Source organism: Empidonax traillii, unplaced genomic scaffold (genome assembly GCF_003031625.1).
Source record: "Empidonax traillii isolate 1590-97213 ecotype Southwest subspecies unplaced genomic scaffold, ASM303162v1 scaffold475:size860808, whole genome shotgun sequence".
Lineage (NCBI taxonomy): Eukaryota > Metazoa > Chordata > Aves > Passeriformes > Tyrannidae > Empidonax > Empidonax traillii.
In genome coordinates, this window is record NW_020955668.1 from 23,347 (window position 1) to 308,181 (window position 284,835).

A 284,835-nucleotide genomic window follows, 5' to 3' on the forward strand; every position below is an offset into this window, starting at 1 on the left:
TCAGCTGCTCCTGGCTCACCTTGCTCGTGTGCTGGGGGACAGTGCCTTGGCTGTTGAGGCTTCTGCCCCCCTGGTAAATTATTGTCTTCCTGGCCCCTGTGGAGCAGCTGGCCTTTGTTGTTCCCTGATGTGTCTAACACTCCTATTCTCAAATTCTTTCTTTTCTTTATTCTTAGTTTGCTTACTTCGGTGTCCAAACACCTGACTGTTTAACCTTTTCAAAACATCCCTAGGAGAAAAGAAATGCTGCTGTTTTTGCTCTACATGTATTGAACTGGAGTTGCAGCAGCACCAAGTCACTTGTTAAACTGTCCAGAAGTTCCCTTGGAGAATGAGATCTTGTAGTGATCCAATCAGCAGAGTGAATGGGAAAAATACCTCCATTGTTTTCCCCCATAAAGAAGCTCTGGAAGGCCTGTCCAGAAACTAGAGCCTGTCAGGTAACAAGTGCTGCCAGGAGGGAACATGCTTTGGTGTTGGTACAGCACTTGGAAACTCCTTCTGTGACAGAATCTTCCTTGCGTGATTTATACCTGCTTAATAGGGGGATTAGACCTGGAAGTTTATTGTATGTTCTGTGAATTACCTATTTAGGTCAACTATAAATTGGAGTCTTAACAGGTATACTGTGCCTTAAATGTGAAATGCTTATGCTCAGAAAATAAGTGTGAGTTTCTTTGGCATTTAACTCGAGACTGCTGACATGACATAGTTTTTTTTGTTTGTTTGGTTTTTTTTTTTTTTTTTTTTTTTTTTTTTTTTTTTTTTTTTTTTTTTTTTTTTTTTTTTTTTTTTTTTTTTTTTTTTTTTTTTTTTTTTTTTTATGGAGTAACAACCCATGATCACTGTTGACTCTGCTGTCTCCAAGACACTGAAGCCCCCTGAGATCACTGCACTTGTCTGATGATGGTATCTAGTTCTGATTACTGTCCAAGGACGTTTCACTGTGAACTGCAAACAAACAGCCTTGTTCTCTCACACCAAGAAAAATCTAAGAAAGTAACTGTGACATAAGTTGAATTTGAAAACAGAGGGATTTAGTAGACTTTTAAGTATGTCCATGATCGGGAATATAGTAGTAATAGATTGTACTGATTGCATGGTTAGGATTTTTTGAACTTCAATTTGTGAAGTCAGAAGTGACTATTTTTCTCTTTACTTCTCCCTAACAATTAGTTACCATTAAAAAAAAAAAAAAAACTACAGAAAAAAGATAGCATTTGCACCTCTTGTGTCAAAGGCAGCAGCAATGCATTTGTTTGTGTAAAAAGTATTTGTGTGGTAAGGCAAAGGCTTAACTTTTTTGGCTGGATAGATTTTTTTTTTTTTTTTTTTTTGGTGGGGGGGGAACAGGAGAGGATGAGAATAATTAGTCAAGTTCATTTTGTAACTGAAACTGCAAAAAAGGGGAAAAAACACACAGAAAATGATTTTGTAATCAGGGAAAAGTGCCTCTAAATGTCTGGGTTTTGTTAAGGTGTTCTGCAGTCTGAAGTCCCATTACTGATACTCTGCTTAGAAAAGAGCACATTGATTTTCTCACTAGGAGAAGAAGTAACTGGATCATTCACTCGGAAATGAGATAAGACCTGTCGAAATCTGATGTTTCTCATCATGAGATCCACTTTTTTATTACATGGGGAGAGGACAGTCACTCCCTACTGGTGGCATTCTTAACTTTCAGTGTGTATAAGGAGGGAACTGCAATATAGCTCAAGTGTGTTGGGGAATCAGGCCCAGAAATGAAGTCCATATTCAAGGATGCATGTTGTTAATGTGTTTTGGGGTTTCAAGCACATTTTTAGCCATCTCAAAAGAGCAAAAAGAGTGCAATTCTCACCTTTCCCAATTGCATATATTAATTTCAGGACATTCTTTCAGTGAAAAATTCTTCCAGTAAGTAGAGATGACATGTTTGTCTGTGTTTATCTGCTGTGCAGCCAAATTACCACCCAGTTATGTTTTTATGATTTGCAACATCATCTGCAAGTCATGAGCAGGAATGTGAGTTCTGTAGGGAGTAGGCAGAATTATAAAACTAGACCAAAGTGAGAAATATTAATCTGACTTTCTGAGGATCAGTGCCAGTGCTTATCACTTTATATAGGTTTGCTTTGGAGATGTTTGTTTATTCAGAAGGTTTTGCTTTTTGAATTGGGAACAATCTTCAGATGTCCCCATTTTTATTAAAACAAAACACTGGCTTTTAATTGTAGTCATACTGAAATAATTGCCAATTCACCACCAAAAAATGAAGCACAGTGTATTTTTTAAGCAAACTCACGACACTACCAGAGAAGGGAAGCCCACTTATTGTCATAATTAGAAACTTTAGGCAAGTCAAAGCATTACACCAGCATAGAATAAGAAGTCTCTGCTCCAAAGAGCTTGGTACCAAAGTACAGGGGGACAAGAAATGCAGGTGTAGAGGCAGGAAAGGGGCTGGTAAAATCAGACAATCTGTAGGTCAGTGCTGCCAGCAGGCTCTGTGTGCCTGCAGCCTGTTATCAGTGTCTCCTGTTGCCACTGCCACCTGCATGGAGAACTGCATGGAGACAAGCAAATCGTGCACATGGGACACTGTTCAGTGAGTGATGGAAATGAGCATCCCTGGCTGGCAGGATGACAGAGCCAGCAAGCCAAAGCTGTCTGAAAGATGATAGGTGAGCTGGAGACAGAGAATCCATCCAGGCTTTTGGAAGGGAAAACCAGCAATATATGTCTGATTTAAGAGAAAAGAATGGTGGGAGATTATCAAAGAATGTGATGCAGGGCAGAAACAGTAAAAGAAATGGGCTGGGAGGAGACAGGATCAAGACAAAATGGGCTTAGACTAAGCTGGACATAGCCATGCCGGCACACATGGATCCTTGGCTGCAACCTTGTGATAATTGCCCTGTGCATTCCACTAATTAAGGTCAGAGAAAGAGGATGTCATGGCAACTGAAACACAAGTCAGAGAGGATCAAGAGAAGGCATTTAGCAGAAAAGGTATTAATAAAGGCCACGCTGCAGAGTCAAACAAAGAAGAATCTGTTCATTAAGAGGCCTGATGTGAACACTTGGGAAATCAGAGTCCAAGGTGGTAACAGGCTGGATGATAACCCTAGCACAAGAGTTTATAAACAAATGGGCATATGGTTTTGCACCTGTGTACATTGAGAAGCACTGATTATACTGCACTGGATTCTGTTCCAGCTTAGGCATTAGGTCTGTTTGATTTTGGTCTTTGTGTGAAGAATTTCAAGTTGCAGCAGGGACAAACTCCTCATAACATCTCTGTTCTCAGGGGTCATTATAGAATCCCGACCAAACCTCAAACACTCTTGTATTCTGTATCAAATCCTGCTTCTGCTTCAACAGCTGGCCCTTTGCCTCAGGTAAGAAACTGTTCACTGAAATCTCTTACAGACTCAGCTAAAATATCCTTTGGCATTTTTAATTTTCACTCATTTCTCAGGCTGTTTTCAGAAAAAAATCAAATACAATATATAGAAAATTCAGTGTTAACAAGTGGTCTGTTGGATCCTCCTCATCCTGCCCAAATTCCTGAAAGCACTGGGTACAGTGTAGCCCAGAACAGCAAAACAGGGCACCTGCAATAGCTGTGAGTTGCTGAGACTTAAGCTGCAGTCAGTCATAAAGCTGCCTGCTTATTAATGCAGTAACAGAATGTTCTCCCACCAGTGGCTTGACAATCATGGCTTGTTGGTTTTGGGTTTTTTTTTCCCTACAGAACCACTGATGATATTTCCAGAAACAATAGGATTGCTTTCACAAGGATGTTGTAAGACAAGACATTATGAGCCAGAAAAAATAATTGTATAACCATCAGGGCAGTATAGGTATTGTCTGTGGATCATTTGCAGACCATAATGCTGTAATCTAAGGAGAAAGATGGTAATTCTTTAGCATCAAATGACACCTCACTTTGTTTACCTTCTGGTTATCATCAACTATTATTTCTCAGATGTCAGGGTTTTCGTTTTGATTGCTGTGTGTGGGTACAAATTGCTTCATATTGCTTAGTCTTTTCACATTTTTCCTTCGCTTAGTCTTTCCTTCAGGCCCTTTCCATTACTTTCTTCTGCCTTACCTATCAAGACACTCGTGCAGCCCCTTCCATGAGAGGCTCTAGTCACTGAGTTTTTTCTATTTCAGAGGTAACTATAACATAAACAGATTGAAGAACAGTTAAAAGCCAAATGGTACCAACAGTTCTTCCTGTAAGAAGAACCATTCACGCTGACCCAAACCTGGCACTGCTGTCACTGGCCACTGTGTGGCCACCTCTAATGGCAGTCAGTACTTGACTGGGGGGAAAATCGTGGATATAATTTCTCTGCAGTTTTATTTCTCACCTCTTCACCAATAATCCTCCTCTTACTGGAGTCCTATCACAGCTGAGAAACACACAATTCTGCTGTATCTCTGCATAAGCAAATCTTTCACAATGCCTGCTTCCAGCAAAAATGACAAGGGAGCTTAGAGACCACCATGTGCTCACCCCACGTGTCAGCCCACTGCAGTTGTCTGTGACAGCGACCTGATATATCCAGGGGAGGAGAGTAACAAGGGAAATTTTCTTTCAGGTTTGTATCTAATTATTGCCTGAAAGATGGGGAGAGTGTTTTTTTCTGCAGTGATACAGCAGCTTTTCAATCATTTTTAAAATACAATTTTTCTCTGCCTAAAGTAGGCACTAAACTGCACCAGCACAATCAGTTTTAGTTCACTTATGTGAGAAGGAGAGAGCTCTTATTTGGGAATTGAAAGTAGGGAAGCTTCCAGCTGAAATTATTAGAAAAGACTTTGGCTAACCAGAGTCCCCTGGAGAAGGTTAGGCTTGCACAGAGGTTAAGCCATAGGAGACAGGAAAGGATGAATCTGAAAGCTCAGTCCACAAATCAAGGTAAGAGGCTTTTTTTGGAGGCACTGCAAGTTCAGCTTGGCTTGGTGTAGAGAGCTCTTTGTACAAGATGTGTTCAGATGTGATGGGGAGGGACAGAGGTGGCTTAACTTTTTTGAGCATCCTGCCCTTGAAGCCATAAGCCACTAGAGAAAGCTAGAAATGGAACTGGGGAAACTAAGGCAGAGCCTCTGCTGGATTATGCCTTGCCATAGAGTGGCAGCCTAATGCCATTTATAGAGGGATACATTCATAGTGTTGGAGAGACCACTGATATAATCTCTTCATCTCAGTGGAAAAGATTTTTTTTATATATAAGTCTTAGAAAAAACCTCATGTTTGCAAGAACTTTTCTAAACCATCCTTTCTGTACTTGGCCCAGCCCTGGGATTCTCCCTCTCCTGCTGTGGGGCTAAACAGCCCAGTGTTAATGTTTGCTGGCTGCACCCTGCAGCCTGTGCTTTTGCTGTTCACCATAGATCTTGGCTACCCTACAAACCTAGAACTGCCCATGAGGTGAATTATTGACTTCTACAGCAGAGCAGAAGCCACGTTGATTTGATTTACTGTTTTCTATTTTGTCTATTGATTTTTGAGTAGTCCCAAGTGTATGCTCCCATGAAAGGCCATACAGAACTTTGTATTCAGTCTAACAATTTTATTTACAAAGGGTCTCCTTGCCTCCATGTCCCCATGCCAAGTTGCTGTAGGCACGAAGAACTAAATTTAATTTCTATGATTAATAGGGCCCAAAGAAGATTTATCTTACACAACTCTCTCCCTGCTTTGTTATTTGGGGTGCCAAAATTGCAGTACACTGTCTGGGAACAGCTAAGAAGTGGGAGAGCTCCCACCTGACAGATCTTAGCTGTTAAAAGGCAAAAAGAACACAGATGGCTGAAACCAAATTTTGGTATAAAATGAGCAACCAGTTTTCACTTGCATAACCAAGCAGATAAGCTTGTTGCAGGTACCAGTATGAAAGTACATCCCTGAAAATGCTTCTGAGAGAAATGTATTTTCAGGTGTTGCAGCCACTGACAAGCAATACCACACCAGACAGCCAGGGCTCCCACTGTCCAGCAGGGACTGAGGAAGGGAGGCTGCCAGGGACTCAGATTGTGTGGTGTGATACTGCCTTCTGAAAGGCAGACACTGCAAATAGCTGGGCTCTCAAGTGAAAAATCAATAGTTCCTCCCTCTACCCCATCACTTACAGGAAGACCTAGCATGTCTAGAGGGCAAGCAGAGCATATTTTGAGCATAGCATTGTCTTCCCCAAGATGTTTTCAGGAATTATCACCATCATTCTCTACCTCACAGTGGGGAAAAATAAAATCACTCAACTTACTTGAAATATCCAACAACTTTGCTTTGTGCATTCCTCACTTGTGGTAACTCAAATCCCAGGACCTGTATTTGCACTCAGAGAAGAGTGGGACTTTACTTTTTCCCATTTCTTAGTAGTGTATTCCTCTTTCCTCATGCTGGCCTTGGAAACCTGGGTGATCTTTCAAAAAATTTAAGGAAACCCTTTGTAAAGATATCTCAAGGTTGTTAATGCCTAGCTGACCATACCCCCTGCCTTTTAATTCTCCTGGCATTTCCCAACAGCAGTCTATCTTCTAAGCAGCAGATTACCTGTTCTTTCAGTCCACTCTGTGTTCCTGCAGATGAGCTAAAATCTAATTCCACACAGAGCTCCCTGCCAAAGAAGGGGACAATGAGTTCTTTTTCACTCATTGTGAAACAAGTCCTGTGCTCATTTGGACTTTAATTAATTTTATCCAGGCATTATCTTTCCCCTTTTTCTGTTAGACAATTTTCTCAGTTTTCTGGAAGGGTCCCAGGTTTACTGCTGGTTTTGCCTGTAATTTATAAAAAACCTATGAACAGAAGTAGAGGTTGCATTGGGTCTGGCTGAGATGGAGGTAATTTTCCACACTGCAGCCCTCCCAGGGCTGTGCTGCACTGGTACCTGGAAAGGTGTTGCTCACACACCAGTGTTTGGGCTGCAGCTGAGCAGTGCTGGTGCAGCATCAAGGCTGTCTCTCCAGCACTCCCCTCTTAACCAGTAGGCTGGGGGTGAGCAAGACCCTGTGAGAGGACATAGCCAGGACAGCTGATCCAACTGACCAAAGGTATATTCCTTACCATACTATGTCTGCTCAGCAATAAAAGCCAAGAGAAAGGAGGGGGTGGAGAGCATTTGCTATTACAGTGTTTGTCTTCTGGAATGCTGCTCTGCCTACGGAAGCCCTGTTTCCTGGGAAGTGGCTGGTCATCACCTGCTGGTGGGAAGTAGAGGGTAAATATTTCCCTGTGCTTCTGGACATAGCCTTTGCTTTTGTTTTATTAAACTACCTTTATCTTGAGCCACAAATTTTTCCATCTTATTTTTCCTTCCTACCCCCCTCCTCAACCAGTCTTGCTGTGGAGGGGAGGGATACAGTAGTTTGGTGGGTACCTGGTGTCCAGCTGAAGTCAGGACTCTAAAACTGGGAAGGCTGTTCTCCCCATAATTCAGTGTGACAGAATTCTGAGAGATTAATTCTGGGCAGGTTTTCTTTTCTCCAGAAGTGACTGGAAGGCAATTCAGACCTTGCCATAAACCAGGTGAACTTCTCACACATAAAACTAGGTCAGAAACATTTGAAAGCTTTAGCATGAGCCAGATGACTTTGGAAAGCACCTGAGTCACACACTGATACATTTTCTCCATAGGGCTTCCCAGGAATACAACAGAGACAAGCTTTTGGTAGAGAATAAACAAGGGAGAAAGAGAGGCCAAATTTTCCTCCAGATCCACAAGCCTAACAACATTCTTATAACCTTAAGTGAAGTAGCCTTACCTATAAAGAAAAACTGTCATCTCAATAAAATACTTGGAACTGTTCTCTCTGGTTTAATGCTGCATATAAAACAAAGCAAACCTGAGAGGAAAAAGTTTTATGACTGATTTACTCTATGTCTTTGTCTGACTTCTCGAGCCCTAGAGACAATGAGATGTCTTGTACTTCACACCTTGTGCAGCTCTAGGATGACTCCTCTCCTTCCATGGAAGCTGAGGCATCACATTTAAAACTGGGCAGCTGAATTGCCTCTAGCAATTGCCTTCAATAATAAATCAGACAACTACCACCATATGAGAACATTTCCACGGGACATGAATCTTAGTGTTAGGGTCCAATTTTCAAAATACTTTCCCCTAGCTTGGAGTTGCTTAGCATTCACAAAAGCAGAGTCCTGAGGCGAAGGAAGGATAGCAGAGCAGTAGCCCTCGTTGGACTAGCATGTGCTTCTCACTGGGAATACTTTCTTTCTCTCCTTTTCTGCATTTTGTTTCATAATACACTCTCTGAACTAATCAAATTAATCTATCTGGAAAGGCATGTACAACAACGCCAAATCTAATGAAGCAAGAAGACACATAAGTTCTCTAATGTCTAAATTACTTTTTAAAAGACCACGTTTATTCCATGATTTGATTACTCTGTGAAACGTGTTATGGGGTCCCCTAAAAATGCCAAAAAATTGGATGCATCCAGGCTAACTGGAAATGAAATATTTTCAGTGCAGTGATGACTTCTTGCTAAAATGAGAGGAAACAAGAAGTAAGAAAAATGTCATTTGCAACTGAGGGAAAAGGAAAACTTCACGTGCGAGCTGCATGTACACAGACTGTGTTGGCATTGTCCAAAACTAAGACATAAAGCAGAAAACTAAGAGGGTCTAAGCAAAGAAAATAATGTTGAGTCAAAGATCACATCTGATCCAGTGTTTATGCTTGTCTTGAAGATTGTATGCCTCAAACTTTATGTCTTACCAGTTTGACAAGATCAGGATGTAACTGTAGGCAACTCCTTTGAACATAAAGTTCTCACAAATGGGAGATCTCCCATTGTCTCCTTTCTCTGCATGTCAGTCATTTCAGTGTCCTTTCTGCCCCACTCCCTTGATAAGCTTTATTTGAAGACAGTACAAGCCTTTGCCAGTCTCACACTGAGGCTTTCTGCAATGACACCTCCTGCCTCTTCAGGAGTAAAATGGAAAACTGTCCTCCAAAAAGGTCCTGTCCCTCAAAATGTCCAACACAGTTGTTTGCTGCCTCATCCTTGCAGTGTGCTGCCTGCAAGCACTGCGTGTGCAGGAGCAGAGTGATGGATTTGGAGTTCACAACAACGTCTTTTGAAGTTTGTACCATTAATGTCACCTCCACCATAGCCCTGATATTCGTGTGTCTGATGTCACACGTAGAGAAGGGGGGAAGAGCACACTCTAGAAAATTACTGTAGAATCTCAGACATTGACAGAGCTGGAACTTGTCAGTCCATCAGCCACCTCGGGGGGCAGTTCTGCCACAGCTGGTTTAAATCTGGCTTGGTTGTGTCTACCAGCACTACAGGACAGAGATACTCCATGGAATACCTTTGCCTTTCATAACAGGTCTGCTAACAATCATTTTTAAGATCTCACAGTTTGAGAAGCTGTAGCATCTGAGAAGTGTCTCATCTGGTTAATGTTCAGTGGCCTGGTGACACAAGGCTACCACTGCCTGCCTTAAATGACTATTGAGGAAAGGGACTCTGCAGCACTACAGATGAGTGTCTTTCATTAGAGGCACAGATCCTGTTCATGCAAAGAAATGCAATCTCTTTTTCCTTCAGTTTATGGTTAGGTGCTGCCTGTGGTAATTTCAGGAAAGGGACGTGGGGAGTGTGTGCAGAGCTGGGGCAATACAGTTCCCACCATTACTATCCCAGCCTTCTCACAAAGGCTTTCCAGTAACAGTTCACACCATCTATTTTTATCCCCAGCTGCAATGAAGCTAATGGCTCGCATCAGAGGCATTTTGATGGTGGGTGGAAGGCCTAAACCCTCTGATATTTAGGCAGCAGTATCTGTTAGAAGAGCTTTCTCACACACTGTGCCTAATTCTCTATTGCAATTAAACTTCACTTTACCACAGTAATAGGCCTTCAACTGGGAATACAGCAATTCGTGTCTCTTTGCACAATGCAATGTAAAGCAAGATTTGTGTGAATAAAAACCTGCCCGTATGTTCCCTACATAGCACAACTGAAAAAGAAAGCAGGCACCTCTTGAAACAGGTGGATATTTGTTGTTTTCTGCTAAGGTATTTGTGTGGGGTGGGTTTTTTTGTGGGTTTTGTTTGTTTGTTTGTTTTGTTTTGTTTTTAAACTAAAGAGCAGAAAAGGATGATGTCAGTGGATTTTATCCCTATGTTTTGTTTATTTTTAGAAATGGACCAACAAACAACCATGACCTAAATTCTCCAAGACAGAAGTGCACACAAGCACATTGTTAAATATCAGAATGTATTTGAGTTCTGACAATTTCAGCAGAACTGTACACATTTATCTTCTTTAAAACCAGACTGCAAAAAACTAATTCACCAATACAGTGAAAGTGAACCGTAAGGTCTAATATTTGAGACAGTGAACTCAGCCTTTTAACTTTTTTGTTTTCATACACAGATAATGTGCAAACAGCATTACAGTTCAGACATAAATCTGTCAAAGGCAAAAAAGAGATGACAGCACTTTTAAGTGAGCATCAGTTTTATACTGTCATTAAAGGAAAGCTGGAATCAGGATGGAACCAGCTTCAAACTGGGCATGTGCGGACTCTGCCCCCTCCTGTATTTAAATGGAAGCCGCTGCTGCTGCCCTTTGCTGAGCTGAGGATGGACTGAAGCAATCTGAAGCTCTAGAGAGAAACTCTGCGCTGGATCTCACGCTATTCCAAAGAAACCTAACAGCCTGATTTGCACACACACACAAAGGTAAACTGGCTGACTTAAATTTAGAGGACAGCTCTTCTTTCTTGGTTTTTGCTTAGATTTTGTTCACCTGAATAATCAGCCCATCCAGAGGGGGATCTCTTGTCCCTCTGAGGAAGCCAACAGCACCAAAACTGTGGAGGCCTTCAATGCATGGAATGACTCGGGAAGCCAATGCCTACACACTCATGGATCTGCCTCTTAGAGCCCCAACAGTAAGTGTTTTCTGTCACTGAAAGCTGTAGCATATATAGGATTGGCAAGGCTGGCATTTATAGGATTGTAAATGGACGTTTAAGGAGCATGTACACATTTAGTGCTGTAACGCAATAATGCCCAACATAATGAAAACTCTTAAATCCTCTTTTTATTCCTTTAACTATTTATTTAATGCAGAAAGGACTGCTCAAGCAGTGTTTTTAGCAGAAAGGAATGGCTAATGGCAAAGTGCATCGAATACGTTCCAAACTGTCGAAACGTTCTTGTACATTAAACAGCTGTTTAGCAGTTCAAACACAGTGCTCTCTTGTGTTATTATTCAGGATGGAAATCCCCATCATTTCTGTAATAATCTGTAAGTGCAATAGAGTGCTTATGTTATGGTAAATGGTAAAAGAGTTGTTACGTGCAGTTGCCCAAGAAAGTTTTTCAGAAATTTTTCCCGGGTAAGTCCTTTCAAAGCTCTTTCTCAGTTTTTAAATACTAAAGAGAAAGAAAACTTCCTTGGAAGTGTGCAGATGGGAATCTGTTGTGATGACACTTCAGGATGGAATTTTTGGGGTTTGCTAAAAATATTCTCCATCTGACCCCGTAAGTCTGAACCAAAGGAGTTCAGAGGTCCTCTGCCTTTGTCCCTCAGTATGATATTAGAACTACAGAGTTTTATTCACCTGCTGTCTATACAAAAGTCTGTTTAAAAGTAGAGAAGAAAAATGTGACCCAACGTAATTTTCAAAGTTTTTAAAATCTAATTTTAATAAAACCTGGATGTGTGAAGTGTATTAGGGAAGAAATGAACAGAGAAGTGTCCTGAGCCAAGGTGCTTACACACTTAATTAGATGGATAACACATGAAAGAGGATACCAGAACACAGCAGGGAGAGAGAAAAGGGACTGGAGAGGGCATGGCAAAATGGAAAAGGATTCTGGGGACAGAGTGATTTACATTGGAAAATTAAAAATTGATCTTTTACTTATTCTGCTGAAAGATTTAATTAGCTGTCTGTTTCCCCTCCCTAGGTCAAGTGCCTGTATTTCCAAACTTCTGCGTTTCAATTTGACACATAAAACTGGTTTAAGAGAAACAGTTTCAGGACTGAAAGCAGTATGTGCTGCTTGTGACTGAGATTAAATCTGGAAGATAGGACACAAAATCTACTATCCAAATTGCTCAACAAGACAAACGTCATCCATGGAAAGCCCTGCTGTCTACTGGAAAGAGGGCTTAGCAGTCAGCGTCACCCTGCTGAAACCGTAATTGAGGTGGGATTACACTCCTGTCTGTGCTGCCTGTCATCACAGAGCAAGTGGCTACAGAGGCAAGCTCAGAAATCAGAGCAAGGACCTGCAAAGAAAAATGAGTGCTCTCAGTTGTTTGAGGCCTCTCATGGGTAGGCAATACAAACACCACACAAGAAACCCCAGGAAATGATAGTATTTCTGATCTGATAATTTCTTTAACCTATATAATTTGCTGTGATGTAAAAGGCCTAACACATTGGTTGTGTCAGTCATACTGTGTAAATAAGCAGCTCGCTTACCTGTATTTGTAGGAAAATTAAGAACAAAGGAACCTCCTCTATTGCCAAAGTCAGACTGCCAAAACTTGCATGTGTTTTGGAACTGGGCTCTGTTCCATTAAAACATTAGTTCTGCAAAACCAATGCCTACAGTTTCAAGTCAGATGAATTCAAAAAACCAACAGCATAGCAGTCCCTATTTCCTTTTCCTTTTCTCTTTCCTTGTCTTGTTTTACACCAAATTAGATACAATCCATCTGCCATGTTCAGGTAGAAGTAGCTGAAAAAATGTCCTTGTCGTAGTCTTTCTGTTCCTGGCTTTGGAACTGTCTTGACAAACTTCACGGTGAAATTCAAGTTCTGCCCTACGCGCCCTAATGAATCTGCCCTGTGGCTGAATAATTTTTACCCCTTCTCTGCTTGCATTAAGCCTTAGCAGGAGGGCCTGCGCTCTGCTCTCTTCCCAAAGAAGGAGGCTGGCTCCTCAGATTGTCCCTCCAGGAAGAATTCTGCCTCCCACAGTAAGCAGCCGTGGCAGCAGGCCATAAATAGAGAATAATGAGGCTCCATATTGTGCTGCAGCCTCCACAGACAAGGCCAGAACAGCAAGGAGTTAGACATATTTATCTATATAACACATTCATTTTTCTCCAAACTCCCGAAAAGCATCTCAAGTTTACAAGCCTCAGTCAAGTTTACTGAAAGACAACTGAAAACACAGTTGTGTTTTAGCAGTTTTGTTGTCAGCAGTAGACAAACATTCCTTTAGGGAGAACAGTGAGCATTTTAAGAAGGCAGACTGCATTAAACCTGTTTCCCTCCACTCTAGTGTTTCCAAAAGGACGCTCTTAGACCTGCTGGAAGGAAACACACTGACACAGAGCAACTTCATAACTTCTTGACAGTGCAGCTATTGAGGCAAATGACAGAACAGGATTTAGCAATGGATTACGCCTATATATGGAGAATGAAAATATTCTACACTAAGATTATCCTTTCAAAGGCTGTTTTAGGGTACAAACCAATTACTAAGACTACTTAAAATAAAATTCCCACATCACTGTTCATTCTGCATGTTTTGCATCTCTATGAAGCCCAGTCATGGCTAAAGGCAGGATAACGTTTTGTCAGGAATGCTCATCTGAAATGGTTAACCAGAGCAAAATTATTTATTGGTTCTGCAAAATGATAGTCTAAATAAATAACAAATGACACGTCTTTCAGAGATTAAAACCCAAAATTCTTATACAGCTCTAGCAATAGGCCTGTTTTCATACACACCCAAACAAAAGTATAAAACCTGCTTTTAATCTGCTAAAGGTTGAGAGAGCTGGGTTTGTTGAGCCTGCAGAAGAGGAGGCTTTGAGGAGACCTTAGCAGTCTTTCAGTACCTAAAGGGAGTCTACAAGAGGGAATTTTTACAAGGACACAGTAATAGGACAAGGGGAAATGGCTTCAAACTGAAGGTTTAAATTAGATATTAGGAAGAAATTCCTTACTCTAAGGGTGTGAGGCCCTGGAACAGGTTGCCCAGAAAAGCTGTGGCTGCCCCATCCCTGGAAGTGTTCAAGGCCAGGGTGGATGGGGCTCTGAGCAACCTGGTCTAGTGGAAGGTGTCCCTGCCCATGGCAGGGAGTTTGGAAGTGGATATTCTTTAAGGTCCCTTCCAACCTAAACCATTCTGTGTTTCTCTGAACACCCCTAAGTCCTTCTCCCAAGGGCTGCACCCAGTCCGTTCTCTGCCCAGCCTGGTGTCATCAGCAAACCTGCTGAGGGTGCACTGATCCCACTGTCCCTGTCACTGACAAAGCTGTTGCACAGCACCAGTCTCAGCACCAACACCTTCATTGTGAGGTGTTTATAGGAAGAAGGCTGAGCAGGAAAACAAGGCAACACTGCTGTGTATTATCACTGCAATGCTCAGAGTATTCTCACAGGACAATTGCAACAATACAGATTGCAACGGCAGAACTTCTATTCTCCCCTTCCAACCAAGTACTGTGGGATGACAACAGAAGACAGAACAAACAAGGCTAATGCGCTGGAGAAACTGAATAGAGAAAAGCTTTGGGAATTAACTGATTTCTTGATTATCCTGCTGACCTGATTTCCTCAAGCATAATCTTTTTCTCCCGTCCTTTCTTTTGATATTCAATTCCAAGAGAAGTTACAGAGCTGAACTTGAGACAGACACATGTTTTTGTTTTCTAGTAAGGAAGCTGTATGTATGCAATTTTTTGATGAATTTGTACTCCTTAAGCCTGATCTAATGCCTTCTTGGTTTACTACTACCCTTCTTTGGCTTAAAGAATCATAGAATCAGACCTGTATTTCCAACAAAAATAGTAAAATTATTTTTTTTAACAATTTATTCTTTTTCCTCTTAGAGAACAGCCAGAGTTGTACCCTCTGGTAAAAATCCAAGTCCTAAAGAAGTCTATGCTAAAATGCTAATTTATTCTACCACAGACCTCTTTTTTTTTTTTTTTTTGCACTTATATTTAGTATAATTTATGTCCATTAACTACTCCAGTATAAATATTAGTCCTTTATTTTTCCCACACTTTACATTTTTATTGACTCTGAACTTGTTTCACTTGTGAATGTCATTTCAGTCTTCTACTTTCCTTAAAGTAACCTTGCCTCTCTTGTGATTTCTCTGTGTATTTATATCTGGCTTTTAATTTTTTCTTGCCCTTAGTGCCCCAAAAATTTAATTCAAATTAATGTCATTTTAATCTGTTTTTTCTAGCCAAAACAAGCTCCTTTAGTTGTTTCATTTCTATTACATTGATCCAGTTCTGACTAAATGGGTAGCTACAGGGAAAAAACATCAGGAATTTCCATTCCATTAATAATCATAGTTAGCCCTCTGTAGAACAGCAGCTTAAAAATTTTCTGGCCACAAGGCTAAAGAGAAATTAAACCAACCCAAACCAAAGAACACCTGATCTCATTTACTTAAAACAGTTTGATCTCAGACTCTCCCTATCCACTTGCTATTAGTATGGGATTATTTCTGTTAGTTTACTGGCAGTGTGTTGAGCCCAGCAATTTCCACCTAGGCAAGGTTCCCATTGATACCAATGATGTGATACCAGCTTGCACTTTGCTGCAGGAACCTGAGCAGTAAACGCCATGATACATCCAGTATTAACCTTAACATTCTTCTCCAATCACCAGAACAGCCAGAGCTATGTTTTCTCTCTCTAAGATCAGAGTATTTGTCCAGCATTTCATTGCTGCTAATGTAGGAACCCAGGGAGTGCACTCCAGTTGTTGAGGATTGCTGGGGGCAGATCTTCAGCACACAAAGCAAAGACAATCTCTTCCAGAATTCCAGACACTCCTGGGGTTCACCTGTTGTTATTGGCACAATGGTTTTAAATACACACTGTCTCTGATAACCTCAGCCCAACCTCACAGATGTATTCAGAAGTAATATCCACCTCTGTTGTCTACAAATACCCATTTCCTTTGGCAGCTGGGGTTTTGTCAAAGGCATTTCTGATGAGTTGCACTCCAACAGTGAATGCCAACTACCACACAACTGTAGCATAAAAGGCAAAGCTTCATATCAACCTCTGTGCACTTTCCTCCTTTCCTGCCAGCAACCTGCCTTTTCCTGGAAAGGACTGACTGCACATGACAGCTGTGCCCCCCCTGCCAGCACCTAGGATTGGAGAGAACACATCCAGCCTCACAGCACGACTGAAGTTTGGTACAGGCACAGACCTTGGTGTAGGCAATTCCCTTATCCCAGGTCCTAGGCCACTGCCAAGCTGACAGTATTCACAGGAGGGAGGCTACAAAAGAGTCAAAGTATTTCCTGGTCTTTTCACTGCTCTGGTGGGACTCTGGAAGCTCAGTAGCTGAGGAATGCCATGGCTGCAGCTTGCAGGCTTGAGCCACGAGCAGTGGTCATGGCACGCCACTCCAGAGTGAGTGGCTACCCTCGATGAGAAAAGCCTGGCTATGAAGAAGTTGCAGATGAGTAAGGATGTGACCTGGTATTTTTCATGACTCCATTAGTTGGTTGGAGCTGATGCCAAGGGGTGTTTAGGACACTGGCAGTTGCACAGAGGTGAATGTTTAAGTGTTTAAGTCTCCTCGCCTGACCTTATGTCAAAAGGCAGCAGAACAGGAATAGTTTGGACAGCTATTCTCTTCTTCAGTTTCTATCAAGTCATCCTGCTTCACAGACAGCAAGATACTTTTATTCAGTGCAGAGCAAACCCAGAACTGGTGTGGAAACCAGGCATAAGGTATACAGGGTTTGTGTTTTAGTTTTCCTGATCCTTAATTTAGTTTCCAAAAGACTCTTGTTTATCACTGTCAGGCCTTTGGTAATCAGCTCTTGAGGGCAGCTTGCAATTCAGTGTTATTCAGTGGGAGAAATGGAATAGCCATACTGCTAAAGAAGTGAACGCCTATTTCTCCATAGATCACTTCTGCTTAGCTGGAGTCTATCCAGTGATGTCATAGGACAACAGAAATCACACTTCACAGGTACAGAAACTTTCCTGAAATGAAAACTATGGAAAGCTTGCTTGTTAAATACTGCAATCCGTGATGTCAGATGCAATGAAATGGGTCCCTTCCTGTCTCTTTTTTTTTGTCCTCTGTATCTTTATCTTTTGAGGAAGAAAAGGTTGCTTTTCTGAACCAAAATTCAAAATAGACAGCAAACATATAAAACACCCTTTGCACTGCTGATGGCATATTTATTCCCTGAGGATTATCAACAGTAAATGTACTTTGAAAACCATTAGCTTATTCTGACTTTTTTTGCCTGCTGTCTTTTTGCATTCTGGACCGTTTCCTCTTCCAGAGAAGCACATGCCAGCTTATTCTGACGTCTGGCAATATACCTATGACCTCTTGTTTGCTCCATAGAAGATGACAGTGCAAGATGTTCCTGATGCCTTTCCTACAGTGGATGTCCCAGACCATGCCCATTACACGATTGGAATAGTCATTCTTATAGTGGGGATCACAGGAACTCTGGGTAATTCCCTGGTCTTCTATGCTTTCTGCAGGTATCTTTCTTTTGAATGTCTTTTTAAATATTCAAATATAAGAATGTTAACCATACCTTGTGCTCTGCAAACACGGTGCAGGCATTCTGTCAGACTGCTATGCAGGCACAGTAAAATGTACCAGGAGTCATTGCTGTAGGAAAAGAGGTGGCACCTGCCATTTACCTCTGACTTCCTCCCATTAACCACAGCCATTGCAACATGGTTAGCAAAACTCCCAAGAATCACCCAGCTACGCCAAGCAGTAGAAAAGCAGCCAAAGCAGAAACATTCTTTTTTTTTTTTTCTACTGCCTGAACCGTGTCTGCACTGGACTGATGGGCTGGTTTGCACATCTGTATCCCACAGTCCCTATTTTTGATGCTTCCTTCTTCCTGCTTCTGACTACTCAGATTCTTTTCCCCCTCTGTTCCTTAGTGGCCACGCCCCATTTTTTCACATTTTCTAACACTTGGCTTGTTTCCCTTCAACTAAAGCCACATTCCAACTCTTATGTCTGAGGGAAATTTGTTCTCTGACAACAGCATGATGTGTCTACCATGTCCACCCGTGTCTGCTTTGTCACACTGAGGCAGAGCATTGGCATGATGTCCAGGCTTCTGCTGTGTGATTGGTCGTTAGGCACTAACGTAGTAAACCAAAATAACAGCAATTACATGATAATTTGGCTGGGTTAACTTGGATCACTGGAGGAAAGTAGTCTGACTCTCAAGCCTATATTTATGGGGGGCATTAAATGTTAGGTTTCGGCATGTGCATTCCAAGTAGATACCGACACTTAAGTGTGAATGACAATGGTCTTAAGAACAGGAAAGGGTTGGAATCCAGGTCGGATATGTGAGGATCAAGTACATGAGCTGGCTTAGCTCTTTGCTGGTCCCATATGGGAAATCCAGTCACAGCAGTTGCAGTTCCACGGGAGGACACAGCTTGTCTTCACTTGAAGGTGTTATGAAAACAGAAAGGGATGCTGATAGCCAAGTAAGAAGTACATCAGAAATTCAGAGAAAACTTCATGTGCTTACAAAGCAGTCTCAAGTAATGACAAACAGTAAACCAGCCATTACTGTTTCTATTACTGCCTGAAACAGAAATATGTTCAGTAATTTTGCAGACTACGGAACAAATACACACAGCCCATACGCACCTACCAATAATATCCCCTTCCTCCTAAACTGGCAGATGATAGGGAATAACACACACAGGCAGGATGCACTGAAGGCTGGCTATTGCTCTCTTTAAATGTCCAGGCCAGTGAGATGAGTGTCATAGAGAAGAACTAATGCAAACCAAAATGCTTCATGTGGTACATAGTGAGTTTGCTTAACCCCTGTCTTTAGAAGTCACTGTTGATCTTATCAGCAGTGGAAAATGCACTCCCTTCTCCTGCTTAGCCCAACCCAGATCCAGAAATCCATACTGTACATCGACTAATTTCCTGTGAATCGTGGACATGCAGTGCACTGGGTTAGAATATTTACAGAACAATATGATTTATCCCCATCAGTGAGCTGGTTATCAAAACAATCCTTTAAAGTGCACAGGAGTATAAGGGTGTAAAACTGAGCCTTGCTTGTGTTCGCACATGAGGGAAATGAGAAGCACTCTTGCTCTAGCTTATTGTGTAGCATTGATATTTGTGAAGCTGCCAAGGCTCACAGGGAAGAGTAACAGCACAATTAATAGTGCAGGAGTGTTTAGTAACATCTTTTCTGCTCTTTTCAGGACTAGGAGCCTTCAGACTCCAGCCAACATGCTCATCATCAATCTGGCTATAAGTGACCTCCTGATGTCCATTACACAGTCTCCAGTTTTTTTCGTCAACAGCCTCCACAAACGCTGGATTTTTGGTGAGAAAGGTTTGTATATATTCTTTCTAAGATATCACTATTTATGTTCTTACCATAGTGGCTGTTAATTTCCTTATCCTCAGGTACTCTTGCAATGTTGAGAACATTTATCAACATCATTTCAATGTCTTTGAACTTTTCTGTCTGTGTGCAATAAATACATTCCCCACCAGGAGAGCAAAATTACACATGAGGCAGATACAGAGGCAGCCCTGGCAGTGTGAGGCACAGCACTAGTCTCCTGCCAGCATTCCTCCCCAGTCATCTCAGGACCCAGTTACTTTGTCCTATGACAAAGAAGCAATGCCCCTCAGCACACCAGCTTAAAAGCTCTTCTAAATAACCTGCTCTGGGCCTTGCACTTGGCAAAGGGAGGCAAGAAAGGCTGGAAAACGTGAGTTTTCAATATTAACTGAACACTTCCTGTGTAGTAATAAAATGTGGAGTGAAGGTGCTTTCATTCTTCCTATATAACTGATATAAGAGGAAGACTCTTGAGCAGGTATTGACAGAGAGTATTGCTTCCCAGAAGTCAGGGAAGTAAAGTTGCTATTTTGACCTCTGATGACCAAAAATGTATTTTTTTAGTTCCATTAAGTGTTCATTTGCATACATGTTAAAATAAAAACCTAATCCAAACCACTGCCTTTAATCATTAGGTTGTTTGAGCAATTAAATTCACTCATTATTATATTCATAGTCTGAATATTTACTTCAGAAAAATTGCTCATTAATATATTCATAGGCTGCATATTTACTTCAGTTATGCTGACCTTGAGATATGAATTGTTCCATGATACCAAAATAACTAAAACCCATTGTTAAAGCAAAACAGCTGTTTCAATGGGAGTTGCAGTAAAGTTGGGCTTAAGCAAGACACTGACAGCTGAAATGATCCACTAGAAACATCAGAAATCAATGAGTGAAAATATGTTAAGTATCACTGTCTCCAGCAATTGAAGCAAACAAAATCTTTGAAGTTTATCTCCACGGATAATGTAATTAGCAAGACAGACAGCAGCTTTGAAATAGCATTATAACTGCAGGAAAACTGAAGTTTCATTGCTTTACAAATTTCAGAAGACACTAGTTCATTTGAAACACAGACTTGAACTCTCCCAGAAATTAATTAGCACGGGCAGATTAATTTCACTGCTACTTCTGTCATCTTCATTGAAAGGCTGTGAGCTGTATGCCTTCTGTGGAGCTCTCTTTGGCATTACATCTATGATCACTTTGATGGTGATTGCCTTGGACAGATATTTTGTCATCACAAAACCTCTGGCTTCTGTTGGAGTGACATCTAAGAAGAAGGCCCTAATAATCCTGGTAGGAGTCTGGCTGTACTCTTTGGCTTGGAGTCTCCCACCCTTCTTTGGATGGAGTAAGTGAAATGGAATAAAACTTTTTTGCCCTCATAGCGTTGGATTAGAGACTGGTTACAGGTACAGGAGAGGGTTGAATTAATGGCTTGCATATTAGTCTTGAATAAGTCAACTTGAAAAAGAACCTGATGAAATACATGTTGAAACTGAAGATCTCTAACAAAAAAAAAAAAAAAAAATCCAGTGTGTATTACACAATATTATATGACAATGGCACTTTCTCTTAAGCACATAAAGAACAGCAGATAAATTCACGACCAAAATTTATGAAGGTGCCTGCCTATTATCCCATGCCTAATTCTGTTGAACCAAATTCAACAATATAAAAGTGAAATAAATGTGTTCGTGTTATTTCTCAAGACTTTTTTTTTATCCTCAAAGGTGCTGTGTAAGACAGTAGTCTATTTAATTTTCTTTATTCACAATGAAGAGGAATACAGGCTGAGCATTTTGTGCAAGCACATCTTTAGTAAGTCTTGACTGTGTTCCAGGTGGACAAACTGCACTAGGTGTTGTCCATGTTCTCCATTCATGACGTGTGTTGTCACTAAAGCTTCCAATAAGGATGGCATTTAGTAATAACTAAAATGCTCCTGTAAATGTGGATTTTACACCTGCCAATTGGAACACTCGTACAGCACCTTGACCCTTGCAGTGTGCAACAGAGAGTTTCTGTTATTCTTCCTCATTTCAATCTGCCTCACTACCAGTCACCAGTTTCAGTCAGTAAGTTACAATGAACTCATCATTCAAAACCCCAGCCCATTATTACGCTCCCTAACTCCACAAGAGAATGTGTCTGCTCGGCTGAGGTGAGAACACAGACATGTTTGACTTTACTAAAGGATGTTGCAACCAACTCAGTTACTGAGCAGAATTTCAGCAGAATTTTGTTATTGTCGTATTATTGTCCCCCTGGCCCCCCATAAACATGAAGCATGTTTAAGCAGGCAAACTGCAGTACTGGCAGAAGCGGCCTTTGGTTGAGTGAGGAGCTGTTAGAACAACAAAATGGCAATGTAGTCATAGATTCTAGATTCTTAATTGGAGAAGGTGGAATAATTGCTTGAAGGGTGTTGTTATCTTTTAATTAGATTCTAATAGTGCCCACAGTATGAACTCTCACACTGTAATTAGATGCATTTGAGAACATCTGGTGCAATATTTTTAAGAGTTGAACAGAAAATATCAGTGTAAACAGTGAAAATTAAAATTCAAAGGTAAAAAGACATTGCTATTATCAATTTATTTACCGAACATTTGGCAGAGTTCTTTTAAATAGATTGCATTTTATTTCATGCAGAACGTTAGGTATGTATGATTTTTTTTTTTTTACTTGTACTCAGCTTTACTCCATGACAAAATTAATTTGATCCACACAGTAAATCTTTCTCCTTTGCCCAGTAAGTTTCTCTTATCTGCATGAGCTTAAAAAAGTGGTAGCTGTAGCAATTGGTTTAACTCCTTGGGAAGACAGGACATGGAGATACTTAAAAACAAATACAGGTCTGGTGCAAGACCCAGTAAGTATTTGGAGAGATGCCCTTTGACTATGATAAGCTTGAAATAATATTCAAGAACTGAAGCAAAATCATTCAGCTTTTGGATGCCTTAGACTGCTAAACATGAATACAATAGGACAGCAGAGTAAAAGAAAATAGAGAGGTGCTTTACATGAAGAATTGTTCATCCTTTTAAACTCTTTTTGCCTTTCAGAGAATAGGCCTAAATCCCATGTTATTCTGAGTATCTTTCTCTAATTTCAGCACTCAGAATGACTTCATGGTTTATGCCTTCTCCTGTCTTTCTTGTTAGGTGCATATGTTCCTGAGGGGCTGCTGACTTCCTGTTCCTGGGACTACATGACTTTCACACCATCAGTCCGTGCCTACACGATGTTGCTTTTCTGCTTTGTCTTTGTCATTCCTTTGATTGCCATCATATACAGCTATGTCTTTATATTTGAGGCTATCAAAAAGGCCAACAAGTAAGTAGCCAAGAGTCTCAAATTTCTATCCTTCTGTTTAAGTGACTGTTTATTTCCTAAAAACAAAGAATGAAAGAAAGAATAGAAAAAAATTGGGAAGTTTTTCACTTTTATTTTGTATGCACAACTGAGACAGGCAACCAGACAAGAGTTCTGTCAATAGACAACATGGTAAGAAGTATGATCCTCAGAAGTGCCATTTCTGAATTTAAGCCAGAGCTGTTCAAGTACATTATCTAATGACATGGAAAAGGGTACAGAAATTAACCAACCATAAGAAATACAAAAGGGACACCCAAGGTACCTAACAACAATGTATTCTAACTATTCCACAGAAAAATAGGTGGAATTGAACTACAAATTCCGTGTTTAGACAAAGGGTGACAAGGAGATAAAACATTTAATCACTGGTCTCTGAAACAAAAAAAACTATAGCAGTAAAAATCAAGGGCAGCCTGGCACTACGTGTGTAACCTGCAGGAATCTGTCCTGTCTGTACCAGCATATCTGGGCACTTGGCTCAGCAGTACAAAGCGACAGCCAGACCCTGGCAAGCAAAGACTCCTCTAACTGTCTTTAACATAGTTTTATGTGGAAATTCTACTGGTACAGGACTGTTTTCTTCACTGAAGCACATGTGAATTTTGCCACTGTTAAGTGCAACAGCAGTGCATTGGGTTGTGAAGGACTGGTCACATACATAAGCACGCAGTAAAAGTGCATGAGTTTTAACCTAAAGTAGCAGAAGAGTAATTGCTGCCCCACTTCATGAAGCTATTTGCTCAATTACCTACTCTTGTTTTTTGCTGTTGTGTTTATTTCCTCCAGGTCTGTTCAGACATTTGGAAGCAAACACGGAAATAAAGAGTTCCAGAAACAGTATCGGAGGATGAAAACTGAGTGGAAGATGGCCAAAATTGCACTGATTGTCATCTTGCTTTTTGTCATTTCCTGGTCACCATACTCTGTTGTTGCTCTGGTAGCTTTTTCTGGGTAATTATAAATGTATCAGCAAAGGAATATTCAGTGAAAGCAAAAGCTATGAAGTTGTAAAAGACAGATGAAAGTCAAAGCTACTTGTCAAGTTTAATGTCTAAAGTGTGTCGAAAAGATTCACGCATTTAGAAGTGATATTTAACAAACAGGACACATGCTGACTGTGATTTTTTTCTTAGTTTGACTTTAAGAAAAGTAAAAATAAAAAAGCAAAAGAGAGAAAGGAAATAGGAATGCTATTAATGTTATTATTGGCAACATAAACTACCATGCTGAAGACTTCTGAATGCAGATTCTCTATGCTAGGATATTTGAACTATCTCAACTTTATTTAGCTACAAAGTGCTAAATAAAGGGCCCCAAAAAGATCCACCCAGGGGGTTATTCTCTTTCCTTTCTCCACTTATTGTACTTACAAAAGTCTATTCATTTTGTCGTGTTACATGAAACTGCTGAAATTCCTTCAATGTATGAACAAGTTCAAAATTAGTAAGTACTTACATTGGGAGCTTTTTGATGCTGGATACAAAAGACCCTAAATATAAATCATCAAAGAACATTCTTCATCTGTTTGATTGCCAGCATTTTATACACCAATTTCAACAGAAGCATGATAGTATTAAAACAGTATCTGTACATAGCTTGACACCAGATTACAGTTGGTACAATCCAGGCACAAGTAATGGATTGGGAGTCCAGATGCCTTGGCTCTGTGTGGTTATTTCTCCCACATTAACATGTGAATTTTCCTGTGCTTCAGTTCAGCCTCTGTAAAATGTGTGACTATCTGCTATAGGAAGGCTTGTCACCTGCAAAACCTCAAGTGGAAGATTCCTATGACAGTACCAAAAACTTCTCTTTGTATTTTTCAAGTCAGAAATAAAAAGTAGGTTTTCCTAAAATCGACTAAAATAGCTTAGGAAGGCAGTTTCCTAAACCTAGCACTTCTAAAATCTTCTTAAAATCATAGGCTTCAGATGAAAAAATACTGAGAGAATTCTCACCCTTAATAACCAGAAGGGTAATTCCAAGCAGCAGCAAACATTTTCTCCATGAAGGAAAACACCTCACCTGAAAATGCAAATCCTTCGGATGTGTCCTAGTGTCCCATTTCCTGTCAAAGGGGGACGTGGGTACTGGATAGCTGCCACTGGTGATATGTGAAGAGTCAGACACTAAGGAAGAGCAAGGAGGCAGAAATGCAGCACAGCTACCTTGCAGTACTCTGAGAGATCTAAAGAAAAATAAACCAGGAGATGGTTTCAGCTAACCATTTTAGCCACGTAGAGCTGTCAGGCTGTCCTGTGTGATTCAGCATCCACCTCAGGAGAATCAAATCTGCCTTAGGAGGATGAAATGCTTGCTGAACTTGACTTCTACTCCATGTCTCACACTCACAAAAATCTGAACAAATGGACAATTTTATAACTCTTCTTTATAACCCTACTGACATACTGAAGAGCATTTGCAAATTTTGCTCATGAAGACATCTGAGGAGCAATATTGCTTCATTCAGCTGAATGAATGGACTATGCCTTTTGGGCAATCCTTCTGGGATTTTTCAGAGATTGACAGACTGACGCCTCCTGTGAACTTTTATTACAACAGACTTGGATAAAAATCACTGCATGCTACATCTGGGAGGCAGACAAGGACTTGGACAAGTAGCCTTGGACTAAAGACAACTCACCTGACAGAGTAACAACATATTCTTCGCTGAGAGTTCACTCTACCAATGCAGGAAGAGGCCTTCATAGCCTCTAAGGTCTATGGAGGATTTACCTGGTAGAAACTGCCTGTGAAATGTTACTCTGATTTTGGTCTGAGCTGTTCTGTTGACTTTCTTCTAACCAAGACTTATGGACTACTTCAAGCTATATTCAGAGATTACCTGGCAGATGATAGACAACAATTCTTTTATCCTTCAGAGTCACATCACCTGCGTATATGCATGGTCACAGTAACAGATGAGTGTAACATAAGACACATGAAAATACTTTCCCTTCACTGTTTAGTTCAGAAAAATACTTCCCCTTCACTTTTCAGGTCATTATCAGGCAAAAAAAAATATAAATTGAATAGAAGTAGATTTGTCAGTTATCTTTACCTATAATGCCTCATTCTGCACACCTCTTTAGTGACATATTACTCGGCAGGTGTATCTGCTGAGTTTAGAACAGGTAGATCCCCTGGTGAATGCACATTCACTTCTTGAAGGCTGACATTGTCCCTAGGCTAAACACCATGGGAATTACCACCACCCTGAGTCACAGCAGTGAAATGCTGCAAGAGAAGCCCCAAGAAAATCATATTTCTCAGAAATGCAATTAGACTGGTGCTGATCTTTACAGGCAAAGGATGTAAAATTTGTTCTCTCACTGTTTGGGGACAGAAGTCCCCTTTTACTCTCTCTGTAATGCTAATAAAGCATTGTCTTGCCATTGTACATCTGCATAGACCATCCAGAACTCAGCACTAAATATATAATGTATTTGCATTACTCTAGGTATTCCCATGCCCTAACACCCTACATGAACTCCATACCAGCTGTGATTGCCAAAGCTTCTGTCATCCATAACCCCATCGTTTATGCCATCACTCACCCCAAATACAGGTAAGGTTGGTCTTATAAGCTACATTTAATACAGCAAAGAAAATCTGAGAGTAAATTTGTCACTTTTAGGACTAGCACCTGAACTCTCCCTCACCTGCTCATTTTAACTCTGTAGGACAGCCTTGCCCTCCACAAGAGAACTTCTCAATGCCATGTATTTGTCAGTGGAATTTGTACTTGGAACAAATTACTGTGCAGGTGGGAGTTAGAGATGTTTATGGATACTGATCTGTATTTACCTATTACATGATAAAAGATGGAAACCTTTCCACCTCAAAGGAAAGCACCATAAATTTTTTAACTATCTTCATGGGAGAGGAAAGCTGGGCTAGAGTTACCTTACGTTGCATATGAGCAAAGTAATACTGTAATATAAGTGCACATTTTGTACAACTCTAGAGATAGCCAGCAAACAGATGTGTAAGAGGAAGCTGGAATAGCTGCTTAGGGGAAGATTAAAATAATTAATTATGCGGGACTTCTGTGACGTTCAGTTTAAAGGGACAGAATTTTATTTCTGCCCTGATTAGGCTGAAAGCAGATAAAACATTATTTTAATAGCTTCCTTCAGTTCCAAGAGTTATATTTTAATGCCCTTATCCTTGCCAAGCAATAAATTTGAGTTCTGCAGAACACTATGAATAAGTGATCTTGCAGGGTGATTGTAGATGAGATATCTGATATCTGGAAAACTCTTTTTGTACCCACTAATTTTCCAGTCCATGTAGCATTAGTTCATGTCTCTGAATAAATGTATTGTTTATGATTTTTACTGAATGTTTGTGCTAACAGAAAAAAAATCTGTCTGGTTCTACCTCTTATCCATCAGAAGAGCCATTGCAACACATGTTCCTTGCCTTGGATCCCTACTGAGAGTTTCTCCCAGAGACTCACGGTCTTCCAGCAGTTATTACTCCTCCAGACGAGCCACCGTCACCAGCCAGTCTTCTGAGACGAGTGGGCTGCAGAAAGGACCAAGGAGACTGTCTTCTCTCTCTGACAGTGAATCAGTAAGGGAGACGCTTCCCATGCACCCATTTTTAATTGCAAAGTAATTCATTTTCATATAGAGTCATGCCACGTGGCAGATTCTCCAGATGAAATGCATCACAGTGCCCATGACAAGAGCTCCAGAGAAGGTGGAGGGACAAAGTGAAATAAAAGAGAGAAGGACGAAGTGTAAAAGAATGTAGATCACTCTTTGCTTGGTGGTTGGTGACATTGAAGGAAGAGAGGAAAGATGGAACAGGAATTTTAGAAAGTAAGGGAAGCTTAGAGTCAGAGCACCTTTGGAATCCTGACCACACTTCCAGGCTGCGCTTGTCTGACCACAGGTTTGCAGTCTGGACACACACAAATCAAACTGCTCATCACTGGGTAGTTCTCCAGTGAAAGCAAGGTTGTCATGGAGCAGATAATGCTTTCTGCAAGTGTGATGTATTTGGAAACATATTAATCATCACATTTAGACAAATCAGTAAAACCATTACAGAATCTTTCTCACAGAAGACCTCAACAGCTTGCTGCTGCCAGTGTAAGTGGAACCAAACGTTCTGCACAGCAACTGAGAACAGGGCAAATATTTGGCATCCCAGGCTCCCTCCTCCAACCCAAAGTTACTTTACTAAGTGATGAAGCACATTCAATAGTTCATTGCAATTCTTTTTCACAGTCAAGATAATGATTGTATCTAATCCAGATAACTGCTGAATTCTGACAGTTATTTCCAACAGTGACATCCCAATTTCTTTGCATTCTCTATTCTTTTGACTTCTCGGTCCAATCAAAATGAAACTCTTCTGGCTAGTGGCCACCATTCAGGTGGAAGGTTTTAAACCTGGCTAATAGAAAAGTGGCATTTTTATATTATGCCTCTTAGACCGTGAATCCTGATTCTTAAAAAACCAACAGACTTCTTCGGTAAGACTTTGTGTTCTTGTACTACTGCCAGTGCTGGGGAAGGGGAACCACACAAACAATTCATTTTGCTTAGGAAAGCAACTCTTAATACTCAGAGTAGAACAGTGGAATGGAGAATAAAAATTCCCCAAAGTAAAAAATTCCAAGCAATTGGCATCCTTCACTCTGGAATTTTCTATAGCCTCAAGGGAGTCTAAGTCTTGTGTGGAACAATGCTAGATCTGAGATTTTCTGACAATATATGTTTCCCTATTTGATTTGGCCATAAAATACTCTAATTTAGTAGTAAGTAATATCAATTTAGCTGAAGTACAGAGCAGAAAGAAGGGCTCAAGTCTGAGCAAACAAAATTGCTTCAATGCTCACTGCTTTGGGTTTCTTTTTGTACCATATGTGTCTCAATTAAGCTCTAAGATTTCTAGACATACACTTGCAAGGCAAAAAGACAGTACATATGCTGCCATGTGTTTTATGTCAAGGCTGATCACCAAACTGAAAGCTGATAAACTGTCTTTATGCAATTTTTTTTTTCTTTTTAATCCTGTGGATGCAAAGATATTCTGTATCTGGGAAATAAAATAAACAATTTCCAGTTAAGTCTTTGAGAAGGAAAGTATTCAGTCTCCAGAACAGATGCTCAGGAAAAAAAAAAAAATTTGCTTCCATTTTGAAATTCAATCAATCAAATAGGACTATGAGTTCTAATACACTCTATACGTGGAATGGAAAGCACAGTACACATTTTTTTTAAATTATGGGATTTAGGAAATAGTTTAGCCCAACCTCTTGTGCTCCAGCAGGAAAACATATATTTAGATTGTCCTCCTGGATATTTTGCTAAGCTCTTCTAAAAAATCGTCATGAAGACATTTCAGTCTGGAAAGACTTCAGTGTGTAGACTCATCTTCATCATTGCTTCCCCAGCAGTGAGAAAGCTGCTTCTGAAACTACAATCTAGATTGTCACTGTTCCAAATCAAATTAGTTTTTCCTTCCTATTCTTCTGTGTCCCCTTTATCCTTCCCCACAGTTACACAGAAAAAAAGCGATCCTGATTCCCCTTAGAGCAATCAATCTGTTATGTATTAAAATTCTGGTATAGCATCACCAATTGGGATTCTCTCTCAGTAGTAACATACTCCTTATCCCAATTTATTCAGTTCCATCAAAGTTCATCTTTTTCTGCACCTCTTATTTTTTTTCTTCCCTGGGGAAAGTATCAATAATTAATTATCAATAATTAAAAGTATCACATATTGAAAGCATCAGTGATTGCTTTGAGTATTGCTTTGCTCCCATCTGATGGAAGCTACATCCAAAGCACACAGACTGCTTACAAAAAAACATCTTGTGGAATGAAAAAATTGAGGAAAGTATATCACACTGTTATTTTCCCCATTTTAAGGCAAAAAGTCCAACAGAAAAAAAAGGTATGCCATGTCTGCTCATCAATCCTATTAACTGTTTCATTGTTTGGTCTGACCTATGGAATTCTGTGATTCTTGATCATTGCAGTGAACAGGCTGACAAAGTGGGGAAAAGGAACAGAAGTGTTGACTTCTTACTGGTGGGCTGGGGGTTCTGTCCTTTTACTTTTTTGTTTTCCCATTAATTGGAACAAAGTTTTAAAAAAAAGACAAGGCTCCTTCATGAAACAAAATATTTCTAAAGAACTGATTCTGCAGTCCTTCTATTTATTTCTTCTTCTACCCAAGCCACTTTGGAAACTTAGGCCCTAATTCCTCCAAATACCTGTGCTTCCTAATTGGGTACTACTGTGGAAACACTCTCTCCCTGGAGCTACAAGATGCATCAGAGAAGTTTCAACAATAGATTGTAACAATACACAACTTTCTTTGAAATTTTGCAGTGCATCCTGGGGAGGAAAAAAAAAAAAAAAAACCACCACCAAATTTTAGACACAACAGAATTGATAGTTTTGTTTGTACTTCTTATAAGCAAACATTTTATGAGGTCATATACGGCAGAACTTCTGTGAAATATCTTTTATACAATGCCAGGCTCTTTTACAGTTTCTGTCTAGGTAAAACTGACTCTCATGGGGCAAACTGGATGATAGTCAAAGGAACCTAGAGTGATTGTTTTTGCTGTATTAATTTTAGGCCTGTACTGAAACAGAAACTGATACTCCCAGCAAGTTCTCCAGACTTGCCAGCAGACAGATTTCCTATGAAACGGGTAATGACACAATTCCAACTAGTGACATAAGAGCCAAGCCCAAAGTGAAGAGCCAGGATTCTGGGATCTGTGAGAAGGTAATACACTGCATTCGTAATACCTAAATTCTCTGACAACTGGCAAGTTAACAAATCTGCACATTGTACCATAATTAATCATGAAGGTTCCTGCCAAGAAGATGCTGATACACTGTGAGTTAACACAATGAGTAATGATTTAGGGGCTGTAAAAGGTCATCAGCTTTCTATTCCCACCCTGGTTCATTATTCATCAGTCTTTGCTGTATTTCTGGTGCTGCTTTAGAAAACTTAGCATCTGAGTGGTATGTTGGCTTGTGTTTGGTTTTAAGTGTGCCTTTAGGAAGATATGTCTCTCACTGTCCAAATTACTTAGCCAATCTTTTTGTTGTCTCACCATTTGCTATCAAATGAGCACTTACAGTAAGATGCAAAAAAAAAAAAAGGCTATTTTAGGATACCACTACTTTTCAGTCTCTGCTATCCTCGTTTTTCCCTATACTTTGCATTCTGCATGTGTAAAAGATTGAGACATACCTACATGCCATTTATGTCTTTCTTATCTGTGTTCATTTTTCAGACGTCAGTAGATGCTGATGACATCTTGATGGTGGAATTGAATGTCAGAGAGTACGTGGCTACACCTACTGTAAGAACCATTATTTTAATATCTGGCATGTGTCTGAGTAACTGAGGGAACAAAAACTAATGACAGTCTCTGAGCACAAAATAATTTATTATTTGAGATCCCAGAAGAATGCAGAAAACATGACCACAAAGGGTAGATCATTGCTGAAACTAAGCAGAAGGAGAACACACATACTACAGGATTCTCCTTAAGTCCAGTTTCTTGAAGGAACCTGAATATTTTCTTGAATTAATAAATCTGTGATTTCCTTAGTGGAGCATGGAAGCATTTATTTTGTGCCACCCTCCTATGAATAATATACACACTAAGCTGAGATTGTCATTCTGATGGCTGTACCTCTGAGACAGCCATAGTCTTGCGGCAGGTATGGCTGTACGAAGTGATGTTGTTGACTATTTAATGTTCTCTCTTTTGGGTTGCAGAAAACATCTAAAATATGCGACCTGGAGGAAATCAAGGTCAGTTTTTGAAACCTGCCATGTCACCTATTCAGTAACATGCTGTTCTAGTGTCTGTTTCTTCTTCCATCTAAAACAGCTACACACATGTAAAAAAATTTGACATCTATCAGAAGTTAGTCAGTTTGCCTTAATTTTTGATAGGTAGGGAAATAAGACAGGTGAAAACAAGGCAGTTTTATCTCTGCAGTATTAACCCCAATGTAATACAACTATCCTAAATTATCTCTTCATCGTTAGCAGTGATCCTGAAGAGCTATTGTTAGCCTCATCCTATCTGATTGCAAGTGACAGCCAACATTGCTTATGTCAAAAAATGCTAATTAATCTTTTCCTCAGTTCCCGTTTTCCCCTCAATATACAGTTTGCTTCCCTCTTCAAACTATCCATGCCGTTATCATCACATTTTAAATTACCTCTTGCCCGGTGAACCTAAACAGGTTCACTAAGCATATTCGTAGCACTTTTGTTCATAGTTGAATGTGCTGTCATTAGCCTGGTCTTCCCTCAAAGTAGATCAGCTCTTAAGCAGCAAACGCAAAGTCTGTGCTTTAATACATTAACTTGTTTGACAGGTTTTTTTCTCATAAGTTATTAATGAGATTTTTGAAAAAAAAAAAGTTCAGATCTGCTTTTCCCTCCATCATTTAAGTTGGTTTTGAGGTAGTCATGGGAATGAGAAAACTGCTTATCTAAAAGTGATTATCTTTTTCATAGATGATGCAATGTGATCTTGTACATGTTTGTGCTTTCCATTTCCTCCAAATTTCTGCATCCTTTAGGAAGGTGAGAGCCTGAACAGTATTGGACAAAGGAAAGGAGTGTCTTGCTATGGATCATTGGCAGCTCAGATACCCAGCATTACGATAACATGCAGCAATGTCCAAGGAGCAGAGCTGCCTTCCAGATACAGCTCTGGTTTCCTGTACCCTCAGACCAACAGTCACAAACAGAACAAGAAGCCCAACAGCTAAATAAGTGAGTGGTGCAAGCCAGAGTATCCTCCTAGCCAATAGCTCTGGAGCAGCTATGGACTGGCTGAATCCAGAATACCTTCCTGCATTGTTCTGAAATGCCCCTGCAAAGACACAACACAAGACAAGCAAGGATTAAAGCAGGAGGACTGATCTTTTCAGCATCAGAACTCTCTCCAGTCGTTCATGTCTTGATCTGAGTCACGCTGTATTTTATTATTTCTTCTTTATGAAGCTCATGAAACAATTTCTTTCATTTGGATTTTACTCTGCTCATGTATATTCTACATACCTTACCTACAAGCCTCCTAGGATTAAGTTGAGAGGAAAGGGAAATATGATATTCAAAACAGGCCTTTGTTCACTTAGTGTAGTTTAACTTCAAAGCTATTACAGAGGTAAAGCTCAGAGATTTGGGGGAAACTGTACATTACCTCCTGAAGGTGGTTTCTTCATTATTGTGAAGTTTCTTTAACCAAAAGATAACTTGATCACACAGTTAGCGCTCCCCTCTCTCATTACTGACATGCTTTACCCCATTTTCTTCTACAAACCAATGGAAATGCAATGCACTTGAGTGATAATTTAAAGTCTCAGATGTTTATTTTAATTTCTGAGACTCTGGGGAAAGAGGAAGGGATAACCCTTGAGGACGAGGCAATGGTCCTTTCCATCCTCTGCTTCTTTTTCCAACAGTGGCTTAAGAGACCAGTTTAACCCAGTCTTAGCTAATCTCTCCAGAGGCTCTGATATCTGCCTTCTGATACTTCAAAGTGGTTTACATTTAGATGTGTTTTTCAAAGTAAGTCTTGGGAGCAAAAGGGTTAGTTCCCCAAAACCAGTAGTTGTAGAGATGTGTGGATTCCACACCATCCCCCTTTTGGCATTTCCATTTTTCCCTTCTCTAAACAGCAACATTCGTGTAAGTGAGGCTGAATCCATGAAACTGTGTTTATTTGCCCTGGAAAGGGAAAAGAATTTTATCAAATAATGATTTCCAGCTTTCCCGTGGTGTTTCTTCTAGTGCATAAGAATAAATGGACAAAATTCATTTGCAAATCATAGTAGTCTACATCACAAGAATTGTGAGGAACAGACAGTCCAAAGTGGGGATGGAGACCTTCAGAGCCCAAAAGAACAGGGCACAGAGCTATTGAAACAGTTCTTCCCCACAGGCCCTCCAGCAGTTCTCCCGTTGGCTGCAATAATAGAGGGAACCCAGCAAGGCATTTTGTCCCGAGTAAATCAATGTCAGATCAGAAAAAGCTATAAAATCAATAAAAATGTAACCAGCTTATTACTTTGGGGGAGGGGAAGTAAATCAGTGCGTTCCAGAAGACTCGGGGCATTGTTTTGAAGCACACTTTCAGAAACCTACTTCAAACCAAGGTTTATTAAAAGAAAGGTTATTAAAACTAAAAATGAAGGTGATGATGGCTTCTGCAGCAGGTGAATGTTAGATCATGAAAAAGTGGGCTGTTCAGGCTGGTAATAAACTACCAAAAGAAACACACTGTTCAAAATCCACAATGTTTTTATGTAAGCAAAATCATAGGCATTAGAGATGGAAAGGAGCTATTACAGTTTCTGCCTTCACCCACCACAACCGGATATTGTCTCCCTGCAGAGGACAATATTAAACTGATAAAATACACAGCCAGCAATAAGGAGAAAGAAGGGGGAAAACATCTTCAAACAGGAAGTATGTTCAAAGATATTCATCAAGTCTAAGGAATTCTATTATGACTTATTGCTTGGGTTTTTAAAATTATTTAAAAACATGAAGCATGTAATTCTTCCTTTGTCATGAAGGCTATTGACACTGGTGAAAAATGGGAAGAAACATTTGTAAATGTTGCCTATTTTATATGGGTCACAAAAGACTGAACCTGTCAAGAAAATAGGTCAAAGCTCACCCATGCTGTTTCATGTGTTAACAAGGAGTGCATGGTATGTGTCATTAATAGCTGATCCTTTGCTCCTGTCATGATTTTGTTCCAAGGAGTATTCTTGAAGACCACACTCTGCACACTTCTGCATTCCCTTCCACTTTTAGAGGGCATAAAAAGAATACTTCCATGGCTAGAAAAGCTTTACGAATCCACAGCATGTTGTTCTCTATATCCTTCAACTCCAACATGTATTAGAGATTAGTTTGTACCTATAAAAAGAACTACAGCTGTTCGTGCTCATCTACTTACAAGAGACTTGTAAAGCATATATTAATTAGGCAGAATTTGTTTGTGAGCACTTCAAAACCCTTGTGTGTACTCCCTGTGTAACTAACAGTTTTGCCTTCCCTTCACTCTGCTGAGACTACAAAAATCATTCCAGGGAAAGCCTAAAAAATTCATCTCACCTGAACGTCTCTACAAGTGGTTCACATGTAACCCCTGCGGCATTTGGAATAAATCATTATTAGTTCATATTTCATCTCATCTTAGCAGTTTTATTTGTGTCCTGTATCCTCTACTTGGCAGCCACTCTCTTCGCTTTGCTGTCTCTTTACACTCTGTAACACAGATGACTGATTGGATTAAAATAATTTGGGACTGAGATGATTCACGTTTCAGTTAAAGTCAGCTGTACAGCCTGTTCTGCAGTGGAGTTCTGCCTGTAGTTTACCATGCACTTGGACGTGTTCCAGTGACTTGGAGGTGTGACAGGACTAGGGTAAAACTTCCCTTTGGCCTTTTGTAGCTCAGCAGCTGTTCCCAGGGCAGGCTGCTGGCAAAGGCAGCAGCAGTGCTGGGAGCTGACAGACACGCTCTGCCCCTCCATGGGGGCACAAACTCAGGCTTGGGTCACAACTGAAGATGTTTGGTCTGATCATTCAAGCAGTTCTGCAAAACTGCTGAGCTACTGGTCACCACCGCTGGACCTGCAAAGAAGGTGCCAAGAGCCAGTGTAATAGAAGGCTGCTCCAAGTCAGGACTGAAGGACTGCATAAGGCAGCAGCCACAGGTTGCCAATCTTTCCAACGTCCACATACAACCAGGGATCTTAGTCCCTATTTTTTGGCAGCTTACAGCCTCACTTTCCATACTTTTGGAAACTTTTTTACATCTACCACTGAACTAAAAAGTATCATCATAGCCCATGACACTGCGTATTGACATTTCATGCATTCCCAGGTAAGATAGAATAGCAAAGAGTATTTTTCTTCACTTGATATGCAAAACCAACAGCAAGCTGGACATTCAGAAATAACCAAAGACACTTCCAATGTTTTTCGGGTGTCTCTACAGCTCCAGGGCATAACATGGGTAAATCCATGTGTGCCTGTTTTCTTGAGTGTGGCTGGTGCCATTTTGCCCTTAGACCCTTCTGAGAAGCGCTGCAATGTGGCTCCTATCCCGTGATCCCTCTGTAACTCTGACAGGACAACTGTCTGTCTCTGCTGCTGAAACCACTATTTCCACAGGGCTTTATTGAGTGGGACCCTCATCTGCAAAGCAGTGTTTGTGTCGGACAATGGTATTTCAGTGGCTGAGCAACAGGTATCTCAGTTCAAACACTTGTGTTTGTAGCCTTGCAGTTGTTAGTGCCACAGGAATGCGAGGAGTCTTGTGTTATAAATAGGTTTATATAAAAGCAGTTTTAAAACAAATAAATAAATTATTAATAGTGCCATTCCAAGCAACCCTAGACATGGGCCACAATCCTGTACACAATCCTGTGTCCCCCTTACCCCCTCGAATTTATAACCTAAATACTCATTTTCAATCTTACGCAAACTTCACAGTTGTCAAAATTCATAAGCTGTCCTATTTACTTCCCTTCTATGGACAACAGACTGAGTAGAACATCAGTGTAAGCTTAATAAAGCCAGAAAAGTCTCTCCACAGCAAATCCAGCCTTAACAGTCTGATACAAACCACAAACAGTAATAAGAAGATTTTTTTTTTTCTCTCTCTCTTCTGTAGGAAAATGCTTCTTTTAGTTACAGCAGTTCTGGCAGCAGCAGGGCTCTGCTGGAGACATAGCTCAGGAATTCTTTGTACCTGGCTCAAAAGCAAAGCAAATGCTGCAGGAGTCACGTTAGTGGAGGAAAACGCTCACCTCACTATGTATAGAGATGTCAGAATCTCTTACTAGACTACAAAGCTGGACTCGTGGTGTTTGGCTCACATATTGCCTACAAACACTTCTGGCAATGAAATTGCCAATCAAGGTTAGCATTCACCTGAGAGTGGGGGTAAATAGTAGGCTGAGAAGAATGGAAAGAGATTCACCCCTCTTACAGTGAATGTTTGTTCCCTACTCTTATGTTTCCTTTTTTTTTAATTATTCTTTTTAAACTTACACAAACAGCAGTATCTATGTAGATTTAGTGCCAAAGATATTTTTGACCCCTTTCAGGAAAAGAAGATGGTTTGGAAACAGACCCAAAAATCTGAGAGTACATCATTGTAGAGCACGAGCTCTCCAATGCAAAATTTCATAAAGGACATTTCCTGAATAAGCTGTGGGACACTTGGGGGGATACTTACAACTGCCATAATGTTTTCCACTGACTGGAAAAATAGAAAGAAAAATCCATACCCTACCCACATAGTGCCATGCCCAAAGGGATACAAAAAATTGACTGTACCTCTAATGGAACAGCATTTCCTTCAAAAGCCCCAGTACTTCACAGATGTATTACACATACCCAGATGCACCCTTTGGATTGGTATAACTGCTTTTCAGATGCCTAAAGTTAGTCATGTGTGTAAATATTTATACAACCCCTTAGGTCACACAAGTGGAATAAAGAAGTTGAGTATGTTAGGTCAGTACTAAAAGTTACTGAATTTTAAAAATATTTTTCCAGACTACTATTTGCTGCTAACTCTATGGAACTGTACATTAATAAATTTCCCAAGTGTCAGACTCTTCTCATTTTCCCTACTACCCATAACGTGTGACAGTCAACTCTTCACCAGTTAATCCACAGGGCCAGAGGGAAGGCCTTCACTCACCTTCTCCTGGGTAAGAGGGACTGCTGTGGATCAGCTGTTTCTCACCCCACTGCTCTTTGAAACCCTGATCTCCTGAGTGCCTGTAAGCCCAGGACTCAGCTCCCTTTACCAGACAGGCCCTCCAGTCAAGCATTCCTTGACAAATCCCAGGGACAGCCCTGCTTTCAGTATCACCATCTTCTGGTTTTCACTAGTTCACTATTCTAGTACCCCTTTCCAAGCAGTCCCCAATGCCCTCAGGTGCCAAAACCAGCATTAATTAAACACAGCCCCCTCCTGGATTTTAAAAGATCTATGCATGATTCCACCCTAACACTCAAACAGATGGAGTCTGGGTTTATAATAACCCTCCAACTGTGATTTTAAAATATGCACACTTTTGATGCTGCTGTCCTCAGCTCAAGGCTCTGAGTAACAGCAGCACGTGGCAGAACCCTTAATGTGTATTGCTACATCTTATTTGAAGTGCTGTTTTCCAGATGCACTTGTTAAAACTCACTTTCTGCTGCTGCTCAGTGAAGTAAGAAGAGAACTTAATCTGATGAAGGACAGAGCTGAGGTAGAAGCATCAGACAGCTCGGTGGTTCATCACATTCACTGGAAAGAGTCCTTTTGAAAACCATTCCTCTGAAAAAGAAAAAGCCACACCAGTCTTTCAGGTTCGGGATCATTATGTTCAGTTAGATGAGAAATAAATTTCACACAGTAAAATCTGCTCTCTTTGGGCACTGTAGATACCATTTATTTCACTTATAGAAATTAAAAACATGGAAAAATATGATGTGAACTTCATATGAAACCCCATTGCAATAAATCACACTCACTTTCATTCTTGCTTTACTTCAAATTGCCATGGTAGAATATGCCCAAAGGCAAAGGAAGCAAAGAGGAAAACACAATTCAGGATACCTATTAGCACTGCATCAAAATAAAGTGACCCCAAATAAACTGGGGAATCCTAAAATGCTGGAAAACACAGCAACTTCATACCAAACAGGCCATTCTCTTTCCCATTGTGGGCCACTACCAGAAAAGGAACTCAGAGCTACCCCCTTGTGTTAGATTTCACCTTGCTGCTTTCACTGGCTCAGCCATCCTTGATTTTTTTCTCATGTTCAGGAGCCAGACCACAGAGATTTCAGAGACAGGGCTAAGAAGGCCACAGTACACGTGACAGAGCTGCACTTTGCAGCTTCCCTTCACTGTGCTGTTTCCTGAAATAGAGAGTCCCCTTCACAGCTGAACCTGCTCCATTTTTACTGGGTCACAGCACAAAGACAATTGCTTATTAAAGCAGTTCACGATCATGGCAATAGTGTGAGCTGCCTGAATTCCAGCTTTTAAAAATAAAATTACTGCAGGAATTTTCAAAATAACACAGCTGACTGTCCAACATCACCGGAAACCATTTCTGGGAAACCTGGGAATTTGGGTTTAGATAAGATCAGGATATTTCTTTAGTCAAAATATGGTCAAGGCCAAATGTTTTACCAGAACAGCCATACAGGTAGGAATGACACGATACCAGTAAGAATTTACAGCACAGGGATTCAGCCACACAAAATGGAACCTGGTGGAAACCAAGTTTCAGAGAGATGTAATTTCTCATCCATTATTCAAGGAGAATTCTCTGAACAAAATTCTCTGGCAGTTAAACCACTTCACAGGGACCTTAAATCAGTTCTGAATTTTGCCAGTGAAAAATGATAAAACAAAGCAAAAAGGCCCATGGCAATAAAGCAACACCCTCTAATAAGCGCTTTGTGTCTTCGTGACTGCTTGCTTAAGATTTTCACAATATTAGTATTCCTTCCCCAGTTTCGTAGCTCTCAGGACTGGAGACAGAGATCTGAAAAAGGATTCTTCTAGAGCAAAGGACATTCAGTTGAACTTTAGCCACTGAAAATCTTTGCAAGTCCCAGCCCAAGTACTAATGCAACACTGCCAACTATTAACATTTACAGTGCAAATTACACCACATTGCACTCAAAGTCTTGGTCAATTTGACAAGTCAAGAAGACCCTATACTGTTTCTGTTTCAACACTGACTAACATGAAGGCACTTGTCTTTCTATGCTTCCCCCTTCCCAGAGCCAGTGGCTTGGTTCCAGCAGAATTATTTGACTTCAGTATAATTTGACTGTTACTACTTTATTTGATCTCAATTTGAAAGAGTTCATAAAAAGAAAAAAGATCCTGACTGGAACTTTTATTCTGTTCCCTACAGCTGATATCCAGCATGTAAAGGAAAGGGCTGAGTAACAAAATATGATAAATGGAATAAAGAAGAAGACATTCTTGTTGACTTGCCTGGGAGCTCTGTTCTTGTTAAGTCGTGCACTACTTTAAATGATGGGGGAATTGAAACAGGTTACTTATAAAATAGGATCCGGAATTTGTATCCCACTGATCCTCCTCTAGGCCACTGAAATTCAGTTGGAAAGCTTGGCTGACCCTAAACAAACTTTTCAAGTTAATTTAAAAATAATTATCTTTACCTGCAACTACAAAGGGGCCAAAACATTACTTGTAGGCCACTGTGAAAAATGCCACTGAGCCAGTTCACATGTTCTATTTACAATTAAATTAAAAATTCTCAGAAAACTGTGGGTCGTTTTCCTCCTCCTTTACTGCTCTGATGCAGTGAATGTATCAGCAGCAGAGCAAAATATTTGATAATTCTGCTTTAAGTAGGTGAGGTGGGCAGTCTTTCTTCACTGGATAATCTAATAATATATCCCTTTGTAAACACCTCTTTTAAAAGGTTCTGGGAATGTGTATTTTAATGCTCACACACTATTTTAGTGCTCAAGGAAAAGTGGTGCTTGAGTTAAGCCCTCATTTGGAAGAGCCAACTGGCTCACAGTTTCCTCAGCAAAGTTTATCCTGGTCTTCAGACGCCACATTTGAAACTGTTTCAATAACTCAATAGGCTCGACTGAACAAATCATCAGATGAAGGTACCAAGTAACCAAACTGAACCAGACCGATACTCAGCAGACACTGCTTGGGGTAAGTATCAGCCAGTCAGTTCTGGGGGAGAGTATGGCATTAACTCTCTCTGTGACCTTGGCAGTTCAGTTTAGTGCAGTGCTCAGGTTTATCTGTAAAAGGGTATATAATTTACTCTTGGAGCGCTTGCAAGGCCAAATTAGGGAAGTTTTGCTGCAACCTGTAACCTTTTTTCCACACTCAAACAGAAAATTAGCAGTGCTGTTTTAAGAAAGATGCAATGATGGATTAGTCAGCCTTCAACTGAGAGATGCAGAGAGATATCCAGGGAAACAGGTGGGAAAAGATTCACCTTTCCCTTGATATAAATAGTTGAACAGTGAGACAAAATTAAGAGCCCAACATTTATTTAGACAAACTAAGTGAAAATACTAAACTTTAGAAGAATTTCAGCTTTTCTTCTATATAAGATCAGTGCACTTTGAGGCTGGACTGGCCCCAAGCATGAAAGCAATGAGGGCTATAAGTCAAGCAGCATTGCTGGGGTTCATCCTGTTGACAGTCCATCTTGAATTACCTCCTGCCATAACCCAGTCCTAGGAATGTTATGGTAATAATATAGCCCAGGGTAATGACAGGAACAGTCCAAGGAGGTTACCACATGGACAGCCTTCTCTTTTATGTTTCAGTAACACTAGAGTTGCAGTTCACAATGTTTTACTGATCTCTATGTTGATGTTTTGACTGTTCTGTTTGCATGTTTGTTTGCTCTTGTTTGTGGGCAAATTCAGGAACTCTGCAAAACTACCTAAAACTGAAAATGAGAATGATGAATATCTATCTTACAAGGGTAAAATTACTAAAGTAGAATCACTCTAAAAATATGATTCTCATCTGAGCTGTGCTTGCTACATTTTCCTAATGTTTTCTGTAAAATTTCTGCAAAATAAAATAATTTTGGAGATCCAAAGTATTAGACACCTTTGGCAGCTTTTTTGGCAATGCCAAAACACAAATCCATGTGAATCAGACTGTTAACTGGACATACCTATAGTCCTGATTTTAAAGAAATTCCTTCTAGTGTTTTGTCAGGAGGGAAGTGAAAACTGTGAGTTGTTTTGCAAATTGCCCACTCATTTGCCAATGACAGCAGGAACAGACCCCTTCATCTCCTGCCCCCTTACACAGCACGGGCAAAGGTCAGTGACAATCAGAACTGCTGGGCAATAAACAATCACAAATGGAAGGGCCTCGTTTACTGGAGCTGTTACAGTTTGGGTGAATGACAGTGCAAGTGCAGCCCAGATCTGCTCTCCTCTGAACATCAGCACTTCTGCCTGAACAGTCACATTGGGAAACATCACCTACACAGCCCCTCCAAAGCAAAGGTAGCATCTTATTGCTGGTTACTCGTTACTCAGAGGAGGCTCTCAAAAGCCACACTCATCACCAGCTTGTTTCTGAGCTTGGAACTGTAGCCCCTTCAGCTGGGTGGGGAATGAGATCAGATCCCGGGAGAAAGCTCATCCACACTTCGTGCTGCAGGGATGTACTTTCCATGCTAACTTTCCTTACACCATTACTGGTGAGGAACCCTTAGGTAGCCAAGGAGGAAGAACTTGTTGGGTATCAATCATTCTTTTAAATTTCCATCCGTGGTTGTTGTTCCTTCAGTTTAAAGTTACTGCAAACAAACTGTGCAGACAACTTATTAAAATACCTCATAAGCCTAATGAAACCATAATGCAGAAATTTATGAAAAATTAGGGCCTATTTACATGGAAAACAATGTTTCTGTGACTGATCTGAGGCTGAACAGTAAATGAAACATCTGGGGAGATCAGATCATGATTAGAAGAAAGGCCAAAGGACTGGGAGAAGGACTTGCAGAAACCCCAGAATTTGCCCTTGACAAAACCATCTGAATTTCCCAGGACAGGAAATTGCCCAGGCTGGAGTGAAACTCATGGGTCAAAAGCAAATCACACTGAGTGAGTCACTGAGGAAAATGGACAGCTAAATCTACCAGTAAGCTACTTTCCAGAAGGCAAATAGGATTGTTTGCACAGGATGGCCTGGCCAGTGTAGTCTCAGCCTTCAGCTTTTCTAAGAGGTGATCCTGAAGATGCTTCACTGAACTATTGCAAGGCCATTGGTAGGTAAGCAATGCATTCCTGAAACATTATTTAAAATATGAGTTTGATGCTGTCACTACTGCTTTCTAGAAAAACAGGACAGAGAATTTTGTCCCTCCAAAAGGCAGGCACAGTTTTGTGGGAACGAGTTTGGAGGCTCTTTTGGAGAGTGCTGAGCAGGTAGAACTCTCATCCTTTCAAGTTCCCTTGGCCTGAGTGACAGTGACTTAATGAGCAACAGACGTGCTCGTGTGTTTCATCCTGTTTCAAACAAAACCAAAATCTGATCCGCCACTTATCAGAACAGGATTATGGCCCTTTTCCAGTCATCCTTGCTGATGCATTTGCTAGGCAGCAGAAAAACAGGTTGTTGAAGGCCTTGTAAAAAGATTCAGGTATAAGCCCTTCAAAATTATTTTTTTTCCCCTATCACATGTAGAATCGAATAATCTAATAGATCATCATAAAATAAACATAATTTCCCACCATCTGGATTGTGTTTGCCAGCCTTAGTCATCACGTCTGCTGCTTTACAGGTTGCTTGTGGTCATTTTGCAGCTTTTGTTATTCAAAGAGGGCTTCTCAGAGTCGGTGAGAAATTCAAAGGATTACAAAGAGATACGGCAGACTTCAAGGATAAGAAAGCATGTTTCTTTCATCCTTATATTTTTTAACTCATATCCCACTGCAAAAACCCTCTGGCACTCAGAACTCCTACCCCTTGAACATCCCACTGAGTGTCTGAGGAGGGTTTTAAATGCACATGCAGCATATGGTGAAATTATTACAGAGCACACAGAAGAGGTGCCTAGACATGTACCACAGAAACTCAAATCATATTCTGCCCTTATTTGATTCCAACTAATCTTCCTAAAGAGAATCAAACAGCCTTGATGCAAAAAGGGTATGAACTTGCAAAGCAGGGATCTGTACATAACAGTTAGAGCATTATTCATAGCTTAGAAATTAAATATCTCTCGAAGTCCTGAAGCATTCAGCCAGAAGAGGAGAAGATATCTAGGTCTTTTGTTATACCAACTTCAGGATCAAATAATCTCTTACTTGAAAAGCACCTCAGTTACTCCCTGCAAACATCCACTATGTTCATTAATTGGTAGATATAGAAATATCTATTACCAACAGAGTTAGTATCATCATTTGTGAATAAAGATACACAAAGTTTAAATAAATTGATCTCAGTAAATTTCCTATATTTTACCATACAGTTTCACTGCTGCCTCAAGACTAATCTAAGAGGCATTAGTTCATAGTTCTGACAACTGTAATAAGAAGCAATCCTAAAAAAATACTTTGGTGTTTCCATGGTCTGAGGTGTCAGTATCTTCAAACACCCATTTCAAAATCAATTTTCTAGTTGCTTTCTTTATTAAAAGTGAATATACTGCTGTCAGCAGAATCACTTCTTTCCCTAATGAGATATATAATTTTATGTTCACAATTTTAGCTATGAACAAATTTTGGAAAAGGTGATATCTACTATCCTGTTGAGAAGTAAGTGATCTATAAAACTGACTGTGCACTACTCTGTGGGATGCTTTTCTTCCTTCCACAGCAACCATCCCATTATTTCTGTTTTGTCATATTTTGTAGGGGTGGTGAGGGAGGGTGTAAGCTGCAAGGATTTTGCTTTCATAATGCGTGGTAAAACTGATCTGCTCTATTTGCATGTTGCCTTCACATAAACTGCATTGTCTCGTGGTAATTATTGGTAACTTAATGTTCCATGGAAAGCAATGACATTGCGTTTGACAAGATGCAAAAAGGTTTCCCTTGGGCACAGGAGCCAACTCGTCAATGGAACATTTTTGCAACCATCATTGTTACAATCCACATGAATATGAACTTTGGCCAAATATAAATACAGAAATCATTCAGATTATATTTTCTTGGCCTGGTCTGTGCACGCTGTGTGTTGGACGAAAACAGCCCACTTAATACGTACCACAGTACTTCAAGAGTAAAGAGACTTTAGGTTCCATAAGACAAGAAGCACTAAACTTGAATTCTTTCGAGTAGGCTGGAGGTGAAAAAGCGGCCAAAACGGCTGCGTATTTCAGCGATGCCGAGGTTGGATTTATTCCCGCGCACGACCGGGGAGGAGCTTTCGGACTCGGGAGCCGTGGCGGACCCGGCTCCGCGCAGCGCCCGGGGCGCGGATCCCGCCCTGTCCCTGGTGCTGACCGGGGGCAGCGCCCGGCGAGCAAACCCCGAGCCCGGCACAGCCGGGATTCTCGGCGGAGCCCAGCGCGGTGCCTCTTCCCAGCCCGGGGAATTTTCACTCCTGTGCAAATCCCAGGGGGGCTCAAGTGGGGCACCGCCCGCGTTCCCAGCGCTTTGACGCTTGGGAACATCTTTCCTTTTCTCGCGTGGGAACAGTCTTTTTCTTTTTTATTGTTAACAAACTCATAAAGCAGCGGCTCCGTCATTGCACTGAGAAAACAGCTGCATTCCTGGAGAATATTTCGTGAAGCTTAACATTAAAAAAAAAGAAACCCAAACCACCACTTAGCGCTACTGAACAGAGGGATGTGTGGAGCGGGATGCTTGGTCCTTGACAGCACTCGGCAGCCATGTGAACGCACCGCAAGGCTCAGGATCTTAAATCATCCCAGTATCGGGATCCTGGGGGGCAGTTACGTTGTTCGCTTTGCTGCTTCTTTTTTTTTTTTTTTTTTTTTTTTTTTTTTAATTCCAAACCCTTTGTCTCCTCTCGGGACGCGGTTTTAACTTTTTCACTCAGTTAAAGCGACCTTTACCTATCAACACCAGTGAATCAGCGGGGCTAAACAACCCCACTGCCACTTTTCTTACGAGGCAACGAGTGAAATCAGCGGTTTCGCTCGGCGAAAGGGCTGGAGGCTGCGGGCTCCGAGCCCGCAGAGCATCAAAGCACACGCTGGAGAGCTTGTGCTGAGCTTGGGCAGGACAGCAGCCCCTCCTGCCTCCCCGCGCCGCCCTCCCGAGCGCCCCGGGTGCCTCCCGCGGGCGCAGCCCCCCCGCTCCCGCCGCCATTTCATCCCTCGCATCCTTCCCTGAGGGCGCTCACGCGCGGACCGCCCGCCCCCCGGGATACCTGCTGCCGCTCCCCACAGCTCTGGGTCACCTTCCCGCTCCGCCACCGCGGCCCCGCGGTGTTCCCGGCTCCCACGCGGGCATTTACACCCCGCGGGCAGCGCTTTCTCGCTCGCCGGGCCCGGCGCTGCCGCCCGCGGCGGCAAATCCCCTCAGCGCGCCCCGCCCGCGCGGCGCCCCCGCGCGGCGGCCCCGGGGAGCGGCCCCTGCCCTCGGGCGGCCCCCGGCGCTGTGACAGCCCCACCGGGGCGGCAGCGGCGCTGCCCTCGCTGCGGGGCCGAGCGGGCTCAGCGCTGCCCTGGGCTCCGCTCCCCTCGGCCCCCGCTGCCCGGCCGATGTCCGTGGGTGCGGCAGCCGCGGCTCCCGCGGGGGCGGGCCCCGTGCCCGCCGGCCCACGCAGAGCGGCGGCGGTGGAGCGGGCGGCAGTGGCGGTGGCGGTGACGGAGGTGAGGGGGCGGCCCGGAGGGACCGCTTGGTTACTCGGGACGCCGCAGGTGGGCAAGGTGGGTGCGCCGCGGCCACGGAGTTTCTGTAGTGGAAACTGTTACCCCGTAAAGCCTTCGCTGGGAAGGCAGAAGTGAGCGGGAGAGGCGTTTGGGAGGCTGCCTTGTCATCTTGTGCACAGCGCTACATCAGAGTGGTGTAGCGATCCCCTGAGGAATCTGCGATGGCCAAATGACGCTGATGGCACAGGATCCCTCTCCTAAGCCCTGCTGAGCGCTCTCTGCGCCGTGCCCAACCTCGGCTGTCTGGACTGGAGCCAGCGCTGTCAGAGGTGCTGTGACCTCGATGGCAAAGCTCAGCCCCTGGTCCCTGCGGAGCTGACAGTGACCCGCACGCAGCCTCCTCTGTAGCTGCTCTTGGGTCTGCTGTCGGGGTTTGGTTGGGCTTTTTTCGTTCGCTGTTTCCCCCTTTCTAAGGGAAAACAGTCATTTAGGATTCCCTGCAACAAGGCACAAATTACAGTAGTCACAGGCTTGCTGTAAACTTTCCTGGTTTCAGCCCAGAGTTGGAAAAGCATGATGAAAACTGAATGGCAACGCATTTGACAGCCTTGTTTTTCTTCTTCAAGTTCCTGTACTGGAAGCTGAGCTCTGCATTTTAATCCAGTAGCTGCTGTTGATACATTTTGTCACTTAAAACTGGTAACCTAAGCGCTGTGGTTACATACGTAAACAGGAGATGGTTAAAACAACAGGTACTTTACCTTTAGGTGTTCTTTACCTTTAAAAAGAAATCTTATTACCTTGGGAAGGTGGGTGCCATAGAAGTGTTAAGTGTCACATGGTGTAGTGACTGCCTTTAAAAACAGTAACTGAAAAGCTGATAAAACGAGAACTTAGTAGCATACACTTAAGTCCTTGCAAACCGTCTGAACTGGCGTCCTTCTCTTCTCTTGGGTCTGCAGGTTTCCAGTTTAACATAGTTACCAAAAATTTTTCAAATCTTTTAAAGATCAGTTCTGACTACACTGTGTTGTATACCAAATCTTTTGTAGTAGTGGACAGGCATGCAGGGGAAAAAGGCCATGTAGTAGGAGAATAAAGTGCGAAATACAATTTTTTTGTAAAGGTGCAAGTAGTCAGGGTGAAGGATCTAGAGGGGAGGGTAAACAGCAAATTTAATCAACTGGTAAAGTGATAGCAGCAAACAGGCAAGCAGGAAACATTGGAGCTGCATTTCTGAACGCATTGTATTACAGGGAAGGGAAATAAAATTCTGTCATTATATTGTGCTAGCATATCTCCCCAGAAATACTGGCCTTTGTTGGAACCCAACAAAGCACATTATTAGAAATGTGTTGGCAAAGTAGAATGAGGTGAAGCAAAGTGTGGTAGAAAATTTAGCTTCTTGAGAGAGATCAAAATGCAGGACTTAGGACAACTTGATAAAGGGACTAAAAGGAATTCAGAAATACTAAGTTCTGTGAGAATTGAAGGATTTTGATTCAATAGGTCAAACAAAGCTGTACATACAAGTAAAAGGAGGATTAGCTCAACTTAGAGCTCAGCAGTGAAGGAAAGGGGATTGCAATGAGCTCTTTTGCATTGTAGAATAGTCTTACTTTGGAAGCAATACTGAACTTGTGCTGAACTTGTGGGAAAAAAAATCTTTACTCTTGGTAATTACTTTTATATTCAGTTTGACATTGGCAAGGTGGGAATGCAAAGTTAAAAATTTGTTACATCTCCAAAGTGTCAGTTCCAAATTCTTTAGCACTGCTTGGCCGATATGTGGTAAATATGTGCTGGTTTGTACTGTGGATCACGATGAAGATCTCTCCCCAAATACAGCTGTTGATTCTACATGAAATGTAATTAACACTGGGTTAATTCAAAATTGTGGAAAACTCTAGGATTGCACGTATCAGTCAACCAGTTGAAAGGCTGGGTTTTCTTCATGCATCAGTGTAGTGAATAGTTTCTTCAAGGCTCCATTCTCCTGGCTTTTCCACTGTTCTGAAAGACTGTAGATAATCATACTGGGGACAGTGCAGGAATCCATGGGATAAAAAGTGTATGTTTGTCATAAAGCCAAATGCTGCCTCCTCATACTGCCACCCCTTCAGGTGAGGGAGACTGAAACAAAGGCAGACTATCCTTTTGTCCTCCCCTCCACCCCCCCGGAATGTTGAATATGTTTTTATCAAATAGGAAATGATAGTTTATTCCTGTGGAGTGCAAGTCTTTCACTTGCCCAAAAGAAAAACATAAACCATGACCTCGTACGCCTCTTTTTATGAGCCAGAGATGCATAGTATATTGCAGATCAGAAGTCAAACTCCAAGCAATCTGCTTCTGAAATCCTTAATGATACGAGTGATACAACCGTGTTGCTGCAGTAATAGCAATTCAAGGCTCCTCTATGCACACGTTTACCCCTGCAGCTAAAATATAACCCATGAGTAATGCAGCCAGCTCCGTGAAGTAGTAGCAGCTTTAACAACTGGAATTTCCATTACTGGTTTCCTCCCACCTTTATTTAGCATTGACACGGGTGGGTTTGGTTTCATTCACTCCATGGCTGTGCACTCCCAAGCATGCAGTCGTCGCTCTCCTAAAGCCGGCTCGCTGTGATGTGTACAGCAAGGTCTCCCAGCACGTGGGGATTGTTTCCGCCAGTGTAACATCCCTGATGCAGCTGTGGAAGGACGGCGCTGCTCAGGCTCAGAGGCATTTGCTGGAGGTTATGGCACTCTCCCCTCCCCTAGAGCCTGGTGCCCATCCAGCTCCCGCCCAGCTGTTCCCATCAGTCAGCTGGGAATAGCTCGGGAAGGGGCGGGACCTGGTGAGCTCTGGACAATTCTCCGGTTTGATATGTGTGGAGAAAATGTCACCTTGCTCCTGGAGTACGTTTTTTGTTTAAATGTCACTCCTTACATCAGTGACCTCACTGACTCAGCATAGCTTCTCTCTGAAGGGAGGGAGCTATGAGCAAGTCATGGATTTTGACATGGCAGGAGAATGTAGGGAAGAAGGCACACCAAGAGAAACAAAATACTGTTATCAGAGCAAACAAAAATGAATTTTGGAACAGTCTAACAGGCAGTTATGTAAAGCAACTAAAAGCTAATCTAAACATCACAAGCTTCTGAAAAACAAGGGGACTGTCTATTATGTACACACAGTTTATTGCAACCTCAGGTTTCCCAGAAGGTGTTGCTGAGGTTTGTGCCGATAGCTGTGATGACCCTGTACCTGCTGCACTTTTGAAAACAGGGTGGGGTTGAACGAGCCATCTGGGTGGATCACCAGCTTATTTAGAGGCTCATTGTACTGAAAGTCTGTAGAAGGTGAGACCTATGCTAAATGTCCCTAACAAATGGAGCTGTGACTACAGCATGAGCTTCTGTAGCATTGTAACTTCATTATTAGGCACAGAGCTTTCTCCAGACAGGCAGAGGGGATACAGACACAGGAATGAAACGACTAATGGAGACCTAGAGAAAGAAAATTGGAATATTTTTTTCTCCAAATTGCACCTGGTAGTGATAGAGCTGTGGTCCTGTGACGTTGAAGGGGAATGTTGGCCAGGACTCTGGCATATCCTCTCCACTTTCCTCTTAAAAGTGCCAAGCTATGCTGAACATTCATGCAGACACAGACAGAAACCAAAGGAGTAGGAACAAGTGACCTTAGTTTAACATTTCATTCAAATGACAGAGTCCCTAATGAGATTCCCACTCTAGTTTCTTAGCACACCACCCAGCCTGAAGGATCTCTCAGATCCTTTCAGATGTCCTAAACTGATAAGGGAATGGCATGTTATAGATGTGAAAGTAGGACAGAAAGCACATAGTGTTTGATTAAACAGCATCTCTATTTCTTAATGCTTAGCTCTGTGCAGCCTGCTGTGCGGTTTTATTCTGTTCTGGGTTTTGTTCCCCTCCTCCCCTTTATTTAATTTTTTTTTTCTATGAGTGACTGAAGGTTTAGGTATCAGAAGGTAACATGCACAGAATTCACAGTCCATACAACTGTAACTTTTCTTCTAATACCTATTTAGGTGATACTGTCTTTACTAGTGAAGCCATGACTTGCTGTGTTTATGTTACTCCTGGTAAGGAGTTCTGTTCTCCTGAACCCTTGAAATGGAGACAAGAAAGGACACTAAACCAGCAGCCAATTCCTAGGAAAAGGAAATGAATACTGCAATGATAATTTACCTTCAAACTTGGGTGTGCATGTGACTTTCTAAAAAAAAAAAAAAAAATTCAGTACTAGATAAACTGGCAGGCCAGGAAACTCTGCCATTTGAAGTCCAACAAGTCAGTTTTGTCTCTCCTCAAAGTCATCATCCAAACATCACTGGTTCTGGACTCTTAGAGGACAGGTTATAAATCCTCTTAATGTAAATGTACCTGAGAGTTATTTGTGAGACATCAAAACCCCGTTTTCTTCTCAAGCTGTGTCTTGCTATTTGCCTTACTTTCGGTTTGGGCCAGTTCTACTGGCTTGATGTAACTTCCATTTAAATCCATGTGAAATGCTGTGGTTTAATGTGGACCTCTGGCTAGAAGATATGGTGATATGGTTATATGGTTTAGTCCATGCCGAGATTAATTATTCCCTTGTACAAATGGCTTTTCTGACTCTGTGAATGCTATGCAGACACTTTATTGCTTCATGATTTTGAAAAATTATTGACCATCTCCTCAGATAAAGACTGAGTTCCTGGTAGTGTTTGCTCTCTCTGCCCTTTCGCCACCAGCTATTTACCGTGTTTTAAGGCAGGTGTATTGGCAGAGTGACCTGCTATCAACATTCCAGCTGAGCTGCTTCACTCTAGTGCACTGTGTGGGTTTGGTTGTCTTTTGGGTTATTAGAGCAGAACTCATGCTTTCTCCCCCCCACCGCCCCACCCCAACACAATGGCAATTTTTTTCTAACCAGAGGATAAAGAAGGATATATATGTATATAAAGAAGGATGAAGAGGATAAATGTGGAGATACAGGAGAGGGCTCCTGGAGTTCCTGCACATATTAATGACTTGAAAGGGGAGAGCAGAATTTTTTGGTTTATATCTGTAGATCTGCCAAAAGCTTCTCTTCTTCCCTCACGTCCTCTGCATTTTAGCGATTTCCAATCTAAGGCAGAACTGCTATCCAGCATTACTGAACAAGGGTTACAGTTTTATGGAAATGCCTAGGAACTGGAATATAAACTATGAAAAAACCAAGGAATAAATTAAGAAAGCAGTTGGCTAACTATTTGTATTCTTAGCCTTTCATTTAAGTGTCATGCCTTTAGAAGACTTGTATTGAAATGATGAGACAGGTATGTAGTGAAACTATGCTTTTGCCACAGAAATTAAATGCTGATTAGAAGTATCTCATGATACATCTTTCTGCATTCAGAGAGAATAAATTTTAATTTTCCCTTGAGAAAGCAAGGGCTGTGGAACCAAGAGCCAGACATGAAGTTGTGGGGCTTTTTTGTGATACTAAAACTTTTTTCAGTTTAACAAACTATTGCAAAGGAAGTTAAACACTTTCTTGGTACCTCTCCTGCTGCATATAGTAAGATCTATGGAAAAAGAACTTGCTTGTAGAATATGACATGTCACAATGCAATAAACATGTGCTGAAGCAGAATTTAAAAATGGCTCTGTAGTTGTTAACAGGTTAGTGAAGAGATTTGGGTGTTTGGGATTTTAGCCTTGGATATTGCTTGCTTGTTTTATTAAAACATGTGTTTTGTCCATAAAGTAACTGGGCAGAACGAGGGGCTTCAGGAGCCTAGAAAGATCTGTCCCCTTCCCTGAGGACTATATTAGACCTCTGAGTCATGAAGTCTTTGCATAGCAGGTGTCTGGTTACAAACCTTTTATGGGCCCTGCTCAGCTGGGATATCAGCATCTGCATTATAGCTCCCATCTATTCTTAGGTGGTATCAGAGCACGACTGAACAGGCAAGGCAGAAAGAGAATTGCTTTCGTTACGTAAAACTCTTCCCTCTTCTCATTCTGTTTTTTTTCACACTTCTCTCTGTCCACCCCGTCCTTGTGTTCTGCAGTGCCTTGTTGCTGTGTGGTGAAAGCAGCACACAATGGCTTACAGCGTGACTCTGAACGGACCTGGACCATGGGGCTTCCGACTGCAAGGGGGCAAGGACTTCAACATGCCCTTGACCATCTCCAGAGTAAGTGTGCAAAAAACCTTGTTGAAGCTTGTTTAGGCAGGAAAATAGCAGTCATGTGCACACTCTGACTAGCAAAGTAGAGGATCTTTGCACCTAGGTGTGAATAAAGAGAATGTAGTGTGGACTTTAAATTATACCAGTTCAAAGTACAAGCTGGCATGGATAATGCCTCAGGAAAACTGTTCTGGTTGGTATATTTTTATGAATGGCAATAGTGTCTCTCTTAAATGAGCTTCCAGTTCTATTTTGTACAGTGTTGTCTCTTTTTCTGCTGATAGGGGCCTCAGTGATGCTATCTATTTGAGGGGAAGGGAGTAGAAGAACTACGAATGAGAATATAGATTATATTTCTAGAAAATAAACATTTAACTGCTTGTAAACATGTAAAGTCAGGTGTTAAAAGTGGACAAAGACAGGGATATGTGTCCCCTCCTGTGAGGGGGTGCAATAATTGGATAAAAATTCGATATGTCAAGCAGAAGACTCGATAGTGCTTAAAATACAGTCTTAAATTATGCAGAAGCCTTCCATTTGCAGCTGACAAACAGCAACTGATTTAATAATTAATTACCTGGTGCATCTGTCACAGATGAGTCCATTTATCTCCTATCTACCTTGTTTTCTTCCTTCTCCTTAAAACATTATTTCAAGGTGTTGCACTTGAGTACCCTTATTATCTGAATTAGCTCGGTTTCTTAAAAGTTTTTAACATTGGATGGTTTTCAGGAAACTTGATTTTCCCATACCTATCCTTCTCTTATCAGATAATTCTGTGTAACTTCTGGTAGCTCTCTTTTTTTTGTTTTGGTTTGTTTGTTTGTTTTGGTTTGGGGGTTTTATATTTTTGTTTGTTTGTTTTCTTTGTTTTGTTTTGTTTTGTGTTCTTTCTGACAGTCTCAAATCTGCTCCAGAATGTTCAGATCTCTTTAGAGAAGTCTTGGTTCCTCCACAAATCACCTGCAGAAGGCTTGTTTTGCAGTACAGTGACAAGAGAGGTTACTTACATAACAGTGTTTAAAAGTAATACCAGAATGATTTAATCAGACAAACAAGTGGAATGCAAACAAAAGGTCTGCTTCACTGGAAAAAAAAAAAAAAAAAAGAAAAAAGAAAGAAAAAAACCCACCTACACTACTTTTAAAAGCGTGTTGGATTTTTTTTTTTTAATTGAAAAATACAGTCTGTTAAGTTGTGGGTACAAAATTGGTATCTCTGCAAGAGTCATGATTCAGAGTCAATCAGTGAGCTTCTGAAATCTTAACTATACTTTTTCATATTCATCCTGTGAAGTTTTGTATCATTTGATCTCCCTTGTTCTTCTGCACATTAGCCCTCTCTCGGAAGACAGAGCTGCATTTACCTTTAGTATTAAGGCCTATGAGGATGAGAGGAACTTTTCAAAACTCCTTTTGCAGAAACAGGGCAGTAGCTGCCAAGAAGGATGTTTGGTCAGTATTATTAAAAGCCAGCAAGTAAAAGACAACCTAAAATACCTCCTGCCCACAAAAATAAACTCACTTCATGACCTCAGTTTAGTTTCACTCATGTAAATAGTGTTGGTCTTTCTTTCCCTATCACAGCCAAGGTAAGTACAGAGAGGTGCCAGCATATTTCTGTAGGCATTTTCATGCCGTTTTGCAGCCTGACAGTCATACCTAGAGGCTGTCAGTGGAGGACCAGGGCTGTGGCAATTGCACTGTGTATGACACAATCAGTAATGAAAAGCTGATTGTTTCCCAAACAACTCATTGTCTCATATAGTAATTTATTAAAGTGTAAACTCTATGCCCAAAGGCTGCGTGATTCTCGTGGGGCTTTTGAGAGCATATGAGGAGCAGGAGTGAAACTGCAGTGGCTGAATTCCCAGAGGTGTGGAGGAATTACCTCTTCCCACAGCTGACTGCCTTTCCAGCAAGTAGCAGTGTCAGAAAGCACTGCTAAATGTTTTGAACTCTTTCCCAGTGAGACCCAGCTTTTAGCTGGGCCTATTGATTTGGGATGGGACAGGATTTTGTATCCTGCCTTACAAGGGGAAAAGCACACATACAAGAATAAATACAGCCACTTTGAGGGTGAGCTGGGATAGTAATGCCTGCTGGTTGAGATGTTTTTAATTGGAACACTGTGTAATACATGACTTTTGATGGTAATAGTGTATGTTTGCCTTTAGCATCTTTCTCATAAATATATCTCCAAATGGATCAGATATTCCCCTTAATCAGAAATTTGCAGTCATAAGAGGGTTAAGCTGTGAACTTAGCCATAACTGCAACCTTATCATGGGGGAAAAGGAAATCTGTACTTACATTCTCAAGATATCCTTGTGGGGCAATGGAGGGGAAGATAACCAGGAGGAAAATCCCTTTCTTGGAAGAGGCACACAGCTTTAAATGTTGCTGATGGGTGCTGTACGCTTACCTATGGACTGGTTTTGATCCACAGCTACACTGAGATGAGATATGACTTTCTGTGTGCAAGATGAGTCCTAAACCACTAACACTTCAACTTAAAAGGTCTTGTAATTGCTTTTACTACCAGATGTGCCACGGCCCTTTTGCCTGTGTAGGTGTAGGGTCCCTCTCAGTGTGCAGGCAGGGTTTGCATGCAGACACCTCATTACCCTCCATCTGCCCCCTAGCAATTAGCCTGGCTGTGGGTGGGCCACGGAAAACACAAAGGTTCATCCTTTTTCATCAAGGCTCTATGCTCTTCTGTCAGGCTGCAAGAGAGTTGCTTCTGAGCTCCTGAGAAAGATGATGAAACAGTAGAACACATTATTCATCCCATCTATAGTATTTTATGCCAACACGTTTCCAAGGACCTTCCCAAAGGAGGGTGCTAATAGTATGCCCTAATGAAACTGGCCCATGCACAGACATAAAGTGGGCAGCCTGGACTTGGGAACTAGAGCTGTGGCTTACCTGTCAGGTAGGTCCGGGTGATCAGCTCATTGCTGAATAGTCAGCAGCATAAGACGCAAGACTCACAGTGAGTCAGCTGGGTGACAGGTGAAGATGTGTTCCTCTGAAATGGATTGTTCTGCTTATCTGTTCTTTATCTAAAAATAAATGCCTGACTAACATAGTGGGTGGGGACAAGAAAAGGGGAGACAAAAACAAGAAGGGAAGAGTTAAGGTCCCTCTGAAGCTTTTACACTCCTTTAACAATGGCATTGGAAAACAGTCTGTGAAGACTTTAAAACTATTATTTCAGTCCCCACCCTGCATACCATCCCACCCTACAGAAAAATCCTGTCATAAGATGTCAAATTCTGTCATGAGATGTCACGGGCAGGTAGCAGAGGTAGGAAAACAGTATTGACAGACTTTTAGTAAAGCTGAGCATCTGTCAGCCCAGCTGAAATGAATGAGACTTGCAGGTTGTTGGCAAAGCTAAGAGCTGTCACCAGTGGCATGATCACACACATAAATCTGGTCTTTCCAAACCGACGTGGGCAGCAAAGCCGTTTATTTTCTCCTGCTGCTTGCATGGACTGTCTGGAAGCAAGCAGAATTCATTAATTTTACAGACCTAATCCTCTGTAAGAAGGCTTTTGGACACAGTTAATTATCTAAGTGCTCTGTTGCCGTGTTACCTAAGATGGTACAGTTGTACGTGGTTGGATGCAATAGCAGAACCTCTCCATGTGTTTCTGAATGTTTATTGCTGAACAGTGAATTTTCTGGTGGGACAGACTGGCTTGCAGGGGGTGCAATGAGCTGAAAGGTGTGCAGGAACTATCATCATCTGAGCTAGGAGAAATATTATCTAGAACACTGTGGTAACTTATGACTGGTATATTCTTTTTGTGATGATCCATAGTTTTGTATTTCCTAGTAGAGGGGTTTTTTAGTTGCTTGGGTTCCAAATCAAAAGCCAGAGCCTGCCTGAAGCAGAGGGAGATAAGGGTTAAACAAAACAAAAACGTTTAAGAACTATTTTTCTTTACTTAAGTGAGGAAAAAGTTGAAATATGATGATGATGTAAGCACAGTGAGGGGACACAGCAAACACTAGTATGAAAAAAATTAAGATAGCTGATCTGTATGCTTATTCTGATACAAGCAGAATAAGCTGAACACAGAACAATCTGAAACTGCTCTTTGAGGCTGGGGGGAAACCGCTGGTCTAGCATTTTGCAGTCTGTCTCTGCAGGAGCAGGAAGGTTTTTCTCACAGTTGTTAGGCTCTTTCCTTTTATCAGCATCTCTTCCTGATTGCTTCCTGTCCCTCCTCCACTCCCTAGCATACATATGCCAGCCCCTGGCTGTGACTGCCTTTGCTTTAGAGGAGCTGTGTGAGAGTACTCATTTCCTGTGGGCTATTGCATATCAGTGCCTTACAACAGACAAGTGATGGGGGAAGCCAATCCCTCTTTTTTTTTTTTTCCCCTCAGTTCTTGAAAGCAGGGAAACCTCAAATGATCTGGGTCAGGCTCTATGCATTCTACAGCTGTCGTTTGAATGGCCATGTGGGCTGTACATAAATTATAATAAGAATGCAGTTTACCTCTATTGACTGAACTGAAGCAATTTAACAAGTTCACTTGAAATGCTGATCCCACATCACCCCTGGTGAATCGAACTGCTGAGCAGTTGTCCTACAGCTACAGCTGCAACTTTGAGAGGTGTTTTTTTCATCTCCAAACAGGAAGTTCTTCACGATACCAAAACCCACAGATTATTGTTCATAATTGCTGATATTCTACTAAATTAACAGGTAAACCTCATGTCCTCTAAAAGTCTTCCTCCTTAACTACTATGCAGTGGAGATGTTTCCTTTTTCCCCCCCCCCGAAGTTCAAATGACTTGAATCAACTTCTGAGAAGGGAGTGTGCCATTTAATATAATGACTGTCTTATGTCTAGATAAACTGTAGTAATTTCTTATGCCTGAGCAGTCACATTCTTCCAGTCTTGTTACAGTTTAACTCAAAATAGTTCCTTGTGAGAGGAAAATGGAATACTTCCAGTCTAGCTTTTAAGAACACACCAAAACTTTCCTATCTCCTTTTTTATAAAACAATTATTCTGTGGGCATCAGCATTTTAATTTGTAGATCACTTCTTGAGCAACAGTCACCCTACCTGAAGTTACAGCATTCTGATTTCTACTGCATCCCACTATTATATGAGCAAATGTGTCAGTGTCATGAGAGAGTGCTGGTTACTTTGGGTGAGATGTTTGCTTTCAAACTAATTTGCAAACCAAGTCTTGTACGTTTACAGCTACAGTTATCAGAAGTTACTGTATTTCTGGGAGCCTGAAGCCTACAAGTAACTGCTCAGCCTCCTGATTTGGTATTGTTTATTTGAGATGTTCCAGTAGTCAGCATCTGTACTATAAATGGCAGATCAGTGTACAGGGCATTTGTATGCTAAGGTTGCATGTCCAGTCAAACATGACAAAATAGCTTTCAGGAGGGAGATGGAGCTAACTACAGCTTTTGGTCAAATGATTTCTCATTTGAATCAAATATGTACTTGGAACAGCAAGGCAGCCCCTCTTATCTGTTTGTGTGATTAAAGGAATCACTGAATACTAAGTCCACTGCTGAAAGTCAGAGTATATAAGGAGTGTTATGTACTCTGCACAGTATCTGTGCAAAAATCATCTGCTTAAGGTTGTGTTCTGCAATCCTATCCTTGCTTTGAATTTCGGGAGAATCATTTAGCCCTGTTAGAATATAGGCCAGATAAATGTGAGTAATGGCTGGTAGTAGCTGAGGTACTGGCTTAAATGATGTTACATCACCAAAACTGCTGCTCTGACTGCTCTGATACATAATACATAGCCTGTGGGTTTGAAGCCCTTTCGTTATTTCACCTGCTAAATGCAGCTCTTTCCTTTGGGGTGGGATTGTATCTGAGTCATCAATACTCATGTGGCCTTATCCGTGAAAAGAGCTCAGTGTATGAAATAACTGGGCTGAATGGCAACTATGCAATTGGCACTAATAAAGTGACTCTGCAGCTTTCTTTCCTGCAAAAGGAAGGAGAATATAACCCTTCCCTTGACCAGGAGGCATATAGAGTTAGCTGTGAGAAACTTGGGCCCAAGACTGGTGAGAAACTGGGAAGTTCAGAACTGGGGATAACAGTAGTTATTGTGGTTTTATGGAGGAGGAGCAGAAGGAGAAGGTTTCTTAACCTAAGGAAACAGATCCACAACTCAAAAGAGTTAGGTTCCTTTTTCTCTTGTTTTAACATTTAACAGTGTTCCCTAGCAACTAAATAGTCTGGTCTGACCAATTGCTCAGCTTTTGGCCTAGAGTTTATTTATTTGAGAATATAGCTCATCTAGTATTTCAGGAAGTCTTCAGATTTACAGGATTATTATTAAAGTTAATAATTTTGCAAATCTTTTAGAAGCAGTAAACACATCAGGAGGTAACCATTAAATGCTGAATTTAAAGCTGCTGAATTGTTAGTGCTTTATAATTAAAATGCACAATAAGCTTTTTTTCAGGTAGAACTTTTTATTAGTGCTTGATGTCTGAACTCTATAAATGACTATCATAATAACACAGCAGATAACTGTCATTAGCTCCATTCTGAATATATCATTGCACAATGTTCTCCAGCCAGTGGAACACAAAGAGAAATTAGCTCTGCAAATACGTTAGCATTAACTCTCTATTCTAGCAGCAGCAGTCCCCATCTGGTCACTCCTGCTGCCTAATTAGTAGAATAAAGTGTATATTATTTTATAACTATCTAAAATGCGGGTATTTAAAAAGAAAACAAAACCTCAGACCTTGAGTAGCACTGTGAAAGTATGACAATGCTGCACAAAATGGAATGGCCTTCACCGTAATCTAGATTTCATAGTGGGCTGGAGCTAACTGAGAGCACAATTTCATGTAGCTGATGTGTGTGTCACTGGAAATTTCTGCACATCGGTACCTGAGGTGTCATCACTTTAGTGCCTAATATAGCATTACATGGTGTCCAGTATAACATGAGATACTGCTCTTCTTTTTTCACTGATTTTTATTGCAAGATTAGCCAGATGATCAATGTGTGGGTAAATTATTAATCCTCATTGAAAGATCAGGAGAAGGGGAGAAAAAGGAGGGAAATTTCTGCTGAACACGGTAAAAAATCAATTGCAACTGCAAGCCTTGAGGAAATAAATGAATTTAAAACATTGTCTGGCAATGTCACCAGTAGTTTGTTGAAATGAATAATGCTAATCGAAAAAGAATGGCTTAATATACAGGATGTTAAAGAGCTGTTCCTTCAGTACCAGTGTAATTAAAGCCTTTAGAAAAAGCTTACCTGGGAACAAAACCTCGGAAGAGGCTTTTTGTTACAGTTGTTTATATTCCTAACTCCTAATTTGATAAAACTATGCTATGATATTTAATAAATGGCATTTCATAAAGAATTTCATTCTTGCTGGTACTGAGTGAGGACAAGGCCTGCTGTTCAGGCACATTGTGTTGACCCATAATTTACATTAGATATTTAAAAGCAAACAGATATCACCTCTCAAAATGTGCTACATAGCTGATGATAAAAACAGTTTATTTTACTTAGCTGCTGTCATAACCTCAGGTCCTAAAAGAAATTAAGCTGGACTGTGTAAAGCTGGCCCTGAAGCTCCATTCAGCCTTACTGTTGGATATCCTTTGGAAACAGTTCTAAAAGGTTCCATTTTTTTCAGATCAATGAAGAGTGTAATATTTCCTCCAAATGTAAAGCTGTTTGTGTTCTTCTGAGAGATTTTCAGGAAAAATCCAGGGAATCCAATAAATAGGGAGAAGAAAGGATCTGGAATGAAATAACCTTTAAAAAACTTGATTTTCAGCTTACAAATGGCTCCAGATGACATCTTGAATGGGCTTCATACAAGGTGACTCCTCTTTCCGTTAGTGGTGGCTAGAAGCCATTTTCCCAAAAAGTCAGTGAGATCTTGTTCTTCTTTTAGGAGGATCTAATGGGTCAAATGTCTTCACGGCATGTAAATCCCCTGACCAGGGTAGAGTTACTTTCTGCACCTCCCACATGCAGAGCTGGTGTTGTGATCATCTGTGCCACAGGTGTTCAGTGCCTGGACACTGCATAAATAGGTTTTAACCTTTCTCCAAAATCCTTCAAAATAATCTTGATTTGTGGCAATGGCAGCTGAGGATTAGGAGGAACACAGCCTTTCATATGTTCCCACCATACTCCCACCTTTCCCTTGCTCAGAGTCCAAATTCCAGCTACTGGGCTATTTTGGCCCCCTTGCCTCTCTTGCTTAGCCATACTTGTTAATACAGATATAATCACTTATTAGAAGTAACAGGCCTAATGACACATGCTTACTATAAACGCTGTATGGATTCTCAGTTTAAAGCCAGCATTTGTGACAATTAGTCTTTGTGGCATGAATAAAAATATTTGTAGCGCATTGTAGTACTTACTATACCTGGTTGGGGTGTCACGTACGCTCTTGAGAAGCCTCTGTGGGACTCTCATGCTATATTTAAAGCATCCTGTAACTTAGGAAGCTATTTTGAATTGGAAACAGTACTGCATTTACCTCAAGCTTCTGGAATGGGACATGGTATCCAAAACTCCAAAAATACTACGTGTAACCCCAGATTCTGGTACGTAGTGCCAAATCGGAATGCTCTGGTATTAGGGTGAATTTGGGTTACCTTTTCTTGATCCTGAGGGTCACTGGGACCGTCCTGCTCTATTTGAGAATGTCAGCATTCTCTCCTTACCTAGTCATAGCTGGTTCAAAAATGGCCAGGGGCAGTTGGTACTATGGCAGGTGTTTAAAAAAGAAATAGGCAGCCAAAACAAGATGTTGTTTTTCATCGGCATTGGCAAAGGTTAACTGTTGTAGGAAATAAATGGATAGTCTTTCTGCTAATTTTTTTTTTACAGGAGATGCAAAATATAGGTACCTTCCTGGCCTACTGTCAAAATTGCTTTCCTGTCTAAAAGATTCTTATCTCACTTGTTTGCTTAAATTATCTAACAAATTATTCAAGATTAAATCCTTTTGTCAACTACATGGGGTGGGGTGGGTGAGGATCTCTCTGTTACGTGTGTGCTTTGCTTTCTTGACGGCAAGAAGGGGTCAGCAGTCTGTAAGCATCATAGGCTGTGTGAACAAGAAACCAAACCTATTTGAACAGCAATCTCTTCTCAGTTTAATTGCCTGCTGCTTGGTACTGCTTCTTTTCAGTGCGACACTTCTCAAAATGCAGCGTGTGCTGTTTCGGCGCAGAGTTGTCAGTAGCTCAGGATGAGTGTGCAGAGCTGTGGGTAGCAGAGTGTTGACACCTGACAGGAAGAGGGAGCAGATTATTGGGGTGCCAGAATTGTTTGGCTGTTTCATCCCTGAGGCACAGCAAAGCTCTCCTCTCCTCTGAGGAGGGCACTGTCACACCCTTGAGAACTGCGTGCCTGGGCTGTAGCAGTCGGACCAGTACTGATATCGCCGTGGTCATGTGGGAGACCTCTAACATGGGCTCTTGGCATTCATCCTCGCTCCATGTGGGATGGTTCTGTGCTGTCTCCTCCTTCCATATACCTGGGATGGGGCCTTCCTCCCCTGCCTACCTTCCCTTGCACTACTCCCACACGTTCCCTCTCATCAAAGTCCGCTGTCCTTCCTTTGCTCCCAGCTCTCCATGATGTTCAGATTAAGGGAATGAAGAGCGGAGGAGCAAAGAAACGAAGGCGGCATTTGGAAAGTGAAAGTTATAGACCCTTCCACAGGGTGTTAAAATTTCTTATAAAACAGCAAAGGAAAAATATGCAGGTTGTACATGTACATGTGCAGGAGGGAAATGGCTGAATATGGTACCTCATGGAAGTTCATGACTGCTCTGTGTGAAGCTGTGGAGTTTCCTGTTTCTCTGATTACATGTGTTGCTGTATTAAATAGTCTTCTTTAGCCTGTGTTGAGGAACTCACACTGCAATTAATATCAATATAAATTCTATGTTGAGAAGAGAGTATATCTCCCCTGAGCATTTCTGGAAGGTGCTTTCCTCCCTTTACAGTCACACCTCCTATAGTCCACAAAAGGATGGTTTTGTCCTGCTCATCAGTAATTCCCTTTTCCAATGTATCTGTGCTTAAGTTTTTGCAGAGCTTTGCTTCCTCACCCTGCAAGATATAATTTTAGAACGTAATCTCCAACTTTTTTCTCTGAAGAAACTATGCTGTACATTGTGAGACATATTACTTCTTTAAAAAGAAATACAATCAGATATTGATCATGAGCATTTTCTTAAGTTCTTCATGGTAAAATATGGGAATATGGGCATCATTTCCAAGCCCATGTTGTATCTTCTGAGGCTAACATCACTGAGGCTAAATTTCTAGAAAACATTCTTTAGACAACCTAAAGAAAGAGGCAAGTGGATAAAAGAGTTTGTTTCTTTTTTTAAATCCACCCTGGAGAGTAACAGAAACAATAAACTCTTGTGGAAAATGTGCCTTGTGAAGATGTGTATGTGTGTTCTAAATGACAGTGGAGAGAGCCCCAGCAACTCACATCAAAAAGGTCTGGATCTTCAACTCATACAGATCTAGAATTCCTTCTTTTATACAACATGATTCTGTGTTTTTTAGCTTTGGGAATCAGAGTTGAATGAAGTGGAGGTGAGGGGGAGGAGCAGAATAAACCTTCTATAAGGCCTAGAGAATTGGTGAATTAATTCAGTTTTAATTTCAAATCAGCTTCATCTAGACCCAGTTCTAATTGCCTTTCTAGGAAGGATGAGCAGAAGTCTAAGGACTGATGATTTCCATGAACAGGGTTGCTCTCTGGAAGAATATGAAGTGGTTTTGGTTTTTCCCTAGTGTATGTGACTTGTCATGGAGGTTATCCCAGCTTGTGGGAACATTCCTGGCCCTAAAAAAAAAAAGTGATCATCACTTCCACAATATTGAAGACATATTTGCAGTATGATTGACAAGATGAGGAGGTGGTATATAATTTCTTTGCATGTCAAGGGACTGGCAGCAAATGACTCCAAAACTGGGACTTAGCTGCTTTATTTATCCCTTGAACAGATGCAGTGCAAGCAGCTGCAATAAGATCTTTTATACATTCCACCCACAATTCCCTGGAGTTCATGTGTCCTAAAGACAACCTGGAAAAGGAGGCAGGACATTCTCTTGTACAGTATTATATTTTATAAGTACAGTGTGAGATGCTGATCCTTCTCATGGGGAAAGAATTCCAAGCTGGATCTGAGTTTCATGCCATTTGATGATATGGGTAGATGTCTTTTGCCACTCTGAGTATTTAGCTCAAACGCTTAATTTGGACTCTAAATTTTTTGGTTGATTAAAAGTCTTTATAGACCAGGAAACAGCACAAATAATTAGTTTCATTATAATTTAACACTTATTTGCCTTGTTAACTGGGCACTTGATTAGTTGTATCTGAGGAAAGCATCACTAAGAGGACTGGTAAACAATCTTACTTCTTTTGTCTCCATTAAGTCTTGATCCTCCTCCACTGGTTTTGCAGAGATTGGACTGGGTTCTAACATTAAATGCATCTCCAAGCTCAGGAGGCCAGGGAAGAGCCCTTGCCATGTAGTTGATTGTTCAGTGTGTAGATAAAGGGTTTAGGTATAAACTTTCCTTGTTGGCACTTAATTTTAGAACATCCACAGTGAATGTTCTGGCCTGGATGCCACAAGGCTTTAGTTTTAATCTTCCCATAAAGTATCTGCTCTTGGCTGCTGTCTGAGCAGAGTCTATCTGGCCCCTATATCCACACTTGTGGGAGATTGCCCTGGGATATACTAATGCTGTAAAAAGATATTTAGAAAATACTCCCTAAAATATTATCTTTTTCCACAGCAGGGAACCTAATTTTACAGTAGCAAGATGTGAATCAGGAACTACTGAGAAAAGCCCCTAAATTGCCAAAATCATTCTGAAAATAGAGGGCACATGCCATCTTCTGAGGCTGTTCACATCTTCCCACCATTGCAGCAATGACATTAATGTGGTGCTCGGTAAAAATTAGTTTCCTCAGTGTGTCATAAGAGAAAAGCATTTTCCTGGCTCCGTTTTAGCACCTTAAAATTGGTGACGGTGACCACCTTGAAATGGTGAAGTTGAAACATCTAATTGTTTAATAATTATTTGAACATTTTCATATATTTATTAAAGCCACAATATTAAAAGCTCCAAATCCCTGTGTTTATTAGTTTTTTAAAAAATAAATTAAAAGCATGCTTGTTTAGAAAGATGCCGAGTCCTGAGAAGAGATGAAAAGTGCAGTGACTTACAATGTCCATTATACAATTTTAGTTGAGCTTAGTTTTACATTTTTGGTTGGAATGCAAGAAGTGTTCTCCCCATTTTCCCTCCTGAGTGGGATTTTCCCTCACTGCCTGTGACCTGTGTATTTATTTTTGTATACAAATGGCCTATAGAAAAATCTCTCCTGCTTATTTTTTTGTGTACACCTGTGATGAACAAGTACTCTTGATTATATAATAATATGTGTAGCTTTTCTATGTCATTTGATACACCACGACTTGCATTTTACCTTGCTTTTATACCAGAATAAGTAAAATCTAGGCTTTTTTGATTGTATCTTTTCACTTTGTGTCCAGTTTCATTCCTTTAATATGCAAGAACATGGAGACATGAATTTTCCTCCCAGCTGCAGTGCTTTGTTTCCTTTTGCTAGTGTTTTCACACGCCTCACCTATTTAGACAAAAGTTTTGATGCCTGTGGGCGTTTTCTTTTTGGATGAATTTGCAAAACTTGTCCAGCAGGCTCAGCACTTTCAACTGAACTTTGGGCACTGCTGAGACACCAAGGACAAACAGCCACTGGTTTGGCTGTGCCTCTTGACACTTCCCTCTCTTCCTCTGGTGACTTGTATCACTTTGTAGTGCAAGCAGGTTGCACTGTGACAGTCCTCAATTGACTCAGATAACACAACAGAGAGAGTGCCGTGGCCTCCTGTTTAAAGAGAGCTGCCTATAAGCTGCTCTTAAAAATTGATAATATGAATTTTAACCTTTGCTTAGCTTCGAAATACATCTTTTGCTTCCTGTGATTGTTGATGTTGTTTTGAGGTGTATTGTCTTTTTCCTTTCTGTTCTTGCCTCTGACACATTCATCATGTGGTTTTTTTGTAGTTAATTTTCATTGCAAAGACTAGTGAGAGAGACTAGGACAGAACTTTATTTTTTGATTAAAATATACATTGTCCATTTTGTGATATGAGAAGACCATGTTACAAGGTATCCTTTTTGCTGGCTTCACTCCAGCCCACTGTTATCCATAGCCTCAGCCTACATGTCACTGCTTATATCCTCTCAGTAGAAACCAAAGTAACTACAAGACTGAACAAACTGCCCAAATACCAGGAATGTAAGGGTATAATCGGAAATAGGGAGGCCATTAGGAAGCATTTATGTAAGGCTGGATATCTGGGATGTATGTGGAAATGACTGGTAATGTTTTCATTCACCATCTCTCACTATCAAAGCATTTGGAGGTATTCTGCTAGGAATGGGGTGGTGTTTTGAGTTTTAAGTTCAGATTAAGTAATGTCTAGAGAAAGTCCAGGGTCAAGTCTGACAGAAGAGAGAGCACTGTAAGGCTGGGCACTGGCATGGGACCACAGGAAAGAAGTTTGAAGTCTTGCCTGGCAATTGTCCTTCTATAACAGTCCTGTTGTTCCGATGAACACAAGATTAATCTATTGTAATTTAAACAAGGAAGTTGGAGAATAAATAGTCCTGCTTCCACTGTGGTGCTTGCTGACAATATTTACATTGGTGTTTAAAACAAATATAGTTTATTTTGTGTTGCTCTATATGTTATGTTAAATACATTCTGGTGCTGGCAGCAGGAAGAAATGTTCCCCAGTGGGGGTAAAAAGCCCCACAACCAAGTAAAAAAATCCAAAAAGTAAATTCCTAATACTGTGAGAAATTATTGGACACTGTAAAGAACTAAAACTATTCAAGTCATAAAAGTTTAGGTAGAATATAATTAAAGAATTTTGGGGAGTTTGGATATTTCAGACAGTACTAAGTTGCTGTGACGTACCCAATTCCCAATGTCAAATCTGGTCTTCCCCAACCTCCCCTTCAGTTTTATCAAAGTATGAAAGTCTTGACTGAGTGAGAAGCTATTGTTGGCAAGCCTTTGATGGACACTCCTGGAATTTCGTTGCAGGAGCCATGACTTCTGTTTTATCTGAAATCTCACTGGCTCTCGATGACAGACAAACTCTGTTTTTAGCATTGCACTGAAGGTCAGGCAAATGACTAGTTTCCAAATAGAGTAACTGAAGATACTGGAACAGATTTATTCCTGGTATAATTCCACTAGTTCTATGAAGTTACAGGGGAAATATATTTGTCAAGAGAGCCTTATGAGTTGAAGGATAATACTGCTGTTCTTAATCGCTTGTGTATAAAAGGAGCTTGGAAAAAATACCATTTCATATAACATTAAAATTCCTTCTGTAAGAGAAATTCTACACTTACTAACATAAGAGTAATGTTTTTAGCTGGTATAAACCAGCTTAACTTCATTAAGGAGACTGACCACCACAGAATGTAGTATTTTTTCTGATATCAGAGAATACAGCTCTAGCTTTTGAATTACAGATGAGGTTGAGGTTTTCTGGGTGTGTAAATATTTTAGGGCTAATCTAGGAAAGGTAGACACTGCTTAGGCTGCTTTCCTAGTGGCATTTAGGATGATTCCATTATTTTTACAGACCTTTAATTTTGGCTACAGTTTTGGCCCACCTCAAGTCCATAAACTGACTATCAAGCAGACTGGTTAGATATTTCATTTCATTTTTGCATGTTATCTGTGACCTTAATTCATACAGAAAGCAAAAATTGATTTTGCAGATGGATCAAGCAAATGAAAACTAGATACTCTTGTACCAATTGCTCGGGTACTAGTAAAGGAATAATCTACATCTTTATAGAATGACATGGCAAAGGCCAAAACTACTAGAAGCTGCTTTGTTGGAGTGGATTGGACAGTCTGGGTTGGGGACATGAAGTCATAGATGCAGAGAGATCCTATGACTGGCAAAAGCTGTCACATTCTGTGCCACTTTGTGCCTGAAGGACTAGGAGTACGTTGGTTACCGACATCCTGTGACACTGGGAGTTGGCACAAACATTTAAGATTTAATTTTTTCAAAGAGGACATTGCCAAGAATGTGAAATAAATGTAAACTTTGCAGATGTAAGTATAATTTTTACAGTTCTTTGGCAGAAGTGTTTCCCTTAAAGCTCAAACAGCATGTTTTAGTAGCTTGGTCTTACTTTCCCCAAAGGGGTACACTTCAGTGAGCTTTTCCCTTGGAGGTGTCAAAATGTTTATTTAATGACAGATACCCTGATGATCATGAAGTACAAAGAACTGTTGCCATCACAAGGCGGGATTTCTTCAAACTTAGTCAGCTTTGACGCTAATGCTGTACCCTGGAGGCTCCATTTTTCCAAACCATTCACAACATATGCTCTTTTTAAATCCATCAGACAATCCTGCACTCATTCTATACCCTGCGTTCTAATGTCAAAGCCAATCTATGTTCTACTTGTGGCACCTGCTGTGGCACATACTTCAGCTGCTTTAGGGTAGTACTAAGCATACCACCATACTTACAGTCCTGTCAACATAGCTGTGATAAAGACCCTTTGGAAAATGTATAGCTCCACCCTAAAATAATCATTTATCATAACTCATAAGGGAGAATTAATTGGCATTTAGTACTTGTAATAGTATGGATTAGTGCCCTCCATGAACAGGGCCATGTATAAAAGCACAGGCCTCCTAGAGGAGTACTTTCATTTTTAACATGGCAAATCAATTTCTGTTACAAATAAACTCCACTTTTAAAAACATACTTAAGACAGTAAATATATTGCCAAGGGCTGTTGCACTAAATACTCTTAAGCCAGGCTTTAGCAACATCAATTTGTATTACTAAATACTGAAAATACTATCATAGCTCAAGTTACAAGTTTATGTTAAAAATAAATTAAGCTTTTTTTTTCCTTTACTAACAACATCAACATCGTTCAAATGATGGGTTAACAAAATGGTTACACGTGAGTCCTGACAGCTCTTTTGTGAAGTGTTTGCTATGGCCCCAGCCATAGTCACTAGAGAGGGGCTCCCAAATGTAAGGGTGACATGGACTTACAGGTTACTTTTGGTAAGAAGAGCATGGAAGTTGCTCTTCAGGACAGAAGGAAATGCTTTCCTCAATTTTTCTTGCATACTCTTAAAACTCTAGAGGGAATAAAAGAGCTTTTAGCACGTTATTGTAAATTAAAGGTATATTTTCCAAATGTTATTTGAGAAGAAATCATTTATATTTTGCCTGAGGTGAAAAATGAAAGCTCTGATTTACCACTGCCAGGCAGCTATGAGGGCATTTGTAGTGCAAAGCAGTTAAAAGAGAAACTGAAATACTTGCATTTGTACTGAAGAGAATAAATTTGTGCAAAGTAGTGGGAAATTGGAACCATAACATTTTTGCTGTGCAAAAGCTTTATTTCTAATTTGTTAGCAGGACAGAAAAAAATCCCAAGAGAGAGAAGCTCTCTGATTCTCCAAAGCAAACAGGCTGGGGTCATAGGAAGAATATGCACAATGGAATTAATTTTCTGCATGAGACTCCTTGAGTCATGAACTTTCTCAACAGCTCGATTCACACCTTACTTGGGGAAGGTACTTGTGATGAAGCTGTTTCAAAGGCTGTCAGTCCTAAAGTGGTTCAGTTCTTTGCCCTTCCTTCTTCAGTGAGATGTAACCACTTTTGATATTCAAACTTTCAGTTCTCCATTCTTTTTCTTTCTCTTTATTTGTTGTTTTTTTTTTTTTTTCTGAGAGTTGATCATCAGTGTCCCCACTAATACAAGCACAAGACTCTCTAATTCCACGCTGATACACCATAAACAGCACACAGCCTTCTTATCAGCTTTTACATAAGATGGGCATGACTTCGTGTCATATCTGAGTTGCAGCCAGCAAAAGCTTACCCTGAAAGCCTAGTGCTTTTTTTCCTCTGGATGATTGCACTGCACATTCTTACAGGGTCATGCATGATAAAAAAGGATAAGGGGCCTCCACAGAGACGTGACCAACACCTTATTGTCTGTGGAGCTTTTACCTCTGCACCATCACTGCAAATCTCTTCACAGGGGCTGAAACAGATGCCACAATTACTGCCTGGATCGAAGGGCAATGTAGCATAGAGCTTGAAATGCATGCTTTCATGGCAATCCTGTTTTTCTTTGGTATTCCCACAGAGCAGCAGATGAGATGATTTTAAATGTTTTGAAGTAGAGAGTGTCTTGTTCTTCTCTGACACAGCCAGAAACTTGTAAAGAAGTTTTCTCTTCTTCTTTTGTCTCAGTTGCACCTTTCTTTTCTATTCGAATTTTTATTAGGAACTCATTTTGATACCTGTATGATTTATTTATAACAGTCTTCTGTGTCATTTGCCCAGTATATTGCCTGATGTCTTGCTTGTCACTGTGAAACATGCTGGTGCTTTATTGGTAATGCTTATATTACCCTGAAGTACAGAGACAGGGAGGGTCTAAGCCACGTTATGCTCAGCACTGGCCATGTGTGGAAGAGGCTTTGATGCCTCACTGTTTAAAACTAGAGAATTTCCTCAGATCTCTGGTGTGCCCCTTCATCAGATAAGACAGATAGCTAGATGAGTCTAGGCTTACTTTTACATTTTCTCTGTGTGGTTGATGCATGCAGCTTTAATATCTGCTACAGTTTATGCTTAACATTTTCCTCTGCAGCCCTGTGAGTGTCTCCAGTTTGATAATAAAATTTTGCTGGTAAAATGCTATTTCCAGTAGTGACTCAATGTTAAGACTGAATAATAGGAGTCTTTTTCTAGGTCTTACTTTGGATAGCTCTTGAAGAATAGCATCATTATGAAATAATTGCTTTCTAGATATAGAATAGGAGGTTAATGTAGCTGTGTGGAATAGAAATTACTTTTACTTGAATGTATACTGCACTGGATATGACCCAGAAGACTCATTGCTATGATCTGGACTTATTAAGGAGCTTTTTCTAAGGATTTTATGTAGGAGATACACAGGAATTGGAAGCAGAAGGTAGAGGGTGAATTTCTTTCAATCCTGACAAAAAGGCAGAGGGGAAAGGCCATTCAGAAGAAAATGCCTGTCCCCAGCTGCGAAAACCAGATGGACATAATATGTGGTACTATTTAAAATAGGTCTAGTAAAATTTTGGGAGCATCTTTGGATTTTATTAGACAGTTTCATGTAAAATGCATATGCTGCTCCCATATCATATACATATGCAATCTTATAGCTTGTTCAAGGGCTGCATAATTCTATAAATAGAAGACCCATCCTAGGATAAAGACAGACTACTAATACAGCTCCATTTGGCACTTCTTTCTGCCCCAGGAATCCCTCCAGCTGCCAAATAATCGTCCAAGCATTCTTAATTTTCATTTATTTCCTCTTCCTGGTATCTGAAGTAAAAGCCTCCCACCTGTTAAATAGGTACATATTCACTTTGCAAAATATTTTCTGCTGCCATTGCAGTTGTTACAGTGCTGATGTTGATCACATCAAAGCTCCATCACTGACAGCTTTAAATATTTTCTCTGCAAACATGATTAATGAGACTAAGCAATGTTACTGAACAAGAGGCTGTGAGAGGAGAAAGGATGTAAGAAAAAGGAAACAGATGAAAAATAAAACTAGGGAGGGTGGGAGCCAGTCATCCACTTTGTAATCTCCTGATTGAAGAGACTTTAGAGAAACTTGGCCAAGATCAAGCTTTGACAACATATTAAAACTCCAAAACGCCTACAAATTTTGTTTGCACGTGGGTGCACAGCTCTGAAAAATGTCACTGTAAATATAACTGCCTAGAACAGAGAACTTTCCTAATTCCATCAGTCATAATTCTGGCTGAATCTGAGATTTGCATGCTGGTATTAGCGAATACATCCATCTTCTTTAAAGACTTTTATTCTTTATGCAGTCCAGAATGTCCCTTTAATTTAGCCATTCAGATGCTTGCTTGGTGACAAAATACAGTGATGAAGCTCATTTTCCTGCAGTTTAACTAAGTCCTCATTTGAGATCAAAGTGGAGGGTTAATTTTTTTTTCTGTGTTCCTTTCATTCCTCATTTGTATCAGGCAAAAAACGGTTTCACCAGCAGCAGGAATCCTTATTAAAGTAACTGTCATATTTTCTCGTCTATACAATCCATTGTTTAGCAATTCATTTGGTGCCAGATGAAGGGAAAAACACAAACTGGACACAGAAAGACAGACCACCTTAGACCTTCTGAAATTCTTTCTTGGTCAGACAACAACTTTCCTGCTGCCCCTCCCAAACCAATTATTTTGACATGCTCCATTGCAGAAGTTAGTGTCTAATGCAGCCAAGGAAAACACTGCTAAGGCAAATTCTGAACTTGATTGCATTCCTTCCAAGGACTTAAATAGATGCCCTGTGAACATTTATTCCTTAGCAAAATATGCAACCAAATTATCATAATTAGCATATTTACCCTAGATCAGGAGAGAAAAATTCCTAATTTGGACACGCAGAGTTTAGAAACAAATTGTGACTAGGTGTGTAGCTCATTACAGCCTCTACTTGCAGTGCAGAGGAAAACGTCTGCAGTTATCAGTGAGAAATAAAAGACAGAAGTCCAGCTTTGAAATGGAAGTGAAACACTTCCTGCAGAATAATCCTGTTACTTCCTCATAAATTGCACAGCCTGATGATCCATAAGCAGCAGCTCTGAACTGAGGATAAGTGAGTATCTTAAACTAAGAATAAAGACCATATTCAGCTCTGTAAAGCCTAGCTAAGTATAAAAAACCAGCTAATTATGGTTTTCACACAATTTATGCACCTAACCTTTGTTGCCTGGTAATGTTTATTAGATACAAATGTCTAACCCATTTTGGAAAATCCACACTAAGTTCTTAAACCATTGATCATGATGTCAGACTGGTAGAAATCTTTCATTTGCTGTTATTTCCATGTATAGTTAATCACTTGAAAGAAACAGGAATGTATGGAGGAGTGAGAGTTGGAGGAGCATGTGTAGACAGCAGATTTGAAGGCCCCACCTGAAACACTCCTTTAAAACCTGCATGCTCTGGAACAAAAATCCTGCTCACACCAGTAAATGGTGAACACCAAATCTAGATGAGGAATGAAGCAGAGTACCCAAAAAGGCATTGGCACAAGCATTGCTCCCCAAGTTGAAAGGTGAAAGTATCCCCAGCCAGCAATATCAGTATCTGCAGGTTGTGGTTTGCAGGGGACTTTGGGTTTGGCAGAAGGTGCTGATTCACAATTGATGGGTGCCTCTCTGTAACTCAGACGGTGGAGGTTTTTGATTGAAGCCTCTGAAATGTAGGACAAAATAAAGTTGAAAAATGTATTAAGGTGGGATACATCTTAGCACTCCCCATGCAGATGAAAGCTTTCTAGCCCTCATCTGCCGATCACCAGGGTGAGCAGCACAGAAGGTGAAAGGGAGTCCACAGTACCATGTCAGCTGGGTAGGAAATATTGATTCTCTTCCTGCCTTCATACCTTCTTTCAAGTGCCAGTTACTGATCATAATCTTTGCACATTGAAATCCCCCTCCACACACACCTGTGCTGGGTAACTCCTTGGGGAATTCAAAATATGTAATCAGAAACAACACTGTAAAAAAAAAAAAAGAAACTCCCACTAGCTTGTCCAAAGATAATTGAGGCTGCTCGAACTATGCACTCTGCTGAATTAGGAATCACAAGATGACGGACTCCTGCCTTTCTGTGGAATGAGAATTCCCCAAGAACAGCTTTCCTTGTAGTTGGGAATTTTTGAATCGTTTCAGTCCCAAACTTGGGCATACAAATAGAAGCCATGGTCCTGTGAAGAGGAGTGGCATTGTTTGTATCTTCATTTTAAGTGAAGAACCATTTACCATAGGTTACTGAGGTCTTTAGTTTCTTAAAGCTCTTTTTAAAAAACCTTCTAAATCTGCTTATGACTTCTCAAATTTATAGGACATTCTTGTTAAAACCTTATTTCAACACATCCTTCTTGATGTTGCATTTTCTTAACTTAGCAGTATTTTCAGTTGTACCTTTCAGGATGTGTTGGCTTATATATAGTGATGTTTGATGAAGACTTGTCATAAATTTTCAGAACATAATCTCTTTGTCTTTTGAGTAATTTTTTGCAAAAGATTTTTACTTCAGATTCTTCCTGGAAAATAGTGCAGGTTAGGAAAGGGAGCTGATGAAGCAGTAGTCTGTGAGGAAAGAAGACTGTCAGTCCAGGTTACTTGTGTGTACAATGCACCCATCTGATCTGACTTCTTTTTGACCAGAAATTAAACAAGCATTAGGAGTTGAACCAAAAAATTATCTTTCTCAATTAATGATACATTTTCCATCTTAGTACTCTGACTTTTTTTTTTTAGTCTGAAACAGCCTTTAGCTACAGACAATACTAGTGTCCTGCAACATTTCATTTGTATTATTTTATTTTGTCTGTAAACAGAAAGCCATTCTAAACTCATATTAAAGTTTGTTATTGTAGAGTTATGGAAAACACTCCAGTATTTGCAACAAAACTGCGGAAAACCACATTTTGAAAATTTGTCAGCTTGATACTGCCATGTGCCCTGAAGCCACTGAGAAATGTGTAGGAAGATACTACATTTATGCAATACAGGATTATAAAGGTAATCAGTGTCAGATTCAGTTAGAGGCACCCTCAATAAAACCATATATGTCACTGGCTTGTACTTTACCAAGTAAAATCATGTGTGTGTGTTGTTATACTCTGCAAGCTTTCAGTGGGAAACCTTTGAAGGTTGCTGTACTCACTACTGTAATGGGTTAAAACACCCAAACCCAGCATTGGCATCCTCATACTATCAATAAAGTTCAATCCTCTGAACCCTCCTCAAGGATGCTTTCCTTTTCAAAGAATTTAGAAAAACAAGATCCTTCTTTTTTTAAAATTCGGATTGTGCTGCCTCAACATAACAATCTTCAACATAACAGGATTTCCCTTTTAGATTGGAGGTTACATGAATATGTTCAGATTACTTCCTCTTAAACAAATGTGGCTCCTGTGGCTTCCTAAGGGAAGTGGCCTCTCTGTGTTCAAATGAAAAGCTAGGAAAACAAAGTTACATTTTAACAGGATAAAGAACCATCTTCAATCTCTCTAACTTCCCAGTTTCCTGAAACATCCAGCATGTACTTGGTACATGCATCAAGATCGTATTTTACTTTGCTCCATCCTTAAATTTCCAAGGTTCCTGCTGGGATACCTGGCAGAATGTCATGTTATACACTAAATGTGACACAGCATATTACAGAACAAATTAGCATTGCACTTTCTTGGAGGAACTTTCCTTCTATTCTTTTTTATTAACTTTGATCTTGAAAAGAATTCTTCACTCCCTGAAGTTTGAAGCCTGTGCTTTTGTTTATTCTCTCACAGAGCATGGATGAATGCCACAGGTACAGAACAGTTATTCTCGTGGATAAAGCGAGTGTGTCATGAGTAATTGCTGATATATGCTGACTGGTTAATGCTGGGCCCTCCAGGTGGACCAGATTCACACTGGGCAAGACAGCCTCCTAAAACCTTAGATGCAAAAGTAATGGCGTGACACTAAGTGCAGTTCCTGCAAACTTAGTTCTGATTCAACATCTCTGTCACTGTAGATGTGTGCTACATTTCATTTTCTTTCATGCAGATGCCTTTCTGTGTGTATTATACTGTTCTACAATCTGGAGGCAGAGCACGCAGTTGAGTGCTAAGTACTCCTGGTTTAGAGGCAGGATCGCTCTTTGCTGTGTCACAATGGCAGTTCATATTTTAGTGATCAGAGGGAGAATTACTCCTTTGTTTTCTGGTGGCCAGAAACAAAAATAGCTCAAACAAATGCACATTTAAAGAACAGTTAAAGGTAAGCCTGCATCAGTGTAATAGGTACCCTACTTTACAAACACACAGGAGCAGAGGAATCACTTATATATCAGTCAGATCTGTGCTGGAACCTCAAGACTTAAAGTCAAAGCTGTTTTAAGTTGCTTAATATCAGAAGTGGCTGCAGGCCACTAACTGCCAAACTAAAACTCTCAGTATTGTCTCAAATGTCCTTTTAGTCAGACCTTATTGTTGCTGAACCAATCAAAAGCCCTTCAAAATGGTAAAGCATCGTGGTCTGAGTTGCATACCATGAGATGCATTAAGCAGAATGAACTTGAAAAAATAAAATCTTACCATAGTGACCAATGGCAAAAGACATAAACCCTCAGTTTATTGCTAATGCTTGTAGGGGGAGACAAGACAAACTGTGTTTCTCTGAGCAGGTCAGAAAACTGCAGAGAATGTAGGATTCCAGAAGATGATAGCTGTGAAAATGTAAAAGGCAATATTGCTAACTGAGATATGCCTGTTTGAAACACAAAGAAACATCTCACCTTATACAACTTCCTTGCAATGAATTTAGATTTGAAAAAGAGAAGCAGAGATGAGGATGGGGAACCTTTGGGAACTTTTGAAGAAACTTGGGAGTTGTGATCCTGCAGACACTTGGAAGCTGAGTGTCTGTTTGCTGCAGGGGTTCGTCCTGTGGAAGTTGACAGAACTCACACACACGGGATCTGCCAGAAAACTAAGGATCAGTGCCTCCCTTTTATTCTGGGTTTTGATTTGCATTCAGGTTAATAAACTCATAGATACCAAATAAGAACTTGGTCACTTGTTCATTAAAACCTGTTGTCGTAACAAAACAATCCACATTTATTATTATGGGACTCACCTCTCTGCCTCCATTTAACTTCTGGGAGATGCACAGCACACACTACCCTGGCACAGTACGTGATGCTAACTGAGAACAGACTGAATAGATCTAACAGCTATATTTAGATAAAGATTGGGAGAAGAGATATTACTGTTAGTCATACCATGCAAGATTTAAAGAGCTGCTTAACCTTCTAGTAACGCCAACACATCCTATTAAAAAGTCACATCCACACTTTTACTATCATCTGTAGAGCTGGTGTACAGAGTGCTCATGCTTCTAACAAGCTAATCTGTAGAGCCCACAATATTTCCTTTTTTTTTTTTTTGTTATTTTTTTAACAAAGGATTGAAATTTTTTTCAATCAGATAATGTGGAGGTGGGGCAGGGAATGAAGTGAAATGATCTTCCAACTAGGAACAGGAGTATTCATTCTGACTCTCAAAAAACCCCCCAAAGCCTTGCCTAGGGCAATCCCCTAAGCATTGCCTAAATGCTTCCTTTCATTTCCCAGCTGAAAATCTTTTACATTTGGCTTATTTTCATCACTTGGGTCTCAGTAGCTTGGCAGGAAGGGCTATCTGTCTGCTTCCTTGAAGAGCCTATGCATTGTGCATGAAAAGCAGTGTTGTGAGGGTACTATGTGGAGGGAAAATTTCTGGTGTTAATCAAGGCAGTATCATTCCAGTATGGCCTGGCACACCCGAGGCTGAGGTAAGCCAGATAGCTGGAGTGCTGGAGTATGGATTTCAGCACAGGGTGTCCTGAGTCCCAAGTGCTTGACCGGCCATCCCACAAAATCTCTGTGCTACTGTGCCTCTGTGGCTCCTGGTACCCAAGAGAGATAGATTAGAGCTATTTTGGGTGTTCTCACATGTATTGTAATCTCCCTTCCTAGCTACAGATGAAGCAGAGCCTGAGAGGCCACTTCAGAATGTCTTTGCAGCTTGCCAGCTCAGCTCTGTTTAGTATAAATGGAAACTCTTCAAAGTGTCAGTGGCATGTTTTGCAGATGCCATGAGTGTTCATTTAAGGCAGGTTTTGTTGTCTCATTAAAACAAACAAACAAAAAACAGAACAGAAAAAAAAAAAAGCAGTAAAGCCCAATAGTGAATTTAGAACAATGAGACATAATTGTTCAGGTAAATGGTAGCTGCAGAAAGGGAATTTTCTTTAGGTTTGGTTAGTGGTACATTCAAGGAGTTTAGTTTCGGGTTTCCTACAGTCCTGTCTTTACATTTAATCGTACTTGCTGAGTCTCCCATCTGACACAGAAAGCTATAAAACCCGTGATCGAAGACAGTGGGATGTTTGCTTTATGGTGTAAGTTATCTAGGCTGTTTCTTTCCTTGATTCTGTTGTATGCATTCTGACAATGTGTTGAATGAAATGGTTAATTTCTGCCTGATGACTTACCCCAGTGGGTTTTATTAATTTTTCTTTGCTGTTTTTTCTAGTCCATAATTGACTTCTGTTTTCTAAGAAAGCCCATGATTTTCCCTTTGAAGCTGTTACACATTTATTGTGGGGACAGAGATGGAAAGTGACTCACTTAGGAAACAATAATATAAATTTCCTCAACTGACTTGTTCACAATAGGAGAAGAACTGATGTCTTCAGTCCAGAGATAACTACTTGGATTCATCTGGACATTCAGCAACTTTTCTGCAGTGAGGTTTCAAACAAGTTCTCTCCTTTCAGCAGGTCCTACTCCCATGCATAAGGTGAGGAAGTTCTGCAGCCACTCCCAGGCACTGAGAGCCTCAGGGCTTAGAAAGACTGTGAGGATTTGTTGGAAGCATCTATGCAAAAAACCGCTTGCATAAATATAATGGAGAGAGATTTAAATGTTGTTTTCTCTATAAAGGAAACCTGCTGTATTTTCTGGTGATCCTTAATTTCTGTCCAATCCTTTTCTTGTAAGAGCATATTATAGACTCAGGTCACTGGTAGTTTGCCCTGTCTCTGAATTTTTGATTATGGAAAGGAACATTTTCTTTTAATAATTTCTTCTATTCCTGAGATCTTGAAGAGGAGAGGGTGTTTGTTCCCTGTGCTTTTGGCTCTTTCTAGTACTAGTGAATATTTGATTCTCTGAAACATTGTTCTTACATGAGAAGCAGAAAACAGAAGTTATTGATTTTGGGGTTGGGGTCAGGCATAGCTGAAGTCCCGGTAAAAGAAGAGGCCCTGGCTGATGCTGCAGGCTACTATACTAACACCTTCTCATTTGTATAGACCTAGCTATGTATTTTAGTCTGCCATGTAAACTAGGGTAGGAAAGCTGTGTCCATCCATCTGTTTATACAAGCATTCTCGTTAGTATTTTAACACTCGTCCACTCAAATGCTGCCTGATCCCTATCTCTCCCCCCTTGGAGTGGAGCTAAGAGGCCTTGGATGGGAACATGTGCAGTTCTCAAGGTGGTGCAGCAGCTGCACTTTGTACACTGCCTCCCAGAGCTCTGGCTGAGGAGCATTTACTCTGAACCCAGCGCAGACGTACTTTTTTAGGGCACAGCTGTCGCTGTGGTACTATATATTCACCCAGAATACAGAGCTGCTCACAACAGAGAGTAGTAAGAATTCTCTGTGGTGCATTGAATGTAACGTGATACTTCCAGCCTGCCCACTTGCTTTAAGCCAGGGATATTGGAAGTCAGATGCCTGCCTTGTAGGAAATTTGTGAGGGCTGAAAATTCCCAGCTCTGAAGCAGCACATGTTCCTCTGCTTTTCTGAGAGGCTGAAAGATGCTTGCCTTTTCAATATCAAGTCAGTGCATGGGCTCAAGGCACTAAAGAAATACTATTAAAATTAGATCTTTTGGTGGTACCTTGGCTTGGACTTTGTAAATCAATTGACAGAACTGGCTGTGCCTTGAATCTCTGAATGTCTCTCTGTAGCATTAAATAAAGGTATTTGCAGCACCCAGCTACTGAAAGCTCTGTTGTAATCCAGAGCAAGTGAGCTAAGACTACTGCAAAGGTTTTCTGAAATAGTCTAGATCTTTTAAGAAAAAAATATTGTGGTCAAATTAAAAAATGCATATTTGTCCTAGACAGAAATATTTTTCTCTCTGTTTGTTACCTCTGTTCACAGAAGAGAGGCTGAGATGAGATCCAGCTAGAATTTACTGTATTGACAGATCTAGATTTGCATTCTAATTCCAAGGGTTAATTAACATTTGTCCTTCAAAAATATTTTTAAATAGAAAATTCCCTAAAGATTTCTCAAAAACTCGGTGAGCTCTTCTTCCTTTGTGATTATATTTAGTAAATTTTTAGTAGATCAGAGATGAATTTTCAAAGGAAAATACCAACAGATAAAAGATAAACACTTTGCATTCCATTCCTTTCAGCTGGATCTTTAAAAATGGGAACAAGATAGTCTTGAAAGTGCCTTGACACTTCAGATCTGGCTGCCCTATATCTCCATCTGTACACTGGTATTTTGTCCCCAACAATTACTGACTGTTCTCAATGTCTGCTGTAAATGCATGCTGTGGCTTCGCTTGAAACTCTCTCAGAGATGCCTCTCAGCTTTTAGCAAAAATATATAATTTTGTGCTTCAGTTTTTGAATGTTTTATATAGATTCTGCATCCGGTCCTTACTAATGCCTTCTATATGAAGGTCTATAGGACAAATAATCTAGCATGGTTTTAGACAGTGAAAATGCTGGGGGAAGAAGTAATTCTTTCCTGATACTTTATCATTTTTCTGCATTGCTGATACCATAAATTAGAACCATCTTTTGTACCTGTGAGTCTTGCTGTATATGAAGTTAGGATAAGCTGAATTTAAGCCCAATTTGCTACCGTTAATCTTAGTTGAAGAGGTGACTGCAAATCTCTTCCTTTTCAAATGAAAGAACACTGACTGTTAAGCAAAGATTGAGATCTTTTCCTTTTTTTACCCAGTATGGTTCTCCTGAAGCTCTTTGCCTCAGAAAGGGTGTTGCAGTGGCCATAATTATAAATTCATGTAAATCACAAATTCAAAGTTACTCAGGACTTTTTGTTTGAGAGATTCTTCTGATGAATGTATTTCTTCATTTAGTGGTGTTTTCCAGAAGTGTTAGGCAGAAAATATCCCACTATAGTAGGTGAAATGAGGTCAGTAGTTATAACCATCCACTCCCTCTAAATTAACTGGGTTGAGGTACAAAAACCAGTCTTTGTTCTTGATGAGAGAAAGTGTGTATGTGTGTGTGGGAGGGGTGTCCCAGAATTTGGAACCAGCTGCCTGCCTACTGGAAACACCAGCATCACACAGTTAACGTTTTGTGGCAAGAACTTGCATGTTTCATGAGGAAGTAAAAGGTAGTGTCTTAGAAAAGTGATGTGTGGTGATTATTTATTAAAAAACCTCTATCAGGCAGGTTCAAGCTTTGATGGCTGTCTGACTGGCAAACAGCTCTTGTTCACAGAGAAAAAGGATAATTTGAGAAAGACTGAAGAGTCCTACTCCGTGAATTCAAGTCTTACTGACTCAGACAAATGAGTTTGGCATTAGTTCACATTTTGTCCTTTCCTGACCTCTTATTGTAGTTTAGATTCTGTTTCTTGACATATTTGGAGGACTGAGCAGGTACAAGTACATGTGGGCATGAAAATAATCTGTATTCTTTATAGGCTTCTGGATCTGTGTACTTGGCACAATGCAAGTCAATAAAATGCATCGAAGCTAATATTTGCATAATAGGTTAGGAAAACTATGCTTGTAACATGAATCTCTTGTTTCTATTAATCTCTTTATATGAGGGTTTTAGACTACAGAATAAAACTCCATCTTTGAAACTGCCACAAAATATTTCTCCCACCCCTTGATGCCTTAACACAAGAAAAATACATCGGAGGATGGTGCTGCCATTATCAGTCAACTCTGCTTGCATGAGAACATATCATAGAACTCTTATTGCTTCTCTCTCTAATGAAAAGGTATAAAACCTTGTCTCTCCCAGTCAGATCAGTTCTGGGATGTTCCTTACAGTGCCTAATTTGAAAATAATCTTTATTTTAAGTAATGTCTGAGCAACCCGGGTGCTGTGTTTTAGCTGATACTAAAGCTTGTGTTCTAGTAAATTGACAGCTCCTGTTGTCAGGCTACACTGTCAATTAGACTGCCAGCCTCAGTACTGAGCACCTTTAATGGGATGTTAAGAAAGGGCTGGTTACTTTTTTTGCTTATTTTTCTTTGCCAGTGAAGAGCATAAATAAGCAGTCTAGGGAATTGTTTTGGAAGGAGTTTTTCATTCTGAGTATGTACATGTTTATAAGTGTTTTGAGGTCATGTTAGGGAAGGGAAGTTAAGGAATTCCACTTCACACTTAGAAGTGTTTGAATTTTTGTTGGGTTTTGGTTTCCCTTAGAATTCAACTTCACAGTTTCAGCCAGGCTGAATTCACAGGGGGATTTTGGCTCATAATCAAACACATCTTTCTTTTATGTCCTCTGCACTGAAGGAACAGAATTTTTGAATGCAGCCTTTGTTGTAGTATTTCAGATTATCCTTGGGCTTTCTTAGAAGTGAGGAATGTAAGGCAGTGAGTCTCTAAAAATAAGAGCAAAGACCTATAGCTCATGTTCATATGCTCCAAGTACTGAGTGCTGAAAGCAGAGGACAACTCTGACACGTTCACTAAAACTTGTCTGGCTGACGGTGTGTGAAGGCTCTTCTGTTTTGGTTGGAGTTCCCTAGCGTAGTCGAGGTTCCTAAGTAGCTGTGTTGGTGTCACCCATATGGAAGCTGAGAGAGCTGTGTAAAGCTGAGGTCAGGGGCTGAGGTTCATTTGGAGAAGATGCAGTTCACGAGGTTCCTGGAGCTGACAAAATGTGCTACGATAGTGAATGACCAGAATTCTGAACTGTTGTGTCAGCAGCTGCATCTGTAGTTGAAGCTTTGTGGCTTTTTATTTCTGGCAGTGCCAGACTGTCCTTGGAGTGTCAGGTCCAACAGGTTGATGAGATCATCTTGGATAAGTAGTGATCTGTCTTGGTAATGGAGCTGTAGTTGTATGTAGGTAAGGTTATCCTATAAAGCTTGCTATAAAAGAAGCAAAGCGTGCCCAAGGCCCCTCACACATATTCATTTTCTGTCTGCTCAATAAAATTAATTAATTTGGGAAAAATTGCTTTTAGGAGGAAAAATAAACTTAAATCATGCAGTAGATAGTGGTTCATTAGTTTTCTGCTTCTGAGTAACGTCTCTATATACTACTATAATATAAATAGTGATAATTATCCCCTTGAGGAAGAGATAATAGGTAGTAAGGGAACCACTACATTGGGTTTAACCTCTCAAAATGGACATAATGACCAGTAAATGTTGTCCTGGACCTTTGCAGAAAAGTGAGTTAACTTTGATTTGTTTAATTTCCACAAATGTTGTCGTTTCACCCATACAATAGTAGATACAGCTAGTGTTGTATCTATTAGTGTATTTATTGCTGCTTGTATGCTGTATTATAATTCAGAGTGAGTTCTCCAACTGTTCTGTGTACAGAATAACTTATCCTGATGAGACCTTTTTTTTTCTTTTCCTGCACAGATCACCCCTGGCAGCAAGGCAGCACAGTCACAGATGAACCAGGGGGACCTTGTGGTGGCCATTGATGGAGTCAACACTGACAGCATGACCCACCTCGAGGCCCAGAACAAGATCAAATCAGCCAGCCACAACCTGAGCCTCACTCTTCAAAAGTATGTTGATATAAGTTAAAGTCTTTGCATTCCTAAGGGCATCCTATGAAACTCGTGACTAAGAGTTACAAGTGTTTTATCTCTGCCTGTTAGATTTATTTGAAGTGCTCATGACACAGATATGAGATGGAAAGCCAAAATCTGCTCTGATTCCTGTAGAAATTGGGTGGATGTTATGTTGGAATTTAGCCTGTTGAATACAGGTGTTATGCCACATCCACTCAAGCTTCTATTAAATAAAATCAACAGTGAAGTGTCTTTGGTTTATTCCCATATGGACAACACAGTTTTGTTTGGTTCATTTATGAACCACCATTCTAGAAACAACCAGTGAAGTAAGTGTTATGGGTGTATGGGGTAACCTGTCATTCACAGCAAGAATAGTCCCAGCAGGCTGAGAATTTGTGCTGATGGTCTGGCCACTGTGAGGTGGAAAGGGCCCAATTTGCATCTGGCAGAATAAGAAAGGTGTAGCCCAAGTGCAGGAAAGGAGTCAGTAGAACATGGCAAGGGCAGGTTTTCTCATAGAGATGTGATAAAAGTTATCTTGCCATTAAGAAAGCAGATAATGGGTCTTTTAACTTTTCCTGGTTAATGTTACTTCCAAGGAAACTTATTCTCAAGTCAGATAACCTTGCACAGAGAATTTCTGTAATAAATGCATTAATATTTAAAGCTCCATAATTATAGAAGGCAAAGTAGCTGCTAATTTTATTGCATTATGGAGAAGATCATTTTTACATAGGGCAGGCAAAGACTGGTACAGAAAGCATCTCGTAATGTGGAAGTATAAGTTAGAATATGCCAAAAAATCTCATCCATGAATGTGCAGGAGGGCTAACCAGTATCAGAAACAGACTAATACCTAAGGGAATCAGATTAGCTAAGGTTTCCAAGACAGAGCAGTGTATTCTAAAGCAAAATGTATGGCTGAATTTCCCTCATGGCTTTAACTTTCAAGTTTGTCTTTAAGGCATTGTCCCAGGTCGTGTCTAAAATCAGTACAAAATGTAGGACGATGCTAACAAAACTGCAGCATGTATGTTAGCTTTTGTGAAAACACTGAGGAGACTTATATATCTCCTGGAAATGTAGAACTATATTTGCCGGAAAAAAAAAAAAGTTTAAATTAAAGCACTTGAGATTTTCAGTTGTTCCAGGTTTCAGATTTTCCTCAGGGTGGTCTGCCTGTTTCAGTGAATGCAGGAGAGGTAGGAGGATGCAGGGAATAATTTCTGGTACCTCATATGATGTGCATGTGTGCCTCATGTGTGCTTAGGGAAGATTAATGAGAAACCAAGAAAGCCAAAAGAAACCAGGAGCCTAATCCTAAATGTACTGAAATGGGCATTATATCAGAAGCCAGAAGAAAAGTCTTTCAGAGCTGTTGAGGGAAGATGGGGCACTATCTTGATGTGTGGAGTTGAATTCTCATTTCTGTGGCCAACTCCAGCTTCTTTTTTTCTACACTCTGATGCATGCTAGTGTTATTATGAATATATATGTAAGATAACTTTTTTACAAAGATTTACCTTGTTCTGGATTATTTTTTATTCAAAAATAAGGGAAAATCCTTTCTGATTATTTTAGAACTTCTGTCTGCTTTTCTGTTGTATCTTTGTGTTTTTACATTGAGAGAAAATGTTTCTTATTGTCTTTTGTGTTGCTGCATACTTGGAATTAATTTTTCTTGATAGTGGATCTGAAAAGTCATCCAGTGTCTGCCTCTATTGGCCCTTAAAACTGCAAACCAAAAGCTCTCCTTCCACACAGAAGTGTTTCCAAAAGCGTGACTAAAAAAAACCAAACCAAACCAAAACAAAACAAAACCTAGTGGAAGTACCATTATTACTTGCTTTCATGCTCTATTTGTTGTTTCTTCTATTTTTTTAAGCCTTGCCCTGTCTCTTGATTCCAAAACAATAGTATAGAATTCAGATAATCAAGTTATGTGGATAATGACCAGCCAAAGAAAGCAGTAATGGAGTGGCTCCACAGACTGGAATATGCTTGCCTAGATAATAGATGTAGATGAGCTAAAAATCCATTTTGAAAAGAAGAAAAATGTTGTTAAGTAAAATTAAATGCTAGTAAGCACAAATAGGTCAGAAACGTGCTTTTTTAACAAGGGAGAACTTTCACAGGTCGTGCTTTTGCTCTGAACTTATGCAATTCAGAGAATCTTCTCTTCAGTTGCTTTATGGTGGGAGCTCTTAGTTCACCTTGGTGACCCATTCAGCCTCACTAGAGAGTTATATGGGAAAAAACAGTGACAAGAACTGAAAAGTAATGTATTTTTTTAACAGTGTTTGTTTCTTAGATGATTAAGGGCCATTCAGAGTTGTGCTCAGAGGCATTAGCTGGCTTTTGCTTTGCACAGTTCAGTATTTATACAAGCTAAAGCTTATCAGCATGTGATCTCAGCAAACTGATGTACACATGGAACCCTGTTGAAGATCCACTATCCCAAAGGCTTGAACAAAAGGCATCTCCACAATATTTAGGAACTTAAAATAATCTTGAAGAATAATTTTTTTCCTGGACACAAATGGGTTAATTTACTTAGAGACAAAAAGATTGTCAGTTTAGTCACCATCCCAAAATTCACAATGCAATATACCTTTTTCAACCAAAAAAAAAAAAATTTACAGATATAGTATTGGTGAGAAGAATAACAGTTAACGTGAAAAATGTGGCAGTAGTGACAAGGAATAGTAACTTTCAACCAAATAAGAACAAAACAGAAGAAAGGCAGAATCTCCTGGGACTTGGTTACCAGGAAAATGACTGTGCTGAGAGATCACTTTGACATTTTTAGACATGGCTTGCAGGATGAAACTGGAGTGGAGTGTTCTACTACTGTGGAAAAACAACACGAGTTGCCATAAAGAGCACAGAGATGGAAACGCTCACTTATTTGTATAAATATTTGCAAATGTTGGAAATCCGTTGAAATGGAAAAGGCATGTATGTGCATTAGGAAATTGAGTGTTGTGATAGGAAAGCTTAAGCCCTAAATTGTGATGGTGTTGGACGTTTACATGAAGGAGTCACGTGGCTCTACAGAATACGCTTCAAGGTCATGGAAAGCCTTCCCGAGGCAATCTGTGGCTTTGTTTTGCTGTTACAGCACTGGAAGTAGAAATGAACTTGTTTGCTTAATCCAGGGAAGAAAGAGTGGAACATGAAATCTAGACATAAGTGCTCTGAGATAGAGCATTTTTATTTTTCTAACGGTTCTTGGCTCTCAAGAGCAATGGCCTTTCCTTTTATTGATCCTGGCCATGAAGGTTTCATGAGCATTGTTTGTAACCTGACAGCTCAGGCAGTGCTTGCTGCTACTCACTTTTATTATCACAATTTAGTTCCTAGTGGGGTTTTTTCAGGGTGGGGAACTGTTTATTTTTTCATTTGGTTGTCAAGAAAGTCTGCACTTTGGTGTCAGCACTTGTGCAGGACATCAGATTGCAAGACATCAAATGCAGAAGAAAGGAAGCGTTAAGAGTGCCCATTCATACTTGCCTGCCTAAACAACAAGAGCCTCTGGTTCCCTGGCTGTACCAACTTAGTTTTGGTTCAAGTACCATCAGTCTGCACTGTTCAAGGTACACTAACATAGCTCTTCAATGAGTGCCAAGTGCTCAGTGCTGGCCTGCATGGAGTTCTCCATGTCTCACTCATGTAGATATCCCATTATGTGTTCAGGAATTTGTGGATGTTGCGTTTTTTCTGGCAGCTTCCTTCCCTAAACTCCCTGTTAATTTTTTTCTTATCACCTCACCCATGCTATGTTTTCACATGAAACCACAAAATTAGACTGAAAGTGTCAGTATTTGGACCATGCCTGAAGAAAGAGACCTGTGATCCAGTGATGTGGGAATATATGGCACCCTCCAGACTAGCTCTGCTTCCTTCAATTTAGAGAATAAAACACATCTGGGGAGTGAATTATTTTTGCTGAAGAAAAGAGAGCAGGAATGAGGGGAGAAGGAAAGAAATGTCTTTGGCGCAGTGCACCCAGCAGAACTCCATGAGGCGCAATAGTATCCAGGCAAACCAGACTGGTATTCTAAAACGTTAGATTGTATAGGCTCAGCTTGTTCCTTAGAAATGGGCATTGCTCCAGGTGTACTGAGAGGGGTGCTAACTCTTCTAGACCATGCTATGGAAGACTGTGATCATGCTCTAGAATGGCCTGGATCATGGTGGAAAAAGACACTACCTTGCTTTTAGTTGTTTTGTGACCTCCTGGAATTTAGTTCTCAGTCATTTTTCAGTATCAGTTTCTAATCAGTTACTTGAGCTACACAGCTGCCCTCAGGCGTTTTAATTCTGGGCCAGTCAAAGTTCATCTTTAACTGTCTGGCTGCCCCACAGATATTTAGGCCACAAGCTTTTTGTCCTGCAGTATTCAGTTCACAGGTGAAAAGCAAAACATGCAAAATTCATTTTTATTTCATGAAAATGGGTTTCTTTTTTAAATGCACAGTAAATGCAATGCACCAGAGAGCAGTATTATTTGTCAACACATTTCACTGGAGCATCCACAACATTCACTTGATCTGAAGTAATCTGATCAGCCTCCTTGGAAAGGACTCACCAAATGTACTGGCTTGGTTTTGGAAAGTGCTGTAACATGAGCGCGCCTCATTCTGCTGGCACAAACATTCCTGTGTCACTCTAAGACTCTGCTTTGGCGTCACTCTGTGCTGGAGAGGAGCAGGAGAGGTGGAAACCTTCCCTGCTTGGTGCACATTGACAAAACCTCCCTCTCCCAGGGCATGTAAGCGATGTTACCATTTGCTTCCAGATAGTCACAACCGAGTGTCTTTTGCTGGAAAATCATGAGCTAAATAATTCTTTTCTCTGCTGAAAGGGGAAGTGTCAGAGACAAAGCCATGAGAGACCTACGGTAAATATTTAATAGCTTTCATTTTTTGTGAAGCACCAAAAGATGGCTGATCCTGCAGTATTCATTTCAGGCCTACTATAAATAAAGCATGTGGTGACAGCAAACTGCAAGCAGGGGGAATTCAGTGGTTATTGTAAACTGCTGTCTTTTGTCTGAAGCTGTGAATAGTAACCAATTCTGTGCATGTTTTAGGTCTGCTGATGGGCACGTTTAAATCAGAACCAGACTGAGGCTGCATTTATGCTCAGAAGAATTAGAAGAGGGTATCGCTCCCAGTCTGAGAGTAAATTGGAACTATATAAACAATAGTTTATATAAACAATAGTTGGAACTATATAAACAGAAGCATGGTCTGAACTAGTCATAATTGGACTATTCAAAATTTTAAGCAGATCAGTACAAAAAAGGAGAGGAACACTGATGGTGGATGTGACATGTGATAGCAGTTAGTTTGCTTAGAGATGTGACTCTAGAACTTCCTAGAGTCATCTGCCTCCAATAGCCAAGGTTTCCTCCTTCCATCTGGGGATGCTGTATGCTTAAAGCACTGAAAAAAAGGCATATCCTCCTAGTGAATTAAGGAGGCTACACTGTGTCACTGTGAGCTGAGAGAGGTGATCCTCCCTCACTCCTGGTGAATTAGAGGTGAATCCCATTGCGTGCCCAGTTGTCTCTGTATACAGGTATGAGAGGACAGCAGGATTTGTTTACAAGTGTCAGGCTAACATTTGGTCAGGGCTGTGAGTTACTGCCTTTGAGCAGCAACATTTACTGCTGTTAAAATTAATGAGCAGCTTTTTCCATGGAAAGTGAAATAAAATATCAGTCGCTGCAATAAATACAAATATATTCCTTACATGAGCAGTTTAATTGAGTGGACTGCTATTTACACTCTCTGCATAAAGTGTCCTTGTTAGTTTTAGAAAAAAGCCTGGAAACTGTGGATATATGCCAAGGCTTTAAAGGGCAGTGAAGTTTTCGTTGCAACAGGATTCTACTTAGGGATTAGACCTGTTCTCAGAGTGCACATCACTTTTTTCCCCCAAAATACCAGTTTAGAGATGAGATTAAAATTCACTATTTTATTTCTCTGAGAAATATTCTCTGGATGGCCTAAAGATAATCTCCATGGGAATTATTTCACATATTGTATTGCACTCAGTGTGGAAAGGTCAAGATGGGTACCAGGGGCACATCTCACAGAAGTCAGTGGGCTGACACAGCTAAATACACATGGCACTTGTATTCTCTCAGACAAACATTTACTGGTTGCATTCTGCAATGAGGAAGCAGATACGTTAGCCAAAAAGTCGCAGTGTATTAAGTCTGGGACCTTTTCTTATTGATTAACGTTGATTAGCTTAAGCATGGTCCTGGAAAGATGTGAATTACACACTTGAAGCTAATTGGAATGGATGATAAAGTATCTTTTAGAAGTGCAATGAGGAATCATTCAATGAGGTGAAATACTAAGGCTTTGCTAGATCAGTCTTGTGTTACCTTCTTTGCACGTGTGGGGCAGTTGGTTTCTTCTGGATCCTTTTCACCGCGGTGTTTCTTGCCCACCAGCCACTGCAAAAGCTGTCTGGCCTTATTCTTTTTTCACAAAGTCCTAATCATTAGTGACTGGTTGTTTCTTACAACGAGGGCAGAGGTACACCCAGGTCCATTTTGCCTGGCTTTTGGCCACCTCCTGGGCTCTGTGTTCTCCCTGGCTGGTGCTGCTGCAGCACGTCAGTCCTGAGCAGTGGGCACAGGCTGGCCCTGGGGTGTTACTGCATTACTGTAACGACAGCTCCAAACACCAATACCAAACACCTCCAAAGGAAGCAAATTCTTTTGACAAGTCCTGGCTACCCTTCTCGACTCAGCAGTCAGAGGACATGGAATTATGTTTTCAGTCAAAGTCTCTCGGGTATTGGCCTTAATGGAAAGCTCACTCAAGTGTTTGAGTGTGGAAACAGGGAAAGTGAAGGCCTGAATGAGGCAGACTGCTGTTAAGATCTAATTATCCATGTTCACTAATTTTTCTCTGCCATATATGCCAGTCAGAAATGCTCTAAAAACCACGTGGCACATTGTAAGGTCCACATCCCAGCAAAGAGGAATTACAGGAAAATCAGCTAAATAAATACATCTCATTAGTAGCTTCAGGAAACTAACAAAAGTAATTCGTGGTCAGGATGCCCTAAGTATCCAGAGCTGGGCTTTTGCTTTTAGAAAATGTTGAGTGGTAAGGGGAAAACCAGAGTTTTTCTGCATAGTGTTAGAAATCTGTTTGGATTTGAACAACACTTGAACTCCTCTGACTGACCAGAAGGCAGTTACAAAGTTGTATGTTATTATTTTGTGAATCATTATGTCTTTGAAATTCAGCTGCAACATTCTGATTCTGGAGCTGGCTCTTTAGGGTAACTCTCTGCAGCAGTCCCCAGAGCTGCCCTGAAATCTGTACCTGAGGGGCTTTCACCTTTAAGGGAGCTGTTAAGAAGCCAAGAGCTGCAGGACTGCAGGGGAACTTGATGATACTGGAATGGGATAGTCTAAGTCTCAGGTACATTATTTGTATTGGAGGTGAAAAATAAACAGAGTAAATCACTGTGGTTCACTTCAGGTATGTAAATATTTGATAGTCAAGTCTTCACAATTGTAATTTATTATGTTTACTGAAAAGAGTTGTGTCACATCTCAGGACCAGGGTATGGTAGGCTACATCCAAGCACTGAATCTTTATTCAGTGTCTCTTCTGCTCCTTATGAATAACAGCTAATTCTTTGCTTTACATTACTAGATCTTTTCATGACTCAAACATTTCTTCTGATCTTTTTCTAATTTGTATGTTTACCTTCAATAGATTTTCTAATATCTCTCAGTAATTATAAATAATCACCTAATAATTAAATCATTAATAATACATAATTATGCCAAAATGTAAGATTTCAAGGAAGACACTATATCTGAAGGTTATATACCATTAAGCTTTGATCCCTCTCTCATAAATTTGATTGCATTTCAGCCTCTCTTTTTTTTTTTTTTTTATTGTGAACCGACATTCTCTAGCTAGGCAATCCAAATTCTGCAGTTAGACAATTTATTTTTGCGGTGAGAGTAGTGGCTTCTTATTTATAATCAATACCTATTTATATATTTCTGAGTATTTCAAGTGCTGTGGGTTTTCCTGCCCTGGGCTGGAAGTACCCCTTCTATTCTCCTTAACGTTTCTGCTGTTATTTAAAGCAAGGTCTGTGAGGAACATCTGATGCTTTTACCTGATTGACAATAGCCATAGAAAACATGCAAATAAAATGTAAAAAGGAAAAATAGCTCATATTGTCCCTCCAATAGAGTTCCTTTCAGCCTAGTTAAAATGTATTTTACTTGTGAATCCCATGCTATTCAAACGGAGTTATTATGGGTAACTAGAAAAGCTGTGCAAAAGTCCTGTAATGCAGTCTGAAGTAAAATGTGAATTTGCTTTGGGTGAACATTAAAAATTCAGGTAAGTAGCATTGTGACGGTAATATAAGTAAGCAAAACTAATAAAATACCTTATTTAAGCTTAAAATGTAGCACCTTAGCAGTGTGAGAGATTGGAATGATGATATTCTGATGTCAATAAGGTTGCTGCAATCCCTATATAACTGAGTGATCTATTTGGTAACATCATTAAAGCAAGTTCACTTTCAAATTCTTATGATCTTGCTTATTATTACTTAGAAACAAAGTTATGTTTTTTATGTAAATGAATGTATTTCTTCAACTGTGTGGATTGCAATACATACAAATTCAGTCCATGACAGCATAAGTTCTGCAGCTGAATGAAATTCCCTTGGGATGAAGTCATATTTCCTTACGGGTTACCTGGCTTTTTGGTAGTGATAGAGAGAGGAAATCCTTGGAAATGGTTTAGAAACAGCACAGAGACATCAAGACGGAGAGAAAAGGAGAGATAATTTGCCTGAATAAAGGTGTTCATGGAGGTTTAGTGCGGAGCTTGCTGTGTGTGTTGGGTGAGTGCCAGGCATGTGTTCAGCATCTTATTACTCTGGGGATAACTGTCACACACAGGGCAGAGCTGCAGAGACACTGCCAGAGCCTCCCAGTTTGCCCACAGTTGCTGTTGGGATGGAGGAATTTTAGGGTTGGTGCCAAGTTAACTAAGAGGACAGGGAGGCATCAACAGCCAGTTGCTCCATTCAGGAGGAACAGACTGGAGGGCAGAATGTGGGGCAGTTCAAGAAAGAAGGGGTTTTGCAGAGCAGGGGAGAGGGTAGGAGTTAGGAAGATGCAACGGGCACTGTGCAGATGCCACAGAAGTAGAAAGGGTCAAAGAGAGACAAAGAGAGCCTTTGTGAAAATCTCAGCTTCAGAGACACTGGCTCCAGTTCCCTTTCTTTCCTTCCTTTCGCAAAAATCTCCAAGGCTTCTTCCCTTTTCCTTTGCCTCGCTGTCCCTTAGTGTTTGTGGTTGCCTCTGACTCAGATCCCTTGTAAGGGAAAATGGGTGTTACAGACTTAGAAACAGCTTTTTTATTGGATAGCTGCTGCCTTTTAGGCTGATGCCATTTGTGCATGAGAAGTTCTTGTCCATATGTTGCTGTGGGTATGAACATTAGGTCTGGAAATTGTAATTACCCACCTTGCCATCCGAGTGCAGGGAAATAATTAAGGAACCAGTCATCCAACCAAATGCTAATATTTGCATTTGCCACTGATATACAGAGAGCAAAACTGCTGATGGAAATTTTTTCAATTGTATTGCAGGCACAGATGATGACCTAAGAGAGGGAAAGTAGGTCTCGTCCCAGTCCCAAAGCAACCGCAGTTACAACTGAAGTCCTGTGAAATGTTCAGGACTTTGTGATTCTCACTGGAGCCACTGAGACTGGTTGCTGATATCCCAGGCAGGGCTTAGAGAATTAAACCATGGTATCATGAGACTCAAGATTTTCTGTGCAAGACTTAGAAGCAAGGAGAAGCTTCTGTTTGGCTGCTTAATTCACTGGTTAGCTGGAGATTTAACTGGCACGTTGCTATCTCAGCTCTTGTTAGATGGACACCTCCAATTGCTAACCACGAGTAATACCTAGTTGATCCTATTCCATTCTCTTCCCCACACTCCCATCATCCCCACCAAATTGTCAGGAATATTGATCCATTAAAACAAATATATATCAGACACCCAATTCTACATGCTCCGTTGTTTTGCATTCTGCAAATTCACACTCCACTCCAGAATGACTCCATTTCAGTTAGGTGATAGGTAAAGTATGTAAAAAGTGTTCTAGACATTTCTAAACCTAATCTAATCTGGTTTGTTACCTTTCCATGAACTTGACCCTTTTAATTTTCCAGTAGTTGAAATATTAAGATACAGTTATTAAGATGCTCAACAAGGTATAAAGAAGTGCTTGTGTCTCAAAATAAAAGCAAAAGCTTACTCTAAGGAAGAAATGTTCATTTTAGCTGTCCTGAGAATTAGAAAAGGTAGGCACTGACTGGTGAAGATAGAAGTCCCATGAAAATGAAAAAGAACTATTATCTCTTAGATCATGTCACCTCTCTGCAAGTACAGTATTGTGCTCCTCTGAGGGTGCAATTTAAACTGATAGTGAATCCCAGAACTCCTTTGCAGCCCTTCCTTAGGCAGGCAGCTCCTCAATGCAGTTGGCTCCTAATGAACCTTTGTTGTGAGTGCAAAAATAGCAGGGTTGAAGTCAAGTGCTCTTCAGTTAAAGATATATTTAGGTAGGTGGGAACAAGTAGAAATTTTGACAGCCATTTCAGCAATGCTATCAAAATTGAACTGCTTTGCAAAACCGCATCCATCTTGGTTTTGAACCTCATTAAAAAAGAGAACCAGTATTGAGGGAGAGGAGAGGTATATCTGAGGAAAGGAAAAAAGTTTTAAAAAACACGGGAATGATGTATTTGGTCATCATTAGAACTGTTCTGAGTTTTCATTTTTAAATTAGTTGTTTCCATTTTAATTTGGAAAATATAGAAAAAAATGCCTGGAAGTTGAAATCTAATTATTTGCTTAAGAAAAAGAATCTTGATGGGAAATTCCAACATCAAATCTAAAATTATCACAGTAATTTGTGAAATTTGGGCTTTCATCCCTCTCATAACCCTACTGAGCAGGAACACTCCTCAAGTGTTTGGAATAAAATAATTTTGCGATCAATGGATTAAAGTGTAAACCTGGACATATATGTGTTTACCACAGCACTATCATCACTTGAAAAGCAAACTTATGTTGCTGTAGGGTTGGATTCATTTAGCAAAAGAGGGAGGGAAAAAATATTCTGAACTAGCAGATGTTTTTCCCAGAGAAGTAATGACTCTTATGTAAATAATCACTTTATTTTGCAAGTGCATAGAGATTCATTCCACAAATTGATTTCACCTCTTCTACCCTTTTGTCTGGTGCAATCTCCTGCTAAATCTAGCGAGTCTCACTATGTTTTTAAATATCAAAGCTATAAACATTCAGGGCAGAGTTATGTAGGAACCTCATTGTTTTCAAGTAACATCTTGAAACCTCCACCTTGATATAAAATGAAAATCCTGGTTGGATAGCACTGTGAATGGCAGGTGTAGTTTATCAGTAATATGGAAGGAATGCAGCTTTTTAACATCATCTTCTGTGGTCAGGTAATGAGTGAGAAAAAAAAAAAGTACAACAAACATCAGAAGTGCTGGAACAGTCTGGTAAGTAAATTCCTTTGCTGCAATACAACTATTTTCTAGTTATGCATCAAACATGCAGTGTGGTGTTGTTTGCTACACCTCTGTACGTGGCAAACCACATTTCCAGTGCTGTGCAACTCTGGCACTAAAATTCATGATCAGGGAGCAGAGCAGGGGGACACAACGTGGAATGCCCAGGCCCACCCCTGTCACTTCACAGAAATAACTGGGTGTACTTGGAAACGACACCGTTGGAAAGAGGATCAGAATCTTCCCCTAAGTCTTTGTCTGTTCATAAATTGTCACTGTCAGTTTTCAGCAACTCCGAGTTATGAGCTGCAGTTGGGGTTTTTTCCCCTCTTTTTTGCTGTCTTTAATGATGTATGTGCATGTCTCATGAATGTGATTTATTGTTTCTCTTTGTAAGCTAAGATGGCTGGAGGAAGGGTATGGCACTTATTCCTGAGGGAAGAGCAGTTAGTAACTTGCCTGAGGAAAGTTTGTTCTAGGCAGTTAGTGATTAGCTCTTGCTCCTAGAACTTGAAAGTATATCTTTCTCAGATAATTATGTCTTAGGGAGTATATTGTGATATATTTCAGCTATGAGTATGAATACTAGTGCCTTTAACAATTTCCTAGCCTGTTGTTTCAGGAATACTTTGTCAGAGAATTTCACAGGGTAATCAAACATTGTTTAACAAGATGCCAGTTTCCACGGTCTGCTCAGGCTGTTCCTTTTCACAGTATCGGTTATGAGATAGGCATCTATTACATTGGCTTTGTTTTCAGCTCTCAAAGTAGCAAGATTTCCATATGTGGAAATTTTCTAGATCCTGTGAGGATTGCTGCTTTCTCCTAGGTGGTCTTTTTTTGTTTGTTTACTCCTGTTTATGGAAAAATTTCATGTGTGGCAGCAAAAGCTGAACACGGAGCTCAGTGTGAAGCTCGGTGCTAATGCAGGGATTGCCACTGTGGATGAGCCCAGCTTTTGTCTAGCTCAGCTTTCCCTCTCTGATAGATGTCATTGCAAAGTGTTTCAGAGGAAAGTGCAACACAGCCCTCAGGAAGGAAATAATGAACCTAACACAGAAGGTCTCTCCCTATCAGTCTTTTAAGTTGTACCTTGAAAAATGAGAATCTATATGTTTATTTATTATACACAGTCTAAAGCTGCTCTTGGGGTTTTTGTTGTAACTATAACTATCTCATCCTTTCTCATATCCCGCTTATTCTCATAGTCTCAATGATGTTTTGTTACAATGAGTTTCACCTTAGGTTAATCAAGTGCTCCAGGAAAAGATGTTTGCCTTTATCAATTTTATATGTGTTGTCTTCAATTTCACTTAATGTCCACAAGTGTAGTTTTATTTTCCTGTTTCTAGTTTTCATTATTTTCTAAGCTCTGTCTTCCATTATTCATCTCCTGTCTAAAGCAAACAGTTCCTGATGTGTCAGTCATCTCTACTTGATTTTTTTAAGTTTTTTTTTTTTTTTCATTTTTGTCCCTGTCCTAATTTTGCAGTGTACTTTTTCAAGATTAGAATTCGAGGCATCACCCTGATCTGTAGCTTGGTAATGGGATATTACTTGTAAAATTCTGATTATTTTGACTATTTTTGCATTTTTCATTTAATTTTCTCTGGTGATCCCATGTGTACTGGGAAGATTTCAGTGGAATGTTCAGCACTATGCAGATTTGTACAACACCTCCCACAAATACATCTTCACTTACCTGAGCATCCTACAAGTGCTTCAGTTAGCATTTGTCACTCTGCTTTCTTGGTTGTTTACCAATGAAAGGGCAAACTGTGTCTTTTGGAAGCATTTTAGGCTGGTTTATTTTTGTTTTTTTAAATGATCAAGTATGTGTCAAATACTTGACAGGGGAAAGGCAGGCATTTGGAGTAGCTAATTCAGTAGTGTTCTGCTCCTTGTGAAACTAAATTGTCTGAAATGAGGCCCATGTTTCTTCCTGCAGAGAGGTGTAAATAATTGCAGTTGCTCTACACTGGAAACTATTAAATAATGATCTTTTAAGGGGTTGTTCTTGAGATGCCTCAGCACCAAAGTTTAGCCTCTGCATTTCAAAACACCGTTAAGTCCCTTTTCCCAGAGCGCTGCCCAAACCTGAGTTTATCCAGTTGTGGCTGATTCTCATCTATGAAAATGCAGTTTGCCACAAGGTATTGGAAAACAGATGACCTCCCAAGTCAGAGGGTGCTTCCGTAACTGGTGGGTTTTCATCATTCAGAGAAACTTTCTCAAACCATTTCTCACATATAAGACCTTTGTAAATGAGGATGTAGACGCATGATGATTGATAGAAAAAGTCTAGGTTATGCTGAACTTTCACTCCTGATGAAGCACCATTTTGGCAAGAAATTATAGCTGAAAAATAGGAGTCCAGATTGCTCATCTTTTATTCTGGTTTGTTTGTTTGTTTGTTTATCCCCAGATCTAAACGTCCAGTGCCAGTTTCAACCACAGCTCCCAGAATTGACTCTCCCAGGGCTGTAATCCCCCACCAGAAGGTAAGTGACAAATTCTCAGCCAAAATGAACACCATTTTTATCTACTGCAGTGAAGGTGAATAACTACTCCAGGAAATAGCTTTTGCCTGCCCCAAATGAGTAAACATTGAATGAATGCACAGGCAGCAAACTGCTGCAATGCAATTAGTGATCTGTATTTTCCTAATTTTTGATTAGCAGGACCAAAGCATCCAGCAGCCTCTGATGTGATTTTGTCTAAACCACTCTGAGCAGCTTGTTTTCATCTAGGCTGCAAGAGGCTACTAAAGCTTCTCAAAATATACATTTGCTTTTGTAGATTATTGGGGGAGATCCACTAGACTGTATCTCAGTCTATCCAAATCCTGACTACAACTGAAAAGTCACTGACTTGGAAAGAGGACATGAGGCCTTTTGAAAGCTTGCATCATATTGCACTCTTGTCACAGTATTCAAAAGAAATGAGAATAAAAAAATAAAGAGGATAAGTCAATTTAATGAATAACAGCAAGTGGCAGAGGAAACGGATGGCTTGGTTTCTGTAGTCAAAGCTCCTCATCTTTCATAAAAAAACATTCATTTTAGAGCAAGCAGCATTCCTTGACTGCACCTGGCAACTCATCTTCTGTATCTTTGGAGGCGCTGAGGAGCCAGGATACCTGAAAGATGGTGGATATGTCCTTAGGCTCAGGCACTGGGGAGGATGTTAGGATTGCTGACACGTTTCATTAGATAAATGGAGAGGAGGTGAAGTCTCCATTGCTGCAACTCATCCCTTCTGTCAGGGCCAGTTTCATCCCTAGCATACATTGAAAAATAAGAAGCACTGAAGATCTAAATACATGGGGAATTAGATGACGTTCTACTGGTTTTGGCAGTTCTGACATCCACAGATCAATTTTAAGTAATTTTTATAAACACTATGCCTTCCAAATTCAGAGCAGAAGGTAACATCATCCCTGAAACTGTCTCAAATAGGTTCAAACTAACAGAGAATGCACTTGGGGAGAATCATTTGATTCAATTTTATTTTGTGAAATTTTAAATGAACCTGACTGGCCATTTATTAGTTGAGACAAAAATGTTATTTCAGGCTGGATCTTGTAAACTTTTTGGCAAGGGAAGATGAAATTAAGGATTTATCTTGCTCAGAGTTGTTTCTGCTTATATCATGATTTTATAAAAGTTATCTTGGAGAAAGTTACCGGAAGAGTCACCAAACAGCATTATGAAATTGCTATAACAAAAGCAATGGATCATTTTTTTTAGTTAGACTGGGGTTTGACTGCACCAGCAAAGTAATGGGGACAGGAAGTGGAGAGATTTCTTATTTCCCCTCAAGAATTGCACAGAGAGCTGTTAGTTTTCAAGGCAGTGAGTGGATATGTCTCTTCAGAGTTATTCACGAACACAAGACTGACAGACACCTTTGGGGACTCCCTGTGGCATCTGCACAGGTATGAAACATTTGTCTGCTTCCACCACAGTCACACAGAGCTTTTATAGATTGGATTTTCATGACTCTGTGTTGGGTGCATTTCTTCCTTGTCAAGAGTCAATTTGAAAATTACTGCCATGGGTATTCAAACCTGTTTATCACACAAAATATTTTTCTCCCTTAACTATCTACCATATGAGAAAGTTAACTCTTTGCGCTGTAGGGCTTTCCTAAAGGTCCTAAAAGAGCCTTTGGCACGATAGCTGTAAAGATATTTTATGTCTCCTATCCTAACCCTTCAGAGACAGATGAGGATCTAAGGACTCAACCCATTTTCAGGAGCTTGCTGTTTCAGATTTTGAGAATTCTGTGCATTGGTGCTTAGGAAAGGTTTGTAGGAGCTGTTGTGAATGGGCTACAGGCAGTGCTGGCAGCTGGAAAAGAGAATTACTGGAGCCTTTCTGGAGGAAAAAGGTGACATCCAGGAGAAGGTATGGTAGGAAACAGTCTATTCAGAATTATCTTGGGTCTTTGGTCCAGAGGGAAGAGGTAGCAGTAGAGTGCTGGAGTGGGGGACCCTTTGCAGATCAAGAGGAGGGACATTTATGTCACTGGTCTACACCAGACTGGTCTACACCGTAGGCAACAGTAATTTTGAAGTGAAGAAGAATTCTTCTCTGGAGGTAATTTGGAAGGGAATGAAGGCATTGAACCATCAGAGAAGTCTCCAAATCCAGAATAAAAATTCTTTACTGATAAACAATGGTATGGTGATGTTGCAGTAAGGTATGGTACAGTAAATATACTTTAAAAATCAAGGTTTCTTTGCTTGTCCCTTTATTATTTCTAGTAACAGTACCACTGTAGAAATGAGGAATTCTGTGACACATAGCCAGAAGCTGTCACCTCCACATCACTGCTTGACAGTGTTTAGACTGATGGCTCACGTGAAGTGAATTTGATTGTATTTCCAAAAAAACTAGAAAAAAACTGCATTACAAGACAGTCGTGACAGTGTCGTCCTCAAACATCAAGAGAAGTTTTTCTCACCCTTCTCTGGTTAAGGTTAAGGCATGTCAATGTGAGCTAAACAATCTGCATGTGCAAGTTCAGTGTCTAGTTTAAACCTGAAATTCTCTTGTACATAATGCTGATCTGATTGCAGCTTCCACTAATTTTCAAGCATGCATTTCTTCTTTGAGTACTGTGGTCTTGGGATGTTTGTATTTTAGGGAATTAAGCATACATTCTGTCACAAAGGTCAATCATTCTTTCACATAGCTGATCAATGTTATGGATGATAGAGGTTCTGCAACCATAAATAAGGCACTAACTGAGCTGTAGGGCAATTATTGGAAATACATGTTTGATTTATTTGAAGTTTCACTATATCCTTATCTGACATTAATGTCAAACTGGAAACAATGCTCATTTAGTTTAGTCAATCTTTCTTAATTAGTCAAAAGATTTAGTAGTCTTTTGCACAGGTGTGGCATAGTTAGAAGGACAGAGTTAATGTTGAAAGCATTCAAATAACAATAAGAATCAACATGAATCCAGGGACCGAAGCTAAGCCATCATCAGTCAGTGAGCTCCTGCAGCTCTTCAGGGGTGACACAACACAGGTGAAGATTCAGCTCAGTGCCATTCAAAACATTCAAGCTGCAGCTTTAAGGCTAAACGCAGCTTTAACCTCTGTTCCTGAGCACGAAGGCATTGACAGCCTCTTCAATTTTAATAGCATGACTGTGTGGTGTGATGTTTAGGAAACAGTGCTGAACACACTTACTTTGGAGTCCCAGTGAGGATCTTGTAGTACTCATGATTTGTTTCTCCCAAATTTGGGAACCTATGTGGCTAAGAGAAAATGGAAGAAGAGATGATTGACTTTTTAAGTAAAGTATAGGATGGAAGAGCTGGCTCAGCCAAAAGCAGTTTGTTGGATGTCTGAGGAGAGTCATTTAATGCCATGCTGCCTCAATTACCTTCTTTCTATAAAAAACTTAAAAGCAACAACTGCTTCTTGGACATGTTAGATGGTAAAATTCATTAATATACTGTTGAAATCTTTCTCCCAGAAGTGCAAAAGGTGAGTTAGAACTGCCAGGTCATAGCAATAGGTAATTAGAAAATGAGCTGTCAAAGGAAGAGCACCTGCAAAACTCAGTATTGTGTCTTCCAATATAAATTTGTTTCTCACTTCTCTGATTTCTAAGAAGCAGCTTTGCCTTTCATAGAAACTGGATGTTTATAAAGAGAAGTATAATAATAACATTTCACAATGAAACTCCTCTGCATTTATCGGGTTTAAGCTCATTCACTGACGTTATGCTGGGAAATGAAAATGCAGTTTTCCCCTTGCAGTAAGGGATCACTGCCCGATCCTGGCATCCTTCTCGAGGGAAGCCCATTGCTCAGTGTCAGAGCCTCCTCTTCTGGTCGGCTGCAGGGGTAGCATCAGACTCCCATAGCTGGAAATATCAGCCTGCTTTTCCAGCCACAGAAACTGAAACAGAGCGGGATGAGAGATGGGAAACAGGGCAGCACTTGTTACTGTTGGCTGCATTCCGTGTGATGCAATGCCCAAAGCTGTGCTGCTGCTCAGTATTAGAAATTTGCCCCTCAAAGACAGAAATGGTTTCAGAAATACTGCACTGATCTGGTTTTGCCATTGGACAGGAGAAAAAAAAAAAAAAATCAGAAATACCCTACCAGGAATAAACTGAATGAGGGATTCTTTGTTAGGCACAAAAGGAAAGAGCTAAATATGCTGATGTTCGGGCAGTAATTCCTCAGAAGAGGTTATACAGCTGTCTCTGATACACTTCCTCAAAAAGGAGAATGCTAACCTGGCACTGCTAGGTTCTTAGGAATTCTAGTGTTGAGTTACCATCATGCTGGTATTCCAGCTAGAAATTCTTTGAGGAGTGAAACCAAAACTCTATTCATGCCATAAAGGTGAGCAAAATCATCAACCATCATTTTTTATGGCTATCCTATAATTTTCCCTTTGCCTACTGTTACTGTCCAGTAACACAAAAACATTGAAAGTACATTAGGATTTTTAAAATAGCTGGCCTTTCTCTCATTAGCAGTTGAAACTGATACTTTTTGATCAGCTCTCCTTGCATGTCCTTTTTATTTTGAGGTTTGGAAAGGAAACCCACAGTTAACTGAGAGCCACAGAGTTTTCAGGGTACCAAACAAATATAACTCTGGCATATCCTTTTTCTTTTCTCTTACTTTTATATTAACTTTCTGTTTAATAATTTTATCCCTCTCTTCTGGCATCTAAAACTCGTTTGCACAAGTGATGACTTAATTTTTGAACAGGGCCTTGTGCATTTATCCCTCTTTTTCAACACATTTTTATAGACAACCTCTGTTCTTTGCTTATTTAATGATATTTCAAAGCTTGCAGTAAACCACTTAGGGGGTGGCCATTTGCTGTTTTCAATGTCAGCGTGTAGTGACCAAAGTATGTATTTCAAATGTAGTTATTTAAAAAGGCATAGTCTGAAAAATGCTTTTAGGGATTATCTGTTCCTACAGGCAGCTGTTAATGCCAGCTAAAATCTCTTCCTGTTTATTATTAAGAAAAATTATATCAGTTCATTTTATCTGCCTTTTTTGAATCAAAATGTCTTATATGTGTTTAATGTTACGACTAATTACATCCTTAGACCTTCAGTGGTTTTTTCAATAAATTTTAATTAATCAGGCCATGTTATCTTGATTTTTTTCAAATGTATGCTCCCTGAACTTAAATATGCCATATAGAAAAATCCAAGAGGACAGCATAAATATTTATTTTTCTAGTGAAATTTAGTATGAAAATTAGTAAATTACATTAATGATAACCGATAGTAGCAAAAGTATAAGATCAGAGGCCAGATTGTTCTCAGGCCTATGTTTCATACAAGGCTGTGGGGAAGATGAGTGTAAGATGTTAAAGATGGTGATTGAAGTGCCAGCCCAAATGAAGGAAAATGTCACTGCAGGCCACCACCTGCTCTTGAACCAGCTTTCACTGATGCCGGACTGTGGGCTCCATTCCCTCTGCAGGATAATGTCCCCTGCCTGTCCCTGTCCCCTGAACTGGACTGCAGCAGGCAGCATTCCTGCTGGGCCTCTTAACTGGGAGCAGCTGGGTCCTGCCTGTGGCTGCAGCAGGTCCAGGTCCAGAGAGAGAGGTTGAAGTGCTCCTTTTCCTGTAATAAAAGCAATGTAGCCCAAGTCAGGCTGGAGCCAGGAGCTTCTGCAATAAACTAGAATATCCCACCTCTAGAAAAATCTGTAAATTGCAAAGCATTCAAATAGTTTGTTGGATACCTCAGCTACAGACTATTTTTTTTTAATGCAAACAAAACAAAAACAAAAACAAAAATTTTTTAAAATACAAACAGAAGTGAGGAATAAAACAGCTTTTGAAACTATGTAATTCATTCTTTTAAAAGTTGTTAATGAGTTTTGGCATTCAGGGTGCTAAAAAGGCAAACATTGAAGAGATGTTAAAGATAATCGACATCAGAATCTAGCCATTCCTGTTCCAGTCACCAAACCTTTAGAAGTGAAAGAATAACAAAACCCAAGAGTAAAGGTATAAAATGCCCATCTGAAAGTGAATTTCATGTTTCTCTTTAATAAAACCGTCCATATTTCAGGTAGGCAGACTTCCAGAAAGTATAGAGCTGTGGTCTTCACACTGCCAGCAGCTGGAAGGAAATGAAGCAATTTAACCCTAATGGTGCTCTGTGCTTCCCACAAGGTGCTGGGTGCCCTTCAGGCCCAGGTGTGGCACCAGAAGGAGCCTGAAGCGGTGATGAGGTGGTTTTAGGCAACAAGAGCACAGAAGTTTTACATGAACATGCCTCAGAACTCACATGACAACTTATCACCTGCATTGTGCTGCTGATAAAGCACTATTTTTCTTTTTTTAATATCACCTTTATTTTGGTTTAACTAAGTTGCATTAGTAGTGAATCATTTATGAAACTGAAGTGTAGGACTGTGTTTTTCCAGGGTGATTCTTTTCTCGATTGTTTCTAATTTGGGCACCAGCACAGACTTCTATGGGTATAGCTATTGCAGGAGAGATTCCTGTGGCTTGCACCCTGCTGTCCCAGTTAGGAATATTATCTGGGACATGACAGTGGGATCATGCACACATCATCAACATAGTCACGCACACATTCCTTCAAGTGTAAATTATGCAGGAATGATCCTCATAGAAGCATCTTCTCTGTGGAGCAGTGCCTGCCCTCCAATCCTGTTGGTCTATCTGCTAACCCTGCTGCATGGCCTAATTAGCATGAACCAGAGCCCAGGAAAGCAGTGCCATGTGTGAGCTTCCATAACTTACAGTGCACTCATGGGAAATAGAAAATGGAAAATGGTGTGGTTTAGAATCATTATGTGTTTATAATAATGGCATTGACTTTTATGTTGGTATATTATTTTAAATGATTCTGACCTCAAGACATTTTTATAAGATTTTTAATTATACTAGAAATTAATGGACAGTGTTATGTTTATATAAAATTATTGCTGTGAGGTTGACTAGTAGCAAATGCTCTTTTAATGTTAAGCTTTAGTTGTTGATTTCAACTAAAACCCAGTAAAAAGTGCCTGAGTATGTTTTGCTTCCCTTATTTGGAAACAATGCATTTCTTTGTTGAAAATCTTCCCTGAAAATTTGAATGCTTTGACCCCAACCTATTTATTGCAAGTTTATCAACATGTTTACAGCAGTAATTGCAGATGTTATGTTTGCATGTGTTCTATGATTGCTCTTTTCTTTTTTTTTCTTTTCTTGGCCTGCATGTTTGCTTCTACAGGAACCTGCTTGGGAAATCAATGGCAACAGAACAACCTTCAGCCCTCTAACTAACACGGCGACTGGGCCTGTGGGTAGTGGTTTAGCAACCAATGGAACGTTTTCAGGCTACCTCAACCAGCAAGAGATCAGCTTTTCCAATAGTTCTTCCTACTTAAAGACTACCACAGTTAGATCTTCCATGTCCTCTCAGTCTGTGACTCCTGACATTTCACCTGCAAAGAGTATTCTAGGTTCCAAAGCAAGCCCTGTGCTGGCTGGGGGCAATAGCCCTGCCCACCAGCTGAGCCCTGCAAGGCAGTATAACAACCCCATTGGCCTTTACTCAGCAGAGACTCTCAGGGAAATGGCTGAGATGCATAAATTAAGTCTCAACCGAAGGGCTTCAGAAGGTGGACTTCCTAGAGGGTAGGTAACGTATTTAATATTTCAATAAGTAATGAATTTGCTGAAAAATTAATGTAATAGTACCTACCCTATTGTGTATTTGTCTGGTAATCACGATTAAGGTCTGAAACAATCATTACATTTTCCAGTAACCCCCAAGACGTTATCATCACAGGATAACTCTTGGTCTTTGGTATCTGAGGTGCAATATGGATTGGCAACAGTCACCAGAGCATGAGGAGGAACACGAGGACTGAAGTGACTGTGATCCTCTCGGGGTTCTGGCACTCAGCAGTTTTAACTACTGCCTGTAGTCTCATGGAACCAAGTACTGCTGTTGGCCATTAGAGCAGCTGCTGTCAACCAGCTTTGGTATTTTGCTCTTAACTTATGTATAACAACAAATGATCTCTAGATCAGACTGCCCAGACAGTTTGATCCTATGCTGTCCAAGTTTTTGCACATTATTGCAGATCAACTCTTTTGTTAGAAGGTTTGGTAAGTCAGGACTTTGGACTACAGTACATGAGAAAGGGCAATGAGAAACAGGTTTTCCTAATTTTCCTGCCTTCATGTATTGATTGGCAAACAAATGTAAATTTTTAGTTTGTTTATTTGTGCTTTGGTTTTTTTAAATTAAGATAATTTTTTTATTATGGATATGGGCAAAAGTGTATGTTTGGCGATAGGGACTTGGCTATATGAGGAAAAACAGAAAATTTAGACAATCCACTGAGGTCTGATAGCAAATGCATATCTTCAGGTACTTTATATCTCTTTGAAGGAGCTGTTTGCAAGAGCAAAACCACGAGTTTTAAGTTGTAGAAAAGTAAAGATATTTTATCCTTATACATGTGTGTTCTAGATGATTCAGGCAGTTTATATGATTCATTGCAACTCTCTTGAGGACTCAGCATTAACAATCCTAATTAAGTTATCTGCAAAAATCCTGTCCTCCCTTCTCATGCTGGATAATTAGGAAAAGCAATTACTGTTTAGAAGAAAATTATTTCAGTTAGCAAAATCAGCAAAATAAACCTCAGAATGCTTCTGTCTTAATTGACAGTTTTCTTGAAGAATACCAATCCTTGTGTTTTTTCACTATGCAGAGTTTCCTGGGAGTATATCTCACTATCTTTTTCCCACTGTCTTCACAACCCTCAACATCTGCAAGGGTGAGGGTGAAAGTGGCTGTATTTTGGATAGCTCAGCATTGTGACTGTTTGTTATCAGAATTACAACACAGCTGCATCCATCACTCATCAAAGTCTATGGGAGCCCTTCTTTTCATACCAGAGTGCTTTGCAATAGGACTGCATGATGTCACAGTGATTAGTGGGGTGCAAAAAAAGGTGTACCTGCAGAAAACACTTCCCTGTCTTCACTCTGCTACTTTTCCATGTTTTTTGTCCCCTTTATATGTGAACTTTATTCAGTGCCCTGAATTACAGAGCAAAGTTCTACCTTAGAACAACCATCTGAGATTTTTATCTTTTTTCAGTTTGAACAAAATTTTAGGGAGTTTCTGTCTATCTGCCTGTAATATCCATAGCACTGATGAACAAATAAGAAAATTTTAAAAGTCAGCCTTTGTTCTGCAGCGCAGGAACATTCTGAAAAGATGAAAAAGCCTAGAAGCACTAAATAAATGTGTCTTCTCGGGTAACTCTTCTAAGATCTCTGCTCACATGCAGAGAAAATTCAGAGCTCAGGAATGCTGTCATTCCCACTCCCACTTGACTGTTACCTGTGAACTGAGAGGCATCTCTCCTCCTACTCTCTGCAGAATAACACATAGAACCTGTAACTACCTTGGGACTCGGGATCATCCATGATAATCTCAATCTCTTGGTAAATATTTGGGAAAGAATGCACAGGGAAAGCACTGTGAGCTCTGCAAGATCAGCTCTGGACTTCGTTGGGGACACTGTTGTCATATAGTACAACATGAGATGCTGTGTAAAGATTGTGATATTATGATGCTCCAAATCCATGAATTCATTGTGAATTCATGAACTTGTGCTTAGTATGGTAAGAGCTGTTAGAAAAATTCAGGTGTGGGGGGTGATCTTAAGGTGTATTTCACGTTTCAATGCCATGTCCTTTTCACCAAGTGATTTAATCTTGTGCGAATTGCTACTAGAGGTTTAGCTAAACCCTTTGGAAAATTCTATCAAGGAACTAAAATTAATTTTGAGATTATTTCCTTGATCTCTGAAGAATAACAAAGCATCTGTCTCTCTGATACACTTTACATTAAAGCTTTATCACCTTCGCCCAGGGTAAAAAAGTGGTGGCCTGTTAAGAGTGTGGGATGTGATGTGCTGGAAGCTCTGGAGAGTATTAATAAATATGAAGAGTGAGTCATAGTTTGTAACATGTGGATCTTTCTCATTCCAGTGCGAGTTACTTTTCACAGTGTAGGTCAAGGGCAGTAAATACCTGTCCCACAAGTGCGTGCCAGGTGGTTTGGGTTACTGGCTGCTTACCCTGTGACCTCTGTGAGCAGCAGCTTGGGTGTTTCATACATGTCCATATTTAGAATCAAAGTAAAGTAATGTGTGGCTCTGAACTGGGGGGAATTTTGTCATCACATACTAAACATAAGGAGAAGCAAAGCTTTGCTCTTTTTGAGGGAAGCTGTAGTAGCCTCTTCATATCTCAAAATCTTGATGAGACGTGTCTGTTGAACTTTTAGTGTGTGCACATGATGATTTCTATCTTTTAATAAATTTTAACATTATGCAAACATATTCCTCTAATTCAGTTGTATTTTAGGAATGGTTGTTCTGCCTTTAAAGTATTATTTTATGTGTAAGGTAGAGGCCCGGATTAGTCAGAGAATGATACTATTACACTGTTTCTTTGTCAGTGAGTGTCCAGCTGTCTTGCATAAACCTAAAAAGGATATAGGACCACTAATGTGCTTACAGGCTGCAGCTTATTCCTAATATATCTCTACCAGTTCCTGTAACAAACCGATACCTTTGGCTTAATGTAGGGTTTTTATCTGAGAGTCTGACCAGTAGCTGCAGAAGGTGATCTGTGATTGTTTTACCATGGAAATGCAGAAATGCAAAGCCTTTACCACAGCTTGGCTCCTTAGAGTGGTTTTGATCACGACAGAGGCTGTTGGATGAGCCAAGGCAAAATGACTGTATGTAGAGAGAAGCAGTAAAAGCAAAGGTTCTGCCAGGCAAAAGCAGAAGGAGACAAATCCGCTTGGAATGTCGCTCCAACAGCGTAACTTTGCTGTCCAGTATTTTCTATCGGTCCCGGGTACAGAAATGTCACAGCAGCGAGTTGGAAGGTTCAGTGCCCAGTTCTGTCAACAGCATTCTGTGCAGCTAAGTAAGAAGAAAAGTTTATTAACTGATCCTGGATCTCTTCCTCTTTATTTTGCACAAAATATGATGGTCTTCAACCAAGAAAAGACCAAAATTTGAGTACTCTAAGCTTTGAAAAAACTAAGTTAAGATAAACATCATAGGCCATTATTGCTATTTGTTATTAGGAAATGCAGCACAGTTCAGTGTGAGCACACTGTTCATCACTCCCAGGTTTAGCTGGTTTATGCTGCTCTGGAATTACTGTGCAAGCCACCATCAGTTGTTTATGCAGCAAAGCAGAAATGGAGCATGAACATGAACCAGATCAATAAAATATCCTGATATCCATATCCCAAAAAAACACATAATGCACAGCTTGCTTCATTTCATGTGGAATAAAATGAGGAATGATTCTTCTGAAGCTAATTGGCTTACACCACTGTTGGTGCAATGTAAGTACAGTCAGATTTAGGCCAATACTTTTTTAAATACAAAGGCATTTGCCTTAGTCTTAGATTTAAAACATCTCCCAGTATATTTTTTGGATCTTCTCCAGCATGTAAAAGCCCAAAAAATCAGTCTTGCAAAACCAACTCTGAGGGTGGCCTGAGGAGGACAGACTTCATCTCTGAATATTTAGTATCTGAGGGGAAAAATATAATTTCTACCACTCATATGCTATTTTCAGATGAGAATATACTCTGCAAATCCTTTTTTATTCCCTCTGCTCCCTCCCCCCGCCCCATACACTTAGGTAGTAGTACTTTTAGGGATGTACAGCAATAAAATCACATTCAAGGGTCAGCCAAAATACCATGGTACCCTACTAAGTCCCAGTGGATCAAGTATAATCCCTACATTTTTTCCTTTCTTAATCACGTTGGGGTTTTTAGGCATACATTTACTTTTTGTTCTTATTTGTAGATGGTCTGAAAAGAGCCTGTAGCAAGCTTTCATAAACACCTTTTGCCCTTTGCACTCTAAAAACTATTGACTTTTTCTGTGTGGTTGGTTTTGATGTTGTTTGTTCTCTTTCTCTTCTTTTAGGTCATAACCAACACCGCTGCCAAGTTAGTATCCCTTCTATATAGTGCCAAATGTTTGTGTTATGCTGTGTATGTGAAGATGTGTTTTCTGGGGTAGCATGATCCCCTGTGCTGCTGCTGTGTCTGCTTGCAAGTGGAAGTGTTTTTCTAAACATCTGCTTGGTATGACCAGCATCATGTGCTGCCTCTGGGGTCCAGCAGTGCTCCCTTCTGAGGGAGCACTTGGCATTTTTTGGTGATGCTCTAATGCTGTGAGTGGAGTTGGCATCTGAGCCTGCTCAGTTCTTGTAAAGGCTTTCAGAAGTGTTTGTTTCTACAGTCCAGGTTTAAGTCCTCTTAAATCTTTCAGTAGCCTTCATGCCTTCAGAGTTTTTTGAGCATTATCTGAGCCTTTTTAGGTGTATTATTAACAATGTGCTTTGAGCTTTAACATTAAATTAATTTCCAAAGCCCCACCCTGCTAAAATTCAAAATCAGGTTGGTATGAGATACTGATATGGAAAAAAATCCACAAACCCATTTACCTTAGTAAATGTATTGCCCAAACACGAAATAACTATTGATTAGAAAATAATCTGCTTTATTTAAGAAAGTTCACAGTCCTCAGTTTTGATCTAAAGTTTCCTAAGGGCAGAGGATTATCTCTAAACTCTCACTTTCTGTTCCTGAAATGACTGTTTTATCCAGAAATTTCTAGAGACTGGGTTAAATTCAGCACAAAGTAAATAACTCTAATAGTTAAATGTGAAATTTAAACTGACAATACAAGGTTAGAAGCAGTAGAATACATATAAGTTGAGATAATATTTAATGCACATAATTTACACTGATCTGGCATTCTCAGTTGATTTTAGTGAGGTGTGGGTTGTGATGTCAGGCAAATACTGGAACTCCTTTGGTGTGACAAACGCTGGCCAATTTACATTGATGATTATTCTGACACAATTGTCTTAGAAAGCAGAAGTCACATTGTAGGGGTGTTTTTAATCTTACTTGCTTTGGCATTTATTTTTCCAGTCCTCTTCTAGCTGAGGAGAAAGATCTCATTCATTTTGCAGCAGTGCTCCAGCTGTTTCTGCAGCCTTACCTTTGCCACTTTGTCCTAGAGAGCAGCACCCCTTACAAGCACTAATATCTTCTCTTTACCTCCAGAGTTATAAAGAAAACTCTGTAGTTGAAAATCTGTCCCTTTTTCTGTTAGTTTTGTGGGAATCCTGTTAACTTCAGTTGAAGTTTTGCCTTGCTGTTTGTAACGTGACTAAAACCTCTTGAAAGACATCACTGAAGCTGTTTAAAGACCACAAGTGAAAGCCCAGATCGCTCCTGCTGCTGCTGTTAGGGAAGTTTAGGCTGTTCTGACATTACTAGCTTTGATTTCTGTAGTTGTGGAAACCAACTGCTTAGAACTTCCTTCTGTAAAGGTGAGGTGTTTAACCTCTGTCCTTTCATTCACACAGTCTTCTCAGATCTTGCGTTTAGAACCTCTTCAAGACTTCCAACAGCATGGAGGAAAGAGAATACTAAACTCAAGATCTTGAGGAGCTGCGTGTTTGTAATTATCGTGTGATCTTTTAGGGTATTACAAAGGAAAGAGAGGATGTTGTTGAAGTAAGGCATGTTCATGCTCAGTGTAGCAACCTGCACGTCCCTGCACATCACCCTTCTACAGATGATGTCAGTGTAATAATAAAATTGTCATAGTTGATGAATTGTTAATGGAGATACATTTTTAATGTGAAAATGTCTTTGCAAAAAGATGATTTTCACTTTTTGAATGCATAATGCAGCTTCCTGGTTCCCTCCCTTAAAATGTTGATGTGTATCTAAAGGCTGTGCCTGTGATGCAGCATGTGCATTTATGTGTCTCTGTTCCTTGAGCATGTGGCTGTCAATGTTCTATCAAGTATTTGGAATGATGTGTGGCTGTATCTCTCTGTCCATCTTCAGTCAGGGCATCCCACCAAACAAAACGCTGAAAACATAGTGGAATCCCCTGGCTGGATTCAGAGGTGGCACATCACCTGTGATAATCTCTGGAAGATTAAGTCAGATGGCTGCCAGCTTTACTTGATTTTACTTTTTCCTCCCATGGCAAACAGGCAAACTACTGTGTGTGTAAAGAGAAAAACTTAACAGTAGCAAACAGACTTACAGTAAAACGTCCTAAACTGAAAAGGAACATTTTCCCAGTCAGACGGGATTGCATTTTCAGAATTCCTTTTGCAGGGGAAGATATATCCATTTCCACCTTTCAGGTTTAGTTGTAAATGATTAACATTTGTGAGTTATCCAAAGGACAGAATTCCCAGTTTTGTCCAGTTTAGTGAGCATATGGAATCTATTCTGCTGGCAGGACAGGAAGAGCAGACTAGAGAATCATCTGATTTCCATAGGTTAGAGAAGAGCAGCTACTTCAGTGTCTGACCGCTGAAGAGTTAACTTGCTCCTTGAAACGCTGGGCAATGCTCAGTCCTTGCTCTGGGGCTAGAACAATGTACAACTCAGCCCTACAAAGAAGCCAGGTACTCTTTGGCTGCAGCCTGACATTAAACTGGCTCATTCTGATGTAATTTAACTTGCTTGGGGCTCAGTCTCTCAAATAAAAGTGCTTCCTCCTAAATGGAGCCACTGGAAACTACAGCAGCTGCTCTTCCAAATGCAGTTGCCCCACTGGTTGCAATGCGGGATATTTTGGTCTGAGACTGAGCATTTATCACGCTGTAGCAGCACTTGGGGGTGGCTGTACAGAGATTTTGGAAGATTTAGTCTTTGTGAGGAAAACTTTGAAGATATAAAAAGTACTAAATTTCACTGTGATTAATAATCCAGACAGAAAGTACTGGAACCTTCTAAATAATAGAGGACCAGAAATCTGTTCACCCCACTGCACTTCCTAGTGCTTTGTAAGAATGTTGAAAGCGTGAATGGATGCAGTGGAGAAAGTGCAGTCTGGGTGTACATCCCATGGGCCTGCACATACACCTGTGTGTATATTTGTACACACTTATGGGTATGTATGCATGTAACAACAGAATTTTAGTATATGTAATTATCACATTAATACTTAGGGATTTGCCATGATATTTTAATGCAGTGACAGCTGTTTCACCTTTGTTTTCCTCTTTATACATCTGTGAGCCAACACAAAAATGTCATCCATTGGGGCAGCCAGTTGATGCTGTGACTTGGTACTTGTGCTGTCTCCTATTCTGCGATGGGAAGCTTTGGTGGTGAGATGCCATGAACAGACGTGCACACTCCTCTGCTGGTGATGCTTCTCTCACTTAACTCTCACGCCTCTCTCCTTTCTTCCTTCCCTGGGGACCCTCACTCTTGCATAACCCAGCCCGGAGTTCACGGAGCGTTTCAACCCCAATGTCCTGAAGGACTCTGCCCTGTCTACACACAAACCCATTGAGGTGAAGGGCCTTGGCGGCAAGGCTACCATAATTCACGCCCAGTATAACACCCCGATCAGCATGTATTCCCAGGATGCTATCATGGATGCAATTGCAGGCCAGGCACAAGCCCAGGGTGGAGAATTTGCTGGGTAAGGTCATTTCCTTTTGTGGAATGCTCTTTGTCTGCATGGTACATGTAACAGTCCCTGCCTGCATGACATGGTTGCTCTTCCTGGACTCTTTTTTATTTGGGTATATTACACATAAAAAATACTGGACAATGTTTGAAAGCACTTCCATATTTTGAAGTTAAAAGGATGGATAGCTAGAAAATCGTAGCGTGGTTTGTGCTGGAAGGGACTTAAGGATCATCTAGTTCCAAAAATATACCATGGTCAAGGATACTTTAATTTAACTCTTTCCCTTTTAGTATTCCTCCTAGAACCACACTAAAATAAATGTAGTGCTCTGTATATGACATTGGATGGCTTTTCATTTCTGATGACCATGCTCTGTAATAACCACTGTTTTATATGCATAGCTTGGGAATAACGGGAAAGGGGGAGGGGATTTTTACTGATACATGAAGAATGCAAAATGTTTACTTAGTACTGGCTACTGTTTTATTCCACAGAATGGAGTGTTTTGCTGTATTTTCCCTCTCCCTGGTTTACATACAGTACATGTGTCCTACACATATCCTTTGGACTATGGCAAAATCTACTCATCTTCAATAACTCTGCTTTTACAGTGCATGTTTCTGGAAATCCATCTGATTAACTTACCCAGCGTTGTTACAACTTAACTGAAATTACATGTGCAGTGAATGTAGCCAGGTGTCTCTCTTACCAGGTGTCTTTTTACCCAAAATAGAACTTGCCATCTTTTTATGGGACACTAAAACATAGGTACAGCAACACACTTCAACGTAATTTCTTCTCAATATGATAGCTTCAGGCTTATTCAAAATGAACATGATTCATGTATTTGCATGTGCTCCCTTTTACTGGACATTTTTCTCTCTTTTTTTATGTATTTTTTTTTCCCACTAACTTTTTACATCACAGCTCTCCCTAATGATGGATCCCAAACAATACCCTTAGCTGGTTTTGACCATGACTCAGTGAATGACGGGTGTTGAGTAGACTCACATTTCCAATTAGCCAAGTACAAAGAGAGAAGTTCATTCATTCTGTGTTCTTTATAACTGTTCACATCTGTCATGGGTTTTATAGGCATGGATTATGTGAGACATTTTATCATATATTGGAATTTTCTACTAAATGCTGTAGTATTATATGATGCAAATAGTAATATTTCAAAAAATTGCCTATTTAAGTGGTCAGATGATTATAAAGTTGCACTGCTGAGTACTTATTATGTTAGTATATACATACATTTTTAAAATAACCGAATTAATGGATACGTAGGTAAAAAATAGGCTGTTATGGAGTGTTGAGTCATTAGGCCACAAACAACAAAGAGTATGTTAAACATCACTGTGTTGTAACTTTTTAACTTCATTTTTTTTCTCATTTTGAACATGGAAGCCACCTATTGAGTGGGTGTTTTTGAAATGAGAGGGTTGTTTCCATTAATCCTTTTCTATCAGACAGGTCTAGTGAAAGATTACTCTTTGCAGACAACTCCGTGACTGTGTTCTCCCATATAATGTTGCAAAAAACACATTTTTCTTTAGGATTCACTGAATAAGCTACCATTTAAGCTTTTGCTTCATTTTGGAATGTGACTCCTAAGCCAAACATTCACCTGGTCCTGAGGAGAAACTAATGTTTTTATTCCCACTGCGATGAGAGCTACACTCTGGTTTTTAACGTACCTTGCCTTTTTTTTTTTTTAATTTATTTATAACACTTGGTGACTGTACAATTTTCTCTGTAAGTTTTTTTATTACAATTAACACAGCATTTTTAATCTAGACATTTAGAAACCTAGCAAGGGTTGTGCTACTATAACAAAGGCCTACCTACCCACTGACTGATATTCATTTGGTTAAGCCTTTAGGTTCTTTTGGCCTCCCTGATATTCTGAACTTTAACTTGCAGTGGAAATGATATGTTCTTTAGTTTGCTTAGTTGGTCAAGTTTGAAATAAGATTATGCTTAATGCAGAAGGATTTGTATGAGAAGTTTTTCATATAAAAGCAGACCAAATTGTGAGCTGATTGATTTTGTCTCAATTCTCTGCCCATAATTTGGTCTCAGGGCTTAACTTTTCTTCTTTTGGCTTTTCATTTCACGTTAGAGGTCAACCACAAGGTGTCTGTAAGATGGTGAGCACACTCAGACTGCAGATCTAAAGGGCAGACAGTACCTGGAAACACTGCTTGCATCTTCTATCAGTGATGAAGGACAGACAGGCTTAAGACAAGAAAAACATTTTCTTGTTTCAGCATTTGAAATCAGTGATGCTGTAACTTAGTGAGATCAGAATCAGATTTTTGTCATTTGGAAAACAACCCCCACTTGCTGGATCACCGTAGAAAACACAAAGGAAAGCACAGAATTGTTTATACTGCAGTTATTCACACATCACACTGGAACTGAGAGGCAGAAAATTTTGAATGCCCTGGCTTCTTATCTTTTCTTACTCTGTTTTGTTTTAATTGACTTTGCTAAACCAAGAAGCAAGAGTTGGTTGCAGTGAAACCATGTGATTAGTACATTTTGATTACATTTGTCAAACCTCTTCTAAATTTAGCCAAATTCACAAGTCATAAGTAGACATAAATTCAACAATTTTATCAGGATTAAGAACTGACAAGTTAAAGTAACAGAATCAATGATGTGATTGTGTAGAAACTAAAGTCTTGTGTATCCTCTGCAGTAAGTCAGCTTGGCTGGGTACTTACCAGCCTACATGAACTTTTGTTTGTTTTTTGGGTTGTGGGGATTTTTACCTCTTAGAACTTTTATTAAATAGCTGGAATTAGTCTAATATCTGAAGTCACAATATTTCGTGGTATGTCTACACCGAGGGTAAAACACTGCAGTGTTCCTAGGTTTAACTTACTATCTACTTAAATTAAACCCGGTTAATGACTCCAGGGTACCATTCACATGGTAAACTGTAGTTTATAATGGACTCCAAAAAATAATAATTCCACTGCTGCTTACTCAAAGAGGCTTGATTGTCTTTAAAGCTTGTTTTAATGTTAATAAGGTGTGACTAGATGATGATGTGAAAAAGGAGTATTCTTTATTGACTCCTGCTAAAATACCTTAGACTGTAGTGTGAAAACCCTCAAAACCTCTAACCCATTTGGGAAGAATTTTTTTTCAGTAACATCAATTTAGAGTAATATGCTTAAAGATGAATAATATTTCTGCACATCCACACCCAGATGGAAAGAAATTAAATTACAAAGAGGTATAACAGAGGTATTAACGTGATTATGTGCATCTTTAGGTTGTCTGTAAGAATCAGCTGTCACATTTAGGTTTATGAAATGCTGATAATCAGCGATGTGCTCTATTTTACACTTCCATGCTGAGTGCCTCTTATGCCCTAGTTACTCATCTACAATGTAATTATGATTTAAAAAAAAGAAAAAGGCCTGTTGAATTAAAGGCAGATTTGGAAATATTCCAATGTATTGCATTAATTTAGTTCAATTCATATGAGCATGTTTCATTCTGCTAGGGAAGGTTAATTCACCAAGCTCCATTTCCTGCCTTAATCATCTGCCATAAGGATATTAATATGTCCTGTTAATGCCACACGTTACTACTGTGAAATTTGTGGTCCAGCCTTTAGCTGTAGTTTTTTTAAATACCCTTGAGTTAATAGCATAATTATACATAAACCTTTAAACTGCTTTTTTTTGTATATTGGTCATAATATAGGAACAAAGCATTTCAGCAAGAGGATTTAGTCAAAGGAATTTGTCCTGTCTGTAACTTGCACGGTGCTGTTGCCACAGTGGTCTATAGTTGAAGTCAGCAGAGGTTTATAATCCCCTTTACAACAGCGTGCAGCTGGGAAATTTACTATCACACTGCTTAAAAAGAGCAGTTTTTTTAAGCTTCAGCAAGATTAACAAGTCAGTCTGGGGATACAAAGTTAACTGTTGGCCCAGTTCAGACAGTCACCGATAGCAGTCGTGCAGGGCAAGGTGCTCAGAACCCTCAAATGCCTCTGGGGTCATCTTTTGGGGAACATTAACAAGACCCTTTTCAGTGACAGAACTTTTCAGCATAGCCAAGTGTCAGAGGCAGCAGTAGAACAGTCCTGAGTGGGTTGCTGACTTACTGTTGGTGTTACAGAGAATCTCTTTTCCATGCAAAGACTATTCCTGCTCCCACACTTGCTGCCCTACCTCAGCAAGCCCTTCAGCCATATGTGATGGGCCAGAAGAGGAACACTACTGCTCTCTCTCCTGTCTCCCTCTATGAGCAACACTAGTGGAAGCCACTGGTGGCACACCCTTCCCAAAATGAACAGGTCTACATCACGCCTTCTGTACCTGCTAGTGTTTAGATATTGTAAGGATAGTAGTCTGGGAAACATGAGCTAAAAGAGGAGCTGGAAAATGCTGCTTGTTCCTACAGAACATCTTCCACACTGAGAAGCTTTTTTTACATAACTTGTATGTTTTGTGGCGGAGCTTAAACTGAAGAATCAGGCTTTTTTCTAAATTCACCTTTTTTCCAAATTCACCTTTTTTCCAAGCTGTGCTCCATCATGTAGATGTTTGTGCTGAAACGTGCAAAAACCAAAAAAATTAACTGGGGTTTGTGCTGTGCTGGGTCCTCAAGAAAGTGACAAGTTTGCATATATTGGGAGTTATGAAGAACAGAAATACTCCTCCAATAAAAACTGAAAATTCCTAGAGAGCTGGGGTGCTTTTGGGTCCATATAAACACTGATCATGTTTCTGAGCCCCTTGTTGTCTGACCTGAAAAACACATCCCATGCTATTACATCCAAAACCATCAAAACCGTGTATTGATGAAGAGGAATTTTCCATCAGCTGGAAAATACTGATGTTTAAAGCACTACCTGGTAACACTTTTCATCACAGTGTATGTTGTTGCTGTATGTAGGATGTCAGACACACTTCTTGGCTTTCTCATGATTCCTCTCAGGTCTTACAGACTCAGCTTCTCTGTGGATTTTCTCTGCACAATGGTATCTTAGAGAACACTACGTTTGAGCCTGAGCCAAGGAAGAAACTTTTACAGCAGGGGACCGCTCCTGGAACTTTATGGCAGTGACTTAGTTGGACCAAATGGCCCTTAGCTTTTAACAGAATCATTTCTCAGTTTTCCTGAAGTTGAGCTTGCTGCTTGCAAAGCTCTTTATGGAATAGCAAGTTAAAGCTGTTACAATAAATCACGTGCTTCAAAAATAGACCTTGTATTTAGAGAAACCATGGAGCCAAGTTACTCCAGGCATACATCATCCCAGTGTATATTCCTGCAGCTCTGTTAATAGTTAATTTTAACTGTATGCTATGCAGAAGTTATTTTCACAGGGGGGAAAAAGGCACTATTAAGTTACCAAGCCTGTTTCTAGCTTACATCATAAATCAAAAAGAGGTTATTTCACTTGTGCTACAGACCTTGGTAGCTCTGATTTTAGGTGTGCACAATTGAAAGTTTTTTCCTGGACATATCACTTTGCAAGATGAGTAGGCATGTTGTAAGACTCTGAGATCCATTCTGTTGCTAAAGATTTCAGATACAGCATATGTGTGCAAGTCTGGAGTACAAGTCTAGACTTCTTTTGCTTCACAGGTTTAGTAGACAATGAATCCAAACTTGTGGAAGATGGAAGCTTAATTCAGAGTTTGACAAAGAATCATCTCTAGAAATAGCTATAAAAGCCTACCACATTATTTTTATAATGAAATACGGTTTTTATTTCTAATTACAATCTCAAAGTACACTGGCCCAACGCTATAATTTAAAGGCGCAACATAAAACAGTATCAACATGAAGTCATTTTTATAAGAAATAATATGGGACAGGAATTCTCAGAGAAATAAATGTTTTTGCTTGGCATACTCTCCTTTATCACCACGCGTTATTCTAACCATCGTAAGCTTGTGGCTTCCTTGGCTGAGGAATCATGAAGAGATATTTCCAAGCATTTTCATGCTGTTTTGAATATGCAGATTTGATGATAACGGGCCATTCCAAAGATAGAATGAGGCATAACACAAAATTGATCAGTGTATTTTTTTAAGAAGTGGTAATTTCAAAGCCGTGTGATGGATTGCTGTTACTCTGGGTGATAAGCTGAGACCGGAGAGGTTGGGAGGTGGGAGGAAAGCCACCACGTACTGTTTCCCATCATTTCACTTTCTGCATTGCAGTGCCCTCCCTCTTAAAGACCCTCACGTAGACAGTGCCTCCCCGGTGTATCAGGCTGTGCTGAAAACCCAGAACAAGCCTGAGGACGAGAGCGAGGACTGGAGCCGCCGCTCTGCCAACCTGCAGTCCAAGTCCTTCCGCATCCTTGCCCAGATGACTGGAACCGAGTACAGTAAGTGAATAACAAAACATGCTCCTCATCCTGATTTTAGATTCTTGTCATTATGTATTGACCACTGATGCTGAAGGAATACTCATGTCCAGACTCGTAGTTTTCAGTCCAAGATCCTGGGTGCAACTAGAGAGAATAGGAAATCAAAGTGTACAGTCTCACCTTATGCTTTGTGAAGAAAATTCTTTGATCTGCCAGGGGTCTCACCATAAAAGTGTAACAGACTATACAGTAAAAGAGCATTCGGGACCCCATAGTTCTTCCTACTTACAAATCAAATTTCTGCAGTGCAATTTTTCGTTCTCCAGCAGCCTAGACATACAAAGCTGTCCATTCATTAGAAAAAATGATGAATGAATCATGTCTCTTGTAACAGCCTTCTATAGAAGTGACTTCTGGAGGTCAAAAAAAATCATGGATCACCATTTGTATTAAATCTATGGTTCTATCAGCCCTGTTATCTAAACCTAGATCTGTTATGAATGTCACAGGAGATTGAACTTTGCTGCTTATTGCCTATGGAAATGTTTTTCTGACCACCTGGTACCTCACAGCTGGTGTCTGATCTAGAGATAAGGAAGTTCAGGGCCCTTTTCCGGCATCAGGGGGACATACTTGGTGTTTTCTCTGAATCTGCTGATGATACCTCTTGTGCTTTCCTGCAAAACAGCAGGACCTCTCTGTAGAATCATTGCCTGCAGCTGTGAAACACTGCTAATAAATAAATGACAAACTAGTTGTAATAGCTCCATTCCTCCTAACATCCTCCTTCCTATCTCTAGGGAACTACTCTTCCTCATGATATTCTTACAAATTCTACTGCTGCAAAGTCAGCATGAATGCACCTTTAGATAGGCTTTGATATGTTTCTAAGGAACTTATAATTTCATCATAAAGCCAATTCCTCTCTTTCTTTCTTTCTTTTTTTAACTGAAATGTTTTTGGTCTACAGTGCAAGATCCAGATGAAGAAGCCCTGAGGAGGTCAAGGTAGGCAACTCCCCGTGAAAAATATGGCTTTCATCTTCCTGATAACCCAATAATGTTTTAAAATGGCACTAATATGAATCTCCTTTATTATATTTTTGTCCTAAAATATTCTAATACATTTACTTAAAAATCACTAAAATTAAAATACTATCAGTGAGAGGCATTTGAATGGCAAGGATAACAAATTAGCATGTTTTTAGGAGAGACGGTGGAAAATTCCTGGAGTGTGTGTTCAAATCTCAAAGCTCTTTGCTCATGCAACTTTCCTGTACTTTACTGGCTGTGTGAATGTGGTGAATTCCAAGCCCTGTGTAACTACTTGATTGTGTAACTGGATGAAAATATTTAATGTTGTGATAGCACTGAGATTTGTGAGCAATTTATTTGGATGACCCTCTGCTTCTCCTTAAATGATACAGTAAAGGAGTTGTTTCCATCCATACCCATAATCATTAGCTTATGTTTTGTTTGGAATAAATGTGACCCAAATTTTTAGAATACGGAAGCACAGGACTGCTTTTGCTAGTGGATAAATGTATTTGCTTTATGTGATCTATCAAAAACGCTTACAAAAAAAAGTGGGTATGTTCAGAGATGTAATATGGAATTAAAGATTTATCATCATCCTGCATAGTCAGGAAATAGATGTATTAGAGATTCTTATGTTGAGCTAAAACTGCAGTTGAATCAAGAGCATCCTGGGTGTAAGCCTTATTTGCTGTTTGCATACTTCAAATCCCTGTTTCACATGAGCCACCCTAAGCCACTGGCTGGGTTTGTGACGTGTTTGGTACTCAAACCACCTCCTTTTCTTTTTCTTTTTGCTGCCATATGGCTTCCTTAAAGATTCTGAGCTTTTGATCACAGTGCTAGTTACAAATGTTGAATCAGTGAAAAAGAAATCTGGTATCTTCCCTGTGAGAATACGAGTGTGCTTTCAGTTGATGTTTGCTATAAACCTTCCACTGCAGTTCACCCAAGTTCATGGCTGAGTGCCCGAACATCAGGCTTGACATTATATCCCTCAGGGATTTATTTCTTCCCTAAAATGTGCAAGCCTAATTCTCATTAAATGTATTGTGCATTATCTGTTCTGATGTAATAGCACACGTCTAAATCCTTACCATGATGGGATTTAGAGCATTGTGATGAACTTATGAGTCCTCCATTCACATCTGACAGTAATATGTTGTTTTAAAGGAATAATCTTTCTAGATGTAGTCTGTAGCTTTGGAAAATATTAGGTACTGGAAATTTTAGGTGGTATCAGATATGTTGACGATAATTATCTAGTAACACATCAACACGTGGAAATTGCACGTTCTATCTCCAAGTATGTGACTCTCTCCACTTTGCTTTGCATGTTTTCTGCAGTTTTGAGGTGTCCCTGTGTTATCCTTTGTTTTCACAAGGAGATTCTGGCTATGTTTAGGCACAGCTGAGCAGGTTTAAGGGCATTCATTGGTAGTGGAGTCAAGGGAACATACACGTGGTAGTTACACGGGTACCGTGCAACTGGTGTGAGGTCTGGGGCAAGGAATGAAATGGGGTCTCCTTCCTGCCTCCCTGACAGTGCCCACCCCGTGGGGGTGGGTTGGAGCCTGCCTCAAACATTGCACACACTCCACTGCAGATGTGGTAGCAAAAGTCCCAGCTGTGCATGTATCAACCATACACAGCTCTCTGGGGGCCGTTGGACCCCTTCTGCTTCATCTCTTGGGAAGGCTCCTACCACTTTGGATTTTATGAGGCACGGAAAGACCTGTGTTAGATGCGCAGACTCCTTGCTTGAACTCTGCTCTTCCAGCACAGTAATGGAGTAGAAAGTCCTCTTTGGCACCTACTCCAGATTCAGCCAATACAACCACACCTTTCTCCACGTTCACAGTTTGGGATCATCTGGAAGGTTTCCTGGGTTCCTGAAAGCAAAAGGTTGAACTGCAAAACCTGAGTCTTGCCAGATGCAGTGTTGCATTAATCCCCTGCTTTGCTGGAGTTCTGGAAAAATCCTTCATGTTCCAAAAGTTAAACTGCCAGAGATTTTGGAGGGCAGGGGATTTTGGTCTCAGGGCATGCTGTGAGCAATCTCTCTGATGCTTTCCCTTGCAAGAACTGCATGAAATGCTGATCAGATTTCTCCCAAACTCTTGGGGGATAGGGGGTGGTACATGTAGCTTATTTTTGGCAGAACTGTTTTACATAAAAATAGTCACTTTTAGATTGCTGCTTCTAACTTCATGACATATGTCCTAAATGTAACCCATGAAGCTTGAGCATTTTTGGGTGGCAGAATATCCCTTTCAGTTAATATTGATGAGCACATTGCATGACTGTCCCTCGCTCGTGCTGCTGCTATTTTGAAGGCACGCATGAGATTATAACTTGCTATGAAAACTTTCCATTGCTGGTGTGATGATTGTGGTGGAATATTTTCTGGAAAGAAGGGGTCCATTTCAAGCCAAACACATGTTTCTGAATACCTTTTCTTGAATGGAGGGGTAATATCTTGAAAGCAGTAAGGGAATTCTGAAATTACATGTCAGACCCACTGTAGCTGGTACACTCCGGTGTAACTGGAAAAAAATGCCATCAAGAAGTTTCAGCTAGGAATACTTTATACCTTTAAATTACTTAAAAATGTAAAAGATATTTTGAGAAGTCATACATCAAGACTCCTTTAGGAGTGCTGCTTGCATGACACCATGTTATTAAGAACAGACGATTTAGAAATATCAGTGAATTTGTTGGCATTTACTCTGTTTATTGTTTTGTGCTTTCTTCAGCTTGAGGAGTAAAACCAGCTCAGTCTGCTCATTTCTGTTTGGCTGGTTTCACTCTCAAGTTTCACTGCATTAACACAATTAATTGTCTTGTGTTTTGAGTGTAAATAATGAGGGAAAAAATTACCTTGTTTGCAATGACTCGAATACGTTTTGCAAATAACAAGAACATTTTATTTTCCATTCTGTTTGATATACTTCTCCTTGACTGTGCTCTCATCTCACATCCTCCTTCTTCCCCTTTTTATTTACAAAACCTGAATTTAAACTCTAGAGTGTCTAGAAAAGGCTAAATCCTGAGAGGTGCTGAACATGGCTTGACAGCCCCAGTGCGCAGTCAGAGGTAGCTGGGGGGGGCAGGAGGTGGCCAATACTTCACAGGACTCTGCTTTGAAAATCCCGTGTTGTTCTGCTTTGTGACACCTGTGACCAGAAATGTTTATGCAAATGTCAACACTAATACTCACTAATGCTGAGAAAAGCTATAGAAAAGTGCTGCTTAAACCTGTGGGTGATGGTCCTTGCAGGAAGGACAGCAGAATATGGGCTGGCCTAAGTGTTACAGAATGGAAAATACTTGCATTCATTTTGCACTTTTATGAGTTAACTGTCACTGACTGCTCAGTTGGGGGGAAGGGAGGGAAAAGCCAAGAGAAACTGCTGGCAGGAAAACAATGGGATTACACTGCATTTCTAGCAAAAGCAGCCCTGTAATACCAAGCACAAGTCAAAGAATAAGAAGTTATATCAAGTTACTTCTCAGAAACGAACAGCTGCAAAACCTTTCACACGTGTCCAAAAAGCATCACCCAGCCTTCATTGTGCTGATTTGACAGCCGAGGAGAAAATCCAAATAAATTGCCATTGCCCTAGTTATAAGGCAGGGGAGTGGTAGCCGTGGTCCCTAACCCCTTTCTTTCTCCCTCCTTTCTTTCTTCTGTGTTTGTGTCTCTCTCTGTCTCTGTCTCTCTCTCTCTCTCTTTCTTCATGCCACAGGGAAAGGTTTGAAACGGAACGTAACAGCCCACGCTTTGCCAAATTGCGCAATTGGCATCACGGCCTGTCAGCGCAGCTCCTTAATGTTAAAAGCTAAAAGCCCACATTTATGGGGCAAACACAGACAGAGTGACAGTCAAACATTAACTGCTGTCCTGAGTTAGAGCCCCAGCGTGTCACACGCACTGCCGGGGCCTTGCTCTGTAGGATTCTGTTGTTAGCCTGTTAGTCATTCACTGTCACCACAGCTAAAAATAACCATGCAAATCCCAGTTCATGTTCTTCATTTTAAAGTAGTTTTAGCTTTACTCCTTTACTATCTCAGACTTCAGTATATAGGAAAATATCACTATTATAGTCCCTGACTTTAGAAGAAAATGAGAGGGAAGTTGCTGACAGTAGTTCTTTAGGAGGAAGAAGAATGAGACTTTTACTGAGTTTTACTGCTGTAAAGATGATGAAGTAGGAGAAAGTTGAAAAGGAAAACTGACTGGCCTAGACATTGCTAAATGTGCAACATACTTAGTTTGCATAATTGAATGATGCTGTTTGAAATAAGATTTTAACAATGTGAAGTTATATTTCTTCAATATATTATACTGGTAGAGGTTATTTGCTGAAACCATTGCTGTAAGTTTTGTGTTGGAAATTTGAATTTATCATTATATAAAAGTGAGAGTTAGCTGGAGTTGCTCAGGTTCTGCAAGGAAATGACATTTTGCTAGAGGTGATTTAGGAGTGAGAAGAATATATCATACTACTGTTGCACTGAAGCTTTTAAAAGCATCTTTAAAGTTTTAAGGAATACGTTACCCCTTCTGTATTGCTCTTGCTTTGACCCACACTTTTTTCTGTATATAGCAGCATGCTTTATCTGAAATAAAACGTTTTAAAACTAAAATAATTATGTGCCTGTTTTACAAAGTGTTTTATTCTGTTATAAAACAGTAACTGCTTCAACTGATTATTGAAAGAAGGAGACCTTTTCTTTCCTAAATAGAAAATTTGGTCAAAAAGCTTTCCATTATTAACTAGAATTATTATTGACCTTTAAGTTGCCTGAATTAGAATAAACCTGATAAAGCAGTTGAAAGAATAACAGAAAGGAAAAAAATATTTTACTAAGTGTGAACAAAGCATAATTAATAGGTAATAGCATACTTAATAGGTGTTAGATGACAACCTATTGATAATATTGTTTAGCATTTCCATTTAAATAACTTGCATTCTGTGGCAGTGATTATTAATTTGTCTCTGTGGCAAGGGCACTTGAGACATTGCTGGTGCTTAGAATGAGATCTTTTTGTTACAACAGTACAGTTCTTTGCTGGGTCAGTTGAGACATGGCAAACCTATAGCCAAGGCTGCCAAATATTCTGTATTTTCCTTAGGGGAACACAAACACTCTGATCACACCACCTTACTAGTGACTGTGGAAAATCAGCATCACTGCATGGAACAAGAGCAACATTTTAACTTTTCCGAAATGTTGCCGAGATCAAACTTTGGTGAACCGAAGTGGTGGTGAATTTTATTTATATATGGGAAATTTTGATAGAATTAAAAATATTAATAGGCAGTTCAGTTTTTTCACAAACATTAAATGTACCTAAGTAAAAAATTATCCAGTTCTAATTTTTAACCAAGTTAGATTTTTGATAGTTTCTCTGAGTAAGTAGTAATACTGTCTCCTCACTTAAATAGGAATTGTGTATCCTTAATGTTTTATGAACCTAATACTGATCCTATTTGTTTCAAATAGTCCTAGTGCATGTGTTATATTAAAAAAGAAAACATCTAGATTATATATATCTCAATGCTTATACATAATGTTATTTTGAAAGGTATTTTTTAGTAATTCAATAAGATGTGAAATTAATGGAAATGTAATTAAGGAACCCTTTCTCCTTAGCTCTGCTTCAGTGGATTTAATGATAAAAAATCATGTAATCATACAGAGAAATAATAATAATCCTTTTTTTCTGGAGGATACAAAATGGGATCTAAACACTCTCTCCAGAATTTCAATTCTCTATGTAGTTACAGAGAAAAAAAAATAATAGAAAAAAAATCTTGATTTGGTAGTTTTGGAACTTTTGCAATGTTGAAGACCTTTTGTGAAGGTGCCTTCATTAATCCTTATGGCAAGATTTTCACTTCAGCATATTTGTACTGCTTAGTCCAGTCCCTTTCAAAAATATCTTCCAAGTGATAGACTTTTGATTAACTGTCAGTTAAATTTTTCTATGCCATTTCTTGTTTGTATTTAGGTTAGCTATTCTTCAGCTCTTACTCCTCAAAAATCTTCCTTTATGTAGTCGTGGCAATCTTCAAGTCCAAAGCCATGAATGTTACAGGTCTCTTTTCATGTAACTATGAAGAGGCCTTGGTTTTGTGTCCTGAGTAGGAGGTGGCCTTTGTAGAGAAACTGGCCTGGAGTTTTCATTCTACTACACACCATCACTGCAGACTGTAACAAACTGATGGCCTAAAAGAAAGCATGAACAGCTTTGAAGAAACAGTAGCTTTGTTCTAGCAAAAGGTCAAGGCTGGCCTGGTTTTGCTCTATTTTTAGTATGTTCTGACTTATCTCACTTTATGTAGCTTCTGATTGACCAGCACCATCTTGCAGTGTTTCCTGACCATTTGCAGAAGTCTGCTGTTTTGCCTAGGAAGATTATTCACAATTAATGACAGTGAGGCTTAAAATAGGTTCCCAATGGAAGACTCGATGAGTCATGTCATTCTTCAGAACAGCAGTGATGATAGGCAGGTGTATCTGTCCCATGCTGAATATATTTTGACCTGTGACTGCTCTGCTGAGCAGAGGACAATGGTCAGTGACAATACTGTCTCCTAAATAGCCTCCATGCCAAAAATAGAGTAAAATGCAGGATATGGATAGTGATATTCACCCCCTGCCCTTCCCAATATTGCCAGTAAAGCATAGTGTTATAAGCATTTAATGAAGATACAGAAAAGCTGATGCCAGTAGGAAATCAAAACCAAAAGGCCTTCCAGGTAAATCTGCTTGTCTGGTTATGGCACAGGGACATGCTCATTTTCTACTGTGGGACAAGACTGTTTGATCTGAACTAACCAGTTTCCTGAATGCTGCTGCCCTGCCTTGTGCTCAGACGGTCTCCCCTCACCTCCTGCAGTGCTTAGTTTGCAGCAGAAACTCCGACTGCATGCAGTGTGTGCTGATGGGACGTGGCTAGATTGTGACTTTAGGAGAGTGGGTATGAGAACTTGACCTGTCTTCCTTTCATGCATGACAAAATGCCAAAAGGAGAAAGGTTCTGTGGCTCTTCCCCTTGCCTCCCCCTTCTCACCCCTCCCTGCACGGGAAGGACAGGACGTTTGTGCTAAGCCGTAAATACAGAGGTCACTTCATTGCACTTGCTCTCTCATTATGCACGGCTGGGGGGAGTATATCTTCCATAGCAAGGAACAACTATTTTAGGGACTGCTTTATCACTTTTGAGAAGTCCAACTCTTGCCTATGACAGAGCTTTTTGAAGCCTTCCTCAGGGGCAGATGAGGTGACACCAATTTTTCACTTGTGCAGTCGGGTTCCCACAGGAACTGAGTTGTTTTTGTGGATTCTTTAGCAGTGTCTGGGACTATCATTATGTGTTTCGGAAAATGCATGGATACTTACACAAATGTTAGTTTGCAAAGTTAAAAAGCTAGAATTTTGGTATGGTACATGGTATTACCAGATAATTGCTTCCTTTAATCAATTTGCCTTGAATTGACAGCTTTCTGCAGTATCCATGAAAATTAATTGACTAAAATTTGCTTTCAAGCACAGTAACATCTTTTGTTCTATTGCTGCTTATCCTAGCCATCTGACACCACCAAGACAAGCTAAGGCACCTTGATTCCCTTCCTTGGTTGGCCAAAATTTCCAGTGATTAGCATTGCTGACCTTCCCAATCACCAAAAACCTTCCATTTATATGCTGCTCAGATTACCAAAATCCTTTTGAAAGACGTACTCTCCCTTTCCACAACAGCCAATGAAATAAAGCAGACTTCTCTTGGTAGATTCCTGACTTAAGGAACAGAACTGCAATAAAGGATAATAAGCACATCAAGTTAATATATTTTAACACCTCAAGAGTGACAAAAGCGTAGGAATAGTGAAATAACTCACTTGTCTCATTGGAATGCTGAGTGAAACCAGAAGGCAAAATTGATCAAATATAAAGTCTTTCTTCCTTAATATACTCCTGTGGGTTCTGTGGGGATAAGAGCTATTTAGAATCATAAATCCCTTGTTTTCAAGCCAGTTCCCTGTAGAACAAATTCATCAAAGATAGTGAGTGTCTGTAGGGTACAGTGTATCCACTTAAATGTACCCACTTCAAACTGAATGAGTGAGGGCTCCAAATGCAATTAAGAAATACCGTGAAGCTTTTCTCAAAATAGCTCATAGAGAAAGTAATGCACGAGCTAACAGAGCTTGTTAAAGCTCAACATTCAATTTTGAGAGTGGGTGTACTGACCTATATGTAACATCTTGTCTTTACCATCTTAGTCTCCTGCATGTTCCTGTCCACCACATACCTTTTGCATGAGCAGGAATTAACATTAACTTCCATTCCTACTGTGCAACCTTTAAAATTCTCGTGTGCCTTCTGTGGCTGATGCAGGCATCTAACCAAGACACCAGTGCACAATGCTGCCTTTCTCTCTGACTAGTCCCTTGCATTGCCTTCAGTCCAGCAAGGGTAAAGCAGTTCTAACATGCAGCAGGCTTTCCAACAAGCATTGTAACTCAGACCACTCAGTTGTGGTCTGTGGATCATCAGCCTGGCTCACAGAGCCTTGCTTAGGGTGAGCTGGAGCACAGCACTGGCACTACTTCCTTTTATTCTGCTTCTAAATTGCATTAATGTCAGCAAAATTACCCTAAATACTAATAACTTCCTAATAGTTCATTTCCACATAAGCATTTGTTGTAGCTGACCCAGAATATTATATGATTACAAATGAGGGAGAGGGAAGGTAAGAAAACCCTTAAGAGAGTTTATGAAATAAAATGCAATCCACATTCTGAAAGAATGACAAGTGTCCAAATTCATCCCACTTAGTTACTTGATTCAGGAACAGAACAGCACAGACACATTGCTGTATTTCAGAGGCAGCTGCAAACTTAGCATAATGCCACCTAGAAGAAGTATGAATTTTCTCATCATCAATGTGCACAAACTAAAAAGTAGGTCTAAAAGAACTACCAGCTGAAATTTAGATCTCTGAGTTTTGTTGTCGCAGCTTCCCTGGAGAAAAGGGAAGTCATGAGGAGAAAGAACACTTCAGTGAAAGGGGAACTGTTTCCTGGCGTACAAAACCTGAACTTGTTGTGCACTGGTTTTGTGTGTAATGGTGACAAGCACAGCCTGAAAGTCCAGATCCTGTGCTCAGGTGCCTGGTGGCAGACACCTGCAGTTTACCAGTGGGGCTGTAGAAAGCTGGACCAAATCATTCAGTTCAGTCCAGTTGCACACTTAAGGCCAAGATAGGCAATAATTATGTGAGTTAAGTCTCAGCTCAAATTGCTGCACATGCTCTGAATTTTGCAGTCTTTTGTGATAAAATTTAAAATTGGGAGTACATATACTTGCATGGCAAATATCACTCTGCAAATCTTGGGAAAGAGTGGCCTTGCCTTTCCCCAACACCAGTGGTGCTGTGTGCCCAGCTGCATTTATTGTGTGACTGTTACACTTAACAGCAAACCCGCAGGTGCCACTAAAATGCGTTCATGGGAGGTGGTGGCTTTGATTCTGGCGAGCTGCTTTGACTGAGTTCCATACTACTTGGTGAGAATGAGCTGCTGGTTGTTTTCCCACTGAACCTATGATGATGCTTTTCCTGTTCTGTGGCACTGTCTGCACAAACCAGGATGCCTTCTGGGAGAAATGTATTTCCCTGATTTGGGAAGCAGACATACTAGGAGCATATATTGCAATTGTTTTGGCGTGGGCTGCTCACATTCTTAACTACAGTGGCTGAAAAAGAGAGATTAGCTCTTCTACCCCTTTTTATTCTGATTCCAAGCTAAAGTTTTAACTAACCAGCATGATAGTTGTCTTCTGTCCTCTCTGTTAACTGCCTATGATTTCTTTGTGTGTCTTAGGATGTCTGTGTTGAAATAAAAAAATATAGCGTGGGGGGAAAAAAAGACAAAGATTCTCAATAGTTTTACGGTCATCTAGCCATGGAAAAGTTCTCAGCTGCAAACACAGAAAGGTAGAAATAACCTCATTGGATCAGAACAGCAGTTAATGTAGCTCGGTGTCCAGTGTCAGTGTCTCACGCCTTTGAGACAAAAAAATGTTTGAAAGGCAATTACAAAATAACTTTCATGCAGCTTTACCTCCAGACGCCCTATAAAAAATTTCTTTTAAAGTTATTTTGTAGCTTTTACTTCCTAAAAGGAAATTTTATTTGTAGGGAAATATGCTTATGTAAATATAAGTACATCAGGATGTAAGTCTAAGTCCTACAAATCCGCACCATACTATTAGAAAACCAGAATTTTTAATTTCAATAGGTGTAGGCTCTAATAATCTGTAAGTCTACTTCCCCTTTGAAAAAAGGCCAGTATATACCTGTCAGGCTCTATAGAAGACTATTAGATGACTAATACAGGAAAATACCAATAAACTGAATAGATATATTTATTAAAAAATCTATAATCTCTCATTAAAGAGAGTGAGCTGATATTATAAATACTCATCTGGGATTCAGGAGATCTTATTTCAGTTCTTTGTACTGCTGAAGACCTTCTTTGTGACCATGAGCAATTCTAATAAGTTTTATTAATAAGTTTTATTAATACATTTTAGTTTCTCATTTGTGAAATTAGAAAAATAGTCTTGCTCCCTGAGAGTATGGAGGAAAAACTCAATTACAGTTTTCACTTACTGCTTCAGTCCTGATAGACAGAGTTGAAGGACCATGTGGTCTCTCAGGATGCCTCATGTTTCTTATGTCATTAGGTCTTCATTAAACACCTGATACCATCTAAAGAGAAGGCAGATGGAAGGTGCACAAGCTCCAGATTTCACCTTGCCAGTTATATGTACGTGTTTGGGAATCTTTTACACTTGGTTTCCGAAAATAAAGTAGAGTAGGAAAGTATTCCCATGTCCAGTTCATATAGTTCAGATTTAACATAGTCTTTGGAAAATCTCTTAAGTGTCTCCAGGCTCTTTTTAGCACCCAATAGCACACACAAGCTTGGCCTGCAAATGAATTTTGCAGGTTACACCAATTCTTGTTGGTGTGTGGGGAAAGACTCTATTTCTATAGTTTCAGTCACTCTGTCTATATGACCATATTCTGTAACATAATTTATGAGAAGGAAACAGTTCAAGATTTCCACTGTACCATGTAACTGGGAAGACAGTTTATTGCATAAGTAAGTTTTGTTTAGATATATATCCAGCATGTAATGAAGTCTGTGAGAGTTGCACTGTTCTCTCAGAATGGTCATTGACAAAGGCCCTTTTATCAAAAGCCATTTCAATGCGGAATAAAAGGGCTGCAGACAAAAGCAAACAAACAAACAACTCCACATTATTTTTAAATCTCTTCTAGAGAGCTCAAAACTATTGCCCACTACTGTCAGTTGCTGGAGCAGCCTGTGTAACCACAGAAATATAAACTGCTCATAATATTCTGAGCCAAATGTTTTCATGTGGTGAAGGTATTGTCTTTACTGAGCCTGCCCCAGTGACTCAAAAGTAAAATTATTTCTGCATTCAATTAGAGAAAATGTTTGATTGCCAAGGCCGTAAAACCAATAGCCTGTTCCTCAAAATGCAAGTATTGCAAATAAGGGGCACAACTGATCTTGAGCCTTTCTTACTGTTAACCAGTCCTGTTGACTGGGAAGAGAAATAGTTCCTGGAAGCCACACCATGAAGAAGTATTGTGTGCCTTTGAACTCATCTTTCCCTCTGCTCTCTTCCTTTTCTTGCTTTACTCTGTGGAAGTATTCTTGCTATACTTCTCTCTCTTTTTCACCTTCACAACTCCCCTGCCATTGTCACTCAACATCATCCTATTTTGTACACTCGGGGAAAAAACTTCTGTGAAATCCTGACCTCAAAGTCAAGTGACTTTTTTCCCCCTTCTTTGGTATAGCCACAGCTAACGGGGCAAAAAAGTTTGAATCAGATTATCAATAACAACAGAGGCTTAACGCTGCTTCAGCCTGACCCCAGCTGCCTGCCTTTTGGTCTTGGCTGTGATCCCTCATGGAACACTTGGGAACAAGCAATGCTTTATTCCTTTCAGGCTGCGTCTGTTCTTTAACGTCCTCGCATGACTACGGCTCTTGCTGTGCTAACACTGCCACACACACACACAGAGTCTCTAATCCATCCTCCTCTACCTTGTTTCATCCTGGCTTTGCTCTACCTGACCCTGCAAGGAACTCACAACTTGGTTACCACAAAGACAGTGTTTGGTTTCTCATTGCTTCCGAGTGGTGAGCTGGTTGATCTCGTGAGGGTGTTTAAGACAGGCTCTTCCATACCAACCCCAGTAACATTTGCTGTCAGGCAGCAGCCTCTGAGGGGCATTTCAGATCCACTTCTAGGTTTGAAAAGCTGACTTTGGTTCATATATTTTAGGGGTTACACTTCAGTTAGAGGTTTTAAAAATCTGTAGAGAACACCTGTGCCCAAACCTTTGCTGATCTAAACTGGATTGGTTTTTATAACTTTGTTAGAGCTGAACTAAGGAAAGAGTATGTGACTATACATATATATTTAAGTACATAAACACAGAGACAATCCCTTTTCTTTTTTTTTTTTCCAAAGGACACTTCAGAAAGAAGGTGCAGTTCGATAAATGAGAACATTTGCTTTGTGTTTTGTAATTTTAGATCCCAGTTAAGAAAATTGTTCTCATTTGGCATATTTCATCTTTAAACCTGTCATTTTCAGCACAGTTCCTTAAATAGGAAGGGACACAACCACCCACAAAATTGCTAAATGTTGAGACTATCTCAATTACTTAATTAACTGGATTTCAAACTTAGGAGTTTAAGGCTAATGGATTCTATTCTTTACGAAAATACTTTTGTGTTAACTCCTTACAGATACACAGTTGCTTGCACTTAAACTGGTCAGTTATTTCTGTAAGCATGTGTGAGTGTTTACAGAAAAACAGCACAGTTCTCTATCAGAGAAATCAAGGCTGATTTACTCCTCACTTCAGTGAAGGAATGATTTCTAATTGAGGGAACTGTCTGTGCAGGAATTGATTCTAATCTGATTTACATTGAGAAAACTAGTACTTGGATAGGACAGAGAATTTTGAAGTGATACCAAGTACAAGAAATCCTTCTTCAGTGAACCTTTGTTACCCATTTTTTTCACTTCAAAATACCAAATCCTTGAGTACTACCCAAGTCTGATTAGTTTTACTGCTTGGATTTGGCATCAAAATATGTTCTGCTGGAATATTATTGAAATTCTTTTTTTAAGGGAACTTATTAAAATCAAAACTATTCCTGACATTATACGCAGACATGCAACATCTAATTTGTAACTGGTAATTTTCCTTTTACTTTATTACTGAAGCAAAGTTGTTTGCAACTGATAAAGAAGCATATACATTATAAGAAGCAATATGCAGTAAATTTATATATTTGGTGGGTTTCACCTGGAAAGCTGAAGAGATTTCTCACAACTATATTTATGAGCAACCACTCTAGGATGCTTTTTGCAACCAAACATTTCTCCTCAGCCCATTTTCTTTCTCCTTGGTTGTTTTTGGGTGGGTTTTCTTGCCACCACTGGCAATTGCATTTACTTCATTCACACTGTATCCCTCCTTTCACAGAGACAAGGAAAATGTTGCAGCAGCATCAGAAAACAGGTAATGTTTGCTGTGTTTGACTTACTTCCTATTAAGAGTTTATCTCCACTTTCTCCATATTGTTCTTACCTCAAAACCATGAAATCTCCACACTGTTTGAGCAGATGATGACTGTGAAGGCTTCAACTAAGTGGGTTCACTAGGCATTTTTTTCTAATGCAGACTTCAAGAAGCACTGTGACATGGGACAGGTGGGGATCGTGTTTCTCAGAACTCACAAACCTGAAAAATAAGAAGTTTTTAGCAAATATTCTTGAAATGGAGTATTGTCAGTTTGTGATTGAGTTTTAAGAACCATTTCCATTTTAAACTTTGCCTAGATTGTTCAAGATATTTTTTAAATCTAAATAAGATTGTATTTTTGGTATTTTAAGAATGCTTACATGTCAGATTCTTGCATATATTGATTGCTCCTCAGTGGGTTATGAGGTTCAAAACAAAGTCTCTCTGTAAGCAAGTTCTTTCATATTAAGTTGTTTTCTCTCAAAGGATCTCAGCACATTTTGCAGTTACAGAGAGAAATTTGCTGTTTTCTATTAGTTCGTGCACTAAACCACACAAGTACTGATACACAGGTACTTCTTGAGTGAATCTGACTGATAGTTTCATGGAGCAAAGAAATGCCTCTTCTCAGTTTGTCATGAAATTAGTTCCATCTCACTGCTTTCCTCTGTCCTGTTGATTCCTGCCTCAGATGTGCAACCACCTTGTATTTTTTATAAGACTGCTCACGTTTGAACAAAGGTTGCATAGAGTTAAACCCTGAGTGCAACTGTTATTTGTTACTAGTGACACAAGCAATGGCCACCGGCCCTGGAAATAGTAGGGAAAATTGATTTTATTTTTAAATTAATTACGAAAATTGAAGGAAATAAATGCCTTGATTACTGTATATAAATTAAAGTGTATCAAACAAGGAACACGTTAGCATTTCACCAACAGTTTCATTTGTTTAAAACCACCTACAGGACTATGCAGCTGCTCCACTGAAATCTCCTTTTCTTTTAATTATTGTTTTATTTTACCAGGAACAATTTCTGATCTATGACTGGTGTTACTACATTGCCTTAATCTTGTGTGATCTTTCATACCATAGCTTTTCTCCACCTCCATTATCACCACAGCCTTGCTATGTGTCTTATTTTGATATTCATAGCCATATGGTTTCCAGATTTAACACAAGGTACCTTTTTTAATTCTTCATGCCTTTCCTGGTGTTAAGCAGTAATAAACTAATGAACCATCAGATCTGTCATTACTTCATCTGCAAAACCATGATGATCCCCAGCTTCTTCTGTGGCTGGAATTCTGTCTCTTCCTCAAATACCTGCTGTTCCCTGGGAAATGCCTCATTTACAAACCCCCTTGTGATCTTTGTTACCCAGGCCTGCAGATACCGCGCATGCACCCCAGTATGTGACCTCCAGTATTTGGCATCCTCCTAAATCCTCCACCGGGGATGCCAACACTGACAATGCCAAGCCAGTGGCCTCCAAGGGCTCTGTGAGGCTTGGAGCGGGTACAAGTCAGAGGGAGGTCAGGTTCACCTCCACTGGCCAGAAAGTCTCTCTTGCTTCCTCCAGTAACCAAAGGTACACCGTGATGTGTAACTGCATAACTGACCTGGTTTGGAGCTTTGGAGTGGTTTGGTAATAACAACCTCTAACTCCTTCAGCTGGAAATGCCCACTGCCTAAGAGGAAGGTGTCCAAGTTCTACAAATTCCAGCAACCACCAGTTCGTGTGGGTGTTACATTTTCAGTGGCTCTCTTGGGGATCACACATAAAATACAGAGAGAAGTCATAAAGCACCTTCAGCAGAGAAACAGCAGCTGATATTTCTCTATTTTCACTGTATTTCTACAACCATTCCCATATTCAAATGTAAGACTCTTCAATGTTATGGCTTTCTATAAACATATTCTCAGGCACTTTTCTACAAATGGTACAGTAAGAGATATTTTTTTCCCCCTATCCATTTTAATTTTTGTTCCCTATAAATTCAATTCTTTACAAGTGATATATTGGAGGATTAGAAACCAAAAAACCCTTCATGCATTACATAGAAGAGACTAAGTCCTGCCTTAATAATCCACTTGATTGTTATTTGGACAGCAAGTCTCAGACCTTAGGACTTTACTGAGAGAAAGAAGTATAATCTGCACTTATTTTTTTAAATCCTAGAGTGCATTTGTTGCTGTGTTTTCTCATTATGGTTGTTAACCATTATTATCCTCTTAACCTCTACTGATCTGTGTTCCTTCTCATGAGTGAAAATCAGCTGAGAAGAGATGTGTGTTTGTTTTCATCCACCTAACTTAGTTTTATGTTTGTTACCGCAAATATGAAGATGTTTGGTTTTTTTTTTCTTTTCTTTGATTTTCCTTAAAATAGAAAGTACTGTAAAGATTTATAATCTACAAAAATGACTGCATTTAAAAACCAACCAACTAAACAAAAACCCCTCTGTAACATATAATAATGAAGGTGTTACAATAGATTATCTATTTTATAAAGCAGCACTCACATTTATCAGTTCTTAAAATTCTGCTGCACTTGAAGAACTAAAAAAAAAAAATCAGTCTGAAAATCTAGAAAGTAGGCAATCTTGAGGGAAAAAGAAAGTTAGCTTGTTGTTTTATTTGACTATCTAAATAATTATTTAAAATTTATACTTGTTAAACTAAAGACAGTCAAGTTAGTCTTCAGATCTTTCTAAAAACTGAGTTGAGAATGTTACCAACTGCATATTATTTACGTAACAAAATCACCCTGATTTTTAAGTTTATATCTACTTCATTTATATTTACTCCAGTTCCTTGTTGTGTTAATTGATATATTCTACCATGAAGGAAGGCAATCAAGCCCCTAACACTTTAACCGTATAAAAAGAAATATTGCAAACACCATGCAAGACAAAATTTGTTTGTATTTTCTTTAAACTATAAAATGTACTCCAGTGTATTTTCATTTATTTTATTTACATGGGTTTTTCTGCTCAAATCGGTCTCCATCCAGGTCCTCGTTCTCACACACATTTTTGTGGGTTTTTTTTACTTTCTTTTCAATATGTATCACTGAATATGTATTTGATTAACATTTTGGAGATTGCTACAGTTAAGTAAGTTCACTGTCCTCTTCAAGGTAGGAAGTCGTGAATCTTTTGAAATCTGTAGCAACCCTTTGACATCAGTGCAAATAGACAAAATAGGTGGAATCCTAGTTTATGTTTGTTTTTAAGACATATATGAAGTTCCACTGTTGTGCCCAGCATAGTTGCACTCCTTTCCTTTTTGCCAGATCAAAGATATGTAAGTACTAAATTGTGACTCCACACCTTTTCATGTGATAGTTCCAGTGCCCACTGTGGCACAGGGGGAAAAAAAATCCTGTGGGAATTGAAACTCAGAGTCCCCTGTGACCCATAGTTGTGATGGATAATATTCAGCTGCTCTGCTACATAGGCTTTGTAACTGATGGTCTATTTGTTAATGGGAAGAATTTACATCATAAAATGCATCAGGATGGAAAAACTGCTCTGAATTTCAACTGCATGTTACGATGGACAAACTTTTGCAAAACTGTTGCAAAACTTGGTGTAATGATTTGAAACCCAGAATTGCAAACTGGGTATTTTCAGGACCCCACTTCTTACGTACATAATTGCAGATGAAATTCATAAGGGAGAAAATACTGATTTTCTGCTTTTGTTGTGGGTTGCATTCTACTTTGAAATGTATGGGTTGTTATAACAACCACGCTTCTGTTTCAGCTGATCAAACCAAACATAACTGGCACCATTATTTAGACTACTGAGCCACACAAGAAGAGAAGGACGGGGGAAATGGGACAGTCCCTTTGAGCACAAGGGGTATCACAAATTTTGAAGTACCAAGCACTCACTCTAGGTCCTAAGGAGTGTAGCTTGCCAAGTTAGTGCTTTTGACAGAAGCAAAAGAAAATATGAGGTAGAATGAGGCATCAAGAAAAATATCCTTTATGCCTAGGGGACATATGCTTATATTGTCATCAAAGTTTCTGCCCCAAAATAGTGTTTCAATTTGTTATTTTTCAGTGGCTTATTTGTTCTGTGGATAATAATTAATAAGATCTACAGTAAAATCTGCCTAAACACAAAATAATTAAGTTTTTCTCTTTTCTTCTTCCTCCTTTTTGAATTTTAAATGACTTTAAATTATTTTTACTAGGTTTATTGACAAGCAAATCATGAATGGACCTATTATTTATATTATTATTCTGTTGATATTAAGTTCAGTAAAACAGTCATCAAATAACTTGAGTGTTTTTAGTGATTTTATTTTGTTTGTTTTTTTGTTGTTGTTTTTTGTTGTTGTTGTTGTTGTTGTTTTTTTCATTTGATATAAGAGCTAGTGGAAGACAATAAACTGAACCTCCCAAAAGATTGGTTCTTTTCGAAACAGTGGATGGCTCTGACTAAACTATGTTGAAAAGCTCTCTGATGACTTGGCCCCATTTGTCTGTCTGTAAGGGATGAGTAATTCAGGCTGAAGTATGTTCATAAGCCCTGGCTGATGAGAGACACTGGTACTTCAGTAGCTTACTAAAATGGCCACAGGATACCAGACTAGATTATTATTATTCATTTAAATTCATTTGTTTGCAATCAATTCAAGAAAAAATGAAGAAAATATTAATATTCCTTTGCTCCAAGCTATATGTGCCACAATAGTGCAAGAGGGACATGAGGATAACAACTCATGCTCATCACCCACGTGGTTTTAAAACTAGCACAGTAAAATTTTGTGCTACATCATCCCCTTGTATTTTGTATGTTGTTCTGTGTTTAAAAGGGCATCTCATTGTTTGTGCTGGGTGGCATAATGTAAGGTGAATTTAGGTTAGAGATGAAGGACTCCTTTTAAACATCTTTCCACTACCCAGGTTGCACAAAACTGATGAAACCCAACACAAAACTGTGCTGACTGTATTTCTACTCTATCAGCATTTGCAGGAAACCTGCTGGCACAGGACTGTGATAATATCCTGTAAATTGCTTTTCTTCATCTAATTAAAAAGTTTACACTAATACAAACTTCAGTTCCAGGAGTAAATATTGGATGCAACTTATCCGAGCTCAAAGAGTTTGTGACATGCTCCTTCCAACCATTTAATTCCTCCATGCAGCATTTCCTACCACTGGCTTCATTGGGAGCAGGACTGAAGTGCTGGGTAACACCTGGGATAAATGTCAGTCAAGCAGGACCAAAGCTGCATTCCAGCTTAGCTGCACAGCAGAAAAGGCTGAACAAATGTCTTTTTTTTTTTTCTTTGCATAACTGTGCTTTTCCTTCAGTAACCCAGCCTGCTACTATGTTTGCAGGTTCAAACATAGTAGGTTTTGTGCTCTACATTTAAATGTGTGCCTTCTTAAGATGCTTCTTGTTTTATTTAATTTAAGTCTAATTAGCACCCCTGTTGAGCATGCTCCGGTGTCTACCAGTCCTGCTGCTCCTGCACCACATGCTTCAGCACCTCAGCCTGCTACTGCTGCTCAAAATCCAGCCAGCCTGATGACACCACCTGCAAGCACCTCAGTAGTGCAGGAGTCGTTCTCATCCTCCTTCCAAAGGTAATGCTTCAATGCTTTATCCCCCCATATGGCCCTGGAAATGCTGCATACACATTCTTCACTTCAGAATGTGGTACGAAAAGCTGCCACCTGTTTTATATGCTTTTATATATTTTGGTGGGTTGTGGGGTTTTTTTTATTTTGAGGTACCTTGTTCACGCTTGCAATGAATGTGCAAAATAAAACTGCCCCCAAAATGTAACTCCATTTTCAGAAAGCAAGTCTAGGGTTAAAACTAGAAATGTTTTTTCACCGCTTGTAATAAAGCCAAAACAGCTCTTCATAATAGTTATAGAGAGTGGAGATTCTTTTAATAGTGTGAATGAAGGTTCTTTTAATAGCCTTTCTGCAGTAGGACATGAAAATGAGAATTTAAAAGCGTCGTTTACTCACGTGGTTGAGCACACCCTATCACAGCAGATGTCAGTAAAACATGGTGGACATTTGGGGATTGACTTGTTCTGTAAGTTAAGTAATTTCTATTAGATCCATTAATATTGTTTCTCTAATGAGAATTAGCCTTAGAGCTGGAGTGAGTTTTAAGGAGATGAGCACTTGTAACACCTGTAGTACAGTGGGAGTTACAGCTGTATATTAAAAGCTGTCAGACATCATGTGAGGAAACCTGTGGGATTTATACAGCTGTCACTTACATTACAGTAATTTTGGAGATAGTAAGAGTAAATTCCTTTAGAGTGAATTATCCTTTTATCTTTGGGGTTTGCTACATGAATATTCTGAAAAGATGTATGTTTTAGCATGCTTTAAAAATCCAAGGAAAAGCACACTTTCAGTAATCTAAATGACTTTAATCAAGACCTCAGCTGTAGCCAGTCATCCTAGATGTGTGTAAATGGAATTGGAATTGTTCTCTTGGCTCTACTTCTTGATTAATTTTTGCCAATTGACTTGCATTATGTATGTATACCAACTACTCAGTTTCTCACTTCAGTCAGTTTTTACCTAATCAAGACCCACCAGCATCCAGTGTTTTTATTCCAGTGCAAGAAAATCAATCAGCCAGCAGAGGAGGTTTGAATAAGGTATTATGCTGTAATTCAGAACTGAGCTGTAAGGCACTTTCACGTGAAATAATGATAAGGTTTAAGTAGCTTTTATCCCTCTGTTGAAATTGTAGCATGAAGAAAATGGATTGACTGGTATATGCTTCAAATAAAAAAAAATGCCTCTACAAAACTAATCATTCCAATTACTTTTGTTTTAAATGGGAGAATCTTCTGTCTGGTACTGTTTGCATATTGAAATTTTTATCTTGTATTCAGACTCAAACATCTTCAGATCTTGCAGATAAAAGCATGTATCATTGACAAAGTCCTGTCCTGTAATACTGTCTTTCGTAGTTATCAGTAGAGTCTGGTTTTAAGATTTTTCCATAATGTGTGCATTTTGTCTTGTGTTCTGTAGGAATGTGCTTGGTTGTGCTATTCTGTAAGTCTGCAGATGTATGCTACAGAAAACCTGTTCCTGGTAACTATGCAGCAGTGCTCCTGTATCTGAACTCTGACAGAGCTTGCTTGTGATGTCATGATTTTTGTCCCTGTTCAATCATTTTGTTCATGCTTTCATGCTTTTACTGTGTCTCCTGCAGAGTACTTGCAGCCCCCAGCTCTCTTTCACAGCCTAAGCCTTTCCATGGGTCCAAGAACATGTCATTAGCAGCTTCCACTATTTCATCTGCTATCTCATCTCAGTCTAGGTATATCTGTAAAGCTCTCTTAATTTGGTTTGATTTGTATTATGCTCTCTGATATAAGATTTTCAGTTTCTTAAGAGATTGACTTGGCAGACTGTTGAAAGCATGATGTGTTTGAAGCAGTAGCCTCCTTCCTTATCTTTCACATGAAAACCGAGCTGGGAAACAACTAAGTTTTAGATACAGGATATGTGACCAAAATGTCCTTTTGGAACAAAAGTATTTCAGTTGGTTGGTTTGTGCCGCTTTTGCCATCCTAAAATCAAAATATTTGTCTAGTTACATTGGGTGGGAATGATGGACCTTCTTTTTTTTCTTGGTTAAAACATAGGATGACAAACCTTTTATTATGCTCTTAATCATGACTAGTGAAAGACCAGTGATAGGGAAAGGGAAAGGTAGCTTCTGCTATTGGAAAGAGAGGATGCTGCTGTACTGCCTCACTTCTAAACCTTTTCACTGCTTTCATTAACCCTCTGACAACACTAACAGAGGAGAAAGCAGTAGATTTTAAAATTTGAACAGTCTTTGGAAATAACAAAAAACTAGCAGTACTTTTGAGATTGTAATCACCCATGTCCTTCTTATCGCTATATAAGAAGGCAGTTAGGAATCACCCAAAGGGGATTTTCAGAATGAACAAAGTGTGCAAGTGTGATGGCTTCACATCAAGAAGTATAATGGTCTTTCTCAGAAAATCTCAGAAAATGGCAGTTCAGTGCTGTGCATAGGTAGTACTTTAAGGCAGCTTTGTTGGCGTCACATGACTGAAACCAATGCAAAAATGAAACAGCTCCAGAACACAACGGAGAGTTTTCAGTTTTAGAATGTAAACATGTCTGTTTACAGCCATGGGAATTACATAGGGGAAGTAATTCCAGTATGGAGCTAATAAAACATATGAAATAAAATTAACTGCTGATGTAATTCCATTATTTGAGTGGAAGTACACTAATCATAACTAGTTTCAAGAGCTGGTGAATGTCACCGGAATGTTACTGGGAATAGAAGATAAAACAGATGCAGGGGTGTTTACTGCCATTGACTTCTAGTTTTATGTGTGAACTTTCAAAATTCCAAAGTGATGAGCTATTTAGAGGTATCCATTAAGAGGACCTAATTTTCACATTGTGAGAATCATAGAATTGTTTAAGAACCTCTAAGATCAAGTCCAATTGTTAAGCCAGCACTGCCAAGTCCACCACAAATCCACATCCCTAAGTGCCACATATACACGTCTTTTAAATACCTCCAGGGCCGGTGACTCCACCGCTTCCCTGGGCAGCCTGTTCCAATGTTTGATAGCCCTTTTTTTTGGGTGAAGAAATTTTTTTCCTAATACCCAGTCTAAACCTCCCCTGGCCAACTTGAGGCCGCTTGCTCTTACCATATTGCTTGTCACAAAGGAGAGTACTCTGCTTTTCAGAAGTAATACCTAACACTTTTTTGTTCAATCTTCTGGTACAGTTAGACTCTTGTAGTTAAAAGCCTCTTATCCTCAGGTAAGGTCCCTGCCTTTCAAAACATTAATAACTGTGCATACTTGAGCTTGACTGAACACTGGCATGCAAAGCCTATTATTTCTTCTGAGCTACAGAAAACACTTGATCTTAGGGTTTCTCTCAGCTGAAGACTGAAATATATCCATCAGTCAGAAGATGAAATTAAATTGAAGCTTTGGTGACTGGCCAGACAGAGCCCATGTATTCACATTTCACCACTCTCCATCGTTGGACCCCTATAAATATTCCATAAGTGCTGTGTTTTCATTGCTGTCTTGAAAATCATAGAATCACAGAGAGGTTTGGGCTGGGAGGGACCTTAAAGATCACCTAGTTTCAATACCCATGCAATAGGCAGGGACAAGTTAAGCAGCAACTAGGTATAACTTACATAAAAACAGCTAACCAATTAATGTAAATGTTGTGGGTTTGACATTTTAAAACTATGAATTCATTTTGTTTATGTATCAATATGGACTAATCAGTGTGAAACAATTTTAATGAGTAATGAGGATAAAAAGATCACCTTGAGATATTAAGACATTTGAACTGGAAGTAAATTTCCTGCACTAGATTGGCATGGAGCATTTTCCCCTTTCCTGCCCCTTTGAAAGGAAATGAGTTGTCTGGCGAGGCTGTGTGACTCCATTCTTGAAGGTTTTCAAGACATCACTGGATAAAAGGTGGAGCAACCTCATCTGACCTCAGAGCTGGCCCTGTTCCAGCAGGAGGTTAGATAAGACTCTTCCTGAGGTCTCTTCCAACCTGAAAGATTCTGTGAATCTACGAAAAATCGCTGTTCTTTCGAAAAAGCAATGCTTTAATCGGACTACTAAAACCTCTTGCTTGTGCCTGGCAATGATTTAAGTCAAAGATCTACAGCACATCAACTTCATGTGCTGCTGCCCTGGGTGACACAAGGTTTGATGCTGACATGCACTTCAAGCTGTTACCAACAAGCAGATGTTACTGTCTGAGCTTCAGCAAGCCTTGGGACATAAAGGCAAATAGGAAACTTGTAGGGCCTGTGAAAATTTGGTTCCCTGATCATCAGGTACAAGGAGCAAGCTCAGTTTGGTTGGTTGGTTTTGGAGGGCTGTGTTGCAGTTGAAATATCTTTGGGAACTACTTCCATGTTTGTTTTAAAAACTGTTGTATGTTATAAGTAGTGTATTCAAACATAAGGGACCAAACTGGTTTCTAAACAAATTTATAAGTCAAATTTTTGAGCATCCGATAGTTTTCATTTAGAAGTTAAACAATGCTTTAGCATGCCAAAGTGTGGACTTAAAAATCCATTTCAACTTGACATATACCAGAGAAGCACTGAGCATTTCAAACAGTTTTATTCCAGAATAAAATATGGATGACATGAGTTACAACTCTGTCCCCATCCTGGAAAACATTCTCAGGAAGATGAGGCTGAGATTTTACCACCATTGTTCCAGTGTTTGGGTTGGGTTTTCTTCCTTCTAGATGGCTGAAAAAGATCCACCAAGAAAATGCAGGAGGATTTCTTGATATCTTAATATCCTTAACTATTTGAATGTGATTTAAAACGCTGGTAGATCCAGTTCTATAGTAATTTGCTTCTGTTAGCAAAGCCATATGCATAACACCTAACCTGAGTAAAATCTTTCTAATGTTCCTAAAGAGGAATGTTTGAATAAGTCATTAATCCTGAACTGATTGTGTTACTCTCACATCTGAAATGTTATCTGTTTTACTTATGTTCTTGCTTACAAAGAACAAAGCACAGCAGGAGAGTTTTAAATAAACTTAAAGGTCTTTATGCATCTGTTGTTGCATCTGGAGGGTAGAAGCAGGGGACCCCATGAGACAGCACTCTGGGAAGGCAAAACCAGGAGAAACGGTGGAAAGAGTTACAATTATGGTTTTAAGAAAGGTATTGCTTCCAATCCTGAGATTTTAATCCAAGCACTGTGTCTGTGGTAAAGGGAAGAAAAACTTCTCCAGGAGTTAGGACAACAACTGGCATGTGAAAGGCTTCTGGTAATTGTGGCCAGTGTGGGCTGTGCTGCCGTGGGATGGGCGTTGATTCCTCCACACTGAGACAGGAGCTGTGTTCCTTCTGAATCCTCTTGTTCCTCACACCATACACTGTGCAGGCTTTTAAGTACTTCCTGTATTTGCATAAATGACTCATTTATGTTCTGAAATGATGCTGTTTCCCCAAGGAAAAAAAAAAATCTACCTGTTTACCTACGACCCCGTAACAGTAGAATGGTTCTGCAAGGGCACAGTTAAACGTGATGGGTTTTTGCTTCAGCTTCTCCAGCCTGTCTTTTCCATGGGGTTCTCCCAGCTGCCTCATAAGCTGGAAACTTACCTGTCTTTGGCCTTTAGTTCATTCAAGGTTTGCTTCTTAGATTTGCTGCAATTTAAGCTTATGACAATCACAAAAAAACCCCTCATACTTATTTTTTTGTGCTAATACAAATAAATGGTGAATGTCAAATCCAACAGTCCAGTGGCTGAATTGAAATTCCACAACCAAATAACAAGCAGACCAGGATGAGAGTGACTTATGGAGCAATATACTCACCTCCATTATTCAGGGTTCACTCTGATTCCTAGCTTTAAATGAGAAAACAGAATGTAATGTAATACCAATCTTATATGATTATAAATATGTCCGTGTTGGTTTCTTTAGCACTTAAGAGCACTTCTTCTTCGTATAAATATGTACATGTTGTTTACTTTAGCGCTTAAGAGCACCTCTTATTCATAGGAAGTTTATGGTAGGACAAGATATCCCAAATTTTTTTGTATATGTTTTCAAATACAACTTTTGTCTCATTTTAGTTTCAACCGGCATTCTTCCACTTCCATCAGCTACCAGTCACAGAAGAGGTATAAAAACGTTTTGTGCAGCTACTCTACCTTAAAAGCACTTAACAAACCAGTTTATTGCTTCTAGTAAGCATCTAGTAAAGCGTTAACATAAAAATGATCTGCTTAGAAATTTACTCTTTCTTTTTCTGACAACTAATAGTTTTCAGAGCCAGAATTTAATTTGCTGCCTGTCACATGCCATTGACTGCTACAGATAAATTCAGTAGGGTTGCTTTCACTGCTTTTCAGTGCTTCCTGATCCATTAAAGCATCTTTGATCCTTGGGACATCTTTTTATTCTTTCCTAATTACCTTCTTTCTTTCTATTTTTTTTCTTTCTTTTAATCACATGCTATTTCATTCTCTTCAGCAGAAATTCTGATAAATCTTTTAACTTCACTAAAACCCTTAATGATGTAGCGTAACACTTTATTTCTCTTTGACAAGCCTTTTTATCTTTCTGACTGTATTTAATGTGCATCATGAACGTGTAAAAGAGCTCAATACTTCTTTTAATTTTGCTATGACTTTGGTACTATGAACGTGGGGGTGCTTGTGTGTGGTTTTGTTTTGTCAGCTTCATTTCTCTGACCACAGAAGAAATCCAGTGTCATGGTTTCACTATTGCTATTACATTTGGGAAACTTGAATTTTGAATAATCCTTTTTCTTCATGACAGTCTAAGTATCACTGACCTGGCTCAGAACTTCTTTATGTATTCTGTGCATGAAGGGAGATTCAAATGAGTCTTTCCAACCATTGGGCCTGTGCATCTGGGAGACTTTCCTGACTGTATGACATCTTCAGATTAGGGCTGTATGACACGCGATTTAACATCTTTTAATCCACATTGTAAATATTAGGCGCTGATCTGTCTGGTTTACTTTGAATAGCAGATTTTAAACCTAGGAAAATTCTATAGCTGGTGTGTTAAGGTAATTTTGAAAGGTGTATGTGAAGCCAATGTCCCTGTCTGTGCTGTGGGAGCAGCAATAACCCTCTGTCCACTGACCCCCATTACAGTGTGTTCTTAGGCATTACAGATGGGAAGGTATCAACAGGAAATAGATGGTAAAAATGGAAAATAAAAAGTTTTAGTGTGCCTAGAACAGCTTTGGCTGTTACAAAATCACAGCACAGTTCACAACAGGACTTACAGTGAATACAAATGCCCTAAAATGGTTTCTCTTGGAGAGTGCTGTTCACTCGTGGTATAGTGGACCCAAATGCAGCCCTAAGCCCCAGAGTAGGTACAGAAATAATTCGCTATAGCCATTGTAGCAATAGCTGAGTTTCTAAGTCTTGCTAAATAGACAAAATTAATTAGCCTGAGGCACAATGCTGTGCAAACGAAATCCATAGCAGAAGCACTGCCAGAACAGCAAAAAGCTACATTGTGAGCATAGGTTTATTTTGTTCAAAATTAAAAATCACTTAAGTTTCTGTTTGTCCGAATGTTTGAGTTTTACCTGTACTGGCAGAAATTCACTGGCTTTGCCACATACGATTTTAACATTTTTTCTCCAGATGGCATCTGTTCCCACTGTTAAAGAATGTAAAAGTCAAGATGGACCAAGAGTCTGGCAAAGCTGGACACTTGTTTTCATGTGCTGACAAATGTTTTCCTATAGACAATAGGAAAGTAAATAACCCCTAAACTGTCAGCACAAATGGATAGGGGTGTGGTTCACACAGAGAGTGAAGCTGAAGGGCAAAAGAAAATAAAGCTGTGTTTTCAGGAATAAAGCTGTGTTTTCAGGGTGAGTATGGGCAATGTTCTGTAGAAAACGGTTCTTCTCACTGCTCACCTCTGGGTATCTGTTGCTTCCCCTCCTTGTACTTCTTTCTTCTCTCTTGCTTGCTTCGATTGTGATGCTCTTTTACTGGTCTGTGAAGCACAGACACTACAAACAGAGTCATCCCAAGGCAAAGAGAAGAGGCATATATTTCAATGTGTTCAAATCTCAAACTGAGAATTGCTGGCCAAGCCATGAAATAGAGAAGAACTGTTCCTTATGGATGTTTGGAATTCTGAGCAAATGTTTTTAATCTAGGAATGCAGAAATTGTGTCATAATATTGCCTATCACGTGGTTTTTGGGTGGGCTGAACTGGAGCATCAGGAAAACTTACAGAAATTGTGATTTCAGTCTAAATGGGAAAGGAGTTAGTTTTAGAAATATTTTTTAGAGGTCATTACAATGTTTTTGAAAGGAGTATGACACATATAAACAGTAATTAGCATTTGTAGTAGTAGTAATTGTGCTGAGCCAGTATATTTTTAAGTCAAGATATCTCTCACTGATTTATCTTATACGGGACCAGGCCTTTCTGTTTGCAGAGGGACAGAAAACACAAACTTGGTGTGCAGGTTCCTGAAATCTGATCCCTTGTTAGACTGAGAGCTCCAAATTTGTCATATTCCCTTAGTAAGCTATTTTCTGTGACAACAAGAGCAAACTTGGCATTATTTAAAATCCTTACTCAGCTAATACAATTGTCCCAGCCTTTCTTAGCAATGATAGACTGATGAATCTCACAGTGTTCTCTCTGTAGCTCTCACAGACTGCTCCTCTTGGAGTGCTTTGGACGCTGCCAGATCTGCTACTTCGTTATCGGTAACTTTTGGTGTTTATAAAGTTGTTCACACCTACATTTTGCTTTTAGAAACACAAGCCAGTCATATACACCAATGCCAGTTTCTGGAAGCTACGGTGAAAGTCCTGCTGCTTCTGGTACTTCAAAACCAAGAGTTGTTACTACTGCCAGCATAAAACCCTCTGTCTACCAGCCAGGTAAGGTGCCTTCAAAGTATTGAAAGGATCCAGAAAAAAAGGTACACACATATTTCTTTCAGAGAAAGGGAATGCAAAGAATGCACATTTTGCAGTAGGACACAGATGTATCAGAAAATATTTATAAACATGGAACTAAATGCTGCTAGCTGCTAGTTTTGGTTCAAATTATCTGAAGGTACAGGAACTTTGTTGTATTTGTATTCTGCTTCAGAGTTAAAATGTGGAACAAATGGAGGAGAAAGAATGAAAACAAGGGAAAAGTCTGTAATAAAAAATGGGTAACCTGATTTTTCAGAAGAAATACTACTGGAAAATAACACAGTGTGTCCACTTAGGAGCCCAGTGACACTATAGAATTGATAAAATAACATAAGAACGGACAATTCAGCAATAATATAAAATAAGTGGAGTTAGCTTGACTAGAATGTATTTGCAAAATAGATATGGCCATATATATTGAACTCCTCAAACTCAGGCTTGCATTTGAAATAAAGAATAAGGTATTAATGTACTTTCAGAATGCTATGCTTCCATTTTCCACAGGTCTAGTAACTGAGGGGATATATTTGGTTAGTCATTCATGTAGAAAAAATGCTCCTTGATACTATTTTAATTCCCTTTGTATTAATGTGTTACAAATGGAGTGAACTTCTAAAACCATGGATGACCAAAGTATGAACCTTGAACAAATTAAATGAGGCAGTGATATAAATCTAAATACAGTTCTGTTTCAAATTAAGGTTTCTCTGATCTTAGCAAGAGAATTAAAAAGTTGATTTATAACTTGACAGTCAAGTAAATACGAAAAGGCCAAGAATTCTAAAAGTCTTAAACTCCGTCTTCTGTAATGGTCTATCTCTGGATCTACTGAAATTAAACAAATGTAGAAATTTTACTGAGACATAAAGCAGCCAGACAAATCAATTGATTGATCTTTGTATTTGAGACAGAAAGGTGGAAAAAGCCAAGTCAGAAAAGAGCTATCAGAAGCTATTTAAGGATCTCAGAGTAAATAAATCTGCAGCTTTTCCTCATTTGCTTTTGGTTAAGTGTGTCAGCATATACTGTGTTCTCACTGAAGGCAAATGCTTCTATTTTTGACTTGTAAAAGGAAAGATGAAGACAGAGGATTTATTTCAATAATGCAAAAACTGTGGCAAGTCAAAATATCACCCAAATACACTGATGGATACTGAGCCCCGTGCTCATCTGGGGGAAGTGTGAACCTGCCACAGAAATAAATCTGCAGCTGTTTGCAATTGTTAGCTGTATCTGTTAAAGAAAAAGCTGGCTGTTGAATTCAGTGGGGAATAAGAGGCAATCCTTTTGTTTTCCCCAGGGTTGGGCATCTTCTTTGCACTTCCTTACATTGTTGTTTTTTCTTCGAAGTTCCTTATATTGCTGATTATGAGCCCCATTGCCTCCAAATAAAAGCTTAAGTAGGTGGCAGGGGATGAAAGAGTAAGTTTCCCTGTATTATTTAGGAGTCTGAAATGTCCCGTGAATGATTCTGTAGTACTTTCATAAGTGAACACCAACGTCACTGTCCCATCCAAGTTTGAGTATTCTGTGACTCAGGTACAAAAGAGATTCGAGACAAATATTGAAGATGTTTGGGTTTTGTTTTGGCACATTTTTAAGTTTTATATATTTGATGTAGTAGCACTTCATACTGGTTTTAAACATGAGTTGGCCCTGGAGACAGTTGCAGTCCCGAGCAAATGGGAAATTGCCACTTGGAAAGAAATGGAGGTAATGACATTTCTGGCCACAGACCTGAAAGATGAACAGTACTTAGAAACAAATCATGAAGGCAGTTAGAAAACTTCCTCACCCAGCTTTGTCAACACACATAAATTCTGTTCTGCAGTGGAAAATGCAACCTCAGTCTGACAGGACCAGCTGTTCCCAAATTATGGCATAGGAGATCTGAAAACACATCTTTTTCTCCCTATCTAAGTGCAGACTCAGCTTTTGCAATAACTGCACTCTCACTTTAGCAAATGATTTCTTAGCCATCTATTTTGGTAAATCCATTGTGTGAAAAGGCTGAAATAGAGGAGGTTGCTGGGAGAGTTTGCAATGTAGGAATTAGAAGTGGAATGTCTTTATGCAGCCATCAGTGTCCATGGGAGGGACATGACCGGCTTCCCTTAAAATATAGGGCACCAAATTCCGTATTTCAACACCCACCAACAGGCCCATGTATGCAATATGAAGAAACCTGATGTAGCCACTAAGAGGATTTACAAGACTCTTTTAATCTGTCTCAGACTGGGGAGGGGGAACTAACAAAAACCAAACGGAACAGAAAAGGGCTAAATCTTGTTTACACTGAAACAAACCTCAAAATGCAACCGCATTGTTGAGTATCTGGCTCAGTTGGGAGCAATCAGGAGGTCTAAACTTTCACTAACCTAGCTCACGTGGGAATGTTCTGCTGCTAAAAATCTTTATTTTCTTAGTATAGGGAAAGGTGTGAACTCTAAAATCTTTTCCTTAAATTTCATAACCCTTTAAAATTCCACTCCACAAAATTCTTCTGAACAAGCTCCACTAGATGGCAGAGTATCCCTGTGTATTCCATTCCCCTAGGCTTTCCCACACCGGGATCGCTCTTTCTCACATTCCAAGCAGCTCCAACGCCAGTTTTTGTGTCACGAACATGATACCTAAGTGTAAGAAAGCAGATCCTTCTTTTTAAATCCCCACGTCCAAATAGGACTACTCGTGTATGCAAAGTGGTCAAGCATAAAGGCCTAATCTGCTCTTTAATAAATTGGTAGACGGATTCCCACAGACCTTAATGAGCTTTACATTGAAGCCTTCATTACTAAAACAGCAGCCTACATATAATTTCATTTTTAATTTTTCTGAATAAGGATAGTGTCTCCTTATAAAGCAGCACCTGCTTTGTCTGTCATCTACTATATGCTGTAACAATATGTAGGAAAACTTTGAGCTTCAAGGATGTGGCCACTAAGTTTAGAACAAGCCAAATCAGTTGTGGTTATGAATTTCATTTGTTACTGAAAATAATAAAGAATAACTCATGTCATCTACTAACAAAGGGAAAAAAGGAAAATTGTTCTCACAGTGTTCTCACAATGTGAGCTGGTCTATGAATAAAAAGCATTTGAGACTATATAAATCTTTACTAAATGAGTCTTGGGTAACATACCTTTGTGTCTGGAGGGAAAATAGCCATTGATACTGCATTGATGGGGAGAATTCCAAATTCCCCGAAGCGAGGAATTGGCTTGTTCCTACTGCTGTTAAGAGACCTCTTCTCCTGCCATTCTCTCAGGATAAAAATAATCCCATTCATTCTTTCTTTCTCTAGGAGAATCTGAGGGGCTGAGAGAAACAAGGTGATAGAGGTTAGGTCACTGAATTATTTAAACTATTAATTTTTTAACAGGCAGTGGTCAGCTCGTACAATACTGATATTTTGAGAATATATTCTCTGATACACTGAATCTTATTACTTTTTTAGCAGCAAACAGCCCCTTTTTTCTGCTGCATGTATGCTGGAAGACTGAAATACATAAACATGCAAGGTGAATGTGTATGCAAGTAGCTACTAAGATAAAAAAGTTGTTCATATAAGCTTAGGGATATAGTTCTAAAATGATAAGATAATAATGTGCTCTTAATAACAATTGCCAAAATCTCAAAGTTAGTGAAATCTTTCTAATACATTGCAATGACACTACTTTAAATCAATACTAGTTGCATCTTATTCACGGGGGGAGGGGAATATATTGTAAGAAATCAAGCCTATTAAATTAGAACAGCTGAAAAGGGAACTCAGAGCAGTTGCAAACACCCACCATTTGTCATTTTGCAATAATTCCTCTGGTACTTTCTCTCAGTAACTGAGAAAAAAAAATCCTGTTTGGCTGCTTTATTTTACCACAGCAAGTAGAAAAGGTAGAGTAAAAATAAATAGAAGGTAGAGAGAATGAAAGACAAAGACTTTTCCTCAGTGTTTACCCTTCAAAGGGATCTACGTTAATCTGAACTCAGATAAATCATATTCAGTTTCTATTGGTTGGAATAAACAAACTGGAAAAATAGAACACCAACACTGTGACATTAAGGAAGGAAAAAGGAAAACAAGGAGCCTGTAAGCTGAATTTAGTAAGGACAATAATATAAAAAGACATCCTAAAAATGGTACCTGGACTGCATTTGTTCTCCCTTTCTGGAACTCTAGGTTTGAATATCTGCCCATTTTGTTAGGCCCTCTGTGGGATAGAGGGCCATCCTCTCTCTGCATGAACCAGCACTCACTCTTGGGGGAGGGAGAATCCTTTCCCAATATGAAGTGAGCTGGAAGTCACCTTATTTAATTAGAGAGGCTCATAGGTAGGAGCCTTTTGAACTCACCAATTAGAGATGAAATATTACCTTCTAATTTTGCCTATCTTAATTCCGTAATACATAAATAGCAACAGCCTCAGGATCTAAAGAGATTGCATATAAACTCTGTTCTGAAATCTTTAAATGCTATTTACCATTTCCAGGTGAAAAAAAAAAAAAAAGCCTTAAGCTAAGGTGGGATACAGTTTAATGAAGCAGAAACTTGATACTGTAGCATAAGAAAGTTTTATCAAGAAAAGGCATTAGATTCAACTCTGACCTCGATTAAAAAGATCACAGGTGTGATTGCAGTGGATTGATATATATGCAATTTAAGCACCTGCAAATTGCTAATAATCAGTGTAAATTATTCCATGCAGCAGGGTGTGGGCTAAGGGAGGAATGCTAAGTAGAATATAATCTCACCACTTAATATCTCACTTAATTATTCAGAAAGATCCATGTTACACTCAGAACTGTCTTGGTTGAAACACCTTTCTAACTGCAAGCCCCTTAAACTGTCCATGTTGTATTTGGTCATCACTTTGTTGGTGCTGGGCTCCATTATGCAGAATGTCTGCCTACACTGCTGCAGAGCTGGCTTCTGTCCTGAATCTGTGCTCTCTCATTTGGGCAAAGCACTTCAACTGTCCAAGCTTCTTTTCAATCGTTCACTTTGTTTCCCTTGCAAAGGAAAACTGCTTTTAGTGCTCCTGTACTTGGCAAAGTGAGGCTGTTTCTTGGGCGGTAACTTCAGTCCTACATAATGCAAGATGTGACACTTTAAACGGAGCAGGGCACTGGGGAAACTTGTCGGTATGTGCAGGCTGGAGCTCCTGCTTATTTTTACATGATAAAGCTCCACCCAAGATTAGAGCCTGGTGCACACAAACACAAGAGGCAGTCTGCACTGAAGATTTTATCTGATAGTCAAAGGGTAGGAAAAAAAGGTGTAATATTCTATTTTATACACAGGAACTGAGACACAGATACTACGCTTTGCTCAGAGTTATACAGGAAGTCAAGAACTGAACTGAGATCAGTCGTAACCACAAGTCTGGCCTTCCTCTAAGTGCTGTTGGCTTTGTCTTGCTGGTTATGCGAGCTGAATTGGCTCCCTCAATATTGCTTCCAGTGCTCTCCGTGTTCCCTGTGTGAGCCTGTTTTCCTTCAGAAAGCAAGGAATAAACCCACAAACGATAAATAACAGTGACATCTGTAGAAAACGTTGCATTTGAATGAACATAATGAGATCAAAAATTAAGCATAACTTCGGGAAATTCCGGGGAATTCCATTTAAAACTTTATTATATGATCTGGCCTTTCTGTTTTTAACCTGTCTTGGACAGATTATATGGCAGCCTTTGAAATTAACACAGAATTGTCATATCCATTCCTACTAGAAAAGTGAAGAGATGACCTTGAAAATGGTCTCCATGAAATCTGTAAAAGCCAGTAGGCAGTGACTTCTGTAATGCATGTGGATTAAAAGTCAGTAATTGTGCTGATATCCTGGGCTTCACTCCAGAATAAATGAGCAATAATGGGACAGGCAATAATTAAGTATCATCTGAAGCTTCTCGTTTTTGTGTGTCGTGGAGTACCCTTTGGTAAGTATTGCTGTATTGCCATCAGAAGAATAAGACTTTAAAATGCTTCTTGGTTTCTTTTGGGATACTTAAAACAGCACCAGCACCAGCACCAGTTCATTCCTACACCCCAGCCAACACGGAGCCTGCGAGTCGCCCTCCCTGGGTAACAGATGACTCCTTTTCCCAGAAATTCGCACCTGGAAAATCCACCACCACTGTCACAAAGCACATCCTACCAAGGGGTGCTCCAGTGCCATCTCCTGCCTCAACTTCTGCTTACCCATCTCCAGTTCCACCTTCTTCCCAGCCTCCCACGACGCGGGGAACAGTTCAGAGGGCTGAGCGTTTCCCAGCCAGCAGCCGAACTCCTCTCTGTGGCCACTGCAACAGCATCATTCGGTAAGGGCATGAGGTCCTCAGGAGGGATGAAGCAGGAAAAAAATACCAGAGAGACTGGTTATTGTACATTAACATACAGTACCAGAGCCCAAGACTCTGTTAAATTACCCAGCAGGGATGTCTGTTGTCTGCTTCATTAATTTAACATTTCCAGAGCTCATTTTGTTATTATGCGGTTCACTTTTTTATCACTGCAAAGTTATACCTGCTAATTGTTGGTCTCCTGGATGCTGTGGCAAATCACTGCTTGTTTTTTAAACAGGTTTCTGGTCCTAAGGTAACCCTTTGAAGGAGGTTTGTGCAACATAATTGGGAGAGTTGGGGGGGCTGGGGGCAGAGAGGGGGGATTATGGACAGAAAAGGAACGAGGCATCATTTTGGAACAGCAGCCAAATGTAACTGTTGCTTTTGTGTCTGGAGAAAGATAATGCCTACACTCTATTAGCAGTGATTCATAGCATGCCTCTCCCTTCTGCTCTCCCAGTTCATTCTGCTGGACCAGTGCCTACTGTTACCCTGTGGACTGCTATCCAACTTAAAGTAATCCACGTTTAATGACAGTCTTCCCCACTAAAAGGAGCTAGTTTGGCGATGTGGAAATGCTGATTATTGCTCTTTATGTATTCTAAAATGGAAATACTCCAGTAACAATCTCTATATCTAACTACAATCAAGAGTCAATCACCAAAACAAATTTAATGTGCCTTCCACATAATGAAACAGCAAGTTGTCATCTGATAGTCTGGCATTTCCAGAACATGCAGTGCTCTCAGATGGAAAGAAGGCAGGAGACTTTAGGAGCTATTGTGAAGTATGGGTGTGTAGGTCTAGAAAGTTGCTTGTTATTTGATGCTTTCAAATAGTAGCATTATCTTCTATGTTGCAGCCCTTGGCCTTTTCCTGTTGTCTCTGCAGCTGCTTACAAAGGCCTGTTGTAGTTATGCAGATATGAAAACAATTGATGATTTTTCTCTGTAAATTCAGTGTATGGGACCAAGCAGTAATGAAATGTTTTAACCAATCAGCAATGTATTTGAGTAACGATCTTGAAAAAGACCATTTCTGGCTGTTTTTAATGTGCACCTCATGGTTCAAGTAGATGCTTCTTACACATGTATGTGCTGTCTGACAAGGTGGGTTTGCAATCAGGGTCCTTCAGTCATTTTGCAATAAAAATAACTGTGATTGTTTGCAGAGGTCCTTTCCTGGTAGCCATGGGTCGCTCTTGGCACCCAGAAGAATTCAACTGTGCTTACTGCAAGACATCCTTGGCTGATATGTGTTTTGTGGAGGAGCAGAATAGTGTGTACTGTGAGCGCTGCTACGAACAGTTCTTTGCACCCACCTGTGCCAGGTGCCACACCAAGATCATGGGGGTAAGAAAGCAACATTAACCCTTTCTCCAGCTGCATAGATCACTGAAGTAGTGAAATAGCTCAGACTGTAAGCAATTAATGCAGATATTTTATTATTTCCTCCTTTTTAGGAATTATTTCCCAGCTTGTTGATTATTTCAGAATGAGAAACATATTATTTTATAGTAATTTTTATCTATCTGAACTCTTGGATATTTCTGTCATTTATTCAACTTATAGAAAATGTAATCCAGTTATCATCTCACTGAGCATAAAGCAAGTAACACTTTCTGCATAGTTTTTTGCCATCCAATACACACACTGTTGCTTTTATCCCTCTGTTCCTTATATTTATAGTAAGAGACTTGAACTGGGTTTTTATTTCTTACGCAGGGCTTAGTCAAAATTTCAGTGGTGAAGCCAGTGATGTTGGGAGGAGGCCCATTGCTCTTGCTGCACCTCTCTGGTAGTTACCAACACAGCTGGCTTCTTATAGTTTAGAAAATACAGAACAAATACAAAGACTGAATTCCAGAAAAGCAAGAATACATGTCACTTTTGTGTTAAAGTACTCATGTACAAGTAAATATACAACTAAATTTGCTCTCCATATACCTTAGATGGTGATGAGGTTGGAATACCATGAGATAATTTTAGCAGTGTATCTGTGCATGCAGTTGTAGAGAATAGATGACATGACCCTCTCAAGTGAGGAAGCAAGGGGTACCACGCTGCATTTTCACTGCGTAGCTGTCACCTTGGAGGTCTGTCGAAATGCTGGCATTGACAGACTAGATGTTCTTCTCTGCAATTGCCAGCTGGGGATGGCAGCATCAGACATTGATGGTGAAGCTCTGGCTCCAACCAAACCGAGCCTCATTTGCTGCTGCAGCAGTAGGAGTCATTTTACAGCAGAGTCCTGACTTAACTTACCTAATGAATGCTGGCACAAAGCAGTTTCCCATTATGGATTTTCATCAGGAAGACAGCAAAGATGCCAGCTGCCCCTATTTATATTAATGAGATTTCTCCAGCTATTTTTTGCTTCTTACTTCACTGAGGTTCATAAATGGATCCAAACCTATTTATCAGTGATAGCTGTTTTGCAAACAGAAGTTAATGAATCTCAAATGGTGATTCTCTAATAAGATATATGGCAAACCTAAATTAGACTATTTTGCCTATTCACTAGATTGAGAGCGTGGAAGAGGGCTTCAGTGCATTTTGTCATAATCAATGGGCATTAAAAATAATAATTAAAAGAGAATCAGAGTCTATGCATATAATTGGAAGCAGCATAAAATGGGATGGAGATTCTCAGCTGGTATAAATCAGAGCTGTTTCACTGAAGTTAACAAAGTTAATTTACACCAGTTACACAGCTGGTCCTTTGAAATCTGGACTGTTTGACAGAGATACACTGTCAATCATCCTGGGCACATGTAAGACTGACAAATTAGCAGGTGACTGCATTAGAGCTCAATACAGCAGCTTTGGGGCTGGGAAGGCTTCTGAATGACAAAAGAATGAAGCAGTAATAGAGATTGCTCCATACAGAAGTCAGGAGCTGATAAAATCGAGATGCTCAGCTTAAGAGAACATCAGTTGCACGGAATTAGGGTTTTTTGTGCTAAACACATGGTCTAGGAACAGACACACAGGCTTACTTTTACTAATCACAGAAGTTAAAATCTAAGAATTTTTTTTTTATTTTTTAGGTTTTCTCATTAGTTTGTGAATCATTCTCATAAGAAGCATAAAGAAATTGCTACATAATCTAAATGGTTTTGAAACAACAGATTTAAATCACTTATCCTTGGTCTTAGAGAGAAAATGATTCTCTAAAACTTATTTAACAAATCATATTCTTGCACTGAAGAGTTCGTACTAGTCGTGACAAAACAAAGGAGAAAAGAATCAGAATCTTTGTGCAGAATCTCTCCTGTAACAGCAACTGGGCATGTTGATACAAACAGCTGGCTGAACCATGTTGTTTCATTTTGGCAAATACATTGTTCTAGAAAGTTTGCAGTCCTGTTTCTTCTTTCTCTCCAAAAGGAGCCCAATTTCTGTCATAATTCTTTCTTTGAGGAAGGGAATTGGCTGATACAGAAGTGAAGAATTTAGAGCATCTCTGCCTTGCGTTAGTTCTCCAGTAGGCTGTGGCAGGGCTTGCTCTCCTGCTGGAGATTTTTGTTTGTTTGTTTGTTTTACAGGAAGTGATGCATGCCCTAAGACAGACTTGGCACACAACCTGCTTCGTCTGTGCTGCTTGCAAGAAGCCATTTGGGAATAGCCTGTTTCACATGGAGGACGGGGAACCTTACTGTGAGAAAGGTAGGGCAAACTGTGAAGTTCTGCTCATCATCGTGTGCTTCATGTTCACGGAAGAAACATAAGAATCAAGCAGCTGATGAACAAAATTAAATCAGTTGCCCATCCAGCATGGATTTTGTTTCCACTCTCCACATACACAAGTGTTTCTGTCTCTGTATTTTTCTCCAGTTTGTAAGATGGAATAGCTGGTCTTTGCCTCAGTGTCCCAGAATGCCTGACCTCACTTCTCTCCCTTATGTATTACGATACTTACTTTGCATTTCTCTTCCTGCACCTTTTCCCCCGTCCCGCTCCCTTCCTTGGCAGACTCTGCTCACTAGAAATGAAAAATTATTCCTTTAGGACTGCCCACAGTCTCTCTACTGAGTCACTTGAGTTATGACCTCTGATGCTGCTGCCTCACCCTAAAATTGTTCAACCACCATATATGAAAAGATAGCTCTGCACAGATGTGCAACACGTGCTAGTGCAGATTTTGCTTTCAGGCTGCTGAAAGAACCAATGAACTGCTTCTTGCCAACTAACAAAGGAAAAGGCCAAGTTTTCCCAGACAATGGAAAGGGTAATATGGTTTAATAAATGGTACTTGCCATGCAAATGAGCTGCCTGAGGTGGTCAGGAGGGAGGTTAAGGTGTAAGTGATACTCCCTCTGTATCCCCTTGTCCATTTAAAGAGCCTCTGGCCTGCTTCCCTCTGGAGATTCCTTCCTTATGGTTTATGCAATTCAAATTTTACAAATCAGAGTAACTCTTATGAAGAATAAAAACCACACAGCTGAACTGACTGGGTACTTACCTTTTAAAATTGGAGGTTTTGTTGTAACATCTAGTGCCTCTCATGAATTCCATATACCTTTAAAATTTCCACTCATCTTTTTCAGTGTCAAGCCTTTCCCAAGTACACTTGATAATCAAAGTAAAGATGTATTAATCAGCCAGTGTGGGGTTATCATAATATTCTCTCGATGCAGAAAGAACATAAACCCAGTGATGAAAACTTGTAACATTCCCTGGCCATTAGACTCTTTTGTATGACCATATTTGTCCTTATTAATGGATTCCACGTACATTAAAGCTAATTTAAAAGTAATGCGAGAAACATAACTTCAAATTCCATGAATTTTTTTGTTTGTCTTTTACAGTTGTGATGATAAATGTCATACTGACGTGGGGTTTTGGACTGAGTTTGTATTGAAATAATGAAAGAAAAGAACCAAATTTCAGTATGAATGTCTCAGTGAATGTAGTTGGAAACTTAGCAAAAACAATCAAAAGATTCATTGTCTGGAAACTTTCTGTTTCTCTTGGATTTAATACAATGACATTAGAGTTTGTTCTAAGTTTGCTTTCTGTTTTATTTTAGATTATATTGCTTTGTTCAGCACAAAATGCCATGGCTGTGATTATCCTGTTGAAGCTGGAGATAAATTCATCGAAGCCCTTGGACACACTTGGCATGATACCTGCTTCATTTGTGCTGTAGGTTCTACACCAAATACTATCTCATTCCTTTGTACTCCTAAATTGTGTAGTAACATCAGAAAACCTGAAAGCAGGAATGGCTAACATATGCCTGAGGATGTGGAGGGATGGAATTTCATTTTTCACTTGCAGATGGAGAGGGATGGAAGTCATTTCTCTTCTCCTCCATAAACTTTTACTAGAATTATGAAATTTGACCATCACAAGTGAGTGTCTTCTAATAAAACATCCAGTTCTAGAGAGTGCATACAGCAATACATACCACTATTGCTGTTATTCTTTCCAGTGTTTGCCGAATAAAGACGGAGCAAGATTGAAAATAAATTAACACCGTAGTGAACAGTATAACCATAATCTTACTTACAAAGCAGCAAAGTTTGTATTTCCATGCAGAATGCTTGTTGAAACTTGCAAAAAGGAGTCTGTTTAGAGAGAATGAATAGTAGTTAGCATAGAAGTTGGTCAAACTCATCAATCTGTGGTGTGCACACAGCTATAGAGGGTGGCTGTATTCCCACACTCTGCACTCAAAGCAGAAAAATCCATATGATAAAAGTGCTTTCATCTGATTCTAATACTGCTGTGCAGCTCTACAACATAGAGTTCCTAAAGGAATGATATCTAGGACCCCTAATTAGCTATAAATAGTATGTTGGCCACGCCAAACTGACAGTGACAATTTCTAATGTTTGTTTAACTCTAAAATTTAGGTTGAAGAGTTGAAAGTATAGAAAGGTTTATAAATATCTGAAGCTAAACTAGCTACTGATCTCTCAGGGTACATGGAAGTGAGTGACACAAAAGTGTCTTGTGAAAACTGAAGTCTTTTGGAAATTCTAACATAGGAAGAGAGTTTCCTTCACAAACTGAGAGCTATTAATCATTTATAAATATCGATAATTTATAAAAGACACTTTCTCCAAATATTTCACGTTCTTTTTTTGCTTGTTCATTTGCCTTAGCTACCCAGTTTTCTGTGGAGGTGATAGTTTTTATTATGTCTCACAGTGGGGTTTGTTTTTAGGACCTAACTTTATTTCTCACAAGGGGTTGAGTCAAATGCAAATCAGCACATGACTCCTGATCTCTGAGATGCCATCCTCATATCCTTAATGTACAGGAGCACATCTGATGCTGCCACCTCAGCCTGCCATAAGCATCAGGGACAATGTGTGCTCTTATTTCTAGATTGTGACGTGTTGCCTGCCTTAAGTGGTTCTGGTCAACCCTGACCTTGCAAGTGGGGTTGCACTACCCTGTGTAGACACCTGTGCAATTCCAGGGCAGTTAGAGCTGACCCAAACTTGGGCTGCCCCGCCCCAGCACTGCCTTATTGTGTCAACACCGACACCTAAGGCAGCCAGGCAGAGAACTCTGGGGTTGAAGAGTAACCTGGTGAGAATAAGTCATTAATACTCAGTGATGGCTGTCTAAATGGCTCACTCCTCCATCACATAAGTGCCCACACCAAGAAAAAGTGCCGACAGAAATGAGTGTCTAATGATCTCGTGAAAGGCTGGTGCCGCTGGGACCATGGAACCTGACCAGAGTCTTTCTGAAACCCTGCATTAAAGGGTCAGAATCAAGCTCTGAAAGTCAGAGCATGTGCTCCAGTGTGCCAGTATCCTTTGACAGTCCACCCAAACACTGCTGGCATGTGCCAAAGCTGCCCAGGTGATCGTGTACCGGTAAACTTAGTGGGCAAGGGTGTCAGAAAGCACAGACAGGAGAGCTGATGCAGACCAGAGCCTACCCTCGGTGTGGAGTAGGAAAACTACCAAGGCATGCACTTTGACCCAGGAAATGAGATGCACTTCTAGCAATGAAATGCATGGGCAGAAGAGAAATACAGTTGAAACTGATAGTCATGTTTCTCTCACTCTTTTTTCCCCTTTTAATTGTTCGTAATTGTATCTATTATTAATTCTAGGTATGCCACGTGAATTTGGAAGGTCAGCCATTCTACTCCAAGAAGGATAAGCCACTCTGCAAGAAGCATGCCCATGCCATCAATGTTTAAAAGAAGAGTTGGTAGTCAGTAATGCTGGGGTAAAACAGATGACTAACTGGGCAATCATAAAGTTGATAACCATGGCTAGCATTTCCCTTGGTAAAAGCTAGGAAGTTGGTACTTCAGAAGTTTTTTATCCTCTTTCGTAAATGCAGAACGTGCTTTTTTCGCAAGGTTCACACAAAAACCTACCGAGTGAACAGTCGAAACCAAATGAACTAATGAACTAGTCTGTTATTAGAGCAACAGCTGGGGAAAATCTTGAAACTAACTAAAAACCTTAATATAAAAAGTAATGTGCAAATACAGTTTCAAATGAACTACCCGCAGCAGTTTTACTGCTTAGACCACACACTGATGTTCAGAAACGACTGGAAAAATCCTTTTGTAGTAAGTCATTTTCTTTCACAGCAAGAATGAGTAAGTGCCATATGTACAGTCACCTGTAGAACCAAAGGCCATAGCTTTCAAAGGGAAATAAATAGATTAGGGCTTCCTCTATGAAAGTGAGCGCTGTTCCATTATGTTGTGGGGCTACCTCATAGCATCAGATATTTTAGATTCTTTCCAAATAAGAAGTCTGCCTTGAATCCATATGTAGCTGGGAAGCCTAGGTGACAATCCATAACAGTTTGAAAATGAAGTGGAAACAGAATAACGCCTTCCATAACCCAGTAAGATTGAGGAAAGCATGCTGGGTCAGCCTTGCCAGTGCACTTGGCTTATATGTGCACAGTAGATCAGTTCACTTTCAAATCATGATGGAAAAGGACAACTGGCTTTCTCCAAATTGCCCTGACATTGAATGGAATAGAGCTATCTGGAAAGGCCAACTTTTAATTTGAAATCAGCTTTCCTTTCCTCTTGAGGTAAAAAAAAAAAAAATAAATTAATTCAAAGTCTCTTTGGTTTCTAATTCTCACTGATATCAGAGGGAGGTAGAAATCTACATCTGGGCCTTCACGTTGATGAATACAGAAGAAACACGTCCATCTAGCACAGCCAGGAAGTGGAAGATTCCCTATTCTATCTCACATAATTGGGAAAAGGGCTTTTCTTTTTGTCCTATAGTAAATTAACACTGATTAAAAATCCATAAGGCAGCAGGCACATGCTCTGTATTACCTTCCTTAGTTTAAATGCAACACATCATGAATTGTAGCAGTATTTACCATTGTAAAACAGTAGCTGGGTTCTGACAATTAGGATAACCACACAGACATCTTTTCTAAGAACCATACAGTCATCTTTCTTCTAATATTTTAAGAAAAACTTTCTAGTTACTCAAAACCAGTTATTTATAGAACATTTTTTGGGATTTTTTTCAAATAAGCAAAACTTGTAGTACTGATAACACTTCTGAATTTTTAAATAGCAATGACTTTTACATTGGAGACAGCAGTTCTGTCTGATGGAGTTAAGATGGAAAGTCTGATCACTATTCAAGTTTTATTAACTCGTTTAAGTGAGAATTACGATGTGTGTGTTGACAGCTTGCAGTACTGACAGTTTGGAACTAGTATTTCTGAGGCTGAGGATGCATTCTGTGGGCCACATGCTGGTGCCCTCTGCACCTATTTTACCTTGTGCTTTGAGCAACAAAAAATGACATAACAATGTCTGCCTTGCCCCTCCTGTGGGTAATGCCCATTTTAAGATATTTCTGTGTCTTTCAAGGAATGAAAAACGATCCAAAGTTTGGGACAGGAATAAAAGAAATTTGGAGTTCTAATATGAGAGTTAAGTTAGCTGCAGGCAGTTTGCATCTTGGACAAAAAGAGCAACCTGAGCTGCCTGTGGCAGTTTTGATATGTATGACTGGTATTTATTCAGTAGGTATCTTAGTTTTCACTGATCGTAGCAGTGATCTGATCTGAGTGCTACAGGCTCAGATTTTTGTGTGCATGAATTAGTCTAAAACACTAGTACATCATATGCAAAGCCTATTTTTTTTTTCTATAAGCAAGCAAATTTTCTGTTTTCAGTCGGTGCTGGGCTGGTATGAATATGGTTCCATAGGTTACAAAATCCAAAGATCTGGCTCACAATATTCTCCAGAGGAATAAATAGTAATTATGGGAGTTAAATGTTTTTCCCACCCATATTTGACTTCATTAAACACATTTTCACAACAGTGAGAAAATTCTAGATTTCCTTTTAATTTTTCCATGTCATTCTACAAAATGATGTTGTTACCTGTTATTTGGGAGGATTCACATCAGCATACTATATACTCAGACTACATTGAAGATACCCTTTAGACAGATTTCTGTGTTACCCACTGACTGGGACTGGTCTCTGGCTGCAACATCAAAACAGGGAGTCAGGCTCCACGGGGAGACACAAAATGGTAGGGCTTGTGATGGAAGCCTCAGGAGAATTTCAGGAGAATTTCAGGTGTGTGTTTTTGTGTGTCTCCTTTTCCCTCCACCTTCCCCCTCCATGTCCCTAAAAGCTCCCTCTTCCCCAGCAGTGTGAAGGATGAAGCGTTCTAGGATATGGCCAGAGGTGGAAGGCTGCAGCTTGGGCAGGGACACAGACTGGGACATGTTGTTGGTAGACACAGCATGGCTGAGACTGTCCCTCCTTCAAGTCCACTGAGGAGCCCATTCTGGCAGCTGGAGCGGCCCAGGGCAGCCTGGAGTTGCTGGCTTGGACTGTGGGAGACGGGGCTTTTGGTGTGGGCAGGAGAAGGGAGACTTGGATCAGAGAAGGCAGAGCTCCTGCAGCAGCCAGAATGTGGGGGCTCTGGGGACCTCTGGTTGAGTGTAAAAAGGTCAGGGAAGCCCTTCCTGAAGCTGGGGTTGGAGTGGGGGGAATAGCCAGGTAAGGCCGTTTTCACCAAGTTGCCGTGTTGGGTAGTTGGGGTGGGGCAGAGCGGGAACAGAGGTGGGGGCATAGCCAGGATGACTCACTACAGTCAGGGAAAGGGCTTGAATTAAGAAACTGGGGTACCAGTAGCTCAAAATGGTCCAGAGAGGTACTAGGAGTGTGTACAGAAGAGGTGAGCAAGGATCCAATCCCAGTGTACTAAACCTGGAGTCGGTGCTGCAGAAAAACAAAACACAACGTCCACGAGCAGAGCTGAGCTGAACTCGTGGGATGGCAACAGGGAAAATGCAGCAGCACAGACTTCAGTGGGAGCTGTACTGGCTTGAGAGAATCCTGAAAATTTCCTTCTCAATGGGAGCCGTACTAACTTGAGAGAGTCTTGAAAATTTCCTTGGGCAGATAACCTGCACTGTAGCACATGCCCTGACTCCAGCTGGTGTCTGAGCAAGTGAGATTAAAGCTAGTTTACATATCACTGTATGAGGTGCAGTGGTATCTCTGAATGAAGAACAGAGATACCCTGAGGATTATCATGTAATAAAAATTTCCTGTTATGACTTGTGCTGCTTCGTAATGTGGTCCAAAAATAGGGAATCCACGTAGCCACCCTTGATATCTATGTTAAGATATAATTTTTGCACATATCTGAACCAGAAATTTTTGAATAATGTAGCATTTTATTCACAGGGGTAGCAAACCACATAACTGCTGATACTCTTCTGCCATGTGTCACCTTTGTGATTTGGAGAGTGTAAAATGCATATATATATAATTTATATATCTAAAATTCAAAACATGGCCTTTCAATTATCACTGAACATAATGTTGTACAAAAATATGCAAGGTTAATAATGTGTACTTGTTTATGTTTTATGTCTTGTAATAGATGCCTGGGATGAGTCCTAAGTTCCTCTGAATATTTCTTTTCATTCTAATTAATGTGGGGTTTTACCTAATAAAGCAAAGATACTGTACCTCTGAATGATCAATTAAAAAGACCAGTCTTTTATCGAACTAAGAAGTGTTCAATAACTTTTCAGTCTAAGGCTTCAAAAACTAACTTAAATCTTTCCTCTCTTTTAGTGTTCTTTCTGCAGAACAAGGTGAACTAAATGTTTCCAAAGAAGACTGCTTTTATTATCTGGGCAAAAAGAAAAAAAAAAAAAAAAAAACAACAGTCTTAGGACTTCTTGTTTTCAGAAGTTAATTTTTACTATATTGGATTTGCACATTACACAGTTCTAAAATCAATTCAAAACAAGGAAAAATATTTTTTTTTCTTTGGTCCTTCAGTGGTCAGTATTTGGGGTGAAATGTTTTGTTAAAGGTTATTTGTATTTATGTTTAATAATGTGAATGTCCACAGCACTGAACACACTCATTAGTGTCTAATGCTGGGCACGCTAATGTTTGTTTGCAATACTTGTCTCCTGGAAGCAGATATTAATTTGTTTAGTATTTATAAACATGAGAATTTGAAACTGAGTGATTTATTGCCTGCAGTGATCATATATTAGAAGTCTAGGTTTTATAATATATTGACATATTGACTTGATGCCACAAGTGCCCTTGCTTTTAGATATATATTTTTTCCTAAGTTCCTAGTTATTTCAGAACAGAATGTAGTGTGGTTTATGAGATGTGAGTAACTCCCTTGCATGGATTATCTGTGCCAAGATGAATAAAACAGTTTAGTAATAAAAGCAATGTGCAAATACAGTTAAAGCTTTATGATTTGGGCATATTTATTAATATGGCATGTGAACAGCTGACAGCTTTCAGCCATGTAACACTGGTAAGAAAACATACACAAGCTTGTACTCTCTACTTCAGACCTGAAAATAAAAAGTAAAAGCATTGGTTTCAGCGTTATTGATTATCAGTTTTGAATATTTTATTAACCAAATAATGCTGCTCTAAACAAATAAATATTAGTATGGTTTAAAAATGTAGTGCTCTAACAGTACATGTTATAACTCAGCAAGATGAGGAGTCGCAGACCTTATTGTGTCAACAAGCACTGTTTATGGTCACTTGGTAAGGAATGGGCAAATTCTCTCTTAAGTTACATCGATGCATCTGCAAGCACAGTTTGACTGCATAAGTTCAGGTAGGTGTTCTTCCATTCCTTAGCAAAAGTTATTTTAAATAATACACAAAATGTTTTAAACATCCTCATTGAGCTCTAGTGCCAAGAAATGCTTCCAAATGAAAGAATATCTTCATAGAAGAGAGTGTTTTATAAAAACAGCCATTTTGTGCGTTCCTGATTCACACTCCTTAGGAATGCAGGCTTTTTAGAGATACAACTAAGTACAGTAAACCTAATTAAGAAGGTAGATGATAAATGGGCAGACTTGGCTTTAGATGGCATTACAAAGTACAGCATCAGGAATCAGAGCTGTGTGCACTTTGATTTTATTTTACAGCCCTAATTTCTGTTTATGACGTGCGTAAGGAAAAACAATTCAAAAGAACACATTGCAATATTCTGCCGGTTCAAAATCGCTGGTTTTCAGATTGGCTGTTCAGACCTTTAACCTTTGCACAAGGCAGTGGTTCCTAAACTGTGCACTGTGATCCCTGCAAAGCTCAGTTGCCAGAAGTGGAAGCAGCAGAGGCACAGGCATAGCCCCGTGCCAGCCAAGAGGGAACAGAGCAAAGTTCAGTAGGAAAGGACATGGTGCAAAAAACAGCTTGACAAGTGTTGCATCAAGAGATTCTTAAGAGGAGAGGGATTATTATTTGCTCTGAACAAAATGGTGATTTCAAAACTAGAGGCCTTGGCATTATTTCCCCCCCACCCACCCAACCCCAATCATGGATCTTGAATTCAGCCGGTTTCTGTTGATTGAGAGAGGAAGGAATGTGTGAGTAAGATTGCTGAAACCATCACTGAATACACAATGAAATGCTTTGTTCTCCCAGCCAAATCAGAGTTATGGATGAGATTCAGATTATATTCAGGCACAAATTCTGTGCTGTGTGCCTATAAAACATGCCCTCGGATAGCTGTTAAAATACAGTTCCTCCTCCTCTTAGGAAGATTACATCAAAAGAAAACAGTAACAAACGTGTGTTGTACTAATAAGGACTGTCAGGCTGAGTCACAAGACTTTTCTATGCAATAAGGATAAGCAGAATGAATTTATTTTTTTTTAACAAAGCTTAACTTTTGAACAAAACACTTTTCCTTTAGAAGTTTCCAGATTTTAACTGTTAGGGAATAATAAATTAGTATGCATAAGGTATCCTTAATAAATCTGCCTCTACTACAGAAGTATTTTCTAATCTTACTACTTTAAAAATCGGATTATTTTCATTAATGACAAAAGTGTTATAGAAATTCTTCTGCTTCCACTTGGTGTTACTGAAAAACAGTTGAGGTCTTTCTGAAAACCAATTAATGATTTATTTTTCTTTTAATTAGAAGATATAGATCAAAATACAACTTTGAATTGAATAAAGGTGATGGTTCTTCCAGTGCCTGTGGAATGAATAGTGCTTGCTACAATAAAGCCAGGAAACTTACTGTTCTTCTAGATTGTTTTAGGAAGTTTAATAAATATCTGTAGCCATAATTAAAGATCTCCTTTCAGAACAAAAGAATGATTTACAGGGTTTAAATTATTTTAAGATGTAATCATATGTAGATTACATACATAATAATGTTGGGATTGAGGTTTAGTTTCGTTTAAAGAAATCTTAACGTTGATTAATGCAAGCATTCCTAGGTGTATGTATGGAACATGCAGAGGGATTGAAACACTCAGAACTGAGCCTCTGATTTCCTTTAAATGGATGTGTCTCATACCTGAGGTATTTGAGCCTAAACTGTTCTCATTTATTAGATATAGCTTAAGAATAAGGCATGGAACTGAGTGCACTTAGAGACCTAGATTTTGTTATCTGCCAGGTATTTGTGCTTTATGAGGTAACATCTCTACACTTCTGATAGCATAGAAGATGTGGGAAAAGTAAAAAAAAAAAAGGGCACACTTTCCAAAATCTGGCTTCATATATATATATATATAAAAGGATTAAGGAAAAAATTTTTAATTGTGTACTATAAACAAAGACCAGATATATTCTTTCACAAACAAATGTTTTTCTGCTGTACCCATCACATTCCTTGACACATTTTTGTTTTCTTCCTGCAAATTTTTCCCTGTACTGATTCCGAGGACACCTCAGATTCCCCTGTGATCAATGCAGAGGCAGAAGCCTGACCAGAGTTAATGTTACTTACACAGGCCTGGAAACTGTGGGGTAAAAGGTAAAGGAATGGGCTGAGCTGCCACTGTGAGTGTACTCAGCTACTGCCTCCTGCAAATACCAGACTTACTGAGATTTATTGTGGATACACCATATTTATGACAGTAATTGAAAGTTTCTGCTTTATTTCATGTACGCAGCGTCTACTTCTGGCCAAAAAATCCTTGCAAGAAATGTGATGGTGCAAGCCAGAGCTTCAGGTTCTAGCTATGGCATCAAATAGAGCATACCTAAATCTAAGCTGTGTTGTTACAAAATAATGACAGGGTTTTCCTTAGAGGTTCTATTCCCAGTGCCAGGTGCTGCAGCAACAGGAGAAGAGGGCTGCAATGTCTTGTGGATGGTGATTTTCTGCCATCTGTTATTATGTAAACCAGTTTCTGGGATGTGAGCTGCCATTCTGACACTGTGCATTGTGACACCATTGTCTGAATTCAAACTTGCAAAGATTTCAGCTCCTTTGGCAGAATTTACTTGTTCTCACGTTGAAGGACTCCACGTCTTCCTCATGTCCCTTATTCAGCTCTGTGTTACACAGCCTAGAATGGACTGGAAACAGTCTGGTGGTGGTAATTACACCTATGCACATAACCCCGGGTTAGGAGGCACCTCCTGAGAGATTAAATTCTCAACATATAACACACCTTTTATAGACTTATATGGCCAGTGGTTGTATGAGACTTCATTGATCTCCTAAGCAGTCCCAGAAGCTGCTCTCTGTTCAGAAGTTCTCTAAAAAAGAAAGAGCCAGTGTTATTAAAAAGTAGATATTAAAGTTTGGGGGTAGTATATATCCTTAGGGTCCCTATTTGCCTATTTAGTACAACCTCAAACAGTTTTTGCTCCTATGCAACTCTCACCAAAAAAAATATTAAAGAATGCCTAACAGAGGGCTGTTACTACTCCTCCCTAACCCTGGGTAAGAAGCCTCATTCCCCTCCAGCTTAGGGAAATTCACTGGCACAGAAAGGTATAAATTACATCTCTGTGTGCCAGCTGCAGAGAACCTGGCCACAAATACTTCAGCTGAGACTACTTTATTCACTCCTTTAAAGGAGAGTGACGACGTTTTTGCTTCCTCTGATCTTGTAACGTGAAAAATATTGATGGAGCGACCCTTAAGTCAAAGGACATCTAAGTAAATGTTTATTTATTTTAGACTTCCATTATTAAGTGCAACTACTTAAAAGTGAATAATTGCTATCAAAGTGGGCACACGTGAAAGTAGCAATTTGAGACAAAAACGCAGGAGAGTGAAAATGCAAGGAAAAAGCGGCTTTCAGTGTGACAATTAACCACCCAATCTACCCTTCCTTCATTCACTGCAGGATAATTCATGGTAACTGAATTAATGGTGAAACATTCAGTAATAGGCCTTGGTAAGGAAATAGGAGCAGTGTATCAGGATATCCTTTTTCCGCCCCGGAGTACCAATACTTTCAATTTTATATACAACGGAAGTAATTAATTGTAACACAAAGAAGCCCAGCTGTGTTTCCTGATGGTCACACAAGCAATAGCTACCATTGTTTAGCATTTTGAGTATGTACAGTGAAAGCTGCTCAACTGCTTTTTGGGGGGAGATTTAATTTCCATTAGTAGCTTTTGAATGCTTAGTGGATTATTAATATGCTATTATCTTAGATCCAATCCTGCATCCCTAATCAGGTAATTTTTTGCTGATGCCAGTGAGAGTTTAAACTGTATTAGGTACAGCTGCCAAATGTGGAGATTTGCAGACACAGGCAAATTTCTCATTGGAAGCAAAGGGAATTACAGACTGTAATTTCTATTTTAACTTGTTCTAGTTGCAGTTTCAGTACATATTCGAGTATCTTAAGACTAAGAGAGAAAAGCTTCATGGCTATGCCTTTAATTTCATTATATATTTTCAGGCATTTTAGCTGACTCTGTGTCTGAAATACAAGTATATCCTTTTATTATTTAGTAGACCTATATTATCTTAGTTTTGCTAGAATATGAAAAAAACAGGAGAATGAGAGTATTTTGCTGCATTTGTTCTTACTTCCCAGCAATGTATTCATGTTTAAAGATATGGTTAGACTGAGAAAAAAAAAAAAAAAAGGATATGATGAAATTATTTAGTTCATTTGTTTTGTGTAGGATTCAGATCTGTTTCGTTCTAACAAGCTTGGAAGAAAGTGGCATTTCCAGTCTCATAAATGTCCATCTTTGTAAATCTCTACAGTACCCAGGGACTGTGGATCTCTGGTGCCAGAAACATATCCACTTGAATCCATGCCTCCTGAGGACAAAGTTGTTATACACAACGAGACAGAAATTTTCTGTATTGAAAAGGATTCCCCTTGTGTAACAGCAGGTCTGAAAAATACTTCTGCTTCCAGCATTGGTTCAGTTTCAGGACAAAGCCTGAGCTTCAGCAGAGGAACTGTTAATACAATGTGAGCTTGGAGCTAAGGATTATTTGAACTCTTAAAAGGAACTAACAAATACATCTTGAAATAAAAGGTGGAGGAACACAAACATAGCTTAGTTATTGGCTCCTCTCTGAGTGTACTTAAAACATTTGGCACTGCTGACTGGTAATTCAAAACATAAATTTTAAAATCAGCTCCACAATCTAACTCTAAATACTTCATCTTCTCTGAGAAAAGGAACACTTTTTGGATTTTATGTGCAAGCATCTAGGGGGAAACATATTCTAACTCTCCAAACAAACTGATGTGAGTGAGGCACCCTGGTGAAGCCTCTGCTGAGCCTACAAATATTTTCTTTTTCTGTGATTAAACTTTTAATGTTCTTACTACCCAACACTGGCTTTATGAAAAACAAAATAATGTGAAGTGTTTCTTTGTAAGTTATTTGTAAGTCATCTCAGGGTTTATTATGGTCTGGTGAAAAGACTGCAACATGGGTTTTGTACCTGGGAATCCACCAAACCAAACTAAAACAGCTTCACTAGGCACAGGAAGAAGAGACAGAAAAAGCATCAGAAGTTTGGTTCTTGCCTGGCAAAGAAGACTCCCAGAGCAAAGAGCTCCCATCAGTACAGCCCCTTGCAAGGTGCAGTGGAGCTCCCCCCACACAGTTGGTTGGGGGCTTGACTTTTTACCACCAGTGCTTCACCAGCAGAAATTAAAAAAAAAAAAAACAACAACCCTATTCACAGATTTGATTCTGCCTTATTGAATTAACTGTGCTTAAATTTAAAACACTTAATAAAATCCATGACATTTCTAAGTAACAAACAGCTGAATAAATTTATAATGAAAAGGATATGCTTTCAAGTAAAATAATTCTGAAAAAGAGACAAAGCCAAATTCATGTCATTTTAAGTGAAATAATTGTGTCCCTGGCTGAAGGGCAATATTCTTTTAATATGTAACATGGAATATTTATTTTGGTAACAGTAACAGAGAAATACTCATCTAATTGCTAACAGTTTTCAAAAATATATTTGGACACAGATTTAAGACATATGAATTCCAGAGACTGAAGGGAAGAAGGATCTGCAAAGATAAAGTCCTATCACATGGCTGACCTTCTCCCTATATATATATATATATACCTCTTTGTTCTTTTGATATTCAATTCTGTAGTTCCCAAGTGATTCCAAGAACTAATGAGAAATTCCTGGAGAGGACATAACAATGAAAGCAGCTGGAAGATTATCCAGTTCTTGATTTATCTTTTTTTTAAATACAGCTCTCTTCCTCATGACAGTCAGTCTTGAACTGCTTCTTCTATATCTCATGTTAGACTTCCGCATCCCACCCTGGCCAAATGAACATACGCTTATTTTCAGATTTTCAGACTTCAGTCTGCTCAATTCATAAAATAAATACTTCATGTTACCAAAACCTGGTCTGTCTGACTTTTTGCAGATTCCTAAAATCTTCACCAGGTAAGATTCTGTTACTGATAACAAGCTCAGTGGAACCCTGTGCCTTTCTGAGAGCCTGTCAACTGAAGTGATTGTTTTCTGGTTTCATAGGCACTTCCTCCTATCCTGGTAGAGAGACTGGAAACATATTTTAAGAACTGCACTGTTTTGAAAGACACCAGTACTTCTACATTAATGTTTCATCAGACATCCATCACAATCTAAATACTTTTTAAGGTGGTTATGACTCAGTATTTTAGATTAAGATTCAGTTTGTTCTCCTGCAGCCCTAGTATTATCCTAATGTAGTTTACTTTTGCAGACTTTATTTTGTGATTAAGACGAGGGTTACACGGTGTTCCGCAATGTGGAGAACGGGCATTATTTGCCACAGCAATATAAACTTCATTCCCAGCAACAGTTCCTGACCTGACAGGGACTGTCACTTGTGAGTATCTCCAATGCCCAAGTGTGCCTTGGAAAGTACCAGCTGAGATGGCAATTTCTGTGATGTGCAAACCTACACACCTGGAACTGGACGAAAAGAGTTGATCCATTTCACAAAACAGACGAAATGCATTTCAAGGCTAGTGGCCTTTGCTAAATTCACGCACACTGGATTGAACTCATTATCTAACATCTGAAGAGCACGGGGCTGCATTAGCACACAGTATGACTGAGGAGATGCTGGCACTAACAGCTCCGGTTCTGGTTGGGAGCACACACACGCATGTTGCATTCTTCTTCCATATTGAGTGTCTATTCTGCTGCTATAATCTGATAGTAGACAGAGTGGAAGAACAGCAGACTCATATTTTCCTTTGAAATTATAAACATAAGCATAGGAGTTCTGTATTGCTTGGCACAGAAGCTGTGATTTTGTCTTTCTTGCTGGCTGGCTTTGCTTTGGACACTGACAGATTTTTTCTGGATGATGGTGATTGGAAAAAATTTTCTATAAGTCTGGTAGACAGAAGCTGCATTTTGAAATTCCTATCACCATAGTATCTGGCCACATGCAATTACTAGGTGTGCCTTTACCTGCCTACATTTTAAAGGAGTCTGTGAAGTTGATAGGTTTGAAATTATACTTCCTCTTTTGTTTTGCTGTATAGGATGGTACACAAGCTAAGCACTCACCAAAGCATCTGTGGGTACAACGCACGTGAACCAGATTGCAGAGCCAGTGCTCTCATCTCACATTCAGAGTGACAACTCAGGAGTGGAGCACACAACATTTACAAGTCTTATCTGATATCAGCATGCAAAAATGGAGCTAGACTGTGGAGAGGTCAACAAAATAAGCAAGCCCGTGTTTCCCACAATGTAATGCACATGTGGCTATTTGGCACCGATAAGCCAGATTGCTTCCCAACTGGTTATTCTCTGGAAACAGCTTATCTGGGCAGGCATCTCGACACGAGCAATTGCTGGTGTGTCCTGAAGGCCTAAAGGGCATTTTGGTCTGCAGCAAAGGGAATCTGAGCCGGTCTGTATGATCCATATGATCTTCATTTAATACTACATGTGCGAAGTTCTTGATGGAGAATAACCAGGTGACGGGACAAGGGAAAGGCCAGACGATGCCAGCAGCACAACTGCTGTCACTCTGTTGAGTGAAGGACTGAAACCAGCAGCCCAGGTGGGAGCTGTGGGGTCTCTTGTGGCAACAGGACGTGCTGTCACTGAAGCTCCTGCTGCACTGCTGCTGCTGGGAGCCCTCGCTTGAAGACAGACAGACAAATTATTACTTCTTCCATTCGTTCTAATGATAAGGGGTTTGGAACTGCAATGCAAATCATGGCCCTCAGCATCCTTATCTGCGAGCAGAGCAGCTCATTGCAGAAGTTATAATGTATTCCAATCTAACTGGGCTTATTTATTCAGAGACACAGGAAATGGAAAAAGCAAACAATCCTGTCCTCTGCCATGGAATTCTATCCCTCCTGCAGCACTGACACGTCAACCTTCTCGGAACTGTTTTTCCACGAAGCCAAAAGGCCCATTGGAGTTCCCCATTTTTCCCTGTGCTGCTGCCACCACTGTGCTGCTCCCGCTCCTCGCCCACCCCAGCTCACACACAGGCCCCCTTGAATCCACATCAAAGCTGCTCCGGTAATCCTCCCCCCCACCTACTCCGTGAATCCTGGCAGCTCCCCCGTTTTCCGTGGCGCCAACTCCACCAGCATCTGGACGGAGCTCCCCGGCCCTGCAGCCAAATCCAGCCGCGGCTGCTTCTTGAGCCTCGATCCCCCTTCTCGGCCAGCGGCGCTTCCGCGACAGCGACCTGGCCGCTTCCCGCTCCCACACCTTCCCGCCCTTCCCTAGAGGAGCCCCTTCCCCGGGAGAGCCCTGCCGGGCGGCGGGACGGGATAAGGCCCGGCGCGGGCGCTCGGAGACAGGCTCGCTCGGGCGGAGGGGCCGCGGAGGGGCCGCGGGGAAGGCAGAGCGGGCCCGGCCGGCTCCTCCCGGCCAACTTTTCCTTGGAGCGGAGCGGCTCCCGCGCCCCCGCCCCCGGCACGTGCTGACAGACGCGCGCGCCCCCGCCGCTCGCGCGCGCCCGGCCGGCCGCGACTGGAATCCGGCTCGTTCCCGCCCCGCCCCGCGGGGACGCGCCGGGAGCGCCCGCCGGGACACGGAGCCTGCGCCGAGCGCTGCCCGCCCTCCCCCGCCCGGCTCGCACCCGCCTTCGCCCCCGTCCGAGCGCAGCCGGCCGGGCCCCGGGAACGGCCCGCGCAGCGCGGCGGGGCGCGGCCCCCCCCTCCCCGTTCGCCTTCCCCGCCCGCGCCGAGGATGAGGAGCCCCCACGGCCGGTGAGTGCGGGCCGGGCCGCGGAGGCCTCGACCGAGCGGGGAGCGCTCCGGGCAGCGCCGCGCCCGCTCCGTGTGCCGTGCGGGGGGCGAGGGGCGCTCCCTGCGCGGCGCTGCCCGGCCCTGCCCGGGCGGTGCCCGGCGGGGGCTGCGCCGTCGAACGCGGATCCCCGCGGCGGTACCGCCGCCCCGGCCGGGCTCCCCCGGGCCCGGGAATCGCCCCCGGCCCCTTTTCGGCCCCGCCGGCCCCCTCCCGGCCCTCTGGCTCTCCCCGGCCCCGCCGCGGCGCTGGGGGCGCTGCGGCCGCGCCGCGGGGCCGGGGCGGGGGTCGGGCCGGGCTGGGCCGGGGGCGCCGCCGGGCCCGGCGGGTCCTGCGTGGGCAGGGCCGGCCCTGCGCTCCTTCCCTGCTTCCCTCCCTGCCTTCCCGGTGTTGTAATCCCGGGCCCGCTGCCGAGCGGCCCCGGCCGGGCCGGGCGTCGTGGGAAGGGTACGAGGAACGAGGTGCTTCGCCTCCCTTTTGTGCGAGCCTAGAGCAGAGCCGGGAGCCTGCTTTCCCAATCGGGTTTTGCCGACGTGCAGCAAAAAGCCGTCTGAAGAAATAATAACTCCTAATTCTCGCCCGTACCTCGGTAGTGAAAGATGGTGCTGTTGAGGGCCGGCTAACAACGCTGTTTTCATAACTGATTACAAAATCTATTGAACGGGGTTCAAAAGCATGAGTGGCTTTTTACCACCTTTCAATCAACCACCCTCTGATGTTGTTTTGGTAAAATTAAGAGTGAATTCAGCAGCAGGGAATGGCAGTAAGTTGTGGTATTTCCTTTCAGCAGTTGCCTCTTACTTTGTGTCAGAAGTACTGTGATGATTCTTCCCAGTGTAAATTGATTCCCTCCGAATTTACATATTTTGTTCTCTGCTTACAGGTAATTATCTTTGAGTTCTTTTATCAAGTTAGTGCGCTAGGGATTGTTCAGGCCTGTTACCTGGAGGGATAGAGAAGTTGCTTTTGTAGACAAGGAAGACTTGCCTGAACTGGAAGGCTTGCCTGGTTTGTAGTAGAACCTAGTCCTGGAATAACAAAGTTAACATGAGACAATGTACATTCAGAGACTGTCCAGTCCATAGCCAGAAATACCCCATGTTGTGGCACTTGTAGCACTCTGGATGAAACTCTTGCTGGCAATGGGTTGGTCTTTTGTTCTTGTACTTTCGTTCCTTTTGTAACTTTTTCTTAGCTTATGCACCACGTTTTGGGGAGTGTGTTTGTGTGTGTATTCTATATTTATTTATATAAGACATACAACCTGTGAGGCTTTGAGTTCTGGTTGGAAATGATTCAGCTGCTAGTCCTCAGAATGCTCTGCTGGCTGCTCTGTTCCAGGGACAATGAATGTGTGTGGCTGAATTATTTTTGTTCCCTCAATTGTGAAGTAATTTAGGTTTGAAAGGGAGCTCTGGTTGTTACCTGTTTGAGCCTCTGTTCAAGGTAGAGCAGAAAGCTGTTGGTGAATTTCAATCCTGAAATAGAATATTACTGGGAATTCACCGAGCAAATACGTGTTTACTGAGACACTGGAGCTAGAGCACAGAATTTCTTAAAGTCAGTGTGTGGGACCCAAATCCTAGTGTTTTGGACACTGCTGTGCAAGATCCTCACAGTGAAAATTGCGTGCTTTGTTACGAGAATCAAAAATACTGGCTATGGCAGAGTGTGGAAATGGTGCATGGGCTTTATTTGAATACCAGCATTTGGGAATTAAGGATCTAAACTCTAAGTGACATAACCGAAATAATAACTTTGTTTTTTATAGTAGTTGTTGTATTTATTGAACTACTCCAAGTCAGGGCTAACAAATTTTCAATCAAAATTTTGGTTTGGGATTGTTCAGCTGTGCAGTAAGCAGTGCCTGCTAACTTTTCCAAAATGGACATGTGTTTGCCATGGATGAGCGTTACTCTGGTATGAAATGCCACGGAGTATCGCACTGCAAAGGGGGAAGGATTCGAAGAAGCAATAAATAGCCTTTTCTACTTTCCAGAGTCCTGAAAGGCAGGCAGATAATAGAAATATTTTTAAAATTATTTATTTGTTTTCCATGGGTTTAGAATTGTAAATTATGCTAATACTGGATTTGTTCAATAAGCAGTATACAGATGTGGCTATAAAATATGAAAAAAGTGCAGGGTATCTTCATAGTAACATTTATGATGAGGACAGTGCCTCTTTCCAAGGGCAGGTGAAGGTCCAACACACAGTAACTTGTTTGGTAAATTGCTGAAAAGTGTCGGTGGATGAGTGAGACCAGGGAAAGTTTTACAAGTGTTTGTTTCTCCCTGCTTGTGTCAAGCATCAGTTGAAGATCTGTCCTTTCTATCTGGGAAAGCATCAGGTGTTTCTTGGCTTTTCAGTAAAAGAGGGCATATTTTCAGCGCCTAGGACTTCACTTATCTTCTGTTTCTTATCTTACTGTAAGTTATCTCCTCTTATCTTACTGTCGTCTGTAAATAAATGACAGAAGGAACTCAGTAATTTAAGAGTATATCACATCAGAGTCCTGTGTGGGCACAGATGGAATACCTGGAGCCTTGTTTCATTTGCTTCGTTTGTTTCATGTTCCCCAAATGCAGGGCTTGGGGGGTGGGCACAGTGTGCCTCACAGCAGGTTTTTCCTTTCACTGCTGTTGTCTCAGGGGTTCCACTTTTTTCTTGGGCAAGATCTGCAGAACCTTCTGCAGTTGCCCCACCACACTCCACACTCGTGCTGGTGGTTCCCAGTTGCCACAATGTCTTCTGTGCCTTCCAAGGTGGTTGTTGCTTTGAAGGGAAAGTGGGATTGCATTCTGCCTGGCTTTATTGCAATCCCTTAAAAGCTGCTGTGAAGTCTGTTGAGGGCTTGCTACTCTCAGGCAGAAAGTGGTTTGACTTGGACTTAAAAATGTTTGAAACTGATAATGAATGTAAAACTGGCTGTATGATGTCCTTTAACAGTAGTGCAGAGAGTACACTAGGTGATCCTTGGAATTGGCTAAAAAGTGGAAATAGTCACCTCAGTTTTCTTCATTTTACAGAAAACATAATTTTAGCTTTCTGAATGCTCTGATTGAGAAGAGCTATGGAATAGCTATTTTGTGAGAGATTCAGTCCAGCAACATCTGTGCAGTGCATTGTACTCTGGGTGTGTAAATCCCAAGAGGTTTAGTTTGGTACAACAAGTAGCTGGCCCACCAGTGACCAGCAATCAACTTTGAGACAAGCTGCCAACTTGCCAGGAAGGTCTTCGATGTGAACTGGCTTCTCAGTACCTCGCTGGGTTTGTTTACAAAGCATATTAGGTGTCTCTCATGTCCATTTCCCATCCCTCCCCAAAGCAAAACAAAGCAATTATTTTATTAGTCTTCACTATACGCTTTGGAATTCATTGTTGTAGGTTCACAACACTGAAGCACTTTAGTTGTTGGTGTACTTGATGTATTGAGAAGAACTTTATGTTGTGGCAGTTATAAGGTGCACGGGTTTCTGGTTATGACCCAGGTGTTTCAGCTGTGCACAAATGGTGTGAGAAATACGGTCATTCGGTTTCAGGTTCATAATCCAGGTAATTTGTTTCCTTGCCATTTTTCTGACAGCTGTTTTGTAGTTGCTACCCCATTTCATTTGAGGTCTGTGCATTTAGGTCAGGATTGCTACTGTTTTGTGATGGTCTGGTTAACAAAATTCAAACAAGTATTAGAGTAGGAAAATAAACTCTACTTCGTGACTGTGATAACATTCACAGATTGTGTAGGCACAGTCAGAGAAGGAGCGACACCGAGTCCTTATTGAAGGTCAGGTGTGTTACTGCCTGAGAATTTCTGCAGTGACACCTGTTGTTACAGTGAAAGTGGTTGGCTTGATGGAGATCTTCTGTGAGTCACCAGCTGAGTCTGGTACCTGTGTTCTGTTGTGAACTCACTGGTGATTCTTCACTGGGGAGGGGTAAAAGTGCTCTGAGTAGCGTGAAGGGTGTGAACTTGAAATGTTTCGAAAGGTTTTGATAAGACAAAAGTCTGTGTAGTGATAGTTCACGGGGTGCCGTACCTGCAGCATGTGGCTGGTTGCTCTGATGTTTGCTTCTCCCCCGGAATAGAATTTCCCAAAACACAGAGGAAAATATCGTAGGTTTAAATGTGATTTTAGTATGTGATGAGTTGTCTGTGCATTCAGCTCTGCAGTGTTGTAGCGTAATTCGCATCGAAACAGCAGCAATGCTTTTTACAGAAATTAAAGATCACTGAAGTTTTTCACAGTGCTTCCTCAGATAACTGCATTACATGATGGCTTCAGTCAACTTTATTAGCATAAGAGCTGGAAGCAACTAGCAATTATTTGTGTCTATATTCCCTCAGTTCACCATCTTAAGGAGAAAACTGTCAGTCTTGCCGTGTTTTGGTTGATAAAAATGCGAGCAGATGTGGCAGAGATAAGTTAAAGAAATATCAGTATCAGAAGATCTGTACCAGGATATAAACCTGAATCACAGAAGCCATTTGCTTTTCTATTGCCTTCATAGTGTTAATGACTAAGAACTTTTTCTTATCTTCAGAAAACACCACCTAAAACCATTTGTAGACCTTTATACCTCCTCTGTGAGAGCCTGATCCCAAACTTGACTGGAAATCAAGTGGACAGAGCTCAAATGATTTTGGAGGACTGAAGTCATCAGAGATTTCACTTACACAGAGAATCAATACTCTGCTGATGAGATTTGTTGTGCAAATTAGTACATTATGTGCTCGGAGTCAGAATTTCAGGGATATGGGAGTGGTGAATAAGCTCAGATATCTTTTTCTAAATTAATCATTGTTTTTCCTATTCTGTGTTCAGTTGGAAATTCGCAGTGCAGTGCTCAGACAGAGGCACAGGCAATGTCCCGGGGCTACAGAGCGTTTAAAAAGGAAACATGAACAGAAAAGTTGTGAGGAATCATTCAGCAGGAAAAATGGATACAGGAAATATGAAGAACTGTATCATCCCCTTGTCTCTCATGCTGGGAATGAAAGAGCTTGGAGAGTAGTATGAGAACAAGAGCGATTTGTTGGAAGAAGGCAGAGCAAACCTCAGTGACAGGAAATGAGAGTGGGAAATCCAGAAAGCTGTGTAAAATGTGCTCCTCCTGGCTGCACATCCTTCTTTGTGGAAGAGAAATTAGTCTGTAACAGAGTGCCTTGGAGGAGGTTTCAGAAACCCTCCTGTAGCCCTCCCTCCCTGTGTTGTCCAAGGAACAGGCCTTGCAGTTGTCAGATCCTGGTTTGGACAACTGAGAGTTTATTAAAGAGGGGATTGGGGCAGGGCACAGGAAGGCACTGCCAGCTAATGAGGTGCAGCCCTTCTACACTCAGTGCCCAAAACATGGACTGTCTTCTGTCCAGATTGTTGGAGGGATTTTAGCAGTAATGAAAAATGCAGTAGTGGTACTGAGTGTTGGGCAGAAATGTCCTTGCTGTTAGAAGACAGGCAAAGTTTTACTTTAAAGTAATTTTTTAAAACTTGTTTTAAAGCTCCTTTCTTGGAGACAAAGCAAACAATACAACAGGAAAAAAAAAGTGCTTTTTTTTGTTTTAACATATGGATGTATTTCTCTAATTTTATCTTCCACATTTACTAGTTCACAATCTTTTGTGTGTGTGTGTGTGTGTGAAGATGTCCTACAGAAAATTTTCCGTAGGGGTATTTTGAAGCGTATGCCATTTATTAAGATTGAAAATTATGCCCCTTCCCACCCAGGCAAATTATTATTGTGAGCCTAAAATTAAATTAAGAATTGTATAGGCTTTGTGGCCAATCTGCCACATTTGCTGAGCTGAACCAGTGGTCCTTCTAGGGATAATTCTTCTTTAAATCTTGTAATATGGACTGAGTTTAAGACAGACAGTACTGTATGCCCTAGTCTTCTACTTTGCTTAGATGAATGGAAATTTTTTTAAACAATGCTAACTCCATGTGTATATTTTTAAATATTTTATTACTTTTGCATTAATAAATTCTTTACTGATATTGATTTACACTAATCTTTGTATGTTTTGTGAAGCTCTCTTAGTACATGGTGAGGTTTGGGGGGTTTTTTGAACTTAAAACTGCAGTTAATTTATTATAATTCTAAAAAGAATCAAAACCTGGAATGTTGTTTTACTCAGAAGTTTATGGCTGAGGGCTCTGGTGAAGTGTAGAAACATTCCCATATAGCTGATATTCTTCAGTTTTGTGCTTTTAAAATTTTGTGGAAGGAATGCAGTCAGGGACTCGCCAATTTGGGTTAAACCAGGAACTGCAAAATAAAACCCGACCCAGACAGGACAGTTTTTATTCAGACCCAAACCTCTCTTGAACTGTCTGTTTTTGTTCCGCCCCTGGCCCTGTTTCACTCCCCCACCTCTCTTCAAATTCACAAGTTTTTAAATGTCGAGATGTTTCTAATTTAGAAAATTATTTTGGTGTAATGAACTAAGAGAAGAAGGGACTAAACTGAGGGAGGTCAAAAAACAGATGGAAATAGAAAATCTGAAAACATCTAGTAAAAGAAAAAAAAATCCCCCTTGAAATAATGGAATTTTAAATGCTGAAATTATACATCTGCTCGGCAGCTGTGCATTCCTCAGCCAGAGGTTCCGCTGCAGAAATGGCATTACTCAAGTTTTTCTCAAAGTTTCAAATGCTATTGTATAATATTTACATCTCTCTAATTCTGTCAGTAGTGGTCTGAGGAGCCTGGGGTGGAGGAGGGAGAATAGAGGTGGAAGGAAGAGCTGATTTAAGAATTTCTTTCTTTGTCCTTAAGCATCTGTAGTGGGTATGGTTGTTTGCTCCAGGGAAATTCTGTGATTTTCTTTCTTGGTTGTTCTGAATGCTGATATAAAGGGTGATTTAGTTAATGTGAGAGGCTAAAATGTTTTCTTGCTTTGTAAAATAACAACCGAGGACACTCTTGCTTTGAAGAATTTTAGACAAAATTTAAAAGTTTGAGGTTCTGTAAGATAAATGTCAGGGTGTTCAGAAATATTGAATATTGTCTTCAAACTGTTTCTGCTTTTGGAAGAAGTAATTGTTTATAGGAAGATACTTTTTACTATATGTATTTGGAAGAACCAAAGATAAAATAAATCTCCATCACTGAAAAAGGAAGCTGTGAGTGTGCTGTAAATACCAATCATAGGGTCTTCTGAGGATTTGAAAGAGCGGGAGTGGGGCTTGGGGCTCAGGTATCACGGAATGTGGGCAGAGGAGCAGTGGCATGGTGAGAAAGGCTTGCTGGGTTTGAGTCCTGGAGAGGAACCCAGAGCTCTCTTCTAACAGGTTTTCTTACCTGGGATAGGAGCACCAGAACTGTTAATCTCCTTTCTCTGTATAACTGCATAGCACCTCTTTCCGTATCTATCCATCCACAAGTTATTACTCCATTGTCACTATTGGTTTTTCCCTCCAGCAACTTTGTCATGGTGTGAAATGAGGTGTCAGGCTGTTACAGTGTAGCCAGTATGAGGTTTGTACCTGCACTGACCAAGTCAAATGCTTTATTTGGATTTCACTCTGTTTTCCATGTGTTGTGGAGAAGACTGGGCCCAAACAGGAGAAATTGGAGGTCTGTGTGCAGTCACGTGGCTGCAGTCTTTTTGGGATCAGAGATGGGGTGGGACAGCTGGCATGGATGGAGTGCTGCAAGGGTTAAGGGCTGGTTATGAGGCCCCTAGGAAGGACAGGATGGAGTGGTGAGGGGTGCAGAGTGTTGTGGGATTTTTTGTTGTGAGAGCGCTGTGGGAATCCCTGAAGCTCTTCCTTTTGGCTGAATGAGGAGTCAGTCGAGAGCTGTGGGTCAGGGTTAGCAGCACGTTGGCACAGGTGATGTTGGTGGGTGTGCAGGTTGGCACAGGTGATGTTGGTGGGTGTGCAGGTTGGCACAGGTGATGTTGATGGGTGTGCAGGTTGGCACAGGTGATGTTGGTGGGTGTCCGATCGCCCTTGGTGGTGAAATGACTATCTCAGTGAAGGAGTGGAGAGCAGTGGGTATTGTGGGTTTCTAGTACAGTGCAACATCTTCATAAATGACCTGGATGATGGGACAGAACACAGGCTCAGAAGTTTGCAGGGAATATAGAACTGGGAGGAGTGTTTGGTCTGCCTCGTGGCTGTGCAGCCCCTCTCGGGGACCTGGATGGACTGGAGAGGTGAGCAGACAGGAACCTCATGAAGCACAACAAGGGATATGCAAAGCCCTGTACCTGGGGAGGTGCCTGCTGGGCTGTGTTAGGTGGGTGCTGGGGGCAGGCTTAGGGAGGTGATGATGCTCTTCAGCTCAGCCCTGGTGAGACACATCTGGAAGGCTCTGGCCAGTTCTGGGCTCCCAGGAAGAGCTTGGCAGGTACCCCTGTGGCACAGAGGTGCTGACAGCCTCGCTGGAAGCAAGTGAACAAGGCATGTTCTGTTCTCTGTGTTTAGAAAGAGTGTGGAAGGGGGATTGGATTGTGAGGTGGTGAAACTTGTAGCTGATACAGGTATTGCAAACTGACTGTAGCAGTATTGAATGCCCAGATGATAAAATACCGGATGAGGTACAGTAAGTGCAGTGTAATGTAATTCAAACAGAGGAAAAACAGTAATAGGCTCTAAATTAGGTATTAACACTTGGAGGGATCCTGAATAGTTTTCCCAACAGCTCTTTGCTTTGAAGCTCCAACTTCAGATTGAACCTATCTGCTCATGGTGTTGAATATTTTTTTTTTCCTCTCTTTCATATATTTGGTTGTGTCTCCACTGTCACTTTTGTAATTGTGGCCAGATAGAAGGTTGAATTTGTTTGCTAATTTAGCTGTTAACTGACCCTAAAAAAAAAAAATCCCATTGGTTTTCAGTAGTTCCAGCTCACTCTGGTACCACAAGGGGAGAGGAGGGCCAGCACTTCCCTTCTTGCAATCAGCACAGGCTTAAATGAATTTAAGCCAATTTTGAAGAAGTACTCTGTGGAGTAATTTCAAGTTTTTTAAAAATGTGATTATGCAGCTGTACACATTCATTACATATGGACATGTATGTTATATCCTCCTGGTAACACAATTTCAACAGTCCCATTAAAACTAGAGGGTAATTTTTTTTGTTCTGGTTTGGTTTTTCCTTCTCACCGCAGCACAAATAGGATGCCACACTAAAGAGACGTGGGCCTCTTCAGCTAGGGAAAGAGAAACAGCAGAGAGGGAAATGGTGATGGTCATCTATCAAACCTGAGATGAAATTAGGAAACTGATGAATAGTGTTTCACCGCTGGTTTTTTTTCTCCACAGTGTAAGGGAATGGCAGGTTTACAGGGACAGTCAAGTGGGGTGTTTCTTTCCTTCCTCGCAGCAAATACTTCAGTCAAGGAGTCGCTTCCAGAACACGTGGCTGTGGATGGAAGGACTGTACAGATTTGTGATCACACAGATTTGCTGGGGGATGTGTGCACTGATGGCAATAGTACAGGCACTTGTGTCTGGTTGATAGGTCAGGAACTATACAGGTTTCTGGATGGAGCAAGGGAGGACTTTGCTCTTCCTTCTTCCCCGACTGGTCTGATAGCAGGTGGTGTCACAAGCAGAGTGCTTGGCTAGACATCTGCCACCGTGCAGGAGGCTAATTCCTAGGCCTTTTATCACACCCACATGCACCCAGGCACGTCAGCTCCTCTGCTCTTGCATTTAGTAAGTAGTGTCTGTAACGCCTACAACTCTTTTTTTTTTTTTTTTATTGCGCTGGCACCCAGCTGCCTTGGTTGACACATTCGTTGGGGTTGCTCTAATGATGCTGCCGTCAAACGTGAAGTAACATGTTTTTTTTGTATCTGCCTTATCTTGAACATTTTCTGTTCAGGTACTTTATTTTGCTTAGTGTGGAAAGATTGATAATATAATTTCCTTAGGACTGGAGCAGTGCAGCCAGGTAGACTTCCATTGATGTCTGCTGGCTGAATAATGAACTGCCAGATGAAGAGGGCAGTTCTGTGCGGCAGATAAGCCGAGCAGCCGGGTACACTCGAAGGGCCAGTTCTACTCCTTGTTCACGCCACCCTTGTGCGTCCTTGCCTTTTCCTCTGCAGCAGCACCTCTGATGCTGTAGGAGTTGAAACTGGCTGAGAGATAATTAGATTTTTTTTACCTTTTTTTTTCCCATTATGCCTCACTTCTTGCCAGCGTAGCTGCAGTTGTGGGGCAGACCAAGTGTCAGTTTTGGCATCCAGAACAAGAGTGTCCCTTCCAGGCTCGACTTAGTTGTGGTGTAGTGTGGTTGTGGGTAAGGCTGCTGTTTGGAAATGTTACCTGTTTTGAAACTTTTTTTTAATTGGCCTGAATGTTAGTGATCCCATCTAACTTCTAAGTGTATATCAAGTATATCCCCTGTCCGCAAAGGAAAAATGAGTTGGTCAGTCTTTACTTTCCCATCCTCACGTTCCTCTTTCCTCTTCTGTTGCAGTTGAGTCTTTTGTTTTATGGTTTTGTTAAGAGTTTCTGTCTCTGATGTAGTATGTAAAGTTTTGGATTTTGGCAAATTCCTAACCTCTAAAACTTCAAAGACAAGCTTCATGTATCAGCAGGCTTGAAGATGAGATGTCTGCTAGGATTGTGGAGTGGATGTCACGCTGTTTGTGTTTCAAAGGTCTTGAGCTGTGTTCATGTCCCCAGATGGTAACATCCTTCAGTGTTAGGATCAGAAGTGTTCTGTAAACTTGTGATGCCTGATAAGGGGGAAGTCAATATGAACGTGCTGTCCGGCCAGCGAGACATGATGTTTGGCACCCAGAGGATGTGAGAGGGAAAGGCAGGGAGAACTGTGGTCAGTGGAATATGTATGTGAGTGGGGAAATTAAAATATTGTTAAGGACAGGGAGAGTGGAATTATACAGGATATATAGAGTGAGCTGGGGCAATTACACTGAGAAAAGATCTAGACCAAAATAGAGCATGAATCTGTAGGAAACCAGGCCTTCCTATGTCTGTCGGTTGTAGTGCAATTTGTTTGATATGTGATTGACTTTCTTTTTTTCCCTGAATGAAGAGGAAATTTTGAGATGAAAGAATCACATGAGTTTTTAAGAACCAGAAATACCACAGGTGTGTGTTTGGCATCACTGCAGATGGGATCAATTCAGCCAAGGTTTTTCTTCTGTTTTCCTGATGTAACCTTTGCTTTAGTAGAACAGAGAGAAGGCACAACAGAATCTTTATTTAGGAGGGACAGATATAACAACAGGTGTGCTATTCCCAAATCCAAGCATTTTTAGAGCTGGTCAGAAGGAGCACAAAGTGACACAGCATCTAACAAGTGAAATGTGGATGCTCCTTTCTCTGCACTATGCTAAGCTGGCTTGTAGCTGTGAATGGGAAAGTATATCTGAGAATTAAATACAGTTTTTAAAAATGTATTTTTTCAAAGAACTGCTGCAGTTGAAGCAGGAGATAGATTACCTTTTTGACAATGGACATAATGGAATTAAATACCATCATAACAGTGCAGTTGATATGAGAGGATAATCTAAAAATATAGTGTTGAAATGTGTGACCAGCTCATAGGAGTACCCAATGCAGCCTCATGTTTATATATTAGTGTGTCTGCAGTCCACACTCTTCCACCTACTGAACCCATTACACTGTAATAGAAAACAGATTCTTTATAAACTGCTTGTTGCAAATTCACTTGTTTTTGAAAATGCTGGATTTGATGAATGCTACTCTTATGCACTGGATTTCTGCTCAACAGGAAGCATTATAATCCAGAATCTGTACTTGTGGAAGGTGTATTAGGAAATATTTTATTGTTGTGCAAAGAAATTTGCCAGTACTGTTGAGTTTTTAATTGAGGTTTCTAAAAGTGTACTTAAACCCAACTTTATTTAGACCAGTAATTTTGATACATCTTTCAGAAGATTCTCTTCTCCTGGAATAAGTAACACAGATGTAGCTTCCTTTGGCTCAGCGGGACTGCTTGTCCAGGGATACATTAGAGATCAGGGTCTAAAATGGCACTTGATAAAACAATTAGTAAAGCTCACAGACACATTTCTCATAGGAAATTGTGTTCAAAAGTACAGTTTTTTTAGAAAGACACCTGTCAGGTTCCATGTTGCTCATGTACCCAAGAGAAGTACGTAACGAAGTTAGAGGACATTTTCCATGTCAATACTTTTTAACAGTACTTCATGTAATTGTTTTGTGTCTATTCTGTATCATTTTTTCACCATGTGTTGTGTTTCTGTGATATGTAGTTTTCAAAGAAGTTTGTGATTGTGAAAATATAAAAATTGTTATAAGCAGGTGTATTTCCTGGCACTGCTTTTCACTCCTTAAAATTAGTTCGCATGACAAGTTTGGGGTTGTTGGACTTTTTGGTTGGTTTGGGTTTTTTTTGTTGGCCCTTCCTCCGCCCCACAGTGACTGGTTGTAATCTTTGCTGGCATGAAACTCATGCTGAACAGAAGTACTAAAGGTATTTGTGAATGTCCTTACAAAACATCACAGTGGTGTTTTCTGTCTGCTCTTTTGGAAAACAGAATCCTTGGTAAAATATGTATATACCTTGTTATTTTTAGCACAGTGGGTTTGACTCCTGTTAAAGCCTTCGGGATTACTTAGTAGTTTTAGGACTGTCTTAATTTTCTTTATATGTAGTTGTTGTGTGAAATATCTCAATAATAGGTCTCGAGACCAAACCACAACCTGGGGGAGTGGCAGGGGACGTTTATGTTAAAAAAAGACACAACAAAGTAAAACTATAGGGAGGATGCTATGGGTGGAACTGTTATATTGGCCTTCTGAAAGAGAATCAACACTAATAACTTCTTGCAGGCCATTTAATAGCTGTCAGGTAATCATGTTATGGTGTTTTGAGCTTCAGTTCTAATGTGTAAACATACTTGCTCTTCCACTTCTGACCGACAATTTGAATACATTTTATTCCAGTGACTAAGCATTATTAAATATATTCTGAAAGAAAAATAGCTCTTGGTTTGTTGGAATATGTGTGACATTTTCTGTTACCTTAAGGTTAATAGAGAAAGGCTGAGTAAAAGAGAAAATACTTTACATTTTGATTGTCTGATACAAATTACAAATTGGAAATAAAATTCCGATGATTACTAACAGGTAAGAGAGTTCCTTTGAGGAAAAACCTAAAGGACTGAGTTTTGTATAACCTGAAAGGCAAAATGTTATCATATGTGATGCATAGAAGCAAAATAACTGTATTTTGCCTTCTGCATAGTGAGGTCTTGCAAATATGTTTATTTGCAGTAAACAAAAAAGTTACATTTGAAGTGCTCATATTCTGTAGGTAAAAAAGGCATCTGAGTAGGGTTTGTGCTCAGATACATAACAACAAAAAAAATCAATCCTGTGCTTACTTTACCTGGAATTATAGAAGTAAAGTAGCTGGTTGTTACCTGATCCTTGATCTGCAATAAGTGAGGTCAGGAAATGTTCATAGTGGGGATGGTTTTTAAGTGTATTAGTTTGTCTCTGAGAGGGATTATTTTCATCATCCTGCCTACTCTAGCTACTTTTTTCCTCAGATTTAAAGTCTTTTGGGCACTCCCATTGTAGTGGTATTTGACATTGCTCACTAGATTCTAGAGATTTAGCATGAAGGCAGTGCTTCAGTCTGTAGATACAGGTCCCTTATCTCTGAATTTCTGTTTTTGACTTCTTAAGTATATTTGAATATCCAGGCCCAAAACTTGATGACAGTGAAGAGTTTCTGGCAGCCTTTATTGCTGATGAGGTATTTTTTTTAAATAACAAACAGAGTGATTCTGCCTATACGGTGTACTGTGGCCAAAGGTCTCTTCCTAGTAGAGTGGCAGAAGAATTGCCACCCTTACTGATGTTTTTTTTAGTCTTAGGTGTAGTTAAGCCAACAAAAGCACAAACCACTCCTATGGAAGTCATACACAAGAGAGCCTGTGAGCTCCTGGTTCCTCAGTGATGGCCTAAAGGCTTGCACCCTCCCGACATACCTTGAGGGCTTTTTTTTTTTTTCCCCTGTTCTGATAGAATAACATTTGGTGGTGTGTTTAATGAGCAAAACTGCTACTGCTGAAAAAATGTTTTTCAGGTCATTCTTTCTCTCCTCTTACACTGTGATGTCACTGGAATGATTGATTTCCCCTTTCCCCCCCCCAAGTCTGTCTCTTATCTGGTAGCATAATGGCATCTTAGTAATTTCAGTATGTTCAGAATGGTAAAAATCTTGTCTGTTTTGTTTACAGCAAAATACTTAGTTATTCCAAATTGCAACAGCCTTTTTTCATGGTACAGAACTACTTGCCTTTAGAGAAAATAGAGCGAGATAGTTTATCTATAAGATTATCTCATCACGTTGTCTTGAGGGGTAACTTCATTGTTATTTCCCTGTGTGTAACTGACCTGAAAACTTAGGACACTGTAGTGTTGTTGTATCCTAAGTAAACTATATGCCTACAGTTTGAAAAATTAAATGAATTCACAACAAAATTGCCCCTTTCATTTATATTTATGAAGTGTCATTCTAGAAATCTGCTTTACTGGATGTACATGGATGCTTTGGTTCTGAGATGCAAGACGGAAAAGAGCTATTCTTGCTAATTCTCTGCTTGTGAGAAGGATGGGTTCCTTCCCAGGAAAGTGCAGCCCGGGTGAGCTTTGAGTCAGGGCAGGGATGGAAGGAGGAGGGAGCCCTGGGGGTTGTCCTGGCAGCGGTGGATCCCGGGAGCGGATTCCCGGTGGCTGCCGGGGCGCGGGGATGGGGCCGGGCACCGGAGGGATGGTTCTCTTCCCTGTTCCGGGAGGGGCACGACCAGCTCGGTTCCCGGGGATGCCATTTTGAGGTTAAATGTCTTTCCAAGCGCTGCGGAGCCGGGAGGAGGGGCAGAGGGATCGGGTTACGGCTCCGCATTCCAGCGCCGCCGCTGTCCCTGCGCCGGGAGGGGCTCGGGAAGGGGCCCGGTGGAGCGGCCGCTCCAGATGCGGGACCCGCTCCGCCTCGCTCGGTGCCTTTAGTTTCGGGAGGGTTTCGGGGGTTTGGGCTGGCTCCCAGTAAGCATAAGAACTTATTAGGAAAGAACTTGGTTTTGAGCTATTTTTAGAGATCAGAAGTCCTTGTGGCTGTGTTTAACTTTGCAGTGGTTATAAGGACTTTCTGGAAACGGACTCTTATGCGTCAAATGTCTCCTTAAGAGCTAGAAAGTTATTAGATGCATTTATTGCCTTCTCATTTTTTCAAGCTGTTACCTGTATTTACAGTACTATGTAAATTATAGGTAAATATTTACTTTTCTCGTGGAGATGTAGGTTTAAGGATTTTGCTTGTTTTCCCTTCTCTTCCCCTGGATACAAAATAGCGATTTGAAGTAATGTGTTTTAAAGATCGCGTAATTTCCATTTCATGTTTGCACTGCAGAAGCACTCAGTTGTTCCTTGGCAGAACAATAGCTGTGTACTTAGTGCACACTTCTTAAAGCTTTCACCATTAAAAAGAAAAAAAAAACCTGCAGGAGAATATAATTAAGGCCTTTTGTAATAGAATTGTGTTTGTGTTTAAAGTTGACTTTGGAACAGAATGTTTTGTGGAATATTTGTTGTAGTTGTTACAGGGCAAAGATACAGCAACATCATCTTATACCTACTGTTCCTGCAGGGTTGTTAGCATGCCTTGTTTGCTTCTTTGGGGCTGCATAAATATTTTCAGGTGAAAGAAACTAGGGAAGGAATCTCATTTTGAAACTCTGACCATGTTGTGTTGTGTCCTTCCCCCTGTTTTTAATTCAGGTTGTAAATCATTCTACCATTCAGATGTCCATAACTGTTGACTTTTTTTTTTTCCCTCTACCTCCTGTATGTTATCAGAAACATGAGGTAATGACGACTCTAGATTTAGTTCACGGAAAAGTTCGGCAAGGGTATGGGATACCACATTCATCAGAGCTTAAATCATGAATACTCTAGATCAAGTGCTGTGAAATGTAAAAAGCAAATCAGCTGCAAAAATATCTTCTCTGGCAACTGGTTGGGGTCATATTATTTGTAAAATAACTTTAAGCTGTTAGATCAGGGGATTTTTCTTCATGGCATGTAACCTCTTTGTAGCAAAAGAGGTAAAATGATCCTGGTTGTGGTTAGCAATGCAGCTCTCTTGTCAAAGGAATTCCTTTTACTCCCCTCCCTCCTCCCACAAATAAAAGCAATCACCCGCTGAAACGAGGAGTCCTCTGCAGTTGTTTTAGTTAGAATGAAACACTCGAAAAGAGTATCTTGTTCTGATGAAAATTCCTTCTGAGAGTTGCTGCTGCTTCATCTCTGAGCTCCCCAAAACTGAAGGGATCAAACTGATTCTTTCTGTTTCACTACAGGGAGTCTTTTGTGTCCCTCTGACTAGAAGTGTCTCTGGTACAGGATGGAGAGTTTTTCCTCTCCTAAGCCTGAACATGACAAATCTAGTCTTGACTGGTTACTGTCTGCACCACGAGTTTAAAATCTGGACATAAACTTATTGGTAAGATTGAGTTTACCCTAAGATCAATAAAATTTGACCATTATAGCAAAAATGAAAATGGATGTTGAATCTCATTTTCTTATTAAGACTATATATAGTAAAACTAAATTAGTTGATCACCTCATGTACTCTTTAGCCAAATTCTTCTCAGTGTTTTCTCAACTTACTACTTCTTGTGCTGTAATTTAAAATCTGTTGCTGTTTAAAAAAAATGGTTGATGCACAAAAAGCAGTATGCAGTGGATGCAACTGCTGTTTTGAATATATAAAGGTAACAGATATAAAGAACCACCACACGTTTTCGTTTCTGTTGCAGTGTGTACATCTGTGATAGTTTGCAGTGCAGTTCTGATAGTTTCATCATTTTCATACAGATCTCAGTGTGTGTAATACCTAGAAATGAAGAAAGAACTATAAATGCACATATTATGTATTTTACTTAGATCCTCCTGCCAGTTTGGAAACTTCAGGCAGTCTGGAGGGTGAAGCTGCTGTGCTGAGATCCAGGGCAAGTTAATATATGCACAGTTCTGGGTAAAAGTTTATCACCAAGCCCCAATTTCTGCCTTAGCTGAGGCAGAGCACAGCTGCTGGAGTCACACTCTAAGTGAGCAAAGCACATATCTGAATTCTGCTGCTCCTGCCCACGCATGCTTACCTTGCAAAATGTTTGCATAGATCTTCATAAAAACACTTCCCTTAATCTGCCGTGGCAAGCAACAAAATTATTTTGGCACTGAAATAACCTGGTATTTGAGCTAACAGGCTGGCAAATGGAGGATATGGTGTGTGTTGAGTGTTGCTCTTGCTGTGAAGCTGTTATTTGTTTACCTGTCTGATAGAGCAGTGACATAATGGGTGGGTCTGTGCCTTTTACTTCTGTTATATTCCATGTGGCAGTTGTGACCAGGTTAAGCCATTTTCATCTCAGAGATCCAACCTATCAATAAACAAAGCAAAAAAGCCCAACATGAAACCCATCACGTTTGTTATTTGAGGAGCCTCATCCTTTGGCTGCATGGTGTACTAGCTCTAGTCTCCAACTAGGGGGACAATAGTGGGATCAAGACCAGACCTTTTGGTTTTGGCTCACTGTTGTGCTACACTGGAACAGAAATCACAGCCAGCAGGCTGCAGGCTCAGTCTTCCAGGTTTGGGTCTCCCAGGACAAGAGGGAGACTGATGCAATGCTGGCCTGCAGCAGAGGGGCTGCCAAGCACCAGGTGTGTTTGCTCAGCCTGCAGAAGCCTGAGGAATGATGTTTGTTGTCTTCAGCTCCCCGATGGGTCTTCTAAGGAAGGTGGAGCTACAGTCTTCCCAGGAGTGCACGTTGAAAGGATGGTAAATTAGTGGTTGCAAGTTACAGCAAGGTAATTTCTTACTGGATTTAAAAAAAAAAAAAATAATTACTGGGACACGTTGCTGTGAGAGGCTGCAGAACTGCCTCTCTTGGACACGTTCAAGGTATTACTTGTCAAAGTCCTGAGCAACTTCACTGAGCGTTGAATTTGGCTTTGTGTTGGGCAGGAGGTTGGACTAAGCGACTTCAAGAGGTCTCTTCCAATCTGTGAGAGTTGATGGTTCTGTCTGACAGCAATGTGAGTCTGTGGGGCTGACAATTCTTGTGAAGAAATCACCTTATTTTTCTGTGGAGCTCTTACAGATTATATTGGCACCTGATTTCTAACCCAGGTTGATAGGATTGAAGTTGGTAAATGGGAGACCGGAGCAAAAATTGCCTGACCTTGTTTAATACCAGCCATGTTAGTTTATCTGGCTACAGTGGTTAAATTTTGATTTGTAGTGTGTATCAGTGGGTGTAAATAAAGACTGGAACTTCAGTGTAGAGCAGGCAGGACTCAGCTGATGGATGTGGGACTGAGTGTTGGCCCTTTTTTAGGGGTCAGATGGGTGAACTTTTCTAGTAGGCCTTTCTTTAAAAGGAGACTTACTTTTTTTTTATTCACTTTTACAATTAGTTACTTGTAACTAAACTTTGTTTCTTTCAGATAGCCTGCATTCTAGTTTTCTAAGGGTCTAGGTTGGGGGATGAAAAACTCTGTAGACTGTTTTTTCTGTTTATCCCTCATTTGTGGTAGTCTCCTATTCCCTGATGTAAGTCTGTCTTTATACAGAGAACTGAGCCAGGAGAGCTGCCAAATGGTTTAGCGCTACAGGCTATCTGAAAATCTCAATCTGAATATTTTGTCAGTGGGAGCTATTGGGTGGATGCCTGGCATTTCATTTTTTTTTTTTTTTTTTTTTTTTTTTTTTTTTTTTTTTTTTTTTTTTTTTTTTTTTTTTTTTTTTTTTTTTTTTTTTAGTCTGACCACTTGATTGTCTAAATAGATTTGGGCTCCTATTTTCTTTTAAATCTTAGCATTTGTATTAGCAAAAATAATTGTACATAACCTTGTGGTACAACAAATTTAAGGGTATTTATGACCTGGGAAAGATAACATAATGCAATGGATGTTAAATGTTGTTTGTTTCAAAGAGCATATTTGAAACAATGGAAAGACTTTAAAAAATGTTGAAGTTCTGAAGTGTTTCTTCTGTCAGTGTTAGATTTGGCAGTGCTTTGCAAACATGACACACAATTTGCCAGCAAAGGAGTAACTCTTGATGTACTTCTCATGAGTTCCCCCGATTTTTCTGCAATTGTTAAAATCCTATTGTATGATGTAGAGGGGGGAGATTATTTCAAAGTGAACTGTAATTAGTTTTCTTCTTCCCTTTTGCAAGGATTTGGAAGGAGGGATATGAAATGGCTACAGGTAGAACTGTTGGCCTGTGAACAGTTGTTTTCATGTACGTATAATTGTAAACCAACAGTAATTTTTTTTTCAGCATAAGTTATGCCTATCAGCTTTTCACACTCAGGAGAGGACAATGGTATCATTTCTGTAGTAATATGTCATGATCTCTGGCAGGTTTTGTGTTGGTGTTCTGGCTATCTGCAAGTCTTGTACAAGTAAATAATTGTTATTTTTCCTAATGGATTTTTCTTGGCTATGTTATCAAATGTGAATGTTATCACTCAACTCCACTGAATCCTTTCTATCTTGAATTCTTTCAATCAAAGTGCTAAATAAGCCATGTTGGAACTTGGTAGAGGAGGAGAAGCCTTAAGGCAGATTAGTAAACTGGAGAAAATTCCCCAAATGCTAAATAATCTTTTCCCCCTGCTATTTGTATTTTTTCAGGTGTCAGCTGTGTGCTGGCATTAAGTAAGGTCTCTTAGCCTGTCCACTTTTTTGCTACTTCTTCCAGTGCTGACTGTTTGAAAATGACAATTTCTATACTGAAGATAACTACAGAGGACTAGTGCTGGCTTGCAAGTCATGTTTACTTGTGAGATGGTGACTGTAAAGTTAAGCCCCAAACCAGAACATTCACAGAGCTGTAGAATGGTTTGTGTTGGAAGGGGCCTCCAAAGCTCATCTAGTCCAACCCCCTGCCATGAGCAGGGACATCAGCTGGATCAGGCTGCTCAGAGCCCTGTGCAACCTGTCCTGGAGTGTTTCCAGGAATGGGGCATCCACCACCTCTCTGGGCAAGTGTTTCACCACCCTCTGTAAAAAATTGTTCCTTGTGTCTAGTCTGAATCTACCCCCTTTATTAGTTTAAAGCCATTATTCCTTGCCCTACCACAAAGGCCCTGCAAAAACATTTGTCCACTTTGTGCATTCACAGCAATTCTGCAACTGTTACTTCTTTTCTGAGTCCTATTTTTTTGCCCCCCAAAGGTCACTGGAAGGTGGAAATCTAAGCATTTAATGTGTTTCTTGGCTTTTACTTTAAACTGCACGTTTCATGTCTTCTTTTTTGTTACTGTTTTTAATTAGGATTTGTTGCAACACCAGTGAGAAACAGGACGGATCTGTGAACTGGAAAGCTGTCTCAAATATGGCTGCAGTTTTATCAGACTCAGGAAAATATCAGGGAAATACCATTGTGGTTTTTTTATTTAGTGTTTGTTTGTTGTTGTTGTGTTGTCTCTTGCATTAATTTGGGCTTTAAAAGCCCAGTCCATTCCCTTGGAATTTCAATCTTTTTTCCATATCTTTTGGCTTTGTTTTTGTGTGTCATTTAAGTTGGATCAATTTGAATATCATTTTTGTCAGAAAATAGCTGTTATCTTGCAGAGGATTAGCTAAAGAAAAAGGGAAAATTGTTCCTTCACTGATACATTCTTTGGAACATCTGTGTTGGAAAATTTTCTCATATAAAAAGTGGCTTTTTAATGTTTTTGGTAGCATCCAAAGAAGCCTTTTTAAGGAGGATGAAATAAAGATAGTCAGATAAATGTAATAAAGATAAGAGCAGATTATAGGCAACTTCCCATTATAATTGTTGTGTGGTGTTTCTTAGTACTGCGGTAGCTGAAATTCAGCAGTTCCTAGATTCTCCATAAACTATCTTGGTTTTACTTGCTGACAGTGGCTTGGAAAGCTCTTTATCTGCATTTCAGTGGTAGCTGTGTATCCTGGTGGTGGGACATAATTGGTTCTTCACACTATTATTTGTCCTAAAAACATAACAGTCTGACTTATTAAATGGGTTTTTCTGTTTGTTCAGGGTCATATCCTGTCATAGTTTTAAGAAAAAATAAGCTCTTACAGCTCATAAAAATACATTGAACTTTAGATCCAAAGTTAGAGCTCAAGCTCTGAAAAGTTCTATCATTTGAAGTTGACCAAAGAGTTTAAAAATTGTAAAAGTCTAAAATTATATTTTTAAATGTGGAAAATACTTTAAAAATAATCCAGGTTCTGAAAAAAACTGTAAAAAAATAGTGTACTGATACTGTGCAGTAGTGGAGAAGTTGTTTGTCATTACTTCAGGTGCAGTAGACAATTTGCTTTTAGGAGTGCTGCTCTGAAGCAGCGTGGTGAGGCTGAGGATCTTGGGGGTGAGTACTTGCCTTGCTGTGAGGGTAGGCTGAGTTCTGGAGAGGAGCAGTAGCTAGAAAAAAACACTTGGTCTCTCTCCACGTCTTTCCATTATCCTGAGCAATCTCCCTCCTCTTCATCCTGTTCAAAGTATAAATATTCTTATTTAATTTTTGCAAGACATCTTCCTATACACATTGCAGATGAACTTTTCTCTGTCGTGGCCTTTGAAGCTGATGGAGGGAGACTTCTTGTTCTTCCTGCTCTTCTTGATACACCTTTGAAAGTCTGATCCATCAGCTCGAACATAAGGGTATTGCTCCATCGTGCTGCTCTTCTCGCTGTATTTGCTGTAACATAGTCTGCACCTTGATCATGCAGTTTTCAAATTATCAAATGCCTTTTTTTTTTTTTTCCCCTTTTAATGTCCTTCCCCTCCTGGCGGCAGATACAGAGTTCTGAAGCTGCTTTTGAGTTTGTCGATTCTAGGATCAAGTTACAAGTAGTGTGATAAGAATTGCATGTCCAAACTGCTGCTATTTTTCAGTATCTAAGAATGTTGCTCTCGAGATAGCTTAAAATATTTTGCAGCTTTTAACAAAGAGGAACTATGAACAGCTTTCAGCTTATTGAACACAAGGAAACACCCCCCCCCACCACCAGCCACCTCTGCCAAACCAGTGTGCTGGACTCTGTGCACAGAACTGATACTGTCACTGTACAAATTGCAAAACATCAGAGCTTGTTGACAAAGAGATAAGCCTCACCCCTGAGTGAGTCTCTGTACAAGGCAAGCCCAGCAGCTCTTCATTCACCAGGAGAATTCTTGAGTGCTTGAATTTTTAAGCTTTTTGAACTGTGTTTTGAAGGGTAATGTATTGGAGAGTTTCACCCTTCCCTCCCAAGTGAGCTCAGGAAACACAAAATAACCCAAGGCCATTTTGCAAGCCTTGGCAAGAGTGAGCAGTCCTGTCCAAGGACACTGTTAGGAGTTTTTGTTTGGGGTCATACATGTCTGTGTGCCCTGTCATCGTTGTTTCCTCCCTATGTTCCACACTCCCTTCTCTGGTTTTAGCAAAGGCCAAGGCCCATACAGTCTCATCTACGTGGGGTTTTGGCGGTTTGACAATCTAAAACTCGCTTAATCAGGTCACTGATTTATCATACAACATTCTGGTTTATTAGAGACAGACATCCTGTATTTTAAAGAACTTCGGAATTTCTGGGTCTCACCTGATTTGCAGACATATATGCACCACCAAAATATATTACAGCATCTTGAGCTTGCCCTTTCCTGTGTTTCCTGTAATCTAAACTTTCTTTTTTTTTTTTTTTTTTTGTTCTTACCCCAGATATTCTTTCTAAATAAGGATGAGTTAGGTTATGGAGATGCTTATATTACACTAATGGCAGGCATCTGCTCTAGTTACTGCCAGAATATGATTGCATGCTGCTTTGATCAAGATTTAGTTGCATGGCTTAGATCTTTCAAGTTCTGTTTTCTTTTTAAATATAAAGAGCTGTAAGCTTGTTATTGAGTTGTTGTGTGGTTCTGTTTAAATATACTCAAATATTTGTTCTATTTTAGTTTTGAGAATATACTAATGTTAGAAGGAATGTGCAAGCATACTGCTTTTATTCAGCACAACTTCTCTTTAAACACATTTATTTCTGCTCACTTTAGTAACTCTTATTGTTTTATCTTGTGACTTTTCTAGAGACAGCAGAACCAAGTCAGACTTTCTTGTGTGCTTGAAAGCTGTTTCGTGACTTGCAGTCACATATACTTGAATAAATCACTTCAAGTAAATGCAGGGACATACCTGGGGTATATATTTTCTTCTGCAGAATCTTCCACTGTTAATGCAGTTTCCAGAAAATAACCCATTTTTGACCCTGTGCTGAGTTGGCTAGGGGAGCTGCATCCTTCAGTGAGACAGTGTGAGAGATACTGCTGTTCACAGAGGCTGCTGCTGCATGGCTGTGGAATTCTGTGCCAATTTAAGTCATTTTCAAAGCTGCTTATAAAGAGGGGGAAGGTCGTTTCATCCTTCCAAACATTCTGTGGTTTATAAGGAAGGGATGTTCTTTAACATTCAAAAAAATTAGGAATACTGAACTTGTTCCTCCTTGACTTTATGAGATTTTTAAATTTTAGATCCGTAGCTCGTGCCTTTTTCTTGCAATTGTTTCTTCCAACAACTGCATTTCAGATTTGAACAAGCAAAAGTTGCCATGATAACATGTATGTATCTCTTCTTTTTACAGTCTTGTTTCATTATATAGTATACATATGGGAGTTTTAATTTACGTTCCTTGCTGTTAAAAGAAAACAGGCAAAGTGAAATAACCAATCCACCCCTTATAAAAACATTTGGGAAAATCTGACTTTTTTCTGTTGTTTACTCTCAATTTGCTCTTGGACAGCCTTTCAGCTTTCTTCACCTGAATAAGGAAGCTGCTGCCCTGAACTGGGATTCTTTTCTCTTTTCAGTGAATAATCTTGGAAACTCTCCAGTGTTGAAATCCATCGGCACTTGCGAGTGTCTTGCGTTCTTCTCAGGCAGGGAATGCTGAAGTTCCAGTGAGTCATTAGTGGGCTGAAATTTGTTTCTTCAAGGAGTAAGGAAATTCAGTGGCTTTCTGGTGCAGTGGAAATTATGTTATGCTGAGAAGGCCTGTCTGAAGACTGACATTTCACTTGCATTGTTGTTGTCTATTGTATGAAAATATTCCAAGGAGTGTTTCTGGATGGTTTAATAGAATCCGATTGATTCTCAGTGTGGAGAGGTTACCTCTATATTGAAACTTCTTTTTCTATTTTTCCTTGACTAAAATAAGAATTTTATTCACTTATCTAAGTAGGAAATGGAATGGATAAGGGAACATATAAAGATGCTGCATTTTCCTTTCTACTAGAAAAAAAAAAAGGAGCAGCACTTACTTAGGGTAATTAATAATTTAAAGTGTATCTGTAAAACTTGTTTTAGCTTTTTGTTGAAAGATATACATTACATGATGTAATGATTTATACATCTAAAATAGCTCTACTTTCAACTTTTTTTCAAAGGTCTTTTTTTTTTAAAGTTTAATTATTATTAATGAGCCACAAATAGGAGAGTTACTGAAAGATAAAAGAGCTGCATGTGATGGTCCGTGCTCCGTGCAATGGAACTTTGTCTCCACTAATTTCAGGGTGGTTCAGCATATGGGGAGCTCTGCTGGGTTGGGCTGAGCAGTGTGTGTGCTGTTTTCAGGTTTGAGGAATTCTGCTTGTGATTGTTGTCTGTTAAAGGATTTCAGGACAAAAGGAAACCAACGTTAATTCCTAGCCCAGTGTGCTATAAATACACTTAACTGTGCCTTTAGAAATCTTCTCAGGATGGAGAATCCGCTGCACCATGGCTGAATCAGCCTATAATTGATAACTCTTTAAAGTGTGTTTCCTGGCTGAATTTAGATGAGATTCAAATGTCAGCTGCTGGCTCTTGTGCCTTCAGTAAATAGAAAAAGCTGCTAGAGTTTTGAGTTTTGTGGGTCTGTTTTTGTTCTTTTTTTTGTTAGAAGTCGCATTAAAGAAACAATGTCAAGTATCTTAAGTTTCTTGCAGCAGTGCATGCTTTCCAGAACTAAAATAAACATGAATTTTTCAAAAACATTATTGAACAATAAGTATCACAAATGCTCACTCATACTTCTCTGATGGTGTCTCTCAGTGTTGGTGGAAAAGCTTTTATATTATTTTTCATGCCACTCTGGAACACAGCCAGTGAAGTCTAACTTACTTTCTCTAACTCCCAGGATAACTTCTCATTGGAGTGTATTTTACTATAAAGCAGATATTAAAACTGTGTGGTCATATTTCAGGAGCCTTAACCTGCCTCCAAATGGGCTTAATTGGCTAAAAACCAAATTTTACCTCTTTTCTCCCTTTTACCCCTTCTTCCACGAGCTTTGTGCTCATCTCTGCAAAGTGACACATCTTTAGCAAGTGCAGCAGAGAATGATCACTTGTACTCATCAGGTCCATCTTGGGAACACCACGTTCATCCACAACCTGTAGGATGATGCCTTAAGTTCTACATTAATGTGTTAAAATGTGTCTGAAGGAAAGCAGCTGTCAGTTAGGTTTGTTAGCATATGTTGGTGTTGTCGGAGCAGGTAAAGGTTTGTGCAAAATACCGGGTGTGTGAGAGTTCTCAGCTTAAGCAGATGGGTGGGAGCTCACCTTTGGGGCCTGTAGTTTTGGAGTTCTGTTGACAAAAACCTCCCCCTCGTTGCAGAAGCCATGGATTTTATTTAGCCATTCTTTTTAAAGTCCTTTTGTTTTCAGGATACAGCCCATGTTTTTCAGTATTTGTTCACAGAAGGTGGTGGTGGTGTATGAAATGAACCTGTTCCCAGGCAGTTAACCAGAAGAGATCTGCATTGTTCTCTGCAAGTGGCTTGTCACCACTTTTTACCACAATGTTTTTTTATTATGCCTTTGCTAGGGAGAAAAAAAAAAAAGGCAGCTTAGTTTTGTTTGAAATCCTTGGTGAGGGCACCAGTACTCCCATTTTTCCATTTGGAAAAGAGAATTTGAGATGAGCTGTACTGGAATTCTTTGCCGTTACTTCTGAATATATAAATTGGTAGGAAATGTGAGAGGCCGGATTAGATATGAGTGTACAGCATGTCCAAGAACTTGGTGTTGAGTTTTTCTGCCCTGTGTTCTCTTGTACCCTTCGGGTCTATTTTTCTAATTTCAGAAATCCGTCATTAGAAATCTTAGGTCCAGTTGAAAGGGTCTGCGATTTGGTGGCCCAAGAACTACAGACAGTATAACATTCTAGCATTCTAAATGAATAGTTGTTAGACTTAGTAGCTGAAATGGCTGGGGATTTTTGAGCAGCGAGGTCTCCACCCTGAATTACCCATGTGTATTGCTTGCTGTGTGATGCAGCATTGCCCAACTGCAACCTGTTCACCTCGACTGGGGCACATTTTGAGGCCGTGGTGGCCTGAGTTTAGACTGGCAAAGCAAGTTCTGTGTCATCATGCAAATGGTAAGCATGTAAATTCTTCTTATGGCCATGTCTTCTAAAATCCTGAGGAGTAAAGTATGCTGTAGTAATATGCAGTTTGTTTTATTACTTGAGATTTTTCTCCTAACTGTGCATCAGGCACAGCATTGCTGGCTGGTCGAGGGAGGTGATTGTCCCTCTCTGCTCTGTGCTGCCACGGCCTCACCTTGAATATTGTGTGCAGAGTTTTGGGCACCTCAATGCAAGAAGGATATAAAGCCATTAGAGAGTGTCCAAAGGAGGACAACAAGAACATCCCAAGAAGTTGTGTCAGGGGAGGTTTGGGTTGAATGTTGGGAAAAGGCTCTTCACCCAGAGGGTGGTTGGGCACTGAACAGGCTCCTCAGGGCAGTGGTCTCAGCATCAGTTCAAGAAGCGTTTGTACAGTGCTCTCAGACACATGGTGTGACTCTTGGGGATGGTCCTGTGCAGGGCCAGGAGTTGGACTTCAGTGATCCTTCTGGGTCCCTTCCATCTCAGGATATTCCATGATTCTAAATACCCTAATTAATTTGGTTTTTTTCCTCTGAAATAACCATGTTTGAAGACATTTCAGGGACCAAGTCTGCAGGAATAAGTCCCTAGTACAAACATCTCAATAAAAGAGTTCTAATTCCATAATTATAGCTTTCTGATGGGTAACCACTTTTGCAAAACAAACAATAAAAAAAAGATGACTTGTGTTTTCTGGGGATAGTATTTAGTTGTCTGAATATCAAATTGGTCTTATTGTATCAGGAAAAGTATTACCCTGTAAACAGATGAAGGAAAGTTCACTCTGCTTGAGATGAGATACAATGAAGTGCTGCCAAGGTAATTTTGTATGGTTTTCTGGATTATAAAGTACTCTTTATGTATAGGAAGGTAGGGGGGCTTGTACAACTGAATGACGAAAAATGGTGAAACATTTAGTTCTATGTCTTCTCTTCCAAAGACTTAGAGTTGTGTCTGTAACTTCAGCTGGTTGTGAAAGACCAGAACATCCGTGGCAGAAAATAGAGCATTGGAAGACTATGAGATTATGGCTATCTGAAGTTTTATCCAAAAGGATCTATGAAAATACCTAAATCTTAGATAGTATACTTGGACTAGATGAATTCTGAAGTTGTCTAGAATAATTTGAAATATTTTTATATGCCTTTCTTTTTGCTTTGCTACATAGTATTAAATAGTTAGTGACTTTAAAAAAAGCAGGAGACTGGATGTAATGTCAGTCTCCAAAAGATGCACAGATATTTTGCAGCATTCTGAACCTTCCCATCTGCTTCCTATTTGAGCATCATCATAGTCAGTTTTTCCCAAAGCACTATTGATAAGTCACAACTAGTCTGAAGGAAAACACTTCACAGTGCATTTTAATAAAATTCTAGTGTTGATTAAAGTGTGACTAATCAGTTACAGAAAACAAAGCATGCATTATCTTTTTTATCACTGAGGACTACATCAGTAGGAACCTAAATTTAGGGTTTAGAGTGTAAGTACAAATGCTCTTCTCTGTATTCTTCGTGTGATGCACATTGCACAGATTTCATCTAAATATACTTCCCTTTTGTAGTCACTGCTGATTTTAAAATTTAATGGTAGTTGACTGATTCTTTCATTTTACTTTACAATGGTGGAAACAAATGCAAATTCTAAGGTTTATATGTTTCAACAGAACTTCAGCAGATTTTATTGGGTGAGGCAAGTATTCTGTGCTTTTGTGCTTCTATGCCAATTTGATTTTGGTTTCAGTACAGGCCATTTAATAGAATATGTACGTTTTTATGACTCCAGGGGGGATAGAAGGTTCAAGTCTGTGCCAGCTGCTAAGTTCTGGACCTAAAGGGTTCCATACTGGTTTTGAATAGTTCACATTGCTGATAACTAAAATGCTTGATGGCTGGCCTTCAACTGTGTTCGGTCTGTCAGACCCAGCAGGGGAAAGCATTCGTACTTTCAGTGTTCTGTTATGAAAGACCAAAGTATGACAGAGCCAGAGGTGTTTATTTTTCTTAGAGAGAGAAACACTTTTGAGGTAACAAAGTGTTTTTATAATTTTTTAGAAGAATGCTAATTATAAGGATTTGTAGTGCTTAAAGACTGTTTAAACTGCAAGAATGTCAAAAAAGTTTGCGTTCTCATATCTGAATGAAAAAGTCTTTTTAGCTCCAGCACATGTTGCGTTGGTTCCCCCAGGAGTATTATTTTACTCTCTTGAATGTTAAAGTGTAGTCCGTGTACTTTTCTGTGGGTCTGTACTTGATAGGTCTGCTTATGGTGAAAGCCTTTACCCATTTGATGTGGGGGGGTGGTGGCCAAGGTGTCTCCTGATTTCCCTAAAGAATCTGTCATGCCTCCATGTGTTCAGAGCTGTTGAGATGATGGCTCTGACTTAGTGGTTTGCTGAAGGCACTGATCTGCCTGGGAAGTTTTGTCATTCCCAGCTATGTGTTCCTGTGACCTGTGTGCCTTGTCAGACGTTAGCAATCCTGCAACCTGTGCTTGAGATTCTGCCCAGCTGGGTGTGTTCGGTTTGCACAGCAAGGTTTTGGGAGAAGGGGAAGCTACATGGGGGAACTCTTTCCTCTGGGAGGAATCCCGTGCTGGAACGGGAGGAGTAAGGAGTCCTCCCCCTGAGGAGGATTGGCAGAGACAGCTTGTGTGAACTGACTGCAATCCCTGTTCCCCTGTGCCTCTTGCAGAGAGGAGGTAAAAGAGTTTGGGAGTAAAGTTGAGAAGGGACGAGGGAATGAAGCTGTTTTCAAGATTTATTTCTCATTATCCTACTCCATTTTCATAGGTAATATATTAAACTAATTTTCCCAAGTTGAGTCTTCTTTGCCTGTGGCATGAATCAGTGAGTGATCTCTCCCTGTCCTTATCTCGACCCATGAGCCTTTTGTTGTATTTACTCTGCCTATTTAGTTGAGGAGGGCAGTGAGAGAGTGGTTTGATGGGTGCCTGGCACCCAGCCTGGGTCAACACACCACACTATTAAGAAAGTTAAAAAATTTAATTTAACATTAAAATTTAGAAAAGAAAGAAAATAAATAATAATTCTACACACACTGAGGCATAAGGCAATGGGATAGAACATTAGTGTAGTTTTGAAATTGTTTACTCTATAGTATTTTGATAGTGCACAAGACCATGAGATTTTAAAGTTGTAGCAGAAATTTTTTTTCTTTTTAGCTCAAAAGGTTCCTGAAAGTGTTTCTCACCATTTGAATTACTTTGTAAAAAAGACAAATTGGAGAAATACTTGACCTTTTGCAGGAATCATAGGGGGAGGGAGAGGAGGATCACCTATCAGAATGTGGTCTAATATGTCCCCCAGGACAGGCAGAAGCTAAATTTCATTGGCTCTTTTGTCAGAGAGAAATTGCAGTCTGGGCAGCATTCCCAGGATCAGTATTATGATAAGAATGCGCGCCTCGGAGTCTGTGTGCCAAGTGATCAAATTTTATTGTTGCTTCCATCCACGCGAGGCAGCCTGTGTTAGCCAGGTGGCAAGTGCGGCCCAGCGAGGGTCTGGAGCGCGCTGGGAAAGGTGACTGTGAAATTGGCCTGATGGCTCAGCGGCACAGAGCCAGGTTGGGGGGGGGTTGATAAATTTGTGCAGCTCGGGAAGGCTTATGAAGTCAGTCGTATCCCAACTAACCCTATGCTTCCAGGGATGTCAGATGCATCAGAAGTTAACTGTATCCCTAGAGGAAGCTGAGATTGCGGTTGGAGGAGCTTTGGGATGGGAACCTCCAAAACTGAGGTAAAACAGTTGACTTTTACATCTGTCTTGAAATGCAAAGGTATTTTTTAGATAAATGGTTTTGGATACTTGGACAGCTGTGGGATATGATGAAAGGAGTTGCACAGTGAAGGCTTTAGCCCAGTTGTTATTTGACAAACCTTGACAAGTCAGATTCTGACTGCACCTCTCTGCACTGAATGAACTGGTGGCTTTGATTGGTCACCGTCTGCAGGCTGATGGCTTTCCTTTTGAGGGTGACCTGCTATAGAAGTGCTTTTCTTATAACAGCAAGCTGTTGGCAGATTCCTTTTTGCTCCTAAGTTTGGGGAGTGAGCTGATTTTTCAGCTTCTACTGACTCACTGGATGACGAACATTAAAGATGACTGGGAGGAATCCTGTGGCTTCGTTGGGAGCGCAGAGCCTGCTCTCGCAGCACAGCGGGCTGTGGAGTCCTGGGGATGACTCCAGATGATGCAATTACACATGCCAAAATAAAATACTCAAGATACCCTCTAAGACATCAGGAGGCTTAGACTCTTTCTTCTATAGGAAATCACATCTGCCAGGGCAAAGTAAAAGCCTGGTGGAATTTTCTGGCCCTGCTGCCGAGGCTTATGCCTCGATTCTCGTGGCCCTGATAATGAATTCCTTGTGTCACTAAATGCTGTGGAGAGTATGGGGCATTGTGAGTTATGCAGACTTGTGGCATTCTGGAAAATACATTCTGTCTGTCTGGTAGTGCACAGTCCCACCTTACTCAGGAATTTATTTGTGCTCTAATACTTCTAGATATGCCCTGGGGCAGTGACTTTTCAGGAGCTTGATCGTGTAGAACAGTTTGTCTTATATGGCAGCAGGAAACTGAAGATGATGAAAGCAAAAATGTGCAACAAAGGCAGTTGTGAAACAGTGAAACAGGTCCTTCAGATACCACCCGTTCAGGGTGTGTGCTCAGAAGGGAGAGCTCTGGTTGTTCTAGGGTGCACATTCTCTCCTATAAGTGAAGGGGCCAAATGATGTGAAGATTCCTCTGATACTTCTCAAGTGGACAACTTGTTTAAGAACCTGGAAAAGCAGCTGCCTCTGTTCTGCAAAAAAATTATATCACTCTGCTAGACCCAGTCTTTTTATTTCATTTCTAGCTAGTAATGTTCATGAAATAAAACTCCTGTGTCAATTAGTGGAAATTTGTACACTCTGATAAAAAAATGTTTTTCTCAAAAAAAAGAGGGTGACCTGACTTAGAGAACAGCAGTTGTAGATTTTTAAGGGTTTTTTTTAGTTATAGAGATTCATCCTATATTTTCTGTCAGACTGGAAGTGGAAGGTTAATCAAGAGTTTTTACCATTAGTGGCAGCAGCACTCATTCATTATTCTGCCTGCCTACACAACCCACCAGCCAGGTTAGATCAGTACTGAAATGAACCAGGTGATGTTTAAGTCTGTTCTATTTCTGCATGATGTCTTGTTTCCTTCAGACTATTTCAAGGTAGTATTTCTCGAGTTCTGTAATCCTCCTCACAAATTATTAAAAATTCTTTTTGCCATCAAGGATCCAGGGACAACTCGGAAGTGCTGGAAAGACCAATGGTATGCTGAACTAATGTGAGGTTTTTGACCCGATGTATAGGAAGGCCAAACCACTGTAATGTCAATGTGAAAAATTACATGATGTGCAGTGCTTGAATGATACATAATTCTTTGCATTTTTACTACCTTGCTAGAATAACTTGATGATTGTTTATTAAAACTCAAGGGAATGCAGGCATAAAAGTAATTTTAAAAGTTAGCTTTCATGTAGGTGTGTTTTTACTTAAGTGATTTTGAACAATTGGTTGCCTCAAAGATTGGATAAATGTGCCTGAACCATAACTCAGGCTCTTATTTCCCCTCTTGCTGCCTGGAAAACTTGGTGTCCAGAGACTGGAAAGTGATGTGCTTGTTCACCAGTTCATTTTATTGCATATATCAGTCTCTTTGGATTTGTTCAATGAGCTGTTCTTGCTCATATGCCTTCTGTTCCGCAGACAAACCTTCCAAGCCCCAAATTTGCCACAGGTTGTGTGATGTTTGCTTTTCCTAATGTGATGTGGGGTTTTTTTTCCATATGTAAATTTGTTGAAAAGGGTTTCCTTAATGAATTCCTATCTTTGGATGTGAACTTTGAAGTAGGATTTGGAAATTTGATATGGCTGCTTTCCTTTTACAAAATTCACATTCACAACTGTAATAGTCCTGTAAAAGCAATATACTCACAGTTTTTCAAACTCTCTGGGTTACAGCAACTCTGGCTGAGTTTTCTGGTGGCGTTCTTGAGGCTGTTAACTGAAGCATCTTCCAGGCTGCCATTTGGTTCTGCAGTTTTATTTTCACTGTGCACAGATTTCTAACAAAAAGCCTATTGTTCAGGACTATAGTTTACCTGAAAAGGATTAACTCTGCCTCTGAAACCTCTCCCATCTCTGGTTAAGAGAGCCCTCAGCTGCCTCGAACTCTGACACTGCACACAGAGACATGTTGTGAGCACCACATGCTTTTCTCATTTTTCCCTTTGCTCCCACCCCAAATCTCAGATGCTGAAGGTTATTGCCCCTGGGGTTTTGGTGTTTTTTTTTATTTAACTCTTTGTCTCTAGGCCATGTCTGTGCCATGATCTGAATTTATAGAACCTTTAAAAACAAGTTCTGTTTCTTAAATTGAAGTAAAGGTATGATTAGCTGAACAGCCACCCTGCAGAAGTGACATGCTGATGGCTGGAGGAAGTGAAAGAGCAGGAAAGAAGTAACTGGAAGCTGGAGTGAATGGTCAGGTATTTAACCCATGATCTGTGCAGATGAGTCCTTGTATGATCAGGTACTTAATTGCAATTGAATTACTTTAACTGTTACTTTAATTAAAGTTACTTTCCAAACTTACGTTCCTTAAATACGTACTGTATTTAACAGGTAGCACAGTCCTTTGTGAGAAAGAGATAATTTCAGATGAATAAAGTACTTCAGCTGAAAACTAGTGAGGCAGTTGGGGCAATGTGGGAATGAATCAGAGGAACAGAGTGCAGGCAAAGTCAAGTGTCTGAGAAGTTTTTGGCATCAGAAGAAGAGACAGGTGAAGGAATGAGTTGAATGTGGCCCTGGAACTGAAGAAACTGGAACTACCAAGAAGGGAAGTAGTAACTAGAGATAAGTGGTAAGACAAGAAAAAAGGAATCCACAGCTGGAGTAGCGTTTGCTCTACAAAGTGAGTCAGTCTGACTGGAGCTTTGCCACTGTGAGTGAGTCCCTGCTGTCTGTCTGTCCTACTTAGAGCTGTTGGTTCCTGCACTCTGTGCTAGCAGGGTGACCACCTCTACCCCTCCAAACCCCTCCCTCCTGAATGACGTTTAAATGAGCCCAATTTAGATATTCTGGCAGTTCCCTGGGACCTGCCAGTGGCAGAAAATCTACGTTTTTCTGAGTTAGCTAGGTAGCTACTGTATTCATACAATTCAGATTATTTTTTTCCTAGATTGAATGCTGATATCTTTCAGTTAATAGTATACAAGGATCTCAGATTTAATCTTAGCACTGAAAAAAAATTGTAGATAAATTTATGGATATAATATGTTACTAGTGACAAGCATTGTGAGGCTTTACTTTTGAATTTGTGCCTCTTATGGTTGTCGTAGTGTATAAAGTTCTGAAAAATTAGAGTTGTGCAAAGAATGTATTCACTTGTTTTATTTTATTCTTAATAGCACTTGTGTGGAAAATGCCATCGAGAATGGCACTAAACATTTTGAAAAACACATTAATAATTAAGCAGTTTGGATAACCATATAAAAATAAATATTTAAGTAAATTGATTCTTGTAGAATTAAGTATGTTCTCAAGTAGCATTTCATGCTGATGAAGTGGAAGAAATAGTAACACAGTAAGGTCTCTCACAAAATTTAATAATTGACATTAACTCTTGTCCCATTTCTCACAGAGGTTTTATAGTTCCTCTTTTAAAAATGGGAGAGATGAGTTTGGAACTGACACAAACATTCTGTAAGTCATGAAAGAGTCTGTGTCCACATTACCAAGCAGTGAGGTGTAATAGGATCAGATGTGTCAGGTGCTGAGAACTTGGCATCTGTGCTCTACAGGTGGGCAGAGTTTGATTTCATGCTGGTCCTGGTCCGATTCTGTGGCTGAATTCCTGTTGGTGGTTGGAGTGTGTACAGGGTACACCTGAAGCTCATCCTGTGATCTGATTTTATTCAACAGAAATCTGGTTCCTGTACTTGATGGCTGCTTTGCAATGTAAAGCAAAGCAAGGAAAATAGGGTTGTTTGGGAGATGGACTTCAAAAGTGCAGTCCTGATTTGAATTAAATGCTAATGTAGACATACCTGGTGTCGTGAAGATCAGGAAGTTCACCAAAATAGTTTTGTTTGGTAAGAGAGCTTGTTTATCTGATACATGGGATTGGGATCAGGAAAGGCAGGGAATGCTCACAGAGTTGAGAACAGTTACTTCATCAGTTTGAGAGTTTGGAAAACTATTAGGAGGACATGTCTAAAAACAAACCAAACCTGAGCAGCAGTGTTCAGAAATGTCTTCTTAATAATACAGAGTGGACTTTGTATAAATCAGATACTAGATACAGGGAGATTATAGGGGTAAAAACAGAAAGCACGCCAATGTTTTTTCTGTCAGTTGTTCTTTTGGAGTCCAACAGAAGATTCTTTGGTTAAAGAGAGGCGAGAGATGGATATATTTTGCAGATTCTTTTACTTACTTTAAAAAAGGGAAGACGATTTCCACAAACACTATTTCATGACCAGAATGTTTTTTCAGTTTTACCGTGGAAGAAATAAGTCAAGTGTCAGCCTGTCTGCTCAGAGGAGACAGTTGTCTTTAAGAATTGGTGCTATCTGATATTCAGGATGGTTTCGGGTTACCATTGAGCACAAATTTATTATTTATTACCAAGACTATTAAACCTCAGTGTGTGAGGAACTGTGCTTATAGATGGACATGGAGACAGAAACATTCTGACCTTCTTGTAACGGTAAAGGTCTTCATGCTGCTTAGAAAGGAAAAGAGGAGGAGAGTGGATGCTGAAACTCTCCCTCTGCTGGAATCATGCAGGTACATGGTTTGTCCATCTGTTCCCAAACTGTTGGCCTTGATGTTCAAAACTAAGTCATTACATCTCTACACTGTAAGATTGATTGTGTGTGTTTTTAATAGTATAGCCAGATGAGTGGTGTTGAAGCCTGTGTGTTATTTTCAAGGTTAACATCACAGTCATAAGACTGGGACTTCTAAATGATAAATTTCTTGTAGGATCTTCTTGAAAGCTTTGAATGATGGAAACATTTAAAAATTGTGGCAGTGATAAAGTGGGAATCGTTGGCAATAGGTGGCATCGTGGAATCAAACCAGCAAAGCTGATAAGCCACTCTCAGCTTTCCACAGTGCATCCGAACGCGCTGGGAGTTGATGCAGGGCAGGCAAGGCTCTCAGCTGTTGAGAGTGCTGGGTAAGAACCTGTGCAGTGCTTTCCTCTGATGCTTGGGTGTGCACCAGTTCAAAAGCACAAATGAAAAATCAAACCCACCCTATTGCCAGTTTTGTCCAAATCCTTGGCTAGTTTTTTTCTTCCCAGGAGTAATTGTGCCTGTGTGCGACTACAATGAACCTATTGATCACTTCTCAGTATATTGCAGTATATTTCTTGTGTAGTGGAACTTAATGGGGTGACACCCGTGGATTTGTGTGTGAAGCTGCAGTCCTGCAGACTCTCTGGTGTTTAATAAAGATTGACTTGTGCATTGTTTGATTTTTCTGCTGGTGTCACCAACAATATGTCCTTTCTCTAGTTGTTGACTTTTTAAAAGAAAAAATAATAACTGGAAACCTGGTATCTGGAGGCTTGCAAGTCTGATTGGTATAGACAACATGAATCCAAGAGTTATTAGGAGAGACTAGAAAAGCTTATTTTCATAGGAAAACTCTATACAGAGATTTTTAGCACCCTTCCTTCCTGACAGCACCATTCATCTAGAGTTTCCTAAATAGTTGAGTGATTAATTATATAATATAAATAAAATTATTTTAAAATTGTTTTTCATGTCAGTATTTTACAAATATACTGCAACTGTGCGGTTTTTGGAAATGAGTGAGCCTTGAGAAGTTTTTGTCTAGCTGGAAGCAGCTCATAATAGCAGAAGGTTTCCGTAATTCCAGATATGAGTATCTGCAGTGTGCAGCTCACATCAGAAACTGTCAACACAATTTCTTCAGATATCTCTCTAATCCAATTCTCTTTGTGTTTTGCAGATCAATAGAAATATGCATTTCCATAATATCACCTTTGAACTAATGAAGTGGAAGTACAGATGAAAACAGTCTGGAGGAAGCTCGAAGTACAATACAGTTTCATTCAGTTTCCTAATTCTGAGGTAAGGTTAACACATGCAAAATTTTATTTCAAGTATTTCAGGGATAAAAAGCACATGATAAGCACCCACCATATCTTTCTAATAAAAAAATTCTAAGCCATGTTTTTGTATGCTAGTGGCAGTCTTTAATACCACATTGAAACAGCTGTTTGATCTGATCTCTGTCCACATTTCAGTTATGGATGAAGACAAATCAGCATCAACTGCGGAGACATCTGTTGTACAAAGACACGTTGGAAAAAAAATTACAGACAAATTTTATTTGGTGCAGTCTGTCTGGTCATCAATGTTACTAAAACTTAATTGACTATTAGTTTATTTTAGTTTATTATTTTCCTGATATGACTGGGCAGAAGCTTTACAGTGTCAAGGGGCAGGGCATGAGCATATGCAGTTGGGTTGGAAACTCTGGACACAATTTTAAAAAGGGAAACACAAAACACACACCCCCAACCACCTTCACAAGTTACTTTTTTTGCCTTCTGGTCCACTGTCCTTTTAAAGAGTAGTAGTATTGGCAACAGATGAAGGACAAGGGTTGTTTTATGCTTTCCCCTGTACGTAAATAGCTGATCTGGCAAAAAAATAAAGTGGCAACCCCACCCCCAGCATGGAATCTCCCTATCTTGACGTAGTTTGTTTTCTTTTTACTAAGGATTATGGGCTTGTAAGTCAACAAACACACAAATGGCAAAGAGAAGGACCTTATCAGAACCAAATAAAAGCCAGTCCTCTTGCTAATCATTTCTGCTCCTATGTACTGCCTCTTGTTTTCATACCTTTTATACTTGAATTTCAGTAGCAAGGGGGCAAAGACAAAAGACAAAAAAATAAAATCATCAAGGCCAAAAGAGGAAAATGCTATAAATACCAGATGTGAAGAGAGCACATCATCCCAGGTGTTAATCAGACACTTTATGTGCTTCCTGAATGAGAGATCAGCAGTATAGTATTTCATAGCCTGGCCTGCTTTCAGGAATATCTTTAAGCCCATTTATGACTTTGGACACCCTCAAAAACCAGTGAAAGTGAGTGATTTAGTTTTAAATACGTGTTATATACAAAAGGTGTCTTGTTTGCATCTAAAACTGTACCTTGATAATTTATTTGTTAGTTCCTCCTTGGTTTACAGAGAGAAATAAGGATTAAATCTCTTTGCTTGTCTTATCCATGTAAGGGTTTGATGAAGGGTATCATCTGTCTCTCTGATAGTTCTCAAGATGGTTTATTTTATCCTTCTTCAATATGGAATCTCTGGAATACAGCCCTTTACTGTACTTTTGCTAATTCTACTCTGGTTTTTTTTGAGACAGTGTAAAATGTTCTTACATCTTAATTAGTAGTGTAAATAGGTCTGTCTTTCAGGTGCACCTGTGAGTTTGTGCAAGCAATTCTAGTGCAATGCAACTGGAGAAATTCAGACTGGTATGTTATACCTGATCAGTAGGGCTGTGTATGCTTAATTCCCTTCTGGAACTGGTGTCCTGTGTAGTGTTGTCGCTTTATTTAATATAAAGGTTTTGGTTGTATGATTCCTTGTTTTCTTTGGGATGTTGAAAACTGGACTTGGATGACTTCCCACCACCACCCAATAAAATGTAAAATACTCCCTTAGTTTGACTTGCCTGCAGCAAGGTGTGAATTAGAAGAGATTAAAGACCTCTGATGTACAACTGCTGAACCAATAACATTAGTTGATGGTGTAGGAGTAACTTCCTACATTTCAGCTTCTGGTGTCCACAGAGTTGTCATCTTTGTCTCCTCCCCAGCCAGCAGTGGTAGAACCATCTTTTCTCATTGATGGAGCTTGTTCATTCAGCAGCCAGGAACATGTGCCAGGTGTTTCAGGATGAAGGGTGCCAGTGACAAAATGGTGTTCCTGCAATGATTTTCTTATTAATCATCAAGACTGCCCAAGATCATCTCTGTTCAGTTAGGAAACAATTATTGTGTAAGGTTGAGTTAGCTGCTATTGAATTTCCTTGGTGGCAAACCATTTGCTAGGAGTTAATTCCATAACAAACAGGATGAGCCACTTCAGACTCAAACCACTAATGGGAAATGCAGGTCAGTGGGCTCAAAGCATTTTCCAGGAGTGGAGTAACCAGAAGTCCATGTCATGTTGTGAATCATCTGATCAAAACAGGAAGTGCCAGTGGTTCCACTCTGGAGCTGCTCTGTTCTGCAGTGTGCTGTCACACATTTTGCTGACATGTTGGTGTCCTCCTAACAGACCTTCCTTAATTCCATTTACCCTGACTTATCCCAGCTTGTTCCAGTCGTGTGACCATCTTGATCTCAGACTGCATAAACCTTCCCTACTGCCAGGCCAAGACTGGTCAGGCTCAGGAAGGTCAGATTAAGCTGTCTAAGAATCCCTTCATTTTTGTGTTGGCTCCGTTTGCCTCAGGAACTCCCGTTGAAAGTGTAATGGGCAACAAATTTCAAAGAAATCTAGAAAGAATGTGTAGTAAGAGGAGGTTAAATTTTGTATCTTATTTCCCTGTCTGAGGATGGGAATTTTATGGGGTAGGACAGAGAACTAATTTAAGATCTTACGGTAAGAAAAGTATACAGGGAATGCATTCACAGTACAGTCGAAGATGTTTGTATTAATAGGAATGTATTTTGCAACCAGATTTTTGTAACATGAATGTGTAATTAGAAACATGCAAGATTTCCTTTTTTACTTATTCTTTCTAATTTACTGTTTAGGTTAAGAATGGTAAAATGTGTTTTTCTACTGCACATTAATACATGGATTATTATTGTTTTCTTTCCTTTGTTTTCCCTCTTCTTTCCCCCCCCTTTTTTTTCCCTTGACATAAAACTCAGCAGGTAAATGTTCCTTTTTAATGGTTCTGTTTTGAAACAGTTTTAAGTAGTCGGTTATGGTGTAGGTTTCTCTGAGCTAGGTTTAAAAGTCGAGTGCCCTTCTCCAGAGGCTCCAAGGTTGTGATGTTAGATGAAGTTTCATGAAATGTAAGGTGAAGTGTTTGTAAAGTGTTGTAGTTAATACAAAATTTCATTAAAATCAGTCTAGAGGTCCAGTTAAAATGTATTTTAAAATAATAAACAGCTGCTTGTGAACTTGCCAAAATCTAAGATTGATTTAGATAAAGAGTTCTTTTTATAATATCCTTAATGTTTATAAGAGCATTAGAAGTAATAGAAACCTGCTAATTTTCTCATTTCTAAACCAGATATGTACTGTCCTTGGAAAGAATTAACTGTGCACCATAGCCAAGTCTGGATAAAGAAGGAATACTTTTGTCATGTCCTTAAAATGTGTACGTTTGGGGTTTACAGCACAGTACAGGAATTGCAGGGTCTTGAGTAATAATTTGAATCTGTTACAACTAAAATATTAAGTTCTGTCACTTTGCTCAGGTACCTATAATGAAGAGTAATTGGGAAGTAAATTGTAATTAACTGGTTAGTCATATGACAGTTAATTTAAGTATTTTGCCACTTCTGGAAAAAAAGAGAAATCTGTTAAAACACAGAATGCAAGATAACTTTTAACAGCACAGGTTAATATAAAAGAAGGGGTTTTTTTTCTTCCATCTGCTTTGTCACTGACTTGATGTGATAATAGCAGTAGTTATTTCTATAACATAATCCAGATATTAAAATGGTGTGCTTTATATGTATAGGGAAGAACAGATGTAAAGCACTGGGTCAGCTGCTGTGTGCAAGTGCACAAAGTCTCAGGTGTGTGCACCATGCCTTAGGCTGGTAGTAAGTTTGCTGGTTATAGTTAGAACTAGGCAGAAGTTGCTTAGAAAATCAGTAAGCAGAGTAAGAATATGCTGATTGCACAGTGGAATGGCTTGAAAAAGAAACAAAAATGACAGGTGAGGCAGCTGTATGCCAAAAAATAGTAACACTTGAGTTATGTTTACTAATAAAACTGAAGAACAAGGTGTTGTTTAACATCTGTTAAAAAAAATAATCTGGATGTGGATGATCAAATACACAAGTTGCATGGGAAAAAAATATGCCTTTTCCTGTGTTACATATACATAACTTTTGAAGAAAACAGAAGTCTCATAGTCATGATTTTTAATCTGAATTTCCTAGAAGCTGTTGCTTGCTCAGGGTAGTGAGGAGGTTTTTCTGCCAATGTTTTGATATAGACAGGGCATCTCGTGCTCAGATTTTATATGTTTGCAGTTAGATACAGAAAATTTGAATCTGTTAAAGTGATGCTAGAGGGCCAGTAGTCCCACTGTTAGGAGAATTTCCATTGTGAAGATCTGCAGAAGGGTTCTCAAATGGCTACATCTGACCATGCTTCAAACACTTTTTGTTGTTCTAAGATCTGAAATTCCTGTTCTCATTCAAACATGTTTCTTCAAGCTGCTGGTGTTTAAAAAATAATTGTTTCAATTGTCAGATAAAGCATATGAAATATTTTACAGAAACAGTCCAGTCCTAGGCTTTCAATGGAATGAAAGTAAAATTATCAAGGAGTCTGCCTGTGCAGAGGAGGTCTTTGAGATGGCAGTGTATGAGAAGAGGGTATTTATACAGGTGTCTTGGAATTCTGTGCACTTTGAATTGTTCTAGAACTTGAAAAATCTACACTTGCAATCTTCTCAGTTTCCCCTTCCCTCAGTAAATTTGTTGTTTGGTGATATTACCAATCTATGAATTAATAAGACTTTTTTAATGGAGAGGGAGGAAAAAAGTTTGTTTCGTTGGTCTTTAAAAATGGCATCAACAGTTCTGGGGTTTCTTCATTGTCTCTCTACACCAGTAGATGGTACCTTTCCCTCTTCCCTGCCTGTTACTCAGCCAGAGCCTGAGAAATGTGGGAATCCTTATGTGGGCATACAGTGGGAAAGAGAGTGTATTGTCACCAGTCCTCTGACTGAAAACAAAAGATCTTTTGCAAGTCTTGAACCAGCAACTGTGGCTACTCTTGCTGTTGTTTGTCAGTTGGGTGGATTCAGAATCCAGTATGAAAAGGTTTTCACCTGCCCTGGTGTGGGCTCCTCCATGGGCTGCACGTGGATCCCTGCATCCCTGTGGGCCTCTGTGGGCTGCAGGGGCACGGCTTCCCCACCATGGGCTGCTCCACCATGGGGTGCAGGGGAACCTCAGCTCTGGTGCCTGGAGCACCTCCTGCCCCTCCTTCTTCACCAACCTTGGTGTCTCTATAGTTGTTCTTGCATGTTCTCACTCCTCTCTTCCCTGCCTGCACAATAACTTTTTTCTTCCTTAAGTCTGTTATCTCAGAGGTATTACTGTCATTCCTGGTTGGCCCAGCCTTGGCCAGCAGTAGGTCCATCTTGGAACCAGCTGGCACTGGCTATAGAGGACATGGGGGGAGCTTCTGGCAGCTTCTCACAGAACCCACTCCTGCTACCAAAACCTGACCACCCAAACCCAATGTATTACTGCAGTATTTCATCTGCTGGCTTTGTTTTAGTACAGTTCCTAAGTCAACTGTGTGGAAAATCTCAAAAAAAGAAGAGGAATGGACAGTACTCAGGATGTGATAAAGGCTTGGTATTACAAGATACTATACACCATTTGGTAGAGAAGGTTCAATAATGACACCTTTTTTTTTTTTTTTTCCCCTTTCTCTCTGCCAAAAATCATTCTGTATTCTCCTCAACTAGCAAGAAAAATTCCTTCCCGTTATGGAATCTGTGGTTTTCCTGTAACCTCAATTTTTCCTTCACAGACTTAATTTGGATCAGCCTTAATTCCATCCTATTGGAGGTGATTAATGTAAGCTAAAGAATCCTGAAAGAAAGAATGTTTTGATAGTGGAGATGTGGAAGGAATGAATTACTCTTAGGTGGAATAACAACCTTGACAGAAGTAACATAAAAAAAGGCAGAATGAGACAGTTGTAAAAAAGTGATCTTGAATGACTGAGGAATAATTGAATTGTCAAAGCTAACAAAGAGGTGACTTAGGAAACGGATTTTAAGATTTTTAGCTCAAGGAACTGTTTAAACATCAGAAGAGATACCTTCAAGTTCGAGGACAATGGGGAATGGGAGAAATATTTGCCATAAAAATAGTGTTCATGTCATTCCTATAGTAGTGTGTCTGGGCAGTGTTAAGACATACGCCATAAGGATGAAAAAGAAAATTAGGAAATAAAGTGAAATTCATATGAGAAGGGATATATCATATAATCTTCATACTTTCTTAGTTTCTTTAGTTCTTACAATATGGAGAGAAAAGCAAAGATTTGAATGGGAAAAAAAAAAGAGGATTTTTTTTAGCTGAATATGAAGTTCATATAATCTAAAAACAAACCAAACAAAACCAAGCTGCTACTCTACATGCTGAAGTTCTGCTGTCATTCTCTCTACTGTGCAACAGGTGTTGAAAAACGTTTTAGTCTGTTTAAAATAACCTTTTTGCACTGAGAGAAGTGGTATAATTGGTTGAATACAAATAACCTCCTAATGAAACTGTTGAAATCTAAATATTTTAATCTCATTGACCAGAAAACTCATGTTTGCTTTTAAATTGTGTGTGAAAAGAAATTAAGAGTATTCCTTTAGCACTTGGGTGCAGGGAAATAGGGGACTATAACTGTTGAGGTAAATATTACCTTTGAACTCTTGTCTACTTATTGAAAGATCACTGTGCTTGGATTTAGAAATGTCTTTGAAGCTATATTTGATGAAAGTACATTGTTTAAACTTGAGGAGTAGTTTGTGTGCATGTGCATGCCATGTTGTCTCCGTAGTTATTTCACCCAGCAGATCTTACAGTGCACTGAGAGTTTAACTTGGGTTTGCATTAAAATTGGTTCTCATTTCAGCAAAACCTGCAGAATACTAACAGGGTAGGACAGTACTCAGACATGTACATCTTGAGTCCTGGAAATATTTTCCAGAGCAATAATACTTTCTTACATATTTCGTATTGAAAATTAAATATTGCAGGTACAGAGACTGAACGCAGCATAGAATTAATTTTGTATTTGTGTTGTGGAAGCACTTTCTTAATATAGCAGTCTAATTCAATATCTGCAGTATCTGTGAGATAACTCTGTATGGGAGCATGTCATGCTTTACACATAAGCATTTGTTACTCTGAATACTTTGCTGGTTCTGTGTAAGATAATTAATGTTGTAATTACAAGCTATTTGCTCTCAAATGGAATTGGGGGTTTATTATTTTTTCCTTCCTCTCCCCCCTTTTCTTTTCTTGTTTTATTGGGCCTTGAAGCTTTGTTAACCTACTTGTATGTATGAGGCTTCTCCTTGTAAGCCCTGGGAGTTCCTGGTGAGACAGCCTGTGAGGTTAATTCCCCCAGCTGTCCACCTTGCTCTTTTCCTGGAGGTCAGTGCCTCTGTGGCAGTATCAGCAAGTGGCAGCTCATGAGCCACAGCTGTTCAGAGCCCAGCATATTAATTTAAACTGCCACTGATTCTAGTTTAGGCTGTTCTGGACTTGGCACTGACAGTACTCGCTCACTTCTTTTGCTCTTGCTGTGGAGGTGGGAACGTCCTCGTGTTTTGTGCCTGAAGCTTGTAATCTCATAAAAATGTCCCAACATGAGTTTCTAGAGTGAATGTCAAGGCTTGCAGGTGACAGAGGAGCCACCGTTCATTAAAATGTGAAAGAATAAGAGAGGTTGAAATTTTACATTGTAAGGGCAGTACAACAAACGTGAAGAACAAACTTAAATGTAATTTGCATTCACCTTTATCTAAAATTTTGTTTCTGTAGTATGAACTCTTTAAAAAATCATTTTCTCCTGCCACATCAGTGTTTTAGGGGAGTGTAAAGGAGAAACATCTACTATTCTGTTTATTTATCCTATCCAGCTATTAAAATGCCTCCTTGGAAGACTGCTGGAGACCACTCTTTTGAGAATATCTGTGTGTTTATGGGAACAGCTGGACAGGGAGTTTCTCCTCTCAGCAGAGTACAGTGCTTCTGTGGGCATGGCAGGCAGGTGAGGAAAATGAGGATTAAGGCTTACCTTGCCAAGCAGCATTTTGTATCAGCAAATCATCACGATGTTGAACTCGCCATTCTTGTCTCTGCTGTTTGTGTTGAGCAAATACTGCTAAAAGAAAGCTTGTCACTTGCCTGTTGCAATGGGGAGTGCTGGATTTGATGATTTAAAAATTATGTGGCTTGCTTATGAAGCAGTATTTGCAAGTGTGTTTTTATCTTGTTCGTGAAGTGATGTGTGAATTAATTTGGACAGCAGTTATCTTCTGGGTAGCAGAACGAAAAAAATATGTCCGTGTTGACAGTTTTAAGCGTTGTGAGGGCAAACAGTTTGCTTCTTGTGAAATGCTCTTCTGTTGGTCTTTTTTAATACTAGATCACATGTCACTTGCTCCAAAAGGGACACCGTAGTCCCTTTGTCAGATACCAGAGGGAAAGGGTTTGCAGATCTGTAAGCAGGCAGCAGTGATTCCCCTGTGTAAGGCATCACCACTTAGTTTGGAGGGGTTGGTTTGTATTTTTGGCTGAGGATTGTCTTCCTAAGGAATGTTTTCTGTCAGTTCTTAATAAATTGTAACTCCATCTTCCATGTGTAAATAAGGAAAAAAAAAAAAAAAAGGAAGGAATTGGAGGTATCCTTTCTGTTACTCCTTCCTAAACTTATTTATTATCAGCTTTGTTTGGAAAGTGTTTCCTTTAGTAACTTTCAGGCCCACAACGTGAGTGTGAGGAGTGAGAGCTCCGTGAATAGCATTATCAGGTTGACTCTTTTGACCTTGGTAATTACTAATCTATGCAATAGGGTATTTCTGAGCCTTGTCAGCCTTGCTTGTTTAGCGTTCTGTTTGTTTTATTGGTTTCTACAAGCCTTGAATAGGAAAAGAGGATTTAAAGAGAAAATCCGAAAAAAAAAAAAAAAAAAAAAAAGAAACCCAACCGCATGTTTATTCTTAAAGGGATGGAGGTCTTCTAGAGGGGAGCTGGCTTGCAGAGGGGGAAGACAGTATTCTTATGCTAATCCGCGCTCTGGATAAGGAGCAAAGCAGCCGTGCAAACAATGGAAGTGGAGCCAGAAAGTCTGCGCTGCAGTCTAGCACGCCTTGAAAAGCATGTCAGGCCGGGCGCCTTGGGCTGCCGGGAGGGGCCGCGGGGGCAGCGCCGCCCGCTCCCTCCGTGCGGCTGGCGGGCCTCCAGCAGGCTTGGAGAGCTCACTACCTACAGATCCAGGGCTGGGGGGGGAGTGAGGGAAACAGGGAGACGAGCAGTTTGCCGTCTTTCTCTCTTTTTGTTATTTTTTTTTTTTCCTCGTGTTAAAAAAAAGCAAACCCCGGATCCCCGTATTGAGTTTGTCTCGGCTCCGTCGCTGCTGTTTTCTTCTTTGTACCGAAATTGAAATTCAAGTGATGCGTCTTTTAAATAGCAAGCACTTTTTTTTTTCCTGAGCGTTCTGCGTGAGAGGTGTAGATTTTAGCAACGTGCCCCTCTCTCTGCTCGGACATTAGCCTGCACTACCCTCCTGTGGGCAAAGTACTGGGATTGGGAAGCGTGTGAGAGCTGGAGCTGCAGGCTGGCCTTAGGACGGCTTTCTGTTCCTCCCTCCTTCTCTTGCAGGGGAAACCAATGACAGGGACATAGCGGAACAACCATGGGTTTGTCTGCCGTGCTTTGTTATTGATTAAAGCCAGTGACAAAAAGACAGGCTGTTTTCCTTAGGCATCATGAAATGAAAAATACGCTCTTCAACCACCAAACAAAAACCCAGTTTCTGGAGATGTCTTCATGAGTTCCTGAATTTGCATAATCACCTTTGCTTTGGAGACAAAAAGTAGTTGTTAATTTCTGCTTTCTAGATTGGGCAGAGGTTGTAGGTGTAACAAAAATAAGCCAGGATCATGGGATCTAAGTATAATAAACACCCTGTCAATTCTTTGGTCTGGGGATTTTTTTTGACATAGGATAATGAAAAACTGTCCTTAAATTATGGAAAAATTACTGTAAGGTTGTGAAAACATTCATTAATCGTCTTTATAGTGCTGAAAGGGATGTTGCACTTTGGAAACCCTTTCTATTAAAGCACTTTTACTTTTGAAGGCACTGGCACTGATTTTAGGGTCCATTGTTCACATCTAAAGAAGTGAGCAAATGTATACCCGGGATTGAGGCCCAGCTTTTCCCTTTCCTCAGCTTAGGTATATTGTTTGTATAAGATTATTGTAACCCAGAGCCAAAATGTGTGATAAGTTTTGTAGGCACTATAGTATGAACATAATATTTTTAGTAGTAACATGGAACATTTCTGAAAGTTTTGATGAGTTATCCTCCTGTTGCTTATGTTTGGTGAGTAAAAGGCACTCTATAAGTATGTTTTTGTAAATGAAATTTAAAAGGTTTCAGTTATGATTCCCTGTTTATATTTGTTAAATTTAGAGATGGAATGCATTACGTGTGGAGACTTTTCACCTTGTTCCATTAACTAGTATGCCAGTAAGGAAATGACAAAAATTATAAATAGATAATAAAAACATTTAAGCATGATAGCTTCTGGATGGAAAGCAGGTGTTGATGTCATTTATGATAGAAAGAGCATAGGTGTCCATTTTCCAATTGTCTAAAGGGCAGAAGCTCTCGGACAGCTATTCAGCGAAGTGATGAAAAAGGGGAAATGGGTCAAGATGAATAAAAATTGTGTAGCGAAATCTTCTTTGAATATTCTCAAACAAGAGGATGTGTCATGTTTGTAACACACAAGGATATGTCTGAATACCTGATGGAATGGCACTGGGAAAACAATTTTGCTGATTTTCATTACAGTTAATTTAATGGCAGAAACTTTGTAGCAGTTAGTTAATTGGAATTCCAGAGTAACACTAAGATGGGCATTCAGGAGTCCAATGAGTGGCGTCCCCAATTACCTAATTGTGCTGGGCATGGTAGAAAGCAGCTCGGCTTTAATTTCTTCATGGTTAACAACTTTGTTTATGAAACAGATATATCATAATTCAGTACTTTGGGTTCTAAATTCTGCTGTAATGCACGCACATTTGATATTTGCAAGCAATGTGAAATCTTTCTTTCAGAAGACTTCTGTGTGACTATTCAAGGTGGATTTTGGTGACTTTTCCCACTGGCCAGAAAAAGTCCTTTTGTAGCACTGTGAACTGCCTTGCTGCAGAAAACAGTTGTTAAGGACTAGTGTTTTTTAAAGTGAGCAAATATGTTGCAATAGATGTGTTCTAAACACATGGTTATAAATGTCCTACAAAGAGAACTAAGATACAGTTTTTTATTTCAGACTTTCGAGAAGTTATGTAATACACAAATGTGCTTTGTTTAACATTTCAGACTTCATTGCAGCTTGTAGAGGGAGAAAAAATGTTGATACAATTTACACAATCTCTTGGCTTTTAAATGTATGCAATTGAGAATAGTTTTAAGTAATTCTAATACAATCCATAGTTGAATGGAATTATTTCTGTGAGCTTGAACAGATTAGTGCCTAAACAAACAGGGCCTTATTTGAAGTTGGCTTTTTTGATGGCCACGTAGCCAACTAACTTGCAATAGCCAGCAGACTTCTCCATCAGCTGAAGAATTTCTTGACAGATTTTGGTGGTGGATTTACCCTGTTGTTTTTAATTTAACGTATTTGACAGCACTTAAGTGTAGGTAGTTTGAGTGTTTCAGTATGACAGTTTTCTACAATTTGTGTAGGCATGCCCTGCAATATAATAATTGAAACACATTTAAAAAGTAAGCTTGCACAAGTATTTGACAGAATGACACAGTACAGAATATGAAACTTTCTTCTTGATGTGGACTTGGTTAAATTTCACTGACTTTGGATAAACTAAAGGTAACTAAGTTCTTTTTGTATTATGAGTAACAAAATGAAGTTGTGAGAGCTCTCCCAGATCAGAGTCTGCTCCCAGCCTGTTACCTGCAGTTACATGAGATGGTGGCCTTTGTAAGCTAAAGACTCATTAGTTTTTTGGACTCTATTTAGTTTGGAAATGTGCCCTAGAACCTTCTAACCATTGGTTAGAAATTGTCTTCTAATTTCTGATCTAAATAAATTTTAATGGCTAATCCATACCTAGTTGTTGTTGAACAAGTAATTTTCTTCAGGTGAAATAGTTGTCTGTCTTTCCTTGTGATAATTCCTGCCATATTTTCAAAGTGTAATCATTTTCCCACCAACTTTAGCTATCATATTATTTTCTTTTCTTTTTGTCTCCTGTAGTAGGTTGACCCTGGCTGGATGCCAGGTACTGACTAAAGCTACTCTCTCACTCACTCCCCTCTGCCCTCTGCAGCTGGACTGAGGGGAGAAAATATAGCAAAGGGTCTGTGAGTTGAGATAAGGACCAGGAGAGATCACTCACTGATTACAGGCAAAACAGACTTGAAGTGGGGATATTAATTAAATTTATTGCTAACAGAATCAGAGCAGGGGAATGAGAAGTAAAATAAATCTTTAAAACACTTTTCCCCCACCCCTCCTTCCTTCCCAAGTTCTGCCTCCATCCGCTCCAGCATTGCAGAGAGACAGGAATGGGGATTACAGTCAGTTCAGCATGGGCTCCTCTCCCCACATGTCAGGAGGTCCCTGCTGGAGCAGGGTCACTGCCTCCTTCGGGCATCCACCTGCTCCGCTGTGGGTCCTCCATGGGCTGCAGGGATGTCTTCACCGTGATGTGCCTCCCTGGCACAGCTGCCTCTCCATGGGCTGCACTGCAGGGGATCCTCAGCTACAGCACCTGCAGCACCTCCTGCCCCTCCTTCTGCACTGACCGTGGTGTCTGCAGAGTTGTTTGCGTGTTCTCACTCCTCTTTTCTCCAGCTGCAATTTTCATCTGCGCAACAACTTTTTTCTCTTTTTTAAGCATGTTATCCCAGAGTCATTCCTGATGGGCTCGGCCTTGGCCAGTGGCGGCTCCACCCTGGACCCATCTGGTATTGACTGGACATGGGGGAAGGAAACTTCCAGCAGCTTCTCACAGAGGACACCCCTGTAGCCCCCCCACTACCAAAACCTGGACATGTAAACTCAACACATCTCCAAATGTCTTTCTTTCCTGTTCTTGAGATAGTAAGGATCAGTCCTTATATGTTGAATTTATCAGTCATATTGTTTCTGTGCTATTCATGCCCTACTGTTTCCCCCAGGAAATACTAGAGTAGTATTTGTGTCTTTCTGCCAGGAACATCACATGGATGTGTTTGATGTTCTGTAATCAGTTAGTGTCCTTGAGTCCTTGGACATAGCTGGCTCCTATCCATGAGCTTCTAGTCTATGTGAAGAGGAAATTCTCGAGAGTTCCCAATATGTATTGCTTTCCCAATTTTATGCTGTTGTATTTCATTCCATTCCTGTTACTTTGGCTCTTCATGTGATCCCAATCTTCTTGAATAAAAGCAACACTCACCTGAACTGACAATCTGTTTGTCAGCAAAGTTTATTGAAATTTTGCTTTTTGTGCCTCATTCATTAATGAAAAGGATGAGTATTCTTCACTCAAGCTGAGTCAAGAATCAAGGTCCTTGAATGTCATCTGAACTAGACCACTAATCTCTGTTCTTGAAAATACTTGTCTGCCCTGTAGTGAATTCTTTACTGTTCTTACAATCCCTCTTTCCTTCATCCAAAGCAGTAATTTTCTTTGTGGCAGCGTATCAGGTTTTTTATAATCTAACAGGAAAATTGTTGTGCACTGGCTTAGACTGACAGTCCAGTTTATCTCTGGCATTCTGTTCCAACTCAAAGTTCTGTTCAAAACTATACTTGTGATTGAGGTAATGTGCTTACATCTACCTGAGACACTTCTTGCCCCAGTTACTCATAGGAGAAACATTTAATATGTTTTAGTTTTGTTTTGGCAAATACATTAACTTGGTATTATATGTACTGCTGCAAACGTTTTGAAATATCTTGTCTGTTGAAGTGGATTATATGTTCCAATTACTGTGCAGTCCAAGATTGACATTTTTTCATCTATTCCCCTTTTACAATACTGCCTTTGTTGTTGCATTCAGCAATATCATTCTTTATTGAAATTTGGAGCAGCACAGCTCATTTGGTTTGGGGATCATGCTGTTAAAAATATTACATAGCCACATCTAAAGAACAGTTACCACTGAACTTGGAATCATTTTGGACCATATGACAGATCTTCCACACTTCCATATATTTGGAATCATACAGGGCATAGGACTAGACTGCCCTGATAGTGCCGTGAATTCACTGCCAAGTTCCACTTCAGAAAAAACACACAGTTTTAATAACAAAAGCATTTTCTTCAATAAACTCTTATTAGGAAGGATAATAAAGTACACTGCTGACAATGGGGTGTTACAGTTGATGAATAAGTGACTCTTTAATGGGTCGTAGTTGAATGCTTCTTCATGGCTACAGTAGAAAAAAAGAGAGTTGATTTGGAAGTTCCCAATCTAATTGACTTATGGGTTTGAATTTCTTCAGCATGATTCTGTTGGCAGAGTAGCATTCCAGGTGTTAATTGGTGCTTTAACACATCTGAAGTGGTTATGTAGTTGTGTCATTTTACACTGTTAGATAGGTTTTGGAGAAACTCCAGCTGTTGCTCACTTTCAATAGTGTGCCTTAGCAGGGCTGCTAGTCTTCCTCTTTAATGGGAGTCCATTAAAGATGGATTGTGTGATTTGTTTTGGTTTTAGTGAAAGATTTTCTCATATGAAGGGCATAACTATGTCCTTTTGGGGTGTGGCATTTGTTAGAAGCACTAAAACACTAGTCTGATTTTTGAAAGTTTTTTAAGCTGTTAAACCGCATAGCTGTATTGGAGTGCCAGGTGATCTTTAGAACAAAATGTTTTCAAGCAGCTTTGTTTCTGCAAAAGACCAACATAGACCATTAGAAAATTGTCTTAGCTTGTTTAACTCAGAAGCTTACAGGAGAAAAGGAAGAGTTGAAGGGATGGGCAGTAGAATAGGATATGTGTCCACACTGCAGTTCACAGAGTTCTGGCACGTGCTGCTGTAAATCTCTGGCTTTTCCTTGGTGTCTTAAGCTCACCTGCCCTACAGTGAGGTGTTGCCATGGGTGCAACAGGGCTCAGCTTGTCTGCCCAAGCCTTGCAACCAGCCATGGGGCCTTCCTGGCTAAGGGGGAACTTGGCACTGACTATGTGGCACCAACAGAAAGATCGTCCAGGTGATGGTGCCATATGTGCATAGGGGTTTTTCTTTGCTTTCTTGAGGTATTCTTTTAAATGCTGGTAGACATTCTCAAATTAGAGGGCGTTTAAGACAGGGAATTATAACAGAATTTCTTCTCAATTTCATTTTATTATATGGTTTCATATAAGTTTTTATACATATTTACATTTTAATACATATGTATCTGGGAAAAGGGAAATATTGAAAGTAAATAGTTCAGGTACAAAGTACTGGTTCAGGTGGAGAGCATTGGCTTGCACAGGCTTGGACAGCATTTTTGGAAACTACCTTAGCTTGTCTCACTGAACAAAAGTCATAATGAAGTTGGAGTGAGGTCTGATGTTTTATAGCTAGAAGGACATCCCTTATCAGCTGTCAGAGTTGGTCCAGTTTCTTGTGTAGAGCGAGGACTAAAGAGTGAATATTTCTGCTGTCACGTCGCTCTTACCTCTACCTGGCCAGGAAGGTCCCGTTGAAGTTACTGGTGCTCCAGATGCCTGCAAAGCGCGTGGTTCTGAGTCTGCCTCACATAACCTGGCAGCAATCCCGGCAAAGACCGGGGCTGCCATGGAGCTGGAGCAGCACAACCCGGGCTGGACGCTCGTCCCTGGCTCCCTCTGGCCCGGAGGCTCTTTGTCCCTGCGCTGGGGAGAAGTCAGAGACGTGTGAAAAGTAGGCCAGGGGTTGGGGTGACCGCCGCGCCCGCCGAAATTGGAAGTGACGGACACCTCCCGGCTCGGCCGCTAATTTGCCCCCATGTTAAATGCCTCCGAAGACTAATTAAAATGAAAAGTTCTTGGGTCTCGCCGACAGACAGATTGAGTTATTGATGCTGGAAGCGGCCACCAACAGTAATTGCGGCCCATCGGCGGGCGAACGCCAGTTTGGGCATTCATGAGCAGCGCCAGGCTGACAGGGGTCAGGGGGTCAGCCCCGCCGAAACAAGAGGCCGAGGAAAGGCAAAATCAGCCCTCTGTTCATCGCTGTCAGCATTGCTTTTGTTGCCATTAACTGTTTAGGTGTTCGAGCTGCTTTTTAGTCCTTTGAGGCCCAATTACGCTTCCCCCGTGAATCGTCACTGAAAAGTTCTTTAAGCAGAATGTGACCACAACTCTTGCAGTCTGAAAAAGTAACTTCTTACTCAGTTTGGCTGTCTTAGCTGTGTGTTCACCCACTGCATGAGCAGAGTTGTGTTTTATTTGTGGAGGAAATGGCATGTGCCTGTAGTAGCATAATTTTTCAGGAGGGATTAATTTGCACATGACTTGAGGATATCTAGAAGGATGTCACGATGTTGAATTTAAGTTGATGTTGTCTTTTTTGTTGTTGTTGTTAAAGATGTTCTATTCTAGGAGATAAAGGTAACATAAATATATTAGGTAACTAAGCTAATTGTTAAATTTAATACAAATTTAGTTTTCTTCCAGCAGAGAGGCTGGGTGTGTTTTTAACAAAGTTTCTCTACAACCATTTTTCAACTGGTGACCTAAAATGGTTATTGCTTTTTTTCTATTGTAGTACTGTGGATAGTCACCATTGAGTTTCACTTGTAAGAAAAATAATGAAAATCAGTTTTCATGTCTGTAAAGAAGATAGTTTTCTATTCAATCTGTGTTAATCTGTTGAATACTACCTATAACAGCTGTATGGAAGCCTAAAATTATACAACTGTGACTACTACATTAACGTACCTAATATTTTTTATAGGAATGTAAAACATCTCTGTGGGTTGTTACCAGAAGTGTTTATTTCAGAAGAACCCTGCTATTCAGTTGGATAGTAAACATGGCTAGTGTTTTCTTAATAAATAATAAACATGCCTTTTTTTTTTTTTTTTTTTTTTTTTTTTTTTTTTTTTTTTTTTTTTTTTTTTTTTTTTTTGCCACAGGGTTATGATCAGTTTGATGAAGAATCTTGAGTGTTTTTTTCTTTCTTCCGAAACACAAAGAGTTTCTTAACACTTTTGTTTTGTCGCATCTTTCAGGAAACAAAGGTGGAAAAGTTCCGAAAGCGTCGTTGCAGTCAAGCACCAAAACTGGGATTAGGCTTCACCGGACAGACCAAGCTTAACACTTGTCAAGCAGAAGGGCCAGTCGCCTTGCACAGGAAGGATTAAAAGTGAACAATGACTCGGTTGAGAGTTCAGGAGCAACTGCTTGGAGCCTATCTGCTTATCATTCTCCATGTTCAAGGTAAATATGTACCAGGTGAAATAAGTTTGTATTTTTGATTCATAGCAGAGTTGTGTCTTTTCCGGTGGTTGAAGTGGGATTTTTTTTGTTTGGATTTTCTTTTGCAGGCAGGTGACTTACCTGCCTGACATGCCACATGGACGCTTCCCTAAAAAGAAGGACATTCTAGTGGTCATGTATTGTAGTACAGATTAGGTCTATTTTAGCAAATGCTTAAATAGTGACAATATCAAAAATACATAGTACACCGTCGAGCAAGTTATATGACCAGCAGAATTGAAGGTTTGACTTCCTGAATTTCAGTTTGCTATATGTGTGCATACCTGATCCCTCTGAACTTGCCTCACTGAAGAGATCGTAGTGTGCAGTTCCCCATGCCTTCTGGTGCTCCCAGCAGCCAAGAGATAGTGTGGTGTAACCAATCTAAATTAGCTTGTTGTGCCTTCTTGATGGGCCAAGGTGAGGCTGTGGGATGTTCACAAATAGCCTGCTTTTCAGTTAGTGAAGGCACTCGTTTGTACTCCTGTTGTCTTTCCAGCCACCAGTTTGTAAATCCGGTTATTAGAACTTTAACTCCTTTATCAAATTGAATTGAATTAAAAAATAATATTGGGAACAGACCGGTGTTACTGTCTCATGCCTTATCAGGAGTTGAAGTTTAAGTATAAAGATTATAACTAGTTCGTGGGGAAACTCCATTTTATGATTATTTCCTTACTCCTGATTAGCAGCTCTGTGTGGCAGATGTGATTCTGTAATTGCTTGTAGTTTGGATAAGTGGCAGAATGGTATCTGAGCTGTTGGTGGTGCTGTATTCTGTGGCTGGCACTGGAGCTCTGCCTGTGCAGCAGGCACGTACATCCCTCGCTGGTCTCTGTGTAAGATCACTTGTTCTCCCAGCTGTGCACCTTCCACGTGGTTGTGCACAGAGCTTTCCTCATGTTTCCAGAGGTAACTGGTACTGCCATTTAAATACTTGATTGTAAAAGGTTTCATATTCTCTTTCCATACTTAGATCAATTACTGCTTAGTGCTTGATTTTATTTTGAGATATTATATGAGCTATTTACTTTCAAGAATCACAGTTCAATGAGCCCATTAAAATGGGGAGAGAAGGAAGCCTGGTAAGTACCCAAATGACAATCTTTCTGTTCTGTTTCTGGTGTGTATCTGCAATATTAGATTAAAGAAAGTAGCAGAGCTGTCTCTTTCAAGACTATGCTTGATCCATAGCTTGACAACTGATTTGAAGAGCAGACCTGCATCAGCCTCTTGCCATGTGCTGGTATTTAAATGAACAGTACCTCAGAGCACATCTCTAAGCTTTTTCAAGTCCTACCCCACACAAACATTCGCAGTTAAGATTTTATGGAGCAGAAATTCTCTCTGGATCTATGCAGAATTGCACTTTAGCTAAAGTTATTAGAAACTGCTGTTCTGCCTTTTGGGTTTCCTGTGGGGTTCAGTCCTGGAGGCAGCCACGAGCACACTGAGGGTTCTGTGTTGTTGGGTACAGCCTGCAGACTTGTAAACTCTTTTCTTCTGAAACTGGACAGGTGTTTTTGCATAATTGCCAAGTTCCTTGTGCGTCTTCTTCTGTTTTACCTGCAGAGGCTTAGAGTAGTGTCACCAAACTTCTTGACGTGCTTTAAGCGCTGATTCAGTCTGTGTGTGTGTGTAAACATGCACACCTGCGTTCCAGGAGTGGGGAAGAGCATGGGCCTTTGGTACTTTGCCACTTTGCCATTGCAGCAAAGATTTCAAGGTTGAAAGCAACAAAACGTAAATCCAGGATTATTCTACCTTTGTCACATCAGCTAAATTGAAAGAGGAGAATTCTCCAGACCAATCCCTCATCCTGTTGTGGACATACAGTTTTTAATTTTCAAAAAATAACCTGGGTTTGGGTGTAGTTGAAGTTTGTAGTACGGATTTGCAAATATTTGCAGATAGCTCTAAGGTACTTAGATTGGTTATGGGAACACACTAAAGGAAATTTTAGTGAGAAATTAGGAAAGAAATTTTCACTGTGAATGAACTAAATATTAGAACAGACTGCCTGGGGAGGTTGTGCAACATCCGTCCTTAGAGACAGTCAGAATTTTACTGGAATGACTGAAGAACCTGGTCTGATGTAGAAGTTGGTCCTGCTTTGACCAGGTGGGGGTACCAGGTGACTTCTGGATGTTTCCTCCACTCTGAAACTGTCTCAGACACTGTTTAGCGGTGGAGCTTATTCCACTTGTATTCAAGCAGTGTTGCTGCTTCTCGCAGCAGACACAGCTTCTTCCCTTGCTCCCTTGAAGAGGCAGGGAGTGTGATATGCTTTGTTCTTTTTGCTGAAGTCATGGTTACCCCTGTGCATTAGTCAATATTTAGCATTTTACTCATAAGCATTAGCAACTGAAGGGTTCTTTTTTTCCTCTTTAGGTACAAATAGAAATAGTGATACAAATATACAGGTCTTCTAGTTAGTTAAAATTAAATTACGTTAACTCCTTCCATGACCATATTGATTAATAATGATTCAGTAAATAACTTCTAGTAAGTATTATTAGGTAAATTAAGCTTAAAGACTGAAAATTTTTTCTTCAACTTCTAAAGGAGAAGTTGCCTTATCTCAGAAATAGTCCTGACTTCAAATACTGAAGGAGTTCTGAGAGCTATGGAAGAGTTGAGCTTACTGAAACATCGTAGGTTCTTTGCAAGTTGCCTAAGGGCTTTTCTTCAAACATGAGATATGCTTGGTTTCCAAGGATGGTGAGTAAAAAACAGTCAGGTCTCTCTGCTTGTCCCTCGATTCATGGAGGAAAGAATTAAGTTTATAGTCACAAAGTATTTGAATTTTTTTTTTAGGAAAGAGACAATTTAAGGTGAAAAGTCTCTAAAAAGTGGAAAAAAATAGTTTCAACAAGGAAAATGTACACAGAATGTTGCAAAAATGCATCATAAAGTAACCAGCAGAGGTGGAGAAGATTCATTATAAGGAACTGAAGAGAATTTGTGGGATTTACAGGAAGAGAAGGAAAAGCAGAGAAAGTAGAAACATGCAGTGTCTGTACTTTTAAGTATCTGGCACGCAGCTTCATGCTTTGCTCCGTTGCTTTTTTTGGAAGCTTCTTCAGAATGGTAGGAATTTCAGGGCTTACCAAGACCTGAGAGAATGATAATAGCAAGTGTGTCTGTAAACCTGCATGTATATATATACATACCAGATTCCTTAGCAGGTAACTTGAAAAAGCAAGTGGCTGCATGTGTTGATTAATGCCAAAATGTTCTTAGAATAACTGCAGAAAACAAAGGTAATTCCGTGACATTATTGGTGAACAGATGCAATTTCTCAGGTCGTTACTACAGAGCAGGGGGATCCAGTGGTTACCCTTTGGATTTTATCTTCTTTTTAGCTTATGGCACTTCTTCACCCATGTTGAGAAATGGTCAAAAATAAGCCTGGGTTGCAGATGGGTATATTTAATAACAACCTTCTCAACTAAAACATTTTTGTATTTCCTTTCTTGCTGTGGGAGGCCTTTGCAGTATCTGTAAATCTGTGACTTGCTCTGCATCTTCACCCACCTGCTTTTGCTGATCTAAGGCAAGAGGTTACCGGCTTCAGTTGCAGTTGAGGACTGCAGCAAACAGGCTTTTGTCTTCCCCCTGGTGCAAGTTTTCCATTCAGAGAACCAGTTTTGCTTCTGAGTAAAGCTTTTTCTTCGTTGTTACAGTGCACTGATGAGCTGATCAATATATGTAACAGAGCAGTGAAGTGCCTAATGCGTACTCAAACTTGTTCTCGTCGCTTTTGTGCTGTGTTTCTGGCAGTTTACTTAATATGTGGTTCATCATACCTTCATGTATTCTTCAGAGGCACTGCAGAAGACCAGTATTTTAATCCTTGTAAATTAGGTGACTAAAAATGCATTAGTAGCATTTGATATGTATGAAGGTTTATTAAAAGTTAAATTTAAAAATAATTAGTTCCGATATTAATATTAAAATGGCCTTAAAGTTGCCACTGTTCATTAGGGAACTGAAAAAAAAAATCTGTTGAGGTTTGATTTCACTGCTCTAATTCCTTTTATTCAGATATTTGATATAGATAAAATTAATAAATTTTAAAACCTTTATGCATTTTTTCCATTTCAGGTGAAATAGTTTCTGAATTTAATATATAAACTAATCTGAAATAAAATATTCTAAAATCTGTAGAATGAACTTCGAGTTGTCTGTAGCTGATTCATTACTTGAAGACAGTATCATTCTGTTTACTGGTGATTTCCCCAATTAATGACCTCATCTGTCTTTAAAATATGGGCAGCAAACGTGTTCTTCAGTATTTGTCTAATTAAAGTCCTTCTAAGGGATTATTAAAAGTTGATCTATTTCTTTATTATAATTTCACCTTTACTTTTAAGTAACTTTATTCTTTAAAAGGCCATTTAACTTAAATTAGAATACAGTGTACTTTTTTTTTAAGTAAAATACACAAAATTTTCATGTCTCTGGCTTTTATACTGAATATGTAAGAACAGAGTAGTTGTCTTGAGAAGTGACTTTTTGGGGGAAGAGAAGTGGGAACAGAGGCTGGGGATTGCTGGTTGGGAGGGTAAGGAGGCAGGGGCTGCCTGTCTGTGTTGAGCACTGGTGTAGCTCCTGGCAGAGCTGGAGGGAAGGAGAGAGGTTTTAAACAAGTAGTCTGGGAACATGCCGTGATTTTTAGGAACCAGTTCTGCTGGAGGAGCTACCTCTAACACGCCTGGTCTTTGCAGATCACAGCCCTGATATATAAAAAAATACTATAGGTAGAATTAAACTTAAAATACAAGACACAGAGCTCATCGAAGCATTTAAGATACTTTCTTTGCACTCATACAGTTTTTCTGAATTTTTTTTTTAATAATTTTGTCTTTTAAGGGCGAGTACTAGTATTGTACTTAATTTGTATCAGTTGTACCAAGTTTAATTCACATAGCAGAACATGTGAAATCATTGTGGAAGTTTGTGATAGGTGAATGCGGAGTGGATAATTTTGCAGTGTGTGCATCCTAAAGCAAGAAAAAGGAACTCAAAACCACCACATAAAATTTTCAAGGTATGTCCTTTCTCATAAGGAAGGCTTATCTGACATAAAGAGTGTTGGTACAATTCCATCTTTGAGGAGAGCCCAGTGTGGGTGAGCCCTGAGCTGGCCCCAGCAAACAGCAATAGCACCAGCAGGAGGGCAGGTGAAGGTGGTCTTCTGACATTCTTATTTAAATACTGAATTTCTTGGAGTTGACAAGCCTAGATCGGAATAGCTACAAAGAAATGCCGCTCGTACTGTAGTTCTGCTGAGAAAAATCCCTTTTAAGGATTGTGTACTCTGGAATAAAAATGTTTTTACGGGCAACATCTACATTAAAAATTCAGAAAGCTGTCGAACAACTTGACTGCTCATGGCCACATTGCAGCTGTATTTGTGGAGGAAGAGTGGATACAGTTAAGTTACAAACTGTAGGCATAATTTAGCTTTTGTATTTGTCTTCTTTCATTTACTGCTGTCTCTGAATTTCTTAATAGAGCTGGGGGGGTTTTTTGGGTTACACAAATCTTTTCTTAGATCAGAAGACTTAATGAAATTATCCATGTATCTTGGCATTGAGCTACAACCAGGTTAGCTCAGATTTTAGTGGTTAGAAACACCTCGGTGTCACGCACAGTGTGTTTTAAAGACTTATCCACGTTAATATTTGTATTTGAAGCCATGCTTTCAAGTAGACTTAGATTTCTAACCAAGTGGAATTTTTAATATCCTGTGCTTCTTTGAAATCCATTTTATAGTCTAACTTATTTTCTGTGATTGGAAGAAGTAGTGCTTTGAATAATTTATATTTTGATCAAGGGCTGGATATGATGCATTGGCAGGCATTGTCCTATTTTAACAACTTATTATTAACTTTTTAAAAAATTGCATTTATGTTATTAAAATCTAGTTGAATTTTAAACAGTAAGCCATTTAAATGTTGTCCTGTCTTTAGCAGTTGTTCACACTTCTGGGAATCTACAGTGAATGCAGATAGTGGAGAAAGAAGCTTTGCTGGGCCTGAGGTCTCCAAGTACTGTATTTCAAGGCAGACTTTTATTCTTTTGAAGCTATAAATGCACAGCTCTTACACTTTTGAGATTTGTGTCTGTGTATTTCTTAGCTGTACTGCACAGTGACAGCTGCATGTGTCATTGAAAAGAAGACATTAATTACGTCATCAGGTAGTGTAGTGTCACAAGATCCCTAAAATGTGATCCTCCCTTCCACTGTCACGCTCCCAGGAGGAAGATACAGCAGTGTGAATGTTTGAGAGGTGGAGGAGCTCTGGGAGTGGGGAGATGATGAGAGCAAGAAGGTGCAAGAGGGTCAGGTGGTTCTCAGAGCAAAATGTTGTTTAGGCTCATCCTTAGTTCAGTCTTGTTCATTTACCCAGTATGTATTGACCAGGAAAACTGCAATGAAGCATCCTGTGATTCCAGGACCTTCTGCTGCCCTCTTAAGTGCATGGAAGCCAAGTCTTTCCATGTTCATCTCCCCTCCCCATGCCTGGTGACTTTAGGGTGGACATTAATGTGTCTGGAAGTGCTGAGGATGAATTTTAGTACTGCAGTAAAGGGTACAGTAAGGTATAATATATAGGTGGAGGTGATTAAAAACTGCTTTCTGAAGTGAGCGAGAAGAAATGAGAGAAGTGAGCATTTCAGAAGTGAGCATTTCAGAAATGAGCTAGAAGAAGCCATGTTTTAAGGGTTCCTTGATTTCTTTTCTAAGAAATTGAAAAAACATTGCATTCAGTGATCAGAGTAGGAAGGTGGATGACTGACTAATGAGACATAGATCACAAAACATTTAGACTTCTAACATGTGGAATGTCCCTGAAGGTAAGGGGGGTTTTATAACATTAATTGGGAAAGATACCTTAGTCATTCAACAAAACAAGGAAGAAAGACAGACAATATTTGCACATATGCAGTGGCTTTTCCTTTAAAATTGAAGTATAATTACCTGTTCTCTGCGCAGGTAAGGATCTCTTAAATGTGAATGTGAAATGTTGTGCAACATCTGTAGCATGGTATTAAAATGAGCTTTCAGTTTATGCTGGGAAGAAGTGTGTAGAAAGAGTGAGGGGACAGGTGGAGGAGCTATTTCAGTTGTGCAGAATTTCTCTTGGTTAAATCAGAAATACCTAATGCTCAGACCTCAGTTATTGTAGCACTGGACCTTGTTTCGTGTTAACAGTTCTGTACGTATCAGGACTGTTTAACTGTGGCATTATTGAAGTACTGTTGGACAACCACATTTCAAATAAAACGTGACTAAGTGATGTGAGAAACTCAAATGGTAGATGGTGTTGTACTTTCTTAGCATATTCTCTTATTTGTATCCAAAAAAAGCAGTTTCATTACCTGGCTGAAACAGGACTGTGCACTAGGTGAGCTGCATTAATCAGATAAGCAAATCTGCTATTTTCAGAACAGTAAGATCACATTTTATCTCACATTTGTCTGAATGACATAGTGGATGTTACTGTAGAGACATACAGAGGGTTGTAACTGCACAGGATTTTAATCAAGTTTTTCTGCACATTTCAAGCAAGGTACAACAGGAGACTGATGTTCTCATCTCTCTGCAGCCAGGGTTTGGTAGGTTTGACAGGAAGCCACAAGAATGTGTTCCAAGAGAACATGGTTTTGTTTGGTTTTTTTTGGTTGTTTTTTTTTTTCCTCCTTAGGTAAATTGAGATTTTTATTGTAAATTATTTTTGAGAAGTATTGAGGATAGTAACTGAATTTGTAAAAGCTTCTGTTGGTCCTAATTGGTGTTGTCTTACTTTGCACACTGAGCCTTGCACAGAGACTTGCTGTAAACTGTATCTGAGCAGGTGATAGTTTGTTCACAGCTCTTCTGTCTGTGTTTGGTTAATACCTTGAGGACTTGGAGCCAACAATACTGTCAGCTGGTGGACAGAAAGAGATTTGCTGTTGGTAAAATTATGTATGATAAAGCTGGAGGAGACAGATGAAGATGTTCTCATCTCATAGGTGATCACAAAGCATATTCCAAATGGGGCAGATTATGTTCCTAATTTTTTTTTTCTGGCTGTTTTTCACTAAGAAGAAAATAGGTGGATGTTTTCTTCTGAATGCCTACATTCACCAAAGCACATTAATAATATGAACAAGGACAAATGATGCTTAACTCTCCTACTGTTGAGAAACTGAGGGCTACTTGGAACATAACATAGCCCTGTTTCTATTTTGTGAAAGCTCGTCTGTATGGATGTTCATGTCATTTACCAAAATTTAATTTGCAAACAAGATTTACTCTAGCTGTGTTTTGAAGTCCTAATGCATACAGAGATCAAAAAAACCGAAGAGATTTTGGAGTTATTACTGCTCTTCTATGAGACTCTGAATCCATAAAAAATTACTTCAGTTCAGAAAATTAGAAAATTGCATATTAAGTACGTTCAGTCATGCATAAAATTATTCTTGTTGTGGTTATCAAGCAGTCAGCATTTTGGTTTTCTAAATACTTGAATGAGAAAGGCTTTCTTCAGAAAATTCTAACCAGTTACATCACTACTTTTCTGCCCCACCTTAAAACGGGAAAAGATCTTGCTTTTCATACTTATTAGGGTAGAAAATCTGCTGTGAAGGTAAAAAAATATTCGAGCTAGGTATTTCTAGAATAAAATTGTTAACTCTGTCATAATCTTGGGAGAGGAAGTTCTTGTGTCTTGCATAGTTCAATTATTTATTAGTATAATTATTCTGTTGTCATATTTTGCCTGTAAAAGTCTTGAGCAGTTAGCAGAAAGATGCAGAAATACTTTATTTTTTTTAATGTGCAGGTCAAAATCTAGACATGCTTCATGGCACAGGAATGAAGACAAATTCTGACCAAAAGAAACAAGCAAACGGAGTCACACTTGCTCCAGAGGACACCTTACCTTTTCTGAAGTGCTACTGCTCGGGACATTGTCCAGATGATGCTATTAATAACACATGCATGTGAGTATTGCCTTGAGGCTTAGAAAGGCTCTTTGAAGAGGCTCGTTTTGGCTTTGCAGAGAGCAAATTTCCCTCTGGAGTGCTGACCAAGGTTCTCTCAGGTGATTTGACCATAATTGATTAGACACTCACTGGTTCTGTGAAGAGCCAAGTGCCAAAACCCATGGTCATCTCTATGTAAACAATACAGTTTTCACCGTAACTTAGAACCATTTGCAGGCAGTGATTTCACCCCAGCAACTGCTTGTAAGGACTGAGTAAGTAACCTGTAGTATTTTATAACTGGGTGAGTATGCAGTGACCCAAACCTATTTGCTGCTTTTTTCCCCTACACAGCACAACCGTGTACTGAGAATTCTAGTTACGTGTTCTTTAGTTATAGACTATGAAGGAAAGGCAGGGGTATAAAAAGAAAAGCCTGTGAACATGTAGGGACAGGAGGGAAGTTTCATCTTTGACAGGCATAAGAATCGTAACAGACTCATGCACTGATTATATGCTTCCTTAAGGTATTTTTCATATCATAAAATGTCCTTGGTTTTCCCTTTCCCTTCGTTTGCAGTTCATGCTTAAGGCCGTTCTGTTTTCTGCCCTAAGCATTAATATACACAGTAGAAAACATGTTACTTGCTACAGTAATTGGAGTCTTCACTTTAACAGGTAGTGTTCAGCCACTCTAAAGCTGTCACTTGGCAGTTTTTGTGGAACCCAAGGAGGTAGAATAAACACTACTGTGTTTTTAAATGTAAACACGGGTAGTATCTTACAGAAATAATTTTGCACCGAGAAAATGTTTTAGTATTGTTTTCAAATCCTTTGGTATTTATTTATTGGTTTTTATTGCCCTCTAGTGTATGCAGTCAGTATAGGCTTTACTAATGTTTTGTCTGAATTGGTGACTATGTCATTATGCTGATAATAAAGCTGTTAGTTAATGACGTTTATGCAGTGTCCATCTACAGGGTATTTCATGGCATTTTACTTCCCAAATTTGCATCTCTTTAAATTCATTTAAATAGTTTGTGGTAAAGACAAAATTATTTCTAGATTTGTTTTCCTTATTAAGGGAATGAATGAACTTTGATTTACTCAAATTTTACTTCTACATGCATTGAAATCACAGACCTAGCATTGCAGTTTGGTTTGGGATTCCTTACAGATATTGTTGACATTTTCAGGTAGTATGGAAGTCAAAGCAATGTGTAACGAGATAGTGAGGAATTTAAGGGCCTTTTTTTTTTTTTTTTAAGAATGTAATTAATTTTTTACTGTCAATTTTAAAAAGTGGGTTTGGAGCTTTGTTTGTTTTGCCCTAAAGGCTGAATATTTGAGAGAGCTTATGTGGGAAAAGGCTGGCTGTGCTATAGACCTTGAAACAGCCACCACCCACATACTGTGACTTCTCTTCGAGAGTTTATCATTGCAGTTTCAAAACAGACATGAGTGAGGGTTTTTTTAACCTCTAAAATTGTGTCAGTAAGCTTTTTTTTTTAGTCTGCTTTTCTATCCCCTCAGTTCTGGGTGTCTGTGGTTGGATATGAACAGTCTTGAAGAGGGGTGAGGAAGCAGAAAACAGAGTATTGGTGAGAAAGCATCCCTGTATGTTCTGTTTGAGAATCCTGTGGGGGTCTCTTGTTCTCAAACCTGCTGGTAGCCACTGTGTTAAAGAAGAATTTTTCTAGATTTTTTTTTTTTCTAGTATTCTTAATGGATTCATGGTTGACTAATGGTGCATATTAAACAACCAACATGCTGGTAAAGCACAAGTGATATGTTTATTCCAGAACTAACGGGCATTGCTTTGCTATCATTGAGGAAGATGAACATGGAGAACCCACGCTTGCTTCTGGCTGCATGAAGTATGAAGGTTCAGACTTCCAGTGCAAGGTAAAAGAATGAAATAGCATTAAAATATAAGATCTCCATGGAGCTTATATAGGGAAACTGCATAAGCAGTTTAAATTTCTGTAGTTTACAACTGCAGTTGTAGAATTTTGCACGTTGCTGTTTACCACTGAGAAGAACAGGACCAAATAGGCAGAAAGGACGCTTTTAAAGGTGTTTGAGCAAAGATTGGAATAGAATCATAGCTTGTTAGAGTTCTCTGCAGAAGAAACTCTTTGAAAGATAGTAAAAAGTGTTTTCATAAATACATCAACAACAAAAAACAGGCGCAAGGAAAATCTCCATCCTTTGTTGGATGCAGAAGGGAAAACTGTAACCAAGGATGAGAAAAAGGCTGAGGTACTTCATGCCTTTGCCTCAGCCATCAACAGTAAGACCAGTTATCCTCAGGGCAGCCAGCCCTGTGAGCTGGTAGGCAGGGGTGGGGAGCAGAACAGAGCCCCTGCAATCCTGGAGGAAGTAGTTAGTGAAGGAGGCCCCACTGCTGCCAGTGGGGCCAGATGGGATTCATCCGAGGGTACTAAGCTGGAAGCAGAGCTCACTAAGCCACTCTCACTGCCCACTTCGGTGCTATCACTGTTTTGGATAATTTTAAATGTTTAAATCTCTAGGGCTTGAGTTTCTGTATAACACAGCTGTCAGTAGCACTGCTTTTTGGAAGCACTGGTGACTTCAGTTATTGCTGTGTTTTGGGTTACTGCAAATCAGACCTGAGGTATCACAATGACCTCCTGAAACTGTTCTTGGTTTTATGTTAGTGCCTTACTTTCAGTTTAATTTTCATGCCCCTTCATCTTTAATATGTTCTGAATATGTTTTTAAAGCAAACGGTGCTGCTATGATGGGTACAAGAGAAAAACTTCTAAAGTGGTTTTAACTAACCTTAAAAATTTTACAATTTATGAAATAGCATCTTAAGTAGAAACCATCTATTTCTGTTCACCAAGTAGAAAAAATCTCATGAAATATAAAAAAAACCAGCATCAAATGTATGCACTTAAAGAGATTACATGATGCTTGTCTGCCACTGCGAGGTGATCCTCATATGTTAAATGGTGTGGTTGAAGTGTTTTTTAAATAAAAGATTGTCTGTGCTATGTTGTAGCCATAGCACCACCTGTCCACGTTTTATCTTCAAAATGTGAGCATTAATTCGTTCTCCTTGCACAGGACTCCCCCAAAGCACAGTTACGTCGGACGATTGAGTGCTGCCGTACCGATTTCTGCAATCAGGATTTACAACCAACCTTACCACCTCTGGATAGCACAGGTGAACAATCCTATTATGTTCATGCTGCTGCTAATGATTGCTATCTATGTAGATTCTGTTCTTCCTAATCAGTGGCTAAAAATAAGGAGAAAATGTAATTACAGTATCGCACTGATCTGCTTTTTCTGGACTAAATAATTTTTTATGTTAAACTCTGTATTATACATCATCCTCTGTTTTCACTTTTCCTTTTTTGCCACTCTCAAGTTAATCTTTTCCTTCATCAGTCACTCGTGGTATTTTTAGTCTCTTTCTTAGTGTGCTCATACCTTGATCTGCATGCAATCTCTTGATCTGGTTTTATTTTGGTTCCACAATCTGTTCTTTTTTTAAAATGTTTTTTCTAATCTCTGCTGTGCATTTGCTGTTATGAATGTATCATAAAAAAGTATTCTGGTATTGTTTTCTGTTCTGTACTGTAAATTTATTCTCTTCTTTCTGTTGTTCCCAGTGAAAATAGTCTGTTTTCATGCGCTTAGTCATTCATTGCTAGGCAAGTCGAACTGGTTTAACTGTTGCTTTATACCTTCTTGGAATCTTAACTGCTCTAAATCTTCCTGTTTCTAAGAACTAGACAGGAGTCAACAATTCCATAATGTCAAGTTAAATCCTTTTGTTGTTGTTGTCATCCAAATGAAATTCTCTGCTTTTCTGGTGTCAATACTTACTTTGATACACAGTATATGAAAGTATACCTAAATAAGCTGTTTACAATATATGTTTAATTTATAGACTTTGGAAACTGTACCTTATTTTTCTCTTTCTCTTTTCTGTCAAATAGATGGACTTTTCGATGGCAGCATCCGTTGGATGGCAGTGTTGATTTCTATGGCAGTCTGCATAATTGTCATGGTCATCTTATTTAGCTGCTTTTGTTACAAGTAAGGAAAGGACTTTCTTTATTGGCAAAAATTTTAATTTTGCAAATCGAGTGTAAACAGAACAGTTGTTTTGTAAATGTACTCAGTTGCTCATATGTAACTTGGAAACCATCATAATTTAATGTCACATTTCTGTGGGTAGCAGTTTGCATTGCTAGGTAAAACAAAATGTTCACAGCAGAGAATTTGAAGTGAATTTGATCCTTTCCTCTGGCTACAAAGTATGTGCAACTTCCTGAGCTTCTCATAACTTTGGTCGCTTTTGACAGTTAATTCCGTCTGCTTTGGAGATTCTGTTTTTTCTACTGTGTTTCAAAACTAAATAATTGACCAGCTGAGTTAAGGCAGTTCGTTCAGGTGCCTCTGTCAGCTCCAGCCCTGTGCTGGAGGTGGTCATTGTTCTAGAAATTTCAGAGGAAAGGTTTATGTCAGCCTCATCTGCCACTGTTCGAGGTCCAGTCTGTTAGTTTAAACCAAAATCAAGGGATGTTATGCTAGGCACACGGGCTGTGAGCTGACTATTAAAGTGCTGGTTTTCCACCTGACTCATAATCAACTGGTGTGCCTGTACATGCTTTACAACAACTTCTGAATATGAAAAGGCTACGTAAGTACATTTCAGGGAGAAAAAAGATACAGCAAAATCTGATTCTCTTTTTTTCCTTTTAGAAGACTTATACATTTAAATAGCTCCTTTCCTAGATCAATTTGTTACGTATTTTGAAGAGTGTTTTGGAGTTCAGTTTAACTCCTGTTAACTTTTGCAGGCATTACTGTAAGTCCATGGCAAAGAGGCACTGTTATAATCGTGACCTGGAACAAGATGAAGCATTTATTCCAGCTGGGGAGTCATTAAAAGACCTTATTGACCAGTCACAGAGTTCTGGGAGTGGATCAGGATTACCGTTGTTGGTAAGTTATAAACTAAGATTTTTTTCTTCTCTGAATTTCTCTCCATCACATACTAAGTTTGGTTTGTATCCAATGCCCAGAACCCAGCAGCTTATCCATACAGAATGTTAATGTTTTATATGCAATTATTATGAAAAATGAAGTACAAACTGAGCATGTTTAAAGCTCGTCTCCACATAATTAAATAAAATGAAGTGCAGAATTAGATAATCTGTTGGCAGCAGCAAAATTTAAAGGAAACTTAGAGCCTACAAACATTAAGATCAAATACAAGAAACAGCTAATCCAAGTACCAGATTGAGTGAACTCAGAGATTTTATTTCTTAGTGTCTACTGACTAATAAAATAGACTTGCTTTTATTGACTGATAAAAGTCTTTGGAGAGACCTTAGCAGCCTTTCAGTACCTAAAGAGACCTACAAGAAAGCCAGAGAGGGACTTTTTACAAGGAGATGTTGTGACAGACAACAGGAAATGGCTTTTAACTCAAAGGGAGTAGGTTTAGATTGGATATTAGGAAAAGGTTCTTCACTATTAGGGTGGTGAGGTGCTGGAATTGTGGAAAATTTCATAGAACAAATCTTAGAATAGGAACAAAATTCATAGCAATCCAAACTTGACAAGCAGCTTGGCTAGGTATTCTTGGTTAACTGCTGGGTTTCCTTCCTCTGCCTTAAACCCTCTTCCTCCTTTTTTTAAATTTTTTAAATCTTCTTTAGGTTCAGCGCACTATTGCCAAACAAATTCAGATGGTGAGGCAAGTTGGAAAAGGACGGTATGGTGAAGTGTGGATGGGCAAATGGAGGGGTGAAAAAGTGGCAGTCAAAGTGTTTTTCACCACAGAAGAAGCCAGTTGGTTCCGAGAAACAGAGATTTACCAAACTGTTTTAATGCGTCACGAAAACATCCTTGGTAAGCAAACAGTGCATTGTTTGGCTCCTGGAGGGCTTGTGTGAGGCAGGAGCAGGAGGAGTTCTTAGGGAGTGGCTTGAGGGGTCTGTGGCAGTTTTTGTGGAATAATATGTGCTAATAAAATATTATTGAAAGGGCAGAATCTTGCTGCTCTTGGTTGAAAACATGTCTGCAGTGTCTTTGCTGGAAGAGTGGAGTGGTAATCTCATGTACAGTTAGAATCAGAACTTCTGCATTGTCAGTTTTCATAAGGGGGGCGCGTATCCTCTGATACAGTACAAGACAGTACAGCTTTGGGAATTATTACTGAATCTGCTGCATTAAAAATTTAAGTACAAATAAATAGTAATTTTGTTTCTGTGCTTCACAGGTTTCATAGCTGCAGATATTAAAGGCACTGGCTCCTGGACTCAGCTTTACTTGATTACAGATTACCATGAAAACGGATCGCTGTATGATTTCCTGAAGTGCACAACGCTGGACAACAGGGCTCTCCTCAAACTGGCTTATTCTGCTGCATGTGGGCTGTGCCATCTACACACGGAAATTTATGGGACACAGGGCAAGCCTGCAATTGCACACAGGGACCTGAAGAGTAAAAACATCCTCATAAAGAAAAACGGAACCTGCTGCATTGCGGACTTGGGTCTTGCAGTCAAGTTTAACAGGTAGATGAACAAATCCTCTGTAAGGGGCAAGCGTTTGTGTAATTTTTTAATTTAACGCACCAGATGCTCAGTTTAAAAGGAAGATGGAATCATTTGTTTGCATGCTTTTGGGGTTTTTCTTCAGTTTTGAGAGTAAAATGTTCTTGAATGCTGGTAGGCATCATGATGAAAATAGATTGTTAAGAGAACAATTGAAATACTCTTCTTATGGAAAATAAGTTTTGTAGAGGAAAGAGGAGACCACCTAATCTGTTATTCAAAACTGACCTTTTATTGTAATTGCTTTAATGAAGTTTCATTACAAATTCTTAGATAAAAAATTTGAACATTGTAAAAGGAGTTGAAATTTAATTGAAGAAGTGATACTGTAATAGTAGTATTAAATACTTTATATTTCCAAGTATTTGATTCCAATAGAGCCTAAAAGAAAGCATAAGCCCTTGCAAGTTGTTACCAAATATATTCATCTTTATACTGGTTTTTAATGAATTTTTTGTATGTTTTCAATGTCAGGCAAAAGTAACAGTAAACTGTCAACTACCATAGTCATTATGATTTTACTGGATAATCTCTTTCAGGGAAGTACAATGTATTGAGAGTATTGAGAGGGAAATAAAAGAGAAAATTTTATTTATATATGGGAGCTTGGCAGTTTAGTGATTGCATCATACGAGATCTCATATCTTGTCTTGTAATAGTCCCCAATTCACTAATTTCCTAATATTTTCATACAGTGACACAAATGAAGTTGATGTTCCCTTGAATACGAGAGTGGGAACAAAACGTTACATGGCTCCGGAAGTCCTGGATGAAAGCCTGAATAAAAACCATTTCCAGCCCTACATCATGGCTGACATCTACAGTTTTGGGCTGATCATTTGGGAAATGGCTCGGCGCTGTGTCACAGGAGGTAAACTTTGAAGTATTCTACGTAGAATCTACCAGGCCCTTCTGTCACCTCAACCGTGCTTTGACGGGAAATAATATAACAAGCTTGTTTCATCATGAGGATTGTGTTCTGTAAAATCAGCAGTAATAGTCTGTCCAGAGAACAGCTAGAAAATCACTGAACTCAACCTTTTTGATTGTTACAAAGTGCCTGATTTGGGAGAAATAGTGGGATGCAGATGTATTTCACCCCTGTGAAATTGATAAAATATTACCCTTTCTGTAATTGATCAGACATTATTCTTTCTTGCGTTTCTGATGTCATTCAGTTTTCTCCTGACACATACTTTTGTGACTCATCCTGGCTTTTCTTTCACTCCTGTTTTTGCATCCTTACAGTTCTTAACCTGTGTTCTTCTTCCATCTTATGCTTTCTCTGTGCTTTTTTGTAGCAAGTAGTAGATTAGAAGAAGCCAAATTCTTCACTGGGTATCAAAGTCAAAGGCACTTCAAGGAATTGTTGTACCAATTAAAGTTAATGAACATAATATTGGAGCTTTTATAAGGAATGTCTGATTGTTACAGTGAAAATTTCAGATTTTTATCCTAGTAAAACAATGTGGTTGTTTTGACTCTGCACGAAGTTGAGTTAATGTTTGCTCCTGGCTAAGGACATCTGAGAGTAGATACGTAGATTTATTTATTTTAATGGTTCTTGATCTTTCACAATTCTCTCCAGGTATTGTTGAAGAGTATCAGTTGCCATATTATGACATGGTGCCAAATGATCCATCCTATGAGGACATGAGAGAAGTGGTGTGTGTCAAACGCCTGCGCCCCGTCGTGTCAAACAGATGGAACAGTGATGAAGTGAGTGTGGGGAAAGGGACAGCTGGTTCAGCTTGTTCCTTAATGGGAAGGGGTATTTTAGTTTAGTAAATATTAAAACATTGTGAAATAGGGACTACATTCAAAAATTCTGATACTTCGAGCACCTCACAGCACCAGTAGGAGAAAGATAAGCTTGAAATCAATTCAAAAGACTGAATTTTTAATGTATCTTTTCAGTATCTGAGAGGAAGATACCCTTAAGCAGCATCCAAGTGTATGAATGCTGCTCTACTTGGGTTGGATTAAGTTCAGAGTTGATTGGAGATAAAAATTAAAAGAAGTTATAGTTTATTAATCTTAATGTATATTGCATATTGGTTTGTGGCGGAAGGCATTTCATGGAGTATGAAGCAATTCCTTTGTGGATTTCCTCTTTTCTTTTTTTTTTTTTTTTTCCCTTTTTTACTGTTACATTCCAAGACAGGCTGTAATGTAACTAAAAATATTTTCATTTTAGATGTGTTTTTAAAGGTCCACACTTTGAACACAGTAAATAACACAACTATTTCACATTAGCAAGTTCAATATGCCATATCCATTTTTCCCTAAAGTCCTTGATTTCTTCTAGGAATTCCCACTTTGGTTTTTTGTTGTTGTGTTTTGGGTGGGGTTTTTTTGTTTGTTTGTTTGGGTTTTTTTGACTACTGAAAGAACTGTTGTCACATCTTCATTTTCAATGAAAAAATTCTCTACAGTTTTTCTGACATAAAAGTGGATATTTTTTATTACTGCCATTTTTATATCACTGTTCTTGAGTTGTAATGAGAAGTTTCGATAATGCATCTCTGGGAAATTAAATCAACGCTTTTCTTAGTTCCAGCTACTGAAAATAATAGGCTGTGAAGGGGAGGGAAAAGAAGGATTGACATGTGGATGTTGGGTCTGGATTTTTTTCAGTAGACCTGTTTATAATAGTTTTCTACCAACAGTTTTGCGGCAAATGTTGCACATTTGGACTTAAGAGTCCTATAATTTGTCCTTGATAGAGAACCAAAATGATACACCTCAGATCAGGCAGTTGTTACACTACTGGTCTTCTGTTTTTCATTTTACAGTGTCTAAGAGCAATACTGAAGCTGATGTCTGAATGCTGGGCTCATAATCCTGCCTCAAGGCTCACTGCCTTGAGGATCAAGAAGACACTTGCCAAGATGGTGGAGTCACAAGATGTAAAGATTTGACGTAGGAAACGGACTTTGGAGAGCAAAGCTGGACTCCTAAATCTTCTCACTCAGATGTGGGTGAGGAAGATAGAAATAGGAAAGAGGAAATAACTGAGATTCAGTGTATTTTCTCAGCACACTTCTACAGGCTGCTAATCAAGTCTTTCAGTACTTCATAGACCGTAATGCTGAGAGCCTCCACACACTACATGCTACGGATATGGACAGCCTTGATAGAATACACGGTTTGTTTGGGTTTGAGCTGCATTGAGACTTCAGTCATACTTAGTGAGTCTCCAGTAAAACTCTGGGTACTGAATTGAATGTTCAGATTACAGTGCTTTCTGTGAAAGCCTAACAAGCTATATGGATTCAACAGAGATGGAGAATATAAGCTTTTTTTTTTTTTTTTTTTTTTGCCTTCTACCTGATAAAACCTAGTCAACCCATACCAAGTTTTCGTGAAACAGCCTGTAGGTTATGAATCTATCTGTGATACTACTCAGTTTAAAAGTTCCTTATGCCTTTATGTGTGTGCCAGGATTATTTTGCTGTCATTTGGATTATATAAAGAAACCATTTAAATGAACAAAGTTTTATGATCAGGGTTCCATGCATTTTGTGGCTCTACAATGAGAAATTTGCTACAGAAACTTTGCCATTAAGTTATCTTCTGAAATCTTAGTTTTAATTTTATTTCTGTTTTTGTTTATGTCACAACGAGAACTGCAAAAATGTGAACCTTAATCAGTTCAGGAGTGCCTACCTAAGTCTGTAAAGAGCTTGAAACAATCTCTCCTGAGGTGCAGCCTGCCTTGGTCGTCTCACTTCTGGTCTAGTGAGCTCCTTAATTGGATGACTATGAAATTTTGCATTTTTTTTTCCAGAATGCCACATGCAACCAGCATTTTTGCCATAGAATACTTTACATCTTAGCAAAAAGACGATTAATGGTGTGTTTTGATTTTTCTACTTTATTGGGACTCACTGACAGGTGTGTGTCACGCTCTGAACTCTTTTCCACAAAGGAGGGGATTTGTCAGCTGTGGGAATGTGCTTTTCTATCATTTGGCAAAACTAGGCAGGAGATAAGCTTTGAAAGGCTTGTGAACAAGTTTGTTTTACAGACACAAGAGAGGGAAGGCAGGAAGCACTGGGTGCCCAGAGGATTAGAGAATACAGTAAAGGTCAGGACCAGGAGAACTGAGCACGTGAACTGTTGAAGATCCACAAGGTGCAGAAGATTTTGAGCTGGTTGCCCTGAGGTTTTAAACACAGGAGGTCTCATCTGTGGGCCACTTAGTGGACAGTTACAAAAGTCAAGATTTGAGACAAGGTAAATCTCTTGAACTTTTAAGTTCCAGTTAAGGACATTTGGGAGAAGTGGCATTGAAATTAATTCAAGAAGATATACAGTAAGTTGCATAATTGCAAAATTTGGTCTTATTGTGCCAACTATTTGGCCTGCACGGGAATAGTTCCTTCCTTTTTGTCACTGACCCCCACAACTTGATTAAAAGCCAGAACCCTCCATGAGGTTACTGTAAGGCAGAATCACTGATTTATAACTCCTTTGGCACTTCTACTTTGAAGTTAGAAAGTAGTACCATAACTCAAGCTGAAGCTTCAAATGCGTGAATCATCTGAAGAACGAACACACACAGTATTGGAATCATTGAATCTATTTGATAATTTAAGTGCCTATAACTTTGTACTGTAAGTCTTGTTCTTGGTAACTTTAAAAAGGGAAGTTATTTATACAGTGTGTTTTGTGCTTTAGTAAAAAAAAAAAAAAAGGCAACGAACACCTAGTTCTAGGTACATGTGTACAATTACATACATGCACACACACACATGCCATAGTCAAGATTTGAAAAAAAAAAATTAAGAGTAATACTAAAATTGATGAAAAAATGTTAAAACTTCAGATTGATTTATGCCAGATTATTTGTTGTCTTAAAATATGTACATGGAGATTGTTTTGATACGTGTTTAAATTTCCCTTGAAAATACAAGTGATAGAAAACAATGTAATGCAGAACTAATGTGATTTGTGAACAATTACAGCCTTCTAGCATGTTACCTTTTTTTGTTTTAATCCTGTAGTTCCCATAATGTAAATGGTCAGGCAAAAGATTGCAGTATTTTTATTTTCTATTGTGATGTACAGACTTTATTTAACAGTTCTACGTATTTTATAGAAAACTAGCTATTTCGAGGGACATTTTTTTTTTTTTTTAAATAAAGTCATTACTTTTGTTTAGTAATGCCTTTAAGTATTAATATGTATTCTGGCTGAGAAGTTCATAGGTGTGTCAACCATGGTTTTAACTTATTTGAAAACAGCAAGAGATATATGACAATGTGCCACAATCCTCATGATAAAGGGCTTTTAAAACAAAGAGTTTCTCCGTCCATTGCCAAGAAATATGTGATGATTTTGAAACAGTGAATCGTGTCTTCGCGCATAATTTTTGCACAGGTAGATGGAAAATGTTTGGTATAAGCCAAAAAAAGTAAGGGATAAGCTTCTTTTTTGTTGTTGTTTTTTCCTTCTCTAGGATTTTTATTGATAAGAAAGAAAAAATGATGATGTAGGTACCATGCTAGCTTAGAACTTCCAAAGCATGGAGGTCTGTTTAAATTAACCCCTTCCGTTTTAAAATATTTTGTCACTTCTTTTAGGAGTTACCACATCGTTATTAGCTGTAAACTTGTTTTGTGTATTTTTTTTAATTCATTTTTCCCAAGTCTTCAGGAAACCCCTGCTGGAAGCATGAACTTGAACAATTTGTAATTTTCCCCTTGTTTTCTTTGCCATTGTTTAGGCATTTGCAAGGCAATAGGATGGTGATCTTTGGTTAGACATCTTAGGACCTAAATGGATTGTCAAGTGAGCCAACTGCTGCAAAGATGGTTTTTTTGAGAGGAGAAAAATCTTTTTGCCTTAAACATAATTTTTCAGCACTTCAGTTACTGGGTTCATACTCTAAGGTATTTATCATGCCTGTGTCATTTTTACAGTCCTGAACAGGAGCTTCCTTGATTCCCCGATACCCAGCAAAATGTTAACACTAAAGTATGTGGTTGCATAAAGTACTTGAGCACATGCCTGTGTTCTGTGCTAAGGCATTCACTCTTTGGAGCCTAAGTGTGTCTGTACTGATATTTTAACAGTCATTTGGGAAAAAAAAATATGCTCAAAGCTAGCCCATTAATTTTTACATAATTAAGCACAATTAGTGCAGACTCTAAAGGTAAGTTGTTGCTTTATGCACTGCTGTTGAGTTCAGAAGCCTTTAAGGTCAGGGAGGGTATTAGGATTCTTCTGCTGGATTGTGATTAATTTCATTTTCTTGGTCAAAATTTAAAGCATTTGTCATCCAAAAAAATGTTCTCCAGGACAGGCAAATGTGATTTCTTTCTTTTTTTTAATGCAGATATCAAGTGGGTGAAAAATACCTTGGGGACTATCAAGACTGTGCCTTGGAAGTTCTTAAACACTCATATGGAGGGTTTTTTTGTGTTTATTTAACTTGCTCCATGTGATTTCCCTTAGATGGAAAATATTTTGAGTCACTTCTATAATTCTTATTGTTACAGCAACTGAAAGGAAACTTTTTGTGTCGCTAGTTAACTTCTAAATTCCCCAGGAAACTTGACATTCCTACAGAAAAATGTAGGCTTACATTTTGAGTTTATTCTGAGTTTTATTTAATGAAATTTTTCCTCAAGAAACATACGGTTTTCCCAATATTCATCTCTTTTCCCCAATTATTTTCTTAATCAGTCTTTTTTGAGGTCTTGAATAAAATGTAAAATCAATATTTTAAGTTACATCCATAGTCATCTAGAATAAAATGTTAGATCTTGATCTAAATGACCATTTGAATGTGTTTATAAAACAAATCATTTGGATGCATTTCTTCGACTTTTATCTTCACAGACTGTATTTTAGTGATCTAAAATGTTTGAAAAGCAGAGATATAAAGTTATAAAACGTTCTTTCGCTATTGCAGATATTTTTAAAGGGAAGTTACATGCTCATTTTCTGTGAAATACTAGAATGGTTTAGCCCTTCCTCATTCTCCTGACAGTGCCTGTGAGTCAAAAGTCTTTATCCTGTGCCCACAATCTTTATTCCAAGTAGGGGTGATGTCTGAAAGCAGCTGGCAGTGTTGCACGATATGGTGCTTTGTGGAGCCACGGTGTCTTAGCCTTGGTTGTACAGCAGAAGTGGAATGCACATAACTTCTGATTTTTTGACGAATCTAATGTAATTGTTGCTTTGTGATGTTCTGCCGTTGAATGCGATTATAGAAGCCCACATCATGTAGTGACGTTTGTGCTCTGACATGACATGCCCGAAATGAAATGTACTATATTGTATACAAAGAAGAAAAAATAACATTGTAGTTAACCTAGAGAAGTTGTAAATAAAAAATGAAAGAAGAGTGGAACGAGACAAAGGGTCACACTCTTGTGTGTGTTATATGCCAGAAGTGTAGAATACTATAAAAATGTAACACACTAATGTATTTTGTACAGCATCTGCTTTAGAAGGTGCCTTATTGAGTTTACCATGAATTGCTTGTTCTGTACACAGATTATGTCCAATGTATCATTTTTAAGTAAATAACCTTATTTTAGTACACATTAGTAATGTGTTTTGTTACCGTAAGATTTTGCCTTAAAAATGTACTGACTTGGAAATCATAATACTGTAACTAAATAATTCCCTACTTTTTAACACCTCGTTTATGGTTTGTTTTTTCCCCCCACAGTCTTTGAATAAGTTGTTAATGATGACTTTTATTATTCAACCATGTTCAGAATTATTTGGTGCTTTGTAAGTTCAGGCTCTTTCGTCCTTGCACTAAATTTGGGCGCAACAGTAAAACCAGTGTTTCCTTCTCCTGAATTTTATCCCTGTCTTAGAGCAAGGCCAGAAGCAAGTCAAAATTAAATAATATTTTATTTGAACATGTGCAAGTTCACTGCATGTTGGTTTTACCCATACAAATTTGCCTCAAGCTCATCAAGTGAAAAGAGAAAAAAATAAAGGGATGGGGGATTTTGTGATGGGGTTTTGTTCCCTCTGCGTACAACATTCTTTTTTGTGTGGTAATACACAGATGAAGAGACTTGAGCTAAATATACTTACGTACTGTTGGTTGCAAAATTATGCAGGTGCTTCTGCATAGCCTGCTAAATTTACTCTGTTTATATGATTCAAGCAAATGAAGACCAGTCAAGGGGATGTCTCACCTGTGAGTACACAATTTAATATCAAGTGTCAGAATTTGTTTTCTCATTGCAGAAATGTATCGGCTTCTGCTCTCTGTAGAGTTCGTTTTAGTTTGCAAGGAGGAAAGAAGCAAGATCAATTTCTGCTCTCTCTTTGCCTTTAATCAGGAGTAATCTTAGGTTTAAATATGGTTTTTTACATTAGCTGGAAAGTTTTAATATCTGAACATCATATAAACTGATATCATTATATTATAAAGATAATTATAAACCTTTATTTGTTCCCCCTGTACAATCAAGTGTTAAAAGCTCACAGTAGAGTTGTGGAAAGTACAGTGGAAGACTAGCCAATGTAGTTTCAAACCTTTTTTCCTTAATACCAGGAAATTAGACTGCACTCAAAGTTTTGGTCTCCTTGCAGTCTTGGCAAAGTCACCCTTTTTCCTACGTTTGTGGCTATTGTGTAGATTGTGGAATGTCTACGCTGATTACACTGATCGTGGTTGGATTTAAAACTGGGATTTTTATATTGGCGTTACAGGAGGATGTAATGAAAAGAGTGGGGATAACTATTTGCACCTGTCTTTGTTTTAAGGAGCAGTTTTTCCTCCCCTGTGTTGTTTCATGAGACAACCACAGGGTGATGCTGTGTCCTAAAGACAGGAAGAGCCTTTGGGAAAAATTGGAGAATGAAAATAAGTTCTACTGCCTGCTGATAATAAATATCAAAATGTTATCCTTTATGTATAGTTATTTTTGACCTCTATAAAATTATGTTGCTGCTGAGCTTGCATCAGTGTCTAAGAACTGAAACCTCTGTCTAGTGACACGTCTAAACAGCCCACGTGTGTATTTGTGTGCAAACCAAAAAGCAAACTGAGTAGTTAGTGAATTGAATCACAAGCTTTTAAATAAATTGCAGAAGTATCACTAATTTGATAAAGGATCAGATTTAATTCCGTTGATTTCCTTAATCCCTTCTGCAGCTTTATCTTCAGCTTTTCCCATAACACCACTTTGGTCTTTCTCAGTGGTGTCAATGCAGCAAGTCCACGTCAGCTGTGAATCTGAGCTGTGGGAGGACCACTACTCTGAGCTGACCACCTCCTGAGGCTGGGTCATGAGGGGTGACCTCCATGGGCTTCAGAGATTGGCTTGATGTGGGTGTGTGAATGAATTCACATCAATCTGACTGTAGAATTCAGGCATTGATGGATCTGTAGAAGGCAAAATTGCTTCTATAGGATACCGTTGGTAGTTGGATTTTGAGTAAAGTAAGGGGATCATCTTAGAAGTGGAAAAGAAAAAAACATGAGGAGCCTTTAATTTTAAAATGTGAAGTACTATAAGATACTGACATTCACAAAGCAGCAAAAGTTTCAGTAACAAAATAATTCCATGAAGTCATTAAGATGCATGACTTTCTATCTTATTACAAAGCTTAGTGGTTTGATCTGGAAATCCATAAACTTGAAGTACTGGCAGTGTTTCCTGGCAGGTTTCTCAGAAGAACTAAAAGCAATTGGAAGCTTATTTTTTTTAAATACAGGACTCAAATTGACAGTACACGTATCTGTATCTTGGAGTGAGCACATGTGGCCATCAGGCATGTTACTCTGATTGCTCTGCTCTGAGAGAAACTGAAGCAACTTATCTGCTTTTACAAGCAACTCTTCCCAATGCCTATGGTCAGCTTCAGGTTGTTTTTTATGTTTGGAAATTTCCCTGTTAATCCACTGAGCCGACCAATAGCTCTGTTTTAAATTATCTTCATTAAATTGATTCCTCTAGTCCGTTGCCTAGAAATCCAGGTCATGGTGATGGGGGCTGTGTTAATCTTACAGGAAAAAAAACCAACCACCACCCCCCAAAAAAATGCAAGAAGTGGTTTAGGTGGAAGTTTGTGAAAAATCTGGTGGATTACTTTGAAAAAACCACGACCACAGCTCAGTAGCTCAATGATCTTGTTGCTTGAGAAGGAATTCAGTCCTCTTGGCTTATGCAGCCAGTAGAATGTTTTAACTTTTAATAATTTTTTACTTCAGAGTCTGAACATGAGTCTTCCAGTCAAGTGTGTCTTCTGTGTATATGCAGGTGGCTAACTTAAGCACATATTTGAAGAATACAAATATGAAAACATCTTTATATTAACATTTTGTTCACTCTGGAGTCAGTGATCTCTGAACTCGCCTCCTGTATTCTTCGACAAAAGTAAATTCTGGTAAGTACAAATACATCAAACCTTTAGAAGTCCTGTCTACTACCTATCATGTCCTTTTCCAATTAGCTATGGTATGGTTTTCATTCCAGTTGAAGCTTTCTGTCAAAGCTTTAAAAAAAGCAGGGTTTTCAAATACCTACCTATCTATATTTATAATATCTGTATTTAATTGTGGAACAGTCTGTAATTGCAGGAGCACTGGTAAGAAAAACATCTGGGTCACCCCAGTGTAGTGGCTTCATACTGAAAGAACCCAATCTTACAGTTTGATGCTGCTCTTGAGTTCTGACATTTCACCTCTTCCATTTTTTTCTGCTCTTCCTTCCCTCAGATACTTGAGCAATCTGTGGGACAGAAGAAGACCCTGAGCTTGCAGGCGGTGTGTGCTGCCTGCTGCAGAGCAGTGTGGGACGTGGCTCTGTGCAGATACACAGGGACACTTGGCCTGGTAATCTCACGTGGAAATCAGCATTGGTCAGGAGGAGGTGGGGGAGGGTTTTTCGTTCTTTGCTTTGTTGGATTTTTCAGGATGGAGAGTAGCAATCTTCTCACCAACCGAAACTGTATCGTAGCTTTATTTCAAAGGATTTGTGTTGCCTGCTTGTCAAACTGTTGCCTTAATGCAATGTTTATTGGTACCAGTGGGTTGGTGTTTTTTTAAATTTTGTGGTTTAGCATTGCTTTGAATACAGGTAGGTGGGGAGAAAACCCCTTAACAGCAGGATAGATTTCTGTTAAAGAATGCTGCCTTAAAAGGGCACGAATTACATAATAAGAATTTACCTCTTCCTGAGAAATACAATTTCAAAGTGTGTTTCAGTTTGGCAAATCTAATTGCTTTAATATTTGCTGTGTAAGGTATTAGGGTAGACAAAATAAAATGCCACAATACTTGAACTTCTTAAAGGGAAGGTCTTTGGGATGTTCTGTTTGTCAGAAGAAAAGTTTAGGACATGACCAGACGTGGTCATTTTGAGATTTTTGGAAATTAAAAAAAATAAATCCCAAGATTCAAAATTTCTAGTCATTGCTTTACTCTTATTATAAATGTATATTCAACACTGAGAGCAGATCAATCAGCTTACCTTTTTTTTTTTTTTTTTTTTTTTTTTTTTTTTTTTTTTTTTTTTTTTTTTTTTTTTTTTTTTTTTTTTTTTTTTTTTTTTTTTTTTTTTTTTTTTTTTTTTTTTGTTAGTTTTGGTTACTTGCCTGGTTTTAAAATATTTACTAAATGCAGGACTCTGGGCTGAATTCATGATCGTCTTCAGGATTATCTTTAGAAATAAACTGCATTTTCACCAATATTTTTAAATTATGAAGATGTAATTCTTCTTAACAATGTTAAAATACTGTTAAATTTTTGCAGTTTAGTTGAAATACAACACAGGCCCAGAAACAAGGACTGGGCCGTTTAGAATATTCTTGCTTGCAAATGTGAGCATAGAGTGAATCTCACTGGCTTTGACAGATCTCTACTACTGTTCATGCTGTGCACAGACTGAAACACTGGAATGAGTTGCAGAAGTTTCCAAGATGGTCAAGCCTGCCTGTGGTCCATAGAGAACTAAAAGGTATAATTGCCCTGGCTTCTGGGTTTTAAGGTACCATTCACATAGTACCAGAGTTGCTCTTTGCAGTCCTCTCTAAAATGTTTTCCTTGCCAGTAGTGGGGGTAATTTGTCAAGGGAAAGGAGAAATTACGTGTTATGAGTGAAGAAAGTCCCACAAAATGTTTTAAGTGCAGTTCTCGCAGTGGAAGGGTTTGGGAATGTGGAGTCCAAACCATTAGCTTTTCACTTGAAAGAAAATCCCATTGCTGCTCATAAGCAACTAATCCAAAGCCAAACACTTCCAGAAAAGAAGCATGAAGACAAACCTAGGGTAGTGCTATGTTTAAACACATGCAGTAGGATTGAATACATCACAGATGAAGCAATACTGAATGGATCCATTGCATCTATGGAAAGAGGTCAACAAAACATAAATGTCACTATTCAAGTTTTAGATATTAGGAATCCACCCATAGTTGTCCCAGGTGGACTCCTCTTCACTACAGAGCCCTGCAGCAATTCAAAGCTCACTGTCTCCCCCTTCTCCATTTCTGCCATAGCAAAAGTGGTCATGGTGTTGCCATTTGGTGTTTTCCTCTGACTACTGGAGAGAGTTCTTTTGTACCCACGGCTAAAGGAAAGTTGTCCCAGTGCTGGTCCTGAACTGAACTCCACAGAGATGACAAACAGGTAGATGCCTTTATGTGGTGCTTTAAAGTGGCCGTGCTCAGGGAAATAGCTGTTCCCGTAATTGAAGTATGTTTCATTAAACCTCACAGTTTTTTCGTTATCTTTTCCTTCTGAGAATCCCACGTGGAATGCCACCAAGGAGTCTGAAAAAGAAAGAGGAACAGGATTTTAGCAGAGAGCAGGTATTGTCTCCCCAGGATCATCAGGATGGGAGATAAGGTGAAGCCCTGTCAGGCTTGATTTTTGTGTGCTGCTTTGCAGAACTAAATGCTTGAAATGGGTATGTGTGTGGGATTACGTCAAATGGTTCCCTGGAAATACTGAAACCACTAGTCTTGGAGAAGTATAAGGTTAAGACCACCCAGAGGAAAAAGAAAAGTAGCACTTTTTGCTTTCCTAAAAATAAATTAGTTAAAAATATGTTCTTTGCTTATTCAGTCTTGACTAAAGTTTTGCAGCACAGATGCCTGAAGGGGATGATTTTTGCTCTATGTTTTTTGTCCATAACAAGGGCTACAATCATAAAAGCCAGTGCTGAAGATGTGGTGTTTTACTGTAATTACCAAGTGCTTTTGGCCACATGTTTACAGGGAAAGGCAACTGGCCAGTCCCAGTGAAGTATAAGCTGAAAACTTGTCTCTGAAGTTTAGCTGTCAGAGTGTGTGCTCTCTGGTCAGTCTGCCCTGTTCCACTTGTGCAAATTACAGCAGTTCATTTCATGTATCTATCCACCTTGGGAAGGGTTCGGTGCTCTGAGTACACTCCTTCCAGACTCAAATAACAGGGACAAGAAGCAAGCCCAGAAAGCCTAACGCTCTACACCAGCTTCCAAAAATGCTACTGCATTAGCATGAACATCTGCGGACAGAATTGGTCTTCTAAACCTCTGAAGTTGAATTAGTTCGAGGTCCATTTCCCAGCAGCTCTAATGGGTATAATTCTATTGGCCTCGAGCAAAATGCAGCAGAGTATCAACTCTCTTTTCACTCAGGCTGCTTTTTTTGATGGAGGGAGGGGATGAACTTCTCCCTCCAGCATCCCACAAGACAGGTCTCATAACCAGTATGATGTGTGTGTGGAACTTGCAGCAGGGTCCAGAAAGAAGTTAGACCTGCACATGAGCAAGTGAAAGAAGAGAACATACCTTTTTCCAAACGTTCTGTCTGCACTGTATTTCTTCCACTTATCCCTTGCACATTTTCTCTGTGCTTCTCAGGCCTTTTCTTGTCTCTTTGCTTGTCTTGACCTTTCTGTTGCCTTCTCTCTTTTCTGTTCAGCATTGACTGAATCTTTGTAACATCCAGACTTATCTTTGAGGCAACTAATTCTTCATTATTTCCAAATAGCTTTTTAAAAATCAGCAGATGTTCGTCCAGATGCTGCTTGGCAGTTGCTAAATCTGCCGAGAGAATTCCCAGGGAGCTGTTGAGCGGCTCGATCACATTTGCTATTGTGTGATTGCAGCAGAGATTCGCGTCACTTCTGGATTCGTGACTCTTGATTGCCAGACTGAGGTGTTTGATGTCGTTCTTCAGAGTCATGATGTCGTTGTAAGCTGAGCTATCCAGGGAGTCGTCTTTGGCAGCCTCGTAGTTGGGTTCCATGTGCTCTCTGATGCTGCGCTGACTGCTGACTTCGTCCAGAGTAGAAGGCGTTTGTGTTTCTTCTCTGGGGTGGTTAGGAGGTGTATGGGCATTATGGCTATTCTGTTGGCCTCTCTCTGAGAGATGAGATCTCCTTATGAGAGACTCTAAAGTCACATTTTGTTCTTGGAGTTTATCTGAGATATGTCTGAGGGATTCTTGCAGCTCAAATACTGATGGAATTAGGGTGCTAAAATCGTCTTCAAACAAGACATCCACAAATTCTTCTTTCAGTAAAGCCTCCAGTGCTACTTCATGCCTCATTGCATCTTCCAAAAGAGAGCCAAAAGAACTGTTGAGATACTTGATGTGTCTATGAATTTCTTCATCTCTCTTCTTCATCAAGCCTATGTCCTCTGAAAAAGCTGTGACTTGTGACTGAAGCTGTCTGTTTTCTTCTTGACGGAGATTAAGAGACAGATGGATAGATGGAATAGCTGAGGAGAGCTCTTCAATTTCGTTCCTCAAGAGATCTCTGAGAACTGACTCTAAGTGCTTCATGTCCTTTAAATTTGACTGGGTGCCTTCAAGGGAATAAGTGATATTCTTTGAATCTTCCTCCAGTACATCAGTGTCAGAAGATATTCTCTGGCAATTACATTCCTCCATGTACCTCAACAGATCTGAATAGTTTTCCTGAAGGTTTGACAGAGTGTAGTTGAACTCTGATATTTGCCTTTCCATTGCTGCGTTGTTTTCTTCCATGATAACTGATTTCTCAGTTAAAGTTATTGTAAGATCCTCTGGCCTATACTTTGAGATATTTTTTTTTAACTCCTTAAACCACCTCTCTAAAACTGCAATATTCTCAAAGGCCACATCTGACTCCATGTAAAGTTCTTTAAGCTGCTTTGCATGGCCTGACAGAATGTCATTTATTTGTCTGATGGTTGTCTGGCTGTTTTCATCTTTGGGACCATGATGTAAAGAGAGTTCTGTTAAATTTCTTTCCAAAGCCTCCAGTTTATTTTCAAGATTGTTTTGCTCTTGTTTCACATTTGCTATGCTGTTGTTCAAAGCTAAGAAATGGGACTGCTGTATCTTATGAAACTTCTTCAGCTTTGTGTCGGTATCTGCCTTGATCATGCTGAGATTATAGTGAATATTGGCCTGCTGCATGTGCAGTTGGCTTTCTATATCTCTTTTCACCTGGTCAGCTCTCACTATGTTTTCTTGGACTTTTGATTCAAACTTAGTTCCCAGCTCCTGGAATTCCTTCTTGGGCACAGAGCTCTCTCGGAATCTTTCTATGCTTCTCTTGTTGGCCTCCACGTCATGGGACAGGTTTCTGACTATGTTGGAGAGGTTCTGTAAGCTTCTGTTGAAGGTTGCCCACATTGGGTTGAAATGTTTTCTTAGAAAATTCTCCACATGGGGAAACAAAACTTGCTGCAGAAGCCTTTCCTGTGGATCTGTTAACACAGTTGAAAAAAATAATTTAGTTAGATTTAAATTCTGGTTTTGGAACACAACTTTATCTAACCAGGGTAACTCAAGTATGCACTTTTCTATAGTAGTTGCTATCTTACTTCCCAAAATTTGACCTCAGGATTTTGACAATTGCCATTTTGACAATTGCAAAAATAGCCTAGTTTTAAATCAAGGTTGCTATAAAGCACATGGTGTCTACGAGTCTGCAGGCAGTAACTTAGACATGTATTGATTTCCCCATTTAAGTCTTAAAAAGGATGCTTTTTGAAACCCCTAGACAGGCAGTTTTGCAAGGGGCCATAGCTGTCCTTCTTCCCAACAGTTCTTAGTTGGTGAGCTCTTCCTTTTTTGACTGTGTCTTTTTCTGATGCTTCACAAAGTTATACAGCATCTTAACAGCTGAATATTCCAGGCCACGAGTGAATAACTTAAAAAATCTGTGAAGTATCTCTACTAGGTGTGACTTAGGCTTGATTTTTAACTTTTAGAATTCAAACTTGAGTGCCTTGAAGTTCACTGAGTACAATAGTCTGTATCATTAGAAAGTGTTTCTGCAAGCCAGTGGCACACAGGAGTAGATCAAATTCAGTAGCTTTTTTTTTTCCCCATTCCTATATATGGCAGGAATAATGTTCCTCAGAAGGGTAAAATGTTTCGTTTTTTCGTATACACCACTCTGATATTCCATACAAGAGTATAAAGCGTGAGTATAGAAAAAGAACAAAAGCCAGATCTAAACTCTGCATCCCCATAGAAGAAGCCACAGAAGCAGAATAGTAAGATGAACAAATTTTAAATGTAAGCAACCTCTTTAGTCTTTGGTTAAGGCGTATTCTGAAATTTGCCTTTCATCACATTTCCCATTTCAAGTTGCTCTTTGGTTCCTTCATCTGCTCTGGGATTGCACCCATTTTTGCTTTCTCTAGAAGCAACCAGCAGACCAAGGAACGTCAGGGTATCTTTGCTTTCATGTTTTCCTCCTGGTCTGCCTGGTTGCACAGTGCCTACCTCAGGCTGGTGATTCTGCATCAGACCTCTCACCTGAATTGCTCTCGTTCACTTCTAACACCATGCTCGTACCGTTGTTCTCAAATAGCCTCTGTAAGTCCCCTAAGTTGCTGACTGCTTGATGAATATCACTTTGAAGATCATCCAGTAAAGCCTCATGATTTTGAATGACTTCGAACATTTCTCTGGGATCCACTGATGTTGACACTAGTCACAAGATTGAAAAAACAAAGTCATGCAACGGAGTGCAGCGACCAGGCGACAGGTATTCATACCACACCTCTGAGAACACCTGCCTACTTTTTGCTCTGAAAATTTTACATGGACATTTAGGGGGTCTGTTGGCACCTTAAGTTGCAGTTTCTTTGCAAAGAATTTTTTTGACAGTGATGAAAACATATTTAAATATTTGCAGAGAACTTCAGCCACAATAGCCACGATGGTAATAAAATACTCTTTGATTAGAAACCTCCCCATACCATAAAAATGTTTTGGAATACTATCTCCTTTCAAGCCATTGACTGAAAAGATAGCAAGGTTTAACAATCCAGAATGAAAGGAGAGGATGAAAGAGCAATTGAGGCATTCCACAGAGGAATCAGAAGCAGAGTGTGTAAGTGTCAGAGCTGACTCATGGAGGGGCCCTTTACTAATGTTATTCTAAATAAGTACCTGTGAATTTCAGCTGTAGAGTTCAAAGTGTACACTGAGAGCTGCTGAAACTGGTATATTCAAACTGTGCTATCCCAAGGGCTTCTTACCCTCCAGGGTTACCTTTGACCTTTAAATCTCTTGTTTTATATAATTCAGTTGTGCAAACTAACTGCTTATTCATTCAGTGCTGAGAGCATAAAACACTTTCAGAAAACACAGTAAAGAAAACACTCCTTCAGAGCTGCAATACTGCCCTGAAGCTAATTGCTAAAAGATACTTAATAACACTGCAAGCCACACCATTTCACAGGTGGTAAGGGACAGTCGTTCTAGTACTCAGATTGGTAGGTTGGAGTGCCTGAGATACAAATGTGTGGTACCTCACAACAGTAATTTCAAAGCTACTGTGAGGCTGTTCTAAAACAGCATTTTGAGTGGGTTTTTTTCTGGTAGACTTGTGAACCTGGTGTGCTTTCCCGTGAATCCACTTGGCAAAGCAAGGGGTTAACATCCCTGGCACTGAGAGGTGGAAGGCCCTGGACCAGCTGGCATTCTCCATTGGTATTACTGATCACCAGCCAGCAGACAGCTTGGAAACTTTTGTCTTGAGCATTCATGTAGTGTTATAGCCAAAGCCCTCATTTAAACCAATAAATGTATTGTTTCAATTCTTTCACAAAGGATGCTTTCACTAGAGAGATTTTCTGGAGTTTATCAGGTTAAAATAATTAAAATAACTTTTTCTTTCTGATCAGTGACTGAGAGGTAAAAGGGTGACAAGCAAAATAACTTCAAGCACATACTGTGGTTTGAGAACTCTTCTTCTCGTCCTTCGGTTTCAGTTCCTGGCACCAGAATAAAATTAGGATCTGCAATTGAGATGTAATACAGCTGTGAAAATGTTTGAGATGCAGAAACTACTACAGTTCAGCAAGGCAACACAGAGGAGACTAAACTAGAAGCACTGCACTTGGTAATATCTTTCCAACATTATAAATGAAGTTCAGGCTGGGGCATCACGTAGAGGTAAATCTGCAAGTCAAAGCTATCTGTGAAGAAAAGCAAAACCTACAAGAGTTCTATCTGTGGAGTCTGTAGTTGAGTTAAACGTGAAAATTTTCACACGTGCTCGCCTTTTTTGTTATGGTTGCCTTAATTGCTGGAGGGAATTATCTTTTATCCATTTAAATTCCCTTAATTCCATTTAAGTTCTTAAAACCGTTTAAATTGCACTTTTCAAGTAGTATTTGCTAAATCCTGCCAGTGTTATTTTTAAACCACCATTCAGTTTTTAAACCACGCTGTCTCCCCTCTCTTTTATTAGCAGCTGCACAGAGTATAGAGTCATTGAAGGGTTTGGATTGGAAGGGACCTTAAAGACCATCCAGTTCCAACCCTCTCACCCATAGCAGGGAACCTTCCACTAAGCCAGGTTGCTGAGAGCCCCATCCAGGCTGGCCTTGAGCAGTTGCAGGGATGGGGCATCCACAACTTCTCTGGGCAACCAGTGCCTTATCACATTCATATAAAGAATTTCTTCCTAATGTCTAACCTAAACCTGCTGTCTTTCAGTATGAAGCCCCTTGTCCCGTCACTTCATGCCCTTGAAAGAAGTCCCTCTCCATCTCTCTTGCAGTCCCTTTAAATACTGGAAGGTGTTATCTCCCGAGCCACATAATTTCATCCTATAAACTGACCATAGGGGCATTTCACATACTAGTGTTGCTTTCTGATGTCACCAGTTTCTACCCAGAATTAGGCATTCCTAGATGGACTTGTCTAGATGGGCATCTGGCAGGCTGCCCTAGCAAATACCTTTCTCAGTGTGTAAAGATTACGAAGGTTGCTATTAATTGCAGCTAATTACAGCTACTTCTTGTCTCAAAGTATCAGTGAATTGGGGCGTATCAGACCCAATAAAACAAGGCATCAATTCTGAAAAAAAAGCAATAGCAAATAGGCAAACTTATTTTTTGCCACTGTGCCTGGCATTTAGTCATTCATTCTCACACTTGTTCGCTAGCTTTCCTTACCATGCTGTTCACAGTCCTTGCCAATAAATCCAGGGCAGCATTTCCACTGCAAGGACTTCAAAACCTTCTGTTTCACTTGGTAGACTGGCTTCAGAGCTGTCCTGTACCTGTGGAGTGAGGGGCTGGGTGTTAGACTGGAAGTTGTTGTCAGCGGGTCGCACTTGGGTGACAAGCGTGTCAGAGATGACTAATGCAGAATGCAGTTAAGAAACTTGTCATAATCTGTAACACTGCTACTTAGCATGACATATAGGCAATCCACAGCAATTTTTCTTTCTTATATAAGATTGTTTTTCAGGATTACTGTTTACAGCGGGAGGTGTGTGCACATTGTCAGGTGCAGTCAGAGGCTCCAGTGCTCGGCCTCATTGTTACCAAGGAAGATACAAATTTGCTAAAAACTCCCCTGGGTATAATGATGAAACTTTTTTTTGTTGTTCAGAGAAAGAGAAATTAATTGTATTAGCAAATAACAAAATCATTTTTGCAACCAAATAACTACACAGGTGTGAGGACGTGTAGATGATAATTGAATATTATTTAACACTTCGAAAGAATGTGTGAGTCCAGCTTAAAAAAGTGTGTGTCTCCCAGCTTAAAATATGTACCTTAAGACACACTGCTGGCTTTCACTAGTACTGTTTGGGCAGCCAGTCCTTGTGAAAGAACAGTGAGCATCTGGGGATTTGCAGTCCTCTGACTCCTGCCCTGTAAATGGTCTCGCTGATGGCCACAGGCAGAGAGATTTAAGTTATGTGTGTATATTACGACCTGAGAATCATGGAAAAGGTATGCTCTCTGTATGTTTTCTGAACATGTGAGAATATAGGAAAAATTACTTTAATCATCGTGTAGTCCTGTACTTGGTGGCTTGAAAAGGCAATTGTTCTCCCAGGTTACTTAAATGCCTGATCACCTTTAGGTACATAAATGAGGCCCTACATCACTTTGGTATTAGACTGTGTTGATGCTTTAGTTATTTTTAAAGTGTGTCATTCAATATTATTGAAAACATCATTTAGGTACATCAGAGAAAATTCTGCTTTCCTCAGTGCTTTTATTTAGGATACTTACATGATCTTCTGGCAGTCAGGGGTTCCATTTGGACAGGGCTGTTGGGAGTTGACAATGTACTTCTCCTTCATGCAGGCTTCGATGTATGTCACCAGCCGGGACTGCGTGAAGGAACACCAGTTCCTAGGGGGAGAAAGACATGGGAAAAGAGTTTGAAGCAGATCTTGTTAAGTCTCTGGTTGTAACAGTGCCAAGGAAGAATGAAATGCAGAAGGGCCTTCTACTTTTTATGTTTTTTTTTTTCCCAGCTGTATGATGAGCAAAGTGGAAAATGCTTCCTACCTTCTCCCTCCACTCCCAGTTCATGTGTTTTCATTTCAGATGTTCACATGAGTTTGTTACAAAGGGGCTGATTGTCTGAACTTTGATGCATTAGTTCCATTTCCAGTCTTTTTGTATAGGAGGAAAAATTTCCAGCCCATGATAACCTGCAGGTTAATGTCACTTTAAATGTCAAATTGCCTTTCTAGGCATGTTGCCATTTCAGATGCCTAATGACTGACTCATCAGGTTGAGGCAGACTGCTTCTGAAAATTTAATCCGGCATAAACTCCATTAATAATGTCTTCCCAAGTATTACTTCTTCAGGATAATATAGTAAGTGATTGGATTTTATTAATTAAGCTAGCTTTGAAATAATTTCTCCTGTCACCTGCAGGAAAATGATATTGGAAAAAAGAGACTTGTTTTCTTGGGGTTTAGTTTTATGCTTCCAGCAAGGACAAGTGAGTTTTAGTAGTCTTATTAATTATATCAAAATTATATGGGCATCTGTTAATCCCAGAGTGTAGGTGAGCCTCTTCCTTTTCGAGAGTTTGAAGTCCCAACTTGGAAGGACATTGTTGGCTGAAGTTTGATGGTTAAAATCCAAGGCCAGAAGAGACAGGAAGTGAGGAGCAATAACCATAATGGAAACAGCTGAACTTAAGGCATTATATTTTTAAGTGGGAATACAGGAACCAAATCTCTGACAATCAGCATATATGGAAAAAGTCTGCCCCTCTGAGAGAGCTGCTGAAACAATGGGGAACCGAGTCCTGCACGAAAGCAGAAGCTGCAACCACAGCGACCAGGAGAAGGAGAGGAAGCTGCAAGGAAGCTGGAGACATTAGGATAGAAGGGCAGACAGCCCGGGCTAGCTGGGAACAGTTCATTGGGCTTGCTGGGATGTAGCCTGTTTGGTTCCCCTGTTTCTTAAGGAAAATGTGATGGGGTTTCAGCAACCACTCATGCAAGCAAAACTCTTCATCTCTTAGAAGCAAGGGCAGGAATCTGGCAAAGCCTACAGCTCTGGGAAAGGAAAGGAAGCTGCTGTCCTTGTTGTAACTTGAAGCCGAAACAACTTGTTTGATGAACTGTAGCTTTGAGGCCTTTGCGAGTGACTGGGGGAGTTTTTGCGTCCTATGACCAATGGGGGTCTTGGTTCTTACGGGACTGAACCAGAAGACAAATCTTCAGTTTTTTATTAAAATACTCCTCTTTCAGAGTCAAACACTATGCTCATGACACTGGGCTGCTCAGTAAAAGCCAGCAGACCAGCACACATGCCCTGGCGACATCTGTCTCCAAGGTGTGCCTGAGTCTGCCAGGCTTTATAAGGCTGCAGTGCTTTTCAGCAATTAGTGTTCAGTTAAATAACTCTGAAACAGAGACCTGGTTTGTGCCTGGGCTTGGGCTGTCCTTTCTCATGTGCTTGGCAAGGCATAGCTGGGAGAGGCTTTTCCCCCTCAGATCCCCTTTGCTTTTTTCCTGGGGAAATAAAGTGCCCAGGCGCTGGAGCTCACTGGTATCGTTGCTAGGTGCGGGATTCCTGGCTCTGCCAGCAGGATGCCTGCCAGATCCAGGCAGGAGTCTGCATTCAGTATGGAAACCTCCTTTTAAAACAGGATTCTTTAGCTTTGGGGTTTTGTTCTTTCCTTAATGAAAACAATCCACACCCTATGAATCATCATCTGGGCTGATTTTATTTTTTTTCCCACAACATGCAGCTCCCAAACAAGTCCTTAGAGTCTTGCAAGCCATATAGAGCTGAGCCAACTGTTCCCGTGCATCAACTTGTGCGAGCAAGAATTAGGCACTGTGTGACCGTGAGTGCGCTGGCTGGCACACGGATTTGTTTTCAAAACCTGTGTTGGAGGCACCTGGTGGGCTTCCTGCTTGTAGAAAGGGGTTATCTTCTGTCAGAAATTGAGTCAGGAGTTGATTCCAGCTTGATGCCTGCTTTGGACAGTTACTAGAATTATACAGAGTGAATAGCACGAGAAAGGGGGGTAGGGGGGAGATTAGATTTGCAATGAATACTTCCTTTAATGCTGCTCACGCTTCTTTATGTCCAGTTTTCTTTACTGTCTGTTCTCTAGTTCTCTCTCATTTGATCTTAAAAGCTTAAGATCAAATCTGTGGAGCTGAAGGGCTGCATAATATGATGTTTTGGGTTTAATCACAAAAACCTTTAGTGGTTCTGAGTTCCATAAAGCTTGTCATCATTTATTCTTTCCTCAAATAAGTAGATAAGGGCTGTAATGAGCTGCGATATAGATACACGTGCCCAAAGATGAATACTTCTATTGCAGTATTTTTTGCACATCTTGTCAAATGCTTCCTTTAAGGAAACTTTGCTATCTGTAACTAAAAATACTCCTTAACTGTATTAACCCTCAGGGAAAATACGTCATTCTTTAATGTTAAGTGCAACAATGTAAAAGACTGAGGAGGGCTTGATCTAAAGTTCAGGGAGGCTAGCAGGACTTCTGCTGGCACCAAAGGCTCTGAATCAGGCTATGAAGCTTCAAAGAGCTGCTCCCTCACAAATAGCACTTTCTTTCTTCAGCTGGTTTCTGGAACACAGCAGCTTTGTATTCTGCTGCTGCTTTTTTTTTTTTTTCTCTTTGTAACTATGTCGCCTCATTTACTGCGTATATAACCGACTTAACACCCTCTGCTTTTATTCTCTTTATTACAGTTTCCTTTTGATGCAAGCTTCTGCTGCCAAGGAGAGGGAGGAACAGAAAGAAGCTGCTCATGTGAGGAGAGCAGAAGAGCTTTCTCTCTAGTCTGGTGAATGGTAAAATTTATCACAACGCTGCTGCAAGTTAGAGCAACGCTTGAGGGAGCTCTAGCAAATTCAGGGCTGCAGATGTTTCATTTGTTTAGTAGCTTTTCCTGTTTGACATTCCATGCAAATTAAACACCCTCCCCCCCCTCCCCTTTTTTTTTTTTTTTTGAACCAGGAAAAAAAGTATTTTAATCATTTTCTTTGCCAGACTAGGTGGGTTTTTTCCTAGACTTCATTCTAATTATGAGTTAATCTTACTGAACAGAGCCTTCACATGCATCTATCCCCTTCTGCCTTATTTTGAGGCAAGTGTATTCTTATGTCTGAGGTTAAATATATCTGATGACAAAGCGTTCTGTTTTTAAATAAGGTGCAGCAAATGTAGGTTAGCTCAAGCTCTTTTTATTTGAAGCTTTCAGGAGTTTAAAAACTGATATTAAAATGATTTTTTTCCTTATGCTGGACAATACTTCTGTTTTTACTGAAACATAGCAGAATGCAGGCAGTTCTTTCTCTGATTCTAGGGTTAGGCTGGGCCACCTTATATCATAGGAAACAAAACCCCCAGAACCGGGAGGTAAAGTCAGATGACTGCTCTGCAGTAATTGGTGCTCTGCTCAGATAAACACAGGGCAGGTTTTTCCTACAAATGTGGACAATTGCAGCACGTTAGTGAGTGTGAGTAATGCTCCCCAGCTCAGCTAGGCACTTGCATGCTTTAGTTTTCTTAGCTACATGTTCCCTTCATTGACACGCCAAGGCATAATTTTAGATCTTTCCTAGGTCAGTGGAATTTTTGCCTGAACAAAAACTTCAGGACTTCAGGATGTTGGGTTTTTTTCATGAGTTTTGTTATTCCTTTGCCTGTACTAATACAGCTGCCTTGTCCTTCACACATCAGTTTCCTTGAGCTTCTATTCTCAAGGAAGCGAGTTTCTGTAATTACTTTGACAGCTCCTGTCCAGCCATTCCTGTGTCTGTCACTGACAGTGTGCAGAACTTTTCAGGACCACGACACTTCCCTGTACAGCACAAAAGGAACCAGATAATCAGTTACTGCTTCTTAAATGTGCTACGAGAAGACAGTAGAGGACTATGTTATTTCAATTTAAACATGATTTTTCACTGGCTTGTACAGAATAACTCCTGATTATACCAGTTGAAGTAGAATAAAAGAGTGAGGCTTTAGCTGTGAAATAATCTGTTGGGGTTTTCCCTCCATGCAACGTTCTCACAAGAAAAAGCAGCCTCAGTAAAACAGAGGTAAAGTACTGCTTTTAAATTAGTCTAACCTAGGACTGTGCATGTCATTATTAAGGCAGACATATCTTTTTATTTCTTATGGAATGCAGGAGGTGTTCAGCTGTTGGAAAAGGTGCTGGCTCTCCAAAGCAGCATGCTGTGCCACTGGGTTTTTAATTAGCAGACAGCAAGTAAGGGCTGAGGGTCTGTCAGTGAATTTTCCAGCTCTTCCAAGCAGCCCTGTGTTAGAATGAGACAGGAGAAATTCTCATGTTTCTCCATGCTTCCCTTAGGCTGAGCAGAGCTCCCTCTTGGGGAGGGTTTGGGATCTTTCTGTGACTCAACCACTCTTGATTTCACTGGGGTTAGAACAGACTGGTTGGTTTGCTGTTCCCCTTAAAAAATCAGATTGAAAAGAGTGGCAGTGGTAGTTTCAAACATGTGGATTTCCACACAGTGCTGGAAATCTTCCAGAACCCTGAGTTTCACTGGATAAATGCAACTTTTATTCCAACAGTAGTGCCAGGTAATCTGTTGGGATAGTCTTGTCCTGCAGAATATCCTAAGAACTCAGTGCAGTGAAAGCTTTCAGAGCAAATCCACTCCTGAACCTGAAGCCTCACTGGGAGCAAGAGTTCAAGAGACAGCAGGCTTGACTAGGAGCTGGTTTTAGCCAAATCCAACTGTTGTACAAATAGTTCAGGCAAATAAATGCAAGAGGTTTTTCCTCTTCAAAAGCATCCACAGCCATTACCTCACTTATCCTCCCTGCAAGAGAAGCTCTGCAGCGCATTCAGAGGGCAACTTACACTAGGATGTCATCCTTTGATTCCTGCAGATCTAAGTTCTCCCCTGACTTAAGTTTGCCTGATCACCTCTTTTGTCAGACTCTGTCTGGAAGCAGGAACTGCAGCCAGTGGCCACCTACAAGCACAGCTGTGCTGATGCCAGCGAGTCAGAAATGTGTGGGAAGACAATCTTCCCAGATGTCACACGCTCAGGATGCAGGCAGCGTGTGCCAGGGTTTGCCCTGGGCGTGTTTGGGGCTTCAGTGTGGTTTGGTTCAGGGTTGGCCACTGATCACCCATCAAGGGGTACTGACCTGCACGTGTAGGAAGGTGCTGGATCCACGTGGTGACAGTGCTGATGGTGGTTTTGTGGCTATGCTGAAACAAGGGATCCCTTGCTATCTGCTGAAGGAATTAATTGCTGCAGCTTAGAGTAATGAGCTGTGAAATAAATCAATCCCTTGGGCACAGAGGGCTCGATAATTCCTGTACTGCGTGTATGGAGGTTGTGTCATTTGCATCAAACAGGCTAATGGGGAGCTGTTCCACCTGCAGCTGGGCAGCTCAATGACAGCTGAATATTGGAGATTCCCTGAAGTCCTGACATGAGCCAAGTGCCTAACTTTGATAGGAAACCATTGCTTCTGTTGATGTATTTGGCACTGTGATAGCTATTGTTGAGCACTCAGGTAGTTCCACTACTTTGCAGGATGTCAGAGGCTGAAAATCACATTTAGCTGCATTTAATTCTAAACTAGTTTCTTTTAAGCATATGTTCTGTGCCTCTTTGGTGGGAAATTCCAGTATCCCATGAGTCCTACATGAGTCAGTGTGAAACTGGTTTTAATTAAATCGACGGATTCTTCCTGTAAAAGCAGACCAAAAAATAAGCTATTAAGACTGAACATTGTTCTGACTTTCCTTGGAATGATTTGGGTTTTCTCTGCTTGTCTACACTTAGGAGGATGGTTTTATATTTTGACACACTGGATAACCATGAGAGGAGCCCTGCTTCTTTGTGGCTTCTTGATGCTGAATTACATGAAGAGATGAGTGTTTCAGTGAGATAACAATGCACCTGGTTGACATCAGGAAACCTTCCCCTAATCAAGGGTGACTTCACAGACTTGTGTGTCTGAAACTCAAACTATGTTAATGCAATTAAGGATTTACTTAAGCTGAAGATTTCTGCCTTTCCAGTAGATCAGGTGGTGGGGGCTGGGGATTTTTAGCTTTTGGTTTTTCATTTTTTGCATATATATTCTAATTCTGAGAAAAATCCCAGGAGATGACATTAAGAGTGTGTTTGTGTATTAAAGAGATAGAAGGAAAAGTAAATCACCTACCCAGCTGCATGGCAAATCCAAAACAGGGGCTTCTTGGCAATGATTACACTTTTGGAAAAACAGAGAAGTTCTGTGAGACTGTCACAGGCAGGGAAAACAGCTGTAGTTGCTCTGCTCCTTCCCTTTTCATCACCACAGTCCATTTCTCCTCCAGTGCGTGAGCCATCCATTTGGGAACCAGATCCATCAGCAGAGGGGGAAGGTTAAAAATAACTTCTGCCTTTCCTAAGGTTATTTTTAACCTGGAATGCTTAAGTGATCTGGTTTACAGTGTTACTTGACAGACAGGTCAGGCTAACTGAGGGTACAGGCAGCTTTGGGCTTTGCTGTCAGAGCTAGCATGTGCCTTTTACATGCTTCATTTGTCTTGTTTTTTTAATGAAATGTGAACATTAAAGTGCATGAAACCTGAGTTGTGAGCCTGGCTGTCCTTGGTGCTGCAGGCACATGGATTAGAAGGATTCTGCTCGGTGCTGAGAAAAGACAGGAGCACTAATGGTGCTTCAGTGCAGTGCTTGGTTAGAGAATCTGTTTGTAGGGAGAGAAAACAGACCCTTCTGAGTGTAATTGCAGTAGGGGTCTTTCCGTGAGGTGGGGCCTGGACAAGATGGCATGTTCTTCCAAGATGGCATGTTCTTCCCAGGGTCAGGGAACCTTTCCTTTCAAAGGCTGAGTCACTGTGGTCCCCATTCAGCCACATGGAGAGGGATGTGTGTGCCCAGCTCTGTCTGCCCAGGGCTGACCTGTCCAGAGTAAGGAGCTGGATACTTCTGTAGCCCTGACCTTCAGGGTCAGCTCAGCACCGTGCCTGGCTCAGCCCTCAGACGTGTGTCATTACCAAGTATTTGGAGGAAGTGGCTCTAAAGAAGGAAACATCTCCGAGATGGCTTGTCAGCTTAGGGTGAGCTATCAGGAGTGCCAGCCACGTTGCATTTGTCAGGATAACAACAGTGGTGTGTTCTCATTGGTGTGTTTATTGTCCCTTTCAATATGACCAGCAGCTGAATTGGTTACACCTAGTGGTAAGAATTAGAGTGGGTGGTGAGCTAATGCAGGCTCTTACTTGGTATTTGCTGGGTCACTTTTAGAACTTCCTCATATCTGCTCATGTCCCAGGCAGCTTTTCAAGCCTCGGTGTAGCTGCCTGTATCCACACACAGGAAAGGCACCTGTAACAACAGTGTCCCTATGAAGTTCTGCATTAGGCATCTATTTAAGGGAAATGAAGAATGAAAATGTATTTGGTATCTATTTTGAGTATTATGTATTGAGAACCTGTTTTGCTGTTCTTACTCTTCATCTTCCATTGCTAAAGCAAATGCTGATATTGTCCAGCAATTTCAGAGTACAGACCTCTTAATTTTCCTTTTTAATTCTGCTGAAAGTTTGGGTGAATGTGGATCCATTTACCTCAGCAATGGAATAAAATATCCAAAGCCAAACCAATCATGAGACACAGCTGATGGAGAGAATGAAAAGGTGATTTCCTTTGGAAAAATGGCCTGTTTTGCTTTTGTAAGTAACACGTCAAATATGAAAAACTACATTTTTTAAAAAGATAAGAATATTTTGGAACAACTCCTATTTCTAATACATAGCGAAAATAATAAAGAGGTTGAACAAAACACCTCATTTTTATTTTTCTTAAATAATGAGAGTCAAAACTTTTCACAAAGTTACCACAGCTTTTGCTTGTTTCTTAGTTCTGAAAAGAAAGTATTTCCTTATTTCAAAAGCAAACTAGATGTAAGACATAATTTTGGTAGAAAATTATTCTCTGCCATCCTGGGCTTTTTTTGGCGTATCTTTTGCACTTATTTTATGGTATGTCTTGATCTCCTTATATCTTAATTTCTGTGTAACTCCTGATAGTTTTCCTTTGGTTCTCTCTCTTAGAGATATAAACCCAGTTCCTGGATGTTTTTTTCCAGGGAATGTGTCACACTTTTAGGGAGGAAATACCAGATTCATGACAACATCTTGTCTGTGCATAGGAGGGTAGTGCAGCCACAGCACCTGACATACACTTGAGGATTTCACACTCTGCAGGTACTTTGCTTCAACCATTTGCAGTGACTTTTAGAAGCTGGAGTGTGGTTACAAGGGGAAATGTGCTGTCCCTTCTTATTCACACTCTCTCCCCTTGCTTTTGGACATAATTCCCCTCAAAGTCTCGAATTTCTTTCATAAGACCTACCAGCTGCCTGGGCTTGTGTGTGCTGTAAGTGTGATAGCTCTGCAAAAGAACAAATACCTTAAAGCTACTGCCAGGCTAGATTTGAATCTCCTGTAGTCATCACCATAGCTTCATAATTATGGGGAGAATTATGATCTGATTCATTATGCAACTATGGCCATAAAAGAAGGAAGTATTTCTCTCCTTAGGAGGAAATTAGGATGAGTCATAGCTGATGTTGAACTGAATTAGGCAAGGTGGTGCCAGACAGAGTCACATAGCAAAGGAAGAATCCTGATTAGGGTGGTGCATTACACCATCTTGCTGCCCTATAATGCACCTTTTTACACCGCTGAATTTTCATAGTACTTGGAGTTTTCAGAATGCTTTCAGCATTTTAACCAGCAATCAAATGATTACCACCTTGCAGTGTAACTTGGAAGCCCAGAGTACCACTTAGGCTTTGCTTCCTTCTTTTGACAGTGCCTGAAATGCGTTATCCAGGAGTTGATTAATTAACAGAGCACGTCATTATCCAACACTTATCCCATCGTGAAACTGGAAGTGAACACTTACAGGCTTTAGAAAGTGACTTGGGGCTATCGGTGGGAGGTACAAATCTGTGGAAAGATGTAGTATGAAGGACAGCAGAGTTTTAAAACACTCACCATGTTACATGCAGAAGGGAGGCCTTAATTACATGTAGATGAGATTGGAAACAAGACTGCAGAGTTTAGTTTGCATGAAAGGGAAGCATGACATGAGCAAAGTTTTATAGTCTCTTTCCATCTCCCTTTTTTTCCTTTCTCAAGAGCATTTAAAGGGAAAAATACAGGGCATCCTAAGGCACTGAGCTGTGAACAGCACTCAGTGTGCTGCTGTTTCAGCTCTCCCAAACAGGGCTCTGCAGTACCCATCCATCAGGGCTATGAAAGATTCATTCACTGTCCTGCTTGGTTTTCATCTGTTTTAAACATTTAGAGACCTACTTACATGCCCTGTAAAACCACGCACAAATCATAGGGTTTGGGAACGTTTCTAGTGAAGTACATGCCTTTTCCACTCAGGATGGCTACTCTTCTGCTACAGATTGCCATGAAAAGCATTTCACTGGCATGAAAACCTTTTGTGGGGGAGGGCCTGTGTGGAATTTGTAGTCATTTCCATGCTTATTTATTATTCCTTACTTTGTTGTATTTACTCCTCACTATTTTTACTTTGCTAATATCCTGCCATTCTCTTTCCCTCTCCATTTCCAAGGCCCGAGCCTGCAGGCAGGCACATTCTGCTGATGGGCAAAGGTTGCTACAATCAGCAAAAATAATCAGCATGGGTTTGTGATAAGAAAACATCTTCCTCTAATTCTGTTTTACCAGAAGTAGCGTTTTGTTTTGTGGTGCTGCAGCAGAGCTGGAAGCCTTCACATCTGCCAGGTGTGTCCAGACCCCTAACCCCATTCTGCTGCCTCAGACTAAGCAAAGAGCCCATCCCATCTGTGGTTTCATCTTTCACAAGTGATTCAGCTTTCTGTTTGTGTAGCTAAAACATCTAAACCACTCCTGTTTGGATACAGATTGACCCCTGGAATCTAATGTATTTTAATGAGGAACTTCTATTGAAAATGTTCCAGTGTCAAAAGGTATCACAGAGGATTGCACAGAGACAGACACACTGGGGTACTTACCCATTTCGGGACTGGGGGCTCGCAGCTTCAAAATCCCCTCTCTCTTCCTGGTGTGAGGAGATCACACTTGAAGGGTAATCTTGAGTATCCTCCCTGAGCCCTTCTGCCTCCCAATAACCTTCTTCTTGGTGTGACAGAGGAGTCCTCTGGGGGTGTGCAGAGGTGTCATAAAGTCGTGGCTTTGAGCTGTGCACCGAACCATCGTGATGTCCACGATGGTCTGAGCGTTCGGCCAGCTTTGCCAATCCTATTGTGTTACAGAGCAGCAAAAGCTTCACCAGCATCCTGGGGTTTTTTCCCACCCAGTTACACCTGTCTCTTGTTCTTTCCTCTGAAGCTCAGCCCGAATTAATTCAGAAATGCCCCAGCGATTTTCTTTAACTGGAAAGTTGGAAGAAGGAAGGAAAAAAAAAAAAAAATGTTGTAACAAAGAGCGGAAAGAGCTTTCGACCCTCCCAGCTACTGTGGAAACGTCCGTGGCTATCGAACAATGTGAGCCTGGTTCCTGTGTGGGGCTCAGACGTGTCTGACGGGGGGGGAAAAAAAGGTGGTAGGAATATAGCTTATTCAGGGAACTTCGGAGCTCAGCCGCCTTCTAAACTTATCTGTGAACAGGAACTCGGCTTTTATCAACTGCCTTCTCCCTCAGGCACAGGAAAAGGATGTTAGCTTAAAGGAAAGGAAGAGAAAAGAAAGGAAAGAAAATACTGAGTGGTGTAACAGACTCCCCTTACAGTGCCAGAAAATCTTACAGACCTGCTTGCTCCAGTGCTGCACATGGGGTTTTTTTTCTACAATTTAAAGGCTGAAATATCTTGGCTTTAGCAGCAGGATATTCATGGTATGTACGATAAATTACAGGCATTGAGGGACTCAGAGCAAATGCACAGTAAAAAAGAGCTTACAAATATCCATTCTTGTGTGACCTTTGCAAAGTAGCTCTGTGAATCATACTCTGTTCCCATCAAAGTGGAAGATATTCATGAAGCTGTCCTTCAGAGAGGTCAGGATAATTCGATATTTTTAAGAATTTCTGTTTGAGTTGTCATTTCTGGATCTCAGGCCTAATTTTTTTGTGCATTTTTAGTTAGTGTTACAAAAAAACACTTGCCAAGAGCTGCTGTCAAGAGCTACCTCTGTTAAGATGCCCTAATAAAAATTAAAACAAGAAAAAGGCTGTGAAAGTTGGATGTAGTATTGTTACTGGTTTTGCTTTGCTTGATGGTGATGCTTTTAGTTTTGTTGCTTTCATAAACTGTATTTCTTTCTACACTGTCCTGCAGAATGATGTGCTCTGATATTTTTAAGAATAAAATGAGGGAAAATGATGCTCCACTGACAGAACAAGTGGGAATGCTGGTGCAGGAGTGCTGGATCATCTCTCAGTTTGAATGAGATGCACAGCCCAAAGTTCAGTATGTCCTGCAGAGCATTAAATGCAAAGCTTTTATGGATTCCTTCCAATGACAGCTGAAAATAGAGGATAAAATCTCTCCAGGATTTTGGAAGGCCTTCTTTTTAAAGGCTGTGAATTCTCATTTTCTCATTGTTATCTGGATCTGCACCCCCTCTCCTCCTGCCCCTATTTTCTGCTTAATGGAAAAACCCAGAGAAACGCAGAAATGCCCTTCCTGACCTGTAACAGGCACTGTTGCCTAAGAGCCATTAATCCCTAGGGCAGTGACAGCAGCACAGGAGGCCAGGTAAAGAGAGATTTTGCTAATTTTAAGGGCAAAACCTGCTCTTTCTGTAGCAGTCACTTCTCCAGGGAGATGAAATCATAAGGTCTGGACTGAAGATTGAAAAAAATTAGCAACTTCCCTCTGTTCCTTCCTGCTGCTTTTATTTCAGAATTGGGTGCATCCTGCTATAATACATGTCAGTGTGTGAGTATTTCATGTGCCATGTTTCACATACAAATGTGCTTTTCTTGTAAGTAACTGGATGTGACCTAAGCATTATGTTTGTTTATGTAATAAGACCATTATCAGGAAGGAACTGAAGCAAACATGAGACAAAACAAGCAGCAGGCTCATAACCTGAGCTGGGGTGAGATCCTGGTTTGCAAAAAAGTGGGTTTGTGCCCACTTGTTGACCTACTTCCAAACCCTTTGGACTTGTCTTTCAGTATATACCTTTCCACTTAGTCTTAATTCACCCACTAAATCTTTATTCTTCATGGATGTGACACCTCACAAGTGGTGGTGCAACGTTCCTCTGTCCTCCTGTCTCAGAACATCTGCTGCTCCTTCAGGTGCGAGAACCTGTTCTCTGTGCCTTTGTAATGGTGCTGCCCTGTGGGTGCAGCAGGCACAAATTTACGTGTTAATAATTTAGGGTGAGCTTTTGGTAGCAGTTATGAAAGAAGTCAAAATATGGGCATGACAGGGGATGACGTCCCTTTCCTTGTGAAAGATGTAGCATAGGATGCTGCCATGAACACATGGAAGGCATGAATTATTCAAAGGATCTTCCTTACTAGTTCAGGGTTTTGCCTAATAGCTGTTCTGATTTGGGGTATCTGAATAACACGTTCAGGTTGTACTCTTGGTTCATACCACTGGGCTCACTGGCAGACTGAGCTGTAAGTTTTCTTGCTTTTACACCTCTGGAAGAAAATGTATGAGGAGTGTGCCCACTCAGGAATTAGATGCACCACAACTTGGCCTCTTTTATTTTTTTTTTGAGCTCGTGCCTCAGCATGGAATCAGGGAAAACAGGCATACAAGGTCATTTTGCTGTGCCAATTTGCTCATTGCTTTCTGAGGTGAATCTCTTCTAGGAGGTACTTTCTAGGTAAGAAAGGCAGCCATGCACCAACTAATATCAATAGATGTCTGTCACTTTTCAGTTACCTGGTTTAGGGTTGGTGTACCTTACACAGCTGGGTACTACTGCTGGAATGAAAGAAATAGGTGAGATAAATCAAATTTAAAACATAATTTGGAAAATTGCTTGGAAATAAGTGTTACTCCAAAAGTATATTTGAAACTTTATCAGTGAGTGCTACGATGATGGTAACAGTACTGGTGTGGAGATATTTGGAGCTGCCCTGATACCTCTCAGAACAGCTATCCAAAAAGATATTGTCCCTCCACTCTTGCTGTTAGTGACTTTTTTTTTTTTTTCCTGCATCCTTATTCATGAAAAGACTTTTCTCCCAAGTATTTCTGGGAAGTAGTTCCTTAAAGTGTTCAAACTAGTCCTTAAGGAGTTGATATTGCCAGTTACAGCAGGTTGGTCAGAATGCCCTGGGACCTTGCTGGTACCTGTCAGGACTGCTTTTGCCTTGTCTGGTAATTAAAGCTGTTTCCATTAAACACAGCTCTGAACCCCCTCTGATGTTGCCCACCCCAAGAATTCAGTGTCGTGTTTCCAATTCCAGAATCAAGTTGTCAAATGCCGGAACCATCTTCTGGATAATCTGCTTAAGATGCAAAATCTCATCTTGACCCTTTTGTGTTTGTTTGGAGTCAGAGCCCTGCAGCTACAGCTGGATAAGAGGTGGGTAACCACACAGTAAACGGTGCCAAACTATGCATTTGATAAGTGGCTTGTACCTACTTGGAAAGCAAACACCCTGGCTATTCCAGTCAGCGTGTCTCTGGAGAAAGAGCCCTGAGAAATTTAATTTTCAGTTTATAGGTTCAGATGATTTTGTTTCTTTCTTTTGTATCTTTCCAGATTCACTGGCTACTCTGTAATGCTCTTAATTATAGACTTAAATTCCAAAACTGTGTATTTAAAAGGGGGGAAAAAAACAAACTGGAAAAAATGTTTTAAAAAGCCAAGCAAAGATGGAATTATTTTAATGAGCCACCATTGCTTTAGATTCATATATCCCAGCTCCAAATTTCTGAAGCTGACTGAATAACTGAAGGGATTTATGTCTGGGAAGATGAGTAGGACAGTTTTGTTGATAGCTGCACAGCAAGGGGATAACTTCTCATTGGGCTTCGGGTTTTAGATCTGGAAAATGCTGTCTCATCCCTTGCCTGCTGCTGGTGCACTCCCAGCAACTGCTGGGGGGAAGGGGAGCGCAGGAGGGGAGTGTCAGGAGGGGGCTGCTGGGCTAGGGAGCAATCAATTTCTCTGGTCTGTCCATCAGAGGAAGGAGATGAATTTTTGTGGCCTATATTTTTAATAGTTTGCTCCAAAGCTATCAGTGGTATTGAACAGCAGAGATCAGTCAGGAAAGGCTGCTGTACAGGCAGCTCTCTGCACGCTCTATGTGTGCCTGAAAAATGCCTCATCCCTGGGCTGTTCGTTCCCTGGCAGAGGAAATTAACTCATTAACCATGCAGACGTACATGCAGAGATTCAAATCCTAAACTGTTTGCCAAGAGGATGTCAGACAACTGCCTGTTTTTGTTGGGGCATGAAAATGAATGATCTGAGACAGTTCTTTCTGTATTTTGAAGTTTTCATAAATTGAGAGAGGAAGGAGTTCTGTTTATGTAGAGCAAGGTTTGATCCTGTTAATATAATTCTTCATACAAAAACTTCCTGAACAAAGGATATTTACCAGCCACAAAAGCAGTCTGTCTTTCCTTTCCTTACCTGTCTTTCAAGCACCATCATACCCCATTTAAATACTTCAATGGGATATGACCAAATCACACTCCTTTCATCCAGCAAAATTCCTTTGTCAGCTGTTAGTCTCCAGCATGAGTTCATCATTAAAGGACAAGGTTAAGGTTTTGTGTGTGAAGTAGCTTGCAGCTGGGAAAATTCAAGAAGGAAGAGATACAAATTAAGTAAAATCCTGTTTTAATCTGTTGGAGACGCAAAAAGACAGTAGAGGACAGGGAATCTCTGTTTCTGCTTTGCATTCTTTTCTCTCCCTTTCATCAGCACTTTGGGGAATTGTTAGACTTGAGTTAGAATTGTCTTGCCCATATTCCAGAATTGCTGGCAGGTGTTGCACAGACCTGCTCTCAGACACCTGCCACCAGCACCCAGAGAGGGGTGTGGGTGTGTGAGATGAGGGGAACTGCTCCTTGCAGAGACCTTCAGGAAACTGGTGTAGTGTGGCAAGAGGCTCAATGGCCCAGCCTAAGCTGCCAGAATTCAGACTTTAAATAAACAGCAGTTGGATGGTTTGTCATTGCACAAGTCAAGACAAGGCTTTGTTTTGGTATTATGCAAAACAGTCACGTGGTTTTGAGATACGAATTTGTTTACTGTGATATGAATTATATTCAATCATAATTAAAAATAAAGGGAACTTAGTGTGTAGCTTAACCGGCCTCTCCCCAGTATCATGAGGGAGATAACAGAGAAAAAGAGGTTGCTGACAGGTGAGATGGGAACTTAGGGTCTCTGAATTGCCTGCTGGAGGACCTTCTCTTTAGTTGCTAATTATATGATCTGATACAAGGGGCAAACTTACCAGGCACAAAGTTAAGAGCCAAAATCTGAGAGCCAAGGTTGCTTACATATAATCCTGTAGTTAGATCTACCTGAGGCAGGATTGGCACCAAACTGGGACTGAATCCTCTGCTTAGAGAGAAATAGGGTAATGCAGTTGCCTTGAGGTGGCAAACCTTCAGGAGCCACTGTGGATGCTTGCCCTATATAGATCATCTACGATGTTGTCTTGAGTCCAGAGCTTTCCTAAAAAGGTTTCAATGTAAAACAATGCCTGTGCAAACTGCCTGCTTCCTTGGGAGAGATCCAACAGCATTTAAATGCCTCCTGTGAACCCTTTCTGAAGGTCATCAGGAGAGGAGAAGGCAGGAAAGGAGTATCCCACTTGAGTATTGGCTAATTCAATCTGGTGATGATTCATGTTTTACATGCCAGGATGGCTTGATATTTCATGTGTTTGTTACCTTTTATAGCAATGCAAAATATGTAGAATTCAATTGTACAAATCACAGTGACAGAACAATAGCTGAACGAAATCAAAATACACATCTCACCCAGCCTTATCAACCTTGGCATTCTCTGGTAAAGATACCAGTAAAACCCATAACCATGAGAAGATCTGTGCTGTGCTTTAACAGTCTTTGAAAACCTGATGAAAAAGTAAATGGTCTCTGTAGCAATTCCCGAAGGTGGTAAATTTGGGTTTTTTTACCAAATGTAGTTAAAACAAGACTCCTGCCCTGTGCCTGATGAAATCAATGGCAGTTTAGCAACTGGCTCCAAGAGCAGCTTGGCTAAACCACTGGTTGTACAGCACAATAGGATACAGATACCTTCAATTTATGAGTAACTCAGGAGCAGAAGCAAACACCAGCCATGGCACCAGCCACCTAAGGGGAATTTTGAAAGATGGTGAGAAAAGCCTTTTTTCACTTCTTGCTTCAACAATCTTCAACAGTGTGAGCTCCTATAATAATTGGTATGCTGTGCTGGCCTTTCTGTGAATCTTGCAATTTTTTTAATTAACTGATAAATTCATCAGTCTGGCAGAGATTTGCCTCCTCTACATTCAAATGGAAAATTGTTCTTAATTCATTAGTACGGAGAATTATTTGTGAGAAAAAAGATGAAGACATCTATATATTATTTTCCAGATGAGCCGTTTTTCAATTGTTTCAGTATGGGGTAAAAAAACCCACTCCCCAAAACTACAGAACTATTCTTAGTTCCACAGTAAGAACTGTGTTTGTGTACATGTCTGTGTGTACACACAGATATGCCATTTTTTATTCAGACCTTTTTCTTTTCTGTGTAGTCATTCCCCATCTGAGCCTTCCAGGCTGAAAACTTGTGGCAGCAGTGGCTTACAGACCACTGCACTGCATGACATTACAGACAGTACTCTCATAATGCAGCTCAGCCTCTAAATTTAATGTTCTGTTTGCCTGGTGAGGAGAAGCAGCCAAAGCAGGTCAGAGTTTGGGCTCAGAGGATGATGATTCATGGCTTCTGTGGTTTCACATATGGCACTATTAAAAATAAATTAATTAAAAATCACCTTGCTGCACCAGCAATTGCTTTCACAGGTGCTAGCACTGAATTTTGGGTTGCTAGTGGGGCAGTAGGTGACTTGGGCCACTCGGGATCTACTTCAGAAAACAACTTAACTAGAGTTTTAGCTGCGATCACATTAGGATATCCAGCTGTGATGAGTTATTGTGTTTTCATATCTTTTCCTAGCGATGCCTGGAGGCTGGATGGATCCTCTGTGCACGCTGTCAGACTGCCCCAGTCAGTTCTGTGCTGGGTTTGTTCCTGCCCCGCTGTGCTCTGCAGCACAGGCCTCTGACGCGAGTGACGGCGTCGGCGTGGAACGTCGTCTCGCTGTGCGGCGGCAGAGCAGAGCTCTGTCTGCAGCAACTCACAGAAACAAATAGGAAACAGGATTTCCCCCAACAGGCGTCTGATTTTTCAGAAATGAACCGTTGTAATGGGATGTACAGCTGAGCAAAGCCCGTGATTTATAGTGAATGCCTTCAGACTTGACAAACATGGCAGGTGAGACCTCTAGCACCCTTCACCTGAGCCAAACTGTAGCTGGTTCCCTTTTTCTCTCAGTATTTACTAGAAACAATGTTGTTGTTACCATTTTGTACAGGGTGGGTTCTGGTAACTGCCAGACCACAAAACTTTGACCCTGTTTGTTTGCCACAAATGGTAGCAGATTTACATGCTCTCCACCCTCTAGGGACCCGGGAGAGCTGGCATTTGGCTCCTGCTGCAGCCTCAGAGAGATGCCCTTTCAGGAATTCAGCTCTCCAGACAAAAAGTCTCCCTCTTCACATGAGAGCATCCTTGAGTGAGAGCATTGCAGCACATTTTAAAAGCTCTATCTGTCTGGAAATTTTCCAGTCAGTCCCTCACCTACTGCTGTCGTCCTCCTCCTCTCCCCCTCCCTTCTTAAAGCTTCCCAAGCAGATCCATATCATTAATATTTCAGTATCAGCTGCACACGGGCATTGGCTACACTGCAGCACACTTCATCAATAAGAGCCAGCGAGGGCTGTGAGGTTTGCCACACTGCCTTCATCCAGCGGAGGAGCGAGAGCAAAGGCAGAGCCTGGCAGGGAAACAGAGTATCTGCCGAGGGTAAGGCTGCAGCTCGCAGTGCCAGCCTTGAGGTGCTTTTTGCTGCTCTCCCCTATTCAGATCATCCCAGATAATACCTTAACAAGCAACCAGAATGGATGTCTTTAAGAAAGGTTTCTCCATCGCTAAAGAAGGTGTGGTGGCTGCTGCAGAAAAGACCAAGCAGGGAGTGACAGAGGCTGCGGAGAAGACTAAAGAAGGGGTAATGTATGTAGGTAAGAGATAAGTAGTTTGAATCTACCTTTGAGCATGAACAGCTGCATAGATTGTCTCTGGGAAAGTCTGGGGAAATTATATTGTGGCTGGAGCAGGGAGGTCTGGATCACATCCTCAGCTCTACACAGAGTTGCTTTGTAAACCTGGGGTGCCACAGCCTCCCCGTGCCTCAGTTTCCCCAGTTGTAAATTAGACATAGACAGGTTCACTACTATGGGGGAGGCAGAATAAATGTAATGTTATGGAGCAGAAGTTCAGGTGTAAGGTTTCTGTTAGACCAGTCACTGATTGTTTGCAGGGTGAGTCAGACACTCTCCAAGCATCTGAGCGCTGCTGGTCTCCACCTCACCTCCACACTGAGACATGCTGAGGAGGTCCCTGAGAGGAGCCAGCAGTGATAGCAAGAGGGGATTGCAGGATGCATCTGTTTCCCCACAAACAAACTGTTTTATCCTGAAATCCATCTCTTGTTCACCAACCGATTTCGTTGCCCGTGCACACATTAATCTTGCTTTGCAAGAGACGCCCAAATTCCTTTTTCCCAAAGAATAGGATCTGGGAAACAGCACGCCTGATGTCCTGTCTAGAGACCTCTCTCACAGTTAATGGGCTGTTTCAGAAACCTCTCCTTTCAAGGTCACCCTTGAAACCCACTATCTTCACTATCTAGCAAATGCAATTATATGGCTGGATGGTCAGATATTCCAGATAATACAAAATCTACAGAGTCTTAGGTTCCCAAGACTGATTACCTTGCTGCTGATTACTGTGTTTCACACAGCTTTCTATTTTTGCTAGATGTGGAAAAGAGGGTTTATTTTAGTTGGAAAGTTTACACGAACATTCTTCCTGCTATCATACTGCAATATCCACAGCT

The 284,835-nt window shown here is 40.0% G+C and overlaps 5 protein-coding genes and 1 long non-coding RNA gene across 10 annotated transcripts in view; 4 read left to right on the top strand and 2 right to left on the bottom strand.

Moving 5' to 3' along the window:
* The first annotated feature begins 10,605 nt into the window (after nt 1–10,605).
* Nucleotides 10,606–32,572, top strand: OPN4 (opsin 4). The gene is made up of 12 exons (XM_027895937.1): nt 10,606–10,927; nt 17,348–17,490; nt 19,216–19,349; nt 20,521–20,724; nt 22,541–22,712; nt 23,541–23,705; nt 26,215–26,322; nt 27,152–27,332; nt 30,365–30,517; nt 31,038–31,106; nt 31,529–31,568; nt 32,351–32,572. The coding sequence occupies exons 1-12, from the start codon at nt 10,862–10,864 to the stop codon at nt 32,536–32,538; spliced, it is 1,623 nt and encodes a 540-aa protein (XP_027751738.1). The 5' UTR covers nt 10,606–10,861; the 3' UTR covers nt 32,539–32,572.
* LOC114063579 lies at nt 27,100–45,814 on the bottom strand. The gene is made up of 3 exons (XR_003572582.1): nt 45,684–45,814; nt 38,002–38,129; nt 27,100–27,284 (listed from the first exon to the last, which is right to left on the bottom strand). It is a non-coding gene; the product is annotated as an uncharacterized LOC114063579 (long non-coding RNA).
* A 317-nt stretch (nt 45,815–46,131) lies between these two features.
* Nucleotides 46,132–163,736, top strand: LDB3 (LIM domain binding 3). Of its 4 annotated transcripts, XM_027895958.1 has the most exons (17): nt 46,132–46,185; nt 52,199–52,324; nt 82,696–82,847; nt 96,907–96,982; nt 108,999–109,021; nt 112,344–112,547; nt 118,739–118,908; nt 119,861–119,897; nt 133,543–133,578; nt 139,018–139,188; nt 145,231–145,278; nt 147,927–148,054; nt 154,110–154,413; nt 155,609–155,789; nt 157,985–158,105; nt 159,469–159,584; nt 161,518–163,736. In XM_027895958.1, exons 2-17 carry the CDS (start codon nt 52,232–52,234, stop codon nt 161,605–161,607), a joined length of 1,950 nt encoding a protein of 649 aa, XP_027751759.1. In that variant the 5' UTR covers nt 46,132–46,185; nt 52,199–52,231; the 3' UTR covers nt 161,608–163,736. The 4 variants fall into 4 exon arrangements, with proteins under 4 accessions (XP_027751759.1, XP_027751760.1, XP_027751761.1 ...); XM_027895959.1 differs by lacking the exons at nt 46,132–46,185; nt 145,231–145,278 and having other exon boundaries at nt 52,102–52,324; XM_027895960.1 differs by lacking the exons at nt 46,132–46,185; nt 139,018–139,188; nt 145,231–145,278 and having other exon boundaries at nt 52,102–52,324.
* Nucleotides 163,737–175,267: 11,531 nt separating this feature from the next.
* Nucleotides 175,268–252,533, top strand: BMPR1A (bone morphogenetic protein receptor type 1A). The gene is made up of 13 exons (XM_027895962.1): nt 175,268–175,383; nt 211,904–212,025; nt 229,145–229,352; nt 238,232–238,391; nt 240,176–240,278; nt 241,467–241,566; nt 242,348–242,447; nt 243,215–243,359; nt 244,079–244,271; nt 244,642–244,939; nt 245,674–245,849; nt 246,567–246,697; nt 247,774–252,533. Exons 3-13 carry the CDS (start codon nt 229,286–229,288, stop codon nt 247,897–247,899), a joined length of 1,599 nt encoding a protein of 532 aa, XP_027751763.1. The 5' UTR covers nt 175,268–175,383; nt 211,904–212,025; nt 229,145–229,285; the 3' UTR covers nt 247,900–252,533.
* A 4,008-nt stretch (nt 252,534–256,541) lies between these two features.
* On the bottom strand, nt 256,542–276,536 carry MMRN2 (multimerin 2). 2 transcript variants are annotated; one of them, XM_027895955.1, is made up of 7 exons: nt 275,724–276,536; nt 265,433–265,555; nt 264,359–264,465; nt 263,129–263,194; nt 261,705–261,878; nt 258,734–260,644; nt 256,542–257,732 (listed from the first exon to the last, which is right to left on the bottom strand). In XM_027895955.1, the coding sequence occupies exons 1-7, from the start codon at nt 276,005–276,007 to the stop codon at nt 257,344–257,346; spliced, it is 3,054 nt and encodes a 1,017-aa protein (XP_027751756.1). In that variant the 5' UTR covers nt 276,008–276,536; the 3' UTR covers nt 256,542–257,343. The 2 variants fall into 2 exon arrangements, with proteins under 2 accessions (XP_027751756.1, XP_027751757.1); XM_027895956.1 differs by lacking the exon at nt 261,705–261,878.
* Nucleotides 276,537–283,580: 7,044 nt separating this feature from the next.
* Nucleotides 283,581–284,835, top strand: part of SNCG (synuclein gamma) — a 16,654-nt gene continuing 15,399 nt past the window's right edge. The window contains exon 1 of the mRNA XM_027895963.1: nt 283,581–283,957. Within this exon, the coding sequence (XP_027751764.1) occupies nt 283,837–283,957 (121 nt within the window). The 5' untranslated portion in view covers nt 283,581–283,836. The remainder of the gene's footprint in view (nt 283,958–284,835) is intronic.

Bases quoted from the DNA above. Each gene is read 5' to 3' on its own strand.
- OPN4 (XM_027895937.1), top strand. From the start codon at position 10,862: ATGCATGGAATGACTCGGGAAGCCAATGCCTACACACTCATGGATCTG. The intron at 19,350-20,520 runs GTTTGTATATAT...CTTCATTGAAAG, and splicing joins CTGGATTTTTGGTGAGAAAG to GCTGTGAGCTGTATGCCTTC. The intron at 27,333-30,364 runs GTAAGGGAGACG...TATTAATTTTAG, and splicing joins CTCTCTCTGACAGTGAATCA to GCCTGTACTGAAACAGAAAC.
- LDB3 (XM_027895958.1), top strand. From the start codon at position 52,232: ATGGCTTACAGCGTGACTCTGAACGGACCTGGACCATGGGGCTTCCGA. The intron at 118,909-119,860 runs GTAAGTGAATAA...TTTGGTCTACAG, and splicing joins GATGACTGGAACCGAGTACA to TGCAAGATCCAGATGAAGAA. The intron at 148,055-154,109 runs GTAAGGTGCCTT...TACTTAAAACAG, and splicing joins ACCCTCTGTCTACCAGCCAG to CACCAGCACCAGCACCAGTT.
- BMPR1A (XM_027895962.1), top strand. From the start codon at position 229,286: ATGACTCGGTTGAGAGTTCAGGAGCAACTGCTTGGAGCCTATCTGCTT. The intron at 241,567-242,347 runs GTGAACAATCCT...TCTGTCAAATAG, and splicing joins ACCACCTCTGGATAGCACAG to ATGGACTTTTCGATGGCAGC. The intron at 245,850-246,566 runs GTAAACTTTGAA...AATTCTCTCCAG, and splicing joins TCGGCGCTGTGTCACAGGAG to GTATTGTTGAAGAGTATCAG.
- MMRN2 (XM_027895955.1), bottom strand. From the start codon at position 276,007: ATGCTGGTGAAGCTTTTGCTGCTCTGTAACACAATAGGATTGGCAAAG. The intron at 264,466-265,432 runs GTAAGTATCCTA...CTCACTCCACAG, and splicing joins CCTGACTGCCAGAAGATCAT to GTACAGGACAGCTCTGAAGC. The intron at 260,645-261,704 runs GTGAGAGGTCTG...CTGTGTTAACAG, and splicing joins AGTGAACGAGAGCAATTCAG to ATCCACAGGAAAGGCTTCTG.